The sequence below is a fragment of the Bos mutus genome, chromosome 17 (assembly GCF_027580195.1).
Source record: "Bos mutus isolate GX-2022 chromosome 17, NWIPB_WYAK_1.1, whole genome shotgun sequence".
NCBI lineage: Eukaryota > Metazoa > Chordata > Mammalia > Artiodactyla > Bovidae > Bos > Bos mutus.
The window spans coordinates 37,254-270,922 of record NC_091633.1 but is presented as its reverse complement, the minus strand read 5'-3'; the positions used below and the strand labels follow the sequence as shown (position 1 = coordinate 270,922).

At 64.4% G+C, this 233,669-nt stretch overlaps 10 protein-coding genes and 1 non-coding gene across 33 annotated transcripts; 6 read left to right on the top strand and 5 right to left on the bottom strand.

Moving 5' to 3' along the window:
- Positions 1-4,854: 4,854 nt before the first annotated feature.
- On the bottom strand, positions 4,855-32,843 carry TXNRD2 (thioredoxin reductase 2). 2 transcript variants are annotated; one of them, XM_070385661.1, is made up of 18 exons: positions 32,715-32,843; positions 30,956-31,021; positions 27,697-27,753; positions 27,437-27,578; positions 27,014-27,088; positions 26,311-26,389; positions 25,852-25,914; positions 24,904-24,974; positions 17,985-18,004; positions 17,292-17,383; positions 15,981-16,155; positions 9,652-9,788; positions 8,502-8,597; positions 8,184-8,276; positions 6,907-6,978; positions 6,739-6,836; positions 5,885-6,065; positions 4,855-5,034 (listed from the first exon to the last, which is right to left on the bottom strand). In XM_070385661.1, exons 1-17 carry the CDS (start codon positions 32,806-32,808, stop codon positions 5,942-5,944), a joined length of 1,554 nt encoding a protein of 517 aa, XP_070241762.1. In that variant the 5' UTR covers positions 32,809-32,843; the 3' UTR covers positions 4,855-5,034; positions 5,885-5,941. The 2 variants fall into 2 exon arrangements, with proteins under 2 accessions (XP_070241762.1, XP_070241763.1); XM_070385662.1 differs by having other exon boundaries at positions 32,635-32,725.
- On the top strand, positions 32,742-47,802 carry COMT (catechol-O-methyltransferase). 2 transcript variants are annotated; one of them, XM_070385664.1, is made up of 6 exons: positions 32,750-32,875; positions 40,757-40,823; positions 42,228-42,519; positions 43,221-43,414; positions 43,624-43,755; positions 45,813-47,802. In XM_070385664.1, exons 3-6 carry the CDS (start codon positions 42,228-42,230, stop codon positions 46,011-46,013), a joined length of 819 nt encoding a protein of 272 aa, XP_070241765.1. In that variant the 5' UTR covers positions 32,750-32,875; positions 40,757-40,823; the 3' UTR covers positions 46,014-47,802. The 2 variants fall into 2 exon arrangements, with proteins under 2 accessions (XP_070241764.1, XP_070241765.1); XM_070385663.1 differs by lacking the exon at positions 40,757-40,823 and having other exon boundaries at positions 32,742-32,875.
- A 544-nt stretch (positions 47,803-48,346) lies between these two features.
- ARVCF (ARVCF delta catenin family member) lies at positions 48,347-78,218 on the bottom strand. 7 transcript variants are annotated; one of them, XM_070385653.1, is made up of 18 exons: positions 78,054-78,215; positions 64,194-64,402; positions 56,781-56,939; positions 56,148-56,674; positions 54,945-55,444; positions 54,398-54,581; positions 53,748-53,865; positions 53,335-53,506; positions 51,893-51,964; positions 50,905-51,032; positions 50,600-50,750; positions 50,311-50,509; positions 50,019-50,130; positions 49,834-49,924; positions 49,519-49,572; positions 49,104-49,192; positions 48,679-48,798; positions 48,347-48,384 (listed from the first exon to the last, which is right to left on the bottom strand). In XM_070385653.1, exons 2-17 carry the CDS (start codon positions 64,386-64,388, stop codon positions 48,691-48,693), a joined length of 2,859 nt encoding a protein of 952 aa, XP_070241754.1. In that variant the 5' UTR covers positions 64,389-64,402; positions 78,054-78,215; the 3' UTR covers positions 48,347-48,384; positions 48,679-48,690. The 7 variants fall into 7 exon arrangements, with proteins under 7 accessions (XP_070241754.1, XP_070241755.1, XP_070241757.1 ...); XM_070385654.1 differs by having other exon boundaries at positions 49,104-49,189; positions 78,054-78,214; XM_070385656.1 differs by lacking the exon at positions 50,019-50,130 and having other exon boundaries at positions 49,834-49,985; positions 78,054-78,218.
- Positions 78,219-81,386: 3,168 nt separating this feature from the next.
- Positions 81,387-99,897, top strand: TANGO2 (transport and golgi organization 2 homolog). 6 transcript variants are annotated; one of them, XR_011467400.1, is made up of 10 exons: positions 81,387-81,426; positions 88,674-88,767; positions 91,679-91,767; positions 94,762-94,881; positions 95,234-95,348; positions 95,847-95,912; positions 98,156-98,309; positions 98,600-98,704; positions 99,018-99,182; positions 99,421-99,897. XR_011467400.1 is itself a non-coding variant. In XM_070385650.1 (10 exons), the coding sequence occupies exons 2-9, from the start codon at positions 88,712-88,714 to the stop codon at positions 99,136-99,138; spliced, it is 831 nt and encodes a 276-aa protein (XP_070241751.1). In that variant the 5' UTR covers positions 81,387-81,426; positions 88,674-88,711; the 3' UTR covers positions 99,139-99,182; positions 99,421-99,894. The 6 variants fall into 6 exon arrangements, 5 of the variants coding, with proteins under 5 accessions (XP_070241751.1, XP_070241752.1, XP_070241749.1 ...); XM_070385650.1 differs by having other exon boundaries at positions 95,842-95,912; positions 99,421-99,894; XM_070385651.1 differs by having other exon boundaries at positions 99,018-99,895.
- Positions 99,898-103,404: 3,507 nt separating this feature from the next.
- DGCR8 (DGCR8 microprocessor complex subunit) lies at positions 103,405-122,473 on the top strand. Of its 3 annotated transcripts, XM_070385642.1 has the most exons (15): positions 103,407-103,627; positions 106,267-106,457; positions 107,935-108,933; positions 109,355-109,514; positions 110,953-111,095; positions 111,226-111,436; positions 112,380-112,577; positions 112,672-112,773; positions 113,289-113,387; positions 114,199-114,281; positions 119,065-119,165; positions 119,305-119,411; positions 120,159-120,286; positions 121,026-121,139; positions 121,324-122,473. In XM_070385642.1, the coding sequence occupies exons 3-15, from the start codon at positions 108,214-108,216 to the stop codon at positions 121,405-121,407; spliced, it is 2,250 nt and encodes a 749-aa protein (XP_070241743.1). In that variant the 5' UTR covers positions 103,407-103,627; positions 106,267-106,457; positions 107,935-108,213; the 3' UTR covers positions 121,408-122,473. The 3 variants fall into 3 exon arrangements, with proteins under 3 accessions (XP_070241744.1, XP_070241743.1, XP_070241742.1); XM_070385643.1 differs by lacking the exon at positions 106,267-106,457 and having other exon boundaries at positions 103,405-103,627; positions 107,935-108,615; XM_070385641.1 differs by lacking the exon at positions 106,267-106,457.
- A 504-nt stretch (positions 122,474-122,977) lies between these two features.
- On the bottom strand, positions 122,978-127,169 carry TRMT2A (tRNA methyltransferase 2 homolog A). Its single transcript, XM_070385644.1, has 12 exons — positions 126,877-127,169; positions 126,223-126,758; positions 125,918-126,026; positions 125,548-125,729; positions 125,307-125,421; positions 125,099-125,214; positions 124,916-125,027; positions 124,517-124,639; positions 124,286-124,361; positions 123,678-123,794; positions 123,474-123,570; positions 122,978-123,379 (listed from the first exon to the last, which is right to left on the bottom strand). The coding sequence occupies exons 1-12, from the start codon at positions 126,898-126,900 to the stop codon at positions 123,148-123,150; spliced, it is 1,839 nt and encodes a 612-aa protein (XP_070241745.1). The 5' UTR covers positions 126,901-127,169; the 3' UTR covers positions 122,978-123,147.
- RANBP1 (RAN binding protein 1) lies at positions 125,756-132,359 on the top strand. 2 transcript variants are annotated; one of them, XM_070385646.1, is made up of 6 exons: positions 125,756-125,872; positions 128,521-128,657; positions 129,937-130,094; positions 131,295-131,423; positions 131,722-131,787; positions 132,115-132,359. In XM_070385646.1, the coding sequence occupies exons 1-6, from the start codon at positions 125,801-125,803 to the stop codon at positions 132,228-132,230; spliced, it is 678 nt and encodes a 225-aa protein (XP_070241747.1). In that variant the 5' UTR covers positions 125,756-125,800; the 3' UTR covers positions 132,231-132,359. The 2 variants fall into 2 exon arrangements, with proteins under 2 accessions (XP_070241747.1, XP_070241748.1); XM_070385647.1 differs by lacking the exon at positions 125,756-125,872 and adding an exon at positions 127,386-127,585.
- On the top strand, positions 131,816-131,937 carry LOC138991519 (small nucleolar RNA SNORA77). The gene has a single exon (XR_011467499.1). It is a non-coding gene; the product is annotated as a small nucleolar RNA SNORA77 (small nucleolar RNA).
- A 1,548-nt stretch (positions 132,360-133,907) lies between the features above and the next one.
- Positions 133,908-147,566, top strand: ZDHHC8 (zinc finger DHHC-type palmitoyltransferase 8). 3 transcript variants are annotated; one of them, XR_011467398.1, is made up of 12 exons: positions 133,915-134,139; positions 140,161-140,282; positions 140,432-140,589; positions 140,949-141,121; positions 141,325-141,427; positions 141,859-141,950; positions 142,055-142,196; positions 142,390-142,510; positions 142,584-142,693; positions 143,512-144,476; positions 145,311-146,374; positions 146,880-146,898. XR_011467398.1 is itself a non-coding variant. In XM_070385634.1 (11 exons), exons 1-11 carry the CDS (start codon positions 134,036-134,038, stop codon positions 147,103-147,105), a joined length of 2,316 nt encoding a protein of 771 aa, XP_070241735.1. In that variant the 5' UTR covers positions 133,908-134,035; the 3' UTR covers positions 147,106-147,566. The 3 variants fall into 3 exon arrangements, 2 of the variants coding, with proteins under 2 accessions (XP_070241735.1, XP_070241736.1); XM_070385634.1 differs by lacking the exon at positions 145,311-146,374 and having other exon boundaries at positions 133,908-134,139; positions 146,880-147,566; XM_070385635.1 differs by lacking the exon at positions 146,880-146,898 and having other exon boundaries at positions 145,311-146,424.
- Positions 146,512-151,854, bottom strand: CCDC188 (coiled-coil domain containing 188). Of its 5 annotated transcripts, XR_011467399.1 has the most exons (10): positions 150,681-151,854; positions 150,305-150,412; positions 150,046-150,207; positions 149,393-149,464; positions 149,230-149,289; positions 149,074-149,138; positions 148,840-148,897; positions 148,685-148,734; positions 147,795-148,597; positions 146,512-146,642 (listed from the first exon to the last, which is right to left on the bottom strand). XR_011467399.1 is itself a non-coding variant. In XM_070385637.1 (9 exons), the coding sequence occupies exons 1-9, from the start codon at positions 151,425-151,427 to the stop codon at positions 148,411-148,413; spliced, it is 1,509 nt and encodes a 502-aa protein (XP_070241738.1). In that variant the 5' UTR covers positions 151,428-151,854; the 3' UTR covers positions 147,659-148,410. The 5 variants fall into 5 exon arrangements, 4 of the variants coding, with proteins under 4 accessions (XP_070241738.1, XP_070241739.1, XP_070241740.1 ...); XM_070385637.1 differs by lacking the exon at positions 146,512-146,642 and having other exon boundaries at positions 147,659-148,597; XM_070385638.1 differs by lacking the exon at positions 146,512-146,642 and having other exon boundaries at positions 147,659-148,597; positions 149,408-149,464.
- Positions 151,855-197,752: 45,898 nt separating this feature from the next.
- RTN4R (reticulon 4 receptor) lies at positions 197,753-216,563 on the bottom strand. The gene is made up of 2 exons (XM_070385541.1): positions 216,291-216,563; positions 197,753-199,424 (listed from the first exon to the last, which is right to left on the bottom strand). The coding sequence occupies exons 1-2, from the start codon at positions 216,310-216,312 to the stop codon at positions 198,025-198,027; spliced, it is 1,422 nt and encodes a 473-aa protein (XP_070241642.1). The 5' UTR covers positions 216,313-216,563; the 3' UTR covers positions 197,753-198,024.
- Positions 216,564-233,669: the final 17,106 nt, after the last annotated feature.

Below are 233,669 nucleotides of genomic sequence, written 5' to 3'. Positions count from 1 at the left end.
TGGGTCACATGGTAAGGCTATGTCTAACTTTTTGAGGAACCGCTAAACTTTGCTGCAGTGGTTGCATGATTTTTCATTCCCACCAACAGTGCACAAGGGTTCCAGTTTCTCTGCATCTTCACCAACAGGTGTTCTTACCTATTTTTTTTTTTTAATAGGTGGCCTAATGGGACCTTGTGGTTTTGATTGGCATTTCCCTAGTGACCAGCGATGTTGAGCATCTCTTCCTGAGCTCATCGGAGCTGGGTGTGTGTTTGGACTGGGGAGCCCAGAGGCCGTGGGCAGCCTCACGCGTTCAGTTGGTGTCAGGACTGTGGCTCCCCAGAGCCAGGGCAGCCGGGAAGCGGCTCCAGGCCCCGGTGTGGGCCTCTCCCTGGCAGGACCCGCTACTTGTGGCCCTGGAGGGCGGGTGGGAGGGCCTCCAGGTGCAGCTCCTCCCCTGGCGGGCCCAGGCCCCAGGCGCTGATGGGCACACGCCTCTGGGAGGAGGCAGGCGCCGAGCGGGTCTCTGACCTGCAGAGAACGGCTGATGGGAACAACGCTGCACTTGTATGAGGTCTTCCCTTTGAAAACCAGATACTCCCTGAGCTATGGAAACCCAACTGCTGGCTGAGCGTCAAGACATTATTATTACAATCACCCGGCCCGATTCCAGCCACCGTGGCAGGACAATGTCCCTTTGAGGCCGTGCGGAGGACTCGCCTCCTGTCCACCCTCTCCCACAGGCAGGGCCCTGGCTGTACCTATGCGCCCGCGGGACTCCTGCCCAGAGGAGCTCTGCTCATCGGTCTATCTCATCGGGTGGAGCCCGAAGGAAATGCGTCCAGGTGTTGCTTGACTGCCTCCTGTCCTGTCTCACGTCTCCACCATGCTGGGACCTCAGGAACGACTTAGGTCTGCTTGGGGGAAATTTTCGGGTGTGAAAAAGTCTTCAAAGACACGAAGACCACTGGGGCCTCTTAGCCATCCTGTCATGGGCTGCGTGCCTCGCTAACATCACTATGAAACGGGGCCCATGGAGGGCATGCCCAGTGCCTGGAGCCCTCGCTGGTTCACTGACTGGCAGCTGGGGCAGAGAGTGGGGCCTGCAGGCTCCTGACCACCAGCTGCTACGTAGCGAGACCATAGAGCGTCTTGTTCTTGGTCCCACTTTATTCCCAAGCTTTTGGTGTTATTTGATCACCAGTTTTATGCCATAAAGATCCTGATTTTATTAGGAAAAAAAAAAAAACCAACAAACATAATCTTGTGGAAGTGCAAGGCAGGATCACCTTCCCATGAAACCCTAGAGCCAGAGCCTTGAGGCTTGAGACAGGCCTGTGCATGCTCAGTCGTGTCCTACTCTGCGACCCCAGGGACTGCAGCCCAGCAGGCTCCTCTATCCATGGGACTCTCCAGGCAAGAATACTGGAGAGGGTTGTCATTCCCTCCTCCAGGGGATCTTCCCGACCCGGGGATTGAACCCACCCCTCCTGAGTCTCCTGCAGGTGAGTTCTTTACCAGTGGGCCACCTGGGAAGCCTGAGACAAGCCTCCCTCTCCTGTTTGCTTCTGCTGTCGCTGCTGGGCAGCCTGAGGAGTGGACGGGGCAGGACGCGCCAGGCAGTGAGGGCTCCACGGTTCCTGAGTTCATCTGGGTACGTCAGGGTTGGGTCTTCACCCTACAGGTGCCCTGATCCCACCGGGGGGTCGGCTCCAGGCAACAGGCACATGGAGGGAGGGGGTGTCCTCCTGCTGCCGGTTCGACGGCGCTGGGACCCCAGCTTGGTCTTCGGGATCAGGGACACCCGAGCAACATAAGGGATTAGGCAGGCTCAGCTCTAAGAGGCTCTGCTGGCCCCAGGGAAGCACAGGTGCTTGGCTGGGGCCCAGGGCATGCAGAGCTCCCAGAGCCCTTGGGGCAGGCCTGGAAACCCGAGAGCCCTCCAGGAGCTGGTGATGGAGGAGTGGGCTGGGGGAGGGCAGACGGGGAGACAGCGGGGGCGGCAGTGGGGGAGCAGGGGGTGGTTTGCAGGGGGTGGCCCCGCTGCGCTCCCTGACAGACGTCAGACCCAGGTCTGGAGGCTGTGGCCCACCTGTCCTGAGGCCGGGCACCTCGCGGTCTCCTCCCTCCCAGGGTTGCCCCAGAGACGTAACAGGTCAGCAGGAGGAGGACCCTGGACCCTTGGGGGCAGGACGCACACTGCTGTCCTCTCCGTCCCCAGGCACTGCAGGAGGTCAGGTCCAAGGGGTGCGGTCCGCGGCCATGGGGATAGGGTGTTGGTTCCAGCAGAGACGCCTCCTGACGGGGCCAGGCCAGTGGTGTGGCGTGCCGTGGGACCTTGGCGCGATGGTGGGGGCAGGACAGGGACACTCATGGGGCTGTCTGGGCTCGGTCACCTCAGGCCCAACCTGCTGGCCTGCTCGCTGGGGTGGACGCACCTCCCAACCTGTTTCTGGCAATGACCTGGACCCAAGGGTGTTCTGAGTGGGACCAGCGGGCTGGGCCCAGGTGAGGGCACCCAGGGACCCTGGGCCAGGCAGGGGAGGGAAGTGGCTTCCAGGGAACTCAGGGACAGGTAGGGACAGCCCCGAGCTGGCAGGAGCGTGTCGTGGAGGACCCGTCAAGGATCAGATGCTTCCGAGAATGACGTGAGCTGGGCGGCCCGTGACTGGAGCAGGGTGCCCGAAACCTGAGCAGGGTCCGCAAGGCTCAGTCACATGGCCTGGCAGCCCTGGCCCCTGGATGAGTACACTGCTCAGCCAACTCACGAGTCCCTCTTGCAGAGCCTGGGGCCGCCTGGCAGCTCTGAGTCAGGCGATGAGTGGTGGGTGAGGGTCTCGGGCCCAGTGCGGGGGCCTGCTTCAGGCCAAGGCATCACCCACGTCTGAGCTACCGCCTGACATGTGTCCACACACCCTGACCTGCAGGTGCTGCCTGATGCCAGCTGTTGTTACAGGAGATCTCCATTTGGAGGGACCCTGGACGCACCTGGCGGGTACCTGTTCAGCCAGGCCTCTGGCCACAGGAAAGCATGGCTGAAGCACGTGTGGGGTGGGTGCTCCCTGCTACCCACCCAGGGATGCTGGGGGTCCCAGCAGGGCTGTGGGATGCTGGGGGCACCCTTGGCCTACAGAGGTTATGAGTCCTCAGCACAGCCCTGGGGGACAGGTCACTCTCCTGTCTTATTATCTACCTCCCCAGGGACCCAGAACGTTGGGGACAGCACCCCAGGGGGCTGGAGGAATACCTCGGTGGCTGGAGGGCTTGGCAGTTGAGGGCGAGGCAGGGGAGGGTGGGGGCTGGCTGCGGCATTGGCAACTCCTCTCACATCCCTGCACAACCTGCAGCCATAAGCCGAGGAGCGCAGGACGTCCTGGGGGTAATTGTAGGTTACACGAAGCAACCGAGGAATTAAAGTCATATTTTCATTGCACCATAAAAACATGCCAAGGCGCAGGAGAGCACCTGGCCTGTGGGCTTCTGGCCCCTCCCTGCGCCCTCCGGGGGGAGGGGCGGGGCGGGGCCGGGCCGGGGAGCAACTGTGGAGCCAGGCAGGCCTGAGGGACGCCCAGGACAGGACCCGTGGCGGGCCAGCTCAGGCGTGAGACCGGAGAGCACGTGGGAGCCTCCGCGAGCGCGGGGCGCAGGTAGAGGGGCCTGGGTCCACGCGGCCCGCCCCGCTGGAGCCCCCAGAGCAGGGTACACTGGGACGGGTCCACTCTGCGGCCCTGCGGCTGGCGAAGGGGCTAGGCCCCGGCCCGTGACCGCGCTGGGTGGCGGGACGCGGCTGAGCCCCGCGCTGGGGAGGGGCCTCCAACAGGCGGCGCCCCAGGGCTGGCCCGAGCACCATGAGGGGGTTCTGCTCTCCATTCGGCGGCCACACCAACCATGTCAACCGGCCCGGACGTGGACGCCGCAGGCACAGCTGGAGCAAGGCCGCCCAGCTGGGGAAAGGGGTTGCGGGGCACCGAGGTGAGGTGGCCGCCCAGCTGCGTCACCCGGAGTCACGTGAAGCGGTGAGGCCGCCTGCATCCCTCGCCGGCCCCACGCGGTCCGCCCGGCGCCCCGGACCCAGCCAACCCCGAGCCGGCGGAGACCACGCCCAGAGGAGAGGCCCCGCCCACCTGGTCGGCTGACTCGTAGACCCCGAGCCTGCGGAGGCCACGCCCGGCAGGGAGGCCACGCCCACCTGGTCGGCCGACTCGTAGACCCTGAGCCGGCGGAGGCCACGCCCGGCGGGGGCCACGCCCACCGCCGGAGCCCCTCCCACAGCACCGCCGGCCGGGAGATCAACGGTCGGCTGCTCTTGCCCGAGGCCCGGCCCTCGGTGTCTCGCTTGGGCGTCTGCGGCGGCCGCGCGAGCTTCACGCGAGCCCATCCAGGCGCAAAGACATTCCTTTGTTCGCTGACAAGCAGGGTCCCACCCAGGGCTCCCGGGCGGCAGACTGAATGATGTTTTCTTAGGGAAGACACGAGATTAACTGCCGCTAAAGCCCCAGCGCAAGGCAGGGCCCCGCCCGGCCTGTCAGCGCCGTCTCTCCGCCTGACTGACAGGTGCCGGGGGCCTCGCTCCCCGTCGGCCTCCGTGCACGGGATTAAGCCTGAGCCCGGCCGACAAGCTGGCTGGGGCCCCGGGGGAGCGGGCCGCTCGGGGGACGGGGCTTCAGCGCCGGCCACCGCCTATCACCGGCCACGCCGCTGGCGGTGTCTCCGCACAGAGTCCGTGTTCCCGGGAGCGGAGCGAGGTACCCCGTGGCGGGGCTGCTGGGGGCCCCCGACCCCGCGCTCCCCTACCCCAGCGGCCCACTGCCGCCACCCACAAGCCGCCACCCCTGCGCCCACGCCGGGGAGGTGACGGGCCTGTGGGAGACATCACAGGCCGGGAACGCTTCCGGAAGACAGCCTCTTTATTTGCGCCGGGTGATGCCAGGGGCTCAGACATGGGCAGCCCGCGGGGGGTTTCCGCACAGGTCCTCATCATCTGGCAGGGTCCGGGGTGCGTGGTGCCGGCCTGGGCCATCCTTGCCGGGCGCTCGGTGTCAGTCCAGTGTCCTGCCCAAGATGAGCGTCAGTGTGGGGCGGCCTGCGTGCCCACACCCACCCACACGGAGGGCCCCTGGGGGGTAGGATGAGAGAGCAGGCAAGGGCGGCCCTGCGCCATCAGGTGGGGCATCGTTGTTAGAAATGCCATGAGTCGATGAGGCTCCTCAGAGGCTGTCACAGGGCTTTGTGAAGAAACCAGTGTCTGAGTGCCTAGGAGAGGCCGGGGCCTGGCCCGCTAACCCTCGGCCACGGCTCAGCCTGACGCATCAGATGCCTGCAGGCATCTTCTGGGCGCTCACTGCTCTGTCCACAGCCCCCCGGGGCCCTGGGGACCCCAACCCAGGAGGGGGTGAGGGCCGGGTGAAGCCCCTCCAGCTGACAGGCAGAAAGGCCCGGACCACAGGCACCCTGTAGGCCAGGGGCAAGAAGGGGTTTCCTCCAAGAAGAGGCTCAGGACCAACGGCACACCAGGGCTTCCGGCTGCCCACCCGGCTGGCTGTGCCAAGCCTAACACAGCCAGACTGAGAGTCCGCTTTCTGAGCAGAGGGAAGGGACCTGGCAGCCCTGGGCGGGGCAGGCGGGGCGGGGGAGGCCGCTTCCCCACCCTGTGTCCCCGCCCCGCCCCCGGGGACAGGCCGCATGCGCACCTGGCCTCCAGACACCCTGCTTGGCAGCAGTCAGGCCGGGGTCTGGAGGGTCCAGTGGAGGTGGGGCCCTCAACGGCCTCCCTTCTCAGCTGTTTGTCTGGCCACAGTGGCCCAGGCGCAGGGCCCACTTGCCTGAGGTCACCTGCAGCTGGAGAGCAGTTGGCGGTGGCACCCAGCCCCCCTCAAACACAGGACCAGCCCCGCACGCACACCTGGCCATGGGGGCAGCAGTGGGCCGAGCACCCTGGGCTGTGGATGGCCGCCTAGCCTCAGCAGCCGGTTACTGTGGGGTCCAGGCCAGAGCGCTTGGAGATGCGGAGCTTGGCCACCTCCTCCGCACAGGTGGGGTGGATGCCCACTGTCCGCATCAGCTGCTGGTAGGAGGCCCCACACCTGCACGCCGGGACGGGGGTGGAGGGTGAGTTAGTGCAGGGAGGCAATGTTTGTACACCCACCCGCCCCCCCGGAGAAGTCACCAATGGCAGGACTTGGGGGAGGGCCCGGAAGTCAGTCTCCTCACTGCCCTCCAGCCCCGGCCCCCACCCTCTTCTCCAGCCGGCAGCCAGGAACACCTGCCATCTCCACCTCCCACCTGCCGGCCTGGCCCCCTACTGCCCCCTGCTGCCCCCAGGCCCACACGGCCCTCCATGAGTCCAGCCCGCTCCCCTGTGCCATCCTGCCTCTGACAGCCCTCACCAGCTGCCCGGCCCCTTCACTCCCAGCCCTGCCGGAGCGGCCACAGCACGGATCCCGGGACCCCACTGCAGGTCTGGCCCCAGAGGATGTGTGCCCGCTAGGCGGCCCTCCCGGTACATGCGATGCCAAGCTGCTCCCGACCACCTGGGCACGCATTCTGAGGAGAGAAGACCCACAGGGACCCCTTGGCCAGTCGAGGACACAAGCCTGTCCCAGAGATGAACATGGCCACACCCCAGGTGACTGGACCTGGCCCGTCGGGTGGATGCTGTCTGAAAACACCACTCCACGGACAAGTGGCCTGACACAGCAGACTCGACAGCCCAGCGGCCTGCGAGTGGCGTATCAGCTGACATTCCTGTGGACTCACTTGATCCCCAGGGCAAATCCCTGAATAACTTCGCCTGCGTTGGGGCCGAGGAAGTGCAGGCCCAGCACCAGCTGTGGGGGCTCCCGCAGACACACCATCTGAAAGGCACATGGTCAGTGGGGGTGGCGGGGGCCCGTGTGCCCAGGCCAGGCCCATAGGGACGCTCACCTTTATGTAGCACTGAGATGCATCCCGCTGGGGGACAGTGAACTCCAGTGGTTTATAGAACGCGTGGTAAACCTGGGCACCAAGACAGGGATTCCCGGGTCAGTGGCTGCAGCACAACAAGCCCCGGGATCTCCTCGAGCTGGTCAGGCTGTGGGTGCGGCAGGGGAGCCGCAACCACCCACTGGGCCTGTAGGCTTCGATACGGGCTGAGGACAAGGCCCCGCTGGCCTGGAGGCAGCCTGCGCCCCTGGGCACCGCAGCCTGTGGCCAGGCCCGAGACTCTGGAGAGCTGCGGCAGCGAGGCAGGCTGCCCTCTGACCTGCCTCAGAGCCCGGGGCGCAGAGCAGGCCTGGGCACCACCCAGGCGGACGCTGCCCAGGCTAGCACTGGAGGGGGGCCGGCTGCCTGTCCCATCTCCCTGGGGCCCCCAGTGCTCTCCAGGCCCTCACTCCAGCCAGCAGGGGGGCAGGCACAGCCCCCACCGACTGCCGGACAAAGGCTTTCAGCGCCCGAGAAGGGCCGACAGCGGGGTTGGGGCTGCGGCCGTGTAAAAAATGAGCAGGGCGCTCACATGTGCTGCACAGCCATTATTAATTAATGCAGCTTCAGAGAATATTGTTCTAATGAAGACAGGATTGAAAAGAAAACAAACAAAGGACATTTGGCCATTCAACATTGTGAAACATAAAACAACATCACGGAATGCCACGACACATGTCCCAGGGCCCTTGTGATGAATTAAACAAAAATAGCAAATAAAGCACAGTTGATGGAGGACGGGGCAGGCCCTGGAGCCCAGGGCTCGCTCCCAGAGGGAAGCTGGCCATGCTGGTGGCCACGTGGGGTCCAGTGCCTCCCGGCCCGCCTCCAAGCTGCAGCCAAAGCAGACCCCAGAGGCACCCATCTGGTGACCAAGCCCTCCCTCCGGGTGACGCCCATGCTGGGCTGGCAGAGGCCCGTGAGGACCAGAAGTGGGCAGGAGGGCAGCGGGGGAGGCGGGCAGAGGGCAGGAGGAGACTTTCCAGATGGAGGGAGACACATACCCCACTGAGGGGGCCGCTGCTCCAAGGCCCCCCTGGTCCCTGCCATGCCTGCCGACATCCCCAACCTGTCACACCTGTTGTGTGGGGCCCCATGCCGCCCTGCCGAGCCTCAGGCCCCGGGAAGCAAGGCTCCAATATTCCCGCTTGCCCTCCGGCGTCTGTGGGGGCGGCCGTCACCGGGGTGGGGGCCACGGGGGCCTGCATGCTGCACCCCACCCCCGGGCCTGGACTCACCTCCACGTGCTCTTCTCCATGGCGAGCCACCGCTGCCTCCTCTGACAGCCCCACGCAGCCGTACTCCAGCGGGGTGAAGACAGTCGTGGGGACCTGGAGGGCAGGCCTGCATCAGGCAGGCTCCTGGGGGCCCAGGGCGAAGACCCCCCAGGGACAGCGAGTGTCCGGTCATGCATGCATGCTTGCACACACGCACACGCTCGCACACACACACACGCTCACACTCACACGCACACGCTCACACACACGCACATGCCCCCAGAACGAGCTGTAGCCTTGCGCAGGCTGGGCGTGGCTGTGGCGAGCAAAGGCACTCACGCTGCTGTAGTCCATCAGGTCTGAGGTCCGGCCGCTCAGCCGCTGGGCCAGGAGCCGCCCGGCCATGATGGCCGTGGGCGTCAGCTCCGGCCGCCCCTGGAAGCAGGGAGCATGGGTTACTCCAGCACGGCTCATGGTGGGGGCGCCACCTTCCCGAGACCCCCCAGATGCAGGTTGCCTCTGTTGCTCTTGCGTGCTCCCCTCTGTCCCACCCTGGAGAGCTGCCAGTCTCCCTGGAAGAGGGGGTGGGCTGCTAACGAGCCCGGCCACGCCAGCCACGCTGGCCAGACCAGTGGCACCTCCCACATCCACCGGGGGCTTCTCTTGGGACCCTGCTTCATGCCAGTGCCCTTGGAGAGGGTTCCCACAGCAAAGCCCATGTGAGACCCGCCGCCATTCACTAGATCCCATTGACTGGGGTTCGGGCTAAGACAGGCCCAAGGAGCACCCGTGGGCCCCGACACACAGCTGGTCCGGCACGCCAAGCCCAAGACAGCCCGGATAGGACTGCATTCCGTGGAGGCCCCTGCCCTGGAGCAGAGCTGCCACAGCCCCGTGTCCCCTCATGCGCCAGCCTGGGACTGGGGGCTGATCCCCCACAACAGTGGGAAACACCCACGACCGACGTTCTGGAAATGACAGGGATCGGCAGCGAGAAAGCACCCCACCCGCCTGACTGACACACACGTGGCCCACACAGCACACACGTCTCCCTGAGCCACGGTGCCCTTGCTGGACCCTGGGGGTGAATGCCTCTGACCGCTGAGTGACTTTTAGTCATGACTTTTAATCAATGGTCTTCCCAGGTGGCTCAGTGGTAAAGAACCCGCCTGCCAATGCAGGAGATGCAGGAGACACAGGCTCAGTCCCTGGGTCAGGAGATCTCCTGGAGGAGAAAATGGCAACCCACTCCAGTACTCTTGCCTGGGGAACCCAATGGACAGAGGAGCCCGGCGGGCTGCAGTCCATGGGATCACAGAGTCTAACACGACTTAGCGACTGGGCACACACGCGTGTCTTAATTAACACACAGCACTGCCTAAGCAGCCAGGCCCCAGGGCAGCGAGCATGCATGAAGCTTCGTCCACAGCACTGGGCTGACAGGGTGGCCAGGGTCAGAGGGACAAGGAGCAGGGGGCGCAGGCCATACCTCTGCCACATCGCCGATGGCATAGATGTGGGGGACGGAGGTGGCTTCCTGGGCATCAACGAGGATCTTCCCAGTGACGGGGTTCGTATGCACACCAGCCTTTTCCAAATTCAGACTTGCGGTTTCTGGAACTCGGCCTGAAGGACACAGAGCAAGGTGGAAGGTTTCCATGAGAGGTTCTGATCAAGATTCCGGGTTTATTTAAAGCCCTTCTCAGAAAGTCCACTTAGAATTGGTGAGACACCAAGCACTGACAGTGTCAAGGGCCTCAGACATGTATGCACACACACGCATGTGTGTGCACACACCTGCACGCACATGTGTGTACACATGCACGCACGTACGTGCACGTACATGTGCGCACGCGTGCAAACGTGTACACACATTGCACAGGTGCTCGCATGCATGTGCGTGCACACACATGCACATACATGTACGCACGCGTGCAAACGCATACACACATGCTGCACAGGTGCACACATGCATGTGCGTGCACATGTGCACGTACATGCACTACACCCATACAGTTTGCACACATACACACGCAATGTGTACACACACTTTTTATGTACACATGCACGTGTGAGTACACGCACACACACATCTGCACAGAAAACGAAAGGACAGTGCAAGAACAGGAGGAAGTGGGGTGTGTGTGCAGAGTCTGGAATAAGAAATCCTAAACACAGCCTATGACACAATTTTGGTTTTTTAAATTATACACAGTTAAGAGTCATACATATTCAAAAAATAAACGTGGGAAAAAAACCCTATAACCGATGAACAACCAAAAGGGCTTATTGGTTTTTTGTTTTAATTTTTTACTTTTTATTTTCAAAAATATTTACTTATTTGGCTGCGCCAGATTGTATTTGCAGCACGTGGGATATTTAGTTACGGTACGCAGCATCTTGGTTGTGGCACGAGGGATTTAGTTCCTTGACCAGGGATAGAACCTGTGTCCCCTGCATCAGCAGGTGGATTCTCAACCACTGGACCACCAGGGAATTCCACAAAGGTGCCTGTGGTAACAGATAACTCGCTCGGGAGCCCTGGGGGGCCCACCCTGGAACTGTACCTCTGCAGGTCACGTCTCAGCAAGTGAGATGACGTGTCACTCAAAGAGGACGTTCAAGCCCCATAACGCTGACTTTGTGCGGGAGAGCTGTGATTTCTTTCGAAGGTGCCTGGCTCTGACAACAGAATTGTGTAGAAGCAGCAGCCAGGCGCGACATGCCCCCAGCCCCTGACCAGATCCCTAAGCCCCTCCCCACTGATGGCTGCACTCCAAGGGCCAGGGACCCCAGGTCACGTGGCAGAGTGACGCAGGCGAAGGGCCAGCTTGGCTGCACACACAGCCCGATGGGGCCACACAGCCTTCGAGGCATAGGCCTGAGGGCAACTCGGAAACTCCGGCCTGTCCCTGCGTGCACCCCTTGGTGGGTCAGGGCATCTCAGGGGCCCTCAGGTGGCCTCCCTGGTCCAGGGCGCCCCCCCAACACTCCTGGAGTCCCTGCCCTCTACCTGCCAGGTCACCCCACCTGCCAGGAAGCTGCCTGTGAAGGACAGGCAGTGCCTCACGTCCCCAGCCCCTGGCAAGGACGTCCCCCTGATGCCCGAGGAGGGTGAGCCGATCCAGAGGAGGCAGATGGTGCGCTCAACCGCGTCCTGCCCAGGGTCCAGGACAGACCCCCGCTGCCGGCAGCCCCAGCCTGAGGCGTCCAGGGCTGGCAGGCACAGCCGCCCGTCCTGGGGGGCCATCAGCTTGTGGACTCCGCCCTTGGAGAGAGGCCTGGAGGGGGCAGTGCTGGGCGGACACCCCAGCACTGCCAGCCGGTGTGCTCACAGCCTGGGGCCTCGTTCAGACGACAAGGCCTCTTTGAGTGGGGGTGGTGGGGGGGGCAGTGGGCACCCCGTCTTCCCGGGACTGGGCGGGGGATCCGGAGGCGGGAGGCTCGGCTTCAAAGGCACAGATCCCACAGCTCCCACGGCTCAGGCCCCCGGGGTCAGCAGGGGCTGGTGGAGCCAGGGAGGGGAGCCTTAAGTCTCCAGCTGCTGTCCCCGCGGGAAGTCAAAACACAGGCTCAGCTAAACCTCCTTCTCAGCGATGACTCCGGCTTGGCCCCAGGGATCAGGGGCTGAGGGCTGGCGCCCTTCTCCAGCAGACCAGACGCGGACCCACTAGGACAGGAGGGCCCCGCCTCCGACCACACCGATGCTGGCGCTCCAGCTCTGATGGAGGCCCACGAGCCTGTAGAGTGTGACGTGCCACCTGCCAACATCCTGCCCGGGGCCTGGGGGCCCAGCGGGCACCTGGGAACGGGTTGGACCGTGCTCTGGCAAGGAAGAAGTGGGCCCCACGGGTGGGATGGGGGGCATCAGTGCTGCAGGCAGGGGCTCCTCGATCAGCCCCTGGGTTCCTCCCCAGGTCCTGGGCCCTGAGCTTCCCAGTACACTGGGCCGGGCTGATGAGCCACAGGCAAAGCGGGCAGCACCCAGGCCAGGCACTCCGACACGGCCACGCTGCCCGCAGCTCACCCCTGCACCCCGCCCGGCTGGTCACAGGAGGTCAACAGCGCTTCTTCCCGGGCCTGTGGTAACCATGGTAACTGCACACCTTGCAGAGACTAACAAACCACATCTCAGGTCCCCGAAGAAACAGAGATAAACTTGAAGCAGAAGCAGGAGACGGCAGCCACGCTGGCCCCCGTGGTCCATCTTGAAACCAGGATTCTCTAGGACGCGCTGTCTACGTAAGTGGGAAGGTACGTGGAACGTGTAAGCCAGGCCACGGGCACAGAGAATAACGCTGGACAATGCCGGTGGCGAGCTTCCAGGACCAACCGTGCAGGAAGGGAGGCCCTGGACAGGGGCCACGGACGGCGGATGGGCCCCGGCCTCCGCCACGCTGCCCCGTGTTCTCCAAGCCGGGGGTCATGCTCCCCGTCAAACAGGCCCGGAGCCCCAGAGGCAGATGGAGACGGAGAACGGGTGGGGCGGGGGGCCCAGCGGCCGGCTGCTTGGACGTCCGCTCAGACCGGGCTGGGCTTGAACGGCAGCGGTCATGCCATCCTCCACGGCCTCCCCAAGGGCAGGCAGTCCTCCCCAGTGACGGCTCACACGCCACCCTATCCAGCCCACAGGCCGCCCACTCCTCACCCCGGCGTGGGGTTGGCAGCTGGTCCCTGGGGGAGGCCCTTCCAGGCAGGCGGCCCCCTCGCTCTGCACTCTGCTCCTTGTCAGGGTGGGGAGCTGTGAAGGTTCAACGTGCGCTTCTTCAGTGAGTCGTACAACGCAGTGTCCTTTGGCCACATGTCAGTGAGCTGGGCTTCCTCCTGAGAATGACTGATCCGGCCCTTTGTGTCCGTTTATATGATCCCGTGAGCGTCTTCCTTAGGACATGCGTGACTTGCTGCCGCGGTTGCAACAAACGAGCGCTCTGAAACCTCAGCCCCCTGCCTTGGGGCTGCCCCTCGCCGGCTGGCCAGAGTCCCTCAGGGGGACCTCATGACCCTCGCAGCTTGGACGGCCCCCATCCAGCGCTGACCGCCCAGGACAGAGCTCTTGGTGGGCCGGGCCAGGCCAGCCTCCTCTGGTGGCACTGAGGGAACCACCTGCTGGCTGTCGTGACGTGCTCCATGCAGCCGGGGATGCAGAGGAGCAGACGTGCCCGTCACAGGAAGACGGGCCTCCCTGGAGCACACGGGGTGCTGGTGCGCAGGGGATCCCTCAGCAAGGGCGGACTCGGGGCCGGCGGGGGCGTGACACGGGAGTGCGGGCTGCGACTGGACAAACCGCGCGGGCAGTCCTGGGCGCGGCGCTGGGAGGCTGGGCAGGGGCCCGGGCTGGAGGCCCGGTCAGGCTATGGTGGGGCCCCCACCTGGAGAACAGAGCCCCACTCGGGTGTCCTGCAGCCGCAGCAGGACGCGGTTCCAGGGGCAGGCCGGGTGGCTGCCCCAGCGGGCTGTATCACTGCTCAGACCTCCAGCCTCCGGGTGGCGGCCTTGGACGGGCCCCGGCTGCAGCCAACCTCGGCCCCTCGGGCCCGGCACAGTCTCCTTGGGCCAGCCTTCATCCCAGGCTGCAGTCCACGTGCGCACCAGCGTGGGGACAGTGCTCAGAGTGGCTGGGCCTTCAGGACGGGGGTCGGCCAGAGGGGGTTGGCTGGGACCCACGGGCTTGCTTCCCCCAACGCCAGAGGCTTCCACGTGACACAGGTGAATGGCAACAGCCCGCTGCAAAGAAAAAGCCTGAAGAAAAAGCGCCGGCTTCGGGGGCTGACTGCCCACGGCGCCCCGCTGCTTCACCACCCGGGGTGGGGCTCCTCTGGCCTGAGCCTTCCTCCAGCCTGGACACTGAGCCCTGCCTGGAGGACGCTGATTATGGGGGTAGGGGGGAGGGCGCTGGGGACTGTTTTGGCTCTGGGTTTTCCCGAGGCCAAGGTGCTCAGGCTGTTTCTAAGAACAAGAGGAAGTCACAGCAAAGCCAAGGGTCCCTGCTCAGAGGTGTCCACTGGGCTCACCAGTCCCACTCCACGCACCGCGCCCCCAGCCGGGATCCAGGCCACAAGTGGTTAACTGTGGCGGCCGGAGCCTGCGGGGCGGGCTGACTGTCTTCACTCATCACAGTAATCGGCGCATCTGCAGACAGGAAATCCTCCTCCCCAGCTCCCGGCCTGTTATCTAAGACACCTGGTGTGAGCGGGTGATTCACAGACAAACAATGAGCCGGCCCCCTGCACAGCAATTAACTGCTTTAGCTGCTAATGTGCTTAATCCACCTCGTGGGGATCAAGGCTGCGCCGCGGAAGAGGCTGGCAGGCTGCAGGCCAGCCCACTCTGGTGTCCGCGGGTGTCCACGGGCACGAGCCGCAGCCCGCCCTTCTCATCTGTGACACCTGGGGTCCGGTGGGTGCCCGGGCGGACCCAGGGTCTGCCAGCTCCCGGCCGGCCGTGGTGTTCGGACCCCTGGGACCACCCTTTATCGCACACAGAAGTAATGCCCGGTTCCAGGCTCTCCAGGTAAAGGGCAGAGAACGTTCCGGTTGCTGAAACGGGACGTGGCTCCTGGATGTTTACAAAACCCGCTGCGAGCTGTGCCCCGCCAGCACTTGCCCGCGGCTGGGAGGCGTGCCGGGAACCGCAGCGCTGCCTCGGGAAGCAAGGTCAGAGGCCAAGGACTGTGAAAAGCCCCCACCCCCGGCATCAATCACACCAGCAGACCGTCTGGGGGATGCCAGTTTTGAAAATACAGAAAACAAAACGGACTCCTGGTGGGGGAGGGCTCCCAGGGCCTCACCCTGTAGCCCACCAGGGCCGTCTGGACGCGGGGAGGACCCCGAGGGTCCGGGGGGAGGGGCGGGGTGCAGGCGAGGGGCCAGGCAGGCGGTGGGTGCAGTCCCCTCGGCCTTTAGAACCAAGCTGAAAACGACAGCCATCAGTTTACCTCTCCGGGTCTGAACACTCAGACGACCCTTCACAGCGTTCAAAACAAACCCCCTTTTAGGTCTACTCTCTCGATTCGATCAAGAACATTTCCTCTGGTAATTTAGCGAATCTTGGCCAAGAGTTCGCTCCAGGGCGTCTCAGATTTTTGCCTCATTCCTAAAACCTGCTCGCATCAAGCTTCAACAGCCAGGCGCTGACCGCTCCGGGGTTTATTTCATTTTCGGATTTCCACCCGTTCTGAGCATTTCGGAAGCAGTAGGCTTCTCAGAAGTACACCCCACCCCAGCCCCACCTCAGGGCACGTGGGGACCTGGGCAGCCGGGGCGGGAAAGCGCGGGAGGCAGGCCCTCTGAGGGCTCAGTGGACACGTCGAGAGCTGCGGAGCCGGATGTGGGGTCTGATGGGCACAGAGACTCAGAAGCCAGGCCCGGGGGGAGGGGGATGAGAGGCCCGCGGGCTGGAGACACGGAGGGAAGACCCTGATCGCCTCTAGGTGTAACGTGCACACAGACGGGTCGGGAAAACGGGTTCCAAACGCGCAGGCCACAGGCCCCAAGGCAGGAGGGTGTCCCGGCAGGTGGGCCCAGCGCCCTCTGTGCAGGGACCCCTGGGGCAGGCCCGCCTGCCACGGCTCTGGGCTCCAGGCTGTGCCCTCAGGGCCTCTCCCCTCCAGGCTGGCCGTCCTGAGCCCTGCAGGGGCCCCAAGGCCCTCCGCAGGGTCAGCCGGGTGCAGGGGGCCCAAACCTGGGAGTGTGTTCCACACGGTCACCCATGAGCTCTCTGCATTGCCACCCGGGGGGGCGCGGGGAGGGGCAGGGAGGGGTCCAGACACCCGACGGCAGGGAAGGGGGCACCTGGGCCCTAGGGCACGCACGTCCTCACCTATGGCCCAGAGCACCGTGTCAAAGGTGCCCGCGTCCTTCCGGTCCGAGGTGAGGTCCACCCAGGTGACGCGGAGCTGCTGGCCTGGGAGCTTCTCTACCTTCTCGGGGGCGCAGCCCCGTAGGATCCGGGTGCCGTGGCCAGCCATGTGCTCGGTGACCAGCGAAGCCATTTGCTGCAGAGGGTGGAGAGGGTGCGGGGTGAGGGCCCGGCGCTGGGGGGAGGGGGGCCCGCAGAGACGACCTGCCTGAGCTGGCCGTCCGGGGGCGGGGGCAGGCCTCACGCCCCGCTCTGGGGACCCTGCTCTCTGTGGAGCTGAGGACTAACCCGGCAGAGCTTCTGGCAGCCCCTGTCCCCCCAAGTCTGCGGGCCCAGGCCCCTGGCCCGGGGTATGTGTGACCTCTGGACACTTCTTAGACATTAATGAACCGAGTTTTCCCTGAAGGGGCTGAGACCCGCCCCGGGCTCTGTCTGCCAGGTTCTGCCGGGCGCGGTGGCCAGGTAGCTGCGAGCAGATGTGGGCACCTCTGCCCCCCTTCTCATTCCTGCGGGCCTCTGTCTCTTGGGCCCTCTCTGCCTGCATCCAGCCCGAGGCTCGAGGCCATCCCCGGACATGTGTGCCAGAGGCGGGCACTCGGGCATCTGTCCAGGGGGTGACAGGACATCGGGGGGTGCATCGCCCCGGAGCCCACCCACCGTCCCACTGCGCAGACACTTGGTGTTCTGACAGCGACAACCCAGACCTGGGCTTTAAAGTGACGTCTCTTCGAAGGTATTGTGGCTTAAAAAGAAAATACATGTGCTCATCACGTGGGCACATCCATTGTCAGCAAGGGTGCCCGCGCCCCAGGCTGGGAGGCCACGGGGCCGCCTGCGTGGTGGATGGGGAGGCCATGCGGCTACAGGGCCTGGCGCGGCTTGGCGTCCTGTCCGTCCTGTCTATGGTGGCCGGGCTGCCGTCACCCACGACGGTCACCCAGGGCCTCTCTCCCCACCACGCTGGCCCTGGAAAGACACACTCCTCGGGCCCCAGAGGCTCAGCAAGGGAGCTGGGATGGCACGGCTGCCCATGCTTGCCGGCCACTGCCCTCCCAGGTTGGGGCTGGCCGCTGTGTCTGCTGTGAGCTGACCCTTGCTGCCACCCGCCAATAGGTGTCTATGTCGCCAACAGTCTCTTCGCTCGACTTGAGGGCCGGTTTCTAAAGACTGAGACCTCGGTGCCAGTCCACACCTGCCCCCGCCCAGGTAGGGGGGTGGGAAAGCCCCCTCACGACAGCAGGGACACGGGTGGGGGCGCCGGCCCGGCATTACCTGGTCGAAGGCCCGGAGGGGCACGCTGCGTATCATGACGGTGGTGTCCAAGCCGAGCCCGGTGAGGAGGCCCGCACACTCCAGGGCTACGTCTGCCAGGCGGCTAAGGAGTGTTAACGATGGTGACGCTGGGGCCGGGCAGCGAGACCCCCACGCCCCGCCAGAAGCCCACACCCACCCGCCCCACCAGCCCAGAGGAGGCTCCGACCTGGCTGCAGAGACCACCCCCCGGTGCCATCTTGGACACACGTCGAGGGCCAGGTGGGGGCTCCATGCACAGGCGCCTTCCACGCCCCTGGAGGCTCACCCGGGCCACATGGGGGTGGTCGGGAGCCAGCGCCCGGGCCTCACACCTCTGTCTCCCCTGCAGTCGCCCCTCCGGGCCCCCAGTCTTACTGTTCCATCTGAAGGAACTGGCCAGAGGGGGCTGGTCTCCAGGGAGGACCACCTGCCTCAAGGCTGTGTCCAGCTGCCTAGCCAGTGAGCGGCTCAGGAAGAGCCTCCCGGAAGCCCCAGACTCAGAGGTCAACCTCAGAGTGTCCCTTGAGCACAGAGGACAGAGTGGGCCTTTACAGGTCACAGGGGGCAGCCCCCACGGGAGGGGCGAGGGCGGGGGCCGGACCCGAGCGTCCGCTCTTGGGACGGTGAGCAGCGCCGTCTGTCTGTCCATCACCTGCATGCAGCAAAGGATACAGCTGGCCCCGACCACCAACCTGTTGGAGGGACAGACAGAGATACATGGGTCACATGTCCACGGGTCGTGAGCTGCCCCCGGGGCTCCGAGGGCCGGGCCTTGTGCGGGCGCCCGGTAGCTGCCGCGAACTGTCCGACAGGCCACCCTGAGGGATGATAGCCCCCCCAGGGCTCCTGCCACAGTGACAGCCAGCTGCCGGATCGGGGAACTGCCTGGTGGCGAGGGAGGGGCAGCTGGTGACAGACCAGCGTGTCTGGGGACGGGCCCGCAGGCAGGACCGACGTGGACCAAGCCCAGATGTTGCAAGCTTCTCCTTGACTCCCACTGGACCCTGACGTCAGGCTGCAGACAACCAGGGAGGTACGGATGTGGGCAGTAATGCTCCGGGGCCACGGAGGCCGGGCGGAGGGCCCACGCCTGCCTGCCCCAAGTCCCCCCATGCAGAGGCTGGGAAAGTCAGCACGGCCAGCAGGGAGGGGCCACAGGACCCAGCAGACCTCCCGTTACACACCCTGCGTGCACACACACCTGAGCACACGTGCACACACATGCTTGCACACGTGCACCGAACTGAACCTGAGCGCAGACTCCCCGCCCAGGCAGTGTGGGTGGGCTCGTCAGATCACCCTCAGCCTTTGAACGAGAAGAGGTGACGCGGGGGAGGATCAGCAGATGTCAGCTTGATCCCGGCAGGTACTAATGATATAATTCCATTTCAAACAGACGCTCGTCCCGGGAGGACTGCTGCTGGCGCCCTGTGGGGAGCTGCTGGCACTCAGCTTCCTCGGGACGGGTCGGAGCCGCGGGTGTCTATGTGGGTGAGTGGGGAGAGCTCGGCATGTGAAGCACACATGCAGGCACATGCACATGGGGCATGTATGCAGGCATGCACACACGGGGCACACACACGCACATGTACACGGGGCATACACGCAGGCACACGCAGCACACGCACACGGAGCACACATGGAGACACACATGGGGCACACGCACGCAGGCATGCGCACACGGGGCACACGCAGGCACGCGCACGTGTCCACACGTGGGTACACACAAGATGGCCTTCTCTCCCTCCGTCTGGACGTGAACGGGGAAGGTACAAGCCTTCCTTCTAGACAGAAACTGCAAGGCTTGGGCTGCCCTGAATATCCTGCCCCGACGCAAGAACCAGTGAAGGGCGTGCGTGCAGACCTCGTGGTGGTGCCCTGTGCCCCGCCAGGGTGCCCACGGCCTGCGCGGCTGAGCCATGCAGGCCCGGAGAGCCCACTGACCACCCACTGTGCGGTCCTGCCGTCCAAGTCTTCCTGTCTCCACAGAGCAGACTCTGGTGGGGGTCTGCAGCCTGAAGCCCACAGCCCAGCTCCAGGCAGAGCAGCAACGTGGTCTGATTTTGGCAAAGACGTTTTGTTTCCACAGTTCCTGAGCATGCTCCCAAGCCCTGCACAGGCGGGTGGGGAGTGGGGGTGGGTGAGGGTCCCCCCAAGCCCTGGGTGTCCCACTCCCACCTCAAGGTCACGGGGCCCCGCTCCCAGGCTGCTGGCTCCAAGCCACCAACAGTGGGTGCATCAGGAGGGCACGTCCTTGACCAAGTGTGGGAGGGCGAAAACTCCCGGGGGAGGGCGTGTGCTGGCGCCCATGGTCACCTCGGTCTCCTCAACGGGGTTGGTTTTCACTCCACCCCTGGCCCCCAGTTCATCAAATAAGCAATTCATTATCAAACAACAATTATCTGAAAAAGGCAGGATCCAAGGTCTTAACCAGAGAACTCCCTTCAGGCGGACTCGATGAGAAAACACCCAAACCAGGGCTGGACTCCGGAGCTGGGGGCTGGCGGGTCTGAGCTGCGGGTGGCCTTTGCTGGCCCCCGAGGACACCCTGTCTCGGGTGAGGCCAAGGCTGGTGCCCGGCAGGTGCCCCTGGCAGGCCCTGGGGGCGGGGCGGGCCTCCAAGGCCTGTGCCCTGGGGCCCCGCGGCTGCGTGTGTGTTTGGGCAGCCCCCCATGTACCCCTGGGTGCTGCCGACACAGCACGCCGAGGTGTAGCTGCTGCAGGCTTACCCTGCTCACGGGCTGGCCGCCGCCTCGCATCTGGAGGCAGAGGAAGCAGCAACAAAGCTTCCCCAGGCGTGAAGCCCCAGTTTAAGGAGCTCTCCACCTGCCTCTCGGGTCTGAAGGCCCCAGTCCGCACCCGGGGCGGCGGGGGGCACCCACACAGTGCGAGGGCCCACGGCCACCCCGCCAGCGCAGGCAACACTGAGGCCCTGCAGGCAGGGGCCCCGGGAGCAGCTGGACATGGGCTGTCCAGAGGGCTCCCAGACCCCTGGGGCAAAGCAGGTGGGTCACCCGTGGAGGCTGCTGGCCACCCCGTCTCATGAATGTGACCCTGAGGGCGGTCCACACAGGGAGGAGCTGGCCAGCGGAGGCAGCTGCAGGCTGAGGCGAGGCTGGGCATGCTGGGCACCCCGCTGGCCAGCTGGCCTCCTGGATGGGCCCCGGGACACGGCCCGCCTGGCTTCGCGAGGCCTCCAGGGCGGGGGCAGCCCTCGGTGCCCATATTCATTTCAGCTCCATTTTAAAGGCGAGTTAAAATAAACACCAGGAATATTTATAAGGCAAATAAATCTGGTAGAAACAGCCCCTCGGAGTGTGAGTGGAGGCCCCCAGCCCGGCCAGAGCTGATAAAATACAGAAATGCTACTGTCGGCCCTCCGGCTTATTTTGACTGCGCGCAGGAATGTAGCGAGTAAACAGTGCCTCCGTATCACACTGTTACAACTTGCATTCACAGCTCGGCACAAAAGCTGCGTTTCACAGAAGCAGCGTTCGGGGATGTATCTCCAGCTTAATTTTTTAAAAAAACCATTTCCTCACATAAATCATGCTCAGAACGGAATGGGTGACTGATACATTGCAAACACTTTTTTTCCTTAAACAATAACATACCTAGATTCCTTCTAAACGAAAGAGCTAAAAAAAAAAAAAGTCTTCTAAATGGTTTGGTTTTTTTTTTCCTGAAGAAAATAAACACTTTGCTGACCCCGATATCTGGGGCTGTCTTCCCTGGCCGCGCATGCCCCGGGCCCAGCACGTGGTCAGCAGGGCGGCCACGCGGGGCCCTGCACCCAGACCTTTCGGTGTCCAGGCCCCGGCGAGCCACAGGCAGTGAGGGCACCAGACGGCGGCCCCTCTTGGTGGCTGGACTCGGCATTCAGAAGGCCAAGTGGGAATAACAAACGAAAGAAAACGAACACACGGGAATGGAGTCAACGAAAGACCAAGATTCAGAGAGTGCTGGCGCTGGGCAGACGCGACCGAGCCACAGTGGTGGCCTCGGCCAGGACACAGGCCCCACGCCGTGAGCCAGCATCCAGGCGGCTGCGCCGTGAAGGCCGACGGCACCACAGTCTCCACGGCCCTCCACGGACCTGCGTCACCCCCAGAAACCCACGCCCAAGAAAACGACGCGGGTCCAAAGCCTGGCGGACGGGACCCGGAACAGGGCCAGAGCAGGATGGTGCCCCACTCGGAGGAGTTTCCAGGCCGACCGCAGGCGCTCATGGTGGGTGCCTGGGACCCCGTCTTCACGCAGACAAGCTGCAGACGCCCACCAAGGCCCTGGGACCCACAGGAAATCCAGGGCTTTTGTCAAAAACCATCTTGCTGGGGGGGAGGCTCTCCTGAACATGCAATAAATCTAACAGCAATTAAGCATAAAAGAGCCTAAGCCACACTTAAAAAACCCAAAACACTGGTACGTTACTGGAGTTAAAAGACACGACAAGCTGAAAAAATCTGCAATTGTAAACAACATGAGATTTCAGCTCTGACAGCAAAGCTGTGGGTACATAAGAAAGAGGAAAGCAGAGGGCAGTGCCAGGGCAGGGCAGCCTTGCTCAGAGCCACACACACTCAGGGCCACACGCTCACAGCCACTCACAGACACACATGGCAGCCCTGCTCACAGCCACACAGGCTCACAGCCACTCAGACACACACGCTCAGAGCCACACACAGAGACACATGCTCAGGGCCCCACACGCTCACAGTCACTCACAGGCACACATGCTAACAGTCACATGCTCAAACCTGTGAGTAGATAAGAAAGAGGAAAGCAGAGGGCAGTCCCAGGGCAGGGCAGCCCTGCTCAGAGCCACACACGCTCACAGCCCCTCAGACAATCATGCTTACAGCCACTCACAGACACACACGCTCACAGCCACATGCTCACAGCCACTCAGACATGCTCACAGCCACACGCTCATAGCCACTCACAGACACACACGCTCACAGACACTCAGACACACACACTCGCAGCCACACACTCACAGCCACACACAGACACACACGCTCACAGCCACACACTCACAGCCACTCAGACACACACGCTCACAGCCACTCAGACATGCTCACAGCCACACGCTCACAGCCACACACTCACAGCCACTCACAGACACTCACACTCACAGCCACTCAGACACATACGTTCACAGACACTCAGACACACACGCTCACAGCCACTCAGACACACACACTCACACTCATAGACTCACACACAGCCACTCACGCTCACAGCCACACATGCTCACAGCCACACGCTCATAGCTACTCAGACACACACGCTCACAGACACTCACAGACACACATGCTCACAGCCAGTCACGCTCACAGCCACACGCTCACAGCCATACACGCTCACAGCCACTCACAAACACGCTCACAGCCACTCACACTCACAGCCACTCACAGACACACACGCTCACAGGCACACACGCTCACAACCACACGCTCACGGCCACTCACAGCCACACACGCTCACAGCCACACACACAAATACACAAATTCACACAGATGCTGACTAACACACATGCTCAGAGACACACGTGCTCACAGCCACATACACAGAGATACACACGCTCACTGATACACATGTTCACACATGCTCATAGACACACACTCTTACATAGATACAGCCCACAGACATACACAGATACATTCACAGACACACACGCTCACACACACATGTTCACAGACACACATGCTCACAGACATGCTCACACTCGCACACTTCACAGACACACATGCTCACACTCATACAACACGCTCAGATATACTCTCACAGGCACACTCAAGACACACGCTCATGCTCACAGACACACAGGCTCACAGACACACACATTCACTGACACACATGCTTACACAGATCCACAGTGTCACTGACACACACACTGAGCCACACACATTCACACTCACAGCCACACATTCAAAACCCACACTTAGACACCCACACTCATTTTAAACAGCTAGTGCTGCTGCTAAGTCGCTTCAGTCGTGTCCGACGCCAAAGATGACATAACAGCAAATGCAAAAGAAACCACACCACGTTTAACCTACTAGTTAGAGATAAGAGAATTAGCCCAGATACTACGGAGTAAACAGATAATGTGGTAAACGTGACATAAAATTATACCCTACTTCAGGCGGAAGCGCCGGGCACAGCTGGAGCCTGTGGAGGTGGCGGCAGAGCGACCCGGGCTGTAGATGGGAGTGGCCGAGGGGCCCCACCTGGCAGGCGAGGCCCGGTTCCTTCGGCCCACGAGACAGCACCCACCCGGGACTGCAGTTCTCGACTGGACACAGCCCCGGCCGTGCACACGGCGCGGAAGAAGCCAGGGATGGTCAGGACCCGCACGTGGGGCTTCTCTGCAGCCAGTCCGACCAGGGAAGAGAAAAGGGGCTGGGGGCTCCCAGGAGCCCCTCGCGAAGGGCTGCACCTGGGCCTGAAAGGGCGCCTCGTGAGGCCAGGACAGTGAGGACGTGCAGAGCGCATGGCCCGCCACGCACACACGCTCACGTGTTCACACACAGGCACATAGGCTCACACAAGGCACACACACGTGCGCACACACACACGCGTGCACACACACTCACACCAGGCGCACCCACATACGCTTACACAGGCACGCACACACACACACACAGGCGCACACACGTGCACACACACAGGCACACACACACAGGCGCACACACATGCTCACACCAGGCGTGCACACACACTCACACCAGGCGCACCCACACACGCTCACACACAGGCACGCACACACACTCACACCAGTCGTGCACACATACGCTCACACACAGGCACACACACATGCTCACACACAGGCACACATGTGTGCACACACACGCTCACACCAGGCGCACACACACACGCTCACACACAGGTGTACACACACATGCTCATACACAGGCACACACCAGGTGCGCACACACACACAGGCGCACACACTCACACACAGGCACACACATGTGTGCGCACACACGCTCACACACAGGCACACACACATGCTCGCACACAGGCATACACACGTGTGCACACACACGTTCACACCAGGCGCACACACACACGCTCACACACATGCTCGCACACGGGCACACACCCACATGCAGAGCCTGCACCCACATGCAGAGCCTGCACCCGCAGGCCTCGGGCAGCAGGCCTCCCTAGCCCGGCGCTGTGACAGCGAGCCTCTGCCGCCCTCTGGTGGCCTGTCTGGTCCCTGCAAACACAGGTCCCTGAGACGCCCAGCAGCAGTGCCCAGAGCTGGACCCCAGGCTGGGAGTGAGCTCGGCCCCTGGGCCCTGCCGATCTCAGGGGCGCCCAGGACGCAAGGGGGGCAGGTGAAAGCGAGACATCTTTCAGGACTGGAGAGGGGCCAGGCTCCCCCCGGTGGCCCACGGGAACCCTGATGAATGCCAGGCCTGCGGACAACAGCCACGCCCTGTGACACAGCCCTGGGCGGGAGCAGCCCCGAACGCACTGTGCGGCCCGGCTTTCCGCCTTCCCTCCGTGGGAAGGAACACAGGCTACCCAGCCGCCCTGTGCACAAGGGAGCGGGCCCCAGACACCCCTCAGGCCTTACGTTTTCCCAGGGGATTCCTTCAGCCAGAAGAGGTCATCACTTGTGATCCCATATTCCAAGGCACCTTCGATCTGTCCAGGAGAAGGGTTGATGTGAGGTGGCATCTCTGGCCCCTAGGGTGCCCACAGAGGAAGCTGGCTCGCAGACACCACCCATGATCGGCTGCACCTCCCCAGAAGCGGCTCTGGGCTGGGGGCCGGGGGGCTGCAGCCTCTTCCTCCAGCTCTCCAGGACTCCCGGATCAGACCCAGGGCTGGGGGCGGGAGGGGCGAGGCCAGGCGGGCCGGTCCCCAGGGCGCTGGGCTGAAGGCTGGGCAGTCCCCGAGGGAGAGTGCGGTGGGCCCTGCGCCTGGAGGCTGTGCAGGTTACCCCATGCCCCAGCAGGTGGGGGACGTGGGACGTGTGCCCTCCCCGTGGCCCTCGGGAGTCAGAAGTGCTGGAGAGAGGAAACGGATTCCAAACAGTTTACAGTTCCAATTGGCAAAAAAAATAAAGTTTCGTAGGTTTGCTCAAGGGAGACCGAAAGGTCTGGGTAACACAGGGACCAGAACACAGGCAGACTTGGCCGGCAGCGGGGCGAGCGGCCAACGAGTGGCCTCCTCAGGACCCGTGGCTCCACATCAACCCCCAAAGCCCTTCAGGGGGCAGTGGGGTGGGAGCGGGCCAGTCCGCATGTGGGCAGCCAGGCAGCCGAGCTGATCGCCAGGTCCTGGGAGCCGACCACGGCCGTCAGGGACTTTGAATGCAGCCTTAGCGGGCCCAGCTGCGGGTGGGGGTCACTGACAGTCACTGCTGGGCCCTGCCTGTGTGGTCACTCGGACAAGCGCCCTGCCCTCCTTCGGAGGCCTGTCCAGAGCCACCAGTCACAGCCGCCGGGTCCCCCACCCTGGAGGCAGCTCTCGCTGGGCGGACCTCAGGGGCTGGGGCGGGAGCTCCGGGGACACTCACGTGCGTGGGGTACCGCGGCCGACCTCCGGTGGCGATGACAATGTGCTCGGCCGAAAGCAGAGTCTGGGAAGAAAGCGAGGAAGCCGCGGTCACCCAGGCACCTCGCGAGGGCTCCACTGTGCCCTGGTCACAGCCACTGCCCTGTGGCGCCGGCCCCGCGGCAGCCCCGAGACAGGTCTGAGCACCAGCAGGAGAGCTTCCCAGTTTACACAGCGTCCCCGGGGAGAAGGTCTCCAGAATCCCACAAGGCCATGCTGGGCTGGGCCGCCTGAGCCGCGGGCAGCCTCGTGTGCTCGCTTCCTCCGTCACAGAGTACTGGACCAGCCTGGGCCCCGGAGGGATGTCCTGTCAATCCCAGCGGCACTGATCGCTGGGGACAGCGCAGAGGCTGTGTGAACCCGGGGTCTGCCCACCCTGGCCACAGACCAGCCCCTGGGAGCCCAGGAGGCCGGTGCTCACCTCCTCCCCGCCTTTGGAGACACCGCAAACTGTGTGCGTGTCGACAAAGCTGGCCTTGACGTTAAAATACTTGACTTTCCTGCAAAATAAAAACAGGATGCTCAAACGTGACCTCAGGCCACCCACGGCTCAGGGATAGGGGGCACGGCTGCCGTCTCCCCAGACACGGGGACCACAGCCGCCGCGCAGGGGCGTCCCAAGGCCCAGCGCAGCTCCGGTGTGTGGGGACAGAGGCGGCCGGGCCTCTTCTGAGCTCAGTCCTGTCACCTGAACGCTCCACCAGGAAGAGGAGGCTCTCACACGCACCCAGTACTGTCCCCCCAGAACCCACCGACGTGCCGCTGCCAAGGAAGGGGGCCAGCAGGCAGGGGACTGTGAGGCCAGGCCCCAGGAGGGGTGAGGGGCACCTGGTGCCCAGAAACTGGCTTTCTTTCTTTTAAAAAAATACTTTCAAATGGTGCCGTGTCTTTATTTTCTAAATATTTACTTATTTATTTGGCTGTGCCGAGTCTCAGCTGCCGTTTGCAGGGTCTAGGTTCCCCGACCAGGGATTGAACCCGGGCCCCGTGTTGGGAGCATGGAGTCCGCCGCTGGAGCAGAGGGAGTCCTGACGACCGGGCTTTCTCCGCAGTTCTCCCTACCTCCCCAGCCTGGGGAGTCCTCAACACCCACGACCGCCCGGGGCCCGGCGCGGCAGCGGTACCTGTCCTGCAGCTGGACGCGGTGGCCCCAGTTCAGGGACTTCACGTGGTTCTGAACAGCGTCCGCCAGCGTCGCCCTGGTGACACACATAGCGCCCGGCCACACGGTTCAGGGGTGGGTCCCGCCAGAACGGGGCTGCTAAGGGCCCTTCACAGGCGCACCCGGGGGCCACGCGCTTCTCAAGGTGGTGGGGGTGGAGGCCGTCCCCGGGCCAGGCGAGGGGCTCCTGACTGGGGGGCCTTGAGCAGACCCCCACCACCTGCCGGGCCTGGGCGCCATGGGCGCAGCAGGGCCCAGGCCCCACCCAGAGGGCAGGCAGCCTCTGCCACCCACCCGGGGAGACAACTAGAAGCCTCGCCCACACATGGGGGTGAAGGGACTGCCCGGGGGCTGCGGGGACCCTGGTCCCCCCATCGCCCCTCACCAGCTGTGCGGGGCCTGGGCCACGCCCCAGCCATAGTGGGGAGCGTCGCGGATCATGCCCCCCAGCAGGGCCGCCTGGTGCATCAGTTTCTTGGGGATGCAGCCGACGTTCACGCAGGTGCCGCCAAGGCCCCACCTGGTGCCTGGGGGTGGGGGGAGCTCGGGTGAGCTGTCACCCTGCTGACCCCAACTCTGCCAGCCAGCGGGCTGGGCTCAGCCCCTCAGGACTGATGCCCGCCCCCACCCCCAGGACTGGCCTACCTCGGGGGGAAGGCTCCACGTAGTCCACCACGGCCACCTTCTTCCCCAGCTGGGCGGCTAAGGACGAGGAACAGGCAGGTGAGCGCGCTGGGGACCAGTCCCCCCGGGGGACTCAGCCACGCTGCCCGTGGACAGGCACCCGGACTCTCCCTGACTGCCCACCAGAGCAGCGCTGCCCAGCCCACCCCGCCACCCTGCTCCAGGGCAGGTCAGACCTGGGATACCACAGACAGGCCCCTGGCCCCTCTCACTCCGCGCTTTCCTGGACACCATTGGGGGGGTTCCCATCCACCTACACAGAGTCCCCAGCTGGGCATTGCTGCCTCTTCCCAGGAAAGCGAAGCTCGGGAGTCAGATGGCAGGTCAGCCAGGCCCCGAGACGGGGAGCAGGACCAGACCCCACACTGCACCCCCGCCTGGAGCCCCCTCCACCCCATGCCCTGCCCCGCAACCCCCTGCCTCTGCTGCCTGCAGGTCCCCAAGCTGCGAGCCCCGCATTCTGAGCCCAGGGAAAACTGTGGGTTTCCCACCGGCCCTGCTGGGGCACAGCAGCGGCCAGCCCTAGGCCCTGGACCTGCGCCCCGAGGGCATGAGCGTCTGACACCATAGAACACGCTCGACTCGTGGCTACCACGATCAGAAGCGAGTATACAAGTCTTCATTAACAAAATCACTTCATTCAGCGATAACCGATGGGACCCCGGCACTGGATTTAAAGGCTGTGGCCGAGGGGACTCCTCAGACACAACCACACCCAGCTTCTGGGCCTGACCAGGACGGGGAAACGGGGACCAGAGTTACTCTCCTGCTCAAAACAACCAAGCATCCTGACACAGTGTGCAAAATACTGGTTTCAAGAAACTGAACAGAAGAAAACAAAGGTCCGCGATCTCTGGGAGGCAGGAGCGGGCGGACATGAACCCCAGAAATGGGTTCCCCAGGACCCAGCCCGGGAGAGCCGGGCGTTCCCGAGAGGAGGTGGGGTGGAAGTGCTGCCCAGCCTTCTGGGGCAGTGGGTGGGCTCGGGAAGGTCGTGTCTCCGAGTAGGCAAGCCTGGACTGGGCCCCGCACCAGACCTGCCTAACAGTCCTCACGCAGAAAATTCGAAAAGACCAGGCTGTCCCTACCTACATCCCAGGACATACAAAAAAGACCCAGGACCCAGCAAACGAAAATGAACGAGTGTAAGTCACTTCGTCGTGTCCGACCCTTTGTGATCCCGTGGACTGTAGCTCACCAAGCTCCTCTGTCCGTGGGATTCTCCACGCAAGAAGACTGGAGCAGGTTGCCACGCTCTCCTCCAGGGGATCTTCCCCACCCAGGGATCAAACCCAGGTCTCCTGCATTGCAGGCAGATTCTTTACCAAGTGAAGCCATCAGGGTAGAGTCCAAAGTGTCTGGCGCTCTAACAAAAATTACCAGGCACACAGAGGAGCAAAAAATGCAACCAGTCCATGAAGCTGACCAGAACTGACAGTGACGTCAGGATCAGCAGAAAAGAAAGCAAAGCAGGCGTTACAACTGTACCCCACGTGTGCGCAGAGCTAAGAAGCCACGCGAAAGACAGAAAAAAAGTGCCCACGTCAAAGTGTAGCGATGAAACTGCACCGCGCAGCAGGAAATCCAAAATGGGGGGAGCCGTGTATGCGCGCGGCTGACGCGGAGGAGACGAATTCAACATTGTAAAGCAACCGTGCTCCAATAAAAACACGTTTAAAACCTGCCCCACGCGGGGTTCACAGAGGAGCAGACGCCGCAGATTCTTTCATTAGGGAGCCTGCAAACAGGAATGGAAACTATGCACAATGCAGAGAGCTGGGCGAGCTCGGAGAGGAGCCGGAGTAGCGGACGCACGTGGACTAGCGTCGCCCCTGTGAAGGAGCGACTGACGGTTGGACAGTGTCATGGATCAGTGAAAACTATGACCCAGCGGTCTCCCCTCCCTTTTGGGCACCAGGGGCTGGTTCTGTGGAAGACAACTTTGCCATGGATGGTGTCAGGGGTGGTGTCGGGATGATCCAAGCCCATCACATTTATGGGCACTTTATTCCTATTGCCATGACATCAGCTCCACCTCAGGCATTAGGGCCCAGAGGACAGGGAACCTTGACCCACAGACCCACAGAACTCGATGAACTCCGGCAGGAAGAGGATTCAGCACACACCTGAACTGGCATGCTATCGTTAAACTGCTCAAAAGTAACAGAAAGAGAAAACCCTAAAAGCAAGCAGAGGAGAAAGACGCAACAGAGGAACGAAGATACAAACGGCAGGTTTCTCATCAGAACGGATGCGGGCGCAGACAGGGCAGAGCCCTATGGTCCCCTGTGGGGCGACACGCAGGCGCGGGGCGAAGTCGTCGCCTCCGGGTCGGGGTACTTACGTCTCCGCGTCACAGTCCCCCTTCTGGTGAGCCTCTCCCAGTGGGGAAGAATCCACGCGCACCCTAGAGCCCGCGCCGCACAAGCAAAGAAGCAACCGCACTGAGAAGCCCCCCAGCAAAGAGCAGCCCGCTCCTGCGACTAGGAAAAGCCCGGACAGTGAACACCAGCACAAACAAGAAACAACAGAAGATAAACTCAGGGGTGACGGTCGCACAACTCTGCGAATGCAAAATCCACCGCATCAGGCAGTTTACACGCGCGATCTACACGGTGTGTGACTTACGTCTCAACAAAGCAGTCTGAAAACCATGAAACACTCAGGGATAAAGCTGACATAAGACGTCAAAGACCTGTTCATCGAACGGCAAAACCCCGCTGAAAGAGCCAGAGAGCACCTGAACGGGAGGCTCACCACACGGCCCCGCTGTTCTGCTTCCAGGCGACTCTCCAGCAGACTCACGACACGCATCCACACAGAGACACACGCACACAAACGTTTCCAACAGCCCCAAACAGGAAACAACCCAGTCCACGGGCGAACGGACCAACCACAGGTGAGATGGACGCAAAGTCCATGCAGCCGCATGAGAAGGCAAGACTTGGATACACGCAGCAACACGGATGATCTCCACATGATGGGGCCCGTGGGAGAGGCCGGAAAGTAAGGATACTCGCAGCGCGAGTCCATTGAGACAAAATGTCATAAAACGCAAGGTGATCTACAGCAAGAGAAAGTGGGTCACCGGCTGCCTGGGGAGGGGGACCAGGCCCACGGCAGAGAGCACGCGTGCGGGGCACACCCCCAGCCCCCAGAGCTCCACTGCCTTCCCGGAGGCCCCGCCGCGCCGGCCGGATGTGGGATGCAGGACACGCACCTTCCTTGGCGCAGGCCAGGCCGCCGGATCCGCCGCCGATCACCAGGAGGTCGTAGCACTGCCGGCCTGCAGGGGTGAGGGGGCGTCAGAAGGAAGGACCGGGACCAGCCAGGAGGTGCCACCAGGGAGGCCGCCCACGTTCCGGGGCGGTCCCACAGCCACACCCGGCCCTGTGATGGTCTGGGGTGAGCACGCGTCCCCCAGCATGCACTGACCCCCGCCACCCACATCGAGAAGGCAAGTGAGCCGCCCTGAGCGCGACGTCATCCGACGTCCTAGCAGGAGCGGGCGGGAAAGCTTCTCTCAAGTCCACCTGTCGGGCCGTGCGGCTCAGCCGCTCCGAGGGCCCGCAGACCCTGCTGGGGCAGCGGCTCTGAAACGCTTCTGGGCCCCCTGGAGGCCGCTTGCAGCCCCCACCCCTGCCCCTGGCAGACCGGCCGCCCCGTCTTCTCTCCGCAGAAGGCCGTCTCTGCAGATGCTCCCACGGAAAGCAGCCCAGAGACAGCAGAACTGGGGTCCGCAAGGGGGGGCGGAGGGGGGTGTGTCTTCAGGGGCGGCCAGCTCCGAGCCAGGGACCCCCAGCACCAGGCCTCGCCCGTGGGCAGAAAGAAGATCAGCACAAGCCCGGGGCCTCTCTCCTCTCCCCTGCTCAGGGAGGCGGGGATTGGGAGGAGGTGCCTACCGTCCATAGCCAGGGCAGGTCCCTCCTGCCGCCCTGCGGTGTCTGTGGGGTCTCCCTGGCCCGCAGAGCCCCTCCGCCAGCCCCACTCTCCCTGCCCACGTGAACAGATGGCGCGAGGACTGTGGGCTTATCTTCGATGGTCTGCTCTCCCCATGGGGCACACCCAGCAGCCCCCTCGTCTGATAAGCGGGGAGGAGGCGGACCAATGGGCCTCTGTAGGCCCCACTGCGGGAAACCACCTTTAAGACCTGTGGGCTCTGGGCAGCCTGTCTGCAAGGAAGGGCCCCAGTGGACCCCAGAGAGGGCACTGCCCTTGGAGCGCCCGCTGGGCACGCACCCGTGCGCTCCAAGGCTCCCCAGGGCGCCTCACAGCCTGGGCCCTCTGCTCGGCCTGAAAGGCCTGTCGCCCGGTGTCCTGAGCCCTCCCCCGCCAGGCTTTCTGCTCAGCCCTGAACCTGGGGCCTGCACAGGGCCAGCAGAGCCCCCAGGAGCAGCGCCCCCCGCCCCGCCTAACAAGCTGTGACCCTCTGGCCAGACCCCGCGACCTCCCCAGCCCCACGCCCTAAGGCCCCAGCTACACACAGCCGGCAGGGGGCGGTGCTCTGCCCAGGGCGCCTTCTCCAGTAAGGGGTCTGCCCCGCCTTCCCCGCGTGGTCCCCCCAGGGCAGGGATGTGCTGGGAGAGGTTGGGGTGTGTGGTGCCCCCAAGGCCACCTCTGGGAGTCCCCAGACCCGCCCCTGCTCAGGACCCTGGAGGCGCCCCCCACCCCTGCTTGTGGCCCTGGGGGACGGGTGGGCCCAGGACCCCTGGCCGTCCAGGGGGTCCGCAGTGTCAGCTCCCTCCCCCAGGGCGCCCCAGCATAGCGCGGAGCGCCCACCAGCAGAGGGGAAGGGCCCCTCCTGAGTCCCGCACGTGCAGGGATGGGGCAGGGCCTTGGGGAGGAGCGGGGAGACCTGGCCGGCGGTCACCGCTCCTGCTGAGCCGGGAGGTGACCCACCCCCACCACGGTCGGCTCCCCGGTTAACGCCGCCGCGGGGATCGCCGCTCCACGCCCGGTCCCGGCCCGCGCCCGCTGACCTGCGGCGCCCCGCGCCCCTCCCGGCGCGCGGCCCCGGAAACGCGCGGCCGCTCCGCGCAGCGCCGCCATCGCCGCCCCGCGCAGCGCCGCCATCGCCGCCCCGGGGGCCTCGGGCCGGGCTGCCCGCCGCGCTGCCTGCGCCGGCGACTACGAACCCGAGGTGGGTGCGCGCGGCCGGGCCCGGAGTCGGGCCGCCCGCGGGGTCCGCGCGGGGCTGGAGCCACGGATGCGGGGCGTCTAGGACCCCGGAGAAGGATCCTCCCGGGACGCGGGCTCCAAGTTGGGCGGGGGCTCCAACCTGAGCTGGGGGGCTCCAGCCTGGGGTGGGGCCTCTGACCTGAGCTGGGGCTTGGACCTGGGGTGGGGGCTCTGGACCTGGGGTGGGGGGTTCCGACCTGGATGGGGCTCTGACCTGGTTGGGGGGAATCTGACCTGGGGTGGGGGTCTTTGACCTGGGTAGGGGGGCTCTGGACCTGGATTGGGGCTGCAACTTGCAGTGAGGGTCTCAGGACCTGGGGTGGTCTCCAGAGGAAGGGGTGTTTAACCTGGGCTGGGGATTCCCAGACCTATGATGGGGAGTCTCCCAGAACTGGAGTGGGTCTCGGGACATGAGGTGGCTTCCCCAGACCTTAAGTGGGGCAGGTGCCCCAGACCTGGGCTGGGAGCTTCTGACCTGGGTCGGGGCGCCGACCTGGGCTGGGGGCTCTGACCTGGGTAGGGCTCCAACCTGGATGGGGGCTCCGACCTGGGTGGGGACTCTGACCTGGGCTGGGGCCCTGTGACATGGTGGCAGCAGGGACACCAGGCTGGTGGAGGGAAGGGAGCCGTGCTGCAGGAGAAAGTCCCCTTGGGCACTGGGTGTGGAGGGGGGGCCACCACAGGGCTCTGGGACCCGGACTCCCAGGTTGGCGGTTTCTGGGAGAGTGCGAACCTGGGTCCAGGCTGCAGAGCAGGGTCTGAGCACCTCGGGTCCCCAGGGAGGGAGCACTCTGGGGCCCAGACGAGGGCTCAGCCGTGTCCCTGTCCCACTGGCAGGCCTGGGGCCTCCTGGGCCTTACGTTTTGTGAAACTGGCAGCCTTCCCAGGAAGAAGCCTGGGCCCCTCGGCCTGCTGCCACCTTTGAGGTTTGACCAGCAGCTTCCTTTAGGCTTGTCAGGTCAGATAGACATGCTGGACACAGGTAACAGCACGGTACCGGACTGGCTCAGGGGCCGCCGGGCCTTGGAAAGCGGAAATGCGGGTGGGGTGTCGGGGCCTGAGGGAGTCAGAGAGGAAGCACAGGTCCCTGGGACCCCCACCCAAGCTTGCCCGCTGGACCTGGCCTCCTGCCCTCCTGCAGAGCTGGGTGGTGTTGCTGGACGTGTCGCTTCTTCCGGAAGCTGTGAAGTTGTTGGGTGGACACCGTGGGGGGCTCGGGCATCGTAGAGAAGTGGCCTCGAGCCGTGACACACACTCAGCTCTTTGTTCCAGTCTTTACAAGAGGCCTCGTGGCTGGGTCTGGCAGGGACCAAGTCTCCTCAGTGGGTGATCGGAGGCCACAGTAACCCAGCGTTCTGAGTCCTGAGGGAGGTCAATTGAGAAGATTTTAGACGTCGAGTTCTCAGGTCACTAGATGGTGACGTGAGGCCGCGGTGGCCATCTGCTGGATTTCTCTGGTTGCCATGTGAATGAACGTCTGTGGAGACATCAGGGTTGCGTGGCAAGGCCACTTCCATCGGGAGCAGAGCTCGGGAGATGCTGGCGCCCTGCGGCTCGTGCCGTGGCCCACATCTGAAGTTCCCGCCACTGTGTCTCCCTTCAGCGTGCAGGGCTCTGTCAGACCGAGGAGGACATGGGCAGTGATAGGACTGAGTCCCAGGCCGGGAGGGAGGGAGGAAAATGAGGAAAACTGACGTTTGGAGCGTTATCCCGAATATTGAGTAAACCGGAAGGACTGAGGATCCGGCGATGACGAAAGGTGCAAGCGGGCTGTACAGCCCGACACGCAGGTGGTGATAAAACCTCCAGGGCATCGACTGGGCAGGACTGGACTCTGACGACCCGCAAGGTGTATTGTTTTCTCCACTGAGACAGAATTTCTCTCTGTGGTCGCTTCCATTTTTGATCAGTGGTCAAGTGAAGAGTATTCATGTTTACAAAACAGTTCTGGTCCCATTCTGTTGTTGTCCAGTCACTAAGTCGTGCCCGACTCTCTGCGACCCCGTGGACCGCAGTGCGTGGGTCTCCCTGTCCATCACTGACACCTGGAGTTTGCTCAAACTCACGTCCATTGAGTCGGTGATGCCCTCCAACCATCTCGTCCTCTGTCACAACACAGGAGTTGCGACAACTTCTATTTGGGGCAAAATGAGGCCCACAGCCTGGGAGGCAGCATTTCAGGTCGCTCGGGAAGGCGCTCGAAAGAGGAAGGGGAGAGGCCAGTGTACGTGTGACTTTGACGAAGGGGAGTGCTTGCAGTCAAGCCTGCGGGAGGTTGCTGGTCACAAGGAGCAGCTGTTGCCAGGAAGGAATCCAGTGCTTTTCTAGATACGAGAAGATGCAAGCACTGGGCTCATAAAATCAGCTCCTGAGAGTAACTGACTCTCTGAAGACCTGTCCTGCCGGTTTTCCCTGAGCACGGAGGGCCTCATTTCCCTGAACTCCTTCGGGGCGTGGGAGGTCAGCATCTGCAGGGGCACGTGACTTAACCCTTGTGGAAGGCAGAGGGCAAGTTTGTAATTGACAAGGATTTGTCTCCCTCTTTTTTTTACCTTTTATTTGTTGGCTGTGCTGGGTCTTCATTGTTGCGTGGGCTTCCTCTAGTTGCAGCGAGCGGGGGCTACTCTCGGGTCTGGTGCATGGGCCTCTCGTTGCAGAGTGCGGGCTCTAGGGCGCACGGGCTTGGTTGCTCTGCGAAACATGGGATCTTCCCGGGTCAGGGGTCACAGCCGTGTCTCCTGCGTTGGCAGGCAGATTCTCCACCCTTGAGCCACCAGGGGAGCCCTGTCTCCCTTTGTTATTTTGCTTGAGGACAAAAATGACTCTCCTCCCTCAACAAAAACGTATTCCACATTCTCTGCGTGCTTTTCGCGTTCGTTTTCCTGGCTCGGGGACAAAGTTGTTTTCCTTTGCTTGGACTAGTGGCAGTTTTATTCTCACGCGTTGATTGAAGTTTGTAACCGTTAGCAGCCTTTATTTTATAGAGAGAATGAGGAAGCAGACAACTGCAAATTATCCGTCCTATCCCAGTATTCTGTAGCAGATGAGCAACTTTTGTGAAGATAGGCTTGCATAATCCATAAGGTTGGAGGAGGAAATGGCAGCCCACTCCAGTGTTCTTGTCTGGAGAGTCCCATGGACAGAGGAGCCTGGCGGGCTACAGTCCACAGGGTCACACAGAGTTGGACACGACGGAGCGACCAACACTTTCACCTTCAAATGTCTTTAGCTTCTTTGTTATATAAATATCAGAAGCCAAAGTATAGAAACTTAAACTCATGCCTTCTTAATCATGAGTGTTTCAGCACTTTATCTTATATAGAAATTATACAGATATTCGGTGACAGGGAAATTTAAATGGAGGTTGTCTTGTTCAGGCTTCAGGAGTAGAGGAGCAGGCCTCTGACCGACCTCTGACCCCTCGACCACAAGCACATCAGTCCTACCGGCAAGTCAGGTGGCACTTAGATAAGAAAGGGACTGGGTCTTGGAATTTCTTAAGCCCCTGTGGACCCAGCCAGCCCCCTGAGGTCTAAGGAATCTTATGACTCACAAAGCGAGTCAAACAGCATTGTGAAACTTAAACCACAACTGCAATTTTTTTGTGCACAAACCGATGATGCTGTTGGTCTGCTGCCTGGGATTATGAGCAGGAGCCCCCAGAGCTGCAATTTGGAGTCTCGCTCGTGTGGTGGACGCACCGCCCAGGACCCTTCCCCTCTGGGACTCCAGACCGCGTGATGTGGGACTCGCCCACACTGTTAAGGGCTGGGTGTAGATGCCGGCTCAGTTTGGTGGTGTGTACAGTATTACTTCTCTCTTACTTCTTTTCTCCTAATGACTGTATTTGGGGATTTTTAAAAAATTGTCTTATTTATTTACTTTTGGCTGAGCTGGGTCTTGTTGCTGTGGCTTCTCCGGTGGCTGCTCTCTAGCTGGGGAGTGCGGGTTGCTCATTGCGGTGGTTCTCCTGTTGCAGGGCGTGTGCTCTAGGACACACGGGCCTCAGTAGCCGCACAGGCAGGGTCAGCTGCTCCGTGGCACGTGGAGTCTTCCCGCACGAGGGATTGACCCTGTGTCCCCTGCATTTGCAGGCGGATTCTTAACCACTGGGCCGTGAGGGAAGTCCCTAGATTTGAGATTAAGTTGGGTAATCTTCTGTTAAAAAGTGAAATTGTTTGTTTGTGTGTAACGAGTGCTTTCTCTTTTTGACGAATGCCTCAAACCTAAAATGAAAACTTTTGGCAGAACAACGGGATGTCTATTGTTTAACTTAATTTGGTAGAACTCTTAAGGTTTCAAGTTACCAAAAAGATTTTGGAAACTGTTTTCAGGCAGACTGAAACACAATCATTATGGAAAGAAAGTTTGTCTGAATAGTGACTGGAGGATTTCCTTGGTGGTTCAGTGCCTAAGACTGCGCTCCCAGTGCAGGGGGCCCGGGTGTGATCCCTGGTCGGGGAGCTGGATCCCCAACGCTGCAGCTAAGACCTGGTGCAGCCAAATGCATAAGTGAATATTAAAAAAGAGAGAATAGTGACCGGCTTTGATTAAAATCAAATTTATAATTGAAATGACTAATCGATAGTCAACCAAGGAGACTTAAGTGTGTTGCAATGTATGTAATGTTGACAACTCTAAAGATACACCTATTTTATGAGATGAACACTTACTAAGCTGGTTTTATTTAGCAAAGATTTACCCAAGTACACGAACGAGAAAAACAGTTGAGTTGGTGCTTGTATCTTTGGGAGTTTTAGGAAACTGCCTGTTCCTCTGGAAGCCAGTCAGGATAGAGTCCCTGGAAGGCACTGCAGAACTTGATCTGGTCATACCATCTGGAGGTGGGGAAGCAGCGTATGTATATAAAAAAACACAATCGTACATAAAAATTTATGCCTAGCTATGCATCAGTCATAAAGTTACATAAGACCCACTAGTATATGTAAGAGTTGGACCGTCTCTTTGCTCGTTTGGTATCTTAATCCAAATCGTGTTGTAGCAAGTGGGGCAGGTTGACACCAGTGTGCTGTGACGCCTGAAAGCCCCTCTGGACCCTGCTGTATCATCTCAGGGAGGCGTAGACTAAATGCTTCCAATTCACTGTTCTTTTTCCTTTTCAGCATCAGCTGGTTGCTTCTGGGGGATCCCTGAGCCCCCGGAGAGGCGCCAGGGGGCACAAGATTTCAGGGACTGGGGGAATTGAGGGGCCGGGGAGGAGGGCGTGGTGGGCAGGCGGCCCAGGAGCCCCCGAGGACCACGTGCTCTTTTGCTGACCGGGAGGAAGTGGGCGGAGCCAGTTGGGCGGAGCCAGCCCCGCCCCAGCCTAGGAGCGGCAGAGCTGTGGTCCCTGTGGCCTGCGGGTCCGGAGCCAGAATCACAGCGGACAGGAGACGAGGCCACAGCCCCCGGGCCTCTGTGTCCCATGCCATGCCCCACGCCACCCAAGAGCACAGGCCCCCGGCCCAGGCACATCCCTAGTTCGGGCAGCCGCCTGGTTCCCCCTTCGTGAGGACTCCCCCTCTTGCCCCCCACGGCCCCCCTTCCCTCGCACCGCGCTCTCAGGCCTGCCTTTCTCGGGGAGGCAGGGAGGCCTGTGTGACTCCTGGCGAGGACCCCCCCTACCCCAGACACTGCGCCCTAGCAGATTGTGCACCGTGGGACTGAAGAGCATATGGGCCATCTGCAGCCCCCGCCTGGGCTTAAGGGGGCCGGGGCCCTGGCCGGCATCTCCATCAGCTCCTTGGGGGGTTATCAGGAGGAGGGTAGGTGGCGATCCCAGGTGATGGAGGGTCTGCAAGGAGACCACTTAAGAACGGGCTTATAATAAGGAAGCTTTGGGGGTGGGCTGTTGTTGCTGTTGTGAGAGAGCCGCCCCCCCAGGTTTGTGCTCCATCTCTAGGGCTCGGGGAACACACACGGGGCCTGGGGAGGAGGCCCGGGACCGACGGCCTTCCCCTCCTCCCAGAGGGGGTGAGTGTGCGCCTCCTGGTGCGGTGGGGCAGGCCCCCAGGTGCCCAGGCTCGGGGCAGGCGCCGGCCCAGCAGGCATGCAGACTGGGAGCTGGGCTGGTTTTTCTGGATCCTGCTTCCCAGCGGAGTTGCCGTGTTCCTTTTTCTTGTGGAAACAGAGAGGACCAGAAACAGGGTTGCTTGTTTTCTTGGTTTTCCACCATTTTTGATGAAGTGAAACATGCGTAAGTTGAAATTTACCACTCTAAGCACGTGCACGTGTACAGTTGGGTGGCATCGAGCGTCCACGTGGCTGTGTAGCCGTTGCCACAGTCTTCAGAACTCCCACGCCGCCCCAGGCAGAAGCTCTGCCCCTTTCAGCAGTGACTCCCCGCGGCCCCCAGCCCCTGGCAGCCTCTGTTCTCCATCCTGTGTGAAACTGCCCCTCGTGCGCGTTTCATCCGGGTGTGATCATTCAGAATTGATCCTCACGTGTCCGGCTCATCCCACTAAGCGTGACGTCCCCCCGGTCCCTCTGTGAAGTTGCAGGTGTCCGCACGTCCCTCCCAGTGGGACGGGGTCAGGGCTGCAGTCACCTTAGTCATCCCTTAGTGTGACTAAGGGATACCCCAGTGTGCGGAGAGACCACGCCTCCTCTGTCCACGGTCCGTGTCCTCTGGCGGCCGCTGCTCGTCACACTGTCCTGAACGTGAGTGGACAAATACGGGTTCAAGCCGCTGCTCTCAGGCGTCTTGTGTCCACTCCCAGAGGTGGGGTTGCTGGGTCATATGGTCACTCTGTTTACCTTTCTGAGGAACCGCCAGCTGTTTTCCACAGCAGGTGCTCCGTCTTGGGTTCCCACCAGCCGTGCTTGAGTTTCGGATTTCTCCGTGGCCCTGCCAGCACGGGGCGGGTCATCCCAGCGGGTATGAAGTGGTGCCTTGCGGCTTTGATCAGACGTCCAAGTGATGAGCTTCCTGGTCGCTGGTGTGTCTTCTTTGGGGAAATGTCTGTTTGTGTTCTGTCTCGTTTCTAACTGGGTCCTTTCTGAGTTGTAGGAATTCTTATGTATACTTAGGATTTTAAACCCTCATCAGATGGTGGTTTGCAGATATTTTCTCCACCCCCTGGGTTGTCCTTTGCTCTCTTGATGGTGTCCTTTGATGCACAGAGCTTTCATTTTGGTGAAATTCTATTTTTCTTTTGTTGCCTGTGCTTTTGGTGTCGTATCTAAGAATCCATAGCCAAATTCAAAGTCATGAAGAGTTAGTCCTATGTTTTCTTCTATGAGTTTTATGGTTTTATTTCTTAAAATTAGGTTCTGGACGCGAGTGGAACACACGGAAGCAGGGGGATACGTGTGGGATGCGCAGAGCAGGGGGTCTGAGGGTGCCGCTCGGCCTCCAGCCCTCACCTGTGGCCAGTGGCTCCCTTATCCTCCTCTCAGGGCAGCAGGGCCCTTCACCCTCCCGGGGCCCAGAGCCATGCAGGGTGGCGGGAACCTCAGGCCACCGCTGGGGGAACTGAGCGACCTCACTGTGGCCCTTCCAAAGGGCAGAGCTGTGGGCGCTCCAGTATTGGGACCCCCAGCACAAGGGGCCCCCTGGGTTGTCTCCCCGAGGAGGGGTCTGCCTGGCCCTGACCTGGAGGGCTTCCTCGCAGCACGTCAGTGGCTCTGTTCTTGGTCCTCGGCACCGTGTGAAGCTCCTAGCAGACCTGGGCTGTCAGGTGGCTGAGTCCTCGCCTGATTTTTATACAGTTCAGGCATTGTGGGAATTACGTTATCCTTCACAACTCCAGGTCCAGCAAGGACTTTGGTATTTAAATGGAATATTACTTTTTATTTTTTTATATTTATGTGTAACATTGATTAGTTTTTTTCATCAACCCAGAGAATCCATCAAAGTGGCCCAGCCTCTCTCCACTGCTGCTGAACACAGTCGTGATAAAGTCACACAGGTGTGTGGTTGAGGATCCTAAGCTGGCAGGACGGAGCCCAATGGGCAGTGCTGGCCACCTCATGCCACGCGCCCCCATTATATTCTGTCACCTGTCCAGGACGTGCAGTCAGCCCCACTCCACCGCACCCCCAGAGTCCCCCCACCTGCCTTCTGCCCCGTGGGGCACCTGCTGGCTTGGCCTGCAGGCAGTGCCACAGGGACCAGGGAGACCGTCCATGGTGTCCAGGGCTGGGGGGACATTCCAGGCGATGTCTTGCTGCCTGTCTGCTCTCCCCCGAGGGCAGGGCCGGCCTGCGGCAGGCCCCCATGCCAGGACTCCGGTCCCTCTCAGGCTGTGGTTCCTGATTAACTGTCTACAAGCAGGAGAACTCCACACAAGCTCTGTCTGCTTTGCAGCAGAGCTCGGAGGAGGGGCATGGGGCGTGGCCATCAGGGAGGTGGGTCAGGTGGGGCCCTGACCTGCTGACCACATGCTGGCTGTGCCTGGTGTAAACAGGCCATGCATGCAAGACCACCGGGAAGTCTGGGTGTGCACGCTCCCCTGTTCCTCCCTGCTCTGCCTGCCGAGACCCTCATTGTGGCCCAGGCCGCTGGAGCCCTGAGCTGTCCAGGGAGGGGCGGTCACCTCTCCAAGACCCTCAGGCTGCCTGCTCTCCAACGTGCCTTTCCCAACAGGCGCTTCTGGAGGAGCCGGTCCTGTGCGGCCCCTCCCTGTGCGTGACCCACGAGTGACCACAGCCCTGCTGGAAGCTTCCCACACTTTCCCACTTTAGGGCCTCTGCCCTGTGCCGGCTCAGCCTGGCTGTGTCTCAGGGGCCCCGGGCCCCTCCTCTGACTGGGGACCCCTGCTACCCGCCCAAAGGGTTGCCTGCCAGGGGGAGGGCCGGTCTCCTGCTCATTGTGGTGCAGGTGGGCGGCAGGGTAAGCGTCCTCGCGGGACAGGCTGCCCCTGTGTGGAACAGCCGGCTTGGGGCTGCCTGTGTCCGTCCGCTGAAGCTCACGGGCCACACGAGCTCCCGGGCTGTCCCCAGTGTGTGCCCCAGGGGGCTCTGAGTGCGGTTGGCCGTCCCTGTGGGGAGTGTCCAGCCTCGGGCCAGCCGTGCCCCAGGCTGCCAGAGACCCTGGTCTCTCCACCCAGGGCGGAGTCCCTGGGGATGTGGTTTGCAGGTGGGCGGGGCCCCGGTCGTCTCACCTGGGTCTAGCCACCGGGCACGGGGCTGGCCTCTCGAACCTCCTGGGTGGGTCAGCCAGGCGGGAAGGTTACTAACACCGTGGTGACCACGTGGTCCCACGCGTCCTGCGGGCGGCGGGGCCTAGCAGAGCCCGGAAGCCCCGCCCCGCCCCTCGCCCCAGTGCAGGTGCTGGTGGCCCCGCCCTGAAGCCCCCCCCCCTCGCCCCGCAGATGCTGGAGGCCCCGTCCCTGCTGCTGGTCGCTGGTGGCGTAGGCCTGGCCCTGCTCGCGCTGCGGTGGCTGGCCACAACGGACCTGCAGTTCTTCGGCTGGGCCTTTATCGGCTGGAACGAGTTCATCATGAAGCCCATCCGCAACCTCCTCATGGGCAGCAGCAAGGAGCAGCGCATCCTGCAGCACGTGCTGCAGCACGCGGTGGCCGGGGACCCGCAGAGCGTGGTGGCCGCCATCGACAGCTACAGCTTGGAGAAGGAGTGGGCCATGCACGTGGGCGAGAAGAAAGGTGGGTGGTGGGGAGGCTCGGGCGCGGGTCCCGCGGGAGGACTGCTGTAGGGGAAGCCCCGCCCCCCACTCCCGGAGGTGCTGTCAGGGAGCCTCGGCCAGTGCTGGAGGGGACGGGGAACAGCAGAGTCATTGTATGGTCTTTTCGCTGGCAGCCGCCAGGCAGAGCCAGGTGCCCTCTGGGGCGGGCCGTGGGTCCCTGGGTGTCCCGGCTGGCCCCAGGGTGCATGGAGACCCTTGGACTGCGTCCTGCGGGGCGCCTGGCCTCGCCCCGCCCCCGAGGCCGCTTCCCGACCTTTGGACTCCAGCCGGTATGCGTGGCACCCCCGGAGTCAGGGCAGCGGACATGAACCCTGGGGACAGACGTCAGGGTTCCAGCAGCCTTGAACCTTCCAACTGTGTCCAGCTCAAGGGAGCGGGGCACGTTCTCGGTGCAGCCCGTGGCCAGAGTGGGGTGGGGCTTCCACGGAGTACCGCTCTGGGCGGGGCCAGGCTGGGGGCAGCCGGGAATGCTGGGAGGGGAGGACAAGCGCAAGCCAAAACACAGAGGCCTGGGGGCGGGAGCTCGGGCTGAGCGCGGTGGGGCCTGCGGCTGGGCTGGCCTGGCCGGAGGGCGCAGCGCGGGGAGGGGTGGGGGAGTGGCAGGTGGGAAGCTCCCTGCTCACCTGATCACCCCCAGCGCCCCCCCCCCCACCTCCGCAGGCCAGATCGTGGACAGGGTGCTGAGGGAACAGCAGCCGTCCGTACTGCTGGAGCTGGGCGCCTACTGCGGCTACTCGGCGGTGCGAATGGCCCGCCTGCTGCTGCCCGGCGCCCGGCTGCTCACCATCGAGTTCAATCCCGACTATGCCGCCATCACCCAGCGGATGGTGGAGTTTGCAGGCCTGCAGGACAAGGTGCGGTGCTGTCCCTGAGGTGGTGGACGGATGTGGGCACAGGCTCCGAGGGCCAGGAGGGCTGGGGTCATACCCCAGCGGCTCCAAGCCATGCTTACTCACCTGGCTGGCAGCCCTGTCTGCAGGGCGGGAGACTTCCAGAGGTGGGGCAGAGTGGGACCTGGCTCCCGGGACCCCCAGGCTCACTGGGTGGGGGTCTGCTGCTCCAGGTCACCGTTGTTCTTGGAGCATCCCAGGACATCATCCCCCAGCTGAAGATGAAATATGATGTGGACACCCTGGACATGGTCTTTCTCGACCACTGGAAGGACCGCTACCTGCCGGACATGCTTCTCCTGGAGGTGAGCCCTGTGTCTGTGGCCAGGTCGGGCCCTGCAGAGGTTGGCTGGGGAGCTATGGGCTGGCCTGCGTGCATTCGGGACACAGAGGGGCGTGGGGGCCTGGGCCGGGGCGCGTGGGCCTCAGGGAGCATACGTGGACGGCCTGCATCCGTAGAAAGCAGCAGATACTGCCCTTGGAAGCGGACGTGTTAGTTCTGTTGTGTCCTACTGTTTGTGACCCACGTACGGACTGTCCTCGCCAGGCTCCTCTGTCCATGGGATTCTCCAGGGGGATCTTCCTGACCTAGGGATTGAACCCAGGTTTCCTGAACTGTGGCCAGATTCTTTACCATCTGAGCCACCAGGGAAGCCCTGCTGCCCTTGGCAACTAGGAACCTAACAGTTTTCTCAGAACCACTTGTTCACGGCTGGTCATCTCAAGAGAAGGGAAGGCGTGTTCTGCAGTTGGCTCTGCCTTGGCCTGGCCACGCCGCCTTGGTTGGGCGAGGGGCTGGAAGGGCAGGTGGCCTTCGTCCCCATCGCTCAGGCCTCTCCACGGGCTTCTTGGTGTCCTTATAGCAGGGCGGCCAGAGACGAAGGATGGTGAGGCCTGGCACCCTCGTGACCTGAAGCCGCACCCAGGGCGGAAGGAGGGGCTTCGGGAACAGGGGACCCCACTCTGGTCCTCTGAGTGCTGGCACGCGGCTCTGGTCAGACACTCCAGGGCTCCGTCCCCGGGCAGGCGGCCGGCCTTTGCATTGCCTCCTCCGAGGTTAACCCATGGGTTCAGTGCCCCATGTGTTGAGCCCCAGCTCACCTTGAGTGTTTGCTCCTGGGGTTGGGCAGGCCGGGCCGCTGCTCCCAGTGGCCCTTCCTCATCTGTATCACGGGGAAGTTCCTTTTTTAGGAGAAACACTCCATGATTCAGAGGCCCACTTTTTTCAGATTCTGGCTCATGGGTTGTTATCCCAACCTCACTGACCTCACAGCTGTGTTTTCCACTCCGGCCTCAGGGCCCAGGCATGGAAGGGAGGCAGCCGCTACCAGGATGATTTGAGGGCTGCACCCACTCCAGTGGTCCCCGTGTTCCTAAGTCACCAGGGGATCCCCGTCCATCTCTGCGGTCTCACTAGCAACTTAAGACACGCCTGGGGCCTCCTGCTTGACTTGGCTTTCCTTTTGGGGGGTTTTTATTTTTTTGCCACTTTAATGATCATTAGAGAAAGCTGTGATCTTCTAGCGCAGCAGCTGGGCTGTCCCTTCACCTCTTTCCCAGGGAAACATTTCCTTTCGGTTTTTGATGTAACCTAAGCAGGGCTTCCCTGGTGGCTCAGATGGTAAAGAATCTGCCTGCAATGTGGGAGACCTGGATTCCATCCCTGGGTTGGGAAGTTGCCGTGGAGGAGGGCATGGCAACCCATTCCCGTTTCTTGCCTGGAGAATCCCATGGACAGAGGAGCCCAGTGGGCTACAGTCCATGGGGTCGCAGAGAGTCAGACACAACTGAGCAAGTTTCACACACACCGAGCAGCTCCTCCTCTGGCTTAGAGAGACTAGGGGTGAGGTTGGGGGGCATGGAAGTGCAGCTGCCCCTCCCTCTGTAGAGCCAGGCCTGACATGCTGGCTGACTGCCCAGGTGCTGGTGGAGACTGGGGTGCCTCAGGGTGGACCTGAGGGGCAGGCTTGTGGGTGTGGAGGTCTGCCTCCCCACCCTGCAGGGTCTCCCTGGTCGGGCCCTACTGAACCTCCAGTGACCAATGCCAGCGGCCCCCGCATGGGTCATCAGGCATCTCGGTGACCTGGAGGAGCCCGTGTTCCTGGCACCCACGGCCCTTGGTCACCCACTGGCCGCAGTCTGGTCCCCGCCATCTGCACTCTCACGCCCCCCAGCATGCAGTGAGCCCCTCCTGTGCGCCATGTGCAGTACTAGGGCCTGAGGGCCCCCCCTGCCTGCTCAGCCCTTCCTCGAAGTGGCCACTGCCTGGAGGGGCTGGGGTGGGGCCGCCCCCAACCCCACCCCCCCACCCCCTCCGGCCAGGCTGCCCTCATGCCCTCCAGCCCTGCATCTGTCCCCACAGGAGTGCGGCCTGCTGCGGGAGGGGACAGTGTTGCTGGCTGACAACGTCATCTACCCTGGGGCGCCCGACTTTCTGGAGTACGTGCGCGGGAACAACCGCTTCGAATGTTCGCACTTCAGCTCGTACCTGGAGTACTCCAAGGTGGTGGACGGCTTGGAGAAGGTCGTCTACAAGGGCCTGAGCGGCCCTGCTCGGCCCTGAGCCCCACTCGGGGTGGCCCGCCACACCTGGCCCTGAAGGGTGAGGCGGCCCCAGCCCTGGGCGCATGAGTCCCTGGCGCCGGTCATTCCTCAGGGCAGCAGCCCCGCGGCCGCCCCTTCTCAGCTCCAGGCTGTCAGGCTGGCCTGCCCCGAGCACGACCAGCTCCCCTTCCAGAATCGTGGCAGTCCATCTAGAAGGAAGGTGCCTGCCTGCGAAGACCAGCTAGGCAAGCCGTGGCCGTGAGTGCCGTGTGCACAGTGTCACACACAGCCACACACACACGTGCAGTGTCACACACATCCACACTCACACATGTGCACAGTGTCACACAGTCACACACACCCGTGCAGTGTCACAGCCTCACACATGTGCAGTGTCACACAGTCACAAACACACGTGCAGTGTCACACACAGCCTCACACACACACGTGCAGTGTCACACACATCCACACTCACACATGTGCACAGTGTCACAGTCACACACACCTGTGCAGTCACAGCCTCACACATGTGCAGTGTCACACAGTCACAAACACACGTGCAGTGTCACACACAGCCTCACACACACACGTGCAGTGTCACAGCCTCACACACACACGTGCAGTGTCACACACACGTGAAGTGTCCCACAGTCACACACGTGCAGTGTCACACAGGATGACAGTGTCACAGTTTCATAGTGCAACAGTCACACAGCCACTTACATAGTATCTCACTTTCACAGTCACAGTCTCACACACTCACACACCTCTCCTCCTCCCCTCTCTCCCTCTCCCCCTCCCCCCCTCCAATCAGCAGGTCGGGCGGCCGCACCCCTCGCAGCCTGCACCTGCGCTCTGCCGTCACCAGGTGGCAGCAGTGCCTCGGTGATCACCCCCGACCCCCCCTGCCCCCAAAACATACCCTCCCGACTCCTTTCGCCTCCTTTTAAGAATGAAATGCAACTTTTCTACTCAGTCGCTACCAATCTCACAGACGAACACCCTGTTTAGAAGACACTGAGGTAGAAATTAAGGACCTGATTCAACTTTAGGTGAGAGACGACCCGAGTGCTGCTCCGTCTCCCCCCAACAACCCAGCTTCGCACCAGGCACCCGCCGCTCCCCTTGGCCGCTGCAGACTGGCCGCCCCGCTCAGCCCCACGGGGATGTCTGCGGGCTGGGCTGAGCCCCACTGAGAACCTGGGCAGCCCGCAGGCCACTCTAAGCAAGCAGTGCTGGGCCAGGTGTGGAATGCCGAGTGCCTGGCCTCGGGCCTGGTGTGGCTCTGGGTGCACCGTGTCCCCATCCCGCTCAGCCTGGTCTGGGACAAGACGGCACAGTTGGAGCAGCTGCATTGCTTCTGTGGCAGCCTGGCTGCCTGTAATGACGTGACTGGCCGGTGCCCACTCACATCCACAGGCACCCCTGGCCCCAACGCTGGCCTTCCAGCCACAAGGCCCTCAAGCGGCCGGCTGGACCGTCAGCCGCCTCGGAGGGTCTTCTGGGTCCCTCACCTCGAGATCACCCCTTCTGGCCAAGCCCACCTGTGCCCAAGACCAGCCACAGACCTCGGGGCCCCGCTAACCACCCAGGATCGAGCCTATGCCTCTGTGTGTAGAGAGGGGCCGTGTGGGGGGCACATCCCGGGGGCCTAGATGCAGCGGACCCCACGGGGCCACCCGGGGCCACCCTGGCCCACCCAGCAGACGACAGGGGAGTGGCTTGTGGAGACAGACACGGGAAGTTCCTTTGTTGCTTGTTATAATTTTTAATTTTTCTTACAAAAATTTAGATGTCTACCAACAGTCTTAGTTTGGTTTTGTTATTGATGTTTTATCAGTGTCTCTCTGGTTTCTAAGCCGCAAACAGCAGGCACTCAACAGCGGTCCCCCCACTGCTGCCAAAGGCCAGTCCCAGAGGTGCCACTCGAGGGCCACAGTGCCCAGGGAGGGGCTCCCGGCGCAGCGGGCAGCGGGCAGGGCACGCACAGCTAGCCCCCGCTCGCTGCCTTCAGGGTCTCTGCGGGGGCTGTCCCCCAGCGCCGCCCCTGCTCAGGGCCCAAGGAAGCCCCTGCAGCCTCTGGGCCAGACTCCCTGCCCTTGAGCCCCCTCCTCACCCGTCCGCACTCCGCGGGTTCCCCGCTGGCCCCAGAGCAACGCCGGGCACCCTGGCCTGGGTTTCCCAGGCGCACGCTGCACACAGCACCATGTCAGGACGCTAACTCGCCCGGGAGTTAGGAGTGGGGAGCCAGGGCCGGAGGGGGAGGCGCCGCCCAGCCCGCCGCCAGAGGGCTCCCAGCTCCGCAGCGGGTTCTGCACGGGCGTCCAGGCACCCCTTCCCGCGGTCTCTTCAGGGGTCAGACCCTAAGAGCAAACGGCCAGGCCCAGGCCCTGCGGGCAGAAAAGGGAAGCCTGAGCAGGCCTGCTGACGGCCGCTGAGGGAAGGTGGGTCTCGGGGGGCCCTGTGCCGGGGCGTTGGGAGGTGTGGAGGGTCAGCCCCCATCTCACCCTGTGACCTCCAGGCTCCGATGGCCCAGGGTCCCTCCCGCCCCGCCCCCGACCTGGGCTTCCCTCCACTGAGCTGGGGCGGCCCTGCAGGAAGCGTGCAGGGAGAGCAGGGCAGGCAGGCAGGCAGCGGCACGGGGAGGAGGCCCCACCCTGACGCAGAACCCAGAGGGGACGTACCGGGCATGCAAGCTAGACCCAGGAGTCGACAGGCTGAGGCCTGGCGTCCCCCACAGCGTCCACCAGCCTGACCGCAGGCCTGCTGGGCCCGGGCGGAGGAGCCTTCCTGCTGGGGTCGGGCTGCAGCGGGCGGGCAGCGGGCAGGCGGGCGTTAGAGGCAGAACGCAGCAGGTTAGTATGAGCAGGCGGGTGGGAGCTGGGCAGGTCAGCAGGGCAGGGGTGTGTGCCAGGGGAGGGCTGAGCGCCAGCAGGGCTGGGGGACACAAGAACAGGCGCAGAGCAGGCGGCGGGGCTGCCATGGGGGCGGGGCTGAGGAGGGAGGGTGCGTATGCAGCCTCGAACTGGACCGGGTGCCCAGCTTCCCCAGCCAGGAGAGCCACAGCCCCGCCCCAGGCCCCGCCCCGGACATGCCCAAGGCCACTCACTTTCAACGGCTCCTTCTCAGAGGTCTCCCCCGCTGGGTCACTGCCTCGAGGCCTACGCTCCCTCCTGTCCATGGTGGAGTAGCCGTCTGCTGGGCGGAGGCAGAGGGGACCCTGAGGCAGGCACCGAGGTGTGGCTGTCCCTCAGCGCCCAGGGTGTATCTGGGGAGGGCATCCGCCTGGACTGCGCGGAGCCGGGTCTTCTCATCTGTCCCCACTCCCCCTGCTGGCCCCCTGACCCACAGCTCAGAGCCCTCCAGCCGCCATCAAGTGGCAGACCAGATTGGCTGGACAGTGACCCCTCCCTGGCTGGCCCGCCCCTCGCTCCCTGAGCACCCCTAAGCCAAATCACTTTTCTAACCACCCCTCCTTGGAAGGCCCTCCCCACACAGAGCAAACAGCCTGCACCTGCCCGCACCTGGACCAAGCGCCTCCATGGGGATCATGTCCCGGCCGCCTGGCTTCTCACCGTCTGCAAGGCATGAGCGTGTGGGTGGCTGGCTGCAGGTGGTGGCGGGGGCCCAGGCCTGGCCTCAGCCACTCTGGGTACCCTGTCACCAACATCTGCTCCCTGGCAAAGCCGCCCCCAGCTTGGTGCCAAGGTGAACGCCCTGGGGGTAGGGGGTGCGAAGAGTGGGGGCCATCCTCCTGGAGGAAGGCCCACCTCCCTGCAGCCCTCGGCCGGGAGAGAGGAACAGCTGAACCTCGGGATGAGCTCTGGCCCCATACTCACCCAGGCTCTTTTCCACCAGTGGCAGCGTGCTGTCGTCCAAGCCTCCCGGACTCGGGGCTGCCTTGGGGCCCCTGGCATTAGCAGCGGCTGACTGCGGCGGGGGAACACATAGCAGACGGCGTGGGTCGGGGCGCTGCCACAGGAGACCAGGCCTGGCGAAGTGAGAAGGGGCGGGCGGGCCTAACCTGGAAGCGCGCCTTGCTCCAGCCGTCCTTCTGGAGGGCGCTGCGCAGCTCCTTGTAGCTCCACACGGTCTGCAGCACGTGCGACGCGGCCTTCGCCTCGCGCACCGATTGGCTGCGGCCCAGGCGGGATCAGCTTCTGCCTGGACCGCCCCGCCCCGCCCACTCACCGGGCCCCTCCTACTCCGCCCCACAGGCCCCGCCCACCCACCCGGGGCCCCCTCCCGCTCCACCCACCTAGGCCCCGCCCCAACAGGCCCTGCCCGGCCCCTCCCGCGGCCACGCCTGCACCCACCTGGAGGCGCCCAGTGCCACCAGCGCGGGCACGCCGCGAGCTTGCAGCAGCGAGCGCGCGTTGTCCAGACTGTCGGACACGATCTCGTGGATGGTGTTGAGCACGGCCACCACTGTGTCCTCCTCCAGGCGGGCACCGGGCCGGGCGGGCGCCTGCGCGCTGCGCACGTTTCTCACAAGCTCGGCCATGGCGTAGCTCCCTGCGGGCGGCGGGCAGCGGGCTAGGGTCGGTGAGGCCGCACCGGCGGGGTCGGGGGGCCCGGGCCCCAGACCCCCGTGCCCGCGCTCACCGATAAGGTCTTTGTTGCGCCGGTCGAGCGAGAGGTTGCGCAGGGCGATGGCGACGGCGCGCACCACCTTGTCGGTCTCCGACTGCAGCAGCTCCACCAGCACCGGCAGCCCGCGCTCCTTGCGCACCGCGGCGCGGATGTACGTGGCCCACTGCGGCGGGGGGCGGCGTGCTCAGCTGGGGCCGCGTCGCGCGCCCAGCGGCGCCCTGACCGCCCCTTCGAGCCGGACCGCCCTCCCGCTGCGGACAAAGCCCGCCCCAGCAGCTCCACTCCGAAGCCTCCCTGCCCCGCGGGGCCTCTCTCACCACCCAGTTCCCGGCGCTGAGGTTCTGCAGGGCGCCGGCCGCGGCCTCCAGGGTGTTGAAGTTGCGGCTCTCCGTCAGGAGGGACAGGTAGAGACGCACCACCTCGGGCTGGTACAGCAGCTCGAAGCCTGGGCACGGAGTGACCCCGCCGCGGTCACGCATGCCGCCCGTCACCCTCCCATCCTGGGCGCTCCCGGGGCAGCGAAGCTGGGGCCCAGGGCGGCTATGACGTCACCGGGGGACGTTCCGCACCCACGTGATCACCCCTTAGCTGCCCGAGAGGAAAAGCCTTCCCATTTCACAGAGGAAGCAACGGAGGCTGGGAGAGGTCACGGACCCGGCTTAGGGGTGTGGGGCGTGGGCAACAGCCAGGACTGCTCCCCTAGCAACAGGACTCAGACTGCCTAGCAACAGCCCCCACCCGCGCATCCTATGTTAGAGGCCTGCCCTCCAAGACACAGCCGCTCAACCCCTACTGGCGCCGCCTCAATGGAGGCCCCAGCCCAGCAGCAGAGTCGCTCCACTGTGCTCCAGGGCAGAGCGGGGAGAAGCCTGCCAGATCTGCCCCACACTGCGGCCTGTGTCCCTGGGCATCACCTCCATCCCCCGTCCCTCACCCTGCGTGTCATCAGCCCCTCCCCAATTCTGCCCCAATGTGCCAGGGTGCTCTGGACCAGCCTCCAAACTGGGCCTGACCTGGTGCCTAGGCTGGCAAAGGCGGCTACTGGTTAGCCCTGCCCTTCGCTGAAGACCCTCGCTGCTTCCCCACCCACTCCTCCATGCCTCACTCCTATACCTGCCTGAAGTTACCTTGGCACAGACCCTGATTCCCAGCCCTGAGCAGATGGCCAGAAGCTGGCACAGTCCTCTGGGAGCCCCACCCCTGTGGGCCTCAGTTTCCCCACTGGCCCCCAAGGCCCTTCAGGCCAGCTCGGTGGCACAGAACTTCACTCCTGGACTGGCCTGGCCTCTGCCTCCCCACACTCACCCTTGGCAGCCTCAGTGCGCTTGGGCAGGTCCAGGGTGTCCGAGTTCTGGTCCGTCTCTCCATCCCGCTTCCCTGGAACAAAAGGGCAGTGGAGGGTGAGATGGAGCCTGCAGGGCACAGGCGTGTATCAGGTGCGGCCCAGAAGACACCCCCACGTCAGAGACGGGCACCAGGAGGCTGGAGCAGGGTGCTGTCCCGAGTTCAGCCAGATGTGTCGGCCCAGAGTGCAGTGGGGGCCAGGACTCGTCTCCCACTGGGTGCTGGCAGCCGCGCTTCAGATCGCCCCACAGCCTCCTTGGGGTCCCAGGGCATGAACTCAGGGGCCAGCAGCCCAGGCTGGGCAGGGAGGTGCAGACAGGGCAGTGAGGCCTGGTGGGGGCAGGGCGCGCCAGGCTGTGGTGAAGCAGGCCTGGGGCGAACAGTGCCACTCACGGCGGCCGGGCCCGGCCCTGGGCGCTGGCAGCCAGGAGATGCCCCCGCAGCTGCCAGCCGAGGGCCAGTTCACCGCCTCCCAGCTCCTCCGCCCAGGCCGACCCTCTTCCTCGTGGAGGCAGAGCTGAGACCAGACGGCCAGGGCTGGCTCTGCCTAGCCTCCTGGGGCCTTTGCGTGCTCCCGCTGTCTGCGCCACGCCTCACCCGCTCCATTGGAGGGCAGACTCTCTCCCCAGGGCCCTGGGGATGGACGTGCCCGGCCCTGTCCACCCTGGGCTCCCTCCACCCAGGACCACAGCTGAGGTTTCACAGAGGGACAGCCCCTCAGCCTCCCAACCAGCCCCAGGCCGACATTCCTGCCGTTGTCATGGAGACGGCTGCCAGGAGAAGGGAGGGGCCTTCCTGCAGACGCAGGTCCTGTGGTTGTCATGGAGACAGCTGCCTGAGCAATGGGGGGGTCCCTGGTGCCCACTGCGCCCGCCAGGCCTGCACGCAGGCCGAGCAGGGACTCACCTTGATGGAACCACTCTTCTGGGCGGCCGAGGAAGCACGGGAGAGAGGAGAGGAGCCTGAGCGGGCAGCACCCCATGCCCCCCCAGGATCGGGTGGGGGACGGGGAGTCTCAGCCCGATCACTCCTGGGGGAGCGACCCCACGGGCGACGGGGTCAGGAAAGGCCATGCGGTGTGCGGGTAAGGTCAGCACAGACCCCGGGCAGCCGCGCCGGAGGCAGGGATGGAGTGAAGCGGGTGGGTGCTACCCCCCCGCCCCAGGGTCCTCGGGCTCCCTGCCAACGCTGGAAGGCGGTGATGTCCAAACATGAGCCCCCAGAACCCTTCCTGGAGCTGAAGGTCTGGGTCTGGGCACCAAAGGAGACCACCGCACGGGCTCGCTCCTGCCTGCCCCTGGGTGCCCCGCTTGGCTCCCTGGCCGTGACCCCCGTGGGTGTGGAGGGCCTTTAGCTCGGCGGGCCTCGGATCCAAGAGCCAAACCCTGGTGCCGCCCACACACCTTTGGCCTTCTTGCCACCGAAGCAGCCGGCGTCCTCCCTGCTCCGGCGCTGGGCGCTCCCGGAACCACCCGGGGGCCTGGGCTCGGCCTCCTGGTACCTTTCGGCCCCCGGCACCTCCTTATGCACGTGGTAGGAGAGGTTCCGGACAATGCACACACAGTTCTCCACCGACTGTGGGGAGAGGGGGCATGGGGCGCTGACCCTCCCGGGGGCACGCCGCAGCCCGTGAAGGCGGGAGGGGCCGGGGCCCACTGGGGTGAGACTCAGGGATGCGTCTGAGGGGAGGGGAGCACCTCCCCGTCGTGGACCACGTGCCCACCCCCCTGCTGCCCGAGTGCTCCAGGGCTCCTATTCAGACCCCAGCCCGTTGTGGGGGCTACAAGTCCGGCCCTTCCCGGGGCTCCCTGCCTACCTTGTTGTCAGTGTCCTTCCTGCCCACGGCCGACTGCAGAGCGTGCAGCAGGGCGTCCACCAGCCCCTCACACTCGCGGAGCCGCCGCCGGGCCTCTGCGCCGTCTGAGCTCACATTCCTGGGAGGCCAAGAGCGAGCCTGTGGGCTGGCTCCTGTGGGGACTCTCCCCCCAGCCCTGGGGTCTTGTCTGCAGAAATGCCCACACACAGTCAGGGCTGCCAGCAGACGAGGGAGCCTGGCAGTGAATGGCAGACCGCGGGACCTGGGCCGGGGGCCCGCCTGCACCCACGTTGGGTGGGGGCTCCTCTGACTCCCAGAGACCTGAGTCTGTGCAGCTCAGGGTTCTACCTCTCAGGGACCTCACAGGGGGTTACCCTGACGGACAGACAGGACCCAGGGGACCTGGATCTGCGAGTTCCAGCTCCCCGCCTGGCTGTGGCAGGGATACGTGGAGGGACACAGACGTGCAGAGCAGGCCCGTTCTCGGACCCTGACAAGCGCTGTGACCAGCTCTGAGACCGAGGCCTGGGTGGCCAGCCGCCTTGCACGTTATCCGGGACACGGGGATGTCCCCAGGGCACAGGCCAGCTAGGCGCCTGGGTCCCGTCTCCTGGGCAGGGAAGAGCCCCGGCAGCCTTGAGGGCCCGCACCTCAGGCAACCTGACGTGTTCTTGAAGACGGTTGTCCACTCGGCGTCCCGTGGCTTGGAGTCCTCATTGGGCTCCGGCTCCCAGCCCGAGTTCGGCACGATGACCTCGTGGGTCAGCGTCTGCAGGCCATGGTCTATGATGACCATCTTCAGAGGCTCGTAGGATGACAGGTTCCAGAGCGTGCCTGTGAGCACCATCGACCCGCCTGGGCTGACCGCAGGCTCTGTCTGCCCTTCCTCCCCAGAGGGCCAGCTCAGGGATCCCCTCCTCAACCAGCTCAGCCCAGCTCACACCAGCCATGGTGAGAGGCTGTGGGCACTCTGGCGTACAGGGGAGGGGAAGGAGCCCCCAGGGGCCGGGACACGGGAGGGGCTGGCAGGTGCACCCCTTCCCAGCCACCCAGGCAGCTGGGACTGTGCTCCAGGGTCAAGAGGTGGTCTTCACGTGACCCGCACCCAGCCACGGGCCCACCACTTCCCAGGAGGACCAGGGAGGGAGGGGTGGAGGAGTCGTGGTGGGGAGCTGGGGGCCGGGGCGGGCGCCTCACCTGTGACAAGCTCGCGGACTTCGCTGTCCCGCGCTGCCCGCAGCAGGCGCACCAGGGCGGGCACTCCGCCACAGTCCCGGATGGCGGCCTTGTTGTCGGCGTCCCGGCCGTAGGAGAGGTTCCGCAGTGCCCCGCAGGCGCGGCGCCGCACCTCCGCCCGCGGGTGGTCCAGCAGGGCCACGAGCAGCGGCAGCCCCCGCAGCTGCCGCACGCGCCTCTTGACGGCCTCGTTCTCGAAGCACAGGTGCTGCAGGTAGGCGGCCGCGTTGGCCTTCACGGGGTCCACGGGGTGCCGCAGCATGGCGAGCACCTCGGGCAGCTCGGGGTCCCGCCAGCGTGGCTCCTTGCGGGCACTGTCTGCCGAGGGCGAGCGCCGCACCACCCGCTCCAGGCTGCCCAGGCTGCCGCGTTCTGGCTGCGCCAGGGGCGCCGCGGTGGCGGGGAAGGACGGCCGCTCCTCCATCAGCTCGCCGCCGTCGTCCGCCACGTCCTCGTAGGCCCTGGGCGAGAGAGCACGCGCGTGACCATCCCCTCACGGCTGCGGCCCTGCCCCCAAGCCATCGCACTGGCTGTCGGGCAGGTTGTCCCCAGACCCGGGGAGTCGCTCACTCCCGCCACCAGGCAGACCCCCGACTCCCAGCAGAAACCTGGTGTTTCTGTGAAACACCAGGATGGGGTCCCACCTCCCGCGAGGCCCAAGTGCAACCCCTGCACACAGCCTTGCTGGTAGGACTACGTGAGGGGCCACCAGGCCCGGGGTCAGATGTCCAACCCCCTTCCAGGTGACGGGCTGCGGCTGGGCAAGTGTCTCGCCTGTGGGCATGTTCCCACTCGCAGATGGAGACGCTGAGAGCGGGAGAGACAGAACCAGAAGTGCCGGCGGGAAGGGAAGGGCCGGGGCTTGGGTTCTGGGCACCCCTGTGCAGGGGCAGGCGTCTGGCCCAAGCTCAGACAGACGCCCTGAGTTTGTATCTCCGGGGCCATCTAGCTGAAGCGGGGGCGGGAGGTGCCGGTGCTTCACCAGCTTCTCTGACTCCTGACCTGCACGAGGGGACCCAGTGCAGCCCCCCAGGCCTGAGCCCGCCCTTGCCGCTGTCCCCGAGAAGAGCCAAGGCCGATCCCGCAGCGAGACTGCCCAGGTGGTACCCTGGCACGGGGCGCAGGGCGGACTTCTTGGAGGTGGCGGTAGGGCACAGGGCTCACCTGGAGCGCAGGCCCCGCCCACAGTCCGGCCTCCTCCGCGCGGCGGTGCCGTAGTCCGACTCCAGCTCAGGGGCCCCTTCTTCGTCGGCTGCCAGGCTGCGAGCGTCGTCCTCCAAGCCATACGGCTCCGCCTGGAACCGCTCGGGCTGTGAACGGCTGGCCGGCGGCCCCGGCTCCGGCCCTGGCCCCACAGGAAAGGCCTCCCGGCGGCTGGGCAGGGTGAAGCAGCCATCGCCGGGGCCTGGGCCTGGGGGGCCTCCGCGTGGGGGCCGGACGCCCAGCCCTCGAGACAGGCTTCCGTAGCCGGGGACGTCGCGGGGCTCGTCGGGAAAGCCGCCCCCGCCGCCGAGGCAGGTGCGGGAGAGCGTGGCCGCTGGGCCGCCCCCACGCAGCAGGAAGTGCCGGTCCAGGGGGCCGTCGGTGAAGGGGCCCAGGGGGGGCCCGCCGTCCAGCAGGGGGAGGCCGTCGGGGCCCACGGGCACCTGGCGCAGGGTCCTCGTGGTCACCGTCTTGACTGTCTTGGTGACCTGGTGGGCAAGGGGGTGGCCGGTGGGCGGGCAGCCTGGGAGGCCAGGGCGGCTCGGCCCTGCGCCCTACGCCGGGTGGACACGCAGGAGGCGGGGCGCCGTGTACCTTGGTCTCCGTGCGGCGCGTGGTGCCGTCTTCCGACGTGACGATGGACACGTGGGAGGTGGGCGTGCCCGGGTCCTCTTCCACCGTCACGGTCTCCTCCAGCACCTCGGGCGCCTCCGGCATCGTGGCCAGTGAGGCCTGGCTGCCCGGGCTCTGCTCCTGGGCGAGGGGACAGGTGTCGGCAGGACAGCCCCGAGCTCACCATCCCTGGGCACGGACGCCTCCCCGCTCTCCTGCCCCAGGCCCATCTCAGCCGGGGCGGCATGTTCCTGCCTCTGACAGCGGAGGGGCTGGTCACCCGCTTCCGGGTGGGGAGGATTCCTGAGGGCTGAGCGAGTGGGTAAAGCCCGGCTCCCCATGTGGTGCGCAGCCTTGCGGGGGGGAGGGGGGCGGCCTTCGTGGGGGCTGTGCGGCTGGGCTGCTGCTGTTCCTGGAGACCCAGGCGCCAGCGGGACACTCATGATCCCTGGTGGGTCTACCTCCCTGCCCACCTCAGAGCGCAGAGGGTGGCAGGTTCTGCACTGTTCACTGGCTCCTGGAGGCCACACCCAGGCTCCCGCCACCCCCCAGGGCCTGCGGACGCCCTCGCAGGACAGAAATACCCAGTTCCCAGAAAACCCTGCGCACCCGGAGCAACAAAATACCCTGGGTCCTTCCGGCCGGATGCTCAGGGCTGCTGTGTGGGCAGGGCCTCCCTCGGTCCAGGGCCCGGTGCCCGCTCCCCGAGACCTGGTGCCAGGTCAGAGCCTAGAGAGGCTGGATCTAGGCCAGCGGGGCCCAGCCGACCCCGGAAGGGAGCCCTGGTGTCCCCTTCCTACACCCTGCCCCAGTCTCCCCAGCCGGGCCCTTAGCTCTCAGCACCCCTTGCCAACATCCCCGCAGACAAGACAGCGCTGCACAGAGGCGCTTCTGAAGGCCACGGGCCTGCGGGTCAGACTTTCTTGAGGGTAAACTGAGGCTCACAGAGGCCAGGCCAGCCCACAGCACGGCTGGGCCGGATCCCTGCCGTGCCGAGCAGCACGAGGTCCCCCCTGCCTGCACCAGCACCCCAGGACCAGCCTCTGGCCAGGAGGGGCAGTGGCTGAGATCCAAGCCCTAGTGGGTGGCGCAGGGGCGCACACTCCTGGGTCAGCAGGAGGCCAGGCCCTGTTCCACGGCGAGACCCGTACCCTGATGGGTGGGGTCCCGTCCTAAAGGAACGCGTGTCCCCCAACTGCACACAGTGCTGGGGTCGGGGCCTCCTCGGGGTCCAGGGGGAGCCTGAAGGACTAGCCCGCAGGCTCTGGTGCCAGGGGCTACGGAACGCGCCCCTCCTCCAGAAGCAGGGCCCTGAGGACGGGTGTGGTTTTATAAAGTGATGCTGAGGCCTGTCGGAGGGCAGAGTGTGAGCAGGATGTGTGCGCTGCTAACAGGACCCCAGAGCCCCGGGAAAGGCTTCCCGGCCATACATCACCCCTCGCGGGCCTCAGCCCGGCAGCACCTCCACGATCCTAGAGAGCAAGTAGCAGGTCTGCCGGGGTCCCGGTCCGGAGGAGGGAGGCCGCCCCCCAAGGAAGAGAAGCAGGTGGAGGCCTGGGATGGGGACATGGGCGGTAGGCCCAGCAGAGTGGCCTGGCTCTTGCTGAGGGCCCTGGGGAGCCAGTGAGGTGCAGGGGCAACCCACAGACCCTCAGCACTCCCGTCCCCTGCATCTGCACTGGTCAAGGGAGGGGCATGAGTGTGGCAGGCAGTGGGCACTCTGCTGGCACAGGGGGCCAGGGGCCGGCAGGCCGCAGGCTATGACGCCAAGAGGATGGAGGGCAGGGACTCCAAGACCTGTCATGGGAGGGCCCTGGGGAGGTGTGCGTAGACTTGCATACGTTAATTCTCTCCGAGAAGAGGCCCCGCCCCACTGGGCTCGGGCTTCTGGGAGGGCACAGGGGGTGCACCCCTTGGGTCTCAGTGCCACTGGTGCCTGGCTGCCCAGCCTGTAGACACTGTGCAGTGGGGGGCTGAGGGTGTGGGGTCCAGGGGAGCCAGGAGCCCAGGAAGGCCTGGCGGCCCTGTGGCAGCTCCCACCAACACCAGCCCAGGCAGCCCGGCAGCGGGATCCCGAGGCCCTAAGAGCCCCCGCTGGCAAGTGACCTCAGGGAGCTAAAAATGGCGATGACTTCACCGGGGCAGGCGGGCAGGGAGGCGGCAGCCTGAGTCAGCCAGGGAGCATGGGGAGGCCTGGCCCCTGTACACACGCCTGGGCACACGCATGCAGACAGGGACCTGGACACACATGTGCACTCACACACGCGTGCAAGAGCACCCAGCCCGGTTCCCGGGCTCTCCCAACAGCACCTATCACCCACACCCCCATGATACCACCCCCCACCTTCTACCTGTGCCTCCAGGCTCCCTCAGCACCCCTGGCGTCCACCACAGGGACGGTAGGAGCCAGTAGGTGGGGGAGCTAAGGCCTGGGGGCCGCGGGGGCCCGAGGTCAAACCATGGCTGGTGCCTCCAAAACAGCTTTGGGGTGAGGACGTGGGGTCACTGACTGACCTCCAGGACATGGTTGGCGCTCACCAGAGGTTGTGGACCACCCTGCTTGCACCCCTGTCTGGCTCCGGGCCCTGCTCCAGGGCCCCGTGTCCTGTGTCCACCTACCCAGGCCAGCTGAGCCTCAGGGACCACCAGCCCTGCAGCCCCAGACCGCCCTCATACCCTAGACACGGAGCCCCCCAACCCCCATCCCGACAGTCCCGTCCACCGCCTCTCCACCCCGTTCTTGGCCCGGGCCCCACCCTTGCCTCTCACGCTGGGATAACCATCCAGCCTCCCGTCACCTCTCCCCTGAGCCCACGTCAGTTCCGTGGTCCTCCCGTCCATGGTGGCTGGGTCCACAGCCCCTGGGCCCGGCCCAGCAAGGGGCTGTGTCCAGGCCTGGGGTTTCCCATGAGCTCCTGGAGCTTGTGCACAGGGCCTGGTCCAGGATGCCAAGCCAGGGGCCGGAGTGACCAGCACCCCACTGCTCTCAAGAGGGTCCCCAGGGCCCAGAGCTAGAGGGCCCTGGGCCGGCTACACACCTGGGCTCAGCTTCCTCACACGGAAACAGGAGGAAGCCAGGTGTCCAGGCTGTGGGACAGGGGGATAGCACCAGTCCTGCCTTTGTGACCAGATCTAGGGTGTGCAGGGCATAGAAAAGTGACCCGGGGGACAAGGCAAAAGCCCAGAGCAGCCTCTAGGGGCGCGTGCGGCGATGGCAGGAAGGCACAGGAAACAAGCACAGGCACAGCTGGGGGCCAGGACGGGGTCCCCGAGGCGCGGATCCACCCCCACTGCCTGCCTTCCCCGGAGGAGCACTCAGTGTCCGTCATGAAGACCAGGATGTGGGGTGCCCACGACCCCACTGGCACACATGGGATGGGTTACGGCCAATGTCCAGGCCCTGGAGTGCGAGATGGCTGCTGGATGAATGAACGGAAGGGGAGGATCGCCAGTCCCCTACCCTGCATGGCCATCCTGGTAGGGTCTAGGCCAGGCAGCGCAAGCCTCTGTCCCCAGGGAGCAAGTTCTTGGCCACTACAGAAGCCCTCTCCCGTCCTGCCCAGAACAGCGGGGCCCAGCCTGGCTGACTGGAAGCTCACCCCTCCACAGCAGCACTCCACCTGCGAGTGCACAGCCCCAGGCCAAGTAACCAGAGGACACAGGGTGGTGGGTGCCCTGCAGACTAGGGGAGCGAGCCTGTGGGCGACAGCAGGGTGGGCTTTCCCCTAACCCAGCTTCCCCAAGCCCAGCCCGCAACCATCAGCCACATGGTGGCCCCAGATGCCCTCGGCTCCCCTGAATTGGTCCCTCGGTCTCTGGAGCCAGCAGGCACCTAGCTGTCCAGCTGGGCAGGTGTCCAGACCCACCTCTTGCCTTTCCCCTCTGCCTCAGTTTCCGTGCCTGTAAGTGCACCACCCCACACACACTCTTGAGCAAGCGTGCAGGCTATCCACCAGCCTTCCCCGGTGCTGGTGGTGCTCGGAGGTCACCCCCTCGCCTCTGCACGTGGGCAGGGCAGGCCCCCAGCCCTCGCTCCACGTGCGCTGCCGCGGCAGACCAGCTTCCATTAGAATCCTGAAGCTCCTGCGCGGCCCCCCCAAGCCGGGGCCCTGGGAACATGGGGGAGGCGTAGCCGCGCCGCCCTCTCCAGACGCGGCCTCCCTCCTGCAGCAGAGGCGCCACTCCGGGAGGCCCTCCCACCACCCTGTCCCAGGCACCTGTCCGGGGCGCTGGCCGGGGTGCGCCCGCGGCCCCCCGCCTCCATGGCCCCAACCCCGGCCCGCTCTCCGCACCCCCGGCGGCGCGTCCACTCAGCCCCCACGCCCGGCCCCGGCCCCGGGGGCGCAGACAATAGCTGCCTCAGGCCGGCGGCTCCACAAACAAAAGCGGGTCCTCCCGAAGGGCCAGCGCCCCGCCCTCCGCCACCGGTCCCCGAGACGGAGCCCCCGCCCGGGACCAAGTTCCTTCCAACCTGTCTGAGTTCGGCCGGCATCGGGCCGGGCGCGGGGGACGCGGGCCGGCGGCGGCGGCGGCTGGACCGGGATCGGCTCCGGTGCCTCGGCCGCTCGGGTCGGGCTCGGCGGACTCGCTCCCGGCGGTCGGACCTGGCTGAGCGGCGGCTAGCGGCCGACGGGCGGGGCGGGGCGAGGCGACGAGGCGAGCGGCCAATCGGGCGGAGCCAAACTGGGGCGGGGCGGCGAACAGCCAATGGGGCGGGGCCAAGGTGGGTGGGGCGGAGCGAAACTGGGGCGGGGCGGAGGGCAGCCAATCGGGTGGGGCGGCGCCCAGCGGGCGGGGTGGGCCGCAGCCAATCGGTAGGGGCGGCGCCCGGCGGGGGACGGGGCGGGACGGGGCGGGGCGGGGCAGGGCCGGGGTCGCCCTCCGCCCCCGCGGCCGGTCAGGGCTCCCGGTCCCCACGCCGCGGCCGCGGGGCTGGCATTTTCCCGCTGAGCCCTTCCTCGACCTCGGTTTGCTCCCAGTGAAAGCGCTCCCCACCCCTGCAGGTGGCCCAGAGGCCTCTGAGACTTGAGGTCCCCCGCTCTGGGTCCCCCAGCCGCTGAGCGGTGTCAGAGCAGACAGATCACAGAGAGGGGAGGGAGCATCACTGTTGGGTGGCTGGGTGAAGGCTGGCGGGCCTAGCTGGCCTCAGACCCTCTCCTCCCGCCTTTGATGTACTAAGCGGTGGCTGGGGTGGGGGCGGTTATCAGGGCTTCTGACCCGTCTGGGGGCTAACTCTCCGCCTGCAGCAGGCCACTCCCGGGAGTCTGGCTCCCCCTAAGGGAACACAGACCTGGGGGAGGTTCGGGGGGCTGGGCACGAGAGGGGGCCCTGGCCTGGGCTCTCTGCTTTCCACCCACTTCTCCCCAGACCCCCTGTCCCTTCCAAGTCACACCAGCACACGGGCCATGCAGCCAGCATGCTCAAGCTCTCTGGGTGTCCACTGCATGTCCTTCTAAGCCTCAGTTTTCCTTAAGTTGCTCCTAATCACTGGTCCCTGTAACTCGGAGCCACACGAGGCAGGAGCAGCAGACGGGACCACTGCCCTGAGAGAACCTGGACGCTTCGTGTGAGTAGATCCTTCTCCCAAATTTCACACTCGGCTGGTGCCACGGCCACACCCCCATCTCGGCCTGGCCTGCTGCTGGCCAGGTCCCTACAGGTGACTCCTGCCACACACACATTGGGTGAGGGCCAGCCCTGCTCCAGCCAGCCTGCTCTAGGTGTCCGGAGGAGGCCACTCTTTCTGCTGGACGATGAAAGGCCTGCAGTCAGGCCTACAGCACAGCCTTGGGGTCATGGCAGCCCCCACCCCTTGGCTCACCAGCCCCAGCCGCCTGCCTGGCCACCAGCCTCCAAGCTTCATAGACCTGGGCTCTGACCCCAAGGGCCAGGTCCAGGCAGCTGAGGGTCACAGGTGGCTCACCAGGCACCTCCTGCTGAGACGGGGCTGGGAAGCAGGTGCAGTGTGGAGGCCGCCAGGCCCAGCGGGCTACATGTGGCCTGGCCTCCCCAGTGTCCCCATCAGTCCTGCTAGTCTGGTCTCAGCCTGAGAAACCATCTCCTGCCTAGAGACAGAATACCAGGGGCAGGGCTGGAGGGCCCCCGGTGGGAGGGGCAGTGGCCGGGGAAGGTGGTGGCCTTTCAGGCCAGGGCAGCTCCAGGCTATGGGAACGTCTTCCCACCGGGTCATCGACCCTCAGCGCACCCTCTGGGCTGGACGCCAGAGCCCTTTCTGGACTGGGAGGGCTGGAGCCTGGAAAGAGCACCCAAGAGTAACCTTGGGGTCATGGGCTGCCACTGTCCCCATGAGGCCCAGCCGGCTGTGTTGCTCCCCAAGTTTGGGGGTGCAGGCCTCACTGTCTGGAGTGGCCGGGGTCCAGGGGGCCACGGGGCGGCCCTCGTACCTAGACCCACTTGGCTTCAGCTCCAGCCTCTGTGAACCAGCTGTGCGGCCTCGTCAGCGCCAGCCAGCATGGAAAGAGTTGCCCAACGTGTCCGGTCTGTGGAGAGGTGTCTTTGGCTGTGACCACGGACCTAGCTGGGCTGTGCGTGCAGACTGCCCACCATCAGATGAGGACATCAAGGCTTGGGGAAGTCACTGGCCATGTCCCCCATCTGACCACGGGCCACTGCTTCTGAGTCCCACACACCCAGGCTGGGCAGCCGAGCCTGCTGGGCCAGTCTCGGCCCGGACCCGTACCCTGCTCCCTCTCTCTCTGGCCACAGGGGCCTCGTGTCCCCACTCTGCCAGTGTGAGTCTGGCTCCCCTGAACCCTGCCAGCGCCCTGCCCTGCACCTCAGCCTGTCACAGCAACCTCCAGGCAAAGCGTTCCCTCCTCTGCCGACACCCCAGGAGCCAGCCCCCACCTGTGGTTTGGCAGTAGGGCACAGCTCACATGGGGAGGAGCCCAGGAGGCCGCACGGGACTGTCCATCCCCACTTCAGAGTTCTCAGGCCAGGAGCAGACCAGGCTCACTCCTCCTGGGGTGGTGCAGGGCGGTCGCCGTCATGCTCCAGGCAGCAGGCAGAGCCCAGCCTTACCTGAGCCTTCCTGGTGGCTGGCCTGCTGACGGACGCAGCAGCAGCGAAGGCAGGGGGACTCCGTGGAAGCCGAACCCTCTGCGTGCCCAGGCTGAGTGCTGAGCCGCCCAGAGGGGACCCTGCCCAGCCGCCTGGGCCCCGGGGCTCCCTCAGGCGGAAAGCGCCCTTCTGAGAGTATGGCTGTGTCCTGCCCCCTTGTCACATGATGTCCTGCACACCCAGGGGGGCCGGAATCCCACTCCCTTTCCCTCCCGAGGCCCCAGGAGGCCTCAAAATAAGTGGCTGCCTGCGGGCTTGTGGTCCACCGGGGTCCCGTTATTGTCTTCCCGCTGGGCCGAGTCCCAGGGCTAGTACCTGCAGAACCAGCTGTTGCCAGGCCATGGGCAGGGACTGCCCGCCGCCTGCGCCAGGCTGCTGGGCGCGCTCCAGCTGCAGGGCGACATGGCGCCGCTCCTGCTCCAGCGCCCGCGTCAGCAGCTCGAAGCGGGCCTCCTGCTCTCTCACCGAGGCCAGGATGGTGGCGGCCGAGCGCACGCTGCAGTCCTCCATGACCAGGGCGCCAGCTGCGGGCAGAGCAGAGCAAGTCAGGGTGCGGCCAGGGCAGGGGCCCAGGAAGGCGTCGCGGGCCCCCTGCCCACCCCACTCTCAGAGCACGTGACTCACGACCAAACCAGAGCGTGCAGCCCTCTGGAGAGACGCCACATTGATTAAATTCTAAATTAAAAGCCATTAATCCAAGGCTGGCCGGAAGCAGCCGGCTCCCTCCCCAGGGCGTGCGGGGCTCTGACCCAGGCTCCCCGCTTCCTGCCGGGCCTGGCAGAACTGTGGGCCCTGAGCCCACGGGGGAGGACTGGGGAGGGAAGGGAAAGTACGGAAGAGCAGGCGTGACCAGCTCTCAGACCTCCCAGGTCCTCCGCTGACCAGGGCACCCGCCAGCTCACCACAGCCTCGCGGCCCCCGCGCAAGCCCAGCTCAGAGGTGGACGCTGGGGCCTGGAGAGCATGGGAGGCCCCTCTGTGGCCACAGGAATGGCCCGGCGGGCCCAGGGCGCCAGCGCACAGGGAGTGGGAAGCCGCCCCGCGGCCGCTGGGCGCCCCAAAAGGGTCAAATGAGCTGCTCACAGGCCCAGGTTGTGCTGGCCGCGAGGACAGAGCCCAGGGAGGAGAGTCAGCCCTGGGCTCGGCTTGTACCAGCGCGGCTGGGCTGGGGGCATGGGCACACCTCAGAGACACCCCCGTGCCCGTGACAGATGGGCAGAGCACGGCCCCATGAGGGAAGAGGCCAGCAGGGCCCCAGAGCTGGCCTTTGCCTGCCCAGCGCCTGTTACGCCAACGACACAGCAACCAGCTGAACTACCAGGACAGCGGTTGGCGCGGGTAGCGGGCCACTGCAGGCCATGCGTTTTTAAGCTGGACCGAGAAACTGTGACGATGCCTCCCCTGGCAGATTCAGGGGACAGGTGGGCACCAGGCTCACCTCCCTGCTGGCCCGGGAGGCCTGGGGGCTGGGAGTGTGTGCCCTGTGGGACTGCGGTGACCTTCGCCCTCCTGCCTGGCCAGCACCTTCCCTGCCCCCGTCCACTAGTGAGGGCCTCGCACTGCCCACCGGGCACACCCCCGCCCAGACCCTGACCCCAGCATCCTGAGTCCTGGGTGCAGGTTGCTCATGGGGATGGGGGATGTCTAGCAGGAAGACAGGGACAGACACACCGTCCAGAGACCACCTCGCCTGTCCTGGGGCAGGTGACCAGGCTGACCACCCCTGGGAGGAGCCCCGGCTGGGTGGAGAGATGGAAGGGCAGGAAGCAGGTGGAAGGGAACGCAGGGGAGCACTGAGGGGAGCACGGAGAGCAGTGAGGGGAGCACGAAGAGCGATGAGAAGGAGCACTGAGGGGAGCACGAAGAGCAGTGAGGGGAGCACGAAGAGCAGTGAGGGGAGCACAGAGGGGAGCACAGGGGAGCACTGAGGGGAGCATGAGGAGCGTTGAGGGGAGCACAGGGGAGCACGGAGGAGCACTGAATGGAGCATGGGGAGGGGTGAGGGGACATGTGGATGCTGCAGGGGGGCGGGGGTGTGGGTGGGTTTTGAGGGGGCAGTTCGGGGAGGAAGGGAGGCTGGCCACGGCATGAGGGGGCGGGCAGCCGGGGGCCTGAGTGGGTGGGCAGGGGTGAGGTGGACACCCCCCCTGGGGCTCCCAGCCGGCCGGGACAGCACTATGGCCAGCCCGTGCTCCCCCAGGAGGGCATGGGTGCCCAGAAGGACTGGCGGGGCACTGACCGTCCCCGAAACCGTGCCTGCACTCGGGCATCTGTCTTTGTGCTGAGCCAGCCGCTCCTCCTCCTCACAGGCCCGGCCAAACCCGGCTCCAGAAATCAAATTATGGGGACGGAGTCCAGTCTGGGCTGAGGAATTAGAGGAATTTCCGATGGGTCAGGCCGGCGGGGAGGCGGGCAGGAGGCCGGGGCTCCAGGGCCCTCCCCTCGCGCAAGGCCTGCTCCCCAGCAGGCCTGCTTCCCGGCGCCCCTGACCTCTGCGAGGGAAGGACAGGGCTCTGCTTCCTCACTGGCCCCTTCCTCCGGGCGCGAGGGGAGTGGGCCGCAGCCCACCGCCTGGGAGGGCGCCGTGTTGCCCTGGCCCCGTGAGGGCCTGCCTTCACCCCGCTGCCCCGTGGGGATCAGAGGGCGCCCTCAGCCCTGGGGAGAGCTGCTGGCCGAAGCCACGAGGACGGTGCGGCGCTACGGCCAGGCGGGGTCCGCACCCGCCCATCATGGCGAGGCCCGCGGGGTCACCCGGAGCTGATGCAGGGCTGGGAGTAGGCCTGGGTGGGAAGAGACTGTCCTCGACCATAAGACCGTGGAAGAAACTGCAGAGGAGAAAGGACTGGCTCGCCTTCGCGAGAAAGAAGGGTTTCTGAACATCCAGAAAAAGCGCCTCTGGACGAGGTTGTCCTTGGTGGAGTGAGTGCTCAGACGGGAGCCGCTGGGCCGCACGCCTACCACCGTGGAAGCCGGGCAGGCTCATGGGACACACGCCATCGCTCTCCACTGTTGGTGTGTTTCCAGTTTTCCACGATAGGCAGTAGGAAAAAAACCACAAGACCGAGATACCGTCGACATGCGGGAACCAAGGGTTCACAATGTCCAGTAGACAAGTGACCCCCTTCATCTACACGGTGCCCGGAGGAGCCTGCAGAAACCAACACCCAGCCCAAGAGCAACAAGGACGCCTGCCAGGGGTCCTAGGCTTCCCTAGTGGCTCAGCTGGTAAAGAATCCGCCTGCAGTGCAGACCCCGGACGACCTCTGGGTTGGGAGGATCCCCCAGACAAGGGAAAGGCTACCCACTCCAGTATTCTGGCCTGGAGAATTCCAAGTCCATGGGGTTGCAAAGAGTTGGACACGACTGAGCAACTTTCACTAGACCCCACTAGACCAGGTGTGTGGCCCAGCGATGCTGTGTGCAGGATGAGTGTGGAAATGGTCACACGCGCGCACATTAGCACATACACACGGGAAGAAGGGCACGTTGGCCGTGGTGGGGCTCTGGGTGGAGGGGTGCATGAACCACTGGCGTAGGCAGGAAGCAGGTAAGAGCTGGGAAGGAGGGTGCCCCTCCCCACAGCAGCCGGTAGGTGAGGGTGGGGCCTGGAAACTCGCCCCAGGGGCCCCGAGGGAAGCAGCCGGTCTTCAGGGAGCTGGATGTCAGGCTGGACATCAGCTTTGCCCAGCAGAGGAGGTACCCTGCTGTCACCTGGGCCAGACACTGCAGGGGTGGGAGGTGGACACAGATGGCCCTTCGGTGACCTCCTCCTGCCCCCAGGCCGTCCCCATGAACACCCAGGAGCACCCACTGACTGCACAGAGGATGGCCGCTCTGGGCAGGGGCAATTCCTGAGGGCTTCCTGCCCCACACAGAGGGGGTGCCCGGGGCCTGGGCAGCACTGATCAGCCGCAGGGCAGGGGCCTACTGGACGGGCAGTCTGGGAGGACCGGAGGATGTGAGGGGCAGTTGCAGGAGGCCTGGGGGCAGGCTAAGGCAGGAATGCTTTCCGGGGCATGTGGAGCCTGAGGTCCGACATCCAACAGCCTAGGGCTGGGTCCAGGGCCGAGGCCTGGGAGCAGCCAGGGGGCCGCAGGCTGCACACAGCAGGGACAGGCCTGGCCCTGGCCAGAGGGTGGGTGAGCATGCCAGCTGCTGGGATGGGAGGCCTGGGACACAGGGAGCCCCCGTCAGACTCGAGAAGGGTCTTGGTCTGAGATTCCTGCTGGGGCGGGTTACAGACACATGCTCCGAGTCACGGGGCCTTGCCGCTCTGGGGAGACTTGATGGACGGCTGCCCCCGCCCCTGCCCCAGACTCTGGCTGCGTCACAGCCTGAGGGCAAAGCCCGACAGGCTCTGAGCGGGGGCTGGGCGCTGAGGACCCCCCCCACCACGGTGTCTGCAGCAGCCAGTCCAGGGCCGCCCCAAGGGAGGGCAGGGCAGGGAGGCACGGGGCTGGTGGGCACACTGCTCTCTGCACCAGCGGCCCACCCCCTCCAGCCCGGCCACGAAAGGGGAGCCCACAGTGAGCTACGTTGGGGAGCGGCCTGTTGTCTGCATCGCCTGCCCCAGGGTCCCTCTGAGAGGTGGCTCCCCCACCCCCATTCCACCCTGGGAGAACCCCTCCACACTGTGCTCTAGGTGGATGCCAGGCCGAGGCATTCCTAAGAGGGGACCAAACCGGGGGGTCCTGCTGGCCCCCAGGCCTGGAAGTCCAGCTCTTGCTTGCCCAGCAGCCAAGAGGTCACTGAGACTTCGATGAGCGCAGGGAGCCACAGCAGGGCAGCTGTCCGTCCAGGCCGAGGGCTGAGGCCCACGTGCACTGGTGCCCTCTGCCCGGAACACCCCTTCCCCTCCAAGATGTAGGACCCCTTCTTCCCAGGCCCCCTCTGTCACCATGGCAACGCCCAAGCTTCCCCAAGAGGGACAGAGGCTCTTTGTGGCAGCACAAAGTCCCTTTGAGGGGCTTCAGCTCCGGGGAGCCTGTGGCCAGCAAATCTCTGGGGGACACGGTTGGGCCCATCAGCCCAGCCCCCGCCCTGAGGCTGCAGAGCCAAGGGAGCCGGAGAGTCTGGTGGTTCGGGATACCACCCCCAGCACCGCTTGCTCACACAAGGGACCCTGGGGTGAGCCCCTGTCCCCAGGGGGGTTGCTCCCTGAGGGGGCCTGGGGACTTCCCATGGCCTCCCCACCTTTGACAGGAGACCTACTCTTCTTGGAAAAGGGGAGGGGGTGGAGGCAGCAGGGAAGCCCCCTGCCGGACGGGAAGTCGGGTTCAGGACACAGTGGGTGGTGTCCGAGACAGTGCAGGTCTGGGGCCAGGCTGGCCCTGTCCCCCGTCCCACCCCACCTTCACCTGCCTGCCCCGAGGGCGTGCAGCTGGGCCAGCCGGGTTGCCTGGGGCAGGCTTGCCGCAGCCAGGACCTCAGGACAGACTGGGGCAGGAGGGGGCCTTGCCGGGGAGGGGAGATGGGACCCCGGGGGCGGTGTGGGCCCAGTGTGGAGCCCCCCAGCGTGTTGCTTGGTCCCCGCTGCCCCCCATCCCCATGGGCCCCAGCCACCCTGGCCACTGCTGAGCAGGCACTTGGCAGTGCCCCGTGTGCCGGGCACCCTGCCCGGCAGCCCTCCCTGGGTGACCTCAGTCTGACCCCTGCAGCTTTGCTAACCCAGCGCCCAGAGCAGGGGCCACAGCCTCGGGGGCAGCACAGGGCGGCGCTGGTCCGGTCGGGTCGGTTCTCTGTGGGCAGACCCACACGGGGCAGGGGCACGGGCTGCCAAGGGGCGGCCCTCCCGGTCAGGGGTGGGGGCTCCTCACCCGCCTGGCCGGCTGCCCCGCCTGCATTCCTGGGAGCTGCTGACTCTTCTGGGCTCCCGGACGGGTTCACACGGACCTCTGTCAGCAGTCCCGGGCCCTCCCCCCACCAAGCCCAGCCCAGGGCCTCGCGGTCCTGTGGCTCAGCTTTGAGGAGGTTCCCTGGGAAGCTCGAGAGTAGGAAACGGGTCGCCTATCCCCTTATTGGGGAATAATGGGGGCCCTGAAGACACAGAGCCCACAGCCTGGGGGCGACGGTGTTAGAAGACCCTCCAGTGGCTGTGGGCAGAGGCAGGGCGGCTGGGTCACCGGGGCCTGAATGAGCGGGCGACCGAGCAAAGCTCGCCCTGGGAAGGGGGCCCCGGGCCCCTCCAGCCTTGCCCCCCAGCCCGCAGCACCTAAGGGCCCCGCTGGTCTGCCCTCGTCCAGGGTCCCGTGTGGCCTCCAGCTGGCACTGGCCCCTCCCGGGGGCCCGAGACCCCCACCTCCTCCCAGAAGCTGAGCTATGCCAGTTCCTCTGCTCCAGACTGCCCTTCCCCCCGACCAGACCGGTGCCTGAAGCCCGGGAGTGCCCATGGCAACAGGTCCAGACACTAGCAGTCTCCAGCCAACAGCACAGTCTCATATTTTATATGCAAACGCCCCAGCAGGGGCAAGGGGCTTCACCCCACCCCACCCCGTGCAGACTGCCTCCACACCCTCCCCTGCCCCTCCTCAGTGCCCCTGCCTGGCTCCCTGACGCCCCCATCCTGTGAGACCAAAGGAGGCGTGTGCTCCGGCCTCACCAGCAGGACGCAGATCACTGCGGCAGGCTGACTGGCAGTTTGGGGGCTTCCTCGGACCCGCCCGCAGGCACACGCCTCTAGCCACCCACACGGTCATGCGCACACACGCCCGTCCACGCTATGCAGCTGTGAGCCCACCAAGCTGCCCCAAGCGGCCTCGCCTGCCCTGGGGAATGGGTGGTGAGTGGTCTCTGACATCCGTGTGCTGGGGGAGGCAAGAGTTTGGCTCCTGGAGGGTCGGGCAGACCCGTGAGGCCTGGCCTGCAGTGCCCAGCCTTGGTCCACACTGGAGGTCCCCACATGGGAGGGGGTGTGTGGCTGGGCCAGGACCCTGGACAGAAGCCCTAGGGCGGCAGAGACCCCAGCGCCCGGGCCGCCCCTGCCGCTCCAGCGCCCCAGAGAGCGGCAGTTAACTGGCACAAGCCTAAGGGAGCTGTTGATACGTGTCCTTGAGAGGTGAAAGACGACCTTGATCTGATGAACTGGGAACAAACTTTAAGAAGGACTGATCACGGACCCCACAGGGATTTGAAGAAAAATGCAGTGGAGGCTTGGCGGCCAGGACACTGTCGAGGCCATGGACAGGCCAGAGGCAGGCCTGCCGAACCGTGGGGACAGCCCAGAGCCGGCGGGACGGGGGAGGGAACGTGAGGCCAGGGCGCCGGGCTACGCCCGCTGGCACGGGGTCCCCGAGAGACCCCAGATCCAGCCGGGAGCCGGCCCACACAGCGGCCTCCAGCAGGGCTGCGGGGTCACGGCGGGCCTGAGCTGTTCACCCAGGAGGAAGCCGGGAAGGCTGTGCTCACGCCAAGCTGGGCTTGCACGGCTCGCTCTCCCCGGGCTCTGTGCCCCGGGAGCTGGGCCACCCCAGGGAGCACCGAGGTGTCCATGGTGCCACCAGGCGGTCTGTGATGTTGGCTCAGCCCCCAGCGGCCCACCCACCCTATCCACAGACAGACGCTCCTCTATGGCCCCGGCTGACAGCTCTGCAAGCCTGACGCCTCCCTTTCTCCTTTCTCATGACATCCCGACATTCCGAGGGTAAACCCAGCTCTGGACATTCTAAGAAAACATCGGGCAGACTTCCCACTGTCAGGGCCGACTGGCCACCCAGGCCCCTCTACCTGCACACTCAACCCCATCCATGGCTGCGGGGCGCCAGGCTCTCCCTGCAGGGCACGAGCAAGCCGAGCAAGCGGAGGCCCCAGAGGACGGGCTGCCAGCCCGCTCCCAGTCTCGTTATCTTGCAAAATGCAGAGAGCAGCAAAGTACATTCAGACGAATGAATGGCCTAATTAGGATTTCACAGAGAGTGAAAATATTTTGAAAAGAGAAAGTTTAACTAAAGGCATATTTGAAATACCAAAGTCATCAATTGCAAATGTCAACCCGGCAACGTGTGCCGGGAGGGTAGGGGGCGTGGGGGCCTCACCCCACCTGACAACAGGCGGCCCTCCCCAGATCGGAGCACAACACCGAAGTCAGGGCGGGGCTGATGACTCGGGGGTGCCCCGTGGAGGGTCCCGCCTGGCCGGGCCGGGGCACAGGCTCAGGGCCTGGGGAAGGAAGCTGACAGGCTGGCCCAGGCCGAGAGCAGAGCAGAGCACCCAGGGAACAGGCAGATGCTGACGTGGCTGGTGAGGCCCCACCCCGTGCAGAGACGCAAACAGGCAGGTGTGGGTGCAGCTGGTGCTGCGTCCCCTGGAGGTCACGAGCGTGCCAAGCCCACACCTAGAGGAGGAGGCCCACACACTCCCTGCAGGCCACCAGAAGCGGGAGAGCCTCGGGGGACCCCCAGGCCCTCCCAGCTGCGGGCAGCCTCACGCTCAGAGGCGGGATGCCACAAAGGGGGCCCGCATCACTCTGCGGGCCTCTGAGAGGCTTCCCCACAGCAGGGACCTGTTCTTGGTCACCAAGGGGGCTCAGATGGGCTGGAGACTCAGGGGGACCAGAGCAGGACCCACGTGCACAGGGCCAGCATGGCAGGGGCCCCCCGACAGCGTGGACCGGCCCGCACCTGCGGGGCCAGCTCGAGGCCACCCAGGACTGTCCCACACAGAGGCTGGTTGGCCTGAGTGTCCAACGAGGACCCGGGGGTCCTGTTTCCAGTTTCCACTGACAGGACACGTCGGTCAGGTAACAGTTCAGATACAACTGTGTCAACCAAGCTCAGCCCTCACCTCCCATCTGCGTCAACACAGACTCCAGGTGGGTGAAGTCTCGGGCGTGGACGCCGACCTGGAAACTCCAACGGGGTGGACGAACGTGTGCTCGCTCGGCCATGCTCAGAGGACACGCGTGGGACATGGAACCATCGGAAGAAGACTTCCATAGCTTCCGCACAGAACATGCAAAGTTTGAAACTTTCTCAAACAGAAAGTCACCAACCACAGGCAAACATTGAAGGCTGTAAAACGCCTGCAGTGGCCAATGCGCACGACCCTGGCCCCAAGAGGCCCCACAGCCTGGACGCAGCCGAGCCTCCTCATCCCGACTGAGCAGGCCCCTTGCGGCCCCGCAGCCTGGCCACTGAGATGCTGGGCTGGTGTTCTCAGAGCTCGCCACCCTCAGCGAGTCCATCGGCACAGCAAACGGACTGCCCGGCCTCGCCCCTCCGCCTCCGTCCCTGCCTCCCTCCCTGGACGCCGCGCCCTGTGCCCTGGAGCTGTCACCGCAGAGGAGCCCACGAGACAGGGCCGGCGCACGCCAGGCACAGCTCCTCCCCCTCTGACCATGGCCAAGTGTGGCTGTGTGTGCTGGAGGCCCCCAGGCCCCGTTGGGCCCTCACGTGGGCCCGTGGCCCGTCACTCCTGGCGGCTCCAGACTCTCTGGTTTGTCAGGAACGGCCCCGAGCAGGATCAGAGCCGGCAGCCTGTGGAACACATGGGCACTGACCCGCTGGGCACCCACGTCAGGGCAGCACAGACCTGCCCGGCTGACGTCCTGGTGGGCGTCCCGCAAGCCTGTGTCCATGGTCCACGCCCAGCCCGTTGGTGGATTTGAGCAGGGCTGGAAGGAGGCCTCACATCCAGCCCTGTCCAGCCCGGGGCACTGTGCCTACCTGGGCTGAGGCTGACCAGAGGCGCCCACACACACTCAGGCCACAGTCCGTCCTTCTGTTGACCATGAGCCGCCCTGCCCTCCACCTGTGTGAGGACGGAACATCCCTGGGGAGGTAGGCACGTCCAGACACCGATTGGCGGGCTCTTCATCCAGAGGGCACCTGCTGAGGCCAATTTGTGGGGCTGAGTCCCTCCTGGACAGGGTCAGACCCCGGCTGGTCATCCCTGGTCATCCCAGCCCAGGGGCATCCTACGGCGCGCCGGCAGGGGCCCGCCCCACAGGACCCTGAGCACGTTCTCGTTCCTCCGCACTGGGTCTGTCGCGTCCGCGCTTAGCACTGGCCGCCTGGGCGTTTCTTACGACTATCCTTCAAAACCTGGAGCGTTCAGAGTTGTAAGCGGATAACCTCTCCGGCTTCCCGAGGCTGGGCGCGCTCTGCTGTGATATGCTCCCACACCAAGGCCAGTGCAGGGGTCCACGCCCCACCTCCCCCAGGTCCCCTGAGGCTGGCCCCATCTGTGTGCCTCGTAGGCAGGCAGCGAGCCTCCCAGGCCCAGACCAAGGACCTTGCAGCTGCCTGTCTCAGCCAGGGTGCTGGGGATGCCTCCCCTCCCTGTGTCCAGGCCTGGGGACGCCTCCCCTCTCTCTGCTTGCAGCCAGGCCTGGCAATACTGCTGAAAAATGAAAAACAGGGTGGTGTGACGGGCGGCAGGCCCCTCCGGGGATCACAGTGACGGGAACTCCCCCCCGGCTCCGCAGTGTCACCCAAGTGGTCTCAAGCCTCCATCCAACCTTTCCTTGCGGACATGGCTCATTCAGGGGCCTGAGGGTGCGGCCTTCTGGCTCCTGGCAGCCCCTTCAACAAGGGGAAGGGTGTCCAGTTGGGGCAGGATTGTGACAGGAGAGCAGGAGGCCAGGGCCAGAGGCAAGAAAGAAGGCGGGGGGCGGGGGGGAGGGCCCAAGCCAGGCATGTGCGTGCACGTGTGTACATGTGTGTGCGTGAGTGCCTGGGAGGGAGGCATGGTTGGGAGTCTGCCCGCTCGTGGCAGGACCTGCGGCCCCCACCGAGGTCAGGAATCAGCGTTTGCTCCGAATGTGATATGTCTGGGGCGCAACTGCTTCTGGCTTAAGCGTTGACAAAGACCTCGTCCCACGAGAACAACGTGCCTTTATTATCAGTCTTGATAACCACCCAACCACGGGAAGAACAGGGCTCCCACCTCGGGGCTCCAGTGGGCCAAGAAGCCACCAAAGCAGAGGCAACCCGGGGTCCAGGCTGGTGTAGGGGTGGGGGGCATCTTCAGGGCGAGAAGGACTGAGAACCGGGAGGGTCTGGATGGTGCGTGGTGGGCGTGGACCTGGGCGGGGTCTGCGTGCCCAGGGCACCTCACCTCGGCAGCACTGTACCCTAGGGTGCTGGGGGCAGAGCCTCTTAAGAGCCCTGGGGCTGTGGATGGACAGACAGACGGGCAGGCCTGAGACGTGAAGGCAGCAGCAGCGGTGGGGCTTGTGCTGCGAGGCTGAGGGTGCCTGTCGCAGGGAGCCCTCCTCAGCAACCCTCAGAGCTGGTCAGCGGGCTCGGGGGTCCCTGCCGGACAAGGACCCTGCACCAATAGCCCGGGGTCCGAGAGGGCTGCTCCTGCCCCGGAAAGGCCTGTGGTGCCCCTGGCTGGGCAGGAACCCCCTGCAGAGGCCGGCCAAGAGCCAGGATAGCAAGCACAGACCAGAGACACCTGGCAGTGTGAGGGAGCCCCCACGGCACAATCCCAGTCTGGAGGGGTGTAGGGCCCGGGCTGGGGCCAGGGATGGGGGATGGACGGATGGGGCTCAGGCTGGGGGGATGGGGCCCAGGTTGGGGGCCGGGGGGATGGGGCCCAGGTTGGGTGCTGGGGGGGATGGGGGGATGGGGGATGGGGCTTGGGCTGGGGGGGATGGGCCAGCAGCTCTGGGCCATGAAGGGTGGTGAGGAGCCCAAGCTTGCCCTGTCTGGAATCCTGCTCCACCATGGAAATCCTGGCCAGCCCCTGCTGGCCACTGGTCACTCTGTGCATCTTGAAAGGACCCCCTTTGGCTGTGCCCTCTATGCCCCCCAGGACACTGAGGCAGAGAGGCATGGCCTGGTGTTGAGTGGCTGGCACTGAGGCCTGGCCTGGACCCAGGGGCCGTGCATGACAGGATGGCCACTGGGAGCCCGGCCCCAGCCTGCTCCCCCTGCTGTGTCCAGTACCCAGGGGCCTTGCCCTCTCCAGCTTCCCACTCTGGGCAGGGGACCCGGACAGAGCAAAGCTCCAGTGAGTGCTTCTGGGCGCCTGGGGAAGAGGTCCTCCCCCCCCCCCCCCACCCTCGCACTGGGGGGCTGGGTGGAGCCGCTCTTGCTGGCTGTGGCGGCCCCGGGCGCCCTCTGGTGGCTGCACTCAGCTTGTGCCTGCTCTGCTGGAGGGCGCCGGCGCTCAGGGTGCGCCAGGGCCTCGGTGAGGGCTGTGCCTCACACCCACCGCCTCCCACCACCCGGGGCGGGGGGTGGGGGGGGCAAGGGGGAGGGGCCCCGCGAGTGATGAGGATGCCCCCCAGCTCTGGGCAGGTCGGCTGTGCAGCCCTCCCGGGAGAAGCCCCAGGAAGGGGCTCCTGACCCTGACTCCCCCTGCTTATTCTTGGACCCCGAGTCCCGCTGGTTACTCTCTGACCCTGAGTTGCCGCAGTTCCTCTCTGACCCTGAGTCCCCCCAGTAACTCTCCGACCCCTAGTTCCCACTTACGCTCTGACTCTGGGGTTCCTGCGGAGTGGCTGACACCTCATTTGAGTTTTGATGAGCCACTGCTCATCTGAGCCACTGCTGGGGAAAGCCCCGGGAACCCTGGCCACCTCCCTGGCACCCCACAGCACTTACCCCCAGGACCCCCGCCCCGGCTGTCCCCTCCCTCCCTCCGCTGGTTCAGATGGGCTGGTGTCTCCATTCGCCCCTTGGCTCCTCTTGGAGGTGGAGGATCTCACTGGTGGCCCAGGGGTGGAGGAGAGGGAACCCACCTGAATCCTGTGCAGCACAGATGGGGCTGGTGGTGCAGCCCCCAGGGAAACTGGGAGATGCAGAGGGACCCCTGGGTCCGAGAAGCGACCTGAGGGGCCACCCTGGGGGGAGGCATGTGGCCCAGGCTGGGTGTGTGGGGGGGTGCAGCTCTAGCCTGGCAGGACTGAGGGCGGGCCCTGCTCCCCCAGGAGGCATGTGGTTAGCAGGCATCATGCCCCTGTGGAGAGCAGGGTAGGGGCTAGCCGGGCTGTGCTTGTGGGACCTCCTCCCCAGGCCAGGGCTAGACCAGAGTCCTGAGTGCAGTGCGTGCTCTATGGCCGGCCCTGGGCTGGGTGCCGGTGGACCTCAGACTTGGGGGTGTGGGCGATGGGGGAGAGACAGGGCGCTGTGGAAGGGACGGGCGAGGCTGCGGGAAAACACAAGAGCCAGATTCTCGGCTCCACACGCTGTGGCCGAACCCCAGACCCAGACCGCCTGCTCGGGAACTGCTGCGCGTCCAGATACACTGAGACAGGGCAGGTGCGACCTGCTTGGGCCAGGAGGACCTGCGGGAGCCTGGACCCCAAGGCTCCCAGTGTGGGGCTGGGCATGCCCTCATCGGAAGGACGCCCCTGGGCTCACAGACCCTCACCTGGCGCATGCCCTGCATGGCGACTCGGGTGACCTGTGAAAGGGGTGCGGGGGAGAGGGGGTTACACACGGAATGAGACCCTCGGAGCAGCTTTTCTCCTTGTTCCTAAAACCTTTGGGTTAAAGGGAAAGGGGCACGGGAGTCTCCAACTCCTGTTTTCACTGTGACACGTTATGCAGAGGTTAGAAATGGTGACATGTTGTAATAACCCAATATTTAATTATTTAAGATCAAAAGAGGCAGGCTGGGGATCTCCGGCTGCGTGCTCAGGATAACAGCCAATCTGGTCCGAGCCCCATTCCGGGTCGGGGGGAACGCGCCTCACACCAGCGGTTGGGGACCCACCAGCGGGGCGCAGGGGAGGCGAGGATGGGGAGCCAGGTTGGGGCTCCGGGCAGGGACCCCGGGCAGCGTTCCCTCCCTTGTCCTCTGGGCGGCGGGCGCGGCGCCGGCGCCCGGGCATTCCCCGTCCCCGCCGTGCGGGTGCTTCCCTGCAGCTAGCAGCCCCGGGAAAGTTCCCCAGCCCCTGATCGGTTCGGCCGATGGAAAGTTTCCGTGGCTGCGTGGCGCCGGCCCAAGGCGCCCGGTCGAGTAGGGGGGACACGGCTCAGGCTGCACCGCGACCGGAGGGGTGCGCGGAGCGAGGCGCACGGCCGGCCGGGCAGGACCCCAGGCCGCGCACAAAGGGACCCGCCCCCGCCGGTCCGGGATCTCGCGCACTGCCGCGCGGTGCGGGTGGAGCGGGGCTGGCCTGGACTCCCGGCACTGACCCCTGCCCAGACCTCGATTCCAGCCCTTGCCCGGCCCGCAGCCCGGATGCCGGCCCCGACCCCGACCCGGGTTCCCGGCCGGAGCCTACCTGGAGCGCGGTTGTGGGCGGCGCCGCAGCACGGCCCCCGCCCCAGACGGGCGTCCGCCGGTCCCTCGGCGCGCGGCGTCCCCGGGAGGGCGCGGATGACCGTCCGGGGGCCTCCGATCGCGCCGGTGCGGGGCGCACCCTCAGCGCCCCGCGCAACCCTGGCCAGCCCTCCGCCCCTTGCGCGGCCCGTGCGCAAAGCCGGCCTGCCGGCGCCGAGACCCTCGCCCCTCCCCGCCGCCGCCACTGTTCTCATTGGTCGGGAGGCCCGGCAACCGGCGCCGATTGGACGAGCGCGAAGGGACGCCGGCTTGCCATTGGGCGCTGGGGGTGTCCGTCTCTGCCGATCACGGCCCCTCGTGGAGCGGCGGAGGCCGGGGCACCTGCCGGGACCTATGCGGCTGTGGCCCGGGCTGCTGGCCGTCCTCTCCCGGCCGCCTTCGAGGACGTGCCCAGGCCATGCGGCCCGCGTGGGGAGCCGGGCAGGCCTGGCGCCCCATCCCAGGACTTGGGCCGGTCGGCTCTATCATCACCCCCAGTTCCTGGGTATCCTCCTCCAGCGCCTGCTGTTGGCTGCACGCCGTGCCCGCCCATCGGCACCAGTTGTGTTCCCCACAGTTCGCGAGGGAGCGTTCTGCTGCTCTCCCGTTTTACAGACGGGAAGCCCACCGAGGCCCGAGGCGTAGAGAGGTTCTCGCCAGCTGTAGGTCACTGGGAGGAGGCGGTGGGGCCCCAACCCAGTCCATCTGGGCGGTCTCCCACCCTCATCGCTCTAGCGTTCCCACTGTGGAGATCCGAATGGGTGGGACCCCTCGGGGAACGGTGGCTTTTCTCCTCCTTCAGGGGTGAATTTACAACACCGTGGGCTTCGCCCACCCAGCAGGGCCCGCGGGACTGGCTTCCTTCCCTGACCCAGGCTGCAGATGGGGGCTGGAAGGAGTCAGAGTTCAGGGAAGGGGGCCTCCGCCCCTGGCCCATCGCCACAGGGCCCAGGAGCCCCGTCTCCCCCTCTCACCCACCCTCTACCTGGCTTCTGGCCAGTTTTGTAGGGCCATCCCTCGGGCATGTGTGAAATGCTGCAGGGAGGGCCAGGTTTCAGCTGGATGTTAGAAGTTCCCACCAGCTGCAGATGCTTGAAGTCAAAAGGGTGACCACACGAGGTCATGATCTCCCATCTAAGGATGTATGTGTTCAGAGGTAGGGTGACAGGGAACCCGTGGTGGCCCTGAGACCCCTACCCTGACCCATTTCATTGGCTGACAGCGGAGTGGGATTTCCACCTCCCCAACCCAAGCATGGCTGCATCCCCTTTGCAGATAATGGGAAGGTGCTGGTCAGGAGGGCTTGGTCACTAGGGGTCCTGCACCTCTGGGCCCAGTGGTTTGGGGCAGATCACTCTGCGGCTGCTGCCTGTTGTCCTCCTGGGCATTGCCACTTGCCTCCAAACCCCAGATTCTGCTTATCCAACACTACCACCTCTCAGCTGGACTGCAGAATCCAGCTGCCTGGAGGGGGATCACTGGCACCACCCAGCTTGACTCTCTTGCCAGGTGGTGGGAGGAGGACTGAATGTCTCTCGCTGGGTCTGCCACCTGCTGGTCAGGAGTCCTCGGACAACGGGGAGCCCGAGGACAGGGGGAGCCTTGAGACATGGGGAGCCCTGGGACAGGAGGAGACCTTGGACACGGGAGCTCTGGGACACGGGGAGCCCAAGGTCAGGCAGAGCCCTGGACACAGGGGGCCTGGGGAGTCCCGGGACAGGAAGAGCCCTTGGACCCGGGGAACCCCGGAACAGGGAGAGCCCCGGGACACAGGCAGTCGTTGCTTTCCTTGCCTGCAAAGGGTTTCTGTGGACTTCCGGGACTAGCACAGATGAGGCAGCACAACAGTGGAGTGGAATGGGCTTTTAGGGGTGTCGTGCAGGTTTGAGTTGGACTCTTGCCTGGGGTTAATACCAGTCAGGCCCTTGCCCTCTCTGAGTCCCAGTTTTCACAGGGCATCAGCTCTCCAAGAAAGGATCAGGCATCTACATCCTCACTGCAGGGTTGTGGAATTAATCCAGCCACTGCCACTGGCCACTTAATTCTGACTTCAAGCAAGTGACACATAATTGCTCTAAGCCTCAGTGTTTGCATCTGTAAAATGGAAAAATGAGAGCTGGGTCCTGGAATGCTGGGTTAGAGCATTTAGCACACTGAAGTGAAGAGCCAACTCATTGGAAAAGACCCCGATGCTGGGAGAGATTGAGGGCAGGAAGAGAAGGGGGAAACAGAGGATGAGATGGTTGGATGGCATCACCAACTCAAAGGACATGAATTTGAGCAAACTCTGGAAGATAGTGAGGGACAGGGAAGCCTGGTGTGCTGCAGTCCATGGGGTCTCAGAGTCGGACACAACTTAATCACTGAGCAACAAGGCACGTTGTTGTGTGTGTGTGTGCTCAGTCCTATCTGACTCTTTCTGACCCCAAGGACTATATAGAGCCTGCCAGGCTCCTCTGTTCATGGGATTTCCCAGGCCAGAATACAGGAGCAGAGTGAGTTGTCATTTCCTCCTCCAAGGGATCTTCCGGATTCGGGGATTGAACCAGCATCTCTTGCATCTCCTGCATTGGCAGGCGGATTCTTTACCACTATGCCACCTGGGAAGCACCATTATTAGCAACCTTGATACAATTGTCATCCTCGTCATAGTTTGCTGAGGGCCCATTTGGAGCAAGCCCTGGGCCTCTGAATCTCCACTCAGACCCCAGACACAGCCCAGAGGCCACTGTGGGCAGGGAGCCGCAGCGAACGCCTCTGTCCTCCGGTAAGGGACCTAGTCAGTGGCTTTTGCTCTGTTGCGGATGGTGCGGAGATCAGGCAGGCAGCTCTGCATCCTGGGGTCGGCCCTGCCGAACAGCTTCGAGGCGGGTTAACGGCTGAGGTGACCGGTCCGACGTCTGTCCTGACCGCAGCAGGTATGTCCGCGGTCAGAGCTGCAGTGGGGAAAAATGGCCAGTCCAAAAGCATGGACTGGGGAGGCGGGGAGGCAGCCCCCAAGTGCGCACCCTGCGGAGCCTCCTGTAGGGCCCTGTGCGGCGCTGGCCAGGGACGTGTCCACGAGGGTAGTAGGGCTGCGAGCCGGCACCTTCCAGCCCGCGGGGGTCACGAGGCGCCCCCAGGCGCTTGGCGCAGCCCCGGGGGCGGGGCGCCGGGAGGTGCAGCCCGGAGCGACGGCGTGGGCAGCCAATGGTGCCCGGGCTCGCGCCTCGATGCCCCGCCCCCTGGCCTGGCTGCCCAATGGCGAGCACGCGGACAGCGGGGGTGGGGCCCGGGCCGTGGCGGCTGCGGCGCGCGGGCGCGGCACCCGGAAGTCGGCGGCCGCGGCGGAGGCGGTGAGTGTCAGCCGGGATGCGGGAGGCGGGCGGCACTCCCCGCGGGGCGCGGGGCTCGGACTCAGCAGTGGCCACCGCGCCCGCCCCGATTTCCCCTTCTTGAAGCGGTGATTGCCCGTCCAGCGCCTGGTCCGGTCGGAGACCGAGCCGACCCCAGCCCGAGAGTCCCTCGCGTTCCTGAAACCACGTTTCCAGTGTCCCCGCCTGGACGGGGCGCGGGCCTCGCAGGCCCGGCCGGTGTCCCTTCCAGGGTGGGTGGGCTACGCGGCGGTGGGCCGGGGAGCCCTGAGTCACGCTGCTCCCTCCCTGCGCCCTGCTGCAGGGGATAGCTGATGCCTGTCCGGGGAGGCAGCCGGGGCCATGTCATAAGCGCTCCTGGACAGGCTTTCCTGGGCTGGCTCGGTCGTCAGGCCCTCCCCATGGGAGTTCAGGGCAAGGGGCTGGACAGGGCTGCACCCCGGGTAAGGCCCTGTAGCCACTGGTTTTGAAGACACTCCTGCTCCAGCAGCTGCCCCGGGCGCCTCTGGGCTACAGATCTGGCATGGGCCTTCTGCCCTTGGACAGCTCCTGAGGCCCAGCCGGCCTCTGCTGGGGCAGTCTCATGGTCAGCCAGGCCTGCCCTGCTCTCCTGCTGCGGGCCTGCCCACCCGTGTGTTGCTTTTTTGGTCTCGGTGGACAAGGGATGGAGCTGTGAGGGGTGCCTGCAGCCGGGAGCTCGTGGGAATGGCTTTCTGCTGCTTGCTCCTTGTCCTCTGGGCAGCCTTTCAGGGCAAGTGTCAGATGACAGCATTCACAATGAAGAAAACTCAGGCTGAGGGCCAGTGTTGTCCCCAAGGTCACTCAGAGCCAGGCTGGCCTGTCCTCCCGAGCCCCTCTCCCAGAAGCCTTCCTGCCTTGGGTGACCTGTTGGGTGGGGTGGGATGAGAGGGTGGGCGTGTTGGCAGGTGGACAGAGCAGAGCCTCCGCTCCTCCTCCCTGGGGCCCAGGGCTCCCGGTGGGCGGAGCGTGCTGTCCTGGCGCCCCCACCTGTTGGGACCCCTGACCGCTGGCTGCAGAGGCACGCGTGCCCCAGTACTGTGGCTTCGAGTCACCGGTGTGTCGGCAGGACACGGGCCGCTCAGACCAGGCCTCCGGCCGTCTGCTCTGCCGCACTGCCCCTTCCCTGAGCTGTTAGGACGGCCTCGCTCGTCCTCTGTGTGTTCATTTCTGGGCTGTCACTTAGGTTGTGCTTCACCGTGGTACAGTCACGTGTGGCGTCCTGGGGACTTAATCCTGTGCTGGCTGCGGCTCTAGAAGGCCCCTGCTGGCAGCTTGGTGCCCTGCGTGCTGCTTCTGAGGGTCTGTCTGTGGCCCCAGGCAGGAAGGCCACTGCAAGTGGGGCCACACTCGTCACTGACACCCTGGGTGTGTGAGTAAGGCTGTGTCAGCCAGTGTGTGAGGACAATTGGTTGGTCTGGACCTTGGGGTTTGGTGATGGCTCTGAGATAACAAGGTCGCCCCCGGGCCACTGACTTCCCTTTTCCGGGTATTGGTGCAGCTGTGTTCCCTCCTTCTTGACTTTCTTTCTGGGTTGCAGAGTGATGGATACACGCTTCACAGTGAAGAGGCCCAGGCCCCACCCCCTGGTGTGTCTGCCGGGTCCTCAAGACCATGCGCAGTAGAAGTACTTGGTTCCACACTCCTTTCAGGGGCTGGTGGGAGTGCCCCCTTCCTCCCCTGTTGACCCCTCGAGCCGCAGGGCTAGCCCCTGGCTTGTGGGGAAGCCTGTTCCTGGGGGGGATGGGGACCAAAGTGCAGAGTGAGCAGCGTGCACCGTGACTCCCTGTGTCCCTTGTTGGTGTTGCTCTTTTGAACCCTGAAGGGACAATGACACTTGCTGTGAGGCTGCACGAGTGCCAGTTCTAAGATCTCAGGAAACATTGTCGCCGTAGAAAATGCATCCTCGTGAAATGCTACTTATCAGCCAGAGCTGCAGAGCTGGGTTGTGGAGTCCTGGGCGGGGAAGGGGCGCAGTGGGCGGTGGCGGGGTGGGCAGCTGACTGCTCTGAATGATTAGTTTAGGCTGGCAGGGCGTGTGTCCCCGTGTGTTTATGTCGTGTGCTGGCAGCCGCCACGGAGTCACGCGTCACATGTCACTTGTGAGCAGCTCCTGCCTGGAGCTCCGAGCTCCGCCCCGCCTGAGGGCGGGATGCCCGGCGCCTGGGCTCCAGGCCAGATGGGCTGGCTGGCTGGTCTTTGATCGCCTTCCGCCAAGAGTGTGCAGTGCCGAACAGAAGGAGTGCCGACCCCAGGGCTCGGTCACCCCTGCCCAGAGCCCTGGGGAGCAGCTGGAGGAGGCTGACTGCCAGGCCCTGGATCCCTCCCCCGCGCACACCCCCCCAGCCCCCGCCGCTTGCATACCTGAGTCCCCCACTCCTGGCTCCTCTGGCCAGTGCGCCCCCTTGTGTCCAGGTGTTTCCCCTTGTGTCCGGGCGTGCCCCCTTGTCCGGCTGTGTCCCCTTGTCCCCAGGTCCACCCCCTTGTCCCTGGGTGTGCCCCTTTGTCCCCGGGCATGCCCCCTTGTATCCGAGTGTTTCCCCTTGTCTGGGTGTGCCCCCTTGTGTCTGGGTGTTTCCCCTTGTATCCGAGTGTTTCCCCTTGCATCCGGGCGTGCCCCCTTGTGTCTGGGTGTTTCCCCTTGTGTCCGGGTGTTTCCCCTTGTCCGGGCGTGCACCCTTGTGTCCGGGCGTGCCCCCTTGTATCCGAGTGTTTCCCCTTGTCCGGGCGTGCACCCTTGTGTCTGGGTGTTTCCCCTTGTCCGGGTGTGCCCTCTTGTGTCCGGGTGTTTCCCCTTGTCCGGGTGTTTCCCCTTGTCCGGGTGTGCCCCCTTGTGTCCGGGTGTTTCCCCTTGTCCGGGTGTTTCCCCTTGTCCAGGTGTGCCCCCTTGTGTCCAGGCATGCGCCCTTGCATCTGGGCGTGCCCCCTTGTGTCCAGGTGTGCCCCGCTTGTCCAGGTGTTTCCCCTTGTCCGGTGTGCCCCCTTGTATCCGAGTGTTTCCCCTTGTCCGGTGTTCCCCCTTGACCTGGTGCCTCTTTGCCTTTTCAGCTGAGGGTGCAGGCCCCCACCCCAGCCAGCAGCCACCTGAGCACGTGGGTCCTTGTGCAAACTCTTGGCTGCTGGCCACTCCGAGCCGGGGCTGGATCTGGCCTCCCCGGTCTGCTGAGAACCCCTCTTCCTGCCTGCCCCTGGAACAGCTCAGAGCCTATGGGGAAGACAGCGGGGTCTGTCTTGGTCTTCTTGTGGGCAGCTTTCCGGGAGGGTGCTCCGGCTCCCCCAGGAAGGGCACCCGTTCCAAGTGGCCAGCATGTGGGATGGCGTGGAGTGAGCCCCGTGGCCGCCACCCAGATCAGGGTGTGGACCCGCCACCAGCATGAGACTGGGAACCCCTGGGGTCCCCGGACAGGCAGGCTGGCCTCCAGCTCCGCCAGTGGACTTCCTCACCCATGTGACTTCACGAACATGGGCGCCTGGCGTGCCTGATCTGTCGGTGTCAGCGGCTTCTGTGAAAAGCTGAGCAGGAGACCCCTGCCCGAGACAGCTCAGCGTGTGCTGAAGCTCGGGGCCCAAAGGGTCGCATGGTGGGCGTCCAGGGAGGCCCGGTGGTGCAGATGGGACACTGTCCACTGGAGAGCACGGGGGTCCCTGGCTCACACCGCCCACCCGGGCAGACATGTCCGAGAATGGAGCCCAAAGGCAGCCGTGCCTGGAGCTCAGGAGAAAGGGGTGTTGCTCAGGGACGAGGGGGCACGTCCCGTGCAGCTTGGATGGAGAGACACGCTCTGGGAGGACAGGCAGGTTTGCACGGGGGCAGCTCGGGCAGCGGGCAGGGCCACCCCCCAGCCACTGCGCTGCGGGACAGCGGCCAGGAGATGCACGGAGCACCTCTTGCCACAGGGGATGCAGACTGACGGCCAGTGGGCAGGAAGACGGGGTGGCGGGGTCCTGTGTGAGTGATGACCCCGGCGTGCACCCGTACTTTGCCAAGAAAGGTCTGGAAGCACACAGCCAACGGGAAACTCCTAGGTGACCCGGGGATGCCGCCCCCCTACCCACCGGGTGTTCAGCCATCTCTCAGTCTCCAAGCTGTGGTCCTGGGCGGCCTCCCCTCTTCAGCCCAGGCCGCCATCTGGGGGCTTCCTTCCCTGGGTAACGCTCTGGGGCCTAGCTGCACCCCCAGCGGGACGCACGTGGGCTCAGCAACGACACTGCTGAGCACTTGGTGTGGGAGGAGCCCGCCCGGGAACACACTGCTGCTGTCCTTGCCCCGCCTGCGGTCTTGGGGCCCACGCTGCTTCCAGGTTCGCGTGTCCCGAGCCCAGAGAGCTGAGTTCCATGGCAGCCGCCCCATCAGTGGGGACCCTACCCCCCGGCCTGGGTCCCCCTGGCCACCCTGCTTGCCATGGGCTGAGCCCCCTCGCCTGCAGAGGGTGGGCGGCTAGTGTCCAACTGTGGCTGGCACCCCTGGCAGGGGGCTGTCAGCACCGTGGCCCCCCTGCCCACCGGGCTGGATGGCTTCCTCCATAGCCCGGTACCCCCAGCTTCACCCATCTCCATGTGTCCACTCCGGCCTGGGACCTTCCTGCCCGCCCGGCCCTCGGGGCTGTGCCAGGACTGCAGAGTTCCAACTTCTCAGGCTGCCCTGGGCCTGTGGGCACCCTGGGCTGCAGGTGGAGCTGGGCTAGGCGGGGTGGGGACCCCCCAAGAGGGCCAGGAACAGTGTCCCCCAGTGCCCTCAGCCCAGTGCCCTTCAGGATGACCTTGTCCTGACTCCAGCCTTGGTGTCACTCGGAGAGGAGGAGTCCCGGCTCACCTGGAGCACTGCGACCTTGAGCCCTCAGCTTGCCGCCCGCCCCTGACCTCAGAAGTCTCTGGAAGCAAGCGGAGGGGAGCGCCTGGGTGCCCCGCCGCGCGGCTGTGGCGGGACGCCAGTGCAGTGTCCAGGGCTTGCTCTGGGAGCCCTGGATGGCAACGGGGCCATCAGGGAGGACTCCGACCCGGAGCGGGTGTGAGGAGGGCGTGGGGGCGGGGAGAGGGGCCAGGGCAGCAGGCCTCCTGAGTGGGGGGTGAGGGACTGGAGAGAAAGGCAGTTCCTGATGGTCCCCTCCCCAGGGGCTGGCTTTCCTCCGGCCCCTCCTTCCTGATGACTGCGTCTGCACCAAGGCCACAGCCCTGGGCCCGCGCCCACACCTGCCTGGAGACCCGCTGCGGCCTTCCTGGGACCGGGAGCCCTGCTCACCGCTGCATCCTGGGGGCTCGTCTACCCCCGCCCCAGGTGGCTCGGACGCAGGGGCCCTGTAGCAGAGGGGCTCTGGGTCCGGCCTGTGCTCAGCAGTGGCTGGTGGGCCCCTGAGCCCGGCACGCAGCCTGGGCTGGGCGTGGCGGGCGAGGGCAGGCCAGGGGAGGCACATTCGGCGTGGCGTGTTCCTGGTGTGTTCCCTCCGTTCTGGCGGGGCTCCTCCCACAGTCTGTGCCAGCCTGGCCGCCGCAGATGGCCCTGGCCCACCCGCTCAGGGCATCCGTGTGTCTGGGGGTGAGCAGCCCCCGGGTGGGCAGGGGTCTGTGTCTTGGATGTGCACGCTGGTCACGGGGCAGGTGGGATGCCAGGGTTCTGAGGCATCCGTGGCTGCCCGTCACCCTGCCCTGCCTCCTGGGTGATCCTGCTGACTGTCCCATCTTCCGTGTCTGACCTGCCCGTGCTGCGGGGCTCGCCGACCAGGGATCAAACCCGCGTGCCTGTGTTGGGTGTGCAGGGAGGTCCCTGAGGCTGCTGCTTCTGGAGGATCTTTCCGGTGCTGGGAGGCCCCCGGCGTCTTCTCCGCACACGTGTTCCCGAGCCCCTTTCCTGCACTCAGATGGGCGGGTCGTGGGGCGCGCGGGAGCCCTGCCACTTCTTGCTCGTGGTGCTCCATCTTGTTATGCGGGTCTTTCCACTGCGCTGCTCTCTGTCCAGGAAGTCATTCCAGAGACTCTCGGAAGTCTGGGATGAAGACGGAAACTTCAGTGTGCCCAGTGCCCAGGGGCACCGCCAGTGCAGACACCCCTCAGACCAAGTCCCTGGGCGCCCTGCGTGGCCCTGGCTCTGCACATGGAGCTTCTTAGAGACCGCCCCCCCCATTTCTGTGCACCTAACCTGCCTACCCCCGTGTGGCCATGCAGACACACTGGGTCCCTGTTCCCTCAACCCCCCAAGGCCACCAGAGCCCAGGTTGCACCATGGGCGGCCCCTGGGGCAGGAATGGGCACCGTTTGCTGCTCTCTTCTCTGGGTTTTTCTGTTCTCTCAGGTGTCAGCTAAATCCTGCATGACCTTTTCAGCTCTTGGCTTTGAGGATTTTCCATGTTTTTTCAAGCGTTTTGAGTCACTTTTACCAAGGAGGTTGGTCCCAATGGTCTGCCCACAGAATGGGGATTGCCGGGCACTCCCGGGACGATGGGCACCAGTGCCCCTGATGGGCAGGGACCTGGCCCGTCCACACTACCCCCAGGCCCCTCTGTGTGGGCTCTTCGTGTGGTGCGGTGCCCTGGGCTCCTGCACACGGCACTGGTCACCACAGCTGCACCTCCCCTGCACGGCCACGGCGCCTTACTGAGGGCAGAGGTTGGTGGGCTGGGCCATCAGCACACCTGTGCCTGGACAAGCACGGGGCTGAGTCCTGGAGGTCCCACCGGGCCCGTGGGCACCGCCGGGGAGAGTTCCGGGTGCACCCAGCGCCTGGCGGCCACCCTGGCCAGACCCGTGAGCAGAGTGAGGGGAGGGGGCACGGAAGGCCACGAGCTGGGCGGCTGCCGCGTGGCTCTGCATTGTGGTTGCGGCCGTGGTGCTGGCCGTGGGCTCCAGCCTTCCTTGGCGACTCCGTGCGGGGCGGCCAGGGCTCCCTCATTGCTTGCCTGCTTTGAAGGCGGGTCAGTGTGCTGGGAACGTCCTCCTGTGACTCCTGAGATGGGAGATCCTTTGTTTCAGGCCCCAGACCAGGGAGTGATCGCCGGCCACCAGGGCCAGCGAGGTCACCGGCCTCGGGGATGTGTCTGGCCGCTGCGCCAGAGCACGTTTACGGAGACGGGCAAGCACCGCAGTGTGCACCATGCAGGCCCCTCGTCCAGTGAGGGTCTGGGCACTGAGGCCGGCTCAGTTTGGGCAAGGGGGCGCTGCCGGATCAGGAGGTGGGCCTGTCATCTGCCATCCACTCAACACGTTTCCTTCTCCTGCAGAGCCCGTGACCTGTGGAGCCAAGCCCCCCTCGGGACTCATGTGCATCATCTTCTTTAAGTTCGATCCTCGCCCTGTTTCCAAAAATGCGTACAGGTAACCCCCCTGGCTGCACCCGCTGTCCCACTCAGCCTCGGGAGCCCGTGTGGGCACCGTGTGCGGGGTGGGGGCACAGGCTAGTGCCTGGGTCCCCCGACAGCAGCTGCTCAGGTGGGCCCCACAGGGGGTTCCTCCCAGGGCGGGGACCCCGTGTCGATGTGCAGAGGTGCTCAGACGCAGCCTCGGGAGATGGCCGCGTGGGCAAGACGGAGGGCGGAGTGGGCGTGCGCACAGCCCCTGCCCCCAGCTGGGGCCCCGGTGGCAGCAGGGCAGAGTGGCCGCGCGGGAGACTGGCCTGGGGGCTGGGGCCCTGGGCCAGCAAGCAGCCTGCGTGTTGAGGGCCGCCTGGGCGGGAGTCAGGGGAGCTGGGGGACCCACCGGAGCAGGCAGGAGGCTGAGGCCAGGGAGGGGACGCCGGCTCTGGGGAGCACCCCTCCGTCCTCCAGCTCCGTGGTGGGGACCCCCCTGACAGTGATCCACACGGAGAGGGAGGCTGGGTTGTGACCCCCAACCACAGATGAGTCACCGGTGCGGTTGCTGTGAAGTTGCCATTGTCCCAGGACCTAGGTCATTTCAGCTGCTTCTCAGATGCCTGACATGTGGCTGAGGTCACTCACTCCAGGCCAGGGAGTGAACGGTGCCCAGCGTCTCCTTCCTGCGGGGGAGTGGGCCGCAGGGCCTGGCTGGGGGCTGGGGGCTGGGGGCTGGCCCTCGACAGCCCCCAGCAGAGTGAGCTGGGAGTCGGGGTCCAGCCAGTGGACAGAGCCCCAGGGCTGTGATTAGAGGGGCCGGGGTGCCTGGGGGCAGAGCCCGTCCTCCACCCTGGGCTGAGCCCCAGCTTGGGCTGGCACACTGGGTGGCCAGAGCTTTCTGGGCACTTGCTGGAAGTCTGCTCGATTGCACTGACCACCGTCTGGGCCATGCCCTGAGCCAGGGAGTGAAAACCTCTCCCCAGCAGCGTCCCTCCGGTGCTCTCTGCTGACAAAACTGGGCCCACAGCCTCTGTGGAGCCCTGGGAAGGGTGGTGGTGGGCGCCGGTGCCGCGCTGCCAAGCTCTCCTAGGATTGGGCCCACAGTGCGAAAGTGCGTGTCCTGTGGGCTGTTCGGCGGAGCGCCTGTGGCGGTGTCGGGGGAGGGAGACAGCGTGGCTGGTGGGGGGCTGAGGTACATGTGGGGTCCTGGGGTATGTGAGTGGCTCAGCTGAGCAGCTCCAGGCCGAAGCCGCCTGGATCCCTCGTCTGCGCCCTGCACTGCACCCCTGGTTGCCGCCCCACAGCCCTGTTTTGGGGTACCCACCCCTCCTCACGTCACCTTCCATTGCCATCACCCCTGGGATGACCCCTCAGGTGCCCTCGGGTTTGGCCTGCCTCCCAGGCTGCGCACTCGGCCTCATGCACTGGTGTCAGACCCTCCTGGGGCTGTCCTTGGCTCAACACGCCCGCCCCACCCTCTGTGCCCTGCCTGGGTATGACCCCCCGGGAGGTCCCAGCCTCTGTACCCCCCTGCCTGTTGTTGTCCAGCAGTTGGAACCTCCATGTTTTGCCAAATGATGGAAGTCTTGAATGAGGTGACCCTGAGTTCACATGGAGGGGGTGTGTCCTGGGGGGGGCATCTGACCCCTGCTGCTCTTGGAGGGGCCCATGGCCAGAGCTTGCGGGTGGCCTCCAGGAGGAGAGTGATCCTGGCCCACGACAGGTGAGACCAGGCGGCCCGGTCCTGCGGCTTCAGGGACTGACCCCCGCAGCAGCGGAGACCCCACCGGCCAGCACCTGCGTCGCCCCCGGGGCCCCAAGCTGAGCACCTGGCTGAGGCGGTGGGTGGGTGTTGGGCTGCACACGCCAGTGTTCCCCACAAGCCAGTGTTCATGGAGTCAGGCGTCCATGCGAATGGTACTCTTGGAGAGTTTTGAGGATCTGACGACCGAATACGGGCTGGACCCCGGCCCAATGCCAGCCCATGCCATGCTGCTCGGAGGGTTCCTCATCAGAAACAGACACTGGGTCTCGGAGCCTTCACGTTGGCCCTGCCCACCTGATCACCACCTGTGTTTATAGTTGCTTCTGTTGTTGTTTTTGGGGTATTTGGGCCCTGCCAAGCCTCACTCAGGATTTTAGTTCCCTGATTAGGGATCCCACCACACCCCCCACAGCAGAGGCACAGAGTCTTAACCACTGGACTGCCAGGGAAGTCCCTCTAGAGCTTGGGGTAGTTTTGAATGTTTGTTTAGACCTACTGGGGAGGTTGTGTTTGCTGACCCTCGTGGCCATGGACTTCCTAGATCGAAAGCCGAGAAACTGGAGGCAGAGGAACAGCTTGTTGTTTTCAGTCATTAAATCACGTGGGACTCTTTTGCAACTGCGTGGCGTGTAGCCCCTTAGGCTCCTCTGTCCATAGGGTTTCCCAGACAAGAGTACTGGAGCGGGTTGCCATGCCCTTCTCCAGGGGCTCTTTTCACGCAGTTATTTTAAATGGCAAAACTGACCAGAAACTTCTTTTTCGTACTCCAAAACCAGTGATCTGAAAACATCAGCATGTTTTCTAGTTACCAAAAAAATACTTGTTTGATTCATAATACTGAACAGGAAGAAAACACAGAGAAGTCCTCAGCTGTCCCCTCCCAGAGACGCCCCAAAGTGCAGGAGGGAGCAGCCCGGGGACACCCTCAGCGCTGCCGGGGGTTTCACAGCGTGTCCTCAGGGAAGGGGCCCACGGCCTGGAGCAGGCACCTGGTGACCGGGGAGCGGGGCTGGGCCGAGTCCGCTTTCTCCTTCCCGGGGGTTTGCGGCCTGACTACTGAGGCGCCGTCGTCTTGGTAATGAGAGGAAAACCGCGGCTGTTCCGTCGAGACCGCCTGCCCATGCGAGACGCTCCAGTTCCCTCGAGACCCTTCTTCGTGCTCTCTCCTCAGGCTCATCCTGGCCGCCAACAGGGACGAGTTCTACCACCGGCCGGCCAGGGCCGCAGACTTCTGGGGGAGCAACAACGAGGTCCTCAGCGGTGAGTGTCTCCGCCCTCCACGCACCCAGGTGCCCCGGGGAAGCGGCCGGAAGGTGGGGGCTGTACCTGCATCCACCCTCCGCTGGGGCTGGTCTTGCGCGAGTCTGTCCTGTCAGCTGCACGTGGTTATGGTGCCCTCGCACACCCCTGGCCCCAGGGAGGGCCGCCGGAGTTCGGGGGCCAACGGGGGGCCTGTGGAGCAGACGGGCCCCTTGGGAGCAGCGCCCGGCACTGTGGGCGGGCCGCCCAGAGGGCATGTGCGCGTGCGCGCGTGCGGGCCAGGGCCCTCAGACATCCGTGAAGGCTTCCGTGTGCCGAGTCGGGCAGAGGAGGCTGGGCGCGGGAAGAAGGAGCAGGTCCTGCGGGAGGTGGGGAGAGCGCTGGGGGCGCAGTGGGCGGGCTGGCCCCTGCGCCCTGAGCTCTGGGCATGGCGGTCCTGTGTGTGGGGTCTTTGCCCAGGCTGGCCTGGCTTCCCAGAGGCCTGGGAGCCGCTGGAGGAGGACTGAGGGGAGCCCGTGAGCATGGCCAAGGAGCATCCTAGGTTTGGTGTTGTTCAGTCGCAGAGTCGTCACCAACTCTGCGACCCCATGGACTGCTGCATGCCATTGCCGCCCTGTCCATCACCAACTCCCAGAGCTTGCTCAAACTCATGTCCATTGAATAGGTGATGCCATCCAACTATGTCATTCTCTGTCGTCCCCTTCTCCTGCCTTCAATCTTTCCCAGCATCAGGGTCTTTTTAAACGAGTCAGTTCCTTGCGTCAGGTGGCCAAAGTATTTGAGTTTCAGCTTCAACATCAGTTCTTCCAGTGAATGTTCAGGACTGATTTCCTTTAGGATGGACTGGTGGGATCTCCTTGCAGTCCAACAGGCTCTCAAGAGTCTTCTCCAACACCACAGTTCAAACACATCAATTCTTCGGCGCTCAGCCTTCTTTATGGTCCAACTCTCACATCCATGCATGACTACTGGGAAGACCATAGCGTTGACGATACAGACTTGTGTTGGCAAAGTGACGTCTCTGCTTTTTAATATGCTGTCTAGGTTTGTCATAGGTTTTCTTGCATCTTACCCAAAGGCTTTGCCTTTCGTGAGATTGTAAAGGTACCTTCCTCTGTGTGGTTCTGGAACCCTTCTGGTTTTGGTTACGCTTAGGTCTGTGACTTCTATAAAATGCCAGCCTGCCGGGTCTTCATTTGCTTGTGGTCACTCTTGGTCATTTGCAGAGAACCCTCACCCTTGCTTTTACGGTCGATTTACAGCGCTGCGCTGGCTTCTCCTGTTCGACACGGTGGCTCAGTTTTCCATGTGTACATGTGCATTCTTTTTCATATGTTTTATATGTGGTTTATCACATGACGTTGAGTCTGGTGTTCTGTGCTGTGCGGTAGGATCCCGTTTATTCCCCTGTGTACACGAGTTTGCCTCTGCTCACCCCAAACTCCCCTCCCGCCCTGGCAGCCACAGGTCTGTGCTCTGTGTCTGTGCTCTGTGTCTGTGCGTCTGTTGTCGCACGGGTAGGTTCGTCGGTGTCACATTCTGGCTCTGAGTGTTTACTTGGCTGTGCCAGGTCTCAGTTGTGGGTCGGGAATCTTTAGCTGCCACACGCAGCGTCTAGTTCCCTGACCAGGGATCGAACCTGGTCCCTCTACATTGGGAGCACAGTCTTAGCCACTGGGTCATATTTTAGATTCCACGTATGAGCCGTACCATATGGTATTGGTCTTTCTTTGTGTGACTTAGTTCACTCAATATGACAATCTCTGGTTCACCCATGTTGCTGCAAATAGCATTATTTTGTGCTTCTTACGGCTGAATAGTGTTCTGTGGTATAAATACGCCGCATCTTCATGCATCTGATGATGGGCGTTGACTTTCTTTTGCACTGTGGCTGCTGTAAATAGCGCTGCAGTGAGCATCGGGCTGCATGGATCTCTCCGTGTTATTTTGTCCAGATATGCACCCCAGGAGTGGGCTTGTCGGATCGTATGGAAGTTCTGTGTTAGTGTTCTGGGGGCCTCTGTCCTGGACTTCATAGCGGCTGCACCAGCATGCACTCCCCAGCGGTGTCGGACGGCTCCCTTCTGCCCGCTCTGGCAGAGCTCCTCTTGACCATGTGCGCGTCTGAGCGCCGAGCAGGGCTCTTCCTTCAGTCAGGTCTGCCTGACGTGCGTCCTCAGCACACACGTCTTTCCTGTAACGTTTTCCTATGTGTTTTGAAAATCATTTGCTGCTGTTGTAAATGATTAATTAAATTTTCATTTTCCAGTTCTTACTAGTATTTACTCATTAGTTATGGAAGGTTTTTTTTTTTTGTAGATTCTCTTTGGATCTTCTTCACATACAAATAAGGGCAGTTTTATTTCAATACTTGTTCAGATCTTTCCCTCTTTTAGTTCTTCTACTATCGTAATTCCCCTGGGGGAGGATAAGGCAACTCACTCCAGTATTCTTGCACGGTAAGTTCCATGGACAGAAGAGCCTAGCAGGCTATAGTCCATGGGGTCGCAAAGAGTAGGACGTGACTGAGCGATGTAGCACGTACTATAGCAATTTATTATTGTTGTAATAATAACGTGTCAATGATGTAGTTGTTTTCACCCCAGTCTTCAAGCAAAGTGACCCCGCCGGCCAGGAACTCACTGCTGGTGGCTGTGGCTACCTTGCCAGCCCAGGGCGGGCCTGTGGTTGTGGAGGGTGGCAGCAGGAGGGCTCCTAGTGAAGCCTGGTCCTGCCCAGGGACGACAGCCAGTGTCCCTGCACCTGGCTGGGGCCTGGCGCGGTTTCCGTGGCAGAGCTGGTGCTGTGTGCGCCCTGGCCTGACGCCCACCCAGGTGCCGGCACGTGTGCGTGGGCTGGGGCTCCCGGGGACAGCAGGTGTTGTCCCGGATGAAGGTCCCCCCACAGATCTGTGGGCCTGCAGGCTGCCTCGTCCCGCGGAGTCTGAGCCCCGGCCGGCCCCAGGGCTGCTGGCGACGCTGCCGTGTGTTGCAGGGCTGGACATGGAGGAAGGCAAGGAGGGCGGCACGTGGCTGGGCATCAGCACGCGGGGCAAGCTGGCCGCGCTCACCAACTACTTGCAGCCGCGGCTGAACCACAATGCCCGGGGCCGAGGTACAGGGCTGGGGGCTCGCAGACGCCTGCAGGGGTGGGAGGCGGGGCGAGGAGAGGGGCCCTGCAGCCCCCTGGCTGGTGAAACCGGGAGCCACCTCGGCCTGGCCACAGCCTGGCTCCCGACCACTGTGTGGTCACCCCCCGTCCTGTGGACACACGCTGTCTCCGACGTCCCCTTGCGCTGGACCTCCCCGTGGGGGCTCAGCAGGGGGATGTTCAGAGTCAGAAGCCTCCACACCCACCTCCTAGGCTGCCGGTCAGCAAGGGAGGCACAGGCCCAGGGGGACTGTTGTCTCCCGGGAGACGGGCTCAGTCCTGCCGCCCTTCCATGGGCGTGTGTCCCCTGCCACAGGTGAGCTCGTGGCCCAGTTCCTGACCTCGGACATGGACAGCTTGTCCTACCTAAAGAAGGTCTCGGCCGAGGGCCATCTGTACAACGGCTTCAACCTCATCGCGGCCGACCTGAGGTGGGTCTTCAGGCGGGGATGCCCCACCACCACCTGGGGCTGGGCCGAGGGCAATGAGGCGACCCCAGGTCCTCTGAGGGCTAGGGAGCTGTCTGTCGGCCTGTCTGGAGCTGCCAAGGGGCTGTGATGCCAGCCAAGCCAGCCGTGGGCCCTGTGGGTAGAGGACCTGGGGCAAGGGGCATTCCCTGCCTGGGGTGCAGTGGGCAGCGAGGGGCAGGGGTGGGGGCCTGTCCCCAAGGCGGTAGGAGCGGTTCACCTAGGGAGGCTGGGGCCCTGGAGCCCTGGGCGGCCGCCCTGGCTGTGAGGTTCAGGAGCTGGGCCGCTGGGCCCTGAGGGGGCGCTGGGGACGCAGTGGTCGGGTTGTGGACAGGCCCGTGTTGATGCGCAGAGAGGTGTCGGGCCGGTCAGGCACAGGTAGTTCATAACAGGGGCGCCTGTGTGGAAGGGTGTGGCCCCCGTGGCCCTGGCTGACCCTCTCTGCCCTTGGCTGCAGCGCAGAAAAGGGAGACGTCATTTGCTACTACGGAAACCGGGGGGAGCGGGAGCCTGTTGTCCTGGCGCCAGGTGAGGCTGCCCCGGCGGGCGGTGCAGGGTGGGCTGCTCCCCTGGGGGCCCCTTGCCGCCTCCCGGGCCCGGGGCTCTGCCGGGGTCTCTCCTCCGCTGTTCGTAGCCGTTCGTGCCCCCGTGGCCCGTGGTGGCTGTGGCCTCACCTGGCCCACAGGCGGGCTGCTTCTGCCCGTGCAGAGCCGCTGGTGCTCCCAGTTCTGTGACCCCTGTGGCAGCGCCGGGACCCCGCCGCTGCCCTCAGCCATGCCCAGAGAGGCTGCTCATCTGCGAATCGCTGCTGGGACAAAATTCTTGTCACCTCTCCACTGCTGTGTCATCCCAGAGCCTCCCCCCGCCCCGATCCCTGTCGCTTTCTGTTTCTTTAAAAAGTTGCATCTTTTTATTTATTCATTTCTGGCTGTGCTGGGTCTCCCTTGCTGCTTGGGCTTTCCCTAGTTGTGGCGAGCGGGGCTGCTCCCCACGGTGGCTTCCCTTCTTGCGAAGCAGGGGCTCTAGGGCAGGCCCCGTAGTTGTGGCGCAGGGGCAGAGATGCTCCACAACACGTGGGGTCTTCCCAGGTCAGGGATCGAACCCCTGTCTCCTGCATTGGCAGGTGGATTCTTTACCACTGAGCCACCAGGGAAGCCCTCCATGTTACTTTAAAAGAAAAAAAGGAACTGCTCCATCGAGCCATGCGTGCGGCATCCAGCCCACCCATTACAGCATGGCTTTGGTCGTTTTCACTGTCTCCAAAGTGGTGCAGCCGTCACCAAAATCCAACTCCAGAAGGGACGCTCCCCACCCCAGGGCTGGCAGTTACCCCCCAGCCCTGGACACCACCGTCTGCTTTCTATCTGTGGGCTGGCAGTTACCCCCCGCCCTGGACACCGCCGTCTGCTTTCTATCTGTGGGCTGGCAGTTACCCCCCGCCCTGGACACCGCCGTCTGCTTTCTATCTGTGGGCTGGCAGTTACCCCCCGCCCTGGACACCGCCGTCTGCTTTCTATCTGTGGGCTGGCAGTTACCCCGCCCTGGACACCGCCGTCTGCTTTCTATCTGTGGGCTGGCAGTTACCCCCCGCCCTGGACACCGCCGTCTGCTTTCTATCTGTGGGCTGGCAGTTACCCCCCAGCCCTGGACACCGCCGTCTGCTTTCTATCTGTGGGCTGGCAGTTACCCCCCAGCCCTGGACACCACCGTCTGCTTTCTATCTCTGTGGGTTTGCCCATTCTGCACGACTTACGTAGACAGGCGCAGACAGTACCAGCCTTTTGTGTCTGGCCTTTCCCTTTGGGGAACACTTTCAAGGTTCGTCCTTCCGTGGTGTGAGGGTTCCGTTCCTTTTTGTGACTGAATAGTATTCCGTCCTGTGGGTTTTCTGCCTCGTTTATCCCTTGCCCAGTGAAGGACACTCGGTTGTCCCTGTTAATTGGCTGCTGTGAATGTTGGTTCCACATTTTAGCGTGGGTACCTTCATCTCTCTTATGTGGGTAGTTCGAATGGAGTTGGCAGATTGTAAAGTAACTGAACGTTTGATGAATTGCCAGGCTGCTTCCCAAAGCAGCTGCACCATTTTACATCGCCAGCAGCAACTTTACGAGTCTCACCAGGACTTGTCACTGGCCGACTTCTCGTCGCCGCTGTCCCCAGCGCGATGTGGTCGCACTGTGGCCTTGGTATGCATTTCCCTGGTAGTTAATGACATTGAGCAACTTTCCACCTGCTTGTTGGTCGTTCTTGTGTCTTATTTGGAGAAATGTCTACTCAAGTCCTCTCCCTATTTTTCAGTTGGGTCATCTTTCTGTTACTGAATCGCAAGAATTATCTTATGTGTTCTGAATACAAGTTTCCCATCAGATATTTGACTTTTCTAATGTTTTCTTCCATCCTGTCTTCCTGCTTTCTCGCTGCTGTCTCCTGAAGCAAGGAGTCATTTTAAATTGTGATGACGTCCAGTTTACGTGTTGGCACCTGGGGCTTCCTAGGGTCGGGCTCCCTGACCTCGGCTGACCCTGGCGGGCAGCCTCCTGGCCTGAGGCTGTGGGGGTCCCAGCTTGAACCTTTTCAGGTGTACCCCACCTCGGGCTCCCCCGACTTAGGGACAGACCTTATCCTGGTGTTGATTCTGATCACCCGAGCCCTCCCCACAACCAGCCCTGGCAAGTTCCTGGAGACAGAGGCGTGCAGAGAAGGGGTGGGTGGGTGGAGTGTGGGTCACAGTCCCCCACCCCCACGCTGGCAGAACCCCCGGCCTCCTGCAGGGACCTATGGGCTGAGCAACGCGCTGCTGGAGACGCCCTGGAGGAAGCTGTGCTTCGGGAAGCAGCTCTTCCTGGAGGCCGTGGAGCAGGGCCGGGAGCTCCCCAGGGATGCGCTGGTGGCCCAGCTCCTAGATGTGCTCAGCAACGACGAGGCGTGAGTGCCCCCTGCACACACGGAGGCTCTGCGAGCCAGTCGCTTCCATCCGTGGGGCCTGCGTGGTCGAGCCCCGGGCAGCTCTGGGGGCCCTGGCACAGGGACAGGCTGGCAGTCGCTGTCCCGTGGCCCCCACAGCGGAGCCCCTCGTAATAGGTTGAGTAGGGGTTCTGGGCCCTGACCTGGGACGTGCAGGGAGCAGCTTGTGTGGTTCCCCCACCCAGTCTGGTGGACTCCCGGGCACTGCAGGGCTGCGAGCTGGCAGCAAGAACGCCGCCTCTGTCCTTCAGGCAGCTGCCAGACCCAGCCATCGAGGCCCAGGGCAGGGAGTACGTGCGACCCATCCTCAGCAAGTACGCGGCCGTGTGCGTGCGCTGCCCGGACTACGGCACCAGGTAGGACGGGCAGGCACAGGTGCTGCCTCCGCCCTGGGGGGCCCACCTCCCCAGCCCCTCCTGCCACCTCCCTGGCTGGGAGCCCTGGGCGTTCAGCCTCGTCAGCCCAGGGCCCACCCGCCGAGTGGTGGAGGGGTGGTCCCGCTGGGCAGAAACCTGTGGGGCCCCCAGCTCAGTGCCCCCTCCCCCCACCCCGGCCCAGAGGCACTGGGCCTGAGCGCCCTGAGACCGGACCAAGCCAGGGCCCATCGAGGCCCCTCCCACCTTGGATCTGCACCTTTCGGGGCTGAACATGGGCCCTGCACTCTTTTAGGACCAACACGGTCATCCTTGTGGATGCAGATGGGCACGTGACCTTCACGGAGCGCAGCATGCTGGGCTCGGACCCCACCCGCTGGGAGACCACTACCCATGAGTTCCGGCTGCAGAGCTAGCCCGCAGCCGCTGTGGCTGGGGCTCCCGGGAGGCCCTGTCACAGGTACTGCCCGTGAGCCGGCCAGCGTTCCCCAGGGCAGAGCCCTTTGTGTGAACCGTCTGCATCCTTAGGTCTAGCTCGGGGTCCAGCCTTGGGCCCTGGAGATGACAGCGGCTTGCAGTCAGGGTGCCGGGCCTCCCCTGCCCGTGTGCAGAGCCCCATGTGACACATGTCACGCAGGTGTGCACACACTGCAGGCCATAGGCATGTGTACACATGCTCAGACGCACAAATGCTCCAGGCGTGCCACCCACAAGAGCCGGCCCCACGACGAGTGCCTCTCACCCTTGTGTGCTTCGTCCTGTGAGTCTCGCCACGATCCAGACACGACAGTGGACGTCCGCTTCAGAGCAGCCCCTCCTATCCTGGCCATGGTCCACGCTGACCCCGGCCCTGCTCCTGGAAGGGGACGGGCCCTCTGGAGGGATGAAAGCCTCTCCCTAGGTAGACACAGCCTGGGGCCACCCACAAGGGGTGTCCATGCGCACTGCGCTGCCCGGGGCTCCCGGCTCGAGGCAGGCCCGTCTCAGGGAGGGCACACAGAGGCCCCTGCCGTTCTCCTTCTCCCGAAGAACTAAATGGCATAGGACCCTGTACGTGAATGGGGGATGCTGACAATAAAACTGAGGCCAGTGCATTCCACGCCTTGACTGTGAGACAGGGTGCCCGTGTGGGCTGGGGCGCCGCCCTTCTGGTCCACAGACTCCGGTGCAGGTGGGCGCCCTGCACCCCGGGGACCGTGGGGTCAGGCCTGCGGAGGCCCGCGGGTGCTGGGGGCTGTGCGCCAGCTGAGGGGGCAGTGGCGTCCATCCCCGCGCAGCCCCGGGCCCTGGTTTTGGACAAGCACCCTGGCGCTCCTGTCCCCAGCTGGGGCTGGGCATCTGGAGTCCTGCGTCCAGTGTGGGCACCCAGCTTCCCTCCGCCTTGGCGGCCGACCCCCGACCTGGCTTCCTCAGCGCACTGACAGCTCAGGCGGGTTGGGCACACCCCGGGCCCTCCCTGGCTCCCTGGCCCTCCTCTGTCCCCTCTTCACCCCTCACGGCCCAGCAGGAAGCGGCCCCGTGTGAGGCAGCCTGTGCCGCTCCCCACCCACCGCGTCCTGCGTAGCTGCCATCGGCCAAGTCCCCGGCTCTGGTACGGCCAGTGCCCTCTGCCTGCCTCACAGGCCCCCCGGCCAGCCATGCCGCCCTTGGGGGCACTGCTGCACTGGTGCAGGGCCATCCGGAGAGGCTTTCAGATGTCTGCTGCCCACATTCCCCATGCACCCTTTGCCCTGTGCCCCTGGGTAGCCTGGGCCCAAGGAAGTAGCTCCAGGCTTGGTTCTGTGGATCTAGGCTGACCTGGGTGCCCCCTGGGAGATGGCGCTGGGCTCTGGCCCCTCAGGTGACTTCGTCAGGTGTTTCCAGAGATAATCAGAAGAGAATCGGTAGGAGCGATGTCCTTATGAAAAGGGACACATGGGCACAGGGACAGGCAGGCACGCAGACAGATGCCTGCGAAGGCTGGGGCCAAGCTGCTTCCTGCCAAGGAGCCCCAGAAGCAGGGAGGGGGGCCTGCTGTCCCCTGAAGCCCTCAGAGGAGCAGGGCCTGTGACGGACACCCTGACCTCAGACGGCCAGTCTCGAACCAGGTGAATAAATCTCTGTTGTGTAAGCCCCTCACTGGCATACTTTGTTTTGGCAGCTGAGCAAAATAAAAAATTGTGACCTTGTTTTACACATCAGGAAACAGGCCTGGGGAGATACAGGGACAGCGCCACAGCCCGCAGGCCAGGGTGGAGCAGGGTGCGGCCAGGCAGCCCTCGGGGCCCAGCCATGCCTGCTCGGGCTTGCCCCAGCGCCCAGGGCTGCTCGTGCCCCAGGGCCTTTGCTCTGCGGCTCCCGCTGCCGGAAGGGCTCCTCCCCCAGATGCCCGTGCTGCACTCCCCCTCCCCTGCCCCGCAGGTCTTGGCTCAAGTCCTGACAGTCACCCTGTCTGAGGCAGCTTCCCCATCTTGGTCTCTGCTGCACAACAGAAAGCCCTTGTCTTGACAGGCAGGCCTTGCACTGACCGAGTGTTGCTTGTGTGTCTCCCAGTCGGAACAAGAGTGTGAAGACCTTTCATCTGTTCCACTCCTGTGTCCTGATGCCCTGGCCAGATAGATAGTAGAGCCTAACCCTTTGCACACCCCCTTGGCTCAGGCCAGTGTCTGGAAGCGAGGTCTCTGTTGTTTGGAGGATTCAGGACCCGGGTTAGCTGTCTCCTGGAAGGGCCTTTGACATGCCCAGAAGAGGCCTCTGTGCTTGTCACCAGATGCATCTGATCCGAGTCCCTGCTGGAGTCTCTCATGCCCCTTCCCCGATGAGCTGCTTGTTCTCCAGCCCCAGGACGGCCGAGCGGAGGTGTGCAGGCACAGAGCCACGTCTGTGAGCACACAGCCAGCTAGGGACCTCGGAGACCTCAGGTCTAGTCCTGTCGGGCCTGGGCGCCTGACTCCTGTGAGCACACCATCAGCGAGGGATGCAGGGATCCTCAGGTCTTGTCAGTCTGTTGGGCCTGGGCTCCTGGCTCCTGTCTGCAGAGACGACCCCCCCCCCCGCCCCCCACGGAGTCTTTTGATCTCCTGTGCTGGCAGAGACCCCCTCAAGTGAGCCAGGCTGAGGTGGAAACTCAGAAGCCCCAAGGGAAAAGGTTTTCTCCCCCAGCTTGTGCTGGAGTTCCAGCTTCCAGGCATTGATCTTTGTGACTCCGATGCTGGAGCCAGCTGAGAACAGCGGGGTGGTCCCGTGGTAAGGTCCTTGTCTGTCACCTGCTTGGTGCCAGGCCAAGTGGGAAGTTGGCTGTAGTGTGCAGGGCTGAGGTCTCAGGTTTGACTGGGGTAGGTGGGGTCCCTACCTCAGGAGGCAATGAAGTGTGGTGAGGCGGCTAGATGGAGGGTGGTGGGCTGGGGGGTTCCCATGGGCTCTAAGTGCACTGGGCAAGGCCAGCAGCTGGCTGAGTCCGAGAGCCAGACCCTCACAGGGCTCGGTGCCCGCTGTGGGGTGCCTGGTGCCAACCCTGTGGCACAGCCTGGCAAGGAGAGGGCAGGCAGGGAGGGAAGACCTAGGTGGGCCTCCAGCTTAGTGACCTGCAGCACCCCTCCCCTGGCTCTTTTTAGGAAATGATTTCAACTTGCTACAAACTTGAAAAATGGAACAAAGAATCCAGTATCCTTCCCAGAGATCCAATCTCAACACCTTACCTAACCACAGTAAACATTTACAACCATGAAATTAGCATTGATACAATATTGTTACCTAATCTGCTGAGCTTTGTCCCACTAATAATCCTTGCCTGACCCCTCATCACACTTAGTTGTTGCTCCTCCAGCTCTAAGGGCTCCCCAGTCTCTCTGACTTGAGTGATCTTGACATTTTTTGAAAAGTACTGGCCATTTTGGGGGTAGAAGGACCCTCCTGTGAGTTTGCCGGCTCTTTGTGATTACACATGGGTTTTGCCCTTCCGGCTTTAGTATGTCTTTCTCGGGAGGCCCTCCGTATGTCCCTTTACTGGCGTTTTTCCCTCCTTTTTTTTTTTAATCGAGGCATCTTGAAGACACAAACCGACACGTCTTTATCCGCTCTGATGGTGGACGTGCGCACCTTTGCTGGGGCGCCTGGCGGAGCGGTCTTCCCAATTGTCTCCTGCAAAGTCACCGCCTTGGCCTTGCAGCCAGGGAGTGTTGGGGGGTGGCGCGGGGTGCTCTGTAACGCCGTCAAACTGACGGGCCCCGCCCGGCCCTCGCTCTCGGCCCTCGGTCCGCACCGCCGGCTCTGGTTTGCAGCCGTCTCCGTGCCGGGGGAGCTCCCGCCTCGGCAGGGGCAGTCCTGGCTCCTCGCGCAGGACCAGCAAGCCGAGAAGGGCCGGACAGCGGCGCCCTCCTGACTTTGGCCCCCTTATCGTTACGCTCACCGCTTTCACACGGAGAGCGTGGAGGTCGGCGTGCCTGCGGTCTCGCTCAGAGCCAAGGCGCGTCCTGAGCTCCCGCACCCCGCTCCCGGCGTCCCCCGCGCGCCCTCGCTCCCGGCGTCCCCCGCGCTCCCCCCGTTCCCGGCGTCCCCCGCGCTCCCCCCGTTCCCGGCGCCCTCCGCGCGCCGAGACCCGCCCCGGCGGCGACCGTTAGCGCGGCGGAGGCCTCAGCGCCCGGTCGCGCCCGCGCAGCCGCGCCGTTCATTGGGTCGCGCTCCGCGGCCGCGAGCGCCGCGCGCCGCCGATTGGCGGTCTCCGCAGCCCGCCCGGCGGCTCCCCCAATGCGGGCAGGCCGCGCGCCGGATTGGCTGCGCGCGCCAAGGCCCGCCCTCCGCTCGCCGCGCGCGGCAGGCGGGTCCCGCCGAGCGAAGAGCGCCCGCGCGGCCCCTCTGGAGGGCGGCGGCGGCGGCGGCGGCCGGGCCGCGAGGCTCTGCGCTGCAGGCGGGCCGCGGGCGCCGGAGGTAGGTGCGGGGCGCGAGGGGCGCCCCGCGGCCGGGCGGGTGGGCGGCGCTGTGGCCTGCGTGAGGCGCGCCCTTCCGCTCCCGGGCCGAGGCCGCGGGGCCGGCGGGCGGCGGGCGGGCGCGGGCGGGCCCGGCCACGCGGAATCCCCGTCCGCCTTTGTGAGGCGCCGAGGGCGCGGGCGCGGGGCCCGCTGGGGTCTGGGCCGGGGCCGGGGGCCGCCGCGCCGCTCGCTTTCCGCGCGGGCCGGCCCCGGGGTGTGAGGAGACCCCTCGTCCGGTGGGCCCGAAGCCATAAGGGGCTTTCGGGCGGGCAAGGTCCCTACCGCGGCGGTGCCGGCCCGGGACCCTGCCGGGCACGAGAGCCTGGGAAACGTGAGGAGCCTTCCGTCTTTTCCACCACACGCTCACGGACCCAGGGTCACGTAGACGATCGGGATGTGGTTTTGTCGTAACAATGACCCTGGGGTAGAAACAAGTGGAAGGTGACCACCTGTTGACAGTGGTCCCCGCCAGGTGTCCTCCGATGGACCTGGGTTGCTCAGGGTAGGAACTTGACTTGTTTGCATGCTCGCATGTGCCTCGGTTACCCGGCGCCCAGCCGTCCGGGCTAGGGCAGGGGACTGCTAGGCCCCAAATGCTAGGCGGGTGTCCTGTGTCCTGGCCGCAGACTGGACTCCAGTCCTGGGCGGCGGGTAGAGCGGGCCAGAAACCCTGCCGCAGGTGGTCACCCACCAGAAGGGGGGGAACGGCCAGTCAGCAGTGGCGCCAGTGAGTGTGGGATGCGAGGCGGAGGGAAGATGAGAAAAGGACGGGGTGAGGTCATTCTGCCGCTGGGTTGGGCGGGAGGCTGCAGCGAGAGGCTTGACGAAAGGCGGCAGCTACAGCACTGGACCTTTCGAGACAGCGCCTCCACGCCCGCCCAGCAAGTGGACCCAAGTGAAGGGCGCTGTCGGAGTGTCTTGGTTTTGCACTGTGCCGGGCCCGGGGGTGCCTGCTGCAAGCCTGCTGCTGGCTCACCGTCCACTTGACGCCCGGGTTTGCATCCGTGTGTGCCGTCAGCTGGAGCAGTAGCGATGGCGGGAGGGCCCGCCTCTGAGCCCGTTGTGGCCCCGGCCACCATGTGGGGCATGTCTCCGGGCTTTTATAATCTGACTGTGATCTCAGGGTAGGGAAGTGAGTCTTGGCTTCTCGTAGGATCTGCGCTCCCTTCCTTGGCGATCTCGTCCAGTCCCTGATTTTAACGCTGTCTCTCCTGAGACCTGCATGTCCGTCTCCAGCCCCGGCCTCCCTTCTGACAGCTGCATGCTTCTGGCTGCCTCTTCCACACCTCCACGTGTTACTTTGGTGCCAAGTAGCCGTGTCTAAACCTAGGCTATGATCTTCACCCACCCGAACACTCCCCACGCTGCCTTCACCACCTCTGTCCCTGAGTGTGGAGTCTCCTCGGTCTCCATGCACTCCTCAGGGCGGTTTCTCACCACGTCCAGCTTGACGTGCTGGTCCAGGCTGCCTGGTGAGCCTCTTTATTCGTTTCTTTGCTCTCACCCTTGTGCCTCCTATTATCTACCCACTTAGGGATTTTCAGGACACAGAGCTGTTCTTTTCAACCGTAAGTGTAATCCAAGGCAGTACAGACTGGAGCTACCTTACCTGGGTGGTAAAGCACTCCACCACCTTCTCGCTGTATGACCTTGAGCAAGTTGCTTAACCTCTCTGTCCTTAACCTTTTTCTCACGGTGCTGTGTGAGAACTGGTGAGTGATAGTGTGCAACGTGCTTAGAGCAGGGCCTGCCCGGGGGCTGGTCGTGACTGCTGACCTTGGATCATGTGACCTCACCACTTGGACCCTCCTGTCCAGGGGCCTGTCTCTCGAGATAAGAGCCGGAGTCCTGGTCTCCTTACCCTCACTGCCCTGGCCTCTTCCCCCGGGCACACTGCTGTTATCCGCCACCCCGTGCTCCCACCCCGGGGCCTTTGTTCTTCTCGATGTTGCCTGGAATATCCCCTCCTCTGCCTTCAGGGGGTGTTGGCTGTGAGCCCTTCGCTGCCCACCTTTCCTCAGCTCCTTGCTTTGCTTTCTCTTGAACGCGTCTCAGTTTTTCTTAGTTGTTACTTGTCCGTCTCTCTGCTAATGTGTAAGCTCTGGGGCCGGGGGTTTCGTCTGTCTCCCGTCCTCAGCATCTGCAGTGTTTTGTGTGCGCCGCATGGAAGGCGTTGACGGGTGCAGATAGCGAACAGGGAAGGTCAGGAGCGTGCTCGGGACAGCCTGCAGCGGAGCCCTCAGCGCACTGCTGCCCCGGGGCCCGACGGCTCCCCAAACTCCAAGGACCACTTGCCGCAGCTCCCAGCCTGCACTCTGGGCACCTCTTCAAGGCCTCCCTTCATCAGGTTTCATCGTTATCATCTTAGTTCTGTGCTTCTACACTGAGCTTCTCAGCCTCTGAACATGGCCGGAGGTGTCCCCGTCCTCTTCACGTCTTTTCCTTTTAGCCTTTTTGGCCCCCAGAATCACGGGTGGGCTCTTGCTGGGGTCTTGGCAGACCTGCCTGGTGCCCAGGGCTTTGGTCCTGGTCGTGTCAGTGTTCTGTAGTGCTGGGCGTGCTGGCCTGCCTGTCTGAAATGAGCTTTCTTGGTGCCAGGAGACTGGCCGTGCCCTGCTCGGCGGTCCTCGTGCGTCCGGCGCCGCCTCCGTGGCCTCCCGGCCCCGTGTCCGTCACCACCTGCGTGCCCTGTTTCCTTGGTCCTTAGCGCTTTTGGCAGACGTGCCTGCGGGGGAGGTATTGTGTTCAGAAACATGAGGACACCTTGGGACCCGGGAAGTAGAAGACAGGTCAGTGGTTGCTGCCCTCTTGTTGATGCTGCTGCCCCCATCAGAGTAGGTGGTCAGTGAATAGTTGTTGGATGAATTGGTTACACCTAAACAAGTCTCTGTCTTTGATGTCCTGTCCCTCCACCGTAACCTCTTAAAACGTGTGGTGTCTGCTGTTTCCTGTCTGTCTGCAACCCGCAAGCCGCCCCGAGTGGTGTGCGCACGCATGTGTGTCTGCATCCATGTGCATGGCATGTTCGTGCGCGTGTCTGCACGGTGTGGGGGTGCGTGTGTGCACGTGCGTGTGTGTGTGCGCCTGCGTGCGTGTCTGCACGTGTTCTGCTCTGCTGGGACCTCCCTGCCGCGGCCCCTTGTTTGGACGCCCCGCCCTGCCTTCTCAGCCTGGTGTCTTCCCTCTGGCGCGAACTCCCCAGGGTTGCGTCCCCAGCCCTTTTCTTGGTCTGCCCTCGCTCTCTGGGTGGCCTCTCCTGTGGAGTGGGTGACCGCCTGGCTGATTCGTCCTGGTGGCCTCGGCCCCGTTGGCCGGTTCTGCCCAGAGGCTCCGAGCACCCTTCTCTGCGGGCCCTGCTTGCGTGTCCCCTGGGGAGAGGCCCTGTGGGTCCTTGGGGCTGCCTCGTCCTGCTCTCCGCCTCCACCCGCTCGGCATGAGTGTCCCCTGGGGAGAGGCCCTGTGGGTCTTTGGGGCTGCCTCGTCCCGCTCTCCGCCTCCACCCTTTCGGCAGTGTGGTCAGTTCTGTGTCCGCTCTTCTCGCGGGTGTGGGCCTCCCTTCTGTGTAGGGACTGAACTGTGGCCTGAGGGTACCTTCACCCTGGGCCTGCCTGCTGCCCCAGCATGGAGCCAGGCTCCAAGAGGCTGCCAGGACCCCCGTGCCTGGGCTCAGCCGGCCCCCGCAGCCTCTCCCTGCCCGCCCGGCCGGGCTCCGTCCCCGTGGCTCCCAGCGCTCCTCCTCCTGGGAGCAGAGCCATGCCCAGCCCGCCGCATCACTGCCCCTGCCCCCGTGCCCTGGGGTCCCGGGTGGCGGAGCCCCGGCCATGCCTCTGAGGCCGTAGTGCCGCAGAGCTGAGCGGAGGGCCGCCCGCTTGCCCTCTGACTGACCGGCCCGAGCAGGTGAGTGGACCCACATCACTGGTGCTGGATGGAAGCCACACACCCCCGTGTGCTGTGGAAGGTCGGCCACGTGAGCCGAGCCAGGGGAGTGCCGCGGTGCAGTGTAGTAGAGGAGTTTTGGTTTTTTTAATCCTTTTTGAACCTAAGTATAATACGGTTTTTGTGTTTCTGAAGCTGGAAATACAGCGGACAATTAGTAAAATACTTGACTTAGGGTTTAAGTTATAATCTAGGTTCTGAAGAAGGGAGTCGAGTTTGCCTGTTCTGAAGCATGGAAGGCGCCCTTCTCAGGCGGTGTCACTGGACTCTCGGTGCCGGGAAGCGGAGGCCTCGGTCGCTGTGTGACGGCGCCTTTACGTCTCTTTGCAGGTGGAGGAAGACGGGTGCCCCTTCGGCTCGAGGACAGACTCGCGTAGTCGTCAGTCATTTAAGCTGAGTGCATTGTGATTTCCAATAATTGAGGCAGTGGTTCTAAAAGCTGTCTACATTAATGAAAAGAGCAATGTGGCCAGCTTGACTAAGCCGCCAGCGTGCACAGCGCGGGCAGGACGCACCCGGGTCTCGACGGACTTGTGCATGTTAGCTGTCTAGAGTTATGTCAGGGTTTTAAAAACTCTGGTCTTTTAAAGTAGTCCTAACCACTGTACTATGGAGACATGTGGGAGCCCCTCTCCTCTCCCGCGCGAGCCCGCAGGAGGAGTGGCGATGGAGGACCGAGCTCGCCCCCTCCGTGCGCTGCCCCGTGGACAGTCTCCACCACCTCCCCTGCAAACGTCCAGTGATGCAGAGGTAATGGACGTTGGCTCTGGTGGTGATGGACAGGCCGAACCCCCTGCCGAGGACCCGCTCAACTTCTACGGAGCTTCTCTTCTCTCCAAAGGATCCTCCTCTAAGGCCCGCCTCCTCGTAGACCCGAACTGTAGTGGCCACAGCCCGCGCACAGCGCGGCATGCACCTGCGGTCCGGAAGTTCTCCCCTGACCTTAAGTTGCTTAAGGATGTAAAGATTAGCGTGAGCTTTACGGAGAGCTGCAGGAGTGAGGACAGGAAGGTGCTGTACACGGGAGCGGAGCGCGACGTGCGGGCAGAGTGTGGCCTGGCCCTCAGCCCTGTCAGTGGGGACGTGCATGCTGGTCCCTTTGGCGGGAGCGTGGGGAACGGGGTAGGCGCAGGGGGTGAGAGTGCGGGTAAGAGGGATGAGGAACATGAGCTGGATCAGGAAAAGAGAGTGGAGTATGCAGTGCTCGATGAGTTAGAAGATTTTACTGACAATTTGGAGCTAGATGAAGAAGGCGCAGGCGGGTTCACGGCTAAAGCGATCGTGCAGAGAGACAGAGTGGACGAAGAGGCCTTGAATTTCTCCTACGAGGTATGTCGGCGTCCCCTCCTTTGGAGCACTGTTAGCAAAACCCAAAGAGAGGTGTTTGGGAGTTGCAGCATCTGTGGGAAGCCCATGTTGCAATGTTGCAGAGGAAAAAACCCACAGGAGGTGGAAAGGTCCATGCGGAAAGAGAGAGCCGTCAGGAGTCCAGGGGTCCCAGCTCTGCTAACAGATAGTTTGGCTGGCAGGTCTGCCTTGCACCCTTGTCTCCGCCGACTTGGAAGGACCTGCTGGTCACGAGCGTGTGCCTCGGCTGCTGTTTCACCCTGTTTGTTTTTCAGATGCTCGCGCACCACAGAGGCGCACCTAGGCCCCTGAGACCACCTCCTCTCTGTGCTGTCGCTGACGCCTGCCGCGGGCAGGAGTGCGGGTGCCAGGGGCCGCGGTTTCTGAACAGCGTGTTTTGCAGGATGATTTTGACAACGATGTTGATGCCCTTCTGGAAGAGGGCCTCTGCGCTCCCAAAAAGAGGCGAATGGAGGAGAAATACGGAGGAGACAGCGACCACCCGTCGGATGGGGAGACAAGCGTGCAGCCAATGATGACCAAGATTAAAACGGTTCTCAAAAGTGAGTAGGGCCGGGAAGTAGCAAGGCTCTCGGGCGCATGTACTCCGGGAGAGCCCTCAGGCTGCCGGGAGGCGGCCTGGGCGGCTGTGTGCGACTGTGGGCAGGAGGGTCCCGTTGGTGCCAGCAGCTTGGAGCGTGAGGACACAGCACTGCCGGGGCGTGGGGGAGGGGGCTCTGGGGTGTGGAGGCCGCGGATGGAGGCGGTGCTGAGCGTAGGGGCTGCTCATGGCCCCCGTCTGAGTTCTGGGTTCTGTGCCGAGTGCTGGGGAAGCCACTGGAAGCAGGCAGGACTCATTCCATAGTCTGCTCTGAAAGCACGACCCATGGCCGTGTGTGGGCAGAGGTGGAGGGGTCACGGGTACACTGGAAAGAGCGGTTGGGGTGCCCAGAGCTGCCCTGTGCGGCCACCTGCTGACACGGGGACGTCTCGGGCTCCCTGTTTCTGTCTTGGCCTGGGGGTGCCTCTTGGTGTCGGGTGGGTGGTGGGAAGGGGCTGGAGAGACTCGGGCACACAGGCGATGCCTTCTGCTGAGCACCGTGCAGGTGGCTGGCATGACAGGAGGAACTGAGGCGTGGCCGGTGCGCCGTTTCCCGTCGGCAGGGCAGGGCGTGTGTCTGCCGCGTGGGCTCTGGTCTGCTCACGGTCACGAACACGCCTCCTTCTCCTCGGGTACCCGGGGCTGGTTGCAGGCAGCTCCTGGCCCAGCCCTCGGGGCAGGGGTGCCTGAGGGGGCCTGTGCGTGCCCAGCCTTGCCTGCCCTCCCGGGCTGTCCTGATGCTGGTGTTCGCCTGGCGTCAGCCGCGTGCGGGTGTCAGACCTGGCACGAGGGAGTCGTTCCGTTTCCACAAGAGTCGGTGGGGTGGTTTTCATCTCATCCGTGTGTTTTTTAGATTCCACGTGGCGTTTCACTTTTGTTTCTGAGGTTTTCACTTGGCTCCCGATATTAGTAAGAAGAGCAAGCTGTCCTTAAGGCATCTCCCAGCAGCAGGCCTGTCCTTGGCAGCTCGGGACAGTGCAGGCTTGCCACCTGGTCACAGGGAGCAGTGACCCACAGTCTGTGGTTCCTAGCGGAGCCTACCCAGCCCCTGTGGCTGTACCCGCGGGAGGCGGGCAGAGAGGCAGTGTCAGGGCGGCAGAGCTGCAGCGAGGCCCCGTGTCTTGCGGAGCGCTGCTCAGGGCTCTGCGGTGTGTCCGGGGACTAGAGCAGGTGAGGAGGGTCTGGTGCCCGTGGGTCCCCCAGAGGCTCGGGCCCAGCACGCAGAGGAGCAGGCTTGCAGGCGGGGCTGGGCTCTCCTGGTGGGGGTGGGCCACCCCACCCTGCTCAGAGCTTTTCTGTAAGGCTGGCTCCAGCATGCTGCTGTTTCCACCCGGGGGGCTGACTGACTGTCCTGACGGCGCCCATGCGCCTGTGACCACAGCTGTTCTTGCTCCGCGTAGGCCGTGGCCGCCCGCCGACGGAGCCGCTGCCCGATGGCTGGATCATGACGTTCCACAATTCCGGAGTGCCCGTGTACCTGCACCGGGAGTCGCGGGTGGTCACCTGGTCCAGGCCCTACTTCCTGGGCACGGGGAGCATCCGGGTAGGGGCCGTGTCCGTCCTGCACGTGGTCTTGCGAGCTGCAGGAGGAGGGTGGTCGCCAGGCAGGCCGGTGGGGGCATCAGAGGCCCGCACGTCCAGCCTGGTGAGCTGTGGGGTCTCCCCGCCCGCAGAAACACGGCCCTCCCCTGACCAGCATCCCCTGCCTGCACTACCGGAAGATGAAGGACAGTGAGGAGCGGGAGCTGCCCCCGGACGAGCCCGACCCGCTGGGCACCGACGCGGGGCCCCCGGACGAGAAGGACCCGCTGGGGGCTGAGGCGGCACCCGGGGCCCTGGGGCAGGTGAAGGCCAAGGTGGAGGTGTGCAAGGACGAGTCGGTCGGTAAGCTTCGGGGCGAACTTGGTCCCCAAGAAGGAGCCCGCCCCCGCGCTCAGGAGACCCGCCCGCCGACCGGGGCCGCTGCCCAGACAGCCTTTGGTCACGACCGTCGGGCCTCTTGGCGCAGGGTGTGTGCGTGTTGGTCCTGGGTCCCACTGCTGGGGTGGGCGCAGCCACTGTCTCAGCCCCGCGGGTGCCCTCAGTCCTGGGTCACCCCTCCCTGGCCCGCGTCTCTTCTGTAGGGGCAGCTCTCTTAGCCCCTGTCCAGTCCCTGTTAGAGGGTGGTGCGTGTTTGATCCCAGCTGTCTGTGCTCCTGCCCGTGAGGGGCTGGGGGCTGCTCCCAAGGAGGGGCTGCATCTGGGGCTGGTGGGGAAGCCTCCGGGGGGCACGCTGGTGCTCCACGGGCACGAGGGTATTCTCGAGACACAGCTGGAGGGGCTCCCATCTGCCTGATGGTCTCCCCGTGGCACCATCCTCAGCATGTGCCCACTGGTCTACACTGCTGTGTGGGGAGCTCTGTGGTTTCGCTCCGTTCCTAAGTGTGCAAGCATGTGCGTGGCGTCCAGGCCGCGGGGGGCTGCTGACGGGAGGCCTGGGGTCCTGGGGGAGAGGCGGGGGCAGGAGGCCGTGCTGGGCTTGACGCCTCTGCTGTGAGCCATTGGCACCTGGTTCTGGATGGGTAGAAGGTCCTGGAGGCTAATAGTGGTGTTTTTTTTAAGCGTTCCTTTTTCTTTGTTTATTTTTGTTTTTCTGTTCTAAATAAACTAAAAGGATAGCCTGGAAGTTTCTCCCTGGGGGACCTGGCAGAGCGAAGGAGCTTGATTGCTTGGCTCCTCATCCTTGAGGGGAAGCGGGAGGGGTGTTGTGTGGCTGGACCCGTCCTGCCACCGAGGGGGTGACTTTGGCTGGGAGTCAGTCACTCGGGTGTCTGGTCGATCCGTGCAGACCTTGAGGAGTTCCGGAATTACCTGGAGAAGCGCTTTGACTTTGAGCAAGTGACCGTGAAGAAGTTCAGGACGTGGGCTGAGCGTCGGCAGTTCAACCGAGAAATGAAGCGAAAACAGGCCGAGTCCGAGAGGCCCATCCTGCCCGCCAACCAGAAGCTCATCACGCTGTCTGTGCAGGACGCGCCCACGAAGAAAGGTGAGCCTGGCCTCGTCCGCCCTGCGGCCCAGGGGTCCCTCCCGCAGGCGGGGTTTCAGGCTGTTCTGAGATGACCCCTGTCGTCACGTCACAGAGTTTGTCATCAACCCCAACGGGAAGTCTGAGGTGTGCATCCTGCACGAGTACATGCAGCGTGTGCTCAAGGTCCGCCCCGTGTATAGCTTCTTTGAGTGCGGTGAGTGCCCCTATCCCAGCCTCCCCGTCCCGCCTTCCGTCTCGCCCTCGGGCATCAGTCAGGGGCAGCCCCGCCTGCTGGGATGAGACAGGAAATGGAGGGGGTCATCCTTGCCTGCTGTCCCCTCCTTCCCACAGCCCCCCCCAGGCCTCGGGCTGGAGGAGCCGCAGGGCTGCCGGCTCCCTCGGTGCTGCCCTCAGCACTCCTGAGTGAAGGCTGGAAGCTCAGGTCCACCGTGGTCTCCCTTTTTCTCGGGCTTACCAAGTCTGGGTTCCTGCCCCTCGCGTTCTGTGTGCACCCCACGCCCGTCCATCTTTCTCAGACCTTGGTCTCTGTCGCTGGCGGCTCTGCCTCTGGCCTGTCTCCCTGTGTGGCTGCCCAGTGCCCCGGGGACCCCCGCCCTGCCTTCCTGCAGCAGCCCTGCCCCACACTCTGCGGTGAGCAGAGTGTGTGTGTGCTGGTGTGCTGTGAACATCCTGGCCATGTGTGTTTTAAAGTGGTCATTTTAATTTAAGAGAACCCAAGTGAGCCTTTTGGTGCCTCGGTGACCATTGACGGTGTGACCTATGGATCTGGAACGGCGAGCAGCAAAAAACTGGCCAAGAACAAAGCTGGTAACCTGCCTGCTGGTGTCAGAGGGACCATGTGAACCATCCTGGCTGGAGGTGGGGCGGGCGAGTCTGGTATCTATGGAGTGATCCACTTGGATCTTTTTAAGTTATACACTCACTGGGAAGGATTCACCAAGAAGGCAGAATGTGAGAAGCGAACATAGAAGACCTTCGTCCGCTCGGGGGGGCGGGGTGCCCACGCCTCCTGCCCCGGCCCTCCACACCCCGCCCTCCCCCACCACCACACACACAGCGCTCTGTGCTGCCTGAGCCTGGGTGCCGTCTGTGTAGACCCCGCACGGCAGGCATGCTCCTTGGGGGTCCTGACATTCGTGAGGACCGCTCCCGAGTGCTTCCGGTGAAACTTGGGGCTGCCAGTCTGGAGCACAGCTGGGCAGGCCCTGGGGGCTCCTCCTGTCAAGCCTGCTGCCTGGCTGTACCCCTGCCAGCGCAGCAGCGTGCTTCTGGGAGCTGTCTAGCCCCTCTCCTGGGGAGGCACTGTGCCAGGCTGCGCCGGGGTCACGTGGTCTCTCCCCCACTGCCCAGGAGGCCCCTCCACTTTAGAGAGGCTCCAGAGGGTCTTCCGGCTCCACCCATCAGTGGGCTGTTTGTGGGCTCTCAGGGCAGAAAGCTGTGAGGTGCTCAGCATCCCCAGCCCACCCTGGCGAGGCCGGCTCCTGCAGGCGTGCTCCTGTGCCCGGTGCTGTGCCCAGGGCACCCACGCTCGGCCCGCAGAACTCCCCGAGTGCTGCTCCACCCCTGGGGCCTGCATCCTGTCTGAGCTTGGCCCCTCACCTGGTGCTCCTCCCCGCAGCCCGCGCCACGCTGGAGATCCTCATCCCCGACTTCGTCAAGCAGACGTCGGAGGAGAAGCCCAGAGACAGCGAGGAGCTGGAGGTGAGCATGGGCCCACCGTTCGCATCGGGACGGGGAAACCACCTGTCTCTGTGGGCGGGGGCCGTCCCCTGTCGGGTCTGCGTCCCCATCTCGCTGTGGGTGTGAGAGGCTGCATTTGCCATATTGCAATGAAGTCATGCTGCACCGACAGCTGTGTGGTGGACGAGCCTTTGAGGCAGAGGCTGCAAAAGCTGGACTGTTCTTTGTGTTGAGAACCACTTAGAACTGTTTGTGAGCTGTTTTGGGTGGATTGCTTCTGTGGGTTTTTGCAGCGAGGGCTTCTCACACTGAAGGATGCATCCTTTTTTTAAATACCGAGCTGTCTCTGTTTCTTCCGTGCCGGGCTTAGTTGCGTCACGTGGGCTCTAGTTCCCTGGCCAGGGACAGAACCCAGGCCGGCCCCTCGCAGTGGAAGCATGCTGTCAACCAGCAGACCACCAGGGAAGCCCTGCACTCTTTTTCCACAGCACCTTTGTTGAAGTGTAACTTAGATACACCGTAGTTTTTCCCTTTTACGCTACACAGCACAGTGGGTTTTGTGCGCTCAGCTTGTGTTCATCACTCCGGAAGGAAGCCCCGGCCCGCCATCTGAGCCCAGGCTTGTCCCGCCCGCCAGCCCTGCGGCGCTGGCTGCTTTCTGTGCTGGGCCCGCGGCCTCTGACCTCTGCAGTTAGTGGGGCCAGACCCACGTGCTCCTGCTGCTGAGCCGGGGCTTTATCGGCATGAGGACGTTTCCTTCCACTCCTGGTTTGCTGACCGTTTCTGTCTGCAGTGGATGTTGGGTTTTGGATTTTCTGCTTCTATGAGGTGATCACATGGTTTCTATCTTTGATTCCACTGGTGTGGGGTTGTGCTCCTTAGCTTTTGAGCATGAAACAGACCTTGCCTTCCTGGGGTGAGTGCCCTCAGTTGTGCCGCACAGCTACCTTTGTGTGTGGACGGGCTTGGCTCGCTGCCGTTTTGTTAAGGATTTCTGAAGCTGTGTTTCTAAGGGGTGCTGGTCTGTATTTTTTTTCCTTATGATGTCTTTGGTGTTGGTATCAGGGCAGTACTTGCCTCATAGCATGAGTGGGAAAGTGTTCCTTTCTCTTTCATCGTGTGGAATAGTTTGTGAAGGATTGATGTTAATTTTTTTTAACACTTGGTAGAATTCACCAGGGAAACCGTCTGTGCCTGGACTTTTCCTTGTTTTCAAGGTGTTTACTTGTTATGCGTTTTCAGGTTTTCTGCTGCTGCTCGAGCCGGCTGTGGGATTCTGGGTCTGTGCAGGAGTTTTCCCGGTTGGCCGGGTCCTCCTGGGGCCTGGCGTTCGCCGTGCCCTCTGGTGGCATCCTTGCGTTCGTCCCTGAGTGTCAGCAGTTTGAGTCTTGTTTTCTTTCGGCCACTCTCGGTGTCTGTGCGTCGCTGGTCTTCTCACAGCGGCTGCTGCTTGTGTGGCAGTTCTCGTTTATTCTCTGTTTCAGTTCCAGCCTTATTTATTTATTTTTTTTTTCTGCCAGGCTTGTGTTTGGTTTGTCCTTTTTTCTAGTTTCTTAAGGTTTAGGGTATTGATTTGAGGTCTTTTTAAATGTGGAGTTTATAGCTGTCAATTTTCTTCTGTGTACTAATTTGCATCCCATAATTTTGCTTTAATATATGTTGTGTTTTTCTTCTTATCTGTGTCACAATATTTTCCTGACTTCTCTTGTGATTTTTTTCTTTGAGCCAGTGGTTATTTTAGGACCGTTTTAGTTCAGTTCAGTCACTCAGTCATGTCCGACTCTTTGCGACCCCATGAACTGCAGCACACCAGGCCTCCCTGTCCATCACCAACTCCCCGAGTTCACTCAGACTCACGTCCATCGAGTCGGTGATGCCACCCAGCCATCTCATCCTCTGCCATCCCCTTCTCCTCCTGCCCCCAATCCCTCCCAGCATCAGGGTCTTTTCCAATGAGTCAACTCTTCGCATGAGGTGGCCACAGTATTGGAGTTTCAGCTTCAGCATCAGTCCTTCCAGTGAATATTTAGGGCTGATCTCCTTCAGAATGGACTGGTTGGATCTCCTTGCAGTCCAAGGGACTCTCAAGAGTCTTCTCCAACACCACAGTTCAAAAGCATCAATTCTTCGGCGCTCAGCTTTCTTCACAGTCCAACTCTCACATCAGTACATGACCACTGGAAAAACCATAGCCTTGACTAGATGGACCTTTGTTGGCAAAGTAATGTCTCTGCTTTTCAATATGCTATCTAGGTTGGTCATAACTTTTCTTCCAAGGAGTAAGCGTCTTATAATTTCATGGCTGCAGTTACCATCTGCAGTGATTTTGGAGCCCCCAAAAATAAAGTCTGACACTGTTTCCACTGTTTCCCCATCTATTTCCCATGAAGTGATGGGACCAGATGCCATGATCTTTGTTTTCTGAATGTTGAGCTTTAAGCCAACTTTCTGCCATAAGGGTGGTGTCATCTGCATATCTGAGGTTATTGATATTTCTCCCGGCAATCTTGATTCCAGCTTGTGCTTCTTCCAGCCCAGCGTTTCTCATGATGTACTCTGCATATAAGTTAAATAAGCAGGGTGACAATATACAGCCTTGACGTACTCCTTTTCCTATTTGGAACCAGTCTGTTGTTCCATGTCCAGTTCTAACTGTTGCTTCCTGACCCGCGTACAGATTTCTCAAGAGGCAGGTCAGGTGGTCTGGTATTTCCATCTCTTGCAGAATTTTCCACAGTTTATTGTGATCCACACAGTCAAAGGCTTTGGCATAGTCAATAAAGCAGAAATAGATGTTTTTCTGGAACTCTCTTGCTTTTTCGATGATCCAGTGGATGTTGCCAATTTGGTCTCTGGTTCCTCTGCCTTTTCTAAAACCAGCTTGAACATCTGGAAGTTCACGTTTCACATATTGCTGAAGCCTGGCTTGGAGAATTTTGAGCATTACTTTACTAGCGTGTGAGATGAGTGCAATTGTGCGGTAGTTTGAGCATTCTTTGGCGTTGCGTTTCTTTAGGATTGGAATAAAAACTGACCTTTTCCAGTCCTGAGGCCACTGCTGATAATTTGCTGGCATATTGAGTGCAGCACTTTCACAGCATCATCTTTCAGGATTTGAAATAACTCCACTGGAATTCCATCACCTCCACTAGCTTTGTTCGTAGTGATGCTTCCTAAGGCCCACTTGACTTCACATTCCAGGATGTCTGGCTCTAGGTGAGTGATCACACCATCGTGGTTATCTGGGTCGTGAAGATCTTTTTTTGTACCATTTAGGACCGTTTACTTTTCATGTATTTGTGCATCTCCCCAGTTTCCTTCAGTTATTCTTTTTTAACATATTTCTTTATTTGGCTGACCCAAGTCTTAGTTGCAGCATGTAGGATCTAGTTCCCTGACCAGGAACCGAACCCTGCTTCTCAGCATTAGGAGCATGGAGTCTTAGCCACTGGAGCACCAGGGAGGTCTCCAGTTACTGATTTCTATCTTAATTCCATTGTGATTCAGAACCACAGCTTGTGTGATTCCAGCTGGTCCCTTTAACGCTTGTCGAGGCTTGTCCAGGGGTGTGCGCCCTCCTGGGGGGTCTGTCCTGGAGAGAGCGGCGAGTCCCTAGCTACTGCCGAGCTGTCGCTTCACTGCCCTCAGGTTTGCTCCCTATATTTGGGGCTGTTAGGCACATATGTCTTTGTGATAATGTAATAAAGAAACACATAGACGTTTGGTCTCTGTCCTTGGTCCCTGCAAAGAGCTACTGCAGTAGAGAAATTGCCGTTTGGTTTTTGTCCCCAGTTCCTGAAACAGCTCCTTCTGATAAAAGTGAAGGGAACATTTGGGATTTCCCTGGCGGTCCTATGGCTGGGACTCCACACTTCTGATGCAGGGGAATTGGGATCCTGCGTGCCAGGAGGTGCAGCCAGAAAGTAAAAACAATTTAAGTGAAGGGAACCCTTTATTCTAACCCCTTCCCTCCGCCTGAGTTCACGTCAAGGTGGCCCAAGGCAGGGGGCTGGTTGCTGGGGGCGCCACTGTGCAGTCAGGGGGTAGGACCTGCAGCCCCATCCTCTGCCCCCCCGTGCCCGGGGGTGGGTTCTTCCCTCGTGGCCGGCGGTCTGAGCAGCACCCTGACTGCGGGGCTCAGGGTGCCCTGGCTGGCTAACACCCAGAGGTGCTGGGAGGGAGGCACACTCAGACAGGGTGCTTTTCCACTCGCTGGGATCAAGGCCCCCTCCTGACGCTGTGGGGGAGGAAGCCCCCTCGCTCCTGGAGGAGCAGGTTCCTGGAGTTCTGTATGAAGATGGTGGGGCTGGGGGCCCCAGGAGCTGGACAGTCGGGGAAGGGGCCTCCCCGAGAGGCTCCGACAGAGTGTTTGGTTCTGGGTCACGGCCAGCCTGCGAGGTGAACACAGCACTGCCATGGAGGAGCTGTGCTCCTGAGGGTCCCAGCTGGCTCCGGGCTGGCGAGGCCCCTGTTGCCAGTTTCCTTCTCTGTGAACCGGCTGGGCACCTCCTCTTCGTCACCGTGGCTGAGTTTCTATTCTTTTGTGTCTGGTCACTTTCTCTATTCTAAATTCACTTACAATGGTTTTCAAGGTTTTTTCCAAAGGTTGTGTGTCTTTAGCTTTCTGGCCAAGTCATCCCATCAGACTCTGGTTCAGGACGGGCTCCGCGGCCAGCAGGCAGGCGTGTCTTGGGCGACCTGGCCCGAGGTGTGGTGCAGTGTCGCTGAGAGGCCGTGACAAGGGCTGGGGCGGCTGGACAGGCCCTGGGCATGGCTGGCACTCACCGGCTGCTTCTCTTTGTAGTATTTCAACCACATCAGTATCGAGGACTCGCGGGTCTACGAGCTGACCAGCAAGGCCGGGCTGCTCTCCCCCTACCAGATCCTCCACGAGTGCCTTAAAAGGTGGGGTGTCCCTGCTGGGGGCCTCCCCAGGGGACCGGTGGCGCCTGGGAGAGCCCTTCTGGGCTGGGAGCCACGGTTTGGGGAGGACGGTGGGTGCCGTCTCGGGGCAATGTTGCTTACTGTCTGCTTTATCCCCCAGAAACCACGGGATGGGAGATACCTCCATCAAGTTTGAAGTGGTTCCTGGTAAAAACCAGAAGAGCGAATACGTCATGGCGTGCGGCAAGCACACAGTGCGCGGCTGGTGTAAGCCCCGCCCCTCCCCCCACACACACGTGGGCCTGCTTTCAGTGGCCGCAGGGTCCGCTGCCCAGGCCCGCTGGGGCCTCAGCCCTGTGCCGGCAGCTCCGGGCATGCCTGCCGCTCTGCACGTCACCCTGAGACCCAGCCAGCCTGCACGCCGCTGTGGTGGCTAGTGTCCCGGGCTTGAGCTGCTCACCTGGCTGGGCCGTGGCCCCGGCTGCCAGCACGGCCTGCCCAGCGCTGGGTCTGTGGGAGGGGACCGGGCCCGCTGCTCTTCGCCTCGCCCAGGGCTGGAGGTAGCCTCACATAGAGACTGTGGGACTGTCTAAACACAGCCCAGCACCGGGTAAGGGAGAAGGTCATGCTCGAGCAGGCTGCGGGAGATTGTGCAGACTGGGCCGTCCCCCACGGACACCAGTGCTTGCTGAGGCCCAGCGCTGAGCAGGGGGCAGGGTGGGAACAGACCCACCCAGGCCAGAGGCCCCGTGCCCCTCCAGCCTGCTCTGCACCCCGGCCTCTCCTCCCTCCGTCTAGAAACATCCGCCGCACAGCACTCCCCTCCGGCCCCAGCCTGCCCTGCGGGATGCATCATCTATGTGTCTGCAGCTGCAGGCAGGGGGCCTTGACAGCTGCGGCCTGGGGGACGTCCTGCCCCCCTGTGCCTCTGGTGGGCAGGGCTGTGTGGAGTGTGCCGTCTGGACACAGTGCCCTGTGGACATGGGTGTCTTGACTGTCCGCGTCTCCGCCTAGGCAAGAACAAGCGCGTTGGGAAGCAGTTGGCGTCTCAGAAGATCCTGCAACTGCTGCACCCGCATGTCAAGAACTGGGGGTCCTTGCTGCGCATGTATGGCCGCGAGAGCAGCAAGATGGTCAAGCAGGTAACGGGGTTGGGGGGCACGGCGGCCGGGCGGGCGCTGTCCCGGGCACCAGCACCATGTGCCTCTCAACAGCCCGCACGTGTCTGTTCTCTGTTTCGGCCGAGATGTTGAGATTTCACAATGCTGTTAAGTTTTTGTGCATTTAGGGGAAAGTACAGGAAAGTGACGTCTGGTTTTTGATTATTTTCCCCCGACTTCAGAAACAGTCCCCAGTGAGTGGTGGGTATGGAGGGTGAGGACTGTGGGGGGCACCCCAGCCATTCCCAGAGAGCTCCTGGCTCTGGGCTGGGGGGTGTGGGGGGCCCTGAGGCGCTGGGCCGTGTGTGGCTGAGCCGCTGCCTTCCTGTCTCTGCGTGGAGAGCGTCCTGCTGGTCCGGGAGCCGGGGAGAAGTGTGCCCGGCCCTGCCAGGAGGCCCCAGAGCCATCGGGTGGGGCGCGGCCTGCAGGCACCCTCACACCACGCTCACCCCATGGATGTGTGGGGAGTGTGGCGTCGGCCCTCTGGCAGCCGCGGGGCTGGGCAAGCCTGGGCCGGCGCGTGCCGTCCCCCTGACCACGTTGGGTCCCGGCCACCCTCGCCGGATGCCTCTGGGCATGGTGCATGCCTGGCTGGCAGGCTGTGGGGGCTGGCACACGCCCCGCGCTGGAGGCGGCTGAAGCAGGGGCAGCCAGCAGCTTGGCAGGTGGGTTGTGGGAGGGGAGGCCCCGGCCGGTGCTGCCAGCAGGCTCTGCTCCGCAGGAGACCTCGGACAAGAGCGTGATCGAGCTGCAGCAGTTCGCTCGCAAGAACAAGCCCAACCTGCACATCCTGAGCAAGCTGCAGGAGGAGATGCGGCGGCTGGCGGAGGAGCGGGTATGCGTTGGCCCCGAGCCCCTGGGGGCTGCGACCCTGACCCTCCTCTTGGGGCGTGCATCCCGACTAACGCCCCGGAAGCACCAGTGCGTGGTGCTGTGTGCTGGGCTCGCTCCCTCCCCAGGGCCCCACTGCGCCTGGGCTGCAGTCCCTGTGGCCCCGCCTGACCTCAGTGTCCTTCCAGGAGGAGACGCGCAAGAAGCCCAAGATGTCCATCGTGGCGTCCGCACAGCCCGGCGGCGAGCCCCTGTGCACCGTGGACGTGTGAGGGCGGCCGGCGCAGGGCTGCCAGCGCACTGGGGACCTCCCCACACACCCTGCCACCCAGGCCTCTGGCCCCCGCCCCCGCCGCACGCCCGACGGCAGGCCACGCAGCTCCCCTGGAGGCCACCTACAGTCCGGGCGGCTGTGTCCCGGCCTCCACCCACCTGCCGCACAGGCAGACACGGACAGCTGGGAGATCGCTGTGAGGCTCTGGTCGTGTGGACAGACCCTGAAGGTTTTCATGAATTTTATATGTAACGTGCACTGACCAGAAGTGATAGTTGACGTGAAATGTGAAGGCCACGCACCCCCGGCTCCCACAGGCGTGGAGTGACCCAGCCAGAAGGCGCAGGCTGGTCCCCTCCCCTTCCAGCCTCCTGGGTTTTCCTTCTTTTTTCTGAAAAAGTTAACAGTAGGAAGGACTGTTTAAAATGAACAGGATTTAGTACCACAGCTATTTTTCAGAGATTGCAGGCAAACCACCACCAGAGAGGCATTGCCTGCGGGCGTGGGCGCTGCCCTGCCTGCTTGCTGGCCTGGCGTCCGTTCTTAGTGCCCTGAACACGCCTTTGTAGGTAGAGGCCCCTCACCTTTGCTGGCCTCTGGTAATTTTTTACTAAGTTTTTGCACAGTCCAGTCTGTCAGCCCATCAATTTTTAAAGCTTTTATGATATTTTAGCATTTGGAAAGAAGCTTTTACAGTGAGGGTAGAAGATAGGTGTGGAATCACGTAGCAGATGTGACCAGTTAATGCATTTTAGCTCGTGAACTTACTTAAAGAGGAACTGAAGACGCTCATGCTGGTGCAGGTGGCCCTCGAGTTCACCTGCGGCTGTGCGGCGTGACCAGGTGGCCCCGGGGATGGGGGCGGGTCTGTCCCACCCCAGGCCCTGGCGGGGGGCTGCTGTCCCCACCCTTAGCTGCGGAGCCTTCTGAACGCCCCCCCACGTGACTGAGGTCAGCCCCTGTGGACCTTTGTTAAGCAATCCACAAATCAAGTCGCTGTAATTATACGCTTGCTTCTGTCCTGTCCCGTCTACAGTGGTGAATAATAACTTGACTGTAACTGTTTTTGCCCTTAAAGCAGCCAGTGCACCACCTTGACCCAATGCGTCATGCAGGAGGTGGTGACCTCACCGTGGTCCTGCCTCCGTCTGTCCCCTTCCCTGGGTGTGGGCATGGCTCTGCTGCAGGGGCAGAGGGCAGGGAGGGCCTGTGGGGGCAGCTGGGCCATGGCCATAGGCATGAGTCTTGACGGGCGGGAAGCAGAGCTGTCCCAAGGGAACGGCCGGCCTGCTAGTCCTGGGGCTGCGGGTCCTCCACAGGCTGTAGCCTCGCAGAGGGTGGGGGTCCCCAGCTCCTCTCAGCTCTTGCTGCTACCAGGAGGGGCAGCCTCTGGGGCAGAGAGAGATGGATGATGGGGGCTCGGCACCGTGCCCTCTGTGCCCCGTGGGGTGTGGTGGGCCTCCAGGCCCTGCACCTCTGAGCAGCGCAGGCTGTGGGGTGCTGAAAGCGCCACTCCCAGTTCTGAGGTGCCTTCCGGGGCCTGCCCCCCAGGTTCATATCACAAACACTGGCAGTTCCGCACTTGTTTATTCTGGCCCTTGTGGCTCGTTTGTGGGTGAGGGACGGGCTTGGTGGCCTCTGTGGCTGCTGCCTGGCTGTCCCCAGGCGGGCCTTGAGGACCCCAGGCTCCGCCTGTGGCAGTCCAGGCATTGTTCCAGAAGGCTGGTTTCCGCAGCCCCTAAGAAGCGGGGGAGACCCTGGCTTCCGGTGGGGTGTCACCTGGGGGTGCTGGTGGGGTTTGGACCAGAGATTTCTGGGGCTCCAGGGCCCCCGCACCATTAGGGTACTCCACCCTCTCAAACAGAATGAGCATCTCACAGTGCAGGGTCTGAGGGAACAGGTCCACAGCCACAGCCTTGACCGGTCGGAAGGGAGTACCCTTAACGCGGTTGGATGGGGCCCTGCAGAGGCTGTACAGGACAGAGCATGGTCAGTGCGTGGGTGTGGCAGGTCCCCTGCAGGGGTGAACCGGGCACCCAGCCACCCACCCGACCCCAGACTCACTCCACGAAGTTGCCCATGGCTGCCCGCGGGTTGCAGGAGACGTACAGCAGCCTCCGGACGTTCTCTGCCCGGCGCACGGCCAGGACCACCTTGGAGTCTGGGGAGACACAGAGCCTCACGGGGGGTCCCCAAGGAGCCCCCCGAGGGAAAGGCCCCTGGGCAGCCTTCTGCCTCCCAGCAGCCCCTGGGGAGGCTGCCACTCACGCAGGCCAGCGCGGGGCGGGTCCAGAATGGCCACGAGCTGCTGGGAGGCCAGTCTGCTCACCAGGGCGGGCACCAGCTCCTCAGCCCTGCCACAGTGGAACTCCACGTTGCTCAGCTCTGCAAGGGGCAGGGCAGCTGTGTCACGGGGCGCCTCCTACAGGCCCGCCAGGCCACCCTGTGTCCCAGAGCCCAGGGACCAAGATGCCTCAGGAAAGCCCTTCCCTGCGGGGTGGCCCCTGGAGAAGGCAATGGCACCCCACTCCAGTACTCTTGCTTGGAAAATCCCATGGATGGAGGAGCCTGGTAGGCTGCAATCCATGGGGTCGCTAAGAGTCAGACAGGACTGAGTGACTTCACTTTCACTTTTATGCATTGGAGAAGGAAATGGCAACCCACTCCAGTGTTCTTGCCTGGAGAATCCCAGGGATGGGGGAGCCTGGTGGGCTGCCGTCTATGGGGTCACACAGAGTCGGACACGACTGAAGGGACTTAGCATAGCGGGGTGGCCCCAGGCATCGTGGTGCACCATAGGTCTGCAGTGGGGCCCACGCCACGCGGGCAGTAACGGCTCATGGCCGCCTGGCTGCCCCCCCACTGCTGGCCCTCACCGTTGTCCAGGGCATTCACCCGCGCGTCCTCCACGGCCTCCTGGGACAGCTCGACCCCCACGACTCTCTTCACCTTCTGGAGCGGAGACAGGAAGGACTGATGAGCACCCAGCCCGGGCGTCCTGGGGCAGTGAAGGAGGGGCTGGTACAGGGTGGGGTCACACAGCAGATAGGAAGGGGGAAGACAGGAGCGGTGTTGGGGGTGCGCCCGGCCGCCGCAGTGGGGCTCACCCGGGCCAGAGCCAGGCCGATGGTGCCCGTGCCACAGCACACATCCAGCACCGTGCTGCCTGCGTCCAGCTGGGCCCAGTCCTGGATGAGCGTGTAGAGCACCTCGGCTGCAGCAGTGTTCACCTGTGTGCAGACCGGGCCGTCAGAGTAGCTCTCCGCCTGACTCCCTCACCGCTTCCCTGCCTCCGACTCCCTGGGCACCCCAGGGCCCCTCCCAGTCTCCTGGCTCAAGAACACAGCTCAGTCAGTGCTGCTGCACCCTGCTTCCTCCCAAGCGCAAGCCCTTCGGGCCCCGCAGCAGCAGGCACCGCAGACCCCGCCAGTGGGCCTGGGCTCCCCCCAGATACTCTGCTCCACGGCCACCACCCCATCGCCCTCCTGAGCCCAGGCTCCGGCCACCTGAAAGAAGGCGTGGGGGGAGATGCGGAAGGTCAGCCCCAGCACGTCCTCACGGATGCATCGGTCCCCGGCCACATGCTCCAGAGGCAGGCCCTCCTGGCTGGGGGTCTTTCTGTGGGCACGAGACAGCGCTCATTCACAGCCCTCACGTGGACCCCTGCCCCAGCCATCCTGACTACTGACCGCTGTCCCTCCTCCACGAAGTAGAGGCAGGTCACCCCACTGGCCTTGCCTGGCCCCTCCATGAAGTACTGTGCCAAAGATGTCTTCAGCCCCGCCAGCTCCTCCGGGCTCAGGTTCTGAAGCAGGTGGTAGAAAGAAAGGGCTGGTGAGACTGTGTCCAAGTTCACTCTAGCCTGGACGCCCCTCCCACACTCTGCCCGCCCGAGACCTGTGGGTGGAAGTAGGCAATGGCCATGGCTTGGCCGCGGCGGCTGGTACGCACGGTCAGCTGCTTCCAGTGACCTGAGTACGTCTCCGGATCGTATGCCGAGTAGGGAGTGGACCTGAGGGAGCCAGAGGGCCCTGAGTGCCTGTGTCCTCCAGCCCCACCACCAGAGCCCCCTCCCGGGTTGGACCCCATCTTCTGCTCTCAGACCGCCTTGGACATCCCAGGCTGCCAGTGACCTCACCGGATGAACTCCTGGAACGCCCTCACCACCTGCTTGGTGGCCCCAGGGATGTGCACTGTGTCGAAGGGGGCTGCCACGGCACATGTCCCACTCTTGTACTTGCTGAGCCGGCAGCCCACTGTGTTGTCTTCCCCGTCCACGCCGACGCCAACAAGGAACTCGCATTTGTTCCGATACTCGGTCTGCAGGAAGGGCCAATGGAAACAGATGCCGGTTCTCACTCTGACCGTCCAACACTGGCAGTGCAGAGGTGATGCGAGGCCCAGGCTCCCCGACGGGCCTGGCAGCTGAGGGCACCATGCCGACGGCAACCAACGGGTGCTTGGTGAGAACCAGAAGCAGCTCTAAGAGCGGGTCCCCAAGGCCTAACCTGCTGGGGGGAGGGCCGGACGCCCTCCAGGGGGCAGCAGGCCTTGTTGTGCTTGTGCCTCTGTGAGAGCAGCCAGGGCAGCAGGGCGCGGTTCGTGCTCCCGATCTCCCTGTGGGCAGAGGAGGGGCGGTGGTGGGGCTCCAAACACCCCATCCCCCTGGCCCCGGGGGCGCTCAGGACCCCGCTGTCTGAGCCATAACACATGGCTCTTACCGGGCTAGCTCCCTAAGAGCCTGTGTGCGAGGTGTAGGAAGCGGGCTGAGCGAACGCAGCGCCCAGCCCGCGATGCCCGCGCCTACACTCACCTGGCCAGCTTCTGCAGCACTTGCTCACACTCCTGCCGCTTCCGCTCCAGCTGCTCCTCGTAAGGAACGGCCCAGAGAGGGGTCACCACGTCGGCGACGCACGCGGCCGGGCCAGCGGGGAGCTCCCCACGGTCCTCCTGCCGCCTCTTCCTGGCCAAGGGGTCAGCCTTGGGTCTGGCCAGGCGCGCGCTGAGCGGACGGCCCTTCCAAACCGCCCCGTGCAGCACGCACAGAGCCTTGTCGCGCTCGGCGGCGCTGCGGAAAGTCACGAAGGCGCAGGGCGGCTGCCCGAAGAGCTTCGTCTTGTGGGGCTGCAGCCCGAAGCGGCCCAGGAAACGCCGCACGTCGCTGAAGCTGGCGTGGCGCGGCACGTTCTGCAGCTCCAGCTTGAAGACCTCCGAGGTGAACAGGCCGGCCCGGATGTAGCCGTAGGGCCCCGGCCCCGCGGGCCCGGCCGCCGCTGCCGGCTCCTCCTCCCGCCGCGGGCCAGGCGCCTCGGCGCCGTCCCGGCAGGGGTCCCCAACATGCGCCGGGCCCTGCGTGCAGACGGCAGGCGCGGAACTGGCAGCGGCCCGCGCGCCCGGAGCCCCGCCCCGACCTCCCCAGCCCATCGCCGCCCCGGCCCCCAACCCCGCCGGCTCCCCAGCACCATACTTCGCTGTCTAGCTCGTCCCCCATCGTCCGCAGTGTCCGTCGCCTTGCCTGGGGCCTGGAGCGCACACTGTCCGGCTGCGGCCTGGGAGGGGCCGGGACGCGAACCCGCGGTGCTCGGGGCCGGGCCTCGGCCACGCGCTGCGCCGCCCGCCTGCTCCCCGGGCCCGCCGCACTCCCGCCAGGCCGCCGGCGTGCTCAGGGCAGGAGGGGCGTCTCTGTCGTCCCCGCTTCCGGCGACGTCATCACCACGCGCAGTTCGACGCCCCCCCACCGCCCCCGCAGTCCAGTCCTCTAGCTCCAGGGGCGCGCGCGCGCGGCCGTGGGGCGGAAGTGCGCGCGAGGGCCGCCCGGAGTGTGTGCTCCCCAGCCGTCCCCCTCCCAGCCTGCCTGGCTGGCCGGGCATGCGCCGCGGGCGTTTTGGCGGGAAGCGCGGGGCGGGCCGGACAATGCGAGTGTCCGCCGCCCAAGCCCAATAAAGCTGCGCCGGTTTTGAATCGCGGCGCGTTTCCCGCCGCCGGGGTCAGGGGTCGGGGTTCGGGTCGCGGGGCGGAGGGAAGAGCGAGCTAGCGAGCGAGCGGGCGGAGGCGCCGGCGCCAGACGCGGAGGAAGGACCTGTGAGCAGCCGCCGAGAGGCCGCGGAGCCCGCGACGACCGAGCCCGCCGAGCCGCCGCCGCCGCCGCCGCCGCCGCGCCCATGGCGGCCGCCAAGGTGGGCCGGGCCGGGGCGGGCGTCGGGGGGCTCTGGGGCCGCTACCGCCGGCAGCCACGTGGGCGGGCCGCGTCGTCTCCAACCCCTGCCGGCCCGCGGGCCCGGGCGCCGCACCGCGTGACCTTGGGGTGGCCGGGCCTCGCGCCCGCCCCTGGCCGCCGCCGGCCCCCCGCGCGGACGCGGCCGGCCCACTCGGCTCCCCATTCATCCGGTGCCGGTCCGCGAGCCGCTATTCGCCTCCGCGCCCGCGCGGCCTGGCTGGCGGCCCGTGGCCACCTGGGCTGGGGAGGGGGGGGTGGTTGCCGTCCGGCCGAGTGGCCGGCGGAGGCCTGCGTTCCTGGGCCGAGCCGGGGAGCTTAGTTCGGGCGTCTTACCCTCTGGGGCTATGGATCTCCAAGCCACGTGCTCCGTGAGACAACCCAAAACCTGATCCTTTGTGCCCTGTAGTTAGTCCTCCGCACTGGATCAGAACTCTGTGGCTTTTATTTGCGTGAATACTCTTGATTTTCACGCGTCATTTCAGCAACCGAGATAAAGTTGGCAGAACTGAATTCTGCATACATAGTAGCACGCCGCCGCAACTTTTAAGCAAGAGCACAGATTTTTCTCACCCAGTAAAAACTCAAAAAAGGCTTTGTAAGAGAAGTGATCGACTCGAGGCCCTTCCCCCCACCCCGTTGTTGTGCCCTTAATCTGCACGTGGCAGTATCTGCGTTCCCATCTTACAAATGAAGTGCGGGGGCACGGGAGAGTTTGGGGAATCTGAGGTGGTGTCTTGCATCTGAAAGAAAATATCGGAGTCTAGTGGCTCACTGCAGATTGGAGAAAGGCTTTGAGGGTGATAGGCCCTTCACTAGTGGGAATGCCTCGCTCTGGGCACTGGTGGGGTCTGGCGCAGCCAGAAGGGTCACTCACGTCTCCACCCGCCTCTGCAGGACACCCACGAGGACCACGACACCTCCACCGAGAATGCTGATGAGTCCAACCACGACCCCCAGTTTGAGCCAATAGTTTCTCTTCCCGAGCAAGAAATCAAAACGCTGGAAGAAGATGAAGAGGAACTGTTTAAAATGTAAGTTGGCGTCTTTTCAGAAGTAGGCACGTTCACTGTGAGGTCGAAAGTGGTTTTTTTACAGGTGTTAAGGTCTTGGCTTGACCTTTAACCACAGAATTTTGTGATGGTTACTCCCATGTTGAGACTGAGCTGCTCTTGAATACACTCTTTCCTGGCCCCTGGGACCCACACTGCCCTGAGGCCTGTCCCACTCTGCCCACAGTTGACATCTTCACAGACCCCTGTCTTTGCCACCTTGCCTTTAAGACTCCCACAGCCCCGTGTCTGGCTGAGCATCGGGTCTTTACCAACACTGTCTTATTTTCTTCGACACTGGCATCCTTTGAAGCTCCTGAATTTCCGATTTAGTATTTTTAATGTATGAAATGATGCTCGGAATTACAGATAAAAGGTGGGTGGCTAGTCATTGAAGTTATATTTTTAAAAAATCATTGTGATCTTGGTGCCTTCAACAAGATGTTATGGTGGCCACGCACCTTGAAGCAGCACTCTCGGAAGCTGTGTGGCCAGGTGATTGTGAGAGAGTGCTGGCACCGCATGACACGGGGCCTTGGGAGACACAGCTGCCAGTTAGTGGGAATCGCTGGGCGGTGGGAGGGACGGAAGGGCCAACTCTCCACTGCTTCAAGTTCCCTTAGAAACACCAGAGTACGGTTTGAGTGCTCTGCTGTGGGTCAGAGGAGGGAAGCATAGGGGATCACCAGCACTGTGACCTCTCCTCTAAGACCGGGAGGCTTGAGACCAGTCCTAAGCGCCTGGGGTGGGAGGGGCGTCTGTGCCTCCCAGCCTCCCCAGGGAGGCCGGGCCAACGGGAGGGGCCTCCTCGTGGGCTCACTGCTTCCCTGCTGGTTTCGTGTGGCGCAGAGAGTAGTCTCCGCAGGAAAGGGACCGGCAGAGCTGGGATCCTTGGCGAGGCAGATGGCCGAGCTGCTGTGGGTGGGAAGGCCAGCTCTTGGCCCAGAACCTGTGCCCCGAGTGGAGGCCTGCAGCCTGTCTTCCCAGCAGAGGAAAGGCTCCTTGTCCCCTGCCCTCATCCGTGGCGCTAGGGAGCCCCCGCACCGTGATGGCCGCCTCGGCCGGCAGTGCAGTGGGCCCTGTGAAACGTCAGGCTTTCGTGTAGGAGCTGGGGCTCGTTGGGCCTCCTCGCTTTTCTGGTGATGTCCTGACCTGCAGTTCTGGAGTAAAAGGCAGAGATGTCTGGCGAGGCCTCCTGTGTAGACCCGGTCTCGTCCCTTCTATGCCCGCCTAACGCCTCGCCCCACGGCTTTCCTCGCAGGCGGGCCAAGCTGTTCCGGTTTGCTTCAGAGAACGACCTTCCGGAGTGGAAGGAGCGGGGCACGGGGGACGTCAAGCTGTTGAAGCACAAGGAGAAGGGGACCATCCGCCTGCTCATGCGCAGGGACAAGACCCTCAAGATCTGCGCCAACCACTACAGTAGGCGGGGGAGGGGCGGGGCCTCCGAGGGGGCGGGGACCCGCGAGATCTGTACCAATCACTGCAGTAGGCGGGGCGAGGAGCAGGGCCCCTCACTATCTACACCAATCACTGCAGGGGGCGGGGTGAGGGGCGGGGCTCTCGGCACACAGGTGACCCGGCAGGAACCAGAGGGCCCGGGAGGGTGATGTGGCTGGACAGGCGGGGACGGGCCTCCCAGTACCCCCATGCCCGCGCTCCGAGGTCCTCCCGCCCTGCCCCGCCCCGCCCCGCCTGTCGCTTCTGGCTTGGTCTTTGTTCTCCAGCCCAGTTTGAGGTGTTTCCCAGGGGTTTTCCCTGACCCTGCTTCTCTCAGAGCCTGGCTGGTCACCGGGTTTCCGGCCTGGTGTGCCTGTAGGTGTGTGGTGGCAGAGACGGGCCTTGAGTGCCTGGTAGGCACGTGGGCTCACCGGGAGTCTGGGCTGGGATGAGTGGTCTCGGTGCTGAGCGTGACGTGTTCCTGGGGCTGGTCCTGGGAGACTTCTGCCAGGCACGTGGGGCGAGTATAGCCGTGGGGCACTCGTTTCTTGGGAAGCTGGTCTCCTTGAGTCCCTGCGTGGCCTGAGGGATGGGTGGCCACGCAGATTCCTGGATGTGGCTCAATCTCTGTGGTGTACACGCTAGTCATGGGCCTTCGGTGTCCACTTCCAGAGGCCTCTTTCCCTGGGATGTCCTTGGGCAGTGCAAGGCCGAGAGTGGTGGGTCTCCTTCACCCCACTTGTGGCTTATGCATTTCGGCTACAGCCCTGCCTGCTGTGGGCTGGGTCCTGATGTGTGGCCAGGCATGGACTTGGCCACATGGTGGGCACCCTGTTCAGGAAGGCTGGGCCTGCCCAGCTGTGGTCCACATCTGCCCTGGGTCTGCTCAGACAGGGACAGGGCCATGGCAGCTGGTGGTGAACAGGTCTCGTGGCGTTGGAGACCCTTGTTGAGGTGTCCTCGTGGTCAGGGAATGGCTGCCCTCTTCCCAGATTCAGGACAGTCCTGCTTTTAAGTGGACACGGGGTTTTCAGGGGTTTGGGTAAGATCCAGACCCACAAGCCTTTGTCTGGGCCTGGTTGGCGAAGCCCCAACCAGGCTTTTGCTCTAGTCGGGCCTTTAGGGGTCGGGGTGGGGGCCGGCCTGGCAGCCATGCGGTCCTCATGGGGCTTCTCCCTCCAGTCACGCCGATGATGGAGCTGAAGCCGAACGCAGGCAGCGACCGTGCCTGGGTCTGGAATACCCATGCCGACTTTGCCGATGAGTGCCCCAAGCAGGAGCTCCTGGCCATCCGCTTCCTCAACGCCGAGAGTAAGTGGGCCTGGACGTGTGTGGGGGGCCCTCCGGGGAGGCCCGCGCTCACAGGGCTGTGTCCAGCCTGCCTTCCCCGGGCTGCGGCGTCCTCTCGCTGGTGTTGTCGAGCGTGGCACCCAGTCGCTGGCCGCCTGGTGCTGAGGCGGCCTCGCCTCTGCTCTGTGGGGCCTGCTCCAGCACAGTGCCTGGCAGGATGGGCTGCCCAGATGGGAGCGGGGTGTCCGTGGGACCCTCCAGGACTGTGTCCCCCTTGCTGCTCAGGGATCTTTGGGGGCAACCTCTCTTATCTCTGCAGATGCACAGAAATTTAAGACGAAGTTTGAAGAATGCAGGAAAGAGATTGAAGAGAAAGAAAAAAAAGGTGCCGCGGGCCTGTGGGTGGGGGCTCTGCAGACTCACTCTGCACCCAGCCGCAGCCCCAGGCGGGTGCTTTTTCCGTCTGCCACAGGAACTTGCGGGGGCTGTGACCTCTGCCCTGTTACGGGCAGCACAGCTACCCCGGTACACGGGTGCTTTCTGGGGGTGGGCTGGCTGTGTCTCCCTGGGGCCGTGGGGGCTTGGGGAGGTGCTTGTGCCTGCTTGCTTGGGCTTGTTCTGCCGCCAGAGTCCCGGGCACACGCTCGCCTGGAGACGCTGGGGCACGGCCGGCTGCTGCGCCTCCCATTGACCTCACCCCTGTGTCCCCCAGGGTCCGGCAAGAATGACAGCACTGAGAAGGTGGTGGAGAAGCTCGAGGCGCTATCGGTGCAGGAGGGCGAGCAGCCCCAGGACGCGGCCCCGGCGGCAGTCGAGGAGGAGCAGTGAGGCGCCCCGGGCACCTTGCCCCCGTCTCCCCGTTTCTTTTTTTAATTTTGCCCTGCGCCTTCTTTTCGGTTTGTTTTTATTCTGTTTTGTTTTTACAAGGGACTTTATATAAAGAACTGACTTCCAACATTCAGGTTGTTTTTTTTCCAAGTTTTTGCCCTCATGAAGACAACTTCAGAAAATCCATTCCCTGGTCACGAGAATGTACCGTGCTAACTTTCTTTTCCATAGTGGAAACACTTATTTATAGTCATCAAAATAGCGAATAAACAACACATTTGAAACCTGCACGGAGGCAGGACGTGTGTGCGCCGCCCCCTCGCTCTGCCCCGGCTTTGGGGTGGGGACGCCCACCAGGTGCCCTCGGTGTGCCCCGGGCTTTGACCGGGCATCTTTGGGTGGCCCTCTGCCCTGGCAGAGCCACCCGTCTGACCTGGAGCCGGGCACAGCCCCGTGACCGTCCTCAGAGAAGACTGTCCCCCGCAGCTCTGGGCCCTCTTGTCTGGGTGGAGGTGGGGCATCCTCGGGGGGCGGGTCTCCCCAAGTGCACAGTCGGCGCTGGTCTAGTGCGGCCCTGTGTCCTCCGCAGAGACCACCGGCTCCGAAGGAGTCCTGTGGGGGCGGGGGTTTGGGGAACACGGCAGGACCAGGCCGGAGGATGCCTGTGCTTGGCCCTGAGCCAGGCTGTGTGGGGCAGGGCAAGAGGGTGGCGTGGGGAAGGGAAGTGGCTGCCGCGTCTGTATCACAGCCTGGCCTGCAGGTCAGGCCTGCTCCCCGCTGCCCTTGGAAGGGGATCCCTGGGCCACAGCTCCCTGGGACCCTCTGCCCAGAGGGACACACATCCTGCCCACTCCCTGCACTCACCCCCTACAGACCCAGAGACCCTGAGGGGCAGGGCTAGAATCACAGTGTGTCCTCAGGACCTCGGGCCACCGGAGGCAGAGGCAGCCAGGTAGAGCCAGGAGGTGTCCGCTTCCTACCTGCCTGCGGCCCTGGGCCTCCAGGGGGCTGCTCCTCGCCAGGCAGAGGCTATGGCCAGGAGTGGTGGGAGGACACCCACACCATCTCTTCTGTCCAGTAGCTGCCTGGGGCCCCAGGGCCAGGTGGGGTCTCCCAGCCTGAGGGGCTCAGGCACACGGCTGCACAGGGTTCTGGCCACAGAACAGCAGACCCTTCCCCATGGATTCCCACCTGGGGAGGGGCTGAAGGTCTTGGTTTCAGAGCAGCGGACCCAGGCTGGCCCGATCTCACTGTGGTCAGGTCCACCTTAAGTGGCAGCCGCGGGGTCTGGGGGTGGGGTTTCCTGCAAGGGGTGAGCCTACCCAGACAGCCTGTCCTAGGCAGGGGCAGGGCACCCCACTCTGTCCGGTGAGGCCTGCAGCCTGGGACAGGAGAGGGCCAGCCGGCCGCCCTTCTTACCCTGCCGGCTGCCGCCCTCTCGTCCAGCTCAGGGCCTGTGAAGTGGGCAGGGGATAAACCACCAAGACGCCCTGCCGTGTCACGATCCGCCACCCTTGGACATGTCCTGGGGTGGGAGTGGGGGCGCTCCAGGCAGGTCTGAGCCCGGCCCCGCCCCCAGCGATGGGCGGGGAGGGCGGGCGGGGCGGCGGTCGCGAGGGGCCTCGCCTGGCCCCTGGCCCCGCGCCGGTCCACCTTAAGGGGCGCGCTGACATCAGCACGCCGCCGCGCCGCCGCGCCCGCGGGGTGGGATTTCCTCCCGGGCCGCCGCCGCCGCCGGGTCCTGCCCGTCCTGCCGGCCCCGCCCGCCCGGCCCCGGGGAGGGATGCGGCGGCGCGGCACCCAGGATGCCCCGCAGCCCCGGGACGCGCCTCAAACCCGCCAAGTACATCCCGGTGGCCACGGCGGCCGCGCTGCTGGTCGGCTCCAGCACCCTGTTCTTCGTGTTCACGTGAGTCGGCCGCGGCGGGCGCCGGGGCCAGAAGGGGCAGGGCTGCGCGCAGGGCGCTGCACTCGCCCGGCGGGACTGGACCCCACCGGGGACTGGACAGTGGGCTGGGCCGGGTGGGGGGCACAGGGCTGTGGGCGCCGCGAGCCCCCACTCTGGGCCATGGCTGATGCCAGCCAGGCAGAGCCAGGTGAGTCCTGGGTGTGAGGACCCTGGTATCCTGCAGGCCCCCCCCCCCACCCCGCACCCCGGAGTGCCCAGGCAGGCCCCCCTGGGTGCAAGGCGCCTGCCCAGGGCAGCGGAGTGCGTGTGGGTCTGCACGGGGTGTGGCTGCAGCCCTGCCCTCCCTGTGGGCCCAGGAGGGGACGCCGGCCACCCAGGGCCACCACCCCCCCTTGCAAGCAGTGGACGGTGGCTCCCAGGTGCCCTCCCGGCCGTCCGGCCCCAGGCCCCAGCCAAGTTGTTCCCGTGTAGGTGTGGCCTGGCCCGGCTGCCACGTGCCTGCCCCACGGCCACTGCCGACGCTGGCCTGGCAGTGCCCTCCTCTTTCCCTTGACCTCCTCAGGAAGGCCCAGTGGTCATGGCCAAAGGACCCAACCAGGCCACACCCAGGGACTCTGGTTCCAGTGGGCACTGGGACCCTTGAGGCAGGGGGCCGGCCGGTCCTGGGCTAGTGCAGACCAGGCGGGTGCTGATGAAAAGGTTCCCTCTGCGTTGTCGTGACCCTGCCCCCTGCCCCCCACCCCAGGCACAGGGAGCAGTTGGGAACCCCGGCTTTAGCCATGCAGGTCTGCGGCCACTTCCTGCCATGGTTTCCAGACTGGGACATGGCCAGGTGACCGGAATAACTACCGCTCCAGCCTTTCTGGGGACCTGAGGCTTAGGGTGACTGCGGCCAGCCGGGCACCCTTTCCCCTCGGCAGGGACGCGGGCAGCGGCCCAAGGCTGACCAGGCTGCAGTGGGCGCCCGCAGGCGAGTGGGCCCTGCTGGGCTGGGTGGGCGCCACAGGCTGCCAGGAGCGTGTTTAAAAAAGGCTGTGTGGATGGGCTTATTTCTGGCTTTGGCGAGCAGACGTGTTCTCGTCACTGAGATGCTGCTGGCTGTGGGCAGCGGGCGCAGGCCGAGGGGGGACGTGTCCCGCGGGAGCTTCTGGGGGGCGGGCTCCTTGCTCTGGCCTCTGGGCCCCGGTGGGGTTCCCCGGGGGAGCCTCAGCCCTGCTTCCTCGCAGCCTGGCCTCCGCTCGCTGGTCCTGGTTCCTCACCCCCAAGTGCAATTCAGCATTCGTCCTTCTGACTTTAAAAGGAATTCGTGTTCTTGGTGAGAACTTGTGAGATGTAAGGGAAAAGTTTAACAAGAAGCTGAGCTTAGCATCATCCCCTCTCCTGCTCAGAGCACCCTGACACCCCAAGGAAGGGTTCTTGTCCTGTGGCTTCCCTTGGTTTCAGAAGGTCCCGATGGCCCCATCCCTGGGGGCGAGCATGCAGGGTCCCTGCCCTGCCTCTGTGCTCAGCGCCCCAGGGCAGCTTGGTGTGGAAGGTGGCGCGGGGGCTCGGGCCGTGTCCAGGTGCAGCGTCCTCTTGCCTGGGACCCTCCCTGCACCCCCGGGCCGTGCTCCTTGGCCGAGTGACCATCAAGGACCCTGGCCTGCTCTCAGCCCAGTCCTGCTGGGCTCCACCAAGGTGGTGCGGTTCTGCACGGGTTCTGCCAGGCCACCCAGGCCCAGTGGTGCCGCCTGCAGTGGGCTGTTCCGGGTGGGCAGGGGACCGGGCAGTGCCTTCCTTGGACAGGCCTCGCGTCCCCCTAGCTCTGATCCCAGGCCCTGCGCGGAGCCAGACCCCCGCTCCGGGGCTCTCCCCACCCTGCCTTGGGCCCCCATGGGATCGGGACTCTGTGTTCTCTGCTTCTTGGACTTTGCTGGACACTGGGGCCCCTGGCCCCTTTCTGCGCTCAGGAAATATGAGCTGCCTGTTTGAGGTAGGTCGGCGCGGACAGCAGCTCCTGGTGTGGCTCGGAGTGGGAGCCCAGGCTGAGGGGACTGGGGACCCCTGCTTTGGGCCAGCTTGCTGAGCATCTTGGCTGGCAGGATATTCAGACCTGCCACCAGGAGAGGCTGGGCATGGCGAGCATGCCCAGAGGTGGGGTCCCCCCGCTGAGGAAGGGCAGCATGCCACAGGGGAGCTGCCCGGCAGCCCTCCTCCTCCAGGAAGCTTCCCTGGGTTCTCAGAACAGTCCTGTCCCCCTGGGCACCAGAAGGCTCAGTGCCAGGCCGGCTTAGGTGCTGGGTCCGGGGTGTCTGAGAGCCCCAGGCCAGGTCCCTGACCCGCCCCTTCCCACTCCTGGAGCCACCCTGCAGGGTGACGGGGACCTTGTGAGCATCAGAGAGCCGGGGCTGTGGGGCCGGGACCCACGTCGGGCCTGTGCTGTCTTGTCTTTCTGGACCCACTGGGTTCCCCTCTGGATGTCGCACAGAGGCGTAGGCACGATGGACCTGAGTGGTCCCTATGCCCAGTCGGGCCATGAGGCCTGGCCTAGGACCAAGCCAGCCTGCAGTGGGCCCACATGGATGGGCCCCCTTGCAGGGGCTGCAGGGAGAGGTGAGCCCCCTGCCACGACCTGCCACGTGTGGCCTGAGGAGCCCCGGTGCCCTGAGGCACGTTCCTCCTCTGCTCGGGGGTCCGTGGGGTAGGTGCAGGAAGCCAGAGGCCCTCCTGGCCGGACCAGGGCAGAGTGGCCGCCCACCTCTGGTTCTGGCTGCCCCGTGCCTGAGCTTCATTAGCCAGTGTTAATGAAGAATCCGATTTAAATGAAAACGTCTGAGCTAAAATTTTCCATTCCACATTTGGCCGTGGCTGCTTGCTACTCTGTGGAACCCCCATCCTACTGGGTGGGGCCTCCTGCAGGCCCAGGTGGGGTCACGGGAGGCTCGGGGGGAGGGGGCCGGCCCGGGCCCGCAGCACAGCTTCCGTGGTGGGCGGTGTCCAACCCCAGCTGGCAGGGGGGCCTGGAGCACACCGTTCCCCAGGGGGTTGAGGGGGTTGTCCCGAGGGCCAAGAGGTCCCCCGGGAGCCTGGCGCAGGCTCAGACGCCTGGGCAGTGCCTGCCAGGCCTTGCCCACCGAGCGCATGCTTCCTCACTCCTCAGGGTCCAGAGAGGGCGGGGGTGAGAGTCCACCGGAGGGGGACGTGTCTGCGTCCGTGTCTGTGGGTATGGATGTGTCACTGTGTGCACGAGTATGCTTGTCCGTACACACATCAGCACACACCCAGCTGTCGTGTTGATCCCATGTCCTGTGTGCATGAGTGTGCTTGTCTGTACACACGTCAGCACACACCCGGCTGTCGTGTTGATCCCATGTCCTGTGTGCACGAGTGTGCTTTTCTGTATACACGTCAGCACACACCCGGCTGTCGTGTTGATCACGTGTCCTGTGTGCACGAGTGTGCTTGTCTGTACACACGTCAGTGCACACCTGGCTGTCGTGTTGCACTTGTCCTGTGTGTGTGCATGCTTATGCAGTGTCCACACACATGTGCATGTGTGCATGCTCACAGGGACGTGTGCTCTTTTGTTCTCTCCCCTGCTTAGCTGAATTGGGCCCTGGCAGCACTGGTGACTGAGCCGGTCCCTGTGGGGGACCCAGGCCTGAGACCCCTTTCGGCACGCCCGGGGTGGAGGTTGCGAGCGGAAGGACGGGGGCCAGGGTGCAGGGCAGCCCCTGACCCTGTGTTTGAGTTAAGCCTAGGGGGCTAGAGATGGTGAATGGAGGGGGCTCAGGCCCCTGTCAGAAAACCCGTGTCCCCCTAGGCTTGCCCTGCCCTTGCTGAGGCCGCACCGTGCCCTCCCTGGGACGTGCTGCCCATGGGCGCTGGGGGGCGGGTGGTGCCTGTCCGGGGCAGAGGCCATCTGGCAAGAGTGGCTCCGCTGCCTTGCAGCTCTCGCCCTGGTCCTGCTGCCGCTTAGGGCCACGGAGGCTCAGGGAGGACAGGGCGGCATGGGCTGCCGGGGGTGAGGCAACAACCCTGATACCCACACCCAACAGTGAATTGGAGCTGACAGGTGTGCCACCCCGCTGCACCTTGCGTCCACGTGTCTGTCTGTTCCCGTCCTGGCCCTTTCCTTGGGAGCGGGCTGGCTCCTCCACGGCACCAGTGCAGGAGAGCACATTTCCTTCCACATGGAGGCCGCGGCCAGCCGTCTTCAGAAGGCGCGTGGAGAGCCAGTTCTCCGCACCAGGGCGGGTCTGCGGCACCCACCTGTCCCCGGTCCCGGCCGGGCCTGGCTCTGTCTCATCCACCCCTCTCCATTGGCATCTGGGCCGGTAGCCCCTCCCATCCCGTTGGGCAGAGCACGCCTCTGGGGCCCACCGCCGACCCTCCAAATGGCGCTGGACCAGAGCCCACGAACACGCACCGAATGCCGCCTGTGTGCCGGGCAGCACGCAGGGACGGGAGCGGGGAAGGCGTCTGCTCCTGGCCGTGGACAGGCACGGTGGAGGCGGGCCGCCCGCCTGGCACATAGACGCTGTGTCCTTGGGCTGCGTGTCACCTCCACGGCGGGTCCCGGAGAAGAGGAAGGGGTGACGCGCGGCTCCCAGCCCGCCCAGTGTGCTGCCGTGGGAGCGGAGTCTTTAAATAGCCTCTCGCTTTCCACTAAAAATAGAGAAGTTCTACCCGCACGGAGGTGGTTGCTGGGGTGGCAGGGCTGGCAGCTGGCCAAGGCAGGCTTGGGTGCCAGTGTGACCAGTGTTGGCTGGCCAGGGCCGCCCACATGACTCGTTCACGCGTGGCCACAGGGCCTGTCCTTGAGGCCGGTGTCGGGGATCCCAGGGGCTCCTGGCCTCCATGCAGGGCCTGGGTGTGCACAGCGGACCCACTGGGCACCCGCTGCTCAGCACAGGAGGGACAGGGAGCCTGGAGCCAGAGGCGCTTCAGGGTAGCCTGGTGGGCAAACTCAGGGAACCGCCAAGAGTGGAGGCAGGGGCCCCCCGGCCACTGCCTGAGGCCAGGCACATCCTCAGAGAGGGCTGCGGGCAGGTCCTGTGAGGGCTAGGAAGACACTCTGGTGCCAGAGTGTCTACCAGGGACATGTGCAAGACCTCCGCAGCGAGCTAGCAGTCTGGGAAGGCTTACTGGAAGAGGGGACAGCCCTGGAGCCCAGTGTGGAGGGGTGATGAGAGACGGCGAAGGGGTAGGGGCATGTGCCTTCAGAGGCCACAGGGATTCTGTACTGCCCTGCGGAGAGAAAGGCGGCAAGCTAAGAAGGGACTGGGGCTGCTGGGGGTCCAGTGGCTGAGGATCCGCCTGCCGATCCGATGCAGGTTGGATGCCTGCTTGGGGAGCTGAGTCCCACCTGCCGCGGAGCAGCTCAGCCTGTGGGTCACAGCTACTGATCCTGCACACCTCGACAAGGGAGAAGCCCGCACGCCTGGACTCTGCGTGCCGCAGCTGAGGCCTGACACAGCCACAGACAAATACATAAGACAATGAAACAAGGCTGTCTGGGTGCAGATGCACCTAGGCCCAGGCCCTGAGACCGCACTCCACAGGGGACGGCACGCATCCTCCGCACCGTGCATTTACAGACCAGGGCCGCTTCCCACATCACACCCCAGAACCTCCCTGGAAGCAGGGGCCTGCTGGGCCAGGGACAGGTCTCAGTGAGGCCCAGGGCTGGCCTGAGCTGCCCAGCGGGTCACTGGCCTCTGCCCATCAGACCGCATGCGCAGAGAGGGTCTCTCACCCTCTGTGTCCACCCCTCCCAGGGCAGGGCACCCAGCAAAGATCTCCAGTGGGGATGGGAGGACAAGCCTTGGCTCTGGCCAACCCCTCCTGCCCTTCTCTGAGCCTCAGCTTTCTCAACTGGAAGTTGAGTTCCTGGCAGGCGCTGGGGGGTGGCTGGGTCAGAGCTGGCTCTGGTGGCCACCCTGAGCACTGCATGTGTGTCGCCTAAGGCCGCTGCCCCAACGTCCCCTCCCCACACACCTGCCACACCCCAGACTGAGCTCTCCCTGCTGTCCGACACAGGTGCCCATGGTTGACACGCGCCGTGTCCCCAGCCGTCCCTGTCTACAATGGCATCCTCTTCCTCTTTGTCCTGGCCAACTTCAGCATGGCTACCTTCATGGACCCTGGCGTCTTCCCCCGAGGTAGGGCCCTGTGCGGGGCGGCTCCCCACTCTCTCTCGCTCGAGTGTGAGTGGCTGGACGAGGGCAAGCCGGGCCGGGAGCGGAGTGGCTGGGGAAGGGCTGGCCTCTTCTGCCAGGGCGGTCAATTTCCTGCCGCCCCCGGCCCACAGCGGATGAGGACGAGGACAAGGAGGACGACTTCCGGGCCCCGCTGTACAAGAACGTGGATGTGCGGGGCATCCAGGTCCGTATGAAGTGGTGCGCCACTTGCCACTTCTACCGCCCGCCGCGGTGCTCCCACTGCAGCGTCTGCGACAACTGCGTGGAGGTGACGCCCCGCCCCCCCGCCCCGCCCCTCCGCCCCGCCCCTCCGCCCCGCCCCTCCGCCCCGCCCCTCCGCCCCGCCCCTCCGCCCCGCCCCTCCGCCCCGCCCCTCCGCCCCGCCCCTCCGCCCCGCCCCTCCGCCCCGCCCCTCCGCCCCGCCCCTCCGCCCCGCCCCTCCGCCCCGCCCCTCCGCCCCGCCCCTCCGCCCCGCCCCTCCCTGACCTCACCTCTGCTCCACCCCTGCCCTGGCCCCACCTCTGCTCGGCCCCACCCTACCCCTGACTCCGCCCCACCTCTGCTGGGTCTGGCCCTGCCTCTGCCCTGCCCCCCCACCCCGAGTGCTGACGCGCTGTTCCCACCCAGGACTTCGACCACCACTGCCCCTGGGTCAACAACTGCATCGGGCGCCGCAACTACCGCTATTTCTTCCTGTTCCTGTTGTCGCTCAGCGCGCACATGGTGGGCGTCGTCGCCTTCGGGCTGGTCTACGTGCTGAACCACGCGGAGGGGCTGGGCGCCGCCCACACCACCATCACGTATCCTTGGCCTGACCACAAAGGCGGTGTGGCCCGGAGACACATCTCGTGGGGAAGTCGAGGCCCGGAGGGCTGGGGCGGAGCCCGGAAGCCCCCGGGGAGTGGGTCCCCTTCCCTGAGTGGGGTGGTGGGGAGGGCCTGAGCCGTCTAGCCACAGGCAGCTGCTCCGTCCTCGCCCTTGGCCATTGGCCTTAACGGGCCAGCATGGCCGTCATGTGTGTGGCCGGCCTCTTCTTCATCCCCGTCGTCGGCCTCACGGGCTTCCACGTGGTGCTGGTCACTCGGGGCCGCACCACCAACGAGCAGGTGCAGACCTGGGGGGTGCCGCGCATTCTTGACGGGGATGGGTGTGGGCGGGTCCCCAACCGGCTGAGCGAGGAGCCTGGGCCACACGATGCCGTGGAGGAGCATGGTCGGAGCAGGGGCCTGGGGGCCCTTGGCTGACGTGCAGCAGTGCTGGGGAAGGCTCCAGCCCTGGAGCCCCCAGTGGGGTTTGGCACGTAGGGTCTCTCCTGCCCTGTACCCCTCCAGACCCCCATCGGTGGCCACTGTGGCCACCAGTGAATCAACCTAGAAGTTCCACTGCATGCAGGGGCAGGTCCTGGTGACCTAGGTGGGGGACATCCCTGTGCTGACGCTGCCCAACTGACCTCTGAGGAACCCCGCTGTCCCTGTTTGTCTTCCCTCCTTGGCTGACCCTGGGTGGCCAGGCTGGCTGAGGGGTTCCATATCCACAGGTGACGGGGAAGTTCCGTGGGGGCGTGAACCCCTTCACCCGCGGCTGCTACGGGAACGTGGAGCACGTGCTGTGCAGCCCCCTGGCGCCCCGGTGAGGCTCTCAGCCTGTCCAATCTGCTCTCGCCTGGCGGGCCCTTCCCTCGGCACGCATTCAAGCACGGCCGCCCTGGCCACTGACCCTCTGCCCTGGCGCAGGTATGTGGTGGAGCCGCCCCGGCTGCCGCTGGCTGCTCGCCTGAAGCCGCCCTTCCTTCGGCCGGAGCTCCTGGAGCGAGCGCCACCGCTCAAGGTCAAGCTTAGTGACAATGGGCTGAAGGCTGGCCTGGGCCGCAGCAAGGTGGGCGCCCAGGGGTGGGTGGGGGATGGGGAGCGGCGGGAAGCCGCCAGGTTGGCGGGGCCACGAAGTAGAAGGAAGAGGACCACCGAGCCGAACAAAGGAAGGGTCAGGGTCCTGGGCGCTAGGATAGAGTTCCCAATAAAGCCCTGCCCCTGGCCGGTACCTGCACACCACTGACCATATCCCCTTCCAGTCCAAGGGCAGCCTGGACCGGCTGGATGAGAAGCCCCTGGACCTGGGGCCGCCACTGCCCCCTAAGGTGGAGGCTGGCACGTTTGGCAGCGACCTGCAGACCCCGCGCCCGGAGAGTGCTGGTGAGGCGGGAGCACCCGAGTGGAGGGAGGGGCGCCGAGCGATCCCAGCCTGACCGCGGCCCGTCTCCTCCAGAGAGTGCCCTGTCGGCGCAGAGGACCAGCCCCCCGACACCCGCCATGTACAAGTTCCGGCCCGCCTTTCCCACGGGTCCCAAGGCGCCATTCTGCGGGCCGGCGGAGCAGGTGAGGAAGCCTGGCCCCGCCCGGGGTCCCGAGGCCCTGCCCGGGAGGCCCCTCAGCCAAGAGCTCCTACCCGAGAGGCCCGCCCCAGGCGTTCCTACCCGAGGAGGCCCCGCCCCCGTGAGGCCCTCGGGAAGACCCCTTCTGGGTCACAGAGGGTTAGCGTGCCTTCTGGGTCACAGAGGGTTAGCGTGCCATCTGGGGCAGGGTGTCCTGGTCTTTCTGGCCCTTGGCCTGCCTGCCTGCTGGCTCGGCTCTGTTCCCCGGGCCACTGTGGGCGCTGCCCCCGGAAGCACTGTGTGCGGGGCGCCTGGAATTCCACGTTAGTCACTGCCTGAGGCCTTCAGGGCCCCCGCGAAGGCTTCAGAGGAATTTGAGATTGTTTGAGGAAGCACATTTATTCTCTGCGTTCACTTGGGGCAGTGGGCGGCCTGAGCAGAGGACAAGAGCCCTGAGGTCCCCGGGCTGCATGCTTCCTTCATGGCCACTGGAGGGCAGGCCTGTTATGGGCCAGCACACCCGGATCCCCCAGGACTGATGGCCTGCCTGGCCAGGGTCCCGTGGCCCTTAGAATGGTCGCCTCCTTCCTGGGGTTGTCCTGGACCCCACAGAGGGTCTGGCTGGTTGTCCATGTGCCCTGAGGCCACCCACACTGCTGTGCCCACCCCGGGCCTCTTCCCTCCGGGGGCAAGGGGACTGCGGGCTTCTGGGGGCAGCTCGTCGCTGCACTTGTCGCCACTTGATGGCAGCTTCCCAGAGGGCACAGGGCATCTGGCAGGGCCTGGGGTGAGCAGACGTGGACAGGCCTTCTCTCCCTGCAGGTCACAGGCACCGACTCCCTGACGCTGGGGGAGGACAGCATCCACAGCCTGGACTTTGCGTCCGAGCCCAGCCTGGACCTGCCTGACTACCCGCCCCTCAGCGCGGCCGACACCTTCTCAGGCGCCCTGCGCTCCCTGAGCCTCAAGGCGGCCAGTCGGCGGGGCGGGGACCACGTGGCCCTGCAGCCCCTGCGCTCCGAGGGTGGGCCCCCCACGCCCCACCGCAGCCTCTTTGCCCCCCACGCGCTGCCCAACCGCAATGGCAGCCTGTCCTACGATAGCCTGCTGAACCCCGGCTCCCCTGGGGGCCACGCCTGCCCGGCCCACCCTGCAGCTGGCGCCCCCGGCTACCGTTCCCCCTACCTGCACGCGGGGGCTCCAGGCGACCCGCCACGGCCACCGCCCCGCAGCTTCAGCCCGGTGCTGGGCCCCCGGCCGCGGGAGCCCTCGCCGGTGCGCTACGACAACCTATCCCGGACCATCATGGCCTCCATCCAGGAGCGCAAGGACAGGGAGGAGCGGGAGCGGCTGCTGCGCTCTCAGGCCGACTCACTCTTCGGCGACTCGGGAGTCTATGACACGCCCAGCTCCTACAGCCTGCAGCAGGCCGGCGTGCTGTCCGAGGGCCCACGCGGCCTCGGGCTGCGCTGCGGCTCCCGGGATGACCTGGTGGCCGGGCCTGGCTTCGGGGGCGCCCGCAACCCCGCTCTGCAGACCTCGTTGTCCTCGCTGTCCAGCGCGGTGAGCCGGGCACCACGGACCTCCTCCTCCTCCCTGCAGACAGACCTGGCCAGTAGCGGCGGCCCAGGGGTCCGTCCCACCAGCGGCCCACACAGGTCGCCGGTGCACCAGGTGCCCCCGTCCCCACCTGGCACCCCCTGCTCACCCTCCTATGCTGGCCCCAAGGCCGTCGCCTTCATCCATGCGGACCTCCCGGAACCGCCGCCCTCGCTGGCTGTGCAGAGGTGGGTGCTGGAGTGTGGCTGGCCACTGGGCACGGGGCAGGGGTCTGCGGGGCTCTTGGCTGGGAGGCTGCCCAGGAGGCCTGAGGCTACCCTGGGGGGTGGGCCTCATCCAGCCTGGAGGCTCCTGCTGGCCAGCGTGAGGGTCACCAGCTCCAAGGACGCCCTGGACACCCTGGGGTGGGGCAGGTGATTTTGCACCTTGAGCCAACAGCCCGCACCCTTCCTGGGCTGACAGACCCAGCACGTGGGGCATCCTGGGTCTTTCTAGAGATGGTCAACTGCCCGAGTTCAGAAGGCCAAGTCAGGGTGATGTCATCCTGCAGCGGGATATGCACTCTGGGCACCATGGTCCTGGCCGTCCAGGGCCTTCCCTGCTCAGAGACGGGCAAAGGGAGGCTCAGGCAGGGGGCGGAGGCAGGCTGGGTGACAGGCCCAGTGGGCGGCAAGGTCCATGCTATTGGTCAGCGCCCAGCGGCTGCAGGGCTGAAGGGCAGCCCCTCTCTTTCCTCAGAGGGAGCAAGGAGGAGGTCAGAGGGTGACTGTGGGCTCCCCAGCTCAGGGCGCCAGGACACGGATGCACTGGCCAGGGTCCACCTGGCCTCCCTGTGCTCTTGGTCTGTGCTGAGCAGCCTGGGAAAGAAGGGATGGTGGCTGTTCTGACAGATGTCTGTCCTCCACCCCCCGTCCCCCATCTCCACGTGGGACTGTCCAGCTCAGAGGCAGGGGCTGCCCAGGGTTCCGTCTGTCTGTGTCCTCTGTCCGTTGCCTCCGCTGGCCGTGTTCTGCCGTGTACCCGTGTTCACAGTGTGCGTGTGTCTGCTTGTTTCGATGCAGGGACCACCCTCAGCTGAAGACCCCCCCAAGTAAGCTTAATGGGCAGTCCCCGGGTCTGACCCGCTTGGGGCCGGCCCCTGGCCCCCCGGGACCCTCCGCCAGCCCCGCCCGGCACACGCTGGTTAAGAAGGTGTCCGGCGTGGGTGGGACCACATACGAGATCTCGGTGTGAGGACCGACTGCCCCCGTCGCCGAGCGCCATGGGAACCACGACCCCCCGCGGCCACCCCTCCCAGCTTCTCTGCCCCTGGCGCGGACGCCTCGGCGAGGAAAGCCATGCCTCCACGGCCCGTCCCTGGTCCTCGGCCGCCCGTCCGCACCTGCTCACCAGGTGTTGCGGGGCTGTGGGCCATGGGGCTGCAGGGCCTGCGTGTTGGTGGTTCTGCTCCCGTGAGCTGGGGCGGCGAGAGGCACGGAGCGCACCTGTGCCCCTGAGGTTGTCACCCGGCCGGCCCCACCCGCTTCCCTTCTGCGTGGGTTCCCGTGGCCCAGAGACGGAGAGAGAGGCCTGAGCCCCTGGCCGAGGGCCCCGCTGCCCGGCTGCCCCTACCCCTTGCCTTTCAGGGACCTGCTGCAAGCTTGTAGCTTGGCACGGCCAGCTCTCCCACAGGGAGCATGGGCCCAGCCCACAGGCACCCAGCTATTCTGACAGACAGGTGGACAGACGGACAAACAGCCAGCTGTGGGTGGGGTCCTGGCTCCATGTGTCTCGTCTCACCCCCGCTGGTGGGCGCATCCCCACGTCTGTGCTCTGAGCTGCCATGCTGCATCCCACGTGTCAACGCTCAGGCCCCTGCCGTCCCCCTCCCCTGCCCCGCCTGGAAACACGCTTTAATTGAAGCCTTAACCTCTGCTTTACGCTCTTGTGGGAGGTGACGGGGGCTGGGGGAGCAGACAGGAGGCCCAGTGCCGCCCCTGGGGGCCCAGGCCACCCCGAGCCCCTCCCTGCAAACTGGAGACCCCCACCCAAGGCACGCAAAGCCCAGGCCCCTCTGGAGCCTGGGGCCCAAGTGGGAAGCACATCGGGAGGGCTTGGAGTTCCACCTGGTGCCAGGGACCCGAGAGTAAGCACACGGCAGCGTCCGCTTGCATTGTGTCTGTTCTATGTTTTTATATCTACATCGATATATCTATAATTTTATTAAAAAAAGAAAAAGAGTCACTTGGGTCCTTTCCTTGAGCAAGACCAGGGCTCCTGGCGGGGCAGAGGGGTTAGGCCGCGGGAGAGGGGATGGCAGCCTGTCCGGGCCTGGCTGCTCCTTGTGGGCGCTCCTGAACTGGTGCCAGGCTGGAGGCCGGGCAGGGGTGTGTGGCCTCCCGTGTCTGTGTCACCTGGAAGTAACAGGGTGTTGGGGGAGCTGGGCTGAGCCACCCCGGGGCCCCTGAGCAGGGGGTGCCTGTGGCTGGGATGTTGGGCAGCTGGACCGGTCCCTGCGCCCCTCTTCAGACGCGCGGTGGGCAGGGTGGGGGGAATCCACAGCCTTCCGGGGACTGGAGGCCCGGGGGTAGGGCCTGGTCCGCTGACCTCCGCCTTTCTGCTTCTCTCTCACTGGACGCTGCGACCCGCAGGGGCTGGATCGGCACCTGCAGCCGTGGATGGGGGCGGCGCGGCCAGCCCTGGGCGCCCCCTGGCCTGCACCTGTGCCACTTCGGCCGCCCAGAGGACCGCCCGCCGCTGCGGGCCCCCTGGAGCCCAGCCCCAGGGGCGCCTCCCCGGGGGGCTGTGTGCCGGCTGCACTTGGCTGCCTCCAGCCTCTTCCCCAGCCTCTCGGGGCCCGAGCGGGGCACCAAGTAGGCCACTCTGGGGCCCCGGAGGGCTGGGCTGCTGTGGACCCTAGGGGCCCCGGGGCCTCCGTTCCACCAGCCACAGCTTGACTTGATCCCCAGCCTGCCAGGGCCCGTGACCCTGCGCCCTCCCGGCTCAGGAGGCCCCCGCCCGCCACAGAGGGTCAGACCCCCCAGGCGGGGGCCCCCGAGCTGCAGGGGCCACCACAGCCTTCTGGGCTGTCGCTGCCCCCACACCCGGCCCCCTGCCTGACCAAGCACTTTACGCCAACTCCCTTCCTTCCCAGGGAGCCCGGCCTCTGTGGGCTGGGCCGGGCCGGGTGGGGGTCTCAGGCAGCCCCTGCAGGTCTCTGCACTGCCCCCTCCCCCTGCACCCTGCACATGAACTGATGCCTTAAGCTCCTGCAGCAGCCAGCCAGAGGAGACCCCAGCCCGCCAGCCCTGCCCCGACGGTCTTCCTTCCTTCTCTGCACACCTGGGGTACTCAGAGGGCCCCGCCATCCCCAGCCCTGCAGCCCCCAGCCAGCTGGGCCCCCCGACGCCCCCAGGGGCGGGGCGGGGCCCTGGCCAGCCCCCGTCTCTTGCCAGCATAGCTGTTTCTCCCACATGGGGACGAGCAGCCACAAATCTGGTCTCTTGTTCTAAAAGGTATTCCCTCCCCCCAGTTTAATGCAGTAAATAAAATCTTTGGTGTTTTACCTCCATGGTTCTGTCCACCACCGTGGTGCCCCTGTCCTTCAAGCCTGGACTGGACAGACCCCCTGGGTTGGGGAGGTAAACAGGAATGGGGGGGAGGGCGCTGGGTGGTGGTTGGGCAGGTGTGGGAGGTGGGTGGTAGGCCAGACAGGGATGCGGGTTGTTTGGGTTCAGCAGCACCTCTGGGACAGAACCTGCTCCCCAAGGTCCGCCCACCTGGGGATGAGGCCTGGGGAGCTCACTTTCACTGAGGCTCCCTCCCCCCTCCTGGTGACAAGGGGGCTGCGGAGAGGCTACCCCCACAGCAGGTGGGCGAGGGGTGCCAGAGAGGGGCGCCACCCCGGGGACCCTCGCTGCAAGATCAGCCCGGGAAGGCGTCACAGGCTCCAGCAGCGCCAGCCCCGGTATCCATGGAAACAAGCACACAGGCCCAGAGTCACGACTATATGTCCGGCCGCAGGCCCGGCCCTCAGGACAGCCCCCGCCCCCTCCCTTCTCCAAGCCTCCGGGCGGGGACGGTGCGCTGCAGTGCCGTGGACGGGGCCGGCGCGGCCGCTGGGCGCTGGGGACCGCGCCGGCCTGCTGGCTTCCTCCTCGCTGGGGCCGCTGGGCCTCCGGCCTAGAAGGGCAGGAAGCCGTCCACCTCGAGGCGCAGGAACGGGCCCAGCAGGGCCCGCAGCTTCCAGACAGCGGCGCGGCTCAGCAGGGGCGGCACCATCCCTTCGAAGGGTGCGGGGTCGACCACGTACACGTAGGCGGCGGTGCAGGCCAACAGAGCGCCCAGCAGCAGCCTCAGGGCCAGCAGCCTGCGGGCGTTGGTGGTCAGGGGGCGGGGCGCCCGGGGACGGGCCCTGGGCACTGGGCTCGGTCCCTGCGCAGGCTGGGCCACCTACCAGAGCTGGCCTCTGAGGCCCTCGGAGCATCCCAGCTGCAGCCGCGCTTTCTGCGGAGAAGGGGCCGAGCCGGTGAGGTCAGGGCAGGCCTGCTCACCCGCCTCCTTCCCCGCTGCCCGAGCGCGGCTTCCGGGAGGGTGGGGGTGGGGGCTTACCCCTCTACATGCCATCTTCTGGTCCTTCCTGGCCTGGGTGCGACACTGGGCCCGTTCCCTGGGGGGGCGGGGGTGCTGCAGTCAGCACCATAGGTATACCCCCTCCTCAGCCCTCACCACTGCCCTGGCGCTGGGGAACTGCAGACCCGTCAGGGACGGGTGCACCGCACCCTGACCCAGACACCATCGCAGCTCAGCCAGCCCTCGCCCCCGGGCCTCCAGCCCCCACATCACCCCAGGATCTCCAGCTGGATGTCCTCCATCTGGTCCAGCACGCCCCTGATGTCCTTCTTGAGGTTCTGGGGGCCAGAGAGGGTAAAGTGGGGGTTCTGCTCGCCGGCCCCTTCCCCGCCTGCTCATCCTCTGGGCTTCGCGCCTCTGGGGACCTACCAGAAGCCCGGTGGCCTGGTTGTTGAGGGCCATGTGTACTTCAGCCACGCCGTCCCACACCTGGTGGTAGGGGCGAGGCTGGGTCACGCCCTCAGGATGGAGCAGGACCCGTGCTGGACGCCTCTCTCCACAGGTGGAGCCCCCGCCCGGCGCCCCCACCCACCCCTGCAGGTGGCACCTCGGTGATAGCCATTTTCTTCCTCTCAAAGGACAGTCGGATCTGCTGCAGCTCGTTCTGGGGAGGGGGCGCAGTGTGGGCCGAGGTAGGGCTGGAGAGTGGTCGGCTCCCGGTCCACCGCGCCCCGCTCCACCCCCCGGGCCCACCAGGGACTGCGGCACGGACTCCTCCCCCTCCCCGGCCCCGGTCCCCCCCCCCCCGCCCCGCCCCGCCCCGGCCCGCCCCGCCCCGGCCCCGCCCCGGCCCGACCACGCCGCTCCTGGACACGCCCCCTGGACCACCTGGGACTGCTGCAGGAACGAGTGCCTGGCCCCGCCCAATCCCGCCCCCGCCCCATGCGGGCCACGCCCCCGCCCTTCCCCCTGGGCCCACGGCCCACCAGGGACTGCAGCACGAACTCCTCCTCAGCTCCCCGGCCTGGCCCCGCCCCCGGCTCCGCTCCCCGGATCACCTGGGACTGATGCAGGAACGACTCCCTGGCTCCTCCCCATCCCGACCCCGCCCTCCAAGGCCCCGCCCCCGGGCCCACCTGGGGCTGCAGCATGGACTCCTCGCTCCCCCCACCGCCCCGTCCCCTCCCCTCCCAGCCCTGGCCCCGCCTTATCCCGTCCCCTCCCCTCCCCCGCCCCCCGGCCCACCTGGGACTGCTGCACGAAGGACTCCTCGCCCCTGCACAGCTCCTGCCGCAGCAGTTGCAGAGGGGCCCTGTCTTCCAGGGGCTGGGCGCAGGCCTGCTCAGGGGGCTGTGGAGGAGCCCCCGGCTCAGCCCCAAGGCCATCGGCAGCGTCCGTGGTCATGGACTGCTTGGGAGTGGGGTGGGGGGAACGCATGGAGACACAAGGCGCTCCACAGTGCCACCCGCAGTCCTGCCGGGGCCGTGCCCCGTCCCGCACTCACCCAGGCCAGGGCCGTGCAGCTCGAGTGCTCGGGGCACAAGGGCAGGAACTGCTGCCCCGGCCCCAGGAGGGCCCCCAGCTGCTCCCGCAGATCCTGGTTCTGCCTCTTCTGGGGTGGGGCACAGAGATGGGGAGATGGGGACAGCCGTGTCTGGGGTGGGGCTGGAGAGAGGGCATGGGCCTGGCGGGGCTGGGGCGTGGGGTCTGGTGGGGCCCAGGTGTGGGGCATGGGGTCTGGCAGGGCTGGGGCGTGGGGTCCGGGGCGTGGGGTCTGGCAGGTCCTCGGTGTGCTGGGGTCTGATGGGGCCGGGGCGCAGGGTCTGGTGGGGCCCGGTTGTGGGGCGTGGGGTCTGGCAGGGCCGGGGCCCAGTGCTCACCAGACTCTGGTTCTCCTGCTCCAGCTGGAGGAAGGACGGCTCTGCGGGCCCCAGGGGAATACCCTGGAGCTGGGGAGGGTCTGCCCTGGGTGAGGCCGAGGCCCCTGTGCCCGGGATCAGGGGTGGGCACGGGCAGGGCCGGGGCCCCGAGCTGGGCCCTGCCACCTGCCGGGAAGCCCTTTGCTCTTGCTCGTGGCTGGAGTGCAGGGCCCAGCCCCACCCCAGCCTGGTGTCCATCTGTCCTTGTCTCATCCTTGCTGGGTCTCGCGGCCTCTGTCGCTGCAGCTCGCCGTCCTCGCTTGTGATGAAGTTCCCGGGTACCTCGCCCCCGACCCTGGGCCCCCCACCCCCTGTCCCCAGGGCTGAGAAAGGCCTGGCAGTCTCCATCGAGTGGGTGGGGCTGAGAGGCGCCATGCAGGGCCACCTGGCGAACCCCGGGCAGGGTGGGTCCAGGCACCCCCCGCGGCTGCCCGGAGCTGGGGGCTGGGGGCACTGGGGGTGGGTGTGGCCACAGGGTCCCAGGGTTTTCGGCCCCTCCATTCCTCCCTGTGACCCCTTCCTGACCCCAGGTCCAGGCTTTGGCCTGGCCTGTCCTACCACCCTCTTACTAAGGGAGCTCTGGGTGTCATGGCTCATAGGCACCTCAGGGACGACTGTCACAAAGGCCTGGGCAGGACCAGGGAGGTCATAATGGGCTGGGGCGGTGGCTGGAGCAGGGCTGACCGGGCCCCTCCCACCATGTCCCATCAGCTACTTTCTTAAACTACAGCAGGTCCTGCAGCCGTGAGCTAAAAGCAAAGTCAAACAGCAGCAGGAGTCCAATGTGGCCCTGTCCCACCCGAGAGCCCCAAGGCTGAGGCCTTCCTAGAGGCAGTGGCCATGCCTCTCTCCACCCAGAAGAGATCATCCCACAGCCTGACCTTTTCACCTGTGAATCTCCAAGGTTTTTGTTGTTGTTGTTTTTTTTAAGTCATTTATTGAACATTCAGTGGTCCCACAAGGACTGTTATCCAAGGTTGAGTCACCCACTCATGGCCATGGCCTGTTCAGTGGCTGGACACTGGTCCAGCTTTTCGCCGCTTCAGGGGTCTTTTCAGGGACTGAGCGACAGCCGGCTCCGGCACCCCACCCTCCCCTCCCCTCCTAACAGCGTCACGCGGTGTCCCGCTCTCTGTCCCACTGCACCCCCGCCCTCCACGGTGCCCCACTCCTGGAGCCCCCAGCTCACAGTCCGCTCTTTGAGTTTCCTCCCTCGCTTCACAGAAGCGCATCCGCAAGCAGCTTCCTCAGAAAGGAGGGTTGGCGGAAGCCTGAGTGCCCGTGTGGGGGACACAGCTGCAGACCCCGGCCGTCCCTGCATCCTTGACCCTCGGCAACGTGACCCTGGGCTCTGGGCTAGCTTGAGCCCAGGGGGCCTGCTTGGGCCTGTGGGCTCTTACCAGGAGGTCTGAACAACGCTTGTGTGTCGGGCGGTGACTTTCTCGCTGCTCTCTGGATCCTCTGTGACCTTGCTCTCGGATTCCAGGTCACGGGGAAGGGGGGGCTCTGGTCATCCGGCAGGTCCCCAGCTCCCGGAGGGGATTGACAAGCCCAGCGAGACCACAGAGACCCACCCGGTAGGGCCAGCCAAGTGGTCCAGGCCTGGCTGACGGGTGTTTGCTTTAGCCTCTGGTGTGGGGAGCTAGATCGGGAGAGCCCTGGGGATCAGCCGGCAGCTCACTCTGACCTCAGGCTGCTTGCCTGTGAGGCTGGGCCGATCAGACAGTGTTTCCCGGTAGCTCAGGCCCTTCCCTGTGGGAGACCCTGCTATAACGTTCCAGGATGTCTCCATTGTTCTCTGCCTCTCCCTAGTCTTTTCTTAGAGCTTCCTGTTCTCCTTTAGGGACAAAGTGAATTTGGGGGGGAGGGGAGCTTTCACTTCCTGCTGCTTCTGCTTCAGGATCTTCTGTTTGGAAGGCCTTCCTGCCAGGAATGGTTAAGGGCTCTGCTACTCCCCATTAGCAGCCGGGGAGTTTTCTGGGCAGATGTCTGGAGGGGGCCAGCCTGGGGAGTTGCCTGTGGGTCCCCTGCCATCTGCTGACTCTCGCACGTGCTGGGTGGCCCCCTGAGCCGCCCCCTAGCCAGCTCGGGTCAGCAGCCCTGCCTCGTCCACACCCAGGTGCGGTCAGCCCCCGCTTCATGTCTGAAGAAGTCCGTCAATACCCCTCGTCTGCTGGCGGTCTGGCGCCCCCGCTGAGTGCGGAACACCCACAGAGGAGGGGCACGCACTGCCCACAGGCTGTGCCCAGCTGGATGCACGTGGCCTGGCCCCAGCAGGCTGCTCTGTGTTTCTGGGGGTGCATCTGGGCACTAGCAACAGGCTCTGCTGGGAGGGGCTGGGAAAGACGGGGCCAGGAGCCCAACTCAGGCCCCCAAGGCCTCCTGAGGCCACTCCCCGCTGGAGAAGATGGCACCCCCAGGGTGAGGTGGGGGCACCGTCCCATCAGGAGCCAGCAGGTGCTGGGGAATGTTCAATGTGGGGGAGAGGAGCTCCTCGTGGAGACGGGGCCCCTGTACTGACAGCAAAGACACCCCGGGAACTGTTGGCAGCGGCCTCGCGTCTCACCTGGGCCCCCAGGGTGGTCTGCAGGAGGGGGTGCCTGGGACGCCCAATGACACCGGAGCCTCCCCCAGCCGCCTGGAACCCGCTCCTGGACTCAGCCTGTGCCTCGCTGTGCCCTGCCCGGGAAGCTTGGTGGTGGCTCGGAACCCTGAAGATCCCACACCCTGGACCCTTCCTCGCCCCATCCCTGTGGCCCTTGCGGTGCGGCCCTGAGTTTGGGCGTGGCCCAGCGGGTGGCGGGCTCTCAGAGGGAACCCCAGCTATGAAGGCATTTCCACAGACAGGCCTTGGGGTCACAGAGTTGGACATGACCGAGCACACGTGTGCGAACACACACATGCCCACGGCAGAGCGTCCTGCAAATCTCACTAGCGTGGGGGTGCCCCCACACACCCAAATCGAGTCCAGGCCCCAGGAGGCTCAGTAGGGGTTGGGGGTGAGTCCCTGTGGCCGAGTTCCGTGCCGCAGCGGGAAGCTGGGCCAGATCCAGCGTCACGGGGAGCCGCGGCCCTTGTTACCAGGCAGCGTGCCTCCCTGGACACCAGTTGCCATGGCGGCCGCTCCCTGCCCAAGGTGCTGTGACGCCCGGGGGCCTCGGGGAGCCTGGTGCTGCGAACACGGCTGGGCCGCGAGGGAGAGGCCTGGAGGCCACACGCCTCCTGCCCGGCCTGGCCTCCTTGTGGCCCCAGTGTCCAGGGCCCCAGGCATGCTTCCCAAGTGGGCCAACAGGCCCGGGGCACGTGGGACTCGGGGCCCCTGGGCCAGCCGCAGCCTTCAGGGAAACCCCTCTTCGCACCCCCAAGGCAGGCCCCTGACACGGACCCACCCCCTCCTCAGACCCTAGGGCCTGCAGGCTTCTTGGGGCAGCCCCAGGCTGGGGACCCCCCCTCTCTGGGCCTTCAGGCCACTCCCAGGGCCTGGGGGTCCGAGTCTGTGACGGACACCGCTGGCCCAAGGCTGGGCCTTGTGGGCTCCGAGGCTGGTCTGGTGCCCTCCTGGGGCGCAAGGGAGTGGCCAGACCCGTAGGCAGGAGGATGGATCCACCAGGAGTGGCGAGTGAGGGGCAGCCTGTGGACTGACCGCCCCAACTAGGGCCAGCGCACTGCAGGGGAGTGGACACCGGCCACTGCCTGCTGGGGGCCCCCGCCCCGCCCTGGCCTGAGGGACAGGGAGCAGGCCGGGCCGGGCCCCGGGAGTGGGGCACAGCTGAAGGGCGAGCAGGTGCCTGTGGGGTCCTCCCACGGCGGGTCCGTCTCAGAGGCTGCAGCTGGGGGTCAGGCATGCCTGCTCACAGTGGGTGACCTGGCGGCTCGCCGGGTTTGCGCTGGGCAGCCCACCCCTCTTCCCTCCCTCGGAGCCCCTCTGGACAGCTGCTGTGCATTTTTTATTTTAGAATCAGAAGAGAGAATACAAGTGTCAAGGAAAATCCTCGCCGCGGGGCACCGTCAGCAGGGGCTGAGGGCTGCAGGCTGGGGGGTGGCCATGCTGAGGCCCCACCCAAGATGGGTGGACAGAACCTGCCCAGAGACCCCCAAGGGGGTCCCTGCCAGCTGGGCTCACACCTGCCCACGGTGAGCTAGCCCACAGTGAGCCCGGGAAGCCAGCCCAGCCAGCCGAAACTGGGGTCACCTCCTGAGACCCTTCCTGGGGCCAGAGTCCAGGACGCATGGGCACCATGCTGTCCACCCTGCCCCCGGCCCGCGCTCGCTGGGAGCGGGGGGTGGGGAGCACATGGGCCCATCCCTGCCCCTGGGGAGTGGACGTGGAGGGGTGAGTGAGACCCGGAGTCAGGTGGAGGGCAGAGACCGCGTGGCCGCGGCTCCTTGGCTCTGAAGGACAGTCCATCCTCTCTAGGCCAGCCAGGCGTAGGTCCCGAATCCACCACCAGATGGCCACACAAGCCCACAGAAGGGCTGCAGGCTCGAGGACCCTGAGGCCTGGCGGGTGATCCCTGCTCGTGTCTGCCAGTGCGGGGGAGAAAGCCTTCCGCAGCTGGACCTGTGCTCCCATGGGGGTCTGACCACATCCTGCCAGCGCCTCCCCGGGGTTCACCCTGGGGCTCATCCCGCCTCCTTTAGCCCCTCGCCTGCTCCCTGCCTGGGGTGCGGGTGCCTGGGGTGGGGCTCCCCACCCCACTCCGCTGGGGTGTGGACCCTCCAGCAGCCCTGGGCTGGCCCCAGGCTGCCCGGTTGTCAGTGGGCACACAGCTGGCGGGGGTCCCAGTTCCAGCCTCTGAGGCCCAGGCGCTGGGAGGCGAGAGCCTGTCTCGGGGCGGGGTAGGCCGGTGTCCAGGACTCCCCATGGGCCAGGATGGGCAGGAGGCGGTTGCCTGCAGGGTCTCCAAGGTGCCTGGGAGGCTAGGCAGGCAGCCAGGAGCCCCTGAGGCGGCGGTGGGGTGCATGGGGGGCGCTCTGTGCCAAGTGCCCACCGCCCTGGGCCTGGGGTGGGGCCGTCCGGGCCGTGGGCAGAGCCGCTGCTTTTGGCTGACCTCGCAGTGCTGCCATGGAAACAAGCCTGGACCCACCTGTAGCCCACAACGCCCGGCCTCATCCTTCTCAGAGCCGATCAGACAGACACACCCGGTGTTGGTGTATGTGCTGGGCACGGAGCCTGGGGCTGCTCAGGGCAGGCTCTCTGGATGTGGGACCGGGCCCCAAGGCCCGCACCTCTCAGCCCTGGGGCCCAGCCCTTGCTCCGTGGAGCCAGGCTGGGTCCTGGTGAGGTGGGGTTTTGGGGCACAGCACCAATCGCTGGTCGGGGGTGAAGTGGACCATTGTGGCTCTGGGGTGGGCCTCAGAAGTCAGGGAAGTGGGCAGGGCCTGGGCGTGGCGGGGCTCCCAGGGTGGCAGCTGCAGGCTGGGAACAGCTAAGGCTCCCGTGCTGATCTTGGGGTGTGCCCCTCCCCAGGGAGCAGGGACCAACACTCACCCACCCACCCAGCCAGCCACCCACTCAGTCACCCACCCACCCAGCCAGCCACCCACCCAGTCACCCACCCACCCAGCCAGCCACCCACCCAGTCACCCACCCAGCCAGCCAGCCACCCACCCAGTCACCCACCCAGCCAGCCACCCACCCAGCCAGCCACCCACCCAGTCACCCACCCACCCAGCCAGCCACCCACCCAGTCACCCACCCACCCACCCACCCAGCCAGCCACCCACCCAGCCAGCCACCCACCCAGTCACCCACCCACCCAGCCAGCCACCCACCCAGTCACCCACCCACCCAGCCAGCCACCCACCCAGTCACCCACCCAGCCACCCACCCAGCTAGCCACCCACCCATCCAGTCACCCACCCAGCCAGCCACCCACCCAGCCAGCCACCCACCCAGTCACCCACCCACCCAGCCAGCCACCCAGCCAGCCACCCACCCAGTCACCCACCCACCCAGCCAGCCACCCACACAGTCACCCACCCACCCAGCCAGCCACCCACCCAGTCACCCACCCACCCAGCCAGCCACCCACCCAGTCACCCACCCAGCCAGCCACCCACCCAGTCACCCACCCACCCAGTCACCCACCCAGCCACCCACCCACCCACCCAGTCACCCACCCACCCACCCAGTCACCCACCCAGCCAGCCACCCACCCAGCCAGCCACCCACTCAGTCACCCACCCAGCCACCCACCCACTCAGTCACCCACCCACCCAGCCAGCCACCCAGCCAGCCACCCACCCAGCAACCACGCAGCCACAAGAGGCACTTACCTTACACACCAGCCTACCAGCCCCACCAGCCCACCAGCTTATGACCATTCCAACACTGGTCACCTCTCCAACCTCCCAGCTGGCATTGACCTGAGATGCCCCAGGATCCTTGGGTGCCCAACCTGGCCTGCTGGGCAGTTGGCTCCTGGGGGCAGGTGGTCAGCAGGAGGGGGCAGGTAGGGAGCCCCCATTCCCCCTGGCCAGGCCTGCTCTCTGCAGCCCTCCCTGACCCACCCTGACCCTACTCCCTCCAACCACCGATGGCTTTCCAGCAGGGGAGACCTCCGCCCCCCCGCCCCACCGGGAAATAGCACGGGGCCCACATCAGTGACAGGGGGCAGGCTCACCCCTGGCGGAGGCTCCTTGGGGCCCCTGCTGTGTGCAGGGAGCTGTTCATTTACCCCAGGAACTGGGCACAAGTTATAAAAATGGTAATTTCTTGGAGATTCAATTACATGTTTTCATTGTTACCCTTAGTAATCAAGGAAACGACTTTTAAAGAGAGTCTGGGATGATGGAAGTCTGGGGGGGCGGGGGGGGCGGAGCTGCACCCACCGTGGGCCCAAGCGGGGCCCCGCCAGCGTGGTGGCGGCTGGGGAGACCCAGAGCAGCTGAGGACACCCCTGGCTTGCCCAGCACCCGGGCGGCCATGTCTGGCTCCCAGGGCCCCTGTGGAAACCGAAGGGGCTCCTTGTGGGGCTCGGGTCTGATTCTTCCCGAGTGACGTCTCAGCTTTAAATAACATCCCCAGGATTAACGGCGCTGGCAGCCCATGGCTCCAGGTGATTGGAAAAGGGTTTTATGGCCCCTCGGGTGAAATTGAACCTGCTCTGGCCGTGTGTTTCCAAGATGAGGTTTTCCTCCCTGGCGAAGGCGTCACGTTTCACGCTAATTACTGCGGGCCGGGGCTCTCTGCTGCTCATCAGCTATGCCGCCCGGGGTCGGGGCTAGGGTCTCTGCCAGCCCCCAAATCTTGGCACTCCCTGCTGCTAGTTTTGGGGAGGTGACCTCACTCAGCCAGGGGCAGGAGGGGTGGAGGGAGGCCCCAGATCGCGAGCGGGGGCCTGGCCCCCTCCCGCCAGGCCTGTGAGGTGAGGTGGCCCCACCGGCCCACAGGGCCCCTGACAGCTGGGACAGGTGCCCAGTGTCCCGCAGTGGACTTCTCCCTGAGTGATCACCTTCCTTTCACTTGCAGTAAACACTAGGCTGTATTTTCCCTTTCAAAAATAATTGAACTTATTTATTTTTAACTAAGATTAAACGCTGTCTGTCAGCTCAGGATAGCCCACTGTCCTGTCAGGACTTGTCAAGGCTCTCTCTCCTGCCGCCTCCGAGGGCAGCTCCCAGGTGGGCACCCTGCCAGCGGCTGGTGTGAGGGCAGCGGCAAAACCGCGTTTGTCTGGGAAACTTGCGTCCCGGAGAACCCGCTTTCATCATCACTGCTGTCACCATGGGCACAACTATCATTGCCACTGCCTTCACCACCTCATCCCCCATTGTCCCCTCCTCCATCACCTCCCCTACCATCACCACCAGCACCACCTCCTCCTCCATCACCAGCTCCACCATCACCATCACCTCCACCATCACCACCTCCACCATCACCATCACCACCATCACCTCCATCACCACCACCTCCTCCACCATCACCATCACCATCACCTCCTCCATCACCATCACCTCCACCATCACCATCACCACCATCACCTCCACCATCACCATCACCACCTCCACAACCTCCATGATCACCATCACCAGCTCCACCATCACCACCACCACCTCCGTCACCATCACCATCACCTCCACCACCACCACCATCACCACCACCTCCTCCACCATCACCATCACCTCCACCATCACCACCATCACCATCACCTCCTCCACCATCAGCATCACCTCCTCCACCATCACCATCACCACCACCTCCACCATCACCACCACCACCACCTCAGTCACCATCACCACCACCTCCTCCACCACCATCACCTCCACCACCCCCTTTGGCACCCGCACCATCACGGCTCCTCCTGGTCTGCTGGTCACAGGGCTGGAGTTGACCTGGGGAGAGCAGGGCCCTCGCACAGCCACTATCCAGTCGACCTTGATGACAGGGCCTCCGAGATGTCAGCAGATGTGGGTGGGTGTGGACCCTGGGAGAGGGCCACACTCCTGGCCTGGTGTTCTGGGGCCCTAAGTGGGACTGGGGAGGGTTGGGTCATGCCCAGGGCCCAGAACACACATGTAGTGGGGGGCCCTCCCTGCCTCATCCAGGCGGTGGTGGTGGGGGGAACATATTGAGGGGTATTAAACCTCGCTTGTGTTTGGGAAACACTATTAACAATTAAAGATCTTAAATCTTCGTGACACTCTTGGTGACCAGAAACTTAATATATGAGCAGATAATAATTACCTAATGATGAATAGCTGCACTTAATAGTTTCTGAAGTGATTGTGGTAAAGAAAATGTTAAACGAAAGCCCATCAGAACTGCCGGTTCTCTACACACTGCAGGAACCTCAGTGCTGGTGGGGGATGGAGGAGTCATCCTGGAACCACACACGGGTGTGGTTCCCTGGGCCCTCCGCTGCCCACTTCCTGGCCTGCGCCCCGGGCATGGGTGTTACCCACACACATAGGGTGAGGATCCCATGCCCAGTCACTGGGCCAGGTGAGAGGAGCCTGTCTCCCTCCCTTGGCAGCTTATGGAGGGGCTGTTGGCTTGGCTCAGTGAGCCCAGGAATCTCCACCCAGTACCTATGGGTGTCCCGGGTCTCAGGGCCAGTAGACAGGGACATTCTCTGCCCCCGTGGGAATGGCCTCTGGGCCTCCGCCCACTCCGGGCCCTGTGAGTACCCCTCTGCCATTAGACTAATGCTGAGTCTCCTGGATCAGCCCACCAGTTCTCACTAAAGTGTGAGTGGTTGTTCAGTGCTGCCGTAACCCTGTCTCGGAAGCCTTCACCTGAGGGCGAGGAGGAGGGCAGCTCCAGGTGACAGAGGCCTGGCGCTGGTCGCCTGTGTCTCTGGACCCTTCCAGCCCTGGACAGCCAGGAAGCCCACAGCCCTGGGGGGCCTGCTGCCCTTCACACTGGCGGTTTCCCGATCTTGGTTTCTGGCCCCACCTGGTGTGACTCCCAGCTGCCGTGTGGCCCTGTCACCCTGGCCTCAAGGCAGGCTCACCTGAGCCACGCCCCTCCTCCGAGCCCTCAGAGGCACCCTGTCCCCTGTCCGAGCCAGTGGTTCCCGCTTAGCTGGCCCCAAGGCGGTAGTGGGAGAGGGAAGCCCCTGGCCCTGCTCTGGGCAGGTGGATGGCCGCTCAGGCCTGCTCCTGCGGCTCTGCTGAGAGTTCACAGTTTTCAAAGCACAAGCTAAGGGCAGGTGGAGAGACAGAGAGAAGACCTCAGCCCACAGGCAGGGCTGGGTGGGGACCCCTGTCGCTCAGCGCAGACAGCTGGCCTCTGTGGGCGGGGTGGGCAGGTGTGTCCTGGCCTGGCTCCCCCCTGTCTCCCACCGTGTGGGGCTCCACCTCCCTCCACCAATCTAGGGAGAATTTAGCTTAATTAAAGTGGTTGATTTGCATTCAATTGATGTAATCCTTATCAGGAATTAAGTAAATCATACTTGCTTAAGGCTCTGAAGGCTCTTGGTCTATCTAACCTGTTGGTCTATCAGCCTTGTCCTAAGGGCTCCCTGGACAGGCAAACTGAGGCCCCGAGAGGGTTGGGGCTGCCCAAGGCCCCGAAGGCAGGAGCTTGGCCCCTGGCCACTGCCCCACCCATGTCCCGCCTGTGGCCCAAGCTCTCAGGTCCAGACTCTCCTGACCTCTGGCCCAGGGTCACCACTCTGAGCGACCCGTGGCCAGCGCCCCACTGTTAGCCTGTCGAAGTTCTGTCCGGAGGTGTCAGCAACTCTGAGACCTTTTTGTCTCCCCGGCTGGGGGTCAGTCTTGCGGGGGGAACTGCTCCCCGTCTTGGGTCAGGGTCTGGGGTGGGGAGTTGCAGCCCATGGCCAGCTGCACAGGCTCAGCAGGTAGGACCTGTGTCAGCCAGTCGGCGGCACTGGGGTCCCCAGGGCACTGAAGTGGACAGTCCTGGGGCTCTGCCCCAGGGCCCGGACACCCATGGGGTCCTCTGTGCCCAGGACCCACCCCCCTCAGCCTGGCTGACCCTCTCCCTGAGAGCTTTCCCGTTTGTGCTCAGGGACTCAGGGTGAGAGAGCTGATTCACTGGTCTGTCTAACAAGGCCTCCTCATTCATAATTCATTCCTGCTAATGACCTTCCCGCCTCTGAGGCATTGAAACTGTCAGTGGGCTGGTGGCTGGTGGGAGGCAGCTGGGGGCCTGGGGTCCCCGGGGGGTGCCACTGCCCTGAGGGGCTGGTGTGGAGCCCTATACGGGCTCCCTGGCTCCTGGCCTTGACGGGAGACGCTCCGGAGGGTGGATGGGACCCGGCAGGGGACCCAGGTGAGGGGTCTGTGTCCTGCGGTCAGCAACCATGGGGTGTGGTCTGCGGCTGGGCTGGCCCACCCTGCGGACCGTGGCAAACACAGAAGAGGAGGTTTGGGGGAAAGGAGGCTTGGAGCTCATCTTTGGGGTGATCCCACTAGGTTATGTGGAGAAGTAATGGCGTCCCTTCTTGCAGGGTGGGCCTGGAGCAGGGGCGTTATCCTTTCACAGTCGAGGACTCACGCTGGAAGGGGAGGCCCCAGCACCGGCCACGACCCACCTCCAGGCTCTTTCCCAGGCTCATTCTGCAGACCAGGGCAGAGGACACGGTGGGCCCCAGGGAGGCCAGGGCCCACGGATGCCCCTTCCCGGGCAGGCTTCCACCGTCCCCTCTGCAGCCACGGACAGGCGTTCTCTGTCAGGCACAGTCACAAAACTTCTAAGACTTAATTAAAATCAATCTCTGATTACTCAAATGCCATCGACTTGGGGCTCGACCGATGGGGAAAATACGGTCATCATTGTGGGAAACGTCGATACGAGGGCATCCACCATCCATCTCCGTGCAGAGCTGGCTGGGGCCCTCCTGCGCTCCAGCCCGGGGCCACCCGTTGCTGGCTCAGAAGTTCTGTCCAGCTTCTGAGATGGATGCCTCCTGGGGTGGCTCCCCGGAGTCGGCGGCGGCCGTGGGGACCCCTGGCTGCGTCATCTCACGGAGAATCCATGGCTCCCACTCTGTCAGCCCCATGGCCTTGATTGGAACCCTCTCACTCAAGCAGGTTTGGGGGCCTGGAGCTCACTGGACGGCTGCTGGCCAGTGACCTGCTGGGACACCCAGGGCTCTGTGCCCTTTGGGTCAAACCGCCAGGTTCAGCCTCCCCAGGGAAGTGAGGACGAAGATCAGGGCGCATCCACAGATCCATGAAGTCCAGGAGGGAGGAGGTGACCCTGTGCCGGGTGGGAGAAGCCATCAGAGACCCCTGAGCCTGTTCCCCAGGGGCCGAAGACAGCCCTGGCGAGGCCTCAAGGGCAGCCCACGGTGGAGAGGGACCCTGGGAGACAGCCAGGGTTCCGGGGGAGGAAACCACCTGATCTGGTTTCTGTTTGTCCTTAGAGAAAAAAGTATCAGCCCTCAGCTCTCCTGCCCTTAAAATAAAAAGTCGAGTAAAGCACTTCCCATACATGCAGCAAACACTCTACCCTGCTGAGACTGTCGACCAGGGTGGGGGTGAGGGGGCGGGAGGTGAGGGGCTGGGCAGAGGGCGAGGGGGCCTTGGTTGCCTGGGTCCCGTCTCTGTCCGCAGTCCTGGGCCCCCATCCCCGGGCCTGTACCCCTGTGCCCACCAGCGGTGGGAGGTGGGAGTGCTGAGCATGGTCTGTGTCCAGGGCAGGGGTCAGGCTCCTTCAAGGTGGGCCCCAAGGCTGCGGGGCCTGGCGTGCAGGACGCGAGGACCCGCTGGCCTTCAGCGCACGTCCCAGGCTGGCTGGCGGCCGAGGGTGGAGGGTGCGGGGCTGAGGGGTCGGGGGCTCGCGCTCCCCGAGCTGAGCCCGCCACCCCGCGCACTGTCTGCAGCCTTCGCGGCTGGCCCAGCCTGTGTTATGCTGACTTTGTTACTTTAATTAATGCCCAGCTTCCTGATGCCTAATTAAACTGGAATTGCTCCACGTCTGTGTCCTGTTAGATGCAAGTTAATGCAACCATCGCAGTGGCTGTGAAAAGAGGCTGGCGTGTCCCTGGGGACAGGCCCAGACCACACCAGGAGGCTGGATGGATGGGTGGGCAGCCGCGCTCAGGGACAGCGCCCAGCCTGGGTCCGGGAGGTGGCCCTTCACTGGCCCATGTGCTGGGGGGCCCAGCACAAGGGAGCCTGGCACCCTTGGGCCCTGGGGGCACCTGCCAGCTTCCCCTCTCCTGAGGGAAGTTGTTTTCTCCCTGCTGACACTGTCTGTTCTGATTGCCTGAGAAGTGTGTGCCCCTGTAAGAACAGGAAATGCAGAAAAATTAGAAGAGAGAATTCACAAAAACAGGTGCCCCTCCGCTGTCTTGGGCTCCCACAGCCATCACTGGGACAAGGTCCTGGAGGTGGGGGTCCTGGGGGTGGTCAGTAGGCACAGAGGCCAATAGTGGGGAGCCCTGTACCCCAGGACCCAGCTGTTCCAAGCAGGACCCCTGGGCAGGGGATGGCAGGGCTGGGAGCCAGCTCGGGCATTCCTGCCCTGATGGCCCACTGACCATGGCAGTCCTCACGGGCACTCTGCCAGGGGCCAAGGGGGCCCTGCCTGGTGGGCCTGTCACCCCCGAGTCTTGGTTCCGTTTCAGGAGTAACTGGGTGGTGGAGGAGTGAACCAGCGGGAAGGCCATCACGTGGGCGCAAGCTGCCTTGGGGCTGGGCTCCCACAACGGCCTGGGGCGGGCGGCGGGCAGCCCTGGCTGGAGGGCAGAGGTGGGGTGGGCGCGGGTGGGCCCCACTGTGGGGCCAGAGCTGGGGTCCAGCCGGTGGCCATTGCTGCCCACCCTCCGCCCAGATGCCAGGGCTCTGAGCTGCCCTGGGAGGGCCCCAGCCCTGAGCCCGAGGCCGGAGGAGTGGCCCCCTTCCCTGAGGGAGGCAGCTCAACCCCCTGGTGGGCACAGGAAGAATGGGAGGCGGCCAGCGTGGACCCCAGATGTGGGCTCCGGGGGCCTGGCTGCAGGGAGGGGCAGGGCCAGCCTGGGGCCAAAACGTGGCCCTAGAGCCTGTGGTCTCTGGGCCTGTCTGTCCCTGTGGCAGGTGCCTGGGTACCTGTCTTTCCCCTGCCCTCCCTTCGGTGACCGGTCCGTGGGCTGAGAGATGGTGCCCAGGGGCCTGGCTTCCTGAGAAAGACCCAGCTGGGCTGGGCCGGAGGGCCCAAGAGCAGTGGGGCCTGGGTCTGACTCGGCTCACTTTCTAACCCAGGTCCAGATCCGATCCAGAGCCACTGGCACACAGGATGGTGACAGGGGCTCCTCACACCAGCGAGCTCCTACTGACACCGCCAAGCCTAGCCCACAGGCCCCCGCGATCCCCCAGTGGGCCTTCCTCTGCTACAGCATCGGCACTTTGTGGTTTTGTGTTCAGGAGAAGGCTCGTGCAAGGTTTGCTTGACTCGGTCTGTCTGCCTGGGAGGCCATGAGCTGCTCAGAGCACGTGCCAGGCACACACGGGGCACAAGGACCATAATGCAGAGCCTGTTGGTGAAGGTCCTGGGGCCGGTGCTCAGCAGACCCCTGGAAGGGGCAGGGGCCAGCGGGGCGGGGGGCACCCAACTCCCATCCTCCACCTCCCGCTATTGCAACAGCAGTCAAGGAGCAAACAGGCTGACCTACTCCCCCCTGCGCGTTTTACAGCCCTCGTCTGCCGTGAACACACTCCTGTCGGAGCGGAAGATTCACAGGATGAACGTGACTTTTGATGTTCAATGGTCCCGTTCCCTTGGGAGGCCCGTGAATTGCCTCTTGTACTCCCAGACCCCTGACCCCACCTCAGCCCTCTCTCCACCCTGGGCCCCCCTACCCGGGCCCTGGAGCACTCTGAGCGCTGTACCCCGACTCTGGTCCCCTCCCCAGCTGCTAGCCGGGCAACCTCAGTGGTCGCTGCAGCCAGGGCTGGGGGATCCTGGCCCCGGGTGAGGGGCTGCACGCCCACCAGGACCCGGTCCCCAGGCTCACGCGCCCTGGGGCTCAGCTCACCCTCCCGGAAAGAGAATGAACGAGTAACTGGGTTGCAGAGAAAATTCTGGCCCAGTGATGTGGGTACCTGGGACGGCGCCGGGGTAGAGCGGGCGCGGGCTGGGCGAGGGCGGCTCATGAGTTGCGGCCTCACGTCCCTTCCTTACGGTGCTGGCAGAAGATGTTCTCTGATTAGTCCTCTGAATTATGAATTAGGTTCTGGGTCCCTGTGCAGCTGTTCCTGGCTTGTCATCCCCACCACTTTATTTCCCCATCTGCTTATAAAACCAGGAGCTCCGTCCTGCAATAAACACTTCAAACGCTTTTTTTAGGGGCTAATTAATCGTGTTGCATTTCTCCGACACAGCAGCAGGCCGGACCTGCCCTGAATTCCCAATGCAGGCAGCTCCCTGGGGCCTGGCGGCGGGGCGGTCGCTGGGGTGTTGTGGGCCCAAGGCTCGCCCCTCCACAGGAAGCCCCCTCCCCTGTTCTGGCTGGGTTCTCCCCCCGCCACCCTCCCTGGGCCACTGGGCGCTCCTCCCCTCAGCTCACTGTGACACATCCAAGGTCAAGCTCATGCTCCTCCACACGCCCCTGTCCCCGCCACTGGCAACATTGACTCTGTGCCTCCCAACCCCCCAGCACCCAACCCTCTTGGTGCCCACACTCACACCTCCTGCCCTCGTCCAAGCAGTCCCCGTGCCCTGAGCACCTCAGCCCTCGTCCACCCAGGCTTCTCCCGCCCCTGAGATCCTGCTCCCATGTCCCCCTTCTTTAGTGGTGCCTCCTCCACTCTGCACCCTGAGGCCCAGCAGAGAGCATGGAGGAGGTTTAAAACAATGACATTAATAAGAAAACAAAATCACAATTATCGAGTTACAAAACAGGGAGCTCCAGGGCAATTAAGAGACAGCAGCCATTTGGGCTTCCCTGGTGGCTCACAGTAAAGAATCTGCCTGCGATGCGGGAAATCCAGGTTCGATCCCTGGGTTGGGAAGATCCCCTGGAGAAGCAAATGGCTACCTACTCCAGTATTCTTGGCTGGGAAACTCCATGGACAGAGGAGCCTGGTGGGCTACAGGCCATGGACTGCTAAGAATCAGACACGACTGAGCGACTAACACTGGTGCTAACCATTTGACTGTTCCCAATGCAAGGTCTGGGCTTTTGATCCAGTGGAGTCTCACCTGGGCTCTGTTTTGCCCCAGTAACAGGTTTGCGTGTTAAGCCCATGGCCAGGTGCCTGGGTCCCCATGCAACCCCCATGGGACCCTGGAGGTGTCTGTCTGCAGGTCAGTAGGGCTCCCATGGGCCCTGTGGTCTTCATCTTCAGACCATGTTGGGGGTGGAGGCTCAGCTGTGTTCCCCAGGAGAAGGTCTTGTCGTTCAAAGCATAAGCTGTGGAGCTGGGCCTCCAGGTCTGGGGCTCATGGGTGCCCCCCCCGCCAACACACACCGGTCAGCTCAAGTCACACCGCGGGCACCGGGCAGGCTTTGCTCCTCGTCCCATCAGCCCGGGGCCTGGGTGCCCTGAAGGGTGGATGATGCTCTGGCCGGGGGGTGGTAGGATGGGCAGGGTAACTGAGCTCGCTTGGAAGGGGTGGGCACGCGGAAACCTGGGGAGCGTGGCCACAGGGGCGACACCAGGACATGTGAGCCCTTGCAGACGCGGGCCGCACACTAACCCTGTCTCGCTGCAGGTCCTCCGAGCGACCCTGACCCCATGCTGGTGGGGGGCTGGTTTGGGGGGTGAAGCGGGGGAGGGTGGGGCAGGTGTGGGGCCGGCAGACCCCGCACCTTTTGGGAGACCCCCAGGGCACCTGGGGTCCTGCTGACACGACTGAGGCCGGCGAGGACCCCCAGAAGGGAGAGAGTCTCCTGTCCACTGGGCTGGGCTCCACTCTGGACCCTCTGACAGGCTGTTAATCGTGACACCGCCGTTTAACTCCGGTGTCGCCCCCTGTCAGCCAGGCCCCGGGGCTGAGATTTATGGGGCTGGGCTCGGGCTGCACGGAGAAGAGACCGCCCATCAATCAGCCCCGCTGGCGGGTGCGGTGCGCTCCAGAGGGACGGGCGCGTAGTCCCCCAGGAGGTAGCGGGGGCAGCAGTCCTGGAGGAGCCCGCACTCTGCACGTGGACTTTGCGCACGTAGGGGTGTCCTGGGCGGTGCTCACCCCACCCCCAGGAAGGGAGGTTTCCAAAAGGCAGGAGGTCCGCCCGCTGAGGGCCCGCCTGCGGGACGGAGGCCCTGGAGCTGGCGGGGCCTCAGCTCAGCTCCGCGCCCGCGGCCTGGAGAGTCTCTGGGCCTCGGCGTCCCTCCCTGAGCTCCGGTGTGTTGAGGTGCCCAGGGTGGGGGCCGTGAGACCGGCTGTGCAGACGCCCGGGCCGGTTAGACCTGACAGCGCAGAGGGCAGGGGGCGGCAAGGAGTCGGGGCGGCGGGGAGACTGGGGGCAGGCGATGGGAGGAGTGAGGGGCCGGGCGAGGGAGAATGAGGGGGCGGGGAGATGGGCGGGGCGAGGGGAGTGAGGGACAGGACGGTTGAGTGAGGGGCGGAGCGATGGGAGAGTGAGGGGCGGGGCGAGGGGAGGACTTAAGGCGAGGGGAGGATTATGAGGCGAGGGGAGGAGTAGAGGCGGGGCGAGGGGGGAGGGCTGCGGGGCGAGGGCAGGGCTTCCCAGTGGCTCTGCGTAAAGAACCTTCCCACACGACCTCCGAGCGGCCTGTGCTCCGGAGAGGCCAGGCTCAGCCGGCCTGTGCCCGCGGGCCCCTCTTCCGAGCGGTGGACCGTGAGCCTTGGTCCCCTAGGCTGCTCCCCACGGCCGCGCTGCCCCAGCCCTTTCTCTCTGCTCCGAGCCTCAGCCTCTCGCTCCTCTGGGTGACAAAGTCCTTCCTTCTTGAGCTCGCGTGTCCACCCTAGAGCCGGGTCTGTGTCCGCTCGGCCTCGGGCCGCGTGGGCTCGTCCAGGCGCGTGGACGCTGAACCCGCGTGACCTGCCTGGGCTCGGGCCAGGACACGTCCTGAGCACCCGGCGGTCCCTACCCTGGTCTCCCCGCCTGTCCCATGGCTGTGGAAAGCTGCCCTGTCCGAGGCGGTCAGGCAGCCCAGCGAGGTCCGGTGGCGGTGTTCCTCGGATCCAGCCACTCAGAGAGGCGCTGGGCTCCACCCCCTTGTCTGACCCTTCCCTCCCCAGGGCAGACTCGAGGGTCCCCAGGGCAGACTCGAGGGTCCCCAGGGCAGTGCCTGGCTCCCAGCCCCTGGTGCAGGGCCTCGGGGGTTCAGGCTTGGGCACGGAGACAGGTGGCTGCTCTGAGTCCCTGGCACAGAATCCCGCCTGGGGCGTCTGGTGCACAGGGGGGATAGATGGGTTTCAGCAGGACCGGCTGCTCCTGGCTGGCATGGAGCACAGCTTCCAGCAAACCCAGAGGGGAGATCCGGATGTGGCAGGGTCCCAGGGAGACTTGGGGCCAGCACTGGGGGCTTGGGGAGCACGGGGAGGGGCATGTGCCCAGGAGTGAATTGCCACACGAGCATGCCCGTTCCTTCCTGTGGTTGGTTCCCGGCAGGTCACAGGTCCCGTGGACCTGGCCGCGCTCACAACCCTGCCAACACTGCCTCTGGGAAGTGAGAGCTTCGCTGCCTCCGTGCTGTCTCCCCTGAGGTGGGGCCCCCACAGGTGCGCCTGGGGCTGTCTGCAGCCTGGCCCTGCCTTCACCTGGAGTGTCCCCTGTGGGGCCCGTCATAGGCGGAAAGACCCAGCAGGGAACCCAGGGGTCTGGGGCTGGACCTGAGGGGTGAGTCCACGTGGTTGCAGGATGGCACCGCGAAGGCCCGCCTGGCTCCAGGTGTGGCAGCTCCATTGCACCCTGGGTCCACCTCCGACCTCACCAATTCAGGGAACACCTTGGAAACCAAACAAGGCACAGTGATAGGTTGCCAGTGTTTGGGGTGGCACACAGCGGGCGAGGCCAGTGAGCCACTCAGGCAAGGGGCTTCCGTGAGCTCAGGGCTGGAGCGGGGAGGGTTGGTCCTGGTGCTGCCCCCCTAATGATGCCCCTGGCTGTTGACACCAAGGACAGAGCCCGCCACCCAGGAAGTGACTCCATGCAGGAGGAGGACGTCTCCTCTCTCCTCTTTTAGGCTCAGGTAGAGGGGCTTCTGTCAGGGTGCTGCTAAGGCTTGCAGGGAGCGCGTGGCCAATGGCTGGAGCTGGGTGGGGCCACCTCTGGGCGCAGACTCAAGGTGCTGAGAAGTCCTGCAGGGAACCCCAGATTGTGTTTAACCTGGAGTTCCCCCTTCCTTCCTGATTCTGCCCCGGTCTGTGGCAGGTGCTGCCAGGTGCGGCCTGCTGTCTTCTAGCTCTGTCCTGGGCCTTGTGTGTGGGCTCGGGGTGAGGCTGGAGCCACCCAGGACAATGCCGGTTACAGGTTTCCAATCCCCAGATGCCTCCTCTGAACTGGGGCCCACTGGACAGTGTTCACAGGAGGTGCCCCATTAATGCCCACTGGGTGAAGGAAGGGCTCTCTGACCTCAGGTGGGGGCCTCCACGCCGGGACCACTGTCCCCCCCAGCTCCGTGTGGAGCCGAGATTCCGACCAGGGCTGCAGGCCTGCCGGTCTGGGCCTCGAGGAGCTTCCTGACAGGTTTGTTTACATTCTGTTTGTACGGACACCTTCTCCTTGCCGCCTGCAAGGCTTGTTTTCCATTTCCAGTGGTGCTGTAAGATTTCTTTTCAAAATATAATCATTTAAGTGAAAAAAATCCATTTGAAGAAAACCCTCCAGTAAACAATAGTGAAGCAGGTGGGCGGATGCAGGATGGTGTGGGCAGGGTGCGGCAGCGGGTGGTGTGGGGAGATGGATGGGAGGGGCGGGGCGGGGGGGCGGGGAGAGGGTGGGGAGGGGCGGGGCGGGACGGGGAGAGGGCGGGGGAAGGGAGGGGAGGGGAGGGGAGGGGTGGGTAGAGGGTGGGGAGGAGAGGGGAGGGGCGGGGAGGGACGAGGATGGAAGGGGGGGGAGGGTTGGGGAGGGCTGAGGGCGGGGCGGGGCAGGGGAGGGCTGAGGAGGGAACCCCCTGCTGCCCCGTCACAGGAGCCTCCTTGCCCACTGTCGCGAGGTGGAGGCCCGTTGGCTCCTGCACGAGAAAGTGGCCGTGGCCTTTCTTGTCCAGCTCTGGGCTCCCCCGGGCCTCACGTCTGCTTGTACCCTCAGCTGTGCTCGTTCTGTGCCTGCTAACCTTCAGCACATATATTCATTGGGAGGGCGTCTAGGAAAGGAGTGTTTGGTGTGTCTGGGGCGCCCTGAGCTGGCAGGGGGCTGCTCCCGGAGCCCACGACCCACACGGGTGGAGGGGCTGGCATGAGGGGCTGCAGTGTATTTGGAGCAGAAGGTCACTTGCATCCCGCCGCACGTGTGCCCCTCGGGGGCCACGGCCCGCCTGACCCCTCCCCCGGGGCAGGCGCTCTGCCTGAGGCTACGCTGGGCTCTGGGGGTCTCACTGCCTTGAGACCCTGAGGACCTGGCCCTGAAGCCCAGGACTACCGCCTCCCAGGCCCTGCTCCCGGCCCCACCAAGGAAGAGTCAGAATTCCCGGCTTCCTGGAAGAAGGCCTAGGCACAGCTGCATTTAAATGCGGAAGACTGAGATGCTGGGGCTCAGTGTTAGCGGTGATGGGTCAGCAGGCAGGAGCCGGAGACCCGCCCTAACGACCGCACAGGATGGGGGACTGGCACAGTCCAGAAGGAGGTGGGCGCCACTGAGACAACTCCAGGACACGGTGGATGGTCTGCCAGGCCCTGGCCTTCTCCCAACTTTCATCCTTCTTTGAAGATTGATCTGTGGGATCCCGGGAGTGGCCAGGAACGGGCCTCCTCCTCCAAGAAGCCTCCCAGAGATGTCGCCACACCTGGGCTTCCGAGATGCAAAACACTAGAGTTTATTCTGAAGACATAGATTGGGGTACAACAGAAAGAGCTCTCTGGGGAAGAGAGAGGGGCTTGTAAAGGCAAAAGCCTCTTGCGCTAGACATGAGAAAGAAACATGTGTCTTCATGGGTGGCTGTCACGAGTTGTTTTAGGGTAAGTATCCAGTAAAGTGCCTTGAGTTTCTGGCAGGCATTCTGGGCTCAAGACATCAGATTCCACCCACCTGCACTCACCTCCTCCGTGGCTCTTGCAGCAACACCAGCTGTGCCTTGACTTTCCGCCCACACAGCAGCCTGGGGAGGACAGGGAGGGCACCGACCACAGGGGTCTGGCCAGTGCACACTGCCCCGCGCCTCTAGGGCCTCGCACATGTGCGGGCCGAGGCCGAGAGAGGCCTTGGCTCCCCAGGTACTCTCGGAAGCAAGCAGACGGCCCCAGGGACCGGGACCCCGGGGTGTCCGAGGCACAGCGACCCTGCTCCATCCCTGGGTGGGGCGAGCAGGGCCCAAGGCCCGCAGGGCGGGGCAGCCTCCGGTGGGCTGCTTGGCTGTCCATTCATCAGCCCGCAGCTCCCCTACCCCAGCCTTTGAAGCTGCAATAAATATTGATTCGGGCAAATCAATGTGTTTCTGAGGACCAGCTCGATAGCAGAGTTACAAGGATCAGGGCAAAGTCACCCACTCGCTGGACACCCCCACTGAGCCGGGGCTGTGTGCCCACCCAGGGGCCAGTGTGGGAGCTGTGCCCATGTGAGCGGGGGCAGGGGCTTCCCCGATGGCTCAGACGGTGGAGAATCTGCCTGCAGTGCGGGAGACCCGGGCACCCTGTAGCCCTCTCCTGGCCGAAGCTGAGGGACCTGCCTCAGGCCAGCCGTGTCCAGGTGTCTCCCATGGGTAGTGGGCTTGGCGGCTGAGGGTCTAGGCCACAGTGGAGGAACCCTCCTCAGGGCCATCTCTGCAGCCCGTGCGACAGGGAGCCCCCCCGAGACAGGGAGCCCCCGAGATAGTGAGTCCCCCAAGACAGGGAGCCCCCCAGGACAAGGAGCCCCCTGAGACAGGGAACCCCCGAGATAGCGAGCCCCCCGAGACAAGGAGCCCCTGAGACGGGGGCCCCCGATATAGTGAGCCCCCCAAGACAGGGAGCCCCCAGGGACAGGTAGCCCCCTGAGACAGGGAACCCCCAAGATAGCGAGCCCCCCGAGACAGGGAGCCCCCGGGACAGGGAGCCCCCAGGAGAGGGAGCCCCCCAGACAGGGAGCCCCCAGGACAGGGGGCTCACTGCCCCTCGTGCGGCCGCTTCCATCTCCTCTCCTCCGCACTCACCCAGCCCAGCCCTGGATGTGGCATGGATGTGGTGCCCTCCTGAATGCCCACACCCTCCTGGCAGCCTCTGCCTGCCCTAGCCCCTCCAGCCCAGCTCCTTCCTCCCCGAAGGAGTCTGACCTCCCAGTTGGCCCCAGCTCCCGTGGTGCACACGTCCCCCAGCTGAGAGCTGGGCCTCTGAGTTCACATCTTCCTGGAGCCGGACCTCAGAGGGTGCACTCGGAGTCTTTCCTGGAGGGCGGGACACAGGCGGGCAGGACCGCTCCAGGCCACCTGGTGAGGGTACGGCGGCCCTGCCTGTCTCCCACCGTCGTCACCCACCTCCAGGCATCTCGGGGGGCCTCCAGCGCTCTCGGCCTTCCCCCTTCTCCCAGAACTTTGAGGCTAGGTCTGGGGCGCTCTGACGGGTGGCTTTATTTACGACAGTTTGGGAAATGCAGACGTGATGTTTCCAGCCAACAAGCCCAAATCACTCGTGCAGCCCCATTAGCAGGGAAGCCAGCCTGTGCACATCACACTCTCACTGCCACAGTGGGAGCCGAGGCAGCAGTTTTACGACCCCATAAAACTTTGGGAGTTTATGGCTATTGAACAAACATGTAATCTGATGCTTCAGGTTCAATATATGTAGCCAGAGGCGTCCTGAGCTGGTGGGGCTGCAGCCCCCAGCCAGGCCAGGTGGTGGAGTGCTGAGACTGGCAGGGGCTGAGAAGTGCAGGGGCTGGGGAGCTGGGTGGGGACTGACCAGCAGCAGGGCCGGGGCAAGACTCATGGAGGCTGCGCGGGGCTCTGTCCTTCTACACAGCGAACCAGAGGGCGGGCAGCAGTGGGTCGGCCTGTAGCCCCCGGCAAGGGGCCGGGCTGAGGGTGCTGAGGTAGGAAAGGCAAGTAGGAAACTGAAGTCACTCAGTCGTCTCCGACTCTGCAACTCCAGGAACTGTAGCCCGCCAGGCTCCTCCATCCATGGAATTCTCCAGGCAAGAATAACTGGAGAGGGTAGCCATCTCCTTCTCCAGGGGATCTTCCTGACCCAGGGATTGAACCCAGGTCTCCTGCATTGCAGGCAGACGCTTTACCGTCTGAGCCACCAAGGATGTGGCCATGGCAAAGGGAGTGTGTGCCTCCCAGAAAGAGGGGGCCCCCCTCTCAGAGCTCCTGGAAGGGCCATGGGACAGGCTGGGGGAGGGGTCAGTGGCTGCACCGACCCCCCATTCATCCACCAGCCGCCCCTCCACATACTGTCTGTCCCTCCATCCTTCCACCCATCCCTCCCATTCAGGCACTGGCCTGGCCACCCCTCCACACAGGAAAGACCCCCTGACCCAGGGTGAAGCCTCAGCCCCTGACTACCTGGGAGGCGGATGTCTGGCCTGCCAAGCCCCAGAGGCTGTGGATGGGCCCCTCTGTGCTACCTAGAGGGCAGGCGGCGGGCGAGGGGGTCTGGGGCTCCCGGGTGGGCAGTGGGTGTTCTCCAGCTGCAGGCCCCGCCCCCCAGGTCTGCTCATGCCCGGCGCTCCTACCATCAAAGTGTTCCCTTCCCGCCATGTTAGTGTTGAGACTTTGCCGGGCTCATCGCTGGCCTCTCCAGCGCGTGGTTCCAGCTGAGCCCCTGAGTCCAGCTCCCAGCATCCCTGCTGTTGTCCTCAGGAAGTCCTTCCCCTTCGGCCTGCGGTCAGGTTTGCCTGTTGGCTCTGGCTTCTTGTTCGTGGGCCCCCCAGGATTTGGGACCCCCTGTCTCAGAGGAAACTGCCCCCGACGGCTTGAGTTGCGGCGACTGAGGGGCCAGCTACAGTTGGAGTGGGTGGGGGGCGCGGAGCGGGCCGGGGACCCCCGCGCACTCTCAGAGCCACAGCTGCCCCTGCTGGGCCTCATCTGGTCTGGTGGCGGAGGGTGGGCGGTGCTCTGTGGAGGCCCACTTTGTCCCTGGGTCGGGCGTCTGGGAACCAGGAGTGGGGAATGTGGCAGCGCTGGGGGAGCCCTCGGAAGTGGACAGGGAGAGACATGCAGAGTGGCCGCGGCCCCTCCAAGGAGGGGACTGGGCCCACGAGGAGGCTCCCAGGGATGGCGTGGGGCATGAGGTGGGGCCGATGCGTGGCCTGGACAAGATGGGGCTGAGCGTGGCGGACTGGCTCATCTTTGCCCCAAATCCCGATGATTCAGGGTCAGGAGGAGAAGCAGGCTTGGCCGGTCACGAGGACAGAGGCCAGAATGAGGCCACCGAGTCCACGAGTCCGCAGGGTGGCAGGATGCCGACTTGGATGCCAGCACTGGGCACGCTCCCAGAGGTCAGGCCAGGGCCCAGAGGGAGACAGGGGGCCAGTCTGCTGGGAGCACGCGGCCTGAGGCCCAGGCAGAGGCAGGAACTCGGGGGTGGGCACCCAAAGCTGGACATGTGCCTGAGGGTGGGATGCAGAGAGCTGCCCTGGGTGGTGGCCGGTGGCCGGGGTCATTCCCGGGGAGAGGGCCAGGTTGTCCGATGTCTGACTGTCCGATGACTGGCTGTGACATGTTCCTGGGATGGCTGGCTGGGTCCCCCGTCCCCAGGGTAGGGGCCAGTGAGCAGGCTGGGCGGTCGTGGGGGCTCGTCACTCACTGCTGCTAACTGTGGGTATGGGGCGGCCCCCCCGTCCCCTGTCCTGGGGGTGTTGGGGGACCCTGGTGGGGGCTACCCCAGTGCCGGGTGGCCAGGCAGCTCTGCTCGGCAGGCACTGGGCCCGCCGTCCAGGGAGCTCCATGACTTGGAGCTCGGTCTTGTCCTGAGCCCCAGAGGTAGACAACCAACAGGGAGGGGCTCTGAGAGTGGGCCCTGCCGCTCCCCGGCCACCACGTCCTGCACGCACCCGGACTGCCCCCAACCCTGCCCGGGACCGCCCCCGCCCCGCCCAGGGGGCGGTCAGGGAGCGCTATGTTCCATCCCGCGCTGGGCCACCCCAAGGGCTATGAGTGATGTTGGGCAGAGCAAGCCTTGGCTCTGCAGGGATGGGGCCGACGGATGGCCCCCGTCAGCATAGTCTGTCTGCTTTCCTGGGACACACGCCTCTCCGGGGCTCTGGGGCTGTGAGCGCCCCACCTCACCCCGGCCCTGGGCGGTGGTCGTGGCCGTGGCGGCCGTGGTTCTGCCTTCTGAAGGGCATGGGCTGCTCCCGCGCTCAGTCCTGGTGTGGACCAGGCGCCTGCCCTAACCCTGCGCTCGCAGATCCTAGATCCTCGGAGAAGTCACCCTCTCGGGAGGCGGGCGCAGTCCTGACCGCGGGAACCCCCCTCCTCAGCGCCCCCTCAGCCCTGGAGCTTCCCGCCCTGAAGGATGGGTCTAACAGCGGAGGGCCCAGCGGGCGGCCAGGGTGCTCCGCGGGCCCTGGGCCTTGCCAGCCTCCCCAGCAGCGGAGGGGAGATTTATCTTTCTGACTTTATGAGGCACCGGCAGAGAGAGGCCGGGAGGCAGGAGCTGAATAATTGACGGCCTGGCTCCGTGGGATCTGAAGGGAGGCCGGCCGGGCGGGAGCGAGTGGTCGTGCGCCTACCATGGAGAGCGGGGAGGCCAGCCAGAGGGCTGGGACTGGGCTCGGGGCCCTGGGGCAGAGTTCAGAGCTCCCGAGCCGGTTGCCCCTTCTGTCTGGCGCCCGTCCACCACCCAACAACCTCGCAGCTCTGGCAGCCTGGTAACCCCCACCCTGACCACTGGGCCTGGACGTGGTCTCTGCCTGCCCTGGGCTCGTCTCTTGGCCGCATGAGTCGTGGGGACAGGTTGTGGGGCCCCCAGCTCTCCTTGGTGGCAGTCTTGGCCTCCGCCTCCCCCGAGGAGACCCCCCTGGGCACCCCTGCCCTCATCCGCATGCTCTCCTGCCCCCTCCCCCACCATCTCCTGCAGCCTGGGGGCCACTCCCCTGCCTAAGGGCGGAGCACCCCCAAGCAGCCAGGGGGTGGGGATGGGGGCCTCTAGGAGCCCAGGCCGCACTGAGGTCCTTGTGTGCCCAGCCCTCCTTCCTGCTGCGCGGGCTGTTGGGGACCACGTGTCTGGAGGGTTTCACGGTGGGCTACTTCCTGTGGCACCTGGGGCAGGGGCCCGGAGGGTGAGGTGAACGGGCCTGCCAGGTGCTGCTGCAGGGTCGGCCTTGCCCACGGGCTGTGCTCCCCCTGCCCCGCCAGTGTCCCCTCTAGGCCCAGGCCTGCGCTCAGGGCCTCCGCCTCCCCAGATGCTGGAGGGACGTGATAAGAAAGCACGCGTCCCGCCCCCACATGCGGGGTCCTGGGCGCCGTAGGGGACCTCACCCCAGCCACCTCGCCCTCTCCCGGGCGTCCCAGCCCCACACGTGGCCTTGGGCACTGGCAGCCCGGACAGATGGCGTCTGCTCCCCGGGTCCCCGGGGCCAAGCTGAGCCAGGCAGACTGTGCCCTCGACGAAGTTGCCGCTTAGCACCGTTTTCGTGCCGCGTGCTGTCAGACCCCTTCACACAGCCTGGCGCCTTCTTGGCTCAGACGTAAGCGGCTTTGCTGCTGTCCAAACACAGCTAATCCCGTTTGGGTTTTGGGGACTGGAGGTAGGCAGCACTGGCCAGCGTACCGCCCGGGAGGAGGCCAGCCTGGGTCTTCCGGAGTCCCTTCCCTGCTGGGAGACCACACACCCCTCGCCTGAAGGGCCAGCAGGACACAGGGTGGACGGGGTGGGCCCCTCAGCCTGACACCCCACCCTGGGTATGCTCCCCTCCCCCAGCCCAGCCCAGCTGCCCTCGTCCGGGTTAGGCTCCAAGTGGGCCCCTCAAGAGCTTCCTCGCTGGGCTATCCGCCTGCAGCAGAAACCGCAAAACCAACCAGAACACACACAGCCCGCGGGTGACAGATTCAATTCGACTCCGCAAATATTGACTGCTGTCTAATCCCCTGGCCCCGGTGCCAGCTTCCTCTGCGGCGCCGGGTGCGACGGCTGAATCAACACGCTTAATCCAGGCCCCGTTGAGGTCGCAGTGTTGCCGGGTCACGGTGAGGGGCCTGTGGCCGGGCGGGTGGGCTGGAGCTGGGGTCTGACTCTCACCCCAGTTGCAGCCCCACAGCCATGCCTGGCGAGACAGGGGCTCAGGCCGGGCAGGGTGGGCCCGGCTTTTTGTCCAGGACCTGGATGCTCTGTGTGGTGTCCAGGCCTGGGCCGGAGGGGAGGGTGTCAGGGAGGGGCACCCTCCAGCTTCTCAGGCCCCCACCCTCCCAGCTGAGGCTCGGGTGGGCAGCGGGAAGGGTCCGTACTGGAGGGCGGCTGTGAGCCTGGACCCCCGTGTGAGGGGGCGGCTGAGGCCAGCACGGCCCGGCCCCCTGTGTCTGCTGGGCACCAGGAAATTCATCAGCAATGGAACTGATGGATTAAAGTGGAACCGGGAGAATTGATTTTTTCCCTTGGGCACTTAAACGCTGCTCTCCATCAGCTGATCATCTCCTGGGCCGGACGGCCCCGGGGACCGAGAGGCTGGCTCCAGCCCTGTGGCCGTGTGACACCCCCCTCCTCTGGCTGGGCGAGGACACCGGGCCGTCCCAGCCCCGAGCTGTGGCTGTGCTTATGTGACAGGTGCATGTGGTGGGGGACTCTGCGTCCGCTCACTCACTGACTCACGCGTTTGACTGGCCCTGCAGCAGGGGGTGGCGGTCCTCGCGGGCGCACAGCAGCGGCGCTGACAGTCTGGGCCGGGTGTATGGGGCCCCAGCCTGTGCCCTTGGCTGGCTCAGGACCCACGTCCTCTTCTCCACGGAGCCCATGGCTCCCTCCTGCTGCCCTCTGCGGCAAGGGCCCGGCATGGATCCCCTCAGGCCAGCCCCCCTCCTCGCACCTGTCTCTGGGCCTGAGCATGTGCTGTGGCCCTGTGGGCCCTTTCAGGTGGCCCTGGGTGGCACAGCGCCCAGGCTGGGGCTCAGGACAGCCCCTGAGTGGCCAGGGTGTCGTCACCACTGTGCCCAACCTCACTGACGGGCTTAGGACGGGCGGATGCGCCAGGGCCGGGTGTGACCTCACTGGGCTGAGCTCAGGAGGCCGTGAGGGGCCCAGGAGGCCTGGCAGGGGCCGTCCGGAGGGCAGGTGCTCCAGGGCCCCGTGGCCTGGGGGGCTGCTGGGTGGTGTCAGCAGCATTGACCTTGGGGCCTCTGAGGCCTGAACTCATCACAGACACCCCTCCAGCACTGCCCCCCAAGTAAAGCCCTGCTGCAGTCACTCAGCTGGCTGGGGTGACGCCTGGTGACGGGTGCCCGTGGGGAGTGCCCGGGTGTGGTTCCCCCACGTTTGGCAAGCCGACCAGCAGAGCAAACGTAGGGGAGCGATGAAGCACAGAAGCCCTCTGACCCCCGCTTAACATCCAGGCTGCTGACACCCCTGGGTGAGACAACATCAACCCACCTAGTGGTCTCTGGTAGCCCCTCCCTGCTGTCCTCAGGGGGACCCACAGGACCGTGGCCCCCAACGTTCCCCACGGGCCCCATGGGCCGCAGGGAGGGCAGTGGGCACCCTGAGGCCAGGCCCTCTGGGATGGGGCACCAGGGCAACAGCCCACTGCCTACCTGAGCTGGCGTCCAGGACAGACGGACAGATGGACGCATGTGCAGGTGGGCGGCTGTGGGGGCCCCAGGCTCAGATCAGACCCAGTGCAAATCAACAAACCTGTTTGCTTGGCACCGAGGGCTTGGGGGTGAGAGGAGGTCGGAAGCGCAGGCCTGGACAGGGGCTGCCCTCAGGTGACCGGCCGACTGTCTGCGACCAGGGGAGGGTATGGAACGAGCCCCGGCCCGAGCAGACACCGCTGCACGCTTCTGGACGGGCCCCTGAAGTTCAGGTTCCCAAGTGTCCTCTGCGGGCACAGCTGCCCTGAGGGCCCTGCCAGAGACAGCCAAGCCCAGCATGGCCCCCAGCCTCCCTGCTGCCCCCGGCCTGGTGCCCTGCCTGGAGCCTGGAGGGGCTGGAGGCCCCTGCCCGAGGGGAGGCCCGCCAGGTCCATCACTCCGTCACAGTGTCCAGCCCCGAGGGACTCCCAGGTGCCCTCACCCTCAGGGTTTCATCAGACCAGCTGGAAAGGCACAGAGGCCTTCAGAGCCCTGACGGGGACCCCTGCGCAGGGCCCACCTGGTCCTCAGACTGCTGGTGTGGGGCCTGCTGCCCCACAAAGCAGGGGCTCTGTGGACAGCTCCCGCCCCTCTCTCTGCCCCCAGCACTGGGTCCTGTGGGTAGGTCATGACCTCTGCCCATCTCCTCCCAGCCCCAGTCACCCGCGGATCAGGTGTCTCCAGGCCTTGGGGGTCTCGGGGCCGAGATCTGAGGGGGACGGGCCCTGTCCTGTCTGCGGCCTCCTCCTGACCTCTGAGCCCACGGGATGGGCGGCTGAGCCCCTGGTCTGTCTTGAGGCCGGAATGCCCGACTCCCAGCCCTGGGTGGTGATGTGCCCAGAGGCCAGGGGCCTTCAGACGGGCAGCCCTCACCAGCCTGGAGCTGGGCATGGGCCTCAGGGTGCGGGGGACACAGCCCTCCCCTCCACTGGGTCTCGTGAAAACCGGTGCCTCATGTGGAAAGTGCCTGCCGTGAGCCCCTGCCCACACCCCAGAGCAGGCAGACGGAGGCCCTCCACAGCCGGCCCCCCAGGGACACCGCCCAGGGCCTGCAGCCCATCATCTGCAGAGCAAGCGGGCACTGGGCTGAGCTGCGGACCTGGAGGGGGTGGGAACAGCCCGCTGAGGGTAGTTTCACACACAAAACACGGCTCCACCAGCCAGCGGGAGCTCACTGGCACCGACTCAGCCATCAGGGAGCTCAGAGCCGCTAGCCAGGGGCTGAGCTCGAGGGGAGACATGGAGGACCTTGGCCGGGAGAGGGGTGACTCCACCCCAGGGCTGTGCTACCAGGTGGGGGCCCCAGGGCGCCCCGGGCCAGCCTGACCATGGCCGGGGGCGCAGGCCCAGGTCCCGTGTGCTTGGCTTGTGTGGATTTCCTCTGAGTCCCCTGGCTCGTGGACAACCTGGCCAGCTTCCAGCCCACCCTGGGCCCTCGACGCCATGGCTGAGCTCTGTCCCCGCTGGGAAGCAGGACTGGACTGGGGACGCCACGCCTCTGGGGCTGGGGGGGTGGGGAGCACCCCCTGCCGGCTTGGATGCCCCCCGCCCCTCCATGCCAGCACACCCATCTCCATCGCAACTATTCCAGCAGCTCCAGGCAGATGTGGCAAGCCCGGCGCTGGCTCCACTGCTGTTTTGGGGAAATGGCCGCTCGAGGCGGGGCTGTCTGGCTGGGGGGGGCTCAGCCTCACCCCTGCACCAGCCCCCTTCCAGGGGCTCTTGGCTCCCCAGGCTGCCTTCCTGCCTGGCGCACCCCTGGCCACCACCGCCCTTCTCGGTGCGAGATTTTGCAGTGGAGGCTCCTCGCCCGCCAGCTTGTGTCTCACATAGGGAATGTTTCCATTTTTACAGCAGATCCAAGCGCGGCCCCCAGGGGAGCTGCTGCCGCCCGCGTCAGAGGCTGGGGGAGCCACGGGCCGCTCTGCCAGCCTCGGCCCTAATTGCTGTCACTCAGGAAACTGGCTCCAGCCTGGGGGGGCACAGAGTGACTGACGGCAGAGGTGGGCGGATGGGGCGGGGGGACACGGGGCAGGGCTCTGCTTGCAGGACGGGCATCTGGTGGGTGCCTGATGGCTGGGCTGGGAGCTGGGCTGGACCCCTGGCCCCGCATGGGCCTGGCCTGGCCTGGCTCAGGCCGCTGCACCCCGTCCTCGGGTTGCAGCCACCCTGCCATTGCCACTCCCAGACTCTATCTTGTTGCCAGATGTTGCCTGCAGCCTCTGGCCGCATCTCCGGGTGGGGAGACACGGGCCGGCCCTCGTCACCTTCCAACCTTGATTGGGGCTGGTCTCCCAGGACGCAAGAGGGCTGGAAGCAGAGCTCTTCACGATTCCCAAGTCAGGTGATGACACGTCTCAGGAAGTGGAGGGCGACTCAGCCTAACCCTCCCCAGAGCTGTGTGCCCTGGGCACGCAGGGTGCTGCTGGGTTCATCAGGCGGCTATCCGGGGCACTGCTGACCCTGCAACCCCAGGGTCCCTCCAGCACTGGCGGGCACAGGTTGGGAGCCCAGCCAAGGCGGCTGTGGGGGAGGCTGGGCCCCGGCACACAGGGCGGATGCTGGGCTGTGCTGCACCCCGCCTGTGGCTGCCATCTGGATGCGTCCCCGGGCTCCACACAATGAGGATGGGGTAGCTTGAGGCTTGGGGCGGGTGGCCTAGCACGGGGAGGTGTGTCTAGCCTGGACTCTGCGATGCCCACCTTCTTGCAGGCCTTGCAGTGACCCGAGGCACCTGGCTGTCCTGAGTGGCATGGATCTGAGCCTGGGGGGAGCTGGGCGCCAACCCCACCTCTGATACAACTGGGCCTTCTGGGGCTCTCAGTTCCCTGGCCTCAGCAGCCCCCTGCCCCCTGCTCATTGGGACCCTGCCGGGGTGATGTGTGCCATTTCTGGGTTCCCTCATAGCCCCCTTCGTCTCCCTGAGGAGGGAGCCTGCTCTGAGAGCTGGGTCCCCTCTGAGGCTCTACAGCAGGTCCTGGCTCCTCTGTCAAGACCTGCGTCCCTGGAACCTCAGTTTCCCTCCCTGGACGGGGCGGCGTCTCCGTCCTCTGCAGGGTTCCAGCCGCTGCCTGTCCTGCGTCTCCATGCCTGGCAGGCCAGACGCCCATCTAAGAATTGGGGACCTGCTTCCCTGGTGGGCAAGGCTGCTGTCCTCCGAGGAGGGACCTCACTCTCACATGCTGGATGTGCCTGTCCTTCCCCAAGTGACCGGTCCATAGCATGACAGCCTCCAGGGGCCCAGCTGAGTCTGCCCGCTCCCATCGCCTCAAGCCTGGGCCTGGCCCAGCCTCTGTCCCCCTGCCCAGCTGGGCCCCACCCCGGATGCAGGAGTCTCGGAGGCGCCTCAGGCCTGGCAGTGGATCCCGAGCCCGGGAGTGGCCGCATCTGGAATGGACCTGGCCTGGGTCCAGCGAAGCCAGGGCCCTGAGGTCTGAGCACCACTGGACAGACTCAAGGGCCGCCCTGGAGGTGAGAGACCACCAGGCCCGAGGACACACCCAGGCCCCCGAGGTCCAGCCGGCAGCCCGGCCTCCTGGTGGCCTCCCTGAGCTGTGCCCGCTGTGCTGCGGGGGTGCCCTCCCCGCCCTCCCCCACTCCTCCCCCCAGCAGGGACTGACCGCAGAAAGCCCAGCTCCCAGTGGTCCCCGGGCCAGGCAAGGTGCACGTGCAGGAGGAGCCTGTCCCCAGCATCTCCTCCGTCCTAGGTCTGATCCAACCTGCCCGTCCTGGACCCCAGGCTCTGGGGGTCGCCCACTTCCTAATCTCAGCCCCAGTGCTTTGGGCAGAGCCCCCTGCTGTTCAACACGCTCCCACCCGGCGGACTGAGGTGAGGGGAATGCATCCACCTGATCCAACCCAACCCCCAGTGCCCAGGCCCCGTGCCCCCCAGTGCCCAGGCCCCATGCCCCCCAGTGCCCAGGGCTGTCCTTACACCCCCAGGGCCCAGGGCCCCGTGTCCACTGTACGTGCCATCCTGGGGAGCCAGTGGTCCCTGGGGGGCCCCACCTGAGGGGGGGCTGGCCCAGAGGGATGGGGTCTCTGCACCCTTGCTCACCTGCAGATGACACCCCCTCCACAGCCCTGACACATCTCGGGAGGTTGCCTGTTTTAAATGTAGGTCTTGTTACTAATATTACTCAGGTATTATTACTCACTGACTCAATGGACATTAGTCTGAGCAAACTCCGGAGATGGTGAAGGACAGAGAGGCCTGGCGTGCTGCAGTCCACGGGGGTCAGACATGACCAAGTGACTGAACAACAGCAACGGCAAAGCTGGCCAGTCAGGAGACCACCATCGCCGGGAAGAGGGCTGTTCCTCCCAGATCCCGAGAGGAGGGGGCCGTGCAGGGAAACTGCAGCAGGATCCTGCTGGAAGGACAGGGAGGCTGGGAGAGTGGCCTCGGGGTGCTGGGGTGTCCCTGCTTGTCTGGCCCCTCCCCTAGGTGACCAGGGAGAGGGGACGTGGCTTGCAGTGTGGGAACCCCGGGGTGGGGCTCTGGATTGGCTGGCTGTGGATGAAATGTTGGGAGCTGGCTAGCTTGGGGTGGGGGGGCGGTCGCTCCAGGGTCAGTGAGGAGCGTGACAAAGCATCAGAACACAGAAAATAGAAGGTGTGGGGAGCCCTGGGTCAGGGGCTGCTGACCTCCACCCCCCACCTGCCAGGATCCTGGTACGACCCCTCCCTGACAGGAACGCGTAGGGCCCTTCCCCACAGGGGCGCCTGCCTTCCAGCAGCTGCGGGGGAGCCAGCGCCGGCCAACCTGGGCCTCTGTCCTGCGGCCGCGATGACCTGCATGCGGAGACAGAGGTTATGTAACTGGGACATCCTCTCAGCAGATGACCCTGCACCTCAACCTAGAATGGAGGCCCGGACTATTTTTATGAAATTTAAACGCGTTGACGGCACACAGACTTACAAGGTGAGGGGTGGTTTCTGGAGGAAAGACGGCCCTTTTATCTTCAACATGGTAAAGTGTTTTAGTCACTCAGTCATGTCTGACTCTTTGAGACCCTGTGGACTGCAGCCCGCCAGGCTCTCCTGTCCATGGAATTCTCCAGGGGAGAACTTTGGGGTGGATAGTTCTACTCTCCTCCTGGGGATCTTTTCCACCCAGGGATCGAACCTGGGTCTCCTGCACTGCAGGCAGATTCTTTACTGTCTGAGCCACCAGGGGAGCCCCTTAACGTGGTAAGATGTAACAAAGCTTGCCATTTGAACCATTTCCAGGTGCGCGGCTCAGCAGCGCTGATGCTCAGGCCGTCCTGCGGCCATCAACAGTCACCTCTAAACCCTGTGCCCGTTACATATGCTGTCCCGCTGCAGCCTGGAAGCCCGCGTCCTGCTTCTGTGACTCTGATGGCCCCAGGGGCCTCTTGTGACTGGAGCCGCGCTGCCTCGTTCCGTCTGCGTCTGGCCTGTGTCTGCTGCATGCCTTTTGCCTCCTGACACCTGGGCTTTCTGTGCCCTGCAGCAACGGGTGGGCGGATGTCCTGCTCTTGATTTCGAGGGCTTGAGTCTCAGTTTTCAAACACGCAACGGCCTCTCTGGTTCTGCAAGGATTGGGCACTTGTGAGGAAGGGGTTCCTGCGACCTCCCGCGGAGCAGGCTGTGGACGGCGCCTGAATGGAGCCTGAGCCCTGGGGGCCCGCAGCCCCGCAGCCCATTCCCGGGGCCAACAAGACTGCCATGCTGAATCCCGCGGGCCGGGAGCCCAGGCTCTGCTGCGAACCCCCAGGCCTGGGGACGTCTTCCAGAACGGCCGGGCTCCAGGTGGCCCCAGGACTGAGTGCCCGGGCCCCTGGTGCCATGCCCCTTCTTGGTGAACCTTCCTGACGGGCGGGTCCCCATGCCAGACCCCAGGCCACAGTACTGTAGGGCTTGTACCCCCCGACTGGGTGGATCCAACTGTGCTTCAGGGTGAGAAACCCCACGGAAGCGTCCGACGCGGGGGTGTGTTCTGCTCCTCGGCCCAGTCTGTATCCCCACTCCAGCCCGGTGGGGGTCAGGTGGCCCCCTGCACCCTGACACTGTGGAGTGACCAGGCACGCCCCCTCCCCCGCCGCCGACCGCCGTGGGCTCTCTGGGGCCCATGTCTCCTCGGGGCCACAGGCGTTAGTCCTGCTTCTTCGTCTGCCACCTGCTCACGTGTGCAGGGCCTGCAGGGGTGGCCCCGCCTCCCGTTTGCCCGTCAGGGACCGGACCGGGTGCCTGGACTCTCACTGAGCCCTTGGCCGGCAGCGCGGGGCTGGCCTGCACCTCCTACAGCCAGCTCGGCAAGTGTTCTGTAGATGGCGAGCTTTTGCGAGTGTTTGGGGAGCCCTGGTGTGACTTTAGCGTGTGCTGGTGATGACCGCGGGGCGTGGGAAACGACAGGCTTTACAAATGGGAATCTGCTGAAATGCCCCATTATGGAGATTTATGCCGGTCCTTAAATATTGGAGATTAATTTTTTGAAAACATGTATAAAGTTAAGAGATTTATACCTAAAACAATACTATACACTGTGACAGGGAGGGATTAGAGTCAATTTATTTGTGTATTAGTCAAAAACTCAATTTCATATATTGTGCAGAAAAATTAAATCCTTTCTGCGTTTTATTACAAATTATGTATTCTCCATATATGGAGATAAATAATTGATAGGGTTACAGATACTTAATCTAGAAAATATTTATTAGGAGCAGACGACTCATTTTTCACGTGTTTTCTTGAGGACAATATCGCATGCTCTAAAAAATTAATGACCACGTTTTGCAAGAAGAAAAATGTCTACACCCTAATTCTTTTGTTCAGCATTGCGCTCTAGCCACAGGCGGCGGGATGGAGGTGTGGGGGTCGTGACGTCCACCCCTGACCCCTCTGTGGGCACACGGGGAATCGTGCCCTGGGCCAGTGGAGCCTCAGGTTGGGGGGGCACTTTCGGAGGCCGTTCTATTGATTGCACGCTCCCTGGCTTGTAGTTGAAGAAATCATTGTCTCATAACAGCGTTTGAAGACGGACTCCCAGAGCCCAGAAATCATCGCCCGCTGACTCTCCGCTCACTGAGCTGATGGTCCAGGCCGCCAGCTCTGTCGCGAGCTCAGTGTGTGAGGAGGGCAGCTTCACAGCGGCGGAGGGAGGCGGGGGGCGCACATTCTCAAGGCTTGCTGGGCCCACCCTCCACGCACTATTCTGCCAGGGGCACCCTGCTTGCACCTGGAACTCCGCAAGGCCACCTGGCCCTGGGCTCCACCCGCCCATCGCCCCAGCCCAGGCCTGCGGGGGCGACAAGAGAGGACCCGGGGTGGGGGGCGCACTCTGGGAAGAGTGCACCCTTGCCCATGCCCTCTGCACTCCGCCCTACTGTGTGCTCAGGAGGCTGGGCAACTGGTGGGGGCTGACCGGCTTCTGTCAGGCCACCCCAGGGAGCCGAGGGTGGAATAAGTAACTATTAAATAGTGCTTATGAAAGAGTAAATTTGGTGTCTAACGGAAGTGTTGTTTCTATACATAGAAGAAAAAAGATTTAAAACAAAAACCAAAACAGTTTCAAAGGCGCCGTGGTATTAATTATTCATTTCTTGCTAATGAAAACATGCGTTTGCAGGAGACATGCCCTCCATGGGGTCTTGGGGCTCCCTGATAAGCTTGGCCCGAGGCCTGGGGCAGGGAGCCTGAGCCTCGGTGTCCCCTTATGTAAAATGGGGGACCAGGTACCCCCTCAAGGCTGCTAGGGGAGCACCTGCTGTGTGCCAGGCAGGCTGCTCGAACGCTCAGGACCCTGCAGGGGATAAGAGGGACGGCCTGGCCTGGAGGAGTGACCAGCGGGTGCTGGTCACCAGGACCCCCACCCCTCCACAGCCTGCCCAGGGGAGTGGGGTGGGGCCTGACCTGGGGCGGGAGGGAAGGGGGATGGAGGCCGGATGACTCAGGCCCCAGGACAGCTGGGTGCACGGCCCACTGCGCCAGCCAGGCCGGACCACGGGGCCTTGGCTCTTGAGGGAGAGGCCGACCTCACTGACGGGCCCAAGGCCCGTCCCTGCCCGGCAAGGCCCAGAGGCTGCAGCTACACGCCCATGCTGCTGGCCGGCCCGTCAGATTCCGCCTTGTGGGCTTCAAGCCTGCAGACTTTCGCTCAGGAGGGGGCGTTATGTCTGCGCCTCCCAGGGCAGCCTCAGACCCTGCTCGTCTCCCATTTCTGTGTCCAGGGCTTGACCCTGTATCAGTCAGGTGGCCACCAGCTGCTGGCGTAACAAACAGCCCCAACTGTAAAGCAGCAGCAGAGGGCTCCTGCTCACGTGAACCCGCTGCTACTGGGGGACCCAGGTCAGCGTCATCTGCCCACCCAGGCCAATGGGCAGCCGCCAGCGGGACCTCGCTGGACCCTGGCCGAGGGTGAGAGGGAGTCCCTGGCCTGGGGCCCAGCCCCACGTGCCCAGCCACTCTGTCCGCAGGCCACTGGCCAGAACTGCCCACTGCCACTGTGTCAGAAGGGCTGGACTCTTGGGCAGGAAAGGTACTGATGGGAATGCTTGGCTAGCATGATTTTGCCCTGCAGAGGCCGCACCACACATCCTGCCCCCCAGGGCAGTGGGTGGACCCAGGAGGCCCCGGACACCCTGCAGCGGGCAGCAGGCACCACAGGAGCCCCAAACAGAGCTGAACCCAGAGCCCTCCACGGGGCCCCCAGGCATGGGGCCTGGAGCGCAAGTTCTGGCCACCACCTGGGGCTGGAGGACCCCCAGGAATTTGTCCTTTTATCCTGTTCACTCATTCACTCACTCACTCATGCATTCATTCACTCATTCATTCATTCACTCACTCATGCATTCATTCACTCACTCATTCGTTCATTCATTCACTCACTCATTCGTTCGTTCATTCACTCACTCATGCATTCATTCACTCATTCATTCGTTTGTTCATTCACTCACTCATGCATTCATTCACTCACTCACACATTCATTCATTCACTCGTTCATTCATTCACTCACTCATTCATTCATTCACTCACTCATGCATTCATTCACTCACTCACACATTCATTCATTCACTCATTCATTCATTCACTCACTCATTCATTCATTCACTCATTCACTCACTCATTCAATTTATTCACAAACACCACTGAGCCCCAACACTATGCAGCCTGACCTCACACCTGGCAGGTGGGTCCCCTGGGGGGCACAGGATGCCAATCCTGCTGGCCACCCCTCCAGGCCAAAGGGTGCGGGGGCCAGAGAAGCACTTTGAGCGGCACTGACAGCCTCGGGTGGTACAGGTGGTATCCACAGTGACAGCTGGCTCTGGGGATGAGCTGTGCCCTCGGGCAGGCAGCAGTGGGGGACACCCAGCAGTGGCCTTTGAAGCTCTGCCATGCTGGAGTGGGCTGGGGCAGGGCGGGGGAAAGGAGGCTGCCAGACCCCATCCCAGTGCCCCTGTCCTGGGGCGGCGTGGCATGGTGCCTGTGACCTGCTTCCACTTGCGAGAGCCTGACCTCAGGATTCCCCAAGGGCCAGTGAAGCCTGGTGGGGTCTGGCCCTGGGACGGCCCAGGTCAGCCTCAGGAGGCATGAAGGTGCGGGCCCAGCCTGTGAGCAGTGAGGGTGGGCAGCCTGGCCTGCCCTCCTTCCGCCTCCCTGTCCCCACAGCAGGTCTGACCTCGCTGGAAGCATCACTCAGCCCAGTATGGATTTCCTGTCTTCACTGAGGCCGCTGCGCTGCGAGCAGGCACTCAGTGCATGGCCGGCCCCACGATGTTTTTCGGTCGCAGAGGGCAGGCGGGTGGGCTGAGTTGCTGTTCTGTCCGTGGCTCTGAGATGGCCTCACCCTGCACAGACCCATCCCCAGCCAGCACCCTCTGCCCAGCCCAGGGCACCACCCCAGGGCCCTTTCCTGAGTGGGGTGACGAGGGCACAAGCCTCCCGTGGGGGACTGTGTGTTGGCGGCCGGCCTGGAGAGGGGTCACTGGCTGGCCGGCATTTCACAGCCGGGCCCTGGAGGAGCGCTCCGAGTGCCTGAAGGCCAGGGTGCTGCGCAGGGTCTGGGGGGAAGGGGAACTCCGCTCAAGACCGAGGCCGGGTTCCCTCCTAGGCGGGCCAACCCCGTGACCTCACGGGCACACAGGCGTGCCTCTCATGCGGCGTGTTCACTGACACACACACAGAACTGGCTGTGAACCTTGAGCGGGGACCGCAGGAGCCACGGGCGGGTGTCAAGGCTGTAGCAGTGATCACTAGCCCCCGGCAGCTGCTCGCCTGCCCAGAGCCCCGGGGCAGTCACGGCCCCGGCGCGACCCCAGCCCACAGTGTTCTGGCGCGTGGGCCTCGTGGTGTGGTCCCCACGGCAGGGCCTGCTCAGAGGCCCCAGCACCGCGGTGGTGGGTGGGGTGCAGGTGTGGGGTGCAGGTGGAGGGGAGGAGGGGGCGCTCCCGGCAGTGACCATGTCCCTACAGCAGGTGGGGAATCGGGCTCCAGGCTGGGCTCGGGCCCTGGAGGGTCTCAGGAAGCAGCCCAGGCCGGACGGGCTCACTCAGAATCCGGGCTGGCTGAGCTGCCTTGCTGTCAGGGGTGGGACCAGGGTGCGAGCTGGAGCAGGGTGTGGAATTCCCAGGGCCCTTAGCCCCAGGCTGCACAGAGAAGAATAACGGCTCTGCTGTTAAAACAATTTATTTTGCTCTCCAAGAAACTAACAGCTGTTTACAGTCAGCGTGTCTGAGCGACTCCCTGGGGTGGCCGTTTTGCGGATCCAGCGTCCCTGCGGCTCCTTGTGTGAGGACGGGCCCTGTGGGGCCCGAGGCTCAGGACAGACGGAGGCTGGGCCCGTGACCCTGAGGCGTCTCAGAGCCCCCGGGTCCACGTCCCGTAAGCCGAGGCCTCTGGACCCTGTCCTCGGGAGGTGGGGAGGCCCCTGGAGGCCATGGGTTGTGAGCACAGGCCAGATGAGGGGGGAGCTTGTGCTCAGAGGACGTGCAGTGGGGATGCAAGGCCTGGAGCCCACGTGGGCCACACAAAAGCTCTCTCAGCTCCACAGACCTGTACCTGCCTCCCTCAGCTGTATGGACACAGGGCAGGCTCACTGGGTGAGTTTGGAGCGTGGCCGTGGCGGACCATGGGGCACTGAGAACAGGACCCTGCGCACACACTCGGGGTCTCCTGCTGCCCTGGGGCTGCTCCCCCCACACCTGCTCTGGGCCCATCTCCAGAGAAGCCCCAAGACCTCGGGAGGCTCCAGCTGTGGACGCTGGAGGCTGGTGGGCTTTCCAGCCCAGGCCCCACGGTCACTGCAGCACCTGCCCTTGGGGGCAGGGATCTCCCTGGGGTTCCGCAGCAGCTTGTAGTGTGTTAACGCCAGGCAAACGGGGGTTAGACTACGAGGGGGCCCCCCGACTGTCACCACGGCCCAGGGCTGAGCACAAGTGAAGGTCCAGAGCCCATGGCATCCAGTGGATTGAGGGGCTGTGCCCAGGGTCGCATGGTCAGGCCCGGGCAGCCCATCTGCCAGGGGCGGCCAAGGGCGGCTGGGCGACAGATGGGGCCTTAGGATGGAAGAGAGGAGCCACCGTGCAAGAAGGTGGAGCGCTGGCGGGCGGGGGGCGGGCGGGTGACGTGCAGGTGCCGTGCACGCTGTGCATGCGGGAGAGTCCGCGTGCACGTCGAGGGGCTCCTCACAGACCGGGCCCGCGTCGTGAGGTCCCTGGAGAGCATCCACTGCTGAGCGGAGGAACCCAGGCCGGGGGCCCTTTGGGGACTCCCCGAGGAGGTCTCCCTATCACCCCGTTTCACAGAAGGGAAAAACGAGGCCTGGTCTGGCGGGGCGGCCCCTGGGTCCGCAGCCTGCCGGCCCCTCCCCACCCCAGCCACCTCCCTGCCGCTGTGCTCAGCACTGGACGGAGCACCGGGCTCTCGTGTCCTGCCGCCTTGCGATGATAACCGTCCACTCCAGCTCAGCCCACCGGCCTGAGCAGGGGAGGTCGGGGCAGCTCCCCCAGCCCCAGGCTGCCCCCCGCCCTGGGGCCTGTGCTCCTCCGGTGCCCAGGGACCAGGACCTATTCAGGCTGCACAGGCCTCTCTGCGGTGCCAGGCTCCAGCGAGCAAAGATCGTGCCGACGTCAACAAAGTGGGCACCGAGGCGCCTGTGTGGACGTGTCAGGGAGAAGGCCCAAATAGAGGGGAGAGTGGGGCAGGGCGGGGGTGCCCTCGGGGCTCCGGACAGCGGGTGGACAGCACACACGTGGTGACTATGCTGGGGGCCGGGGTGTGGGAGCTTTCCCCCGGGAGCCCACATGCAGCCCTGCCTGCCCAGCCGGAGCGCCGTCTCGGGGCCCAGCCTCCAGCCGGGGGCACAGGGGGTGGGTGCTGGGCACAGTGCCCCTGACCGGGACACAGGAGCACCAGGGCCTTCTGGGCCCAGGGACCCCCGCTGCCCATGTAGTGTCACCGGGAAAGCACTGGTGGGCTCAAGGCTCTCCTGGGTGTGGTGTCCTCGCTCAGCTCCCTCTGGGTGGCGCACTTGACAGCCAGCCACAAACAGCCATCACTGGCGAGTCTCCTGGTTAATGAACAACTGGCCACAGCGTCCCGCCTGGCCCATGCCCTCCCTGGTGCCAGGGGCAGGACCGTGGAGGGCATGGCTGTGCTGTGATGGGGACACTCTGGGGAGGCAGTGGCCTCAGCAGGGTCCTGCCCCGGCCCTTCCTCCCGCCACTGCCATCTGCTGGGAGGGTTCCAGGAGGCCTGTGGGCACAGCTCTGGCAGGGCCTGTCCGCAGCCCGCCCCCAACCGCGTGCCTGCAGCCTGTTCCGAGGGGACATCTGACTCCAAAGCCCCCCACGCTGCCCGCAGGCCACCCCATGTGTGCCTAGCTCAGGCTGTGACGAGGTGCCAGCTCTCTGACCACTTGGACCCACCCTGCCAGCTCCCCTCCCCACTCTGCGGGGACCTGAAAGGGGGGACGAGCTGCTGTTCTCAGGACTGAGGGCCCACACGCAGAGCACAGCTGCTGGGTCCTGGCTGGGGTTGGGAGGTCTTGGCTGGGGTGGGGGCTCCTGGATGGGGTCAGGGGGGTCCCGGCTGGGACAGGGGAGTCTGTGAGGCCCCCAGAGTAAGACCCCGACCCAGGCCCCCCACAGGGGCCCAGGGAAGGGCCGGGCCTTCTTTGGGCTCTGGGCCTGCAGCAGGGGTCACTGCCCCTCCCTCCCTGGCTGCCTCCCTGCTCAAGCATTCCGCGGCCTTGGCTCTGAGCGGCAGGGGCTGGGCCGACAGGGTGCCCCCACTTCCTGCGCTCTCAGCCACAGCTGAGGCAGATCTGGCGCCCTGTACTCAGGTCCCCGCACCCCCACTTGAGCCGTCCTCTCATCAGGGCCATTTGGCCGACTTCGCGAGTAGGGTGCTTCATCGCAGTGTCTTTAGCTTGTGGGCCTAGCTCGGGAAAGGGGATGGCTCGGGCAAGACAGCCGCCCGTCGTGGGGCCTGGAGACCCCAGAGGCTGTGGGATGGGCAGACCCTCCAGATGCATCCTTCCAGGGGCACCCAGTCACCTCCCTCTGCCCAGCACCCCTCACCGGGCTCCCCAGGGAGACCCTGCCCCACCCTCACGGGCTACAGGTGACAGGTGAGCCCGGGCCCCAGCCAGGCTGCAGGAGACAGACCCTCCATGACCAGGAGGGCGGCAGGTCACGTGGCCGGCAGAAGCCGAGGCCCCCCATGTGGCACTGTCCATTCTGGGGGCTCTGCTCCACCTCAGGCTGCCCCGTGGTCCCAGGAAGGCGGTGCTGCTCAGGCATCATGGCTGCTCCCACGCCCCCTCTCCAGACCAAGAAAGGCCTTCTAGGGGAGGCTTGAGGCAGCCCAGGCCACATGCTGGCTCAACCCAGGCAGGAGGCTAGGTTCCCCTCCGGCCATGGAGGGTTGGGTTGAGTCCACACCTAACATGGCTAGGGCTCTGTTTGCAGGCAGATGAAGGCTCAGACTCTGGGGCTGGTGGGTACAGTCAGGGCCAGCTTCCAGGAGGAGGTGGCCTCTGATCCGGGACTTGGAGCATCCGTAGGACTCATGGGGTGGAGACCGCTGGTAGCCAGACGCTGCACTGACTGCCTGGGTGCCCAGCACAGGCGGCGAGGACACAGCAGCTCCCGGAGACGCCGCTGCGGGGACGGCAGGTGCCAGGCGCCCCCTCACTTCCCGTAGTTCTCACCCGGGCGCACGTCCTATTTCTGGAGTGCAGCACTGGGTGCTCTGTGTGGCGGTGTTAATTGGGGTTGGTTTTCAGCCTGCGCCTCATGGGCAGGAGACCTGCAAACATCACTGGACCCAGTTCACCTGCGTGGGGAGAGCGGGTGGGGGCCGTCTTGCCCCTTGGGGGTGTCTGTCCCCAGCAGACCAGGTGGGTCCCCAGCCGGGCCCCCCAAACAGCCTGGACCTAGCAGTGGGCATGCGGGTGGGCAAAGCCACACCCCCGTCCCGGCCTGGGTGGTCACTCTGAGTCAGGCTTGTCCCAGGACGTGGCCTCGGGGCTGGTTTGTGCCCCTGCCGGCCTGGGGGTCCGGGGCTGGAGGGTCCAGGGCTGGAAGGCCATGTGTGTCCTGGTGACAGGAGAACCTTGGGCCCCCTCCCTGGCCCTGGCGGCAGGGCCTGTTTAGGGAAGAGTGGAGGGTGTGTGTGGATGGCGAGCAGGTGGACGGGTGTGTGAAGGGGCCCTCAGCCCTGCCCGGGGTGCCGACAGAGGGGAGACAGGACAGAGGCCCTGGGGTGGGAGGGACAGGAGTCAGGAACGGGGGTGGGTGAGAGCCTGGAGATGGCCAGCTGTGGCTGAAGCTGCTCCTGGGGGGCAGAGGGGCCCCTCAGGGGGCTCAGCCATGAAGTCCCCCTTTGTTTTCAGAGGCCCCGACAGTCCCGAGGCAGACCCCCCCCCTGCACCAAGCTCCCGAGGCCTGGAGACTCCCCTGACTCGGCACAGTAACTGCGTCCTGGGAGCCCCTGGCACCCCTGCATCCACCCCACTGTTCGTCTCTGTTCCACCATTTTTCACAAATAATTGTGTGCACCATGTGGTCGCTGGCTCTCATCCTCAGACCCTCCCGGGGGGGTGGCCTTGATTCCCCTGCTCAGCCTTCGTCACCCCATGTGGTTCACATCACTGCTCCTCTGTCCCCGGTGAGCGCCCTTGCAGCCTGGGCCACGTCAGAGGGGAGGGTCCGCCTCCCTGTCCTCTCTGCCCGAGATGGATGCTCCGTTATGGCCCACAAATCTCTGCACAGCCCTTCGCGACGACAGATCAGAGCCTCCTGCCCCCTGAGTTGTTAGTGGCGGCTTTAATTAGTGCTCCCCACAGAGCAGGGGCCAGGGCCCCAGGCCTCTCCTGGGGGTGCCACCAGGCTCACCCTGGAGGGCTTCCACAGGCCAGACCACACAGCTGGCCTCCCCTCGCCCGTCCCAGGCAGCCGAGGGGGTAGACGCCTCAAGCCCAGTCGCACCCCTGCTGGCCCCCAGCTCTCAGCCTGGGAAACACCAGCATGAAGGACCCCAGGCCTCCCACGGGGGCCGCAGGCTGGGCGTCTGTCTGCTTCCTGTTGCCCAGCCCCGGATGCCACTGGGACTCTCGGTGGGTGCTCCGGCTGTGGCCCCAGCAGCCCCACTGTGGCCTGTACAGCCCGGGAATCCAAACGCGAGCTCTGAAGGCACAGAAGACAGGCCTGTGGGGTTGGGGGTGTGTCCGCTGGGGGGACAGCTCACGGATGGTGTGGCCGGAATGGGCTGCCCACCCTGTTGGGGGCTGCAGCTGTCTCAGCGGCCCAGGAGTCCTTCTGGTGCTGGCTCGGCCTGGACCCCCCTCATAGAGGTTCCATGAGTCTCTATAGAGACCCTGCTGTGGGGGTTTACTCATTCCTCGTGACAGGAGGGAAACCAAGGGCCAGCAAGGTGTGCTGACCTGCCCTGGCCCAGGCCCCACGTCCGGACCTTCTGGACCCTTGGGTCTGGGCCCTGTGGGTGCCTTCCAGGACCTCCACGACCACCTGGGGAGGGATCAGCCTGGGGGGGATCCCAGAGGGCTTCTTGGAGGAGAGGGTAATGTCAGAATTGAGTGTTGACGTGAACAGAGGGTGCTGGGAGGAGGACCCCATGGCACTGTTGTCTGGGCACTGGGTGGACAGTAGTTGGGCAACTATACCCCCCAGGGTTCCAGCTTGGCCACGTGGGGAGGGCTGCATCTGGAATGCTGCTGTCCCCGACCCCCATGACAAGCACAGGCTGGACCAGGCATGCAGGGCTCCAGGGTAGCCTCAGGGTGGCGCATGGGGGCAGAGAGGCTCTGTGGGGGCCAAGGCAGGATCAGGTTACCATGCCTGTAGAGGGCAGCTGCCCTGAAGCCCCGGGGCCCAGCTTACCCGCCAATAAACGCTTCCTTCCCATAAACGTGCTCCTGACATGTTTTTGGTCTCCGTGGACGTTGGTCCACCATCAGCTGCTGAACGTTCTGCTGCTTCTATTATTTCAGAACTAATTCAAGGATTATCCTAATGTTTCTTCCAATTTCTGTGCGGAGCCCCGGGCACCAGACAAATGGGGGTGGGTGCTTCGCGTGTGGGGACCTGGGCCAGCCCTGCAGGTTGGTGGCAGCGCGGGGCGGTCGCGGGGCCCCTTGGCCCCCAGAGGCCCACAGGCAGGCCACCCTGTCCTTCCCAGGCTCCGGGCTCATGGCCGGCAGAGAAGTGATCCCCGGGAGGAGCCCAGCCTGAACCCAGCACCCGAGAGGGCTGCTCATCTCCCACCGACCCTGCCAGCCCAGGCCCCGGGAGTTGCCCTGCCCTGACCACTCTGGGTGGGGACGGGAAGTGCTGTGAGCCATGAGGAACCTGTGCGCCGTTGCCCTGTGGCTGGCCTGCCATCCTTGGACGAGGGCCAGGAGCGCCCTGGCAAACCAGCAGCCAGGCTGGGGCGGTGGACACTCGGTGCTCTTCTCGTGGCCTGAATCAGCTCCCTACCTGGCTCCCAGTGTCCAGTGGGCCTGACCCCCAGGGACCCAGTGATGGGTGGGGGTCCGGGCTGGGTGGGACACGTAGGAGCTGAGCCTGCTGCCCTGGGCCCAGTGCCAGCTGGTGATGTCATTGCTTCCTGGGCTGTAAATATCACCCAAACTCACAACTCCCAAATTGTCCTCCAGCCCGGGCCCCTCTCCTGAGCTCAGCCTGCACAGCCCACGCGACACCCCCGCCCAGATGTCTCCTAGGCCTTGACAACGGGGGCTGCTCCTCCGGGCACCCCCACCTCGGGCATAGGCTGCTCAGCACCAGGACCGGGAGCCCTGCCCACTGCTGCCTTCTGCTGGGTCCGGCTCAAACATGCCCATCCTCTTGGGCCCCATCTGACCTGGGCCTGGCCAGGCCGGTGTGCCCACCCACGAGTCTCCACTGTGCTCGCAGCGGCCAGATGGGCTTTTTCGGGAAATCAGAACGGGAACAAAGTCCGCGAGACCACACCCCCGCCCCCAGTCCACCTGCTTCACCCTCAGAGGCCTGGCTAGCCCTGTCCCGTATCCCTGCTTGCTGTGGCCTGGGTTTCTCTGTCCTGGGGGCTGGGAGGAACCCCCACCTGAGGGCCAGCTGGTGGGAACAGACACAGTCAGCCTTAGGAATGCCCCAAGGGCAGACAGGTGCCTCTCACTGAGAAGCAGTGTCCACCCCATCCCAGGAGGTGTGCAAGGCGAGGAGCTCAGGTGTGCCTCCAGGCTCTGTGCAAATGGGCGTCTGCAGTTTCCTGGCCACCAGGAAGGTGGTGGGAGGACCCAGCCGTGGAGGGGAAGGGGCCGGACCTGAGAGAGAGAGAGACCCCCTCCCCACAGCAGCCCGATTCTGCTCTGGGCCGGGGCAGGGGTGGGGGTCTGAGCCCCCACCAGGGGCGCGGAGGGGCTAGGTTGGGGAGCGGGGGCTGAGCACACCAGGTCCGCTGCCCCTCCCCTGCGCTCTGGAGCCCCAGCCGCGCCCACGGCCAGCCAGCTGGCTCCACGGCAACGCTCGCACCCCCCACCCCCCTACCCCAGCAGAATGTGTGTTCCTCCCTCCTCAGCTCCCCAGGCCCTGCCCCCGGGGGAGGGTGGGGGGCCCACATGGCTTCTCTAGTTCGAGTCCTTACACCCAGGTTTTGGGAAAACGTGTGTGTTGATATTTTTGCCCGTGCTGCATGTGAGCACACGTGCGCGTGCATGTGTGTGCACACGTGTGGTCCCTGCCCGGCCTGTGCATGCACGTGTGTGCAGAATGGTGTGGGCGTGTGGAGCGCAGGCCCGGCTCTGGCTCTGCTGTCAGCCACCAGGCCCAGGGTTGAGGGTGGCACACAGTCCCTGCAGGGCCTCTCACCGCCCAGGGCTCCATCAGGGCCACCCGAGCCTACCTGCAGGATCCTCTGGGACCCCCCAACCCACACGGGAGCTAGTGGGGGCAGCCAAAGTGGTGCTGGGAGGCCGGGACCGCTAGGGACTCCATGCAACCGCAGAGCAGATGGCCCCACAAAGGCAGCCTTGTCTTGCTGGGCATGGTCTGCGCTGTAGACACTGCTGTCAGGGCAGTCAGGAGGGAGGGGGCCAAGGCACACGGGGGTCGGCCTTAAGGCCAGCAGGGCTGGGAGGGGTGGCGGCCAGAGTGTTCCAGGTCCCTGCTGGCACAAGTGCTGGGCTGAAAGGGGTCTTGCTGCCCACCCAGGCCGCAGCACCCGCAGCAGGCCCTCCACCTTCCTGGGCCTCCGGGTGCCATGAAGGGGGTGGGGTGGCACTTCCCAGCTCACCCCCCTCCCCTGGCTCACAGCAACCCCCAGCCTGAGAGCCCACAGCTTACGAAAAGAGCTCTTTATTCCACATCGTCCAATGTTTTTACACAAGTAAAATAAAATGCATATCTCTATATACTGCGTTCCGGGCGGGAGGCGGCGTTCTGGAACAAACGCCCCGCCGTGCCCTGTAAACATGACGGGTGGAGATGGGGAGGGCAGGCGGGTGGACGGTGGGCGACGCCGCCAGGGAGGGCGGCCGGCCGGCTGGCTGGTGGCGGGAGGGGACCCCGTATGTACACACACCCAGCTGCTGAGTGAGGCCTTGCGCTAGGGGGCCAGTCAACAGCGCCCGAGCACCGTCCACAGCACCGGCGCCAGAGCCAGGGGGACGAGGCTGCAGGCGAGGCCGGATGGGGTGCCTGAGCCCTCCACTGCGCCGCTCCCACCGCCCCCACTGCCCGCCTGGCCCAGACGGCACTGGCTGCGTGTGCGGTTCTTGCGGGAACAACCCGGCCGCCTTCGTGGGCCCGTGGTGGGGGAGTCCGGGGGCTGGGAACCCTCAGGCTGCACCGCCGTCAGGGGGGGCTCGGCCGAGCCCGGCAGGGTCCCGAAGGGCGAGTCGTTGATGTGCCGCGGGCCAGAGCGGTTGCCTGGTGCGCTGTCTCCAGGCGGGACTCGTCCCTTGAGAGCGTTGCCGGCCGAGGCGGGCCTCCCGGCCTCCAGCACTGAGGCCTTGTCCACGGCGTCCGGCTGGCAGCACTTGGGCAGCCCCAGAGGCTCCTCGTGGACAGGCCCACCGGTCCAGATGGGAGGGGCCGGCAGTGTGGCCACGGCGCAACCCTCCAGGTCGGTGGCGGCCAAGCGCTTGAGGTCACGGCCGGCCAGGCGCGCGGGCAGGCTGCAGGGCAGCTCTGACGAGGAGCCACGGAACTGCTGCAGCCAGGCCCAGAGTGGGCGCGCCCGGCAGTCGCACACCCAGGGGTTGTCGTTGAGCCGCAGGTACTGCAGGGACCTCAGGGGCGCCAGGGCCTCCGCGGGCAACGCGGAGAGGTTGTTGGCAAACAGGTAAAGCGTCATGAGGCGGCCGAGGTCCCGGAAGGCGTGCGGGTGCACGCGTGCCACGCGGTTCTGGTGGAGCAGAAGGCGGTCGAGGCTGTGCAGGCCGCGGAAGGCGCGCTCGGGCACGCTGGGGATGCGGTTGCCGTGCAGGAAGAGGTGCGTGAGGTTGCCCAGGTCGCTGAAGGCGTCGTCGGGAAGCGCCTGCAGCCCGTTGTCCTGCAGGTAGAGGTACTGCAGGGCGGCCAGGCCGCGGAACAGGCCGGGGCCCAGCTCCCGCAGGCCGCAGCGGTCCAGGTGCAGCGTGTGTAGGCGGCCCAGGCCTCGGAACGTGGCGGGGTCCACGGCCCGCAGCTGCGCGTTGTCGCTGAGGTCCAGCTGCTCCAGGAGCGCCAGGCCGGAGAAGGCGGCCGCGTCGATGTGGGCCAGCGCATTCGAGTGCAGCCACAGGATGGTGAGGTTGCGGCAGGCGCGGAAGCTGGCGGCGGGCACGTACGCAATGCGGTTGCCGTGCAGGAAGACTCGCTGGCTGGCGGCCGGGATGTCGGCGGGCACAGCCTGCAGACCCTGCTGCGGGCAGCTGGTGGTCACCTTGGGTTCGCTGTAGCACACGCAGGCGCCTGGGCAGGGCGCGGCCACCCTCCACGCCTGCAGCCACAGCACCCAGGCCAGCAGCTGGCTTCCTGCGGGCAGAGGGGAGGGCGGTGAGGTGGGCGGGGCGGGGCCCGCGTTTGCAGGAGGGATTCCGCCCCTGTGAGTGGGCGGGGCCGGCGAGGGCGGGGCTGTGCGGAAGGGGCTGTTGTCCCTGTGGGTGGGCGGGGCCCTGTTGGGTCGGGGCTTGCAGGAGGGGCTCCGCCCCGAGACCTCTAGTGCGGGGATCCTTGCCCCACACGCCATGAGGAAGCTGCTGCACCCCCAAACCCGCCAGGGGTCTTAAGCTCCGCGGGAAATCTTGACTGCCGCCTGAGACTCAAATACACAAGCTGCCACGCCGCAGCCACCACTCGGGGTCCAAGGGAAGGCCTCCTGGAATGGACACTCACACCTGCAGACGCCAGAGCGCCGGTTGGCCTGTGCGCAGTCCCAGCGCCAGCAGCTCACAGGCCAGGCGGGGAGAGAAGCCCCTGGCAAACACTGGCGCACCAGGTGGGCCCCACTCACCCCGCGAGCCCAGGGCTACTGCTCACGTCCAGGCCTGTCTTCTGACAGCTTCTGCAGCAGCACCACCCACCCCAAGAAGGTCCTCAAGGGCTGCAGGAAGGGTGGGGCAGTGACCCAGAGCCCCTGGAGCCAAGGCCTGCCTGGATTCTGAGGGGGCCTCACCACCTAGGGAGCTGGGAGCTGCAGCCCCTCGGCCCTCAGCTGGGGTCTGGTCCCACAGCTGGACTCACCTGCTCCACCAGCCCCTGGATCAGGAGCCCCGAGGGCAGAGGCAGGGGGCAGGCAGGTCCAGGACTGGGGTGCTGCAGCCCTGGCTGAGAGCCCCTCCAGGCAGATGTGCTTCCTGGTGAACCTCCGGCCGCCTCCTCCCCTCCGCCTCATCTTCTGCTCCATCTCCTACCCAGGCGAGGAGCTTACTCCAGTCCAGCTGCCCCCAACCCTCCCGCCCAGACACTCTCCCAGGGGTTCCACCCCAGCCAGGGGGGTGCAGCTCCCCTTTTCCTTCCCCCATCGCGGGGCCTCACCCAAACCTGGAGAGGGTGGGAGAGCGCTCCTGGGTGCTTTCCCCAGGCTGGGCTCACTGGCAGGGTCACATGCCCAGCACTGGGCTCCCTGCCTGTCACCCCACTGTTGGAGCCTCTGCTTTGAATGCAGAGGTTCTTTCTGCCTCGGGAGTGAGTCTATCAAAATGTGAATCCCCCTGGGAGGGTTACGGCTTATCAGCTAACACTTGAGTTATCAGCTAACACCTTCGTTGACAGCTAACACCTGCATTGACAGCTAACACCTTCCTTGGCAGCTAGCTAAGAGCAGGATTCTGCAGACCCAAGGCCAGCAAAGTGCTGGGGTTGGAGCCGGGAGGGAGAAAGGAGAGGACCACGGGCCAGCTTCCCCAACCCAGGACTGTGACCTTGGGCTCCCGCCCCCTCCTGGGTCCTCTCTGCCTGGGCAGGTGCTGACGCTTGCCCCAAGCCCAGAGGCCCAGCAGGCTGGGTGTATCCACTGGGGCTGGGCCGTTTGTTGGCTGCTGGGGACACGGAAGCCCCAGGCCCACCCCCTGCAAGCCCTGGATACCCCTCCCTGGGCTGGCAGCACACAGGAGGTGACCGGGTAGCATCTCAGCTGGCATCCCTTCCCTACTGTCTCCTTCCAGGCCTCCTTTGGGAGGCAGGGCCCGGTGAAGCCAGCTCCGTGGCCTCCTACTGCTGTTAACCGCAGAATGTGCCTGTGCTATAAAAATGGTACTTCCTGTTCCTGAAACCTTGTGGCAGGGGACTCTCTCGGGTGGGGGCCGGGCGGGGGGCAGGTCCTCATCAGGCCAAACTCTGGACCTCACCACCACGGCTGGGCCACACCATCGTGACCAACCCGCCGCATGCCTGCCGACTGAGCTTTGTTACCCTCGCCCCCTGACCCGGGGCTCCCATGCCAGCAGCCACGGTCTGTGAAGTTGTCTGGGTTGAGGTCGGCTCACCACCAGAACCAGCCGTCCCCGTGCGGGGCCTCCAGAGGACCATAGGCCATGGGCCACGTGTCTGGGCCCTGCCAGGAGGCAGGCATCAGGCACACAGACATGGTTCCCCTCTCGCCCAGCCGGTGGCTTTTTGGAAACCAACTTCTGAGGGTCAGTCCCTCTGCATGGGCCCTGCTGTCAGCACAGCGGCCGGCGGTGGGCCCGCTCCTTGCCTCAGCCTGCGGTAATTGGCTCCGGCCTGGCCCCCTTGGGGCCTGCCCGCTGGTCTCCATGGCAACCCCTCTGCTGAGCAAGCAGAGGGGGCATCTCTTTATGAGATAATCAAGCCCAACTTTGGGTTATGTGTTCATAATCACGGCGGGCGCCCTGGAACGCGGGAACCCCCACCAGGTAGCGGGAGGCTGCCCCTGGCCACGCCCCAGGGCCTGGACCCCACCACTCACCTAATCCCTCCCACCTTAGAAGGTGTCCCCACCCCCCCGTCCCTCAGCCGTACCCAGACTGTCTCCCAGCCCATCCCCTTGTCCTGCAACCCCCTCCGCCGCCCGCTCCTTGCTGGCTTCCACGGTCCTGGCCTCTCAGGCCTCCGGGTCTGCCCCCATCAGATGCTCTCAGGCTGCGCCCTGCTCACCTGCCTCTCCTTTCTTCCCCCTCAATCCCCCCCAGGCTCCGGCTGGCCGCCCACTGCCCCGGCCCCAGTGGGCCCCCGTGGGAGCTGACCTCCCGCACACAAGGTGAGAAAACTGCCCAGCGCGTGGACCTCATTCACAGAGACCACAGCACGGCACGCCGGGCCCCCTCAGGGCTCTGTAAGCCTCACGACCCGGGTCCCTGCCAGGCCAGCAGGCCCCTGCAAGCCCCACGACCCGCGTCCCAGCCAGGCCAGCAGGCCCCCTCAGACCCTGCAAGCCTCACGACCCGGGTCCCTGCCAGGCCAAGGTCCCCTCAGGCCCTGCAAGCCTCATGACCCGGGTCCCAGCCACGCCCCCTCAGGGCCCCTGCAAGCCTCACAACCCGGGTCCCAGCCAGGCCAAGGTCCCCTCAGGCCCTGCACCTCACGACCCAGGTCCCAGCCAGGCCAGCAGGCCCCCTCAGGGCCTGCACCTCACGACCCGGGTCCCTGCCAGGCCAGCAGGGCCCCTCAGGGCCTGCACCTCATGACCCTCGTCCCAGCCAGGTGACCTCAGGTACCCTGCAAGCTTCACGACCCGGGTCTCTGCCAGGCCAAGGTCCCCTCAGGCCCTGCAAGCCTCACGACCCTGGTCCCTGTCAGGCCAGCAGGCCCCCTCAGGCCCTGCACCTCACGACCCAGGTCCCTGCTAGGCCAGCAGGCCCCCTCAGGCCCTGCACCTCACGACCTGGGTCCCATGCCAGGTCAGCAGGCCCCCTCAGCTTCCCCCAGAGCCAAGCCCTCCTGTCCCGGGGCCTCTGCACAGAATGGCCGGGGTCTCCTCCGGTACTCTCCCCGTAGAGGGGCACCTCCAGCTTAGGCCAGGTCTGCTCTGGAGCCGTGGTTCAGGGCTGCACTCGGGGGAGGACCAGCCCCTCGGGCCTTGGGGGCGGGGGCTTGGGGACCAGATACTGTTCAGGGTCTCTCTTCCTGACTGGCTGACAAGACTGGGAGGCTGGGAGGTGTCAGGCCTGGCATGGCCTCCAAGGCCATCTGCACCAAAGAGATGGAGGAGGGCTGCCAGCCTTGAGGCCCAGAGTCTCCCTGCGGCAAGGGGGTGGCTGTGACACCCACTCTGCGGGCTGTCACGAGGGCCCACCAGCTGGCACAAAAAGGCCTGAGACGGAGTCGCAGTCGCACGAGAACCCGTTTTCTTTTTGGTGTGTGAGCCCACCTTCAGATTAGGAAGCTGAGGCAGTGAGAGGCTAAGCTGTGACCTGCTGCCACTCAGAGCAGGTCCTGGGGGCACATGGGCAAAACAAGGAGCCACAGAACAGCCAGAGGGGCAGGAGGCACCAGCAGTCCCAGCCCAAAGGGCAGCCAGTGTGGCCACGGCCAGAGCGGGGCCCAGGCTTGGAGGTGTGGGTAGCTGGCCTCGGGTCCCGGAGCCTGGGGTCGGTGGTCTGTGGCGGGCTCGGGCAGCATCCGCCCAGGACCCTCTCGAGCACCAAGAACGTCCCATGGAGGGTCACATCGCCAACTGCAGTACAAGGCAGAACAGGAGGCCACAGCCAGCTTAACCAGGCCAGAAATAGCTCGGGTGGGGGTGGTGTCCACGCGCCGCAGAGGGTCACGGCTCCCCAGTGCGGCTGCGCCCGCGCCCCATCCCTGCCGGCCCCACCCGCGATGGGCTCACCGCCCGCCCCCGACGTCCATCTGTCCCCCTCGGTCATCGCTGTTTCTCATCCTCACCGCCCACCTTCCGTCCGGCCGGCAGGCACAGACACGCTCAGTGCGGCACACGTGGCTGGGCCGTTTCGGGCCCCTTGCCCAGCTTGGGGGTGGGTGGCGGGGGGTATGGGCTGGCCCGATCCCTAGCAGGCAAGGTGACCCCCTGTGGCAGGAGGGTGAGGGACATGGGGTTGAGCAGTGGGGGAGACAGGCCTGCTGTGGGCAGAGCCCGTGACAGGCAGACCAGGGCTGAGCGGGCCCAGCGGTCTCTGGGGGACTAGCGTGTCGCCCGTTTTACAGGCGAGGGGGTGCGGTTTTGGGGTGGTGGGTGGGGCACCCGCTCACAGCCCAGGAACTAGCAGGCATCCCAGTCTCGGGGGTCCGGGCACTGAAAGGCCTGCCTGAGCCGCGGAGAGCCAAAGCTCCTACCGCCGCCTCAGCCAGCAGCCCTGCCTCAAGCCCCCGGGAGGCAGTTACACAGAGGGTAACAGGGGAGGGGGGCCTGGCCGCACAGAAGTGGGAGGCCTGGGTGCAGAGCGCACCCACCCGTGTGCTCTGAGGGTGGCACGGTCGTGGCCCTGCTGGGACTCTGTGGTCCAGGCGCACACTGGACCCCACCACACGGCGTCTGGGGGCCACGGAGCCCAGCTGGCCGCAGGCAGACATCGAGGGAGGCGTGCTGGAGCCCGCTGCAAAGTGAGGACCCAAAAGTACCCTCTGACAGGTGGGACACAGGGTGTGTGGGCTGCAGGCCTCGGAGCCAAGGCTGGGCCGCCAGCACGCAGGGCTTGGGACCCCGCCCTGTCCAGGCACATGTTCTTCCACAGCGCCCACCTCCCCGGGGCCCCACTGGGTGGGCTGGGGGTGGGGGTGGCGCTGATGACACCACACCGGAAGCCTGGTCCAGCCCCAGGACCACTGGTACAGGCCACGCCCGACTCCCAGCAGGGACTCAGCAGGCACTTCCTCCTCCCACCTCGCACACCATCAGGCCCGCAGCATACACCGGCTGCCTAATTACCTGGGGATCTCTGTCCGCACGGCCCGGCTCGTCAGGGTCCTGTGCTAATGCAATTCAGTGGCCACTGTCGGCTCCCGTCCCCAGAGGATACTAATGAGAAAGTGGCTGCTGGCCGACATGCCCCTGCCCCGGGGGGGCTCAGAGATGGGGCGTGCCCCATGCCAGGGCCTGGGCCCTGCTGCCACACAGCTACCACCAGGCCCACCAGCCTGCCTCGATGCCATCCACTGCCCCCTCCTGTCCTGGACCAAATGCCGAGCCTGGCAGGGCCAACAGGGCTGGCTCCCGCCCTCCCCCGTCCTCCTGGGACCTTGCCTCTGCGGTCAGCTCGAAGCTGACTGTTCCCGCGAGGCCCTGTTGGCTGCCTCCGGCAAGGCCACTGCAGTGGGGGAGCCCACGCCCCGGGGCCCACACTTCGGGCGTGCACTGTGGGCACGCGCGCACACACACACACCGTCTCTGGACGTGTGCTGCTGGAGCCTGGGTGACCCGGGCTTAGAGGTGAGCTTGCTGGACGGCCCCAGGGCTGCTATGACGAGGCGACACCGGCAGACATGGGAGTCCCAGGGCTGGGCCGAGGGGTCGGCCGGCCTTTGTGGTGGAAGCTGATGGGCCATCACCTCAGTGGCTTCCGAGCCCTCGGCCCTTTTCGGCATCGGTGATGAGGCCAGCGGCAGCCTCTGCAGAGCAGGACTTACTTGGCTCTGAGAAGACAACGGCCGGGCTCTGGAGGCCCTGGACCGCTCACCCTGGGGATCAGCCTGTCCTGGCTCTTGACTGCTGCGGTCACCACTGACCCGAGGGGCAGTTGTACTGGGAGCCTGCTCCTGCTGTCTCAGGAGGGTCAAGTCCTCCCAAACGCTCCCGACTGGGGTGGTTTGCGCTCCGAGATGGGCTTACCCCGGGCGGGGTGCTTGGGGGCTTTGAAACTGAGCAGCAGAGCTTGGGTGGGGCAGCAACCAGCAAGGGAGACGGTGGGGAGAAGCAGCAAGGCCCACGGAACCCCCCGGCTAGAGGCAAACGGGGGGCCCGGACCCTCAGCCTGAGACGCTGCCACCGGCCGAGGCCACCGCCTCTGGGTGGCCGTGTGTCCGTGGGAGGCTCCGGGGAGGCCTGCTGGCAAGGAGGCCCTGCACGCGGCGGTGTCTCCCCTTTCCTGACCAAGGTGCCCCACTTTTATCATTCGTCCTTAAATGGGAAGAGCTGTCAGCCACGGCCTGGATCCTGACGTTGGGGGAAGTGCGTCAAACCCAGCTCTCTGTCCCCGCCTCCCACCAAGTGGATGGCGTGGTGCTGGTGGGCCAGTGAGCGCCCCGCTCCCGTGTGACCCGGCCCCAAGCCCCGGAGGAGGAGAGACCCCCCCCCCCGCCCCAGCGCAGGGCAGACGCGAGGCAGCCCCGAGCACTCCAGCATCAGGGCCTTAGGTCATGCAAGGCCTTCGTGGCCAAGCTCGGCTCCCAGGGAGGCACACTGTCCACCCTGGCACCCCCGCTTCCCATGCGTCCAGCGCCAGGGACCTCCTGGGAACACCCAAGGCACCGACACCCTCACTCCTGGGGGCTGAGCTACATGCCCCCAGTGCAGCGAGGAGATGACCATCAACCCCACGCCTCAGATGTGGGCACAGAGCCTGATGGAGGGGCAGCGACCACGGGGAGCCAGCAGGATGCTCACTGCAGGGGCTCACCAGGTGCCTGGGCACAGCGTACAAGACCGCCGCCTGCCACACCAGGTGACCAGGGCAGGCCCTGAGCCCCAAGGGACCCAGAGAGCTGGGCGGAGAAGCAGCCCCTGCAGCGGGTGAGCCGCTGAGCCCCCTGCCCAGTGCAGGCTCTGGGTTCCCTGACCCCCTGAGCGCTGCCACCTCAGCCCAGGAGTCCCACTCCATGGGCTGCCTGAGGTGGACCCCAAGGTCCGGCGGCCCTGGTCTCCGCTGTGGCCTCTGGGACATGCAGAGTGGCTCCTGCCTGATCACCCACACCCACCAGTCGATGGGCCCCTCTCTCAACAGAGCACCCCACCAGCCTCCATGCCTCCCCGGTAAACATTACCAGAAAACCAGGTGTCTGGAAGAGGTGCCAATGCTGACAAAAGTGGAAATGATTCTAGAGGAAGCAGAAACTGTGCGGTGAGTAGATAAAAACTAGGGAAATCCAACCAGTGTCCTCACAGGGACAGGAGAGGATATAAAACAAGAACAGGGTGCTATGAAAAAGGAGCCGTCAGGAAACAAGAAGAGCCCTGGGAGCTAAAGATAGACCTGCTAAAGTTACCAAAAATCAATGGAAAGTCTGGAAAACAAGGTCAAGGAAGTCTTCCAGAAAGAACAACAACAAAAAAGAAAAAAAACAGAAGAGAAAAAGATGAGCATGGAGCCAACACCTGTCTTAGGAAACTCCAGAAAGAAAAACAGAAGAGAAGAGGGGAAATTACCGAGAAATGATACTTGAGAACTTCCCGGAGCTGAAGACCCCCTTGGGCGAGTGCCTGGCACAACGCGGGACCTTCGTGGCACGGCCTCAGGCCTCAGGGTCAGGAGAGGAGCCGCGGCACGGCTGCAGACTCACTTAGGAGTGGGCACGCGGCTTAGACCTGCTGACGTTCGAGGGCTCAGAGACTGGTTCTTCACGGGGTCTTTTTTAGATAGTGGAACATGCTTCAGCTAAAATTGGACGTGAACCCAGAAAGAAAGAAACACGAACCCCAAGAAAGACTGGGTGGTGAAGGGCAGTCAGGGGCAGCTGTGAAGGGACGGCCGCGTGCCTGGCCCAGGAGGGGATGGCAGGTGAAGGCCTGGAGGGAGATACTCCCCCGACCCCGGGGAGAAACCAGACCGCCAGCAGAGTGCCTGCTGTGGAGCAGAGGAGGTCCCAGAGGGTGGCACCTGGGATGAGGGCAAAAGACAAAGTCAGCTCTAAACTCCAGGAAAAACCAAGGGCCGTGCCAGAGCGAGGGGTTACCCTCTGTGGCCATGCGGTGATGAGCATCTGCGTGACCTGGGTTAGGAAACAGTGGTTATGAATTCAACTGGCAGCCTCGCTGGCGAGCGTGCTGGAGAAGGGGGCGGGGCGAGGTCGGAGCCATGGACACATGGGGGTAACCACCTGGAGGAATGGGGCACGCGGCGGCAGCAGGTGGGTTGGAGGAGGACCGCACACCAGAATCCCGGGACCAGCCTCCCAGGGCCCGGTGCAGGCTTTAACTTTGAGCAAGACGCGGCCGACCACGGTGTTATCTTTTTAAAAAGACTGCAGGCTTGGCAGTGAAACCTCAGAAACAGAGATAAATAAAAAGAAGAAAATAAAGTGTCTCTGCCAGAAGGTGAAGAGGAACGTGGGTTAGCGGCAGCATTTCCAAGGTGTGGGGCGGGGGAGAAACTGGGACTGATTCTCCCCAAGCCTCCGGCACATGGCGGGCGGCTGGCTGCTCTTCAGCCGCTGCTCGGCCAAGGGTGGCCAAGGACGCCCCCGGTCTCCAGGGAGCACCGGCGCTCGGCTCCGAGGCCTTGGAAATCCAGGCTCTCAGAGGGATCGCTTCCAGCATGAAGATCATCCGTGCGCCGGGCCCCTCAGAGTCCCCCGCCCCGGGTGCTCCCAGGTCACAGATCCGACTCCTGACCCCAGACTGGGGACCCTCAGGAGCAGGGAAGCCAGGGGGAAAAACCCCCGGGGCATCAGGGTGGGGGTCCGCTGACTTTGGCAGAGCGCGGACAGGCCTCCCCTCTGCCTCTATGCGAGCCTCAGTCGTGTGCCTGCGTCCAAACACCCGGCGTGCGGAAGGGGTGGGTGATGTGAATAAGTAATTGCTCTTTTATTAACGAGTGATAAATTATTCCTATATGATTGTGTGATAACTTTGCCTTATTTGAAATCACTTTGGGATGGAGCTCGTTGGCGGCTTCTCACCAGCGAGGGTGGGGGCACCGGGCGCCACTGCTCGTGGAAAGCAGGTCAGGGCACTTCGGCCGCTGTGCCAGGCACCCCGGGGCGGGGCGGGCAGGCTGGCCTGGTTTCCTGAGCACCCGCCCCTGGGCCCAGAAGTGCCTGAGGCTGAGGTCGGGCTGGGGAGCAGCCCCGGAAGGCCCCGAGCATTGCTGGGGACGCCCGCAGCTGGGCACCGGGGGCCACCCGCACGTCACACCGCTTGGCCCCGCTGAGGTCCTGCCTTTCGCCCACCTGGCTCCCGCCTGGGCCTCCGTGCTCTGCCCAGCCTGACACACACGTTTGCCTTTCCCCCCAGATTTTTCCTAATTTATTTCACGTCCTCTCTCCTTGCTCAGCCCGGGGACTCCGGCAACCTCGGCTTCTCAGACCTGGGTTTGTGGTCTGTGAATGGGGGTGTGGAGGCTGTGAACCTGACAGACCCCCACGGGTGGGGGCCCATCACCCTCCCTCCACGGTCACCTCGACGGTCTCCTTGCTTGTTTTTGCCCCACCCCCCACCCCGGGCCACAGGCACGAACAGGGTGAGTCAGATGTGTTCTCCGTCGGTCCATCTGGGCTCACATGCTCACATTGGACGGGGTGGCTCCCTGGGAGGAGGAGCAGGGGAGGCTGTCCCGACAGCGGGAGCCCCTCAAGGGCCCTGCCCGGTGGTCTACTCTCTGCAGACTCGTCCCCTCAGCTGAAGAGCGCATACAGCCAGACCTGGCAACGTGGGGACAGTGATCCCTGCCCCGTGTCCGAGCTGTCCATCTGGCAGGAAATGGGCCGCAGGGGTTGGACGGGGAGCCTTCCTGATTCCCAGCGCCTGCCACGGCCTGGTGCTGAAGGGAGGGCTCCGGAGAGGTGCCGAACCCCCAGGCTGCTGCCCCCACCCCCGCCGCCCCGCTTGCCGCCCTGGGAGCAGGTGACGAGTGCGGTCCCGAGGGGCACCATCTGTCTTGGCTGTGACGGGCCCTCTCGGTGAAGTCCGGGAGGGATGCAGTAGGAACGTCTCTATGGGGAGAGTTTTTCTTTTGCAGATTCTCGCACAGGAAGCCAGAAGCTTGTCACACCTGTCCCCGTGTCAGCCTCTGCCTGGCAGAAACTGGGGCTGAGGTTGGGAGATGATGTGCAGCCTAGACCTGGCCAGGGGCCCTGTGCCCGCTGGCGGGAGCTTGGAGCTCGCCATCCCCACCCCCATGGCTCCGTCTGTCCCGCTCGAGCTCCCCTCACCCCTCCCTGCACCCTTCTTGGTTCCCATATTCATCTGACCCCCACCCCGACCCCGCCCTCTCGAGCCCCACATGGTGGACCGTCCCGGGGTCTCGGGGCTTCTGCTCGCACCAGGAGTCCCTGGTCCTGGGCCAGGACGGGGTCCCAGTATGGCTTCACTGGGGGCCTGATGGGGCCCAGGCCTCAGGCTCCTCACCAGCCTGCCAGCACCCACACCAGCTCCTCTGGGGACCCTCGTGGACTTTCAGGCATCTCCCTGGGACCCGAGAGCCTGATTATGTCACAGGAATCTCAAGGTCCCCGCGGCCCTGCATGGGACACCTGCTGGGGATGCAGCTGGAAGCCAGCCTCTCTCAGGGACCTGTCAGGGGTCCCCCTGCCCCTTGTGTCGTGTTAAGCATGGGGCACAGCTCACCCCGCCAGCAGGGCTGAGAAGGGTGCTCCCCAAGTCTGGCCTCAGCTGCTAAGCCAAACCGACCATCCCGAGGGGAGGCTGCCACGTGGCGGGCGGGCAGGTGGGTGGGGGCCCGGACGGGGTGCACGGGTAGGGGAACCCACACTCCAGTCTGAGCGCCACCCGATGTCCTCGGGGCAGGGCAGGACGTGGGGGTCTCAGGCAGCACCATCACAGCCTCTATTCCCATAGCATGGCCCAGCACAGGGCAGGGGGGGTCCCAGCTGAGCAGAAAGGGCCCCCAGGAGCTGGGACAGTCAAGCCCGCAGTGGGGCCCTGGGCAGCAGTCTCCACTGACTCCCTTCGAAACCTCCTGAGTGGCAGGGAGGCCCAGAGGGTGAGGGGCCTGCTGGGGCATGGTTGGCTTGGGGCCAAAGCCCAGGCTCTCCACGCAGGCCCCCCGCGCCCTTGTGGAGAGCACTGCTCACAGGTGGGCACCCTCTGCAGACCTGCACCCTGGGGACCACCTTGGGCACCCGGCCCATGCTCAACAGCCACTGGCCCCAAAGACCACTGGCGCCCGGGGCCCTGGGCACTGACTCAGGGCAGTCCTGAGGCCACCCCACCGTTCCTGCACCCACCCCAGCCTGCGCCCCGGCGCCAGCCCTGGGCTGAACTTGGAGATGTGGACGGTGGGGAAGCAGGTGTGTGAGTGCCAGATGCTGGGACCTGGGAGCCGGAGCAGAAGAGACTTTTCCGAACAAGACCCCCAGTGCAGGCCTCGTTGAGGTGGGGCGGACACAGGAGAGTTCGGGACAGGAGGAGCCTGGCTGGCAGCATTTTAGGACAGCGTCTCAGAGCCTGAAAGGAAGATGAGATGGCGGCAAGCATATGTGGGCGTCTGTGGCCACGGGCCCAGGAGTGCGCCGGTCCACAGCAGACCCCTGGAGGAGGAGGGGCAGGGAGGGGTCCAGCTTGACACTGGACTTGCCCTTGGGGAAGGGTAGCGGGAGGTGGCCAGGACGCTAGGCCTCGGGCCCGGATGCAGGGGTGGAGGGACGTGTGGTACAGGGCAATGACCACCAGACAGACTGAAGCTGGGGAGCCTGAGACCCCCAGAGAGGCACGTGGAGGGAAATGGGTATAGAGCTGCCAGGGGTGGCAGCCCAGGGGCCTGAGACTCCCCTCATTTGCACACGCCTGGCACACAGCCCGGAGGCAGCAGACATTTGTTAACCAACCCCTGGGAGCTGAGGCCCCGATGGCACTCCGTGGCAGGCCAGGCTGAGGCCTCAGAGCTGGCCCTGCCCGGCCGGCCCAGAGGCCAGCAGGCCCAGGGGCTGTGGACTGCCCACTAGCCTCGACCCCGCCCCGCCGTGCAAGTCCTCTCTGTGTGTGCTGAGCACCTACTCTCTGCCTGGAGCAGCCACAGGACGCCATGAGCCAGCCCCCCACCCCCACGGGCCCCGCACACACACCCAGCAAGCACCCCACACACGTCCAACTCAGGGCATTTTCCCACCCATGAAGGCACTGGGCCGGGAATTGGCCACTGTGGGTCATGGACGAGGCCTCTGGTGACCGGGAGAGGGTGGTGCTGCCCAAGGTCACACAGCAGGCCGGCCCTGCCCGGGCTGATCCAACGGCTGCCAGACTTCAGGCTGAGGAGAATTCTGGCAGGTCCCCGAGCCCGTCCCATCTGGGCTCTGGCAGGAGGTAAATAAAGGCACTGTCTCAGCAAGGTCGCAAAGGTTGGGACAGACCAGGGACACCATGCTGGGCCCAAGCAGTTGAGGGGCAATCTCAGAGGGCTCCCTGGATGAGGTGAGGGGCCCAGGGCCCTGCCATGGCCTGAGCCCCTCAGTGCCCCACCCCCTTCCTCCATGGGCCCCTCACCCATCAGCTTCAGCCTCAGCCTGACATTTCCCGTGACATTTGCTGCAAAGAAATAGAGCCATAAACCCAAAGGTTAAATTTGCACATTGCCTTGCTGCCAGGAGAGCAAGGTCCCTCCGCCTACCAGGTGCATGGCTTCAGGGCTTGTGTGGGACAGCCCACCCTCCCCGGGGCCCTGGGTGGGGGCCCCAAGGTCCCCCTCCCAGCCCTTCCATTGGATCTCAGCCACCAGTTCCCAAAACAGGTTCCTGGGCACCACAGGCCCTGAGCGTGCTACACAGGGTGCCTGTCAGAGGGGCTCTGCCCATCCAATGCCCTGCAATAAAGAAGCTCCATCGGCACCTCCTACCCAGCCAATCCCAAACCAGCTCGACCACGAAACGCTCGTCCAGTCCCCCCAACACTCCATGGAACCAAGATCCCCTGGAGCCTGCTCTGTGATGGTGTTGGGCCAAGGAGCACCCTCCTCTGCCGCGCCCCCCCCCCCGGGGTGCCAGGCGGCTGCCTGAACAAAGCTGAGTCAGCTTGGGACACCCCGCTTCCTGTCCTGGGCTCCCCGTGTCAGCATGGGCCCAGCTCCACGTGCCAGGGCCCTGCCGGGGCAGGCCACGTGCCGGGTGTAAGCGTGGCTGCCCGACTCCTTCAGCTCCACCTCTGGGTTAGCGTGGGCAGGGGGCAAGGCCATGGCCAGGGCCCCCATGGCCCACTGTCCACCCCAGGCCTGCTAGGAGACGGCAGTCAGGACTGTGGAGGGCCGGGGTGGGGGCTGTCAGAAGGCGGCAGAGGAGAGGCCGGCCCACGGCGCCAGAGGCACCAGGGCTGGACCTGGGTGCCGCCAGCAGGCCCAGGCGGGGGGGTGTGAGAGGCCCTCGGAGCCGGGCTCTGGGCAGGTGGGCGGGGCTGGGCCAGGCCCCGCCTCCTATGGGGCACCCGGCCACGCCCCCGGCTCCTGTGTGGTGTTTGCACCCCGTCTCGTGTCCTGCTGCTCAAGCGGCCGTGTTGAGAGGCCAGGGCCGCTTAGGACACGACTGAAGGCAGGTCCTTGGAAAGGGCTTCCACCCTCACCCGCACACCTGGACACACAGGAGCGGGTCCCATCGTGCGCAGAGTTTAAGATACAGCGACCAAGGAAGAAACTGTGGCAGAGGACGCCCGGCCAGGCCCACAGGCTCTAGCGATGGCGGAGATGCAGGCTGTGGGTGCTGCCCGCCCTTGGGCCCGGGCGGATGCTTCCAGCTCCGTGGTCACCAGTCCTTCAAAAGCATTCGGTCCTAGCAGCTCAAGACAGGCAAGGTCCACAGCCCTCAGCTGCTGGGTTCAGAGGGGGTCTGACAGGCCAGGAGAGCCAGGGAGTCAGTGAGGGAGTGAGTGAAGGGCCACCCAGGAGCAAAGGTGGGATCTGGGGACTGGCCGCTGGGAAGGGAGGAGCGGGTGGACTCGGGGGTTGGAGGTCAGGGCACATTGACCGTGCAGAGCCAAGAGCAGTCAGGAAGGCCAGGACGGGGCCCAGGGGCGGGGGAGGCACTCACACCTACCCCCTACTCCCAGCGACACCCCTATTCTCCCCTCGGGCTCCTGACCCCCTGTGCACGCACAGACTGAGGCTCTGTGAGGACTTTCTGGCTACAGGCCCAGGACAGCAGGAAACACGGCCCCCCGGGGGGCTCCCCTCTGCCTCCTGGAGCCCCAGCATGTCTCCCACAGACCCCCCCGCAAGACCTCCTGCTGGTTGAGACTCCCAGCCCAGGCTCGCCTGCCCCACCTTTCCTCCACCACCACAGGGAGAGCCGGCCCTGACCGCGGCCCCTGGCTGGCACTGGTTGTCACGTCAGGAAGCCAAGGCTCGGGGTTCAGCAGCCTGGCGTGGGGGACACACGTGGCCATGCCCCCTCCCGCAACGCCCTCTCTCCCTTCTGCCCCCACCTGCCCCTCCCTTCTCCAGCTCCCCAGGGGCTTCCATGGGCCTTTGTTCCCCATCTTAGTGGGGAGCGTCCTGCCGGCAGTGCAGGGTTCCAGGAGGACTTCCCTGTGTGGGACTGCAGACCAGCGCGGGGTGCTGGTGTTCTCAGTCGGCTGCAGGCAGAAGCACTGGAGCCAGCACTCTGTGGGGGCCTCACCCTGTACGTGTCCCTAGCTACTCCCAAGGGAGGCCTGATCACTGACCCATGTCCCCAGTGAGGTGAACCGCACACCCAAGGTCACACCACGGCCGGTGGCGGAGCTGGGACCACATCCGGGCCCTGATTCTCCTGCCATTCCACACCCAGGAATTGGGGTCTGTGAGCAGCCTCCTGCCTCACGTGGGCACTGGTTCCTCTCTCACCTCCTTTGGAGCAGGAGCGGGGAGGGTACCCACTTTACAGATGGGAAGACTGAGGCTGAGAAAGGGAGCAGCCAGCCCCCATTGCCTGCCCCATCATGGGACCCACCCCAAAGCCTATAGGGATGAGCTGCTTGTCCTCATTCTACAAAGACTGGCCCTGTTGGAGGGGGCCAGGTGGTGGGCCCCACCTCTCTGAGCCCTGTGCTGGGGTCCTGCTCAGCATGGTGAGAGCGGGTAACCTACACCCTTACCTCAGTCCTCCACCCTAGCAGCTGAGGCAGGCGCCACCACAGAACCCCTCACCCAGAGGATTCTCGCCGTGGAGACCACCAGCCCACCGGGGACAGAGCCTTCGTGAGGTCACCCTGGGTCAGCTGTGGGGTGGGCACATGCCTACCCTGAACTGGACCAAGTGGCAGACTCCAGGGCGTGCCAGGGGCTGGCCTGTGTGTCACGGCACTGAGGCACTGACCTCGAGGTGTGAAGTGGGCCTTCCCCACCCAGGTAGGTCCCAGCCCCCATCAGCCAGCTCTGCCTCAGCCTGAGGGGAGCAGGGCAATCAGACACCTCTTTGGCCTCAAGCCCAGGGCTGGGCACTGAACTAGCTCCAAGCACCCGGTTCCCGGGGCTCTGCTACAGATCTGGGTGGGGGGAAGCCAGCCATGGCCTGCCTGGGCACACAGGGCACCTGCACTAGGAGTGGAAGAGACACACGCCGCTGTGCTCTCAGGAGCACGCGGTCATGAGAACAGAGACACACGTGCAGACGCATATCGAGCTCAGGCCACACAGGCTCCGGGGCTGGGAACGGAGGATCCCTGGACACCGGGTGGCTCCTCCAGCCCGATTCCCCCACCCTGAGTTCCCGCTGCCTGGCCTCCCCGCCAGGACACGTGCTCCTGTGCGCCCAGCGTGAGCCCACTGAGGCGACCACAGCGCCCGTGCTATGTGCACGCATGGCCGTGGGCGTGCGGGCGGGGGTGGATGTGCACCACAGCGTGTGCGCGCGTGCACGCGGGGCAGCCTGGCACGCGTGTGCACATGCGTGTGCAAGTGTGCAGCCTTGTGGACATGAGCACGTGCAGAGAAACGTGTGCAGCCTGCGGCACCACGGACATGAAGGGGGGGAGACCAGGGGCGCACCCTCCAGGCAACGCATGCCCCACCCGCCCCCAGCCCTTCACACCAGGTAGAGGGGAAGGGTCCCGCGGGAGTCGCCAGGGAGGGGGCGCTCGAGCCCCTCCACGTCCCCTGCCCCTCCGCGCAGCCCGCAGGGGCCCTCAGGTTGCGGATGGGGGGTGCTTGCCTGCACCTCTGCTCGCCCGACCCCTGGGGGGGGGACAGCTCTGGGTCAGCCCCGCCCTCCGCGCCCTCTACTGTCGCCGACGCCCCCATCATCCCGCTGCGGTCTGACCCCAGAAAAACCAGAGGTCCTGAGCCGAGTCCGCGGGGTGCGAGGAGGGAGGCGGCTGGACACCCCCACCCCTGCTGGGTGCCCGCGTTTCTGCAGACCTGCTCGTTAACCCCTTCGCGGCCGGGCGCTCAGAAGCCGGACCCCACCCTTCCCGACAGCGGACCCCCACCTTGGCCCCGCCGCCGGCCCCGCCACCGCCGCCAACTTTCCCGGAAAGCGGCAACTTTTCCTGCTGCCGCGGGCTCCGCCCTCCCGGGGCCGGGCGGCACTGCGGTGACCCTCCGCAGCCCCCGGCAGCCCGGGCGCGCCCCGCAGCTCGGGGAGGGGCGCCCGGATTCCGCGCGCGGCCGGCCCGGGAGCGGCACTCACCTCTGGCGGACGCCCTCTTCATCGTAGGGGTCGGGCGGGGCGCGTCGGGAACCGAAAGTCGCTCCGGGGCCGGCGCCCGTCCGCCCGCGGCCGGGTCCGCATCCAGGCGCCGCCGCTCCGGCCCGGCCCCGGCCCGGCCGCGGGACGAGGCTGCGCGCTCCGCCCGGTCGGCTGGGCTGCGGGCGGCGGCGCGGAGGCGAGGGCGGCGGGCCGGGAGCCGATGAATGTTTTATGGGATCATGTGGTTTGACGCGCGAGCGCTCCGCCGGGTCCCCGCCGGCCGGGCCGGGCGGGGCGGGCCGGGGCGGGCCGGGGCGGGGCCTGGCGGCGGGCGGGGCGCCCACCTGCGCGCTCCGGGCCGGGCCGGGCCGGGCCGGCGGGAGGGGCGTCGGCCGAGGACGCGGGCTGGGCGGCGGGGAGGCGCTCGGCCCGCCCGGTGCAGCGGCTCCGCGCGGCCCGGACAAAGGCGGCGCGTTTCTAAAGAGGCAGCGGCCCCTGCAGGCGGCCGCGGGGATGACGGTCCGGTCGAGCCGGCTGAGGGTGCGGGTCGAGGGCGTGGCGGCCCGGGCGTTTGGGGTTCCCCGAGCGGCCAGCTACCCCTCAGGGCTTTGTCCGCAGGCCGGGGAACGCGGGGTGCGTCTCGGCGCGGCCGACGCCCTTCCTCGCTTCAATAAACACCGGAGGCCAACCCCCTCCGCCAGCAGCCCTTTGCTGGGGGAGCCTTGCTCCATTTTTCAGTTGGAAAACAGGCTCGAAGCTTCGCCGACTTCCTAGGGCCCCACCTGTCTTTGTGACCCAGGGAGGGGACTCAGGCTCAGGCCTGCCCCTACCTCCACAGGTGTCCGCCCCCACCCCGCCCCGTCCCCTCCCGTGGATGTCGTCTCCCGCCCAGGAGCTCCTCTTCAGAGCCCACTTGCTTGGTGCCCCCCACCCCTATACAGAGTCAGGCCCGACTCTAGGGCCAGAGAACCCAGTGATGCACCCTCACACTCTGGGGACACCTGCACAGCTGTCCCGCCTTCCTCTGCGTGGGGTGGGGAGGGGGGAGCTCTCCTGAGTCTTCAGCCAGCCCCTGGGTCAGCATCCCTGCAGGCTGCCTGGAGGCCACGTGGATGGGGATTGGCTGGCAGGGGGTCCCTGGGATCCTGTGCTCCGGGAGGCCTTGGGTCCTCCCTGTGGCTGCAGCATCCTGGCTGAGGGCTTGGGAATCCCTGGGAACCCAGCCAATGTCCCCCAGAGGCTGAGGGGCTGATGACTGGGAGGCCTGGCACGTTCTGCCTTCTCATCAGACCTGCCTCCCTCCTGACCGCAGAGGTGGCTTGGGTGAGGTTGGCAGAGCATGGGGGAGCAAGGCCGGCTGGCCTTCCAAGGGCAGGTGGGGCCTCTCTGAGTCCAGTGTTCCCATCTGCACACAGAGTCACAGGCAGCCTCACAGGCTGGACACCACTGCTGGTGCCTGAAGCCCTCCAGCTGCTGCATGTGGCACCAACCTTTGCCCGCTGCGCCCCGGTCACCCTTGTCCCAGGCTTGGCTTACTGGGTCATTGTGGAGCACACTCGATTCCCAGACACGTGGGAGGTAAGTGGGAGTCAGGACCCCTAGCCTTGGTGTTCTTGGCCCGCCCCCAGCCACCACGCACAGCCGCCTCCCCAGTGGATGCTGGGTGCCACCGGTGATTCCTGCCACGGAGCGGAGGCGTGTCCCCCACCGTGCAGGCGGGGAGCCTGAGGTCGGGCTCACAGCGCTGGCAGGAGGCAGAGGCTTGTCCCTGGTGTCAGCCCTCCCACCACGGCCCATGCACGTGGCCGCAGCACCCAGCTTCCAGACCGGGAAGAAGTTCTCCCCTCAGGCCCATCTGAGACCAGAGGACTGGCCCCGTCACTCTCAGTGGTTGTCATTCTGAGGTCAGGGTGAGTGTGGACCTGGACCCAGTGCTCCTGGGTGGCTGTAACTATCTAGGCCCCCAGGTGCGCCCACCACTGCTAAAGCCTGTAGATTCAAAGCCCTTCCTGGCAGCAGTGGGGGGCACCCGTTCTGGGGCCACACGTTTCACCCTCCGAGCTCGGATGTTCTGGCTCTTCTGGCCTGGGGCTTGGGCCTACCATGCACCCAAAGGTCTGTGTGGTGGGAGTGAGCTGAGGCCTGCAAGCCACTGTGGACTGTGGGAGAGGACACTGGGAGACTGTTTCTCCCAAGTCAGCACCACGGCCAGCGCCCTCCTTGTTGGCTGCGGAGCCTGGGAGATGACCCCTATGTGGGGGGGCCGTGGGTGTTGGCTGGGGAAGGGGGAGATGGGTGTGGACCCACAGGGAGAGGGGTGCTGAGCAGGGCTGGGTGGCAGATCAGCCTGCCTCCAGCAGGAGGCTGTGGGGGGTGGGCGTGTGGTAAGGGTGTGGGTACACCCAGGAAAGCCTGGGGGACGTGCTGCAGCCTCTGGGGGTCAGTAACCGGGGCCAGAGCTGGAGACACCGTGGGAAGGGCCTGGTTGCACTCTGAGGACCAGCTGCTGGGCTGCCCAGTGGGGATGGAGAGATGACAGGCTGTGGTCCAGGCCACACCTATATGAGCTGCCCAGGCTTTCTGGACATGTGTCTCTGGGGCCAGGAGGCTGTGGACACCTTGCTCTCAGGGCTGCACAGCCTGCTCCCCCGCCTGGGCTGAGCTTCTGCCTGAGCTGACCCCGCAGCTGCCACACGCAGGGAATGGCCTCTGTCAGCTCTCCCGTTCCGCCCCTCTGGTGAGGCCACATTCCTGGCTGCCTCACCCTCACCCCATCCTGGGGACCAGCCCCCGAGATCAGCCTGTCGGGCAGGAGAGGCCCTGTGGGCTGTGTGACCTCGGCCCAGGCCCTGGCCTTGCTGAGCTCGGGGCAGCAGGTGGACGAGGTGGACACTGATGCCTCCTGGCCTTCATCCCTGAGGGGGCATGCGAGAGTCTCCCTCAAGCCTCCAGGTCCTCTGGCACAATCCAGCCTGGACCAGGGGACACTTCCATCGTGGCTGGTACCGGGTGATGGGTTTCAACCTGCTCGGAAGCTCCCAGGGGCTGTGTTCCATCCTGCAGAGACAGGCCTGCGGTGGCTTTGCTTGGTGGCTGGTGTGGGACTTGTGGGCATGTGGTCCCCTGACGGCTGTCTGGGGAGGGATGGGGGCACAGGGCATGGTTTCTGCTGCACGCACGTCAGGCCACCCTGGGTTACCCGAGGAAGGACCTGATTTTGCCCAAGTGCTGCTCCAATGTGACCCTTCCTGGTACTGAGTGGGTGGCTGGGAGTGTGATCCCAGTGCCAGGGAGCTGGGGGGTGTTGGCCTGCCATCTGGCCTCTCAGTGGAGGGCAGCTGCCTGCTCGAGGCCCAGAGGAACTCTGTGCCAGGCCTGCTAAGTGCATCACCCCCTTCTGTGCTGTGGTGCAGACACCACCGCCACCACCCACTTTACAGACAGGACAGTGGAGGCCAAGGGGACTTGGGTAGACCCACGCCCTGGCAGCCCCTCCCGCTGTTTCACCTGTCCCCCACCCCAGCCACAGGGCTGCAGAGGGTGTTCTGGCCCCTGTGACCATCAGCCCTGTGTCCCTGAGGAGTCCCTCTGCCCAGCTTTGCTGATATTAGGCCACCATTAATCCACTTCCTCATCTCTTATTCATCAAAGCCACATGCAGCAGCTGCTGGGGCCGTGCAGGGAAGGGGTGACAACCCGACCCCCGGCAGCCGCATGCCCCGCATCCTGCTGGGCCTGCCCAGCTCCAAACGACTCCAACCTCCACAGCAGTCAGAAGCCTCTTCCCACAGGGAGGCCTCAGGGGTTCACCCTGCAGGGCGTGCCCCTCCCACCCACGGGAGGTGTGTGCGTGACACCATGTTGGCCCTCACGCAGCCCCAATCCCCGGTCCCATGGCCAGTCTCTGGGATGGGAGCCTGGGCCTGGGAAGGGGCTGTGTGGAGCTGTGGCCCTGGCCCCTGCCCTCCCGCCCCCGGCTGCATCCCTTCTCCTGACTCCTAGGCTGGGCTGAGTCCCCAAGGCTCCCTGCGGGCAGGCGCAGCGTCCTGTCTCAGGGAGTGTAGGTGGCCGGCCCCTGCCTGGGAGCCAGCTGGGGCCTTGCTGGGGCCTGAGTAGGACACTCCTGGTCCCCGGGGAGCCCAGAGTCTGTGCAGGGGCCGCACTCCGGAAGGCAGGGTCCTCAGGCTTCGCCCCAGGCGGCAGGCTTGATTCGCGCCCCTCCCCCACGCCTGCAGGGAATGCAGATCCTTCCAGAGCCACCCACCCAGCAGTGACAGCTAAATTGGGAGCCGCTGTTCACACCAGGAGCCGGCGAGCGGTCAAAACCGGGTCGGGGGAGGGGGCACTGGGCCCACAAGCGCCCAGCAGGCTGGGGAAGGCGGCCGGGGCTGCCGGGTGGAGTGGGCATGAGTGGAGGGTAGGGTGGACTGTGCAGACCCGCCCGGAGCCACAGGGAGAGGTTCCTGTGGGGCCGACCCGGGCTGAGTGAGCACCCAGTGCTGCTTTTCCTGGGGTTCACTGGACCCCGAGACCTTCTCCAGGCTGCCTCAGTCCATGGGGCGTGAAGACTGACTCCATTCTCCCAGTGGAGGGGCAAAGGGCAGGGTAGGGCCAGTCCAGCTGGAGCTCAGCACTCGCCCCCAGAGTGTACTGTGAAGCCCCCGGCCCTCCTCCCCTCAATGCCTTCATCCGCTCCATTTCTCAGTCATTTAGTCATTCAACAAACACACTGAAGGCCCATTCCAGATACCCTTAAGTGTCTCCAGACTCAGGTCCTCTCACTCTCACAGGATACAGATTGGGAGGCTGAGCTCCAGGGGGAAAGCCTTGTCCTGGGGTCACTTCTGTACGGAAGGGTCACCCAGAAGCCCACAGGGACTGACGTTCAATGGAGTGGGCAGCTGAAGCAGAGCCAGCTTGGGATTCACCCACTGCCCCGACACCCTGCTGGGGGGCTCAGCCTGAGGTCCCGAGGCTCTGCCCCTGGCAAACGGCTCTTCACCCTGGAGCCTCCGGACAGAGGGCCATGCCCCACACCCCAGCCTATTCTGGAGCGAGCCTCACCTTGCCCCCTGCCCCCTGCCCAGGGTCACAAGCAGGGAACAGGACAGGGGCCAGACGTTGCCTTCAAGTGATAGAGGCCTCAGTGGCCAGTCCTGGAGACTAGGGTCCTGCCTGGGACTCTCCAGGTGCAGTTCCGAGCTTCCTCATCTGTTCAGCAGGTCCTATTGCCCGCCTTCCCCCAGGGCTGAAGGGCATGTGTGCAATGTCTGGCTTGAGGAGGGGGCTCCAAGGCGGCTGCAGCAGCAGGCAGGCCTCTGAGACCGGGGTATTTTTAGCCAGGATTCCTGCTGACAGGCCAGGCTGGCCGAGGTTTGCTGCCAGCCGCAGAGGCGCTTCTCCCAGCCTGCATCAGGATGCACAGGGTCTTCCCTCCCCAGCCCAGCCCCTGCTCCGGGCCTCTGCCCCTCACCTATCCAGGTGCAGCCTTCCCGGTCAGGGGGCTGGTTCCTCCCAGGGGGGAGGCTGTCCCAGGTCAGACACTCCGGGAACTGAGCCTGGCCCTGGGGGACTGCTGAGCGCAGGTGAGGGGAGACCCTGCTACGGAGCCATCTGCTGCCCAGGTCCTGGGCCTCGGGCTCGGGTTGCCACTCCTGACTCGCCTAAGGGTGGGGTTTCTGGGAGGCTCTAGTCAGCGCACGGGCTCCAGGCTGCAGGGTCTGTCCGAGGGCCCCCTGGCTGCAGCCTCTCTGCCCCGCTGCCGGCCCCCTCCGGAATGACTAGTCAGCAGAGTGGCCAGAGCCACCAGCCCCGGGCCCGGCTCCTCGCCCCCCGGACACCACTGCCTAGTGCCGCCCACCTGCTCCGGCCACTGGGTCTCTCTAGCCTGTCCTACAGGGTGGGCGGCTCTGCATGTGAGCACGGGGCCACGCCTGGGCCCGCAGAGCTTCCTGGCTCAGCCAGAACCGTGTCCCTTCCCACAGACAGGAGAGGACACCCGGAAAGGTACTGCGCCCGGGCCGCGCCCTCCGCACGCTCCACTCCCCAGGGGCAGGGGCCGAATCACGGTCCAGCACGCTGGACAGCGCCGCGCCTGCGCACTCTGCGCGAGGGCGGGCCGGGGGCGGGGCCGCGGGCGCAAGTCAGGGGCGGTGGCCCGGCGCGGGGGTGCGTCGGGGGGGCCCCCGCTGGAGTGCCGACTGGTGGTTCTCTGGGTAAATCAGGAGGCCTTGCCAAAGTAATTCTGAGCAAGCAAAGAAACCCTGGAAAAAATTTTAAAATAAGCATACTGAGGGAGACGGGCCATGTGGGATCCCAAAATATACTTTAGAACCACAGTAATTAACACAACCCATGGACAGTCAGATGATGGGAGAGAAAGCCCAGAAAGAGGCTTCAGTGCGAATGTGAGACGGGAGCAGGTGAAATCCAGGAGGAGAAACGGATTATCCAATAAATAATTCAAAATATATAACAAATACATCATTTTAGGACAACTAAACAGACATTTGGGGGATATGTTTGGATTCCCTACCCCACTCCTGATACTAAAATAAGTTCCAAATGGACTACAGCTTTAAAAAGTATAAAACCCATAAAACTACTACAAGAAGAAGGAAAAAAACCTGTAAATTGAATCATTCTAGGAACTATACAAAAACCAGAGATGGATATATCCAACCTCATAAAAATAAAAGGCAGATGCTTGGCAGTGAGTGGGGGGCACAAGATAAAAAGATAAACAGCATACTGTGGGAATATCTGCGACTCACCTCACAAAAAGACACTTTCTGCTACATTCAAAGAATTCTCACCCATCAATGACGAAAAGACCAACAACTCAAGAGAAAAAAGACCAAGATATGAAATGAGTCCATCAAAACAGGCTCAAGCTGACTCAAAATAAGAAACATACAAATGTAAATTATGGCGGGATAAGCGACCCTGGTGATCCAATGCAGGGGCTGTGGGTTCAATCCCTGGTCAGGGAACTAAGATCCCATGTACTTTGTCCCAGATGCCACATGGTGTGGCCAAAAATTAAAAAAAAAAAAAAAAATGACAGTGAGATGCCGTCTCCTGACCCTCTGACAGGGCAACAGAGCCCATTAAGGCTCAGGGACTCACGTTGTGAGAGGTGGTGGTGCTTTAGTTGCTAAGTCATGTCGGACTTTCTTGACCCCGTGGACTGCAGCCCACCAGGCCCCTCTGTCCATGGGATTCTCCAGGCAAGAATACTGGAGTGGGTTGCCATTCCCTTCTCCAGGGGATCTTCCTCACCCAGGGATCGAACCTGGGTCTCCTGCAAGCTGCAGGCAGATTCTTTACCTACTGAGCTACAGGGGAAGTCCTGTGAGAGAGGGCACGCCTGCATAGATGGCTGGGGGTGACGAGGTGAAGGAGTCAGCCTCAGGTGGGGCTGGGCCGTCAGATGCTTGGAGACGGAGAGGGACACACACTCCTGGGCCCCTTTTATCCACATCTCAGGTTGGAGATCCAGTGACAACAGAAAATAAATCGTTATTTGCAAATAGCCCAAATGCCCTCCGCCCCAGCTGTGGCGGGCAGCAGGCAGGGGCTCTCCTGGTGCCCAGCCATGTGGTGCCCGCACCAGGTGCCCCGCCATCTGCCCGTGTCCTCGCTGGCGTGGGGCTAGCAAGACCTGCCCTAGGCTGTCGCCCCGCGGTCCCACTTCTCAGCCACAGGGCCCGACTGACAGGGGCATGGAGGCCCTGCGCTCCCAGCACCCCCAGGAGGGCCACCACCCATCCCCGGGGGTCCTGTTGACTTTGCCCACACCGCTGCGTCACATCCAAGCCAGGCCCACTGGTCATGGGCCAGCAGACTCTGGGCTCCCATCCGCTGGCTGCGTGTCCCCAGTCAGGCCCTTGCCCTTCCAGCCTCAGGCCCCTGTTGCTGAAATGCAGTGACACCAACTTCTTAGGAGGTGCAATTAACAAGCGAGAGGCAGGCAGGAGGGATGTGGGGGGAGCGGCCTCCCTGGCGGGGTCCCTGACTTTGCAGGTGCCGCGTGGGGCTATCCGTGGGAGGTAAGGAGACAACAGTCTCATTTGGAGAAGAGGTGGGTAATTTAGGAGCGCTGCCTGGAAGAGGCAGGTGGCTGCTCCTGAGTGCTGGGCTGGGGTGGCTAAGGCTGACTGTCCTGTCCTCAGGGACCAACTTGGTGCCCATGAAGAGTGAGCGGGTGCTTGACCCGCTGGACCGCTGGGCAGCCCCTGGGGCTGTGCTTCGGGGAGCAGAAGCTGGGTGGGACCTGCTCTCACTGCAGCCGAGCATGGTCTCCCTTGTCCATCTCTCACCAGCTTGTCTTGGCCTGGCAGAGCCTTTAGGGGGGAGAAGGTCATCCTTTCAGTGGAGGCTGATGGAGGCGGGATGGCAGCGGGAAGGGGCTGAGAACTGGGGGAGACGCCTGCAGAGGCTGCTCAGCTGCCCAGTCAGAAGCTCCTCCTGTGTACCCCTTGGGGAGCAGGCTGTGCCCCACCCAGGCCCCAGGATGCGGAGACCCCGTGTGGGGGACCGGGCTCCCGGGAAGGAGAGTCCAGCCCCAGGAGCGTGGATCACAGCCGCACACGCGTCGGGTGCTGATCATGGTGCAGACGTGGCCGCGGCCTGGCCCAGGTCTGCAGATGGGGGACTGAGGCCCAGGAGGGCGCCCACGTGCACAGGAAGTGAGGAGGGGGAGCCCACAGCCCGGTGAGCGGGCGGGGGTCACCGTCTCTGCCCGACCAGGCCTGACTCCCTCAAGCCCCCGATGCCCGGTGGGTTGGGGGCCCAGCTGATGAACCACACCTCTGTATCCCTTTGTTCTTGAGGAGTTTCAGGGACTCAGAGGCAGTTCCTTCAGTGGGTAAAGGACATCAGGTAAAAAACCGAGGAAAGAAGGAGTACAGGCTGCAGTTGGTAACAGTGACGTGTCGATGTTGGTTCACTGATCACACGCCCTAAGTAGACTGCTAACGGCAGGGGAAGCCGGGGGGCTCCGCGTGGGAGCGCCCTGTGTTCTGCTCTCGGTTCTTCTGTAAATGTAAAGACTGTTCTAGAATTTTAAAGTTTATTTGAAAAAAGAAGAAGAAGAGATGGGGGGCTCCCCTGGTGGCTCAGTGGTGGAGAGCCCACTTGCCAGTGCCGGGGACATGGGTTTGATCCCTGGTCCAGGAAGACCCCACGTGCCTTGGCGCAGCTAAGCCTGGGAGTCAGAGCTACTGAGCATGCGCTGTAGCACCCAGGAGTCACAGCCGCTGAAGCCTGCGTGCCTCACGGCCCGTGTTTGCAGCCAGAGAAGCACCCCACTGAGAAACCTGTGCTCTGCAAGTAGAGAGGAGAGAAAGCCCATGCAGCAACGAAGACCCAGCACAACCAAAAATAAACGAATAATGTTTTTAGAAAAAGATGTGTGGGGGTCTATACGAGGGAGCGGGTGGGCCCTCCCTCCTGGACTACCTGTTTCCTCCCTGCTGGGCCCAGCACCGTGCTGCCCTCTCCTAACCAATGCCACCCCCTCCTCACGCCCCCCAGCACCTTCTGGACTGCTCTTCCGGGCGGGGGGAGGCCCGGTGGGCGTGACCCCCCATGCCACACCATTGGGCCTGGCGATGGGTCTCACTCTGCACTCAGCACCCAGCCCGGCTTGGCCTCTTTTGAGCTCCCAGAGGGTTGGGCCGTGGGCTGGGTCCGCCCCCACCTCCTGTGGGGGTGTGGGCTCCTTCAGTCTCTTCTGCAGAAAACAGGGAGCGCTGGGTGACCCCTGCCCGCCCCACGGCCCCAGAGCTCTGTCCTTCCCTCGCTGAGCGGCGGCCTCGTTGCCAGGCTGGGGCTCCTGCGACAGAACAGGGGCTGGGTGGCTCCTGCGAATCTCCGGGGGGTTGAGGAGGTTGCCTGTGCTCACTGGGGCTTGCCCGGCCATGTCCACCTGCTGGAGGAGGGCCAGCAGGGCTCTGCTGCAGTAAGCTTTCCCTCCGCTGGGCCTGGGTGCCCAAAAGCTCAAACCAGGCGATGTCTGTGTGCTTATCTCCAGGAGTGATGAGAGGCTGAGCGCCCAGCTCTGTTACTGACCACTGTGAGCCAGCCCCTAGGACCCAACATACTGGAGGCTCTGTCAGTCCCAGCCTCCGCCCCCCTCTCCTTCCACAGTGGGAGGCCTCACACGGGGCTCTCCTGGAGCCTGGAGCCCTGACCCGGCCCCATGGTGCCCACAACCACCAGAAGCCCCCGTCTGGGGACCTGGGGCACAGTGGGCAGCCCCCGGAGGTGGCTAGGCCCCTTCTCTGCTGGGACTGGGTCTGCACGTGCACCAGACCCCATGCGGGCATCTCCTGGGTTCTGTGACGGCATCGCCTGGTCATGACAAGGGAAACCAGAGCCCCCCAGGCTCTTTGCAGAAGGCAGTGCCTGCTCGCAGGAGTTTCCCATTAAACATGGAGGGAGGGCTGCCTGGGAACTGGGCCCTGTCACGGGGTCCCAGCCTACATGCCCTCCGTGCTTTGTGTTCACACCCATCGCCTGCTCTAGGGGCTGGGACCGTGGCCCCCTCAGCGCTCCCTGTGGGGGTGAGGGCTACCGTGGGCCCGGGGCGTCCAGGCCAGGGACGGCGGATACAGAGCGTAGCCCCATGGGGCCTGGGGAGCAGCCTGGCTCCCGTCCCCCAACCGTAAACTCCAGGGAAGGCCCTCACCAGCCAGCCTGCCGTAGGGCGTGGGGTGGCCAGTGAGGTCCCTGCTGGGTCGACCTCTCCAGACTGCCTGGATTGGGACACAGGGGCAGGGTCTTCTCCTAAGTCATGAGGCCCCCAAAGAGCCCAGCCCCCCATCCTGACGTCTGGGGACAGGTGTCTGAGGGCCGATGGCTGCTTCCATCAGGCGGAGGGGACCATTGAACCTCGAGGTTGTCCCAGATGCCCCCGAGGGCCACAGAGAGTGGGTGACACCCCAAAGGGTCAGCCCTCCGCACCGTGCCAGGGGTCGGGAAGGCAGTGGCTGCAACCGGGAAGTTCTGTTGTGGACGTCTGCAGTTGCATGAGTCTGAGGAGATGATTAGAGGGTAGACTCTGGGGAGATGAAGTGTGAGTGGTATTCAGGGCGTGGAGAAAGACCCTGAGACACCGTGAGTGGGGTGACTTGGACTCAGGCCTGCACAGTGGACCTGCAGACCGGGGCGGAGGCAGTTGGTCTGGGATCAGGGGCCCCGTGCCGTGCCTGCTGTGGGCGTGCAGGGGCCTGAGCCTCATGGGCCCTGTAGGCTCCACAGCTGTGCCCTGTGCACACGCAGTTTTCCCGGGAGTGAGGAGGGCGCGTCCACTCCACTGCGCACAGCCCTGCGGTGCCCACGTGCCCAGCGCCTCCTGGGCTGCAGAGAGGCTGCAGGAGCCGAGGCCGCCAGGCCTCAGTGTCCCCGGCTCTGAATAAGATCCTGAGAGAAGCAGCAGGAGCCAGTTGTGGCTGAGCCCGGCGTTTCACGGGACGGAGAGGAGGCGGCACGAGCTGCCAGCATCCCGGCTTCCCCCAGCGGCCCGCCGGGACAGGAGGGAAAGCCTTGAAGTGCCAGGGCTTTGAATCCCATCTCCATGGCAACGTGTGGGCACAAAGGGCTGGGTGAGCTGGCTGCGGGGCTGTGGTGGCGCGAGGCTGGGAGGAGAAGGGGCCTTTCATTTATGAGGACAGAGTGCGGGGAGCAGGGCTGCTCCCAGCCGGGCCCGGCCAAGCTCTGGAGGCTGTGCCCCGTGCCCCGCGGCCAGCACCAGCCCGCACAGCCCCAGGCCCCCTGGCCCATCCCAGAGAGCAGAGCAATCAGTCACGGGGGGTAAATCAGTCACGGGCAGGGCCGCAGCGAGCGTCCAGCGCACACCCAGCCTGAGAAACCGCCCAGAGGCCCAGGGGCGGAGGGAGCCCCGCCGTCCCTGGCACCCCAGTCTGCAGGGCGTGCTCACTAGAACAGGCGCAGGGAATGTGGCAATGTGGCCGAACTCAGTTGCCACCTAAGGTCCTCTCAGAGAAGGAGACTGGGATGGGCCCGCCCAGGAGCGAAGGCCCCGAGGCAGGGCAGAGCCGGGAGAATCTAGGGTGGGTGGGACGCCGGGAGCCCCCCAGAGACCCCCTCAACCCCGCCCCCGGCCACTGGCGCTCGCCCCCTCCAACGTCAGGTGCGTCCTGCCTGCTTTCGCTGCACCCATGTCCGCGCCCTGCTTCCAGCTGCCGGCCCCACCTGCCCCGAGTGTCCCTCAGCGCTCACACCCATCCCTGAGCGGCCACATGCAAGGGACATGGGCCAGGGAGATACTGACCCAGAGACTTGGGGGCCACCCAGAAACCACCCCCAGGAAGCAGCGGTTTCTCTGCACTTTTAAAAACATCCGGGCCCCCTCCACCCAGGTCTGGGCGGGCTGCCCTGTGCCCAGGTGTCCCTGCCGAGCCCCACATGCCAGACGTGAGGTTTCACCAGCTCCACACCCCACACTTCTGTGAGCGCTGCTCCAGCCTCAGGGAACTCACACCCCTCATACCCCTCACACCCCTCACACACCCATCACACCTCTTCACACCCTTCACACACCCATCACACCTCTCACACCTCTTCACACCCTTCACACACTCATCACACCTCCTCACATCCCCTCACACCCCTCACACCCCCTCACACCCCTCAAACACCCCTCACACCCTCAAACACCCATCACACCCCTCACAAACCCCACTCACCCCCTCACACCCCTCACACCTCCTCACACCCCCCACACCGCTCACACCCCTCAAACCCCCCTCACACCCCTCACACCCCTTACACCCCTCACACCATCTCACACCCAAAACACCCCCCACACCCCCTCATATCCCTCACACCCTCTCACACCCCTCACACGCCCCTCACACCCCTCTCACCCCTCACATCACTCCCCTTAAGCTGGGCTGCCGCTTTCCCTGTGGCACTGGTTTGGGTCTCCCCGTGATCTCTGCTGTCTATGGTGTCGCACAGAGTTGGACATGACTGAAGTGACTTAGCAGCAGCAGCAGCAGCAGCATGACCTCTGGGTCGGTTTGGGGAAGATCCAAGTGTCAAGTCTGGGGTCTGAGCCCAGGGACAGGGAAGTGAGGGCCCCTGGGAGCCAGGCAGGACCGTGCAGAAAGGGAGGGGGCGCGGGTGGGCCTGGGTGGGCTGTGCAATCTGGTGGCCAGCTCACGGCTCCTTCTCCCCAGGGGACCCTGCCTATTCTGAAGGGGGACCCTCCAGCTCAGGGGGCCTGGAGGACTGTGCTCCTCAAACTGCGACCCCCTCCCAGACCACCTTGGGCTGTGCCCACTGCCCTCCCCTGCAGGGCTCCCGCCCAGACGGGCCCCAGCTGCTCCCAGCGCTCAGAGAAAGAGCTGGGAGCTTCCACCTGCCCGTCGGTTCCCACAGACCCCCGCCAGCCCCACCGAGGACGTCCTCCCACTACATCGGTCTGACACTCCAATCCCACATCAGCTCCCCTGCAGAGACGAGGGGCAGCAAGGTGAGGTCTGGGAGCCAGGGAGCCCAAGCTCAGGCCAGGAGCCCTCAATGCTGCCCAGGCCTCAATGCCACCTCCCCGCCAGACTCCGTGTGGCCGGACTCTCCCCAGGCACAGCCTCTGCCCCTCCCTCTGAGGCTGGGAGCTGTGTCCCCCTGTCCTGTGCCCACTGGAGACCTCAGGCCTCTGAACCTGGATGAGTGGGCATTGTGAAACGGGGCACAGACAGGCACAGAGCTGGTGAATGCAGCGAGGAAACTCAGTGATGGGATGGGAGGTCTGGAGGTGACCCTGCCAGCCAGCTGGCTGGACCAGGCAGATGGCCTCTGCTCTGTGCGGGGAAGGGGTCGTGCGTGGGCTGGCCAGGGGCTCTGTTCGTTTGTAAGTGGGGTGGGCTGTCTGTAAGGCAGCTCCACGGCCTCTGCTGCCCTCTGCTGGCCAGCTCTGGCCCTCAGCTCCCCTGCAGGCTCAAAGGGCCTGGACCCCAAGAAAACAAACCAGGAGGTGCAAGGGCCAGGCTTCAGGCTTCCCTGGTGGCTCAGACGGTAAAGAACCTGCCTGAAGTGCAGAGGAGACCGTGGTTCGATCCCTGGGTTGGGCAGGTCCCCTGGAGAAGGGAACGGCTACCACTCCAGGGTTCCTGCCTGCCACAGCTACTGAAGGCTGCGTGCCCTACAGCCTGTGCTCCACAATCAGGAAAGCTTCTGCAATGAGAAGCCTGGACTCTGCAAAGAAGGGCAGCCCCGCTCACCCCAACTAGAGCAAAGCCTGCACAGCAATGGAGACCCGGCACTGCCAAAACTAAATAAATGAAACATGTTAAAGGGAAAGGAAACCAGCTTGTTCGAAACCTGTGAAGTACTCTGAGGGGCTGAGAGTAAGGCCTGGGTGGTCCAGACAGAGGCTCCTGGACTGTGGGAAGGGGACTAAGGCAGAGGTGGGGGCACCTCAGGACTCTGTTTTAGTATTGTGTGTGTGTGCTTGTGTGTATGTGTATGAGTGTGTGTACGTGTATGTGTGTGTATGTATATGTGTGCATGTGTGTGTAAATGTGTGTATGTGTATCAGCATGTGTGTATGTGTATGTATATGCACGTGTATGTGTGTATGAGTGCGTGTGTGTATATATGCATATGTATGTGTTTGTAAATGTGTGTGTATGAGTATGTGTGTGTTTATGCATGTGTATGTGTGTGTAAATGTATATATGCATGTATGTGTATGACTATGTGTGTGTACGTGTATGTGTGTATAAGTGTGTGTGTGTGTGTATGCATGTGTACGTGTGTTGGTAAATATGTGCATGTGTGTATATGCATGTGTATGAATATGTGTGTATGTGTGTATGTGTATGAGTGTGTGTATTTGTGTATATGCATGTGTGTATGTGTTTGTAAATGTGTGTATATATTGTGTATAAGTATGTATGTGTATGTGCGTGTATGCATATGTATGTGTTTGTAAATGTGTGTGTGTATGAGTATGTGTGTATATGCATGTGTATGTGTGTATAAATGTGTGTGTGTATGAGTGTATGTGTATGCATGCATGTGTGTGTGTGTGTGTGTGTGTAAATGTGTGTATGTGTCTGTGTTGCATTTCTCATCAGCCATCCTGGACCTCTGGGCCCCTGTCCTCACCAGGACCCCCCAGCTGACGTCCTTATGGCCTGGAGGTGGAGCCTGCCCACCGAGCCCTGCAGCCTGCTCTGTCCTAGGCCCTGGGAAGCTTGCTGGGCTCACCTGGGGTGGGCACCTTGTTCCCCACTCTGTGCCCTGGAGGAGGAAGGCAGCCAGCCCCCAGAGCCTCCTGTGTCCCTGCAGCCTCCCTAGAGCAGACAGAGCACACAGCTCTCTGCTCCTGTGGCCCCCCATCTCCCTCATGCGTGTTTACACAGTAATTGAGGAGGGGACGCCCGTGTGCCACTCTCTGCAACACAGTGTCTGCGTGGACCGTCAAGGGCTGGGTTGTCTGTGCCCTGGGTTGCGCGCTGGCCTCTCCAGGAGGTGGCACATTTCACAGGAGGACTGTGCGCTCTGCCGGGGGCAGGGAGGCCAAGGTCAGCGTGCGGACCATGTGGAGGTATGCACAGCTGGGACCAACTTCAAAGTGTGGCAGGAGCAGGAAGGGAAAATCAATGCTGGGCTAAGGCACCGGCAGCCGCAGCTGGGGCGTGCAGGGACCCGCTGGGGGCCCAAGTCCCTGCACCTCCCCCGTGGGAACCTGGGGCAGCGGTGCAAGCGGGCTGGAACCTGGGGCGCTGTTCACCTGGGCCTGCATGCCCTGTGGTGGTTGGGCTCCTGGCCCAGCTGGAGTAGAACTGCTGACTGTGCACGGGGATGGATCCAGACAAGAGCTGGGGACCTTGAACAGTGACCCGGAGACAGCCCAGGCCCGTGCCTGCACCCTGACCGAACCAACCTCCACAGAGCCCTGGTGAGCCTGGGGTGCAGGGAGCTGGTGAGGGGCCGGCCAGGGGCCCACATGTCCATCTTTGACCCGCCCTGATTATTACACAGCACAGTATAAGCTACACAGCTATTTTATGACATGCTTACTTTTGCAAAAAATGATGGCGACTCATTATAAAAAAGGGCAATTGATACGAAGACATTACCATAAAAGACAAGTGTCACCCAGCCTTGGCCTCCTTGATTCACCCATTCGTGCCCCACTTTCACCCCTTTCCGTGGCCTCTGTGGGCACCAGGGAAGTCCCTCAAAATAGTTTTTTAATCATGGAAGTCACCCTGCTTGTTGGGATAAAAAGCTCCAAGCGGGAAGGCATATAAAGGAGCAAGCCTGTGTTTGTCCCTCTGCACCCCTCCCGGGAGACCCCACTGGGCCCAGGCACTCGCAGATACCACCAGAGCAGCTGTCACCCCCATCCCTGGAGAGGCCAAGCGAACCCCCTGGAGAAGCCGGATGGGGCTGGGGGTTACCATCACTGGGCTGGACACAAACGGCATGGCCGGCCCAGTGTCACCAAGAGTCCCGGCTTCTGGTCAACCTCAGGGGACCAGGTGGCGTGTCACATCCTGCTCAGACTCACGGGGTGTGGGGGGCACCCAGGGAGGGCTGCAGTGAGGGGGACCGAAGTCACAGCTTCGCTGGATGGCCTTGCCTCTGAGACTTGGCCCAGGGCCTGCTGGCCACCCACAAGGTTCAGGCCCTGGTGCCCAGCCGTCACCCCTGGGGAACGACCATCACACAGGATGCTCTGGGTGAGGGGCACTTCTAGGTCCACGGCCCGGGATGGATGGGGGCAGGGTATCCCCTTGCACACAGGAGCCCCGCCTGCCACCTGCTCATCACCAAGCCCTGGGATCCCTGTGGTCCCCCTGGCCTGTGGGAGACCTGGTTTCTGCAGCTTCTCCAGCCCTCCCAGGGGCCACCCGCAGCTATGAGAGCAGAGCTCCGGGTTGTCCGGTGGGCCCGGGGCTTGTGCTAAACACCCTCAGAACCCACTGAATCTTAACAGTGATCCCCACAGCAGGGGCGGAGTAGGGGTACTCTCACTCTCATTTCTGGCGGAAGAGGCCCCAGACCCTCTTTGGCCCAGAGCCATGGCCTGCGGCCTCATCATGCAGTCCCTGAGCTCCTGGCACAAGTGTGCCCGGGATGCAACCTGACCTGGGTCACCACTGGCTGCTGTTCCCCTGTCATGTCATTCTGGTCTTTCTTTACATGACATGCCTGCCCTGTCCTGTTAGAGGTGTCTGCAGTTGAGCCTACGGCCCTCTCCCCGGGCAGGCCCTTCGCTGACCTCAGATGCATAGGCTTAGTAGCCTGGCTCCATTCTCACACCCTTCCTGCTGATACCAGGGGCTGCAGGTCCCCTTCAAGGCCTGAGCCAGGGCAGGCGCCCTACATGCCTGC

Excerpts from the sequence above, each read along its gene's own strand:
- TXNRD2 (XM_070385661.1), bottom strand. The coding sequence starts at position 32,808 with ATGGCGGCGCTGCGCGGGGCGGCGATGGCGGCGCTGCGCGGAGCGGCC. Across the intron at positions 27,089-27,436 it reads GCCCAGGCCCCGCACAGCTG|GGCGACGCTGGCGGACGCTG; the intron begins GTGAGGGGCGAT and ends GTGTGTCACCAG. Across the intron at positions 25,915-26,310 it reads TCTCCAAAGGCGGGGAGGAG|ACTCTGCTTTCGGCCGAGCA; the intron begins GTGAGCACCGGC and ends CTTTCTTCCCAG.
- COMT (XM_070385663.1), top strand. The coding sequence starts at position 42,228 with ATGCTGGAGGCCCCGTCCCTGCTGCTGGTCGCTGGTGGCGTAGGCCTG. Across the intron at positions 43,415-43,623 it reads TTGCAGGCCTGCAGGACAAG|GTCACCGTTGTTCTTGGAGC; the intron begins GTGCGGTGCTGT and ends CTGCTGCTCCAG. Across the intron at positions 43,756-45,812 it reads CGGACATGCTTCTCCTGGAG|GAGTGCGGCCTGCTGCGGGA; the intron begins GTGAGCCCTGTG and ends CTGTCCCCACAG.
- ARVCF (XM_070385653.1), bottom strand. The coding sequence starts at position 64,388 with ATGGAGGACTGCAGCGTGCGCTCGGCCGCCACCATCCTGGCCTCGGTG. Across the intron at positions 49,193-49,518 it reads CATGGAGGCGCTTGGTCCAG|CAGACGGCTACTCCACCATG; the intron begins GTGCGGGCAGGT and ends GCCTCCGCCCAG. Across the intron at positions 48,799-49,103 it reads CTGAGAAGGAGCCGTTGAAA|CCCGACCCCAGCAGGAAGGC; the intron begins GTGAGTGGCCTT and ends CGCCCGCTGCAG.
- TANGO2 (XM_070385650.1), top strand. The coding sequence starts at position 88,712 with ATGTGCATCATCTTCTTTAAGTTCGATCCTCGCCCTGTTTCCAAAAAT. Across the intron at positions 94,882-95,233 it reads CCACAATGCCCGGGGCCGAG|GTGAGCTCGTGGCCCAGTTC; the intron begins GTACAGGGCTGG and ends CCCCTGCCACAG. Across the intron at positions 98,705-99,017 it reads TGCCCGGACTACGGCACCAG|GACCAACACGGTCATCCTTG; the intron begins GTAGGACGGGCA and ends GCACTCTTTTAG.
- DGCR8 (XM_070385641.1), top strand. The coding sequence starts at position 108,214 with ATGGAGACATGTGGGAGCCCCTCTCCTCTCCCGCGCGAGCCCGCAGGA. Across the intron at positions 112,578-112,671 it reads GGACGCGCCCACGAAGAAAG|AGTTTGTCATCAACCCCAAC; the intron begins GTGAGCCTGGCC and ends GTCACGTCACAG. Across the intron at positions 120,287-121,025 it reads GCAGCAAGATGGTCAAGCAG|GAGACCTCGGACAAGAGCGT; the intron begins GTAACGGGGTTG and ends TCTGCTCCGCAG.
- RANBP1 (XM_070385646.1), top strand. The coding sequence starts at position 125,801 with ATGCGAGGCCCAGGCTCCCCGACGGGCCTGGCAGCTGAGGGCACCATG. Across the intron at positions 131,424-131,721 it reads CCGCTTCCTCAACGCCGAGA|ATGCACAGAAATTTAAGACG; the intron begins GTAAGTGGGCCT and ends TTATCTCTGCAG. Across the intron at positions 131,788-132,114 it reads TGAAGAGAAAGAAAAAAAAG|GGTCCGGCAAGAATGACAGC; the intron begins GTGCCGCGGGCC and ends TGTGTCCCCCAG.
- TRMT2A (XM_070385644.1), bottom strand. The coding sequence starts at position 126,900 with ATGGGGGACGAGCTAGACAGCGAA. Across the intron at positions 125,422-125,547 it reads GCGTTCCAGGAGTTCATCCG|GTCCACTCCCTACTCGGCAT; the intron begins GTGAGGTCACTG and ends TGGCTCCCTCAG. Across the intron at positions 124,640-124,915 it reads CCCCCCACGCCTTCTTTCAG|GTGAACACTGCTGCAGCCGA; the intron begins GTGGCCGGAGCC and ends GTCTGCACACAG.
- ZDHHC8 (XM_070385634.1), top strand. The coding sequence starts at position 134,036 with ATGCCCCGCAGCCCCGGGACGCGCCTCAAACCCGCCAAGTACATCCCG. Across the intron at positions 140,283-140,431 it reads CCCTGGCGTCTTCCCCCGAG|CGGATGAGGACGAGGACAAG; the intron begins GTAGGGCCCTGT and ends CCCGGCCCACAG. Across the intron at positions 141,122-141,324 it reads GCCGCCCACACCACCATCAC|CATGGCCGTCATGTGTGTGG; the intron begins GTATCCTTGGCC and ends TTAACGGGCCAG.
- CCDC188 (XM_070385637.1), bottom strand. The coding sequence starts at position 151,427 with ATGGGACATGGTGGGAGGGGCCCGGTCAGCCCTGCTCCAGCCACCGCC. Across the intron at positions 149,290-149,392 it reads CCGAGGTGCCACCTGCAGGG|GTGTGGGACGGCGTGGCTGA; the intron begins GTGGGTGGGGGC and ends CCCTACCACCAG. Across the intron at positions 148,598-148,684 it reads GGCCTCAGAGGCCAGCTCTG|GCTGCTGGCCCTGAGGCTGC; the intron begins GTAGGTGGCCCA and ends CAACGCCCGCAG.
- RTN4R (XM_070385541.1), bottom strand. The coding sequence starts at position 216,312 with ATGAAGAGGGCGTCCGCCAGAG. Across the intron at positions 199,425-216,290 it reads GAAGAGGGCGTCCGCCAGAG|GAAGCCAGCTGCTGGCCTGG; the intron begins GTGAGTGCCGCT and ends CTCTGCCCGCAG.